This window comes from Moschus berezovskii, chromosome 11 (genome assembly GCF_049115385.1).
Source record: "Moschus berezovskii isolate FMDL1 chromosome 11, NW_MosBer_1.0, whole genome shotgun sequence".
NCBI classification, from domain to species: Eukaryota; Metazoa; Chordata; class Mammalia; order Artiodactyla; family Moschidae; genus Moschus; species Moschus berezovskii.
The window spans coordinates 44,037,536-44,271,835 of record NC_142470.1 but is presented as its reverse complement, the minus strand read 5'-3'; the positions used below and the strand labels follow the sequence as shown (position 1 = coordinate 44,271,835).

Genomic DNA, 234,300 nt, shown 5'->3' with positions numbered 1-234,300 from the left:
AACACATGGTCTCTCTTATGGTCCAAGTATTCTGTTGGGGGTTCAGCCGCCAAGTCTGCATTCCAGCCATCATGGGAGAAGGGCATACTCCCTTCTGCTAAGGACACGTTCCATAAAGTATAGACAGTGTTTCTCATTCCCACCCATTGACCAGAACTTAGTCGCAGTGCCATCCGTTCAGTTCAGCTGCTCAGTTGTGTCCAACTCTTTGCGACCCCATGGACTGCAACACACCAGGCTTCTCTGTGCATCACCAACTCCCGGAGCTTATTCAGACTCATGTCCATCAGATCGGTGATGCCATCCAACTATCCCATCCTCTGTGGTCCCCTTCTCCCACCTTCAATCTTTGCCAGAATCAGGGTCTTTTCAAACGAATCATTTCTTCACATGGTGGCCAAAGTATTGGAGTTTCAGCTTCAGCATCAGTCCTTCCAATGAATATTCAGGACTGATATCCTTCAGGATTGACTGGTTGGATCTCCTTGCAGTCCAAGGGACTCTGAAGAGTCTTCAACACCACAGTTCAAAAGCATCAGTTCTTCAGTGCTCAGCTTTCTTTATAGTCCAACTCACATCTATACATAACTACTGGAAAACCATAGCTTTGACTAGGTGGACTTTTGTTGGTAAAGTAGCATCTCTGCTTTTTAATATATTGCCTGGGTTGATCACAGCTTTTCTTTCAAGAAGCAAGCATCTTTTAATTTCATGGCTGCAGTCATGATTTTGGAGCCCAAAAAAGTCTGTCACTGTTTCCATTATTTCCACATCTACTTGCCATGAAGTGATGGGACCGGATGCCATGATCTTAGTTTTCTGAATGATGGGTTTTAAGCCAGCTTTTTCACTCTCCTCTTTCATCAAGAGGCTCTTCACTTCCTCTTCACTTTGTGCCATAAGGGTGGTGTCATCTGCATATCTGAGGTTATTGATATTTCTACCGGCAATCTTGATTCCAGCTTGTGCTTCATCCAGCCTGGCATGTCTCATGATGTACTCTGTATATGAGTTAAATAAGTGGGGTAATAATATACAGCCTTGACGTACTCCTTTCCTGATTTGGAATCAGTCTGTTGTTCCATGTCCAGTTCTAACTGTTGCTTCTTGACCTGCATACAGATTTCTCAGGAGGCAGGTCAGGTGGTCTGGTATTCTCATCTCTTTAAGAATTTTCCACAGTGTTGTGATTCACACAGTGCCATATCTAACTTCAAAAGATATGCAGTGCCATATCTAACCGCAAAAGAAACTGGGAAATACCTTTATCCTGGGTGGCCAACTTAAAGGGATTCTAGTAGTGAGGAAAGAGAGAACAGATGATGTAGGACAACCAGAAGTCTGAGTCACTCTTGTTTTTCACTTCTCGGTCCTTATAAACAGTATGTTATGGAGCTAAAGTAGTACATAGAGAAATGAATTCTGGGATCATTGTCTCAGGCTGTAGCAATGCCTCCAATGGGATCTGTCACCTTTCTGTTGCTTTTCCCAGCGGGAAAGATCAATAGGGGGTAGCTCAGGTTTACCAGCACCTTTCAGAGGCACAAACGCTGAGACAAATCACGGGTGGAAGTAGGAAGCAGTCTGGGGAGGTAGAAGGGACACTGGATTAAGCTAGGAGTTGAATGTTCTAAGTTTAGCTCTGCCACTAATCAGCTGTTAAGATCTTGAGTAAATCCCTTTCTAAGTCGCAGGTACTTGCATAAAATGAGGGGTCAGAATCTACAGAATCAAAAGCTAAAGTAGGAGGACTTCCCTGGCGTCCAGTGACTAAGGTTCTGCATTCCCAATGCAAGGGGCCTGGGTTTGATCCCTGGTGGGGAACTAGATCCTGCATGTGTACTCAGTAACTAAGTCATTTCTGACTCTTTGCGACTCCATGCACTGTAGCCCACCAGGCTCCTCTTGTCCATGGGGTTCTCCAAGCAAGAATACTGGAGAGGGTTGCCAGTTCCTATTCCAAGGGATCTTCCTCACCCATGGATCGAGCCTGTGTCTTCTGCACTGGCCGGCGGGTTCTAACCACCGAGCCACCAGGGAAGCCCCCTAGATCCTGCATGCCATAACTAAAGCTCCTATATACCACAACAAAGATTGAAGATCCCAAGTGCCACCACTAAGACCTGAGCAGCCAAATGAAGAAAACATAAATTTTCACACAAAAAAAATATTTTTAAGCTAATTTGGAGAAACCTTTGAGAATCAGAATTTTAGAGCTGAAAGTTCAGCTGGCCCAGTGCTCTGTAAGTCACTCCCAGAAGCAGTGCTACGGGAGGGCTGGGCCCTGCAGCGATGGGGGTGTCCATAGTAACACACTGGGTTTATATGGGGAGCAGGGAGATTTGCAGAAAATTCACTGGAGCAAAGGGTTCCATTGCTATCAAACATTGGGAACCAATGATGATTACATTCCCAGAGCTGAAGAAATTGAAGCCTGGAATAGGAAATTGGCATTCACAAAGTTACTCATCTATAACCAGAGGCCAGACCTGAATCCAGTTTCCTAATTCTCAGTCTTTTCCTTTACACCCTCTTGCATCTCCCCTCTGAACAGGCAGCCAGTTTAGCTTTTGCCCGAACAACTGCAGGACCTCATGTAAGCTCAGGCTCTCACAGGTTGTTTGCCCCACACGCACACCAGAACTGACGGTTAGGTAGAAGGGGCACCAGGTTAAGGTTGATTCTAAGGAGAAACCTAATCCCTTTACCATAAATACTGAAGACCAGTATCATGCTCCCTGTCCCCTCCTTCTACCAGGTCACCCATAATAACACGGCTGCCAGGTCTTTCCTATACATCTTATCCTTCCCTGCATATTATTCCAGTTTACCATAATTCCTCTTAAAATGTGCTCTCAAGGGCTTCCCTGGTGGCTCAGTGGTAAAGAATCTGGCTCCAAAGCAGGAGACACAGGTTCGATCCCTGGGTCGGGGAGATTCCACATACCTTGGAGCAACTAAGCCCATGGGCCACAACTACTGGATCCCAGGCGCCTGGAGCCGGGGCGCATCAAAAAGAGAAGCCACGCAATGAGAAGTCTTCTTACTGCAACTGGAGAGTAGACCAGCTCGCCACAACTAGAGGAGAAGCCTGTACAGCAACGAAGACCCAACACAGCCCAAAATAAATAATAAATAAAATTAATTTTTGTAAATGTGCTCCTAAGACTGGACCAGATGTTGCTTCAGCACTGGCACCAGGGCTCATATTTATTTCATTTCAGACACTTCTTTCAAATGTAGCCTACAATTACATTATTGTCATGTAATGTTGCCATACTGTCTACGGCAACAACATTGTCTCTTTAGATTGTGTAAACAGTATTTTCCCCATAATTGCCATCAAGCCAGATTTTCTCTATCATCTATTTGTGTCCTTGAGTTTCTAAGAACCAAAACAGTTCTTCATTTGTCCTTTTACAACACTACTTTGTTAGCTTCGGATGACTATTTCAGCCTGTCCATCTCATCAAATCTTAATTGTACCATCTAGCGTGTAGTCTCCCCCTCCTTCCTCAGCTTTGTCATCCACAGATTGACAAATAACCTGTGTGATCCAATCACCGACCCAGATATTGAGCTGTACAACCCCCCACAATGCCCCTTGCAGAGTGCCAGGAAGACTTGCACACATCTTCCCAGCACAGGGACACACGTTTCCCCATCTTGCCCACGGATCCTAAGAGCAGGCAAAGCTTTGCCAAATCCTTCTCACTCTGCCTCTGGCAGTTCATGGACATCCTGAGCATTTCCACACATGATCTCCAACGCCTCACTCAGCTTGATGCCTGTGGCCCAGTGCTCTCAAAGTGTGAGGGTGATAAAACAAGTAAGACACAAAACCATCTACTCAGGATGGGAGATTAAACGAGGATAATCCATAGAGTCACTGGCACATAAGAAGCACTCAGGAAATAATTGTGTATTATCATCCTTCATCCAGGTCAGCGCTCCATCACTGATGATACAGAGGAAAGGCTGATGCTGGGAGCAACGGCCGTCCTCCTGACAGCAAGTCCGAAAGCCCGCCTGACATCCACAGTCACTGGATGCCCTCCGTGTCTCATGCCTCCGTTGTCCATCATGTTACCTCATCTTTTCAACAGGACTGTCTCTGAAGATAGAATTCATATCACTTCGCATATTTTATTTTAGATTTACCACTTTTAAGAACTGCTCCCTTCCTTCAGTTTTCCAAAACTAGGATTTAAGGACTAGACGACAGTCCCCTTACCCACCCTGACTGAGACTGTGAACGGCGACACCGGCTCCTTTGGCTTCCACCTTTTGACTCACCTTTGGACCATGCTCATGCTCCTCTCCCCATGTGGTCATCTCTCTCCTGGGGGTCAGTGACTAGAGTCACAGAAAATCACAAAGGTCAATGGGTGCTGTGTCTGCCTCAGGAAAGGGGCTCCCTGGTTGTCGATGTAGTGTTTCCCAATGGCTCAGCCCAAACAGGTAACACACGGTCTTGATCGAGCTCCTCATCCTTGCCCCTTCCCCAGCCCTGCCCCAAGCTTCTGAAACCCGCCACCCCCACCCAGGATCCCACAGACTCCAGCATCGAAGTATATGCCACGAAGCTGCACTCCCACCTGCCTGCACCCCCTCACCCCTGGCCTTGGGGGCCCGTCCCCATTCACCATCCAGACCCCACGTTCGCTCTGAGCCTGCTCCCCTCCTCATGCCTAATCCTCTCAGTCCTGGAGTCCGACAGCCCCATCTCCTCCATCTTCAGGCCCCCAGAGTCTCTTGCGTGACCACTGTGACAGCCCACGCTGACTCACCCTGCCTCGCCTCCCTTCCCATCTAACCTTTGGCCGAGGGCAGAGTGCTCTTCTCTATCAGAAAGCCTTGCCGGTGCCCCTCTGCCCTCCTGACAAAGTCTTAACCCCTCGGTGTATCACAAAGCATCTGGGGCTGCACCCATTTGTGGCAGGCTCTGCCAGGATGGCCGGCTGCTCTCCAGGACCCAAACGCCCCCTCCCAGGGTCACTCTTCCTTACCATGGGGCTAGCGTCACCCCCGGAAGCCTTTCTGGATGCCCCTCCCCTGCCCTGTCCATCCCTAGCACCAGTTGGTTGGTCTCCTGCCACTCTGGGTGCTTGGCAGAGTTCTCTGATAATAAGAGGTTTACATTATTGTCATCCAGCCAGCCTGCATTACTAGCAGTGCCACTGGGTGCCAGGCACGCGCTTTGCACACACACGCCCTCAGAATCCTCCTTGGAACTCTAAGAGGTCCCTGAACACTACTCACCCCAGTTTGCTGGGGATAAAACCACGACTTGGAACACTGTGTAATTTCTCCAAGGTCACTCAGCCAAGAAGCGTAAGAGTCTAGAAGCCAGGTCTATCTGATCCCAGAGGCTTCACAGCGCAATGAGGGCTGTCAACTCACCGGTGGCCTTGCTCCTTGCTCCCTCAGGCTGTGAGCTTCTCGAAGGTGGGAACCTGTCTGGCTCCGATCGGGGCCCGTGGCCCCTGGCAGACATTCACCTTGTTTGCTTCTTGAACCAGTTAGTACTGAGCCCCTCGGCGAAATGGAGGGATCCTTCCAGCATCTGTCCTGTGCCTTGGCCTGCAAATATGAGAGCCTCACCTCATGTTCTGTCTGATTTTTCTCCAGATACCCTGTTCCATTGATCACTGACTTGATTCTCCAAGCTCTGAAACTAACACCAACACCAACCCAGTGGGATTTCAGTTTTGCTGAAAGCTATTTGTTTGGGTATGGTTTGGCCTTGATTCCTGCCTTGTACAAGGAGCAAGTCCACACGGCAGGTCCTGTTTGGAAAGCTCATGGCTCTGTAAGATTCCCAAACCCAGAATCCTGATCTTTCCCCAGAGGGGCCCTCGGTGGGTGGTGATGGACAGTAAGTTCCTGAGCAAGGCCTGGGTGTGCTCAGACATGGGGGTCCTCAGACAGAGCTTGATATCCCTGAATGAGAGGGTCACTCTGACAATCACTGAACTCAGGGACACAAGAAGGAAAACTGGATGCATGCCCATGTTGAGACTTGCCCAGCCAACTATGTGCTTCCAATATCCACCCCTCCTTTTCTCTTCTGTTCTCCAAAGTAGGACTTCTGAGTTACGGCTGGAGGTGGTGTGGTCATGGCAGAGGGAGTTGCTCCTGACTTTTCTGTTCTGAGGCAGGCTCCCCAGTATGGCCCCAGCACCCCAAATCAACAGGATGACTGCCAGAGACAACTGTGCCAGGGGCCCTCCTCCCATTAATAAATCCAAGCTTCAGCTGAATAGAGACATTTGACTGAAACCAGTATTTTTACTCTGAAGGAGTAGCGAAGTGTGACTCAAGGCCCGTCTGACTCCAGGCTTAATGCCTTGGTCATGGGAAGACCGGTTTGAGTGGGTGAGAATTGGTTTCACTTTATTTTTGCTGAGTTGCCTTGGGAGACTGAACTTTGATCTGGGTGGGAATCACTAATTCATTGGCTCACTGGAAGACACAGACCAGTGTTCCGCCTCCTGTCAGAAGAAACCGGTGCCCCTTGGCTCAAGGAAGAAGACTGAACGCAGCCCCCAGCACCCCGGTCCCCTCCCACCCACTCGCCCGCCTGCTTAGTCACCTTTCTTTACTGCCTGGGTCCGATCAGTGCCACACCAGCCACAATCAGAGAGCTGGGCGGCTTGGTTTCCCCTCAGTTACTATCTTGTAACTCCCTCTTAATTTACAATCTGTTTGCTCTCTCAGATGTTTGGAAAGAAAACTCCTTAGTCAGCAGCCCTGGAAAGCTTCATTTTCAGTGAAAACTGGATCCTTCTTTCCCAGGTTTTTTTGGGGGGCTTGTGGCTGGAACCTAACATCTGTGAGGCAGGCAAGACCTCACTGGCTCTGTGTCACCATACCTATTGAAAGGATGCGTTCAGGGGAGAAAATGGGGGCAGAGCCCACCAAGGACAACTGGTCTTTATCTAATATCACCCTCTGCCGACCGGAAGATGGGTGAGCTATCGGCCCTGAGAGAGGAACAAAGATGGGCAGCGTCCAGCCTAGCTCAGATGCTAGTGGGGACCCACCCGGAAGTCCTTTCCCTAAGGGCTGACAAGAAAGCCACACAACCTGAACATCTTCCTGACTGGAGGGGAGTGTTCGCCGCCAGGTTACTTAGCTCCGCGGGCTGGCCTCTCGGACAGGGTCCTCCCAGGCACTTCCATCAAAGGTGACACATCAGCCTGCTCGACTTTGAACCGTCCTGTGGTGTGCTTCTAAAGATTGTGAAAGAAGGGGCAGGAGCTATTACTAAGGATAATCATTTCAACATGGAACTTGGTAGGGAACAAAGCACACCACTGGCTCTTGGGCCCTGGCGGTTCCAGGATTTCTCAGCTGTCCTCAAGCGTTCACCAGCCCCACGGCTAAGGAACCCTGAAAGGCAGCCCGAATGTTGCTCCTGGGAAAGAAGCAGGAGTGAGGCAACTGGAGTTTGAACCCTGGTATGCCACTTCCTAACTGTGAGACTAGGAACCAGTCTGCCAAATGGGGATCAGCATTAAAGTAAAAAAAAAAAACAACAACAAAAACAGTCCTCTTGGAGAATTAAAGAAAGAACTACTGTTAAACAAATTTGCACAAACTCGGAAACAATAAATACTGAGTGATGTAACATATTATTATTTTCATTAATCATTATCATTGTTAGTATCGTTTAGGACCCCAGATTCTTAGTGGGTACCCACAGTGTGTCTCACCTGACTTGGGAGCCTTACAGGGAACAGGACTGCTTCTGATGCTACACCTGATTCAATGAAATGAATAAGGACCAGCAGGCCAGCTGTTCAGGACAGAAGGATTACAAGCAATTGACTCTTGACCTGAATGGCGGGGCTGCAGAAGTAGAGCTCCACGAGGGGGCCGCCAGGAGATGGCTGAAGAAGCTTAGAGATAGGCCATGGCGGTGGCGCCTGGAATCATCTCAGCGAACCACCCCGCCCCCGGCACTTCCCTCAAAGGTGACCCTTGACACCCTGCCAGTGTTTTTAACTGTCTTGTTAGCTTGGCGGATAGGGCGAATGTAAACAGGGTTGGAGGTTGTTCAGCCAGAACCCATCCTAGAAGGTGAATCCCACAAAGACTGTTCATTCTTTCATTCAAGTTTGGTTAAGCACCTACTATGTGCCAGGTGCTGCTGCACATTTCCTCCCAAACACACACAAAGTGCACACCCCTGGGTTTGTCAAGCATCGGGGGCCCAGCCAAGCCCAGGAAGGTGAGCTCTGTCCCCTGGGGCATCTCATTCTCCTCCCTTGAGCCATCCTGACCCTTAGAATGCTTAGATTTTACTTATTTACTGTGTGAAGAATTCCAGAATAAATCATGGACATCATCCCCCATCATCTCCACATGCCAACAGAATGTCCAATATAAAGAAATATTCTCCTAACCGCAAATACCATTATCACACCTAAGAAAATCAGTAATAATTTCTGAATACCATCTGAAACCCAGTCTATTAAAGTTCCCCCAAAAGTCTGTAAAGTATCTTTTGTAACTCATCTGTTCAAGTCAGTGTCTGCCCATGGAGCACACACTCACTTGACTGTATGTTCCTTTTGACCTAGAACAGTTCTCCCATCCTTCCATTTTCACTGCATTGATTTTTTTTTTTTTAAGAGACCAGGCCAGTTGTAGAATGTCCCACATTCTGGATTTATCTGATTATTTCCTCCTGGTGTCACTGAGCTTTGTCCTTCTACCTGCTATATTTCTTCTAATAGAGTCTTAGTCCCCTCAGATTGCTTTAATGAAAATATAGTAAGTAGATTGAAAGTGAAAGTCGCTCAGTCATCTCTGACTCTTCGCAACCCCATGGACTGTACAGTCCAAGGAATTCTCCAGGCCAGAATACTGGAGTGGGTAGCCTTTCCCTTCTCCAGGGGATCTTCCCAACCTAGGGATTGAACCCAGGTCTCCCGCACTGCAGATGGGTTCTTTATCAGCTGAGCCACAAGGGAAGCCCAAGAATACTGGAGTGGGTAACCTATCCCTTCTCCAGCAGATCTTCCCGACCCAGGAATCAAACCTGCTTGCAGGTGGATCCTTTACAAACTGAGCTATCAGAGAGATATATACAATAGATCGAGTGATTTACAAATAACAGAAATTTATTTCTCATATTTCTGGAGACCCAGAAGAAAGAGATCAAAGCTCCAGCTTGGCTAGGTTTTGGTGAGAGCCTGCTTGCTGGTTCATAGACAACACACACGGCAGAAGAGAAGGGAGCTCTGTGTGTCTCTTCTAACGTCACTAATCCCATTCATTAGGGCTCTACCCTCATGATCTAGTCACTTCCCAAAGGCCCCACCTCCTAATACCATCACACTGGGTGTTAAGATTTCAACATATGAATTTAGGGGAATACAAACATTTCATCTATTGCAATAGCCTTCCTAAAGGTCAATATCTTGAAATATTGCCAACTTCATCCAGCTTTCAACAGAAGTTTTTGGGTCCTGCAAGGCATAGGTACAGTAGGGAGGGGTAAGGATGAGAAAGAAACAACCCTGGAGGTGCTCTTGCCATGGCAGGAAGGCCCAAAGCCACAGCCAGGAAGGACCTATGTGCCCTAAGAAAGGTTCCCACAGAGAGCAGGGGGGGGTTCAGCAAATTTTTTCATCCAGAAACCCCCAGCTGTGCATGGCACAGCTCCAGGGGGTGACTTCAAAGAGTGAACAGCACAAATGGTACCTCTGGAGCTGCATATCTGGAATCTCTCCATGAGCCCTATGATATAGGCACTATTCTCATCTCATCTTACACATACCATGATAAAACATAGGCCCAGAGACGTTAAACAAGTTGCCCCAAAGCGCACAGCAAACCAAATTTACACCCGGAGGATTTGGCTGCCCGTCCATGTGTCCATGTATTGCCTCCAAGCTCTGCCATCATCTTTGAGCCTTCCAACCAGCCCCTGAAGGATCTCCTATGCTATGACTATTCCACAGGTGATGACACTGAGGTTGGGCGAGTGGGCCAAGGTCATCCACAGTGAAGGCCAGAGTCAAGGAAGGCTCAGAGGAATTGAGAGGGGCAAGAGATCACCCTGGGCCGAGGCAGTGGAAATCCAGAAGGCTGCACAGCTCAGAAGCGTGTTCCTGAGCTTCAGCTCCTGGGGGCCAACAAGCCAGGTCCTGGCACAGGCCCCCATCAGTCTGCCTCCCTCTAGAGCCCCAGCCAGGAGAGATGGATTCTGGAGGAGGGGATGGTCTCAAGGTTAACAGTCTCATTTTCCACTCAGCATCAGAGTCACAGGGGCCCTCTGAGGAGTGTGCTCTGTGAGTAGAGAGAGATTAATGAAGCAACCTGGCCAGCCCTCCCATACCCCAACCACCTCCTTGCATCTTGACCAGATGCCTGTTTGCAGTTCTGCAGGACAGCACCCCACCTCATGGGGAGCCTGCACGGTGCTGGAGCTCAGGCCACATGGAGACCAAGCTCATTAAGGCCACACACAGGGCAACTACAAGAGAGGACAGGCCCACTACTCCCCGCTCCCCCTACCAACTCCCCAGCACAGACAACACCTAAGTGCCCACAACCAACCTACAAAGAGGTGGAGATGGCAGCATGAGGAGTCCCATTTCACAGATGAGAAAAGCAAGGCTTGGAGGCTCTACTATTGACTTCCAGCCCCCTCAAAAAAGATGTCTCCCCCAAATCTGTGACTATGATCTTATTTGGAAAAAAACAGTCTTTGCAGATGTAATTAAGAATATCAGAACAAAACATTCTGGATCAGGGTAGGTTCTAAGTCTAACGACAAGTGCCTATGTAAAAGAGGGATGGGTGTGAAAGTACATAATGCTATTGAACCATATATACTTAAAAATGGTTAAAATGGTCGATTTTATGCTACACATATTTTACCACAATAAAAATTAAACTCATTTTAAGAGGGTGAAGAGGATGGGAAAAGAGACACAGAGGAGCAGGTGATGGGAAGATGGAGACAGAGATCACAGTAATGTGTCTTCAAACCAAACAAAGTGGGATCGCCAGCAGAGGCCAGGAGAAAGGCACAGGACGGTTTCTCCCCAAGACTCTAGAAAGAACCAACCTTGCTGACTCCCTGATTTGGACTCCTGAGCTCCAGAACTGTAAAGGGACAAATTTCTGTTGTTTTCAGCCCCTCAGTTTGTGGTAATCTGTTCCTCAGTCCTAGGAAACTTCTACATAGAATGACACTTGACCAAGGTCATGTGGCTCTTCTGTCATAGAGGCCTGGGGCTTCTAACTACAAATCTGGTGCTTGGTCCGCTCTTGGGATGTTCCCTGATGCTGCAAGGCAGGTCCCCGTGGTTCACAGGGCAGGCGAAGCTCAAAGGAACGCTTCCATCTGTATTTACCACCATGGCCAGTGCACCCCACCTTGAGAATGCAGTGTGAACCCCCCAGAGGAATCAAGTCATCATACACTCCCTGGCATCTCTGTATGAGGTCGTGTGCACACAGGTACCTCAGGAAGCTCTGTTGCTAATCTCTTTCTAAAAATTACCTGGTTGTCCTGAATGACAGGAATGCTTCCAGGACCACACGCACCGTGCACTGCACAACTCCAGGGGGCGCCTTCGCAGAGTCAACAGCACCTCTGGAGCACAACCCGTACCACTGCACAGGGTAATTGTAACCACTTCCATTGAGCAGGTCAAATTCCCAGATTGCCAGCCCCTCAGGGAGATTGACCCTACCCAACTGGTCCCAGCTTTCTGGCAGAACTGTCTGGTGGGTCTCAGCCTGAGAATCATGTGGGCTTCATCAGTCCTGGGCAGTGGGAGTCTTTGTACGCTGGAGCCATTACCAGGAAATAAGACTTTCCAAGTCCTGAACAGACTCAGATCCAAAGGAGCCTCTCCCAGACCCAGAGACTGGTGAAGCAGTCTGGGCCTGCAGCAGACCCTTCTCAAATAGGCTTGCTAAGGATTCCCTTGCTTCCCAGGTGACACTAGTGGTAAAGAACCTACCTGCCAATGCAGGTAGACCCAAGAGACGTAGGTTTGATCCCTGGGTCAGGAAGATCCGTCGGAGGAGGGCACGGCGACCCACTGTAGTACTCTTGCCTGGAGAATCCCATGGACAGAGGAGCCTGGAGTCCATGGGGTTGCAAAGAGCCAGACATGACTGAAGCGACTTGGCACGCTTAGAGTTTTGAAGACAAGTCAAGACAAGACTTTCAATTATTAAGCTTGGAAGTGGTCATGAGAGAGTCCTATCACTTTAGGGACAACATCATCCTTGTCCCAACAACATCCTTGTCCTTCCTATTAGTTTCTAACCTTTATTTAGATTCTGTAAGCCAAATATTTAGACTCTGTAGCCTAAAGGAAATCAGTCCTGAATATTCATTGGAAGGACTGATGCTGAAGCTGAAACTCCAATACTTTGGCCACGTGATGCGAAGAAATGACTCATTGGAAAAGATGCTGATCTGGGAAAGATTGAAGGCAGGAGGAGAAGGGGACGACAGAGGATGGGATGGTTGGATAGCATCACTGACTTGATGGCCATGAGTTTGGGCAAGCTCTGGGAATTGGTGATGGACAAGGAAGCCTGGCTTGTTTCAGTCCATGGGGTCGCAAAGAGTTGGACAAGACTGAGTGACTGAACTGAACTGAAGAAAAATATGCATATGAAATACTGTCTAGATGTATATATTTCATAGGTACATACATTTTTAAGAGGCATTTCTGCCACTTGCAACCAGACTGTCTTATATACTGCTCTGAACCATCTGGACATATTGTGGGAGCTTTCCTTCCTGCAGAGGGGAGCAGGAGTGGGTTGGGGAGGACGTGAAGGCCTTGGGGTTAATGTGCTGGAAGCTGCCTCCGAGCTTATAAATTAAGAACTAGCATCTTTGAACTCACTGAGTAAATCTACAGGAAGATAGATTTAAGCCGAAAATAATGTCATTTCAACACAGTCTTAGGAGCATATGTGTGCAGCCTCAAAGCTAAAAGGTACTAGACATTTTGCTCTGGAGCTCTCAGCCTGCTGACAGCGGTGTGCCCAGACCCGGGCTCCCCAGGGTCCAGCAAGGCAGGTGCAGGGGACATGGCCAAGCAAAGCTTCAGCCTCAGGTGTGAGGTACAGTAAGGGCTGCCTCTGGCCCAGCTGGCTTTTCCAGTTCAGACTGCACGTTCCTTTCTGTTCCTTCCCTCATCCTCTGGCAAAGAGTGGCTGCAAGCCGGCACCTAGAGAGCCAGGGATTCCCACTGGGGCCTTCCCTGGGGTAGGGGCTCTGCCAGCCTACTCTTGGAGGTCAAGAAGAGTGGCAGGTGGAGGGTGGGCAAGTTGGGCGAAGGTACCTAGGAGGCCCCCTTGGTTCTCCTCTTCTCCACCACCTCCCAGCTCCCCAGGGCCTCAACCCTCTTCTCCCTACACCCACCCCACACCACCACCCGCCACTCACAGGTCGAGGTGGACGAGGTAGCTCTCTAGATGGGGAAGGACGTTCAGAAACTACCCCTTCCAACCCAGTTGCTTTACACAAGGAGAAACTGGGACCAGGGAAGTGAAGTGGGCTGTTAAAGGCCACATGGCTATGAGAAGGCGCTCCGGAGACAGAACCTGGGGCTCTAGACGGTGGCTCTCGGCGGGGGCGGGCCGAGGGGCCGTGGGGGCTGGACGCGGAGCGGTCTCTCTTGCCCTGCCTCTGCGAGCTGGAGCCCGGCACTAGTGACAGGCAGCCACGGAGGTGGCCGGGTTTGAGAGGCAGGGGCCCAGGCAGTCCGGACCGTCAGGAGGGCCGCTCCAGTTCCGCCCCGCGTGGCGCCTTTGTCTCCGGGCGGCGCGGTGGGCGCGGAGGCCGGGGAAGCCGCGCGGGGCGCCCCGGAGCTGCGCCGGGGCGCGGGGAGGGAGGCCCGGCCGCCGCGCCCTGGGTGGCCGGAGGCGCCTCCCGCCGCCGAGGCGCCCGCCGCCCCCGTGTCACCCGGCCCAAGTCGCCGCGCCGCCGCCCGCGGTTCCGGCCTCCTCCGCCGCTGCGCTCCCAGGGGCCCGGGGTGTGGGCCTGGCCCGCCTCCCCGGGGCGCGCCCCTGGGCCCCCCCTCCGAGTCCCGGGGCGGCCGTCCTCTTCAGTGCGGCCCCGGGACCCGCAGCGGCTGCCCCTCCCGCGGAGCCTGAACTTGCACAGGCTCCCGGGCAGGCACCGGTCTCTGGACCCCGCGCGCTGTGTTCCCCGGCGCTGCCGGAGAGCCGCACGGTCGCGAAGTCCCAGACCCGCGGCTCTGGAGCAGGGACTCCGCCCCGTCCAGCTCGGAGGGAGGGCAGACCCTCCCTCAAGGAGGGAGCGATCCTGTCTCCCCGTCTCGAGCCCTCAGGTAGCCGGCTGTTTCTCGCAACCATCGGCCTCTGCTGAGCAGTGACTGGTGAGGGAGCGGGGAGACCTGTTCCCATAGGCAGGCCTGGGTTTCCGTACTAAAAATTGTCTTTCCTGGATGATGACCCGGAGTGACTTGGAAACTGACACAAATTACTTCAAAGAATTGATCCCCTTAACGTCATTTTAGATTAAATCCTAAATTGTTTACAATGGAGGTGGAAAAAGCACTCTGGCTGTATTGTCCAGGGCCTCTGAGAGCTCACAGTCCCTGGAGGCTCATATATCCAGCCCTGTGCTAGAGAACCAGGACCATTGCTTTATGGATATCATTTATAAACTGAATGAAAATCCATCCAAGAAATTGTGAGACACTTTTGAAGATACTGATCTAAAGGCTTGCTAAAGATTATTCTCATTTCATAGAGAGACTACTTTCCTGACCTTGAAAAATGTGGAAAAAAGAAAAAGCTGTAGCCATATTTTGTCTGTTTCCCCCAGAATATTCTTTAATATGTTTACATAACGTCTTGAATAAAATTAAAAACATGCATACCTTTGGGCCCAATCCCTGAGGCCCAAGGCTCAGTTGTTAATCTAGTGACAAAGAAGTTTAGCCTAGTGGCCATGGCTTAGTGGGACTGTCTCAACTACAAATCCATTTGCAGTCATCGACTCTTGAGCCCTTAACCCAAAGGAGTAATTCTGATGATGGAGTACAGGTGAGAATGGGGGGAAACTTGGGCATAGGTTGGCCAGTTCTCTCAGGTCCCATCTCTCAGGACCCTCCGCCCTGCTTCTGATCATTTGAAAAAGCAAGGGGAGTTGAAATTAAGAAGGTGGACCCTGGGGGACTGGGCCCTCCAGCTGGTAGTTAAGTACATCTGAGTGGATGGGGATGGGAGAGGGTTTGATAGATTGAGGGTTTGTGATGTGTCAGGAGCCTTGGAAATATCCTTTCTCTTTGTCTCAACAATTCCATTTCAGGCATTTCTCCTATAGGAGTAATCAAATAGGCTCTAAATGAATTACAACAATATGGGAGAGGTTTAAACAGAAAGGGCACAATCACATGAGAGAACAATCTACAGCCATCATATATGCCATTTTCAAAGAATTTCTAATATCATGGGGATTGTTCATAAGGTAAAAAAAAAAGCAGCATAGAAAATGGTATTGTAAGATGTCCACTTCATGCAAAATGTGTATTATTTGTCTGAGTAAAAATATGAAAGTGAAGGTGTTAGTTGCTTAGCTGTGTCTGACTCTTTGCAACTACGTAGACTGTAGCCCTCCAGGTTCCTCTTGTTTCCAGGCAAGAATACTGGAGTTGGTTGCCATGCCCTTCTCCAGGGGATCTTCCCTACCCAGGGATCGACCCTGGGTCTCCTGCACTGCAGTCAGATTCTTTACCGTCTGAGCCACCAGAGAAGCCCAAGTTAAAATGTGTGTGTGTGTGTGTGTGTGTGTGTGTGTATGTGTGTGTGTGTTGAGTCACTTCAGTTCAGTTCAGTCGCTCAGTCGTGTCCAACTCTTAGCGACCCCATGAACCACAACACGAAAGGCCTCCCTGTCTATCACCAACTCCTGGAGTTCACTCAAACTCATGTCCATCGAGTCGGTGATGCCATCCAGCCACCTCATTCTCTGTCGTCCCCGTCTCCTCCCACCCCCAATCGCTCCCAGCATCAGAGTCTTTTCCAGTGAGTCTACTCGTCGCATGAGGTGGCCAAAGTATTGGAGTTGCAGCTTTAGCATCAGTCCTTCCAATGAACACCCAGGATTGATCTCCTCCAGAATGGACTGGTTGGATCTCCTTGCAGTCCAAGGGACTCTCAAGAGTCTTCTCCAACACCACAGTTCAAAAGCATCAATTCTTCGGCGATCAGCTTTCTTCACAGTCCAACTCTCACATCCATACATGACCACGGGAAAAACCATAGCCTTGACTAGACGGACCTTTGTTGGCAAAGTAATGTCTCTGCTTTTTAATATACTATCTAGGCTGGTCATAACTTTCCTTTCAAGGAGTAAGCGTCTTTTAATTTCATGGCTGCAATCAGCATCTGCAGTGATTTTGGAGCCCCAAAAAATAAAGTCTGACACGGTTTCCACTGTTTCCCTATCTATTTCCCATGAAGTGATGGGACCAGATGCCATGATCTTCGTTTTCTGAATGTTGAGCTTCAAGCCAACCTTTTCACTCTCCTCTTTTACTTTCATCAAGAGGCCTTTGAGTTCCTCTTCACTTTCTGCCATAAGGGTGGTGTCATCTGCATATCTGAGGTTATTGATATTTCTCCCGGCAATCTTGATTCCAGCTTGTGCTTCTTCCAGCCCAGCGTTCCTCATGATGTACTCTGCATATAAGTTAAATAAGCAGGGTGACAATATACAACCTTGATGTACTCCTTTTCCTATTTGGAACCAGTCTGTTGTTCCATGTCCAGTTCTAACTGTTGCTTCCGGACCTGCATACAGGTTTCTCAAGAGGCAGGTCAGGTGGTCTGGGATTCCCATCTCTTTCAGAATTTTCCACAGTTTATTGTGATCCACACAGTCAAAGGCCTTGGCATAGTCAATGAAGCAGAAATAGATGTTTTTCTGGAACTCTCTTGCTTTCTCCATGATCCAGCAGATGTTGGCAATTTGATCTCTGGTGCCTCTGCCTTTTCTAAAACCTGCTTGAACATCTGGAAGTTCACGATTCACATATTGCTGAAGCCTAGCTTGGAGAATTTTGAGCATGACTTTACTAGCATGTGAGATGAGTGCAATTGTGCGGTAGTTTGAGCATTCTTTGGCATTCCCTTTCTTTGGGATTGGAATGAAGACTGACCTTTTCCAGTCCTGTGGCCACTGCTGAGTTTTCCAAATGTGCTGGCATATTGAGTGCAGCACTTTCACAGCATCATCTTTCAGGATTTGAAATAGCTCAATTGGAATTCCATCACCTCCACTAGCTTTGTTCATCGTGATGCTCTCTAAGGCCCACTTGATTTCACATTCCAAGATGTCTGGTTCCAGGTGAGTGATCACGCCATCGTAGTCATGTCCAAATCTTTGCGACCCATGGACTGTAGCCTGCCAGGTTCCTCTGTCCATGGAATTTTCCAGGCAAGAATACTGGAGTGGTTTGCCATTTCCTTCTTCAGGATACACACAATATATAATATAAAAACTATATATCTACAAATCCTATATATATGTAGAGAGAGAGATTGGAAAGAAATTTGCCTAGGTATTAGCAATGGTTTTCTTTGGGTAGTGGGATTATAGGTGATATTTGTTTTCTGCTTCCTTTCTTTTTTTCCTATAATGAACACATTACTTTAGAATTAGAACTTAATTTAAGAACCTACAATTCTCCAAGCTTCCTGCCAGAAGATACAAAGACACATTTTCTGCCCTAAAGTCAAAGGAAATGAGAGGTACCCAGAGAATACCAATGCTGGGCAGGGTGGGATCAATGATGAAGAGCGAGCTAAGCAAGATGTAGTAGGAGCCCAGGGGAGGGAGAGAGAACTCCTACTGGAATTTTAGCTCCTTGCGACAGGCACAGGGCTTTCCAGGTGGTGCTAGTGGTAAAAAAAACCCACTTGCCAATGTAGGGGTGAAGTGAAGTTGCTCAATTGTATCCAACTCTTTGCGACCCCATGGACTGTAGCCCACCAGGCTCCTCCATTCATGGAATTTTCTAGGTGAGAATACTGGAGTGGGTTGCCATTTCTCTCCAGGGGATCTTCCCGACCCAGGGATCGAACCCGGGTCTCCCACATGGCGGGCAGACCCTTTACTGTCTGAGCCACCAGGGAATCCCGCCAATGCAGGAGACGCAGGTTCAATCTTTGGGTCAGGAAGATCTCTGGGTGGAGGGCATGACAACCTATTGTTGTCTGGAGAACCCTATGGACAGAGGAGAGTGGCAGGCTACATTTCATAAGGCTGCAAAGTGTCGGACACGACTGAAACAACTTAGCACACATGTGTGGGGCAAGCACACAGGCAGGCAGTATATACGATACAAAACACAGAGCGTGGTAGTGTGAGAATCCAGTTCTGTTCCTTAATGCCCTGTGGGTTTAGGCAAGTTAGGAAGAACTAGTCTGACTTTCCTCATCTGTAAGATGGGGTAACAAAAATCTTCCTGTAAATAATAAGGCATTAGAAATGAAGCTTGGTCCCTGGGCCAAAGTGCTCGATAAAAATCAGGTTTACAGTATAAATACATGGTTTAGTCTGAGTGGGAAAGCGCAAAGGCTGTTGGGTTTGAGAGGAGAGGGTAGGAGAGAAGGCAGGGAGGTTGCGTGCAGGGAAACAGCTTTGGGGGCCCACTTCCACTCAGCACTGGGGGCCTGGAGACCACGTGGGCAGGGCTGCTTCCTCTGTCCTGAGAAATGGAATAAGTGGGGGCCACTGGGATGGAAAGGGGAATGGACATTCCCAGGCTGGACTCAGATTGCCCTCAGCTCCTACAGGTGAGGGTAGGGAAGGGGCATGGATAGACAGGCACAGCGCACCCCAGGCATTTTCTGGGGATCCACAGTGTGCATGCACTGCTTTTTAAAAGTCTTCTCAGCAGCCCAAACAGCAGCATTTCACACATGGAGGAACTGAGGTTCGGGTTCACACACTTGCACCAAGTGGGCCAGGGTTCAAGCTGGTGAACCTGTTCTACCACGTTTGGTCGCAAGGCTCGAGTTTGCCATCCTGCATGTGCCTGACCTGGAGAGGCACCGAGCCAGCCTGGGGCTTTCCAGGGACCTACCTGCCTGAATCACCAGAAAGACCCTTTCATCCCATCCTGTCCCCCAGGTGGGACTGGCATGGCCTGCACTCTCCTGGGGAAAGGGGTAGGGGAAAGGGATAGGGGAAAGGGATGGAGCCTTTGAGTTTTAATGGTACTCAACTTTGTTTGGAGACTGCCATAAGCCCTTCAGGAGGATTAGAGGTGGTGCCGGGAGCCCCAGGGAGGTGCTCCAGAAAGTCCTCCCATGCCCAGGGCGGGCCTGGAAGCCAGGGGGTTGGTGCCCTCCTGATACCTTGGCTATACCCCTCCTGTCTCATCCTGACCTCTGAAAGGAGAGGAACTGTCTTAGATAAGACTTCAACTCTAAACCTTGAAGTCCCAGAAAGGGCAAGACTGCTGTGCATCTGAAGGTGGGTACAGCAGAGAGAGAGTTTCCGAAAAACCCAGCTTCGTCCCCTCCACTTAGAGCTGAGGCCGTCTTCAGGGAAAGTCTAATTGCCTGAGTGAGCATTTTTAATTTTTTCCAATCCACCTGGCAGAGCGCCTGACCACAGCGTCTGCCTCACCCTCTTTCCTGAAACTCCAGCCTCCTCAATGGGATTTATAGAATTTGGGAGGAGGGTGCTGTGTTGCTTCCCAGTTCTGCTGCCCATTTTTCACCAGAGAAAACTGAGTGTCAAAGAAATGAAAATAGATTCAGCGATGAAAGCATTTGGAGCCAGACAGTGGGAGAAATCTAATTTATAACAAGGGTTCTCAGCCATGACTGCAAATTAGAAGCACGAGGACACTTTAAAAAATATTGAAACTCAGGCGCCACCAAATATTTACTCTGGGATGAAGCCTTTTCGCTTTCTTCCTTCCTTCCCTTGTCATTCTTCCGTCCCCCCTCCTCCCTCCCTCACTTTTATTCTTTCTTTGTTTAAAAAGTCTTCTGGGTGATTCTAACATGCCAAGGTTGAGAACTACTCACCTAAAGATAACCGTGTTAGAAAGATTATCAGATAGAAAAATAGACAAAGGACATGAACGGGCAATTGAGAGAAGAAATAAAAATGGCTAATAGGCACATGAAAAACTGTTGACCCCAATTAATAATGAAAGAAATGCTAAATAAAACAATAATGAGATAGTGTTTCATGTATCAAATTGTCAACCTTTTTTTTTTTAATGAAAGAATATTCTAGGAATAGCAATTGTGTGTGGGTGTGTGTGTTGTGGTGTGACTGGAGCAGGAGTCTCTGTTTATGAGGATACCTGCCTACAATCTTTCCTGAGGGCTACTGGACAACACACTCGCACCTTTTGATTCATTAGTTTTACTTCAAGATTCTAGATAAGGATGCACGGAGATTTTAACTAGAGTTGCTGATCACAGGAGGAACAAAAAGTAGAAATTCCTAATTATTTAACATTAGGGGATTAGTTCAATGAATCATCATGGTACAGCCATAAAACAGAATAACACACAGCCGTTGAATATGATTAGAGTAGGTGAATAAGTATGTCCCTACTTGGAAAGATGTTTAGATAAATTATTGAGTTAAAAAAAATGCAGTTTCCAAATAATAAAATTTTTTCTCTCTTAGGAAATTAGAATCTGAAAAGGGGTAGGTGCATGTATGTATCTGCACTTAGAAAGTGCATATTGACAAAATATTTGCATATTGACAAAAATATCTGCAAGGTTTTAGCAGTCATCACCTCTGAGTAATACAAAGGGAGTATTTTACATTTTTATTTTTGTCTCTGTTTTTTCTAGTTTTGCCATAGAAAGGGCGTACTTGTTTTTGTCAAAAGGAAAAAAAAACTTATTTTTACTTTAAAATTTTACTTTCTAGAGCAAAATATGCTAATCTGTTTTCTTCTGAGAGGGGAAAGGTCAACATCATGGGGCAATAAAACCTCCAGCTAATCTCCTGCATCTCACCTTTGACCAAGAAGACAAACTAGCGGCTCAAATTGGATTTTTCCTTGTCTTCCAGGCCTTTTCCACATTGGTAGACTGTGAAATGGCTGAGAGAGGTGGCCCTGGGGAAGAAGAAAAAGATCCAGAGGCCTGAGGGATCCCCAAAAGAGTAGAGTCCAGGTTTTGAAGTCCTGCCTTACCTCCTTTTAGCCATGTTACCTGGCATCAGGCCCTTTACTTCTCTAAGTCTCAGTGTACACAGCTATAAAATGCGAATAATAGTAATGCTGACCTCATGGATGGTTGCAAGTCTTCACTGAGTTGATGCCATGTAAGGAGCTTAGCATGTCACCTGGCATGTGGCATTCAATAAATGGCACTTCTGATTGTTTCTGATTTAGGAAGCTAGACCCTTCCTGCCCCAGGGTTGGGCAGACACACACAGGGTGTCTCTGATGGTTGTGACCCTCACTGAGGTACTCTGACCATCTTGGAAGACAAACTGGAGAAAGAGAAGCCTAGCCCCAGAGCCACAGACGGCAGAAGGGTCTGCATAGCCTCTGCGCATGGACTGATTCCCCAGGAGCCACATTTGGTAAGGGCTGTGGACCCCCGGCCTTTCTCCACACCCTGGCACTGCATCCTGAGAAGCCTGTGGGCTGCTGTCCGTCCTGACTCTGCCTCCCTCCGTGATAATTCCATTTACCGCAGCTCATGGGCAGATGTGTCGGAGCTCCCCAAGACCTATGGACTCATCTCACCCTTCCCCCCACCCCTTATGAAGTAGGACAAAGGGATGAAAAGCTCACCATCCTCTTAACGCTTGTGACCATCTCTGTACGTGCAAGCCCCTCACTGTCAACCCAGCGGGGAGCTCCTATCGACACGCCCTAGTGCAGAGCGAGGTGTCCCCAGGGATGGGGTTCCCCAATCAGTGGAGTGGCTGAGGTCTCTCTCCCAGGCTCAGGGAGGCTCCTCAACAACTGGTGCAGGTGCCATCTGACAAAATGGGCTTTATGCCCTTGGGAATAAAGTGGCTTTATGGTTTCCAGACGGTTCCATCTGAGAGTTGCAGGGGTTGTGTATCCTCCCTGAGCCAGAAGAAGCCATCATCATGGAGGCAGCAAGTGGCACCCCTATACGCCACCCGCCTCCGGGGCAGTTGGGGTTGTGGGCTGTCAGAGACCAGGTCCCGGGAAACAGCGCTGGAAGGAGAGAGCCTTTACAGCACTTGGGTGCATTCCTCTTCCACAAAGAGCAGGAAAGTGTCGGGAGAACATTTCAGGATTTTAGTACAGAGGACCTGGTGGGCCTGAATGAGTGAAGGGATGAATGACTGAATGAGTCAAGCTTACTTTTTTATTTCTAGAGTTAATTGTGCCATGCTAAGGAGCTTCAGTCATGTCTGACTCTTTTGTGACCCTATGGACTGTAGCCAGCCCAATCCCTGTCCGTGGGATTCTCCAGGCAAGAATACTAGAGTGGGTTGCCATGATCTCCTCGAGAGGATCTTCCCAACCCAAGGACTGAACCCACGTCTCTTATATCTCCTGCACTGGCAGGTGGAGTTTGTTGTTTTTTTTTTACCACTATTGCCACCTAGGACACCCTAGAATTAATTAAGGTAGAATAAAACTGTGGCATGCTAACAGCCACTAGAAAACAGTTCATTAAGCCCGGAAGTGTGGTTGTAGCAGGCAGCCACATTGTGCATTTCTTGCCCAGCAGCTAAAAGCAGAACTTGGCCTGCAGAGCAATACTTCGGTCAGCTATCGAATGAATGAATAAATATTACCAGAGGTCTCAGCTAAGGTAGAAAAACGGAGAGGAAGCTCTGGGTCTGTCTCCGCACCATATACAGTTAAAACCGCTTGTACTTCACTGTGTGACCTGACAGCTCGGCCAGCTTTGGGAGTCAAACAGCCACAGATGGGAAACACATTTAAAAAGTGAAATTAACAAAGCAGGAGGGGCAGGGGCAGATCAGGGGGTTTCAGTTCACACCTCAGGCCGCTTATTAATCTGGTAATGAGAGCAGAGCTTCTGCTACACAAACTAGTCAAATAACACCTGCCTGGGGCAGCAGGTCCTCCCCACCTCAGAATTACCCAACATTCTTAGATACACACACTGGGACTGTGTCCTGGGCTATTCTAATGTCGCAGCTGAGTTAGGGTTGGTGGGGACTGGATTTCCTAGAAGTGGAACTTCTGGCCAGGACCAGGTGCTGAATGACTTCTCAGGAGAGGCGGGTTGAGGCCATCGGGCAGCCAACTGCTCAGGTCCTTGGTCCTGATGGCTGTGCTGGGGACTCCTGGTGCCTTGAAGGCTCTCCCTGACCTGGGCTTGGTCCCTGGGGGTAAGGGGCTGCCCTGATTTGAAAGGGACAGTACTAGGGCAGTGCCCAGGCCCTGTCAGGCAGTATCTGGAGTGGACAGCAGGCCCCTGAAGCTGGGGTTTTTCTCCTGGGGCGTGGCCTCTTTTTGTGACTCAAACCCTGGGAATTTGGGAGCCCCACTAGGCTGCTAGGCTCTGGCCGAAGTTGAGCTCCCAGGAGCCCTCACCAGGCTCAGAGTGAATGCACTTGGGTTTCTTAGCCCCCCCTGGCCCCCTCCCATTCCCCTCAGTGGGTTCCTTTTGTTGTCATTAAATCCCCTCCAATCTCCCCTTCCAAAAGCTGGCAGATCCAAGTGGAATTCAACACCCAAACACTCACACAAAAGCTAGGATTAATAGCTGGCTTTGTCTGGGCACAGATGTGCAGCAGCTTGGAAGGGTGGGGGGAGCATTTTTCCTGCCACTTGAGTCAACTCGCCTGGCTCCGCACTGGGGGAGGGAGACGGAGGGGAGGAGGGTCGGCTGCACGGACCCCTCTCCAGGGCGCCGAGCCCCACCTCTCTGAGCTGCTGCGCTCTTAGGGGTCTGGCCCCCCCAAGGTGGCTCAGTCTCCCCTCCTTCCCCTTCCAACAAATCACACTCCACAGCCAGCTGGCGCTCACAGGCCCTGGACTCGGTCCCTGTTCCTCTGGAGTCCGAGCTCTGAAACAGGCCCCAGCAATCCTCCAAAACCCCGCGAGCTGAGCAAACTAACAGGGGCGGGGGCTGACAGGAGGCCCACAGGAGCCTGGGAGCGCAGGCAGTCGGGGAAGTTTCTCAGGGGAGGTGAGCGGTGGGCGGAGCTCAGAGGGTGGGCGGGGCCTGGTGGGGGCGGGGAAGAGGGCGTCCTGGGAAGAGTCAGCGGGATGGGAGAAAACAGGGCTGCAAAGCCTGAAAGGGCTTTTTTTTTTTCACATATTTCCTCATGGCAATAGGGAGCCACTAAAGGTTGCGCAGCAGAGTGGGAGCTGAGGGAAAACGGTGAGTGTAAGGAAAGCTGTTCTATTGTTGAGGGGGGCCAGGTTGGAGGAGGTGGTAAACTGAGGCAAAGCCGGTTCCCACCCAGTTTTCTCTGTCTCCGATAGAATCCCTATTCTGACAACCCATGCTGCTATTCCATGCCACCCGGGAGGCTGTGAACTTGGCCCTCAGCACATAGGGGAAAATATCATATTTCTTTATTGTTCTGTCAGGTCAATCAGGTCCTGTCCCCAACCAGGGAGCTGCTTGAAAACATGACATCAGTCAAGTTTCAGGGGCTGCTGGTTAGCGTTCCCCTCCCCAGGGTGGCACAAGTGTCTGGGGTCGCCGGACCATCTGGTGTCTGAGGAGTTTATTGACCAAGACAGGTCCCTAATGTCAGGAGGTTTGTATGTTATAGGAGAGAAAAAGAAGAAGGAAGACGAGGAGAAGATGGAAGCAAACAAATAACTTCACATGATAATAAAAAGCTCCTGGGTGTTCACTGGAAGGACTGATGCTAAAGCTGAAATTCCAATACTTTGGCCACCTCATGCGACGAGTTGACTCACTGGAAAAGACTCTGATGCTGGGAGGGATTGGGGGCGGGAGGAGACGGGGACGACAGAGAATGAGATGGCTGGATGGTATCACTGACTCGATGGACGTGAGTTTGAGTGAACTCCGGGAGCTGGTGATGGACAGGGAGGCCTGGCGTGCTGTGATTCACGGGGTGGCAAAGAGTTGGAGACGACTGAGTGACAGAACTGAACTGAACTGATGAAGAAAATAAAACAGTGATATGTTGCCAGTGCAGGAGACATAAGAGATGTGGTTTTGATCCCTGGGTTGGGAAGATTCCCCGGAGGAGGGCATGGCAACCCACTCCAGTATTCTTGTCTGGAGAATCCCCATAGACAGAGAAGCCTGTTGGGCTACAGTCCATGGGGTTGCAAATAGCCAGGCTTGACTGAAGCGACTTAGCACACATGCATGTTCATTCGCTAAGTCTGTTCCAACTCTTAGCAACCCCACAGACTGCAGCACGCTAGTCTCCTCTGTCCTTCCTTATATCCCAGAGTTTGCTGGAATTCATGTCCATTGAGTCGGTGATTCCACATGATCCAGCAATCATGCTCATCATTTATCCAAACAAGTTCAAGTATTATGCCTGCACAAAAATGCTGCACACAAATGTTTATAGTAACTTTATTTCTAACCACCAGAAACCAGAAGCAACCAAGATGTCCTTCAATAGGTAAATGGATACACAAAATATCATATATTGATCCCAGAAGTTCAGCCACTCTATAACTCAGTGCTGAATTAAATCTCAGAGACAGAATTTTGGGTGAAGCAGAAAAGATAGCCTTATGGCTTTGCCGGGCAGAGGGGGACACAGCAGGCTTCAGCCTGGAAAAACTATGTGTGGCAACCAGGGAGGATTTGTTGAGGAATTTTTATAGCAAATAGTTCAAGTGTGGGAGTGCTGACAAGATTAGGGTATGTGCAGGGCCTCAGGTGGTCTCCTAGTCTTGATGAGCTCTCTGTAATCTTGTCTCAGGTGGTTTCTTGGCTGCTCCTCCCTTGATTAGCTGTTCAGATTAACCGTTCAGATCTGCCCTTTGGAATTCAGGGAAGGTCGTGGAGGTTGGAGTCATGACTACAAAAAACACCAGGCCAGAATCCTGGAGTGGGTAGTCATTCCTTTCTCCATGGGATCTTCCCAACCCAGGGATTGAACCCAGGTCTCCCACATTGCAGGCGGGTTCTTTACCATCTGAGCCACCAGGGAAGACCCAACAAGAAACAGGGGACAAAAAATGGCTTCTGTGCCTAGGAGTCCCAGAGTGTACTCCTGGGTTTCAATATCCAAACAATGGAATATTCTTCAACAATAAAATGAAATGGGCTAAAGCCATGAAAAGACATGGAGGAAACTTAACTGTGTATTACTAATAAGAAGCCAGTCTGAAAAGGATACATATTGTGTGATCCCAATTATATGACCGTCTAAAAAAGGTAAAATTATGGAGTTATTAGAAATATCAGGGTTTGCCAAAGAAGAGGGTAGGGATGAACAGGAGGAACACCAGGTATTTTTAGGGCAGAGAAAGTATTCTGTATGACACATAATGTTGCACACATGACATTTGTCAAAACTCGTGGAACAGTACAACACAAAGGGTGAACCCTATCATCAATTGTGGACTTTAGGTAATAATAATGTATCAATATTGGCTAATCTATTGCAACAAATATAACACGTGAATGCAAAATGTTCATAACAGGTGAGAAATGGAGTATTTCCTGCCACATCAATGAACAAGGATGTCACAGTCATCAGCAATTCCAGCCCTCCAGGGCAACCAGGAAGAACAATACCTGCAATCTGGCAGCCAATAGGCTGCAACCACTCTTACGGTGAGCACTGAGGAAAAAGTCTGGATACTGGCCCCAGATAACTGAGATGCCTATGAAAGGAATGATTTCAGTGAGCCCAGGCTCTTGCATCTTCCAATACATAGAAAAAAAACGCTAAAGTCCTTAACTTGAGATATATGGTTTTATTTAATTCACAGAAATACTTTTGCACTTTTGATGTTCAGACTACCTGCCCTTTGTTTCAAACTTCTATATAACATGACTCTTCCCCTTCGCCCATTGCCTCCTGCCTCCTCAGATCAGTTCTCTCAGAGTCACTTGAGATGCTGTTTCCTGGGCTTGAAGTCCTAAACATTCCTACTGAATAAAACAGAACTCTTAACTTTTAGGTTGTGAGCTATATTTTAAGTCAACACAGGGGAAACTTGATGGAGCAGGATAAGAGACTATAAGGGAACTTGGCTTTCTTGCACAATTTTCCTATAAACCTAAAAATGCTCTGAAAAAGAATAGCCTATTCATTTAAATATCTTTAAAAATAATTTAAAAGAGATTTCTGCTCCCTTTAGGTGATGGGGGCAGGGAGGTGCAGTCTAGGACCACACAACTCCACCAGTTGGAAATGGCAAGTACCTCTTACCTGGCAGCAAGACCAACATGCACCTCATTATCTCAATCAATTATCCAGCTTTAGAAGATGCCCCTGGGGGCTCCTCCCTACAGACTGGAGCTAGCATGCCCTCACCTTCCCTCTTCTCACCCCTCCCAGACCTCAGTATTGGGGAGCAAGGAGTGTGGATGGTTCACATGCCCAGGGCCTGGGTGTGGCCCCCAGCCTGAGCACACAGAGTATGGCAGCTGACCTCTTCTCCAAGTCCCACAGGTCACCCCAGGTTTAGTCCTGAGAGAGGAAGGGGTCAGGCACTCAGGTCACTGGCCCAGCAAGTGGAGGCCTAAAGAGCAGTGGGCAGAAGCCCACCCTCTGATGAGAAGCAGGTAGTCATGGCAGCACCTGCTTTGCTGAGATTTCAGTGAGACAGTGGGTGGGAAACAGCCCCGGGCAGACACAGAAGAAGTCAAGAATATTGACCATTCCTGATGGGTTTCTCGGTTCATCCCAGCTTCCTCCTGGGGAACAGCTGTGAGCTGCAGAAGGGCAGGTGCCAGTTTGCTTCTCAAGCACCGACATCCAAAAGAATCTAGTCTGTCTATTCCTTCAGCAAGTAGCTACCCAGAAGGGTCAGTCCCTGTATCAGGCACTGGGGATATGGCCTCAAAAACACACAAATTCCAGCCCAAATACCAGCACCCAATCAGCACAGGGAGGCACACTCTAAGGAAGCAGTGCATGCTGTAGGAGCAGAAGGCCAATGGGAGCAAAGTGAACAGAGACAGGGGAGATGTAAGGTTGGAGAAGTAGCAGGGGCTTCAAAAGTCATGATAAGAACTTTGGATTTTATTCCAAGAAAGTCAACGGAGTGCAAGAGTGACATAATCGCACACTTGGCTACTCGATGTGTGGTCCATGAACCAGCATCTCCTGGAAGCTTGTTAGGAATGCAGGCACCATCTACTGTGATGGGGATACTGAGGGACTAGTGGACAAAGGTGAATTGAATGAAAGCCCAAGGTCTCCCTGACCTGCAGTTGCCCCAGCCTTGTCTTCCTGCAGCCTCCACCATCAGACAAGCTTGCAGATCACTTCCAGGTGGAAAGGGCTCTCTCCTCTGTTTGCTATGACCCACAAGGAGCAATATCAGTGAGCAAGAGCTCTTCTGGCCTCCAAAGGCTCTCTTGCCCATCCGATTCTTCCCTGTAGCCAAACTGAGGGGTCTTGCAGGCTGCGGATGCAGACTGCTAGGATTTAGGGGACAGATCATGCCACTCTGAGCCAGCCCCAAGACAGCTAGAGATCACAGACAAGCTTTTGCATGGCACTGTCTCCACTGTGACCCACAGCGTGGCCCAGGCCCCCGGCAGCAGTGTGATGTGTCTGTGTCTTGCTGAATAGAGGCCTATAGGTACACGCAGACCCCAAATATGAATACCAACTGTGCTGCCTTGGACAACTTGCTTAACTTTCCTGGGCTGCAGTTTCCCTGCCCGAGTTTGTGAGTGGGTAGCCAAGAAAAGACCTAGTCCAGTGTCCAGCAGAGAGAAGGTGTTTTACAGAAGAAAGTGGCCCCACCTCCATCTCCCTGTGGGCACAGGTTTTCCCCCTACCTGTTGGCCCCCATGCAGGGTCCCAAGCAGCCCCTGCTCATGCTGCACAGTTGGTTTGAGGGCCCCTTAGAAAAATGACCCAAGCCTCTTCCACTGCCCACTCCCTGCTGGCACAGCCCCCGACCCCTTCCTCACAGCGCCCCTCTGCCGGCCCCCTGCCCCCGCACCCTACCAGCTCAGCCAGCCCAGGGAGCCCTTCCTCTCTGCCTAGAGACTCCCTCCACACCCACAGGCCAGCTGGACTCAGGCCAGTCAGAGCTGCTCAGGCCAACCTGGAAAACAGCTGGAAAACTTCTTATCCCCACTGACCCACAGCTGGGAGTCTGGATGGCCCCAGATGGCGAAGTCAGGTACTCAGGGCCCTGGAGCAGCAGGGAAGCCCTGCTCAGACGCTCTGGGGGCCCTTGCCTGGTGACTCAGAGGTCCTGGACTTCAAGAAACCCAAGCCCTGGAGCCTCCCATCCTGCCAGGCTTGCCTCAAAGTCCAGGAGCTGGAGCCCAGCTACCTGGACCTAAGAGCAGGGGGAAGGCTCCAGGGCAAAAAGGCGGTGTCCTCAGCAGAGTTTGCAGCAGCAAAGATGGCTTCCAAGTAGTAAAGTAGGAGACAGACGGAGGCAGGGAGAGACCAAAAGGAGGAGAAGGCCCGCAGGGAGAGGCTTCGAGTCAGAGAGGGAGGCGTGTGGGAGGGAGTCGGGGGAGTGCCAGGAGGTAGAGAGAGGCCAGCGCAGGGGCAGGATGGCTGCAGAAGGTCGCCACCCACAAAGCCTGGGAACGGCAGTTGGGTTTGGGGTGAGTAGGAAGACTCAGCATTTGTCCCGAAGCTGGTTGACCTTCCAAGTGCTGGTCTTTTTAGGCTGAGTGTTTGGGCTGGCTCCAGGAGTCACACACAGTTAGGTAAGCCTCACAGCTGAGAACTGAGGAAAGGCATTGGTGCCCCCTTAGCTAAGCCCCTTCTGCTCCCCTCAACGTTGGGAGAGTGTGTGACAGTGTGTGAGGGAGAGAGACTCCCAGGGACAGAAAGGAATGAATGGAAGCTCCTAATGGGTGCAACTCTTAGTGAGTCTGTTAGCGAGTTCCAAGAGATTTGTGACTCCAAGCTCCAAGGCAGGCTGTTGACCCTTCTTTTTCATAGTTAACTTTCAGGCCAGTTTCTTTAAACTCTGAAGCACCAGCAGGTAATAAAGGTAGGAGTTCAGAGCCTGGGCCTGAACCCCTGCCCCTCTGTGTACCTCAGTTTTCCCGAGCAAGCTCAGCCTCCCTCCACTGCCACCCGCTCCTGATTTGTCCTGAGAATCAAACAGCACGAATGTATGTGAAATGCTTCCTACACTGCGAAACTACACACACACACACAACACACACATAGACACGACCAGGATGACTGTCGCCTTCCCTGGAACCTCTCCAGGCCCAAGGAGGCAGCATTCCCCATGAGCGCGTGGGTTGGACTGACTGTGAACAACAGCATTTCCAAAGCACTTGGCCACCTGGCACCATTTTCAGCACTCAGCTGGGAGACAAGTGACCATAAATCCTTTTGTAGAGGCAGCCTGACTCGGAACGCTGACACACAGAAACAGTGACATGCACTTCCTCCGGTGATGACATCTCGAGGAGACAAGTGTGAAGAAGTCTGTTGGGTGTGTTTGTGCTCTGGCTTCTCCAGGCAGGCAGGTCAAGCCCCGAGAAGACATCTCCCCAGCTTGGCCCACCCCTCCCCCTTACCATCTCAAGCCTTTCCTGGGGCCTGGGCTCCTGCAGCCATTTCTTGTCACTGCTGAACAATAGGCCTTGCTAGCAGCTGGCGGCTTGGCTTCCCTGCCCAGGGAGGGAGGGAGGAGGATGGGAAGGAGGCAGTAGGCCTCTGTGCGGCTGGAGCAGCCAGCCTGCTACAAGGGGGTTCCCAGCTCCAGGGATGGCGCCAGTGTGTGCGCCTCCCCAGTCATGGTTATGCACACCCAGCAGCTGGGAAGGCTGGTGCTGGGGGGCTGAGAGCAGCGGCTCTCCTCCTACCTGAGTGGTTTTGTAAACTCCCGAGGCCTGGGGCTCTGTGCCCAGAGATGCTGGCGGAGGCCACCATGATTCCAACTTGCAGCCAGGAAGAAGCACAGCCCGAAGCATGTGGCATGAACGTAGTCCTCCCTCCTTCCTCGGCCACTGAGCCAACTGAGTCCCTGGGAGGGGAAGCCGCCGACCCAAGGTCACACAGCGTCTTCAGCCCTGTTAAAGCAGTCCCAACTCGTGGTTCACTTCGGCCCCACTGGGACACCTTCCTCTCTTGGCCCTCAGGGTAGGGCCTCAATGTGCCGGGAGGGAGACATACCCCTGTGGAGAAGAGGTGGGGTGAAGCAGCTTGTCCAAAGGTCAGGCAAGTGACAGAGGCGAAGTTCTGATTGGGCCACCGTCTCCTGACTCCCTCACTCTGCTCAGCCTCCAGGCGGCACCTGCCTAGCTGGGATGACACCAGCAGTGACGATGGGTGATAGGAGAGTGTGCTGAAGGGGTTATAAGGGTCAGAGAGGCCCAGCCTGCAATCCCGGCTCTGCCATGTGCCAGCTGTGTGACCTTCGGAAGGTTGCTTAGCCTCTTTGAGTCCGGACTCCCTCCTTTATAGAGCAGAGGTGGTCAGATAAACCTGAAAGGGCTCGGGCAGAGTCCACCAGATCGTGGACATGGCACCTTGTGGTGTCTGGCTTGTGTGAGTGCTCAGCAAGTGGTGATCCAGAACCTCCCAATTCAGCTAAGATTCCTTTCCCAAAGGAGCAAATGTACATTAAAAACAAAGACAGAATAGACAGTAGGGACCCTGGGACCCTATATTGTCATACAAGCTAGGAGCACAGTGTCCTCAGTAAATAGACAACTGAATGCCATGATGACAAGCGTGGTGTTAGGGAAATGGTGGTGCCCCCATAAATCGTGCTTTCAGCGTTAAGAGGCCCCAGGTTTGCTTCATGGCCTGACCTAAAACCCCCCACCAAGCGGAGGCCTGGATTTTAGCCTCATCACTGCCGTGTTTGCTACAGCTAACATCTGAGGATTTCTTTTTTTTTAATGCCCTAGACTGTTGTAAGTGATCTCTATCATTTCATGAGATAAACTCACTTATGACCCTCATCTTACTGATGAGAAAGCTGAGGTGTAGGTAGGTTCGAAAACTTGTCCAAGGTGACATATAGGCCATCCATGATGGAGGCAGGGTTCAGACTCAGGCAGTCTGATTGCAAAGCCGTGAACCCCCACTCTATGTTCTCTTGCCATAAACAAGAATCACTTCCCTCTCTGGGTTTCAGCTTTCACATCTGTAAAATGGGGCCCTTTAGCCAGAAGGTCCACGTCTAAGCCTCCCCAGGTGTTAAGATGTCCATTTTTGTGTGACTTTTCTGACTCCCCTGCCCTCTCTAACCCTCAAACCCCCACCTCCAGCACTGACTCCTCTGCCCCCACCCCTGTACTGTGCCAATTTCCAGACCCCTTTCTAGATGTCCCGGTCTAAGACCCTGAGTAAAGCGGCTATGGCCTGGCCTCAACTATGGTCAGATTCTGTCTTAAGCACTGTGTGGTTTGCAAAGATCAAGTCTTGGTAAACTGTTTCTGTTAAAGGCCAAAGAGCAAATATTTCAGACTTTGAGGGCCATACAGTCTCTGTGACCATTGCACTCGGACAGCAGTCAGACAATACACACGAACAAATGTGGCCATATTCCAATAAAACTCACACCAACAGGCAGCGGGCAGGATTTGGCCCAAGGGCTGACCAAGCTTGCTGACCTCTGTCAGAGATGAACATCAACAGGGTGACTGCGCTCCCAAACAGCAGCGGGTAGCACAGGAAACACAGTTGCACAGTTGTACAGGTAGCGGTGGGTAGCTCAGAAACTAGCCTGAGACACAGTTGGCCTTGCTAAGTGTCTTTGCAAAGGCAGAGTCCTCCAGAAAAGGAGGAGGTTTCATGCACAGGCACTTAAGCTTGGCCTGAGGGTAATGGACGAAACTTCTACAGCAGGTCTGGGGGCACAAGCAAGAGCATGCACGCCACGTGCTGGCAACAGGGGCCGCCAGAGGGCTGGATGGGAGTGGGTCTGGGACCCGGACAAGGAAGATCAGGCTCTGCGCTTCGCTCCTCTGGAGAGAAGAATCAACTACAGTGTTTGTTTAATATTTATTTAGTTATTTGGCTATGCGAGGTCTTCGATGTGGCATGTAGAATCTTTAGTTGTGGCATGTGGGATCTAGTTCCCTGACCAGGGATCTAACTCGGGCTTCCTGCTTTGGGAGCATGGAGTCTTAGCCACGGGACCACCAGGGAAGTCCCTGTTTGTTTTTTTAATTCAACAAATGTTCTGAGTGCCTACTCTGCACGAGGTGCAGGTGGAGGCACGAGAGGATAGACAGCATCCACAGCTTGCATTTTTCTTACCCTGTCAACATCTTCCAACAGACCTAGGAGCCATGACTGTCTCCTCCTCGGGAGCACAGAAATTGAACAAGTCACCCAAGTCCCATCTCTAATTAGTAGCAGATGCTCATGTTCCAGACACAAACCTCTCTACTGAGCAGCAGCCTCTTATTTCTAGTGCCCTAAGAAGCATCTCCACCGGGCTGTCTGAATAGAGCTAAGCCTGTTCTCCCCACTGTGAGTCTGCTAGGGCTGCCGTAACACAGAGTGGCCTAAATGATAGAAATCATCCTGGAGGCCACAAGCCAGAGACTGAGTTGTCAGCAGGGTCAGTCCCTTCTGAGAGCCCTGAGGAAGAAATCTGTTCGTGCCACCCCTGCCCCTTCCAGCTTGTGGTGGTTTGCTGGCAATCTCTGGCGTTCCTTGGTGTGTTGACGATAGCCTGATCTCCGCCTTCGTCTTCACAGGGTGTTCCCTGTGCTTGTGTCAAAATCTCCCCTTTCAAAAATAAAGACCCTAGTCATTAGGATTAGGATGCACCCAACTTGACTCAATTAAGTTTGATAAATTTTAAAGTTAAAATAGTAAAATTATTTCCAAATTAAGGTCACTTTCTGAGGTCTTGGGGGTCAGAATTTTTAACAGATCTTCTTTGAAGGACACAAGTCAACCTATACCACCTGTCAAGTGCTCCCCGATTGCCACCATATTCCACGGCTGATTGACCAGAACCCTCATTTTCCAGCCCCATTCCCTCACCAGCCGGCAAGAGTGGCCCAAAACGACCCAGAGCAGATGAGGCTGGGATCCCATGACTCCCTCCAAGATGGTCCAGCTGCCAAGGAGGTGGTACTGGGTCTCCCCCACGACCCTGTGGAGGACAGGGAAGGGGCCAGAGGGGAGTTGGACTCTGTAAATGGGGGGTGGTGCTGCCGGAAGACATGCAACAAATCTGTGAACCACTTGTGCTTTGGAACGCCAAACCTGATGACAAGGGTGTTAGAGAAATGACCCAACAGCGGTGAAGAGAAGCTAGGAAGCAAGTGCAATAATTGGAAGTGAAGGGGGAAGACGGCTTGAGCTGGGGAAGCAGAAGCTGTAGTAGGTTCAGAAAGGAAGCTGCTGGAATACACCTGGGAGAAGGGTGATGAGGCCAAAGAGAGACCCAAAGAGGAAGGACCAGCCCTGTTGGGGAAATGGGGCTGTTTTAGATGCACTGAGCATGAGATGGCAAAGCTTGGCTGAAGTCCAGAGCTTGGGAGACAGGTGAAAAAGTGAAAGTGTTAGTCACTCAGTCCTGTCTGATTCTTTTGCGATCCCATGGACTGTAGCCCATCAGGCTCCCCTGTCCACAGAATTCTCCAGGCAAGAATACTGGAGTGGATAGCTACTCTCTTTTTTGGGGACTTTCTGACCAAGGGATCAAACTCTGGTCTCCTTCATTGCAGGCAGAGTCTTTACTGTCTGAGCCACCAGGGAAGCTGGGAGAGAGGTAGGAGCTGGAAATAAGTTTTCAGAGTCCTGGATGGATTAGGAACCCTTGGGAAAACCAACAGAGTAGAGGCTCAGCGAAGAGCTGGTCACCAATTGAACCCTGGGAAAAACCCAACGTTAGAAAGAGTTGGAGAAGGAGGTTTGAGAAGCACCCAAGAGGCAGGGGGAGAACAAACAGAGAGAAGTGCTTCTGACATGGAGATGGAGGGAGAGGGTGATAGCACCAACTTCAGTGGAGGCAGTGGGGGGTGGGAGGGGCACTGTTCCCTGACACAGGCAGCCGGTGACATATGAGCTGGTTGTACTCCAGGCAGAAGGAAACTGCAAACACACCTCTCTCATCTTTTAACTGTTTATTGTATAATATAAAACTACAAAAGTAAGACTGCTCATTTCCATGTACATTTAATCTGTCCAATTGTTCAGATTACAGCCCAAACCTACATGTGAATACAACCATCTGGGTTCTGATGTAACGTCTGTAATATTGCATAGAAAAGGCACAGCTCTCAGGTCTGTGGGGGAAAGGTTACACCTCCTTTTTGACAAAAGCCCTCCTCAAAAACCATGCACCAAACATGTTGCTATGTACATCTTTTCCAAATCTTGGTTGTATGGACCGCACTTCTCTTCCAAACTTGTTATCCCCAAAAGACATCCACAATTTTTATTGGCTTTGTTTGCAATAGTGCTTGATCCTGGCTAATTTTCAAGAACCATTTAGATTCATTCTCAGAAGCCCTGAAAACAATTGTACATAAGCAGGACGCACACACCTCACTGCCACTGGCAGTTACAGGAAGTTAACCATTTACAGCCAGAAAAGGTTAAATATGCTCTTTTCAATTCTTTCCAGAAAGTGTATAAAGGTCCAATTTGTAACAGCAAGATTTTGAAATTAAGACAATTCATACAGAGAATAACAATCGCTGCACAAAGTAGAGTCTCTCTCTCTGGTTGGTTTTTTTTTTTTTTTAAACATCTGTCATCTGAGAAGGCTGCCCTGCAGATTCATAATTCATTATTTACCACCAAGGGTGGTTAATAAATTTAAGCTTTAAAAATGATCTGTAAGTTGACACTTTGGCTCTTTGGAATTTATTTATTTAAGAAATTTTCCTTGATTGATCTCAGGGCAGTTGGGACACTCTGAGGGGCTATGGTAATAAACAGCACAATTGAGAAAGACACTCCTCTGGTGGAGGTGGCTTGGCTAGTTCTCACCCTTTGGTGTGAACGAGGGTGTCAGTGGTGTGGTTGCCCCTTCTGTCATAGAGAGAAAGTGCGACTAAAAAAAGTTTAAAAATATCAACCCTTTGATGCTTGATTTTCTTAAAAATTTGGAGGTATTAAAACATTCCTCATCCATACCTTTTGCATATTTCAAATAGACCCATATTTTAGAGGAGAGAGTAAAAATGAATGTGGACTGTGCATACGATGAGAAGACCCAGGGGTCTGGCTCAGACCCCCTTCTAGTACAGATTGACATTCCTACAGGAGAATACATTCCTACTTACATTCTGCACATGTTACCATCCAGATGTTGTTAGAGCTCCACAGTAAAATAAATATATTTACACAGAAAAAAAAAAAAAGGAATAAATAACTTATGAAAAAAAATCACTTCAAATTCAAAGCTCTTATTATTCTGCTCTCATCTTGTCATTTCATTGCACATCACTGTCAATAATTGTCCTCTCCCAGCCCCACCCAGCATGTCGCTCTCGTAAAGGCACCTCACACTGCCTGCCTGACTCTGAAACCCACATGGTGTCCTTCAGGAGGGGGAAGGCACTGCCGCCGGGGTGGCATGTGGACGCATGTTCCACGCTCAAACTGGGGCTCGGAGATCACACACAGGCTCACGTTCTTCCCTGTTGGGACATTGCTTTGTCAAAATAAGACACAAAGATAACTGGAACACTTGGTGGTTTTGTTCTTTCGAAAAAGGGCCACTAACTTCCCATGTTCTTCCTCATTAGACCTTGAATACCAAGAATTCATGGCAAGGGTGTCCAGAGTTAAAAAGCACTTGCGTGCTGCTGTTGGGGGTTTTTGTTTTGATCCTGAAGCCCAGCCTTACCAATGCGGGAGAGTGGGAGAACCACGTGTGGGCAACATTTCGCAGTGCTTATTTGAATTGCTGCCCAACATATGGGACTTGTTTAAACACACAATTTGCTAATCCAACCAAAGTACAGTTGTTCTAAGTTACTATCAATCAGTTTTTAACAATGGCAAATCAGCCGCCTTACCCTGTTATTGTCCGGGATAATGAAAACTATTATGCACGGACACGTATGTGTATGTGTGCCGCATGTGGAGGGTTTGGTGGGTCCTCCAGCTAGCAGAAGCATGGCGTCTGGGCGGTCTTGTTCTCTACAGGAAAAGGAAGCCCTTCAAATGGACAGGCACAGTGACACTGGAAGCATCTACAAAAACCCTCACCTTAACTATATGGTCCCTGGTCCTATTACAGGGGATGACACATCTGTAGCAGTAAGAGGTGTCTGGTGGAGGGTGCTTACAGGAGAACAGTGCAATTTGATCGATTTCTCACTGCTTGAATGAGTTGATAATTAGCCTTTAAAAACACATTTAGGTGGGTGGGTGGGGGGGAGTAAATCAGAACGTAGAAAGATTTAATCATATCATACACGAATCTTTTGCTTAGATGAGCAGTTCCTTCATCACAAATGTATTTGCTTTGCCATGTGCATTATAAAAATAAAACTATCTATGGCTTGTTTAAAGTGCCATTTTATAAAGCTGTCTTTTTTTAATTGGCCAGAAAGACTCAATTTTATCCATGGCAAGAAGTGAGCAGAATTGGTGACTGAATATTGACAAATGACCAACAACAAAGACAACAACAACACAAATCCCATAATTTAAAAATTCTTAAATAAATATAAAAGTTATTCCTAAAGAAGCCATCTGCGTTTCAACAATATAGGTTGTAACCAGCTAAAGTACCATTGGAAGAAAAGAAAAAACTGAAACAGAAAGGCCATAAACAATTTCTGCAACAAGCATGATACATCGCAAACATTTTAAAATTAAAAGTACATCACTAGGAATAAAAAGCTAGTTCTCCTGGCAGAGAGAGGATGGCAAAGTGGGGGGAGAGGGGGACATGCATAGAAAGTCCTGTCTGTGTATTTGGGTAAAACAGCCTTGTAAAGTGAAGTTAAAGCAGTTGATTCGAGAAAGCAACCAGATCAGAGGCCACGATGTAATGGGGCCAACTCCTGGTTCAAGAACCATGGGTGTCACATGAGTGCATCCCAGGCTGGGCCAAGGAGAGTCAGGCTCACTGTGGTGATCATGAAGATGCCATTTTCAGCACTTAGCAACAGAGGGTAGAAAGCTCTAGGGAAGGGAAGACAGAAAAGCCAACTGGGCAACATGATGGATGCGTTCCAGGGGAAGAGTTCCTTCTTGGTGAGCCCTAAGCATTGCAATAGGGTTTAGTTCCATGAAGAGGTTGGTCGTTTTTCATAAAATTCTGTTCGTGTGTAAAATTTCAGGTCTTCATAAAAATTATGCCAAAAAGGGAAGGATCTGGGGTTTTGTTTAAAAAAAAAAAAACAACAACAATGAAAAGCGCAGACTTGGCATAAATAGAACACTTGGTAGCCTTCCCCTTCAGAGAGCGAGCGAAAGAGAACCATCATGTAAACCTGGAGCTCCATGGCTGCCTCCCGCCAACTGCTTAATGCAAGCTTGATGAATGAGCACACGTGGCTCTGGCTTTGGAAGTCACAGTGCTGGCGGGTGTTCATGCCAGGGGGTCAGTGCTCATGAAATTTGGGTGTGATATCTCCTGGCCCTTTTTAAAGCCGTGTGTGTGTGTATGTGTGTTTGCATCTGGGGACATCAATTGCGGATTGATTTGATCCAATTTTCTCTTTGCACCAAACACATATAAAACATTACAACTCTATAAAAGTACAAGTGCAACTTGTACATCTGAAGTTTGCAGGAACTATGTGAGCAAATCCTATCAAAATAGCTATCTCATATGTATAAACAGCATTTGTTTTTAGAAAAACAATATCATAAACTGCAGAATCTGTACAAAAATATAAAATAAATTTGGGCAGCAGTTTCTAAACAGCCATGTAAATGCAACACTTACGAGGAGTAGTTAATGCCTCTAAAAAGGCTGAATTGCCAAGTCAACCTATACAGGGCGAAAATGCCGGAAAAGGTACTGAGATTATCTAAATAATATATATATATATTCTTTTTTTTTTTTACCTCTTGCAATAAAACTTATAGAAAAAATAGACAAATATGCACATGCAATTTACAGCTTTCCCAACTTATTCCTTGTGCTTCACTTGAACTGTTTTTGTCATTCAACACAGCCACATCGTCTTCAAATGTATTCTTTCTTATTCCCGGGTAGTAGGTCTCTGAGGAACCACTCAAAAAAAGCATATTAAAAGTGGTCATACTTGGATGAAGGCACTCCAACTCTGCTCAAAGCAAAAACTAGTGTGATCCTTTTGTAGAATGTTCTTCTCTGAAAAAGGCAAGCAAGGGTGCATGCACAGTGCGGAGAGCTGTCGGGGTGCGGGCGGTGGGGTGGGGTGGGGAGCAGGTGCGGGGGCCCCGGGGCTCAGGACCCGACCAGCACCTCCATGATGTGGTCCAGCTCGGTGAGGTCCATCTTGAAAGGCTGGCTCGGGGCGACGGGCTGGCTGCTGTAGGGGGCCAGCGTCTTGAGGAGGTCATCGGCCGACACGGGGGACATCTTGGAGGCGGTTCCCGACGCGGACGTGCAGGGGTCGAAGTCGTACATGGACGTGTCAATGTCGGCGAACAGGATGTCGTCCAGGGTCAAGTCTGTGAGGAAGCCCGTGGACGCGGTGATCTCGAAGTTGCCGGGCAGGGAGTCCATCAGTTTCGGGTCCTCGGGCCGGCCGCCGTCCGGCAGCCCCTCGGGTCTCTGAGGTGCGCCGGGCCCGCCGGGGGCCGAGTCCCCTTTCGGGCCGTTGGCCGCCGCGGCCTCCGTGGAGGTAGATGTGGGACAGAGCTCCTCGATCTCGTCCAGGGCGGAGGAGAAGCTGTCCTTTTCCGGGAGGAGGGCAGGAGGCGCGAGTCTGGCGGGGGCGGCCGGCGGGGAAGTGCAAAACGTGTCCGGGTCGTCGTCCTCGAGCAGCGAGGCGGGCGTGAGGCAGGCCTCCAGCGCCGCGGCGCCGCCCAGCTCGCAGGGCGCGGGAGCCGGCTGGCTGAGCGCGGGCGCCGCCTCCCGCGAGCTGGAGCCCGGCGGGTCGGCAGCGGCGGCGGGAGGCGAGGAGGCGGGGAAGGCGGGCCGCAGGCTGCCCTCCTGCTTCAGCTCCTCCTGGATGCGCCGCAACATGTTGTTGATGAGCACGGTCTTTTGCAGGCTGGGCTCGGTGAGGGGCCTGTGGTTGTAGAGCTTCATAAGGGAAATGTTGAAGATAGTCTGGCGCTGTAAGGTGTAAGACACCTTGGACGGACCGTCTGACGGGGACACGATTTTGCCTTCCAGCCCATCTTCATGCTCGTCAAACTTCCGTTTTCCTCCTTTCCCCAACATATATCTGCCAAGGAGAAAGGAAGGAGATGGAATCAATCCCACACAAACTAATTCCATCCCGCCCCGCTCCCGTTTTCAAAAAAAGATGCCGAGGTCAGGACTCAGGCCATGAGTTCCCTGCCCAGGGCTGGTTACAACAGAGGGATTCATTGGGAAATCTACCTTCATGTGGCAGTGGAGCAATTTTTATCACTGGGTAGTCTGCTGAATGTATTTCTTGAGAAATGTGTCGACACAGACAAGTTAAACATTACCATGGAAACCGTGATTTTGACTTTCTTGCTTGTGTGCCTGTGCCTACCTACCCTGTTACCAAGCAGGTTCAACTTCCCTCCCTCCAACAGATCTATTTTTAAAACCCAAGAAAACACTGACAATGCTATGACCTAAACAGGTAAAAGTGGCATAGGTTACAGCTTGAACACACCTGGAGTGATGAAAAGAACGCAGTTGGAAAAAGGGGAACATGTAGTTTTGGTAGAATTGCATATGCTTTCAAAACACTGCTTTCTTCCCCATCACGCACAGAGCCTTTCTGACTGTTTGGTGACATGTGGTGAAGGGCTTGCTGCTGCTGCTGCTGCTAAGTCACTTCAGTCTTGTCCGACTCTGTGTGACCCCATAGACGGAAGCCCACCAGGCTCCCCCATCCCTGGGATTCTCCAGGCAAGAACACTGGAGTGGGTTGCCATTTCCGTGGAGAAGGGCTTAGGCTGTATTAAATGACCGCAGTGATGGAGCTGCCATCGCTTTTCTGTCGAGAATCAAGTGGAGGATTTCCCAACCCAAGTTTTTCCGTGGCTCAGTTTCATCATAGGCTGTCATACCTGAGTGCAACGGGACTAATTTAAAAGAAATTTGCTGTGATTATAAGTATTGCTGTTTGGGTACTGGGTCCATTTCTGAAAATACCTACTGTGACTCCTGCAGCGATTTCAAAGAGACAACGACCTCCTATCCCAGACCCTGAGCACTGGGGAATGGGTTTTAACTCCCGCCTACCTTGTCTGGCATGGCAGCCTCCCCCTGTGCTCTGTCCTGACTGAAGACACCCCCAAATGCCCGCACTTTCTGGAGAGCAGCTGGCCCTTCCTCTCAGAACTGCAGCATCTAAACCAAGCAATCACAAGTCTACTGGTCTGTGTCTCCTTTATAACCACTTAACCAAGAAAGCTGTCCTGTTGCTGTTCAGACCCGGAGACGTGCTTCTAATCAAGCGAGGCCCGTGGCTTGTTCCCTTCCCCCTCTACAGTGCTTACCCAGAGGAGCGTGTTAATGCTCTCCTCAAGGCCACTCACTCTTTTTGATGATGTCACATACAAGAAAGTGCTTTGCAGTTACCCAGCGTTTTTTTTCTAAAGGCGACTTGCCTTTTACTGAATGACCTCCTCCAATCCTTTAACTCATCCCGCATTTACACTGTCTTGGGCACTCTGCCAGAAAGTGGGTCGTCCCGCACAGGAATAAAGCCTAGTCTTCAAGGGGCTGAACAACTTCTCCTACACCTCATTATCATTTTAAAGTAGGAGTCTCATCCTAAAGGGGTAAGGCTAACCATAATAAAACTTCCTTCTCCGGCTTTGTGGAAGAAGGCCAGACAGGCAGGTGGACACAGGGCCCGGCACACAAGTCCCATCCGGGTGGCTGCCTTCATGTGCTTCAGTCTGCAGCAGAGGACGAAGACAACTGCAATCCATCAAGTCAGAATCAGCCTGAGAATTTGTTAACACTCATAAAGAATGTGGAGTTACTTATAGGAGACACTTCCCACCACTTTAAAATGGCTGTCAATCACTAAGACCGAAGACCAGTCCCATAATTAACTGTTCTCTGAGGCAAAGAAGGTATGAGAGTAACAAAGGGTTTTCTAATGCTCCACATGACAGCAACATTTCCTGCTGCTCAGTGCTGTCTCATTTGTATACGCACTTTGCATAGGACATTTCCTATCTAAAGTATCTGTGCCCATTTAAACCTCAGTGTGAATCAGAGAGGAGGTGACTTCATTTCACAATACAAAACACTTTGTACTTGACCCATCAGAAGTACTCCCAGACAGCTGTATTTTGAAACAGATAACTGTATTCAAGTATATACCACTTGTATTTGCTTACAATTTAAGCATTTAATGCCACGTACAGAAAAACTCCACTTTGACCAAAGGAAAAAAAAAGTGAAAGTGAAGGTTGCTCAGTAGTGTCCAACTCTTTTGACCCCATGGACTTCTCCAGGCCAGAATACTAGAGTAGGTAGCCTTTCCCTTCTCCAGGGGATCTTCCCAACCCAGGGATCGAACCCAGGTCTCCCGCTTTGCACATGGATACTTTACCAGTTGAGCCACAAGGGAAGCCCAAGAATACTGGAGTGGGCAGCCTATCCCTTTCCAGCGGATTTTCCTGACCCAGGAATCAAACCAGGGTCTCCTGCATTGCAGGTGGATTCTTTACCAACTGAGCCATCAGGGAAGCCCCACTTTTACCAAAGAGCTCACCAAATGCATTTAGCTGTCATATAAGGCAGTCATATAACCTATGTTATACACTATAATTTGAATGTACCCAATACACCCAAATGTGTGTGAGAGCACACAAGTGCACACGCACACACACACATACACATACACACTCTCTCTCTCTCTCTCTCTTAAAACACTGTTTCTCAAAGTGTGATCCATAGATGGAACCAGTCTGTAAACTGTTAGTGGTTCACAATGAGGTAAGTAGAGTCTGTATTGCTTAGAAATTTTTATGGCAGATTTACAGAGTAATTATATTTTGTAAATAAAACTTTTTAAAATGAGGTTTCTATTTTTACATCCTTGTAACTCATTGAATTTTTCCAGTATTCTTTTTGTCAGGTTTTACTGAAGTATTAGTCCATAAAGGAGGAAAAACACAAACAAGATGGTCTTCCATCACAGAAAGTTTGAGAAGCACTGTCCCAAAATGTAAACCAAACACATGCCTCAAAACAAGTATGTAAGCTCATGGCTACTTTAAACGTTAACTGGCTCCCTGAAGGAGAAGTAACACTCAGGAAAGACAGTGCAGGCGTTTCCTTTCTTTTAGTCATTCACACAGAATTGTCTTTTAAAGACTTGTTACCAGGAAAAAAACAACAGGACTTTTTCAATAACTCACATTTCTCTAGAAGTAATCACCAAGCACATAGAACTTAACTATTTAAAAACCCGTGGTACTACAGGCTGCTGCTGCTGCTGCTAAATCACTTCAGTCATGTCCGACTCTGTGCGACCCCCATAGACGGAAGCCCACCAGGCTGCCCCGTCCCTGGGATTCTCCAGGCAAGAACACTGGAGTGGGTTGCCATTTCCTTCTCCAATGTGTGAAAGTGAAAAGGGAAAATGAAGTCGCTCAGTCGTGTCCGACCCCCAGTGACCCCACAGACTTTTGCCTACCAGGCTCCTCCATCCATGGGATTTTCTAGGCAAGAGTACTACAGGCATGGTTAGCCGAATTCTCATGGCTGAGGGAGATCTATGGAGATACTTTTCGGAGAGATTTCAATGTGAGAAGCATCTGATTTCTAATTAGAATGATCTAGCTGGTCATTATCGACTCAATGGACATGAGTTTGAGCAAACTCCAGGAGATAGTGAAGGACAGAGAAGCCTGGTGTCGCAAAGAATCGGACATGACTTAGCAAACAACAACAACAAAGCTGGTCACAGCTCTGTGATACGATATGGATCCAAATGGTTTAGGGAAAGCCTGATAAGACATCTGTAATGCTGTCTGGAAGGGGAAGGAGGAGGGCCCCGGGAAGCCAAATCCGTGAGCAGGAACGGACAGATGAATTGAATCTTGGATGCTTCTCAAATGTGTAAATAAGGACCCGTGATAGAGTATCTCTCCAAGCAGGTTTGCCTTCATTTTTCTATTTCGTTTTATGAGGCAAACTGCTCTACACACCCAGTAAGATTGCAAAATGCACACAATCCTGATTTGTAATCTGAACTCTATCTACATTTTTACAAAAAGGAATGAAAAATGACATGGTAAAATCTAACCCACATTCTTACGTAGAACATTAACATTAAAATTTTTTTTAATTTAAAATTTGTAAAAAAAAAAAAAAAGTTTTCCCAAAGTTTGCTTAACACGCTGTTGAGAGTTCTGTCTGCCCACATTCAGAAGAGGCCTCCAACTCCTGAAGTGGGAGGGAGGTGAGAAGGACCCTCACTCAGAGCTGTGTGGACATGGAGCAGGCACGATTCAAAGAAAAGACAAGCCTCTCAAAAACACGAGGGCCAGGCTGCCCAGAGCCTTTCCTCAGGCACTCCAAGACAACAGCAGTAGCTCTTCAGGCCACTGGAGAGGCACGTGACCTTTTAAAAGGCCCCACTTGGCTGCAGAGTGAAGATGGAGCAGTAGCTGGAGGTCATTAAGGGCTTCAAGGTGACAGAGGTGCGGTGGGGGGGGCGGGTGGTGGCAGGAGGTGTGTGCTGATCCTGCATGAGAGGCCCCTTGGCAGTGGAACTGGACACCGGATGGTAGCCTGTAGTCCCCTGAGAGGAGGAGCTTGTGACAAGTTGGTTTCCAGGCTACCCCGAGGCTCACTTTGCCTCCTCCCTCGACTTGTGAAGACCCAGGCCCAAAGCCCGTGTCTTCTATCCAGTCTTTCAGTCAAAAGCCCAAAGGGGACCCGGAACTTCAGGGCTGATTAGAGACCCTGACATGCAGGAGTGAGGTGAGTGCTCCCTCCCTTTCCTGCCCACCTAGAGGGATCTAAAACTAACCACAGTCACTCTTTTTATTGAATATTCATTGGTTCTTAATATACAGTTCAAGATAAAATACCTTCCCTCCCCAATAAACTTGTTAGAAAAAAACCCATAACATTCTGATTTGTTTAACATAAATTTTGGCAAGTATTAACTGCAGCAATCTAAGTTTTGAAAGGAGAGAACAAAAACTCATGGGGAGCAATACAAACGAACACTTCGCTGTAGGAGTTTTCCAGGAAGTTTAATAGTGAATAAAACTCTCCAAATACCAAACCTGGCTTTCAGTCGAGTCACTTTCACTAGGAAGGACCCTGCCCTCAAATACTACAAATCTGCCTGGGCAGATGGTCAACAGGAACAGGTCACTAGGCGATTCCTCAGAAGAGAAAAAACCAGAGAAGCAGAAAAAGATATTACTTACTTGGGGGTTTGCAATTCCAGATTCTAATGACTCCCACAGTCAGAGTGGGTGACCGGGGGGAGACTTCTGGAGATAGGATTTGAGGTTTATATTTAAGGCAGGATTGCCTCTCAGTGTATGTGTCCCACCACAGACGGTAAGCTCTCTGAGGGTTTTAGACTGTTCCCCTCTGTATCCTCAGGGTAGGGCAGTCCCTGACACACAGAAGATGCTTCAGAAATAGCGACTGGATGAATAGTAAACGGAAAGAATGAGAAAAGACATTGAGGGACAGCCAGAGAAGGACTGTAGAACAAAAACAGAGATGTGTGTCTTTGGCTCTGAGTGTAAACTTGGCGTGAAGGGAGGATATGACAAAGGGGAAGGTTGAATGAACCTCAGAGAGCACAGCTGTACAGGGCAGGCGTTGGGTAAGGAGATCTGTCGGGATCCGAGGCACTGAGGGTGGGCAAGGACCCTGTATTCAGAAAGCTGTGCGTGCCTCTCATTCTTCAGTTCTCAAACTTGGGTGAGCATCAAATTCACAGAGGGGGCTTGGTAACAGAATGCCCCCCCCCACTATCCCTGATTCTCATTCATTTGGTCTGATGTGGAGGACAGAGATCTATATTTTCAGCAAGTTTCCAGGTGATGCTGGTCTAGGACCTCATTTTGACAACCATGACTTCCTTTTTTCTCCATCCAGCTATTTCATATTTAAGCCTGAGAATAACTTTACTCAATTAAATCTGAGTCTAAACTGCTTCGCTATTTGTGCCTAAGCAGGTAAGGAAAAAAAGAATGAGTAGCTTTGTGATGGCAACTGACATCAAAAAAGAAAGACTACATGCAGAAGTAAGATGTCTTAAGCTCAATTTTAATGATAAAACTCAGTTTCTCAGACTGCTACATGCGATACCACCAGCTCACTGGGGCCTAGGTTCTTCTTGCCGTGATCACAGAGTAAATGGTGAGGCCTTGTGCCTGGTGTCCAAAGAGAAACTGAAATAGTACCCATGTGTTAAAAGGAGCATTTCATAGCTTTTTTATTTTTAAAACATTACAGGAAAAAGACGCAAACATTAAAAAAAAATAAAAGAAAAAACAAGCAATCAAAACAGTTCTCTTAAACTCAGTGTTTTTCAATTATTTTAAAGCTATGCCTTGGAAAAACTGTTTAAAACACTGTCCTTTAATACAATTTGAACTGTCAAAATAAATGCTACGATTTTCTTTTTCCCTTCCTTTTTTTTTGTTATTTCAATAATACAAACACTAGTGTCGCGGGCTGACTTTCAATAGCTCGCAGCGAGAGAGCTGATTTTGCTCCATACAAAACCCTAGCCCAAAAGGCTGTCTACAATGGCTGAGCACCAGGTTCCCCACGAACTAATTATGATTTAAAAATTAAGAATGTTAAATCCACTTTTGCAAACCACCACTTCTGTCATCCCCACTCACAACAACAAAACCCACTGCTTTAACCTTCAGCCTGCTGTGGCCACTAGTGCTTTGCAGAGGCCCAGAGCCTGGGGGCTGCTGACTTGATAGGTGCACGGAGGGCTGTGTGTGACCCCTGCGGGCAGCATTGCCGCTGGGCTTATGAGAGGCCCAAAATGGGAGCCTGCACCGGCCCACCATGGGGGCTGGCTTTCTGACTCAGCGGGGGTCCAAAAAAGATGCAAAAGACCTTAACTCAGTTTATCCCCCCAAACAGTTATCACCCCAAACAGAAGGAATACCCTCCAGAGGGAAAATCCTACTCAGTATCCAAGGGAATTAATGCTGCAAAAGGTGTTTTTAAAGAAGGTCAGGATTGATAGCTTAGTTCCAATTTCTGAAGGGAGGAAATCACTGGGGAAGGTGGGACTGACCATATGATCAGAGGCAGCCAGGAGGAGCGGCAGGCGGCTGGCACACCAGGGCAGACCTGGAAACGGCTCCCAGCTCTGCACCACCCGATGCTCACACACACTTGTTCGTCCACAGACAGAGGCGGCGCACACGGGGGAATCCTGAAAGTTCTTACTTTAAAACACCTCACGGCTGGATGGTTTGTACCTTGTGTACATTTTCAAGAGCTTGTTCCAATTTCCTTTTGGACCAGTAAGTGACAAGTAGAAATCCAGGGTTTCCCTTTGTCAGGAGAGCAGCGGGCTTCACAATTAAGTGACATGTTATCTCAACAGTCAGTTAACAGGGCAGAACTCAGGGAAGGGTAGTTCCTAGTGGGGCCCTGGGCACCCCGGGAGCGGGTCTCGCTCTACGTCCTCACCAGGGTGAAGAGGCTGGCGTCTGCTGTTCGATGAGTCACTGGCCTGCACACTTAGGACCTGTGCACGTTTCTGTATGCCCGTGTCACTAGTTAACAGCTCTCAAGTGAAAGGCTCCTAGTAAGAGTCCTGGGTCTCCTCAACCACACCGTCCTGTGTGACCACTGGTGTGACTACTGGCTGCTGAAGGGTCCGGAAGTGCCCGTGCTGACACTAAAAATCATAAAAACGAGGCGTTCACAGTAATGCTAATGACTCAGAATGATGACTTTTCCTCATAGAGCTACCCAGTTTGAAGAAAAAAGAAGCTATGACGTGTGATGGGTGTCTTCAAGCGGGCTGCTGCTGCTGCTGCTAAGTCACTTCAGTCGTGTCCGACCCTGTGTGACCCCATAGACGGAAGCCCACCAGGCTCCCCCGTCCCTGGGATTCTCCAGGCAAGAACACTGGAGTGGGTTGCCATTTCCTTCTCCAATGTGTGAAGGTGAAAAGTGAAAGTGAAGTCGCTCAGTCACGTCCAACTCATAGCGACCCCATGGACTGCAGCCCACCAGGCTCCTCCGTCCATGGGATTTTCTAGGCAAGAGTACTGGAGAGGGTTGCCATTGCCTTCTCCGTCAAGCAGGCTAGCAGAGGCTATTTCCTCACTCAGGCATCGTCGCCAACCCAAAGTCCTGTAAGTGGAAATGCATGCATGCTTTCAGTTTCTTCTGGGGGCAGCGGAAGAAGAAAGAAGTTGCTCCTGACAAAACTACTCAGTGGGTGACAGTCTCTCCTGAGCAGGGGAGAGGCTGGCTACAAATGCCGGTGAGGCAACTTCTGAAACACAGAATATTCTCATCTTTCCTCTCCTCCTCCCTGACGTCTGCCTCAGGGTGTGCTTTGGGTCCTGCTCTTGAAGTGGTCCAAGTGGAGAGACCCTGCGTCTGACCAGGACGCCTGCCACCAGCCTCCAGCCAACTCTGGGAAGAGCTCTTTTTGTCAGCTGGTCACACAGCACCTCCCCGGCAGGAAGGAAAGGCCCCCTCCCTGTTCCACGGGGGAAGCCAGGTTCCCTTAGACAACTTTCTACACTATACTGGAGTGGGGTGCCATTGCCTTCTCGGGTTAAAATATTACACCTTAATAAACATCCAACGCTCAGGAATCTGATAATGGCTAAGCTTTTGACATCCTTCCTTCCCCAGGTAACAGCAGAAGCCGCGGGGTGGGGGTGGGGGGACACCCTGAAGGAACATGCGGGGGGTGGGGGTGGGGCGGCGCCTGCTGGCAGATCTGGGGGAGAGCGGACAGAAACTGGGGTGCTCCAAAAGCCAGTGCTCTGGGACAGCCCAGAGGGACAGGGTGGGGAGGGAAGTGGGAGAGGGGGTTCAGGATGGGGGGGACACATGTATACCCGTGGCTGATTCATGTTGATGTATGGCAAAACCCATCACAATATTGTAATTATCCTCCAATTAAAATAAAATAATTTAAAAAAGAAAGCGGGGTGCCTGCAAGGATCAGCCAGCAGGGTGTTCCATGCACTGTGACCCGTGCAGTTCCCCCAGTACCTGGTGGTGAGCCTCCGGGAGGCCGTGCTGGGGTCAGCACTCCCCCAGGGTGCCTGCAGACCCCAAAGCGACTGCTTCCGGCCTCCGGGAATGGCAGAAACACGGGCAAAATTCCAACAGGGAGAAAGCCTCTGCGTGTTTACTCCCAGAAGACAGGGAGGGTGACTAACTGAACCCCTAAAGCTGCCCCTATCGGGGAAGCTTTTTTTTTTTCTTTTCTTTTTTTAAGCCCAAGCTCATCCAGGATGAGGTCCCTGCAGTAACATCCATGCTAATTGCTAAGTAAGACAAAGCCTTCCCTAACAAATCAGCAATGTAATTATGAAGCCAGTCACTAGATCAAGCCAGTTAGGCGCGTTCGGCGCGGCTCCGAGGCTGTAACCCGACACCACTGTTTGCGGAGGCGCCTCCCCGGGCTCTCCCGGCGGCGCTCTCTGCCGCGGGCAGCGCGCGGCCGCGCATCCGCGATCACACTCCAGCCCGACGGGTCCCGCGGCGAACAATCCCCGGGCTTTCTCGACAGCGTCTTCAAGCCTGGAGACAAACCGAAATTCGGCCAGGAAGTCAACCCCGAAGTCAATTAAAGCAACAGCTTTTACTATTTGGGGATGTCTTCCTCAAGTCTGCACTGTAAGAAACTCTTGCCTTCCCTCCTAGGACTTTTATCTACTTCTATGAAATTGCAGACGGTTTCTGACTGGTTTGTCAAACATTACCTTTCCTCTTGGAAAAAGAAAAGGACATTTTCAAATGTTGATAACTGCATTTAGCAAATAAATCCGAGAGATAATATTTCAAGTGAATATTTCTTAGGAATAAATTATGGCCTTGTTAATAAACATCTGGAAAGAAACAGGTTTTTTAGAATGTAACTGTTAAGTATTAGAAAATATTTCTAATATCCTATCTTAGTGGTTCCTCAGCCAGCTGGGAATTTTAGGTTTTAGACCTAACTCTTAGGAAGCTAGGGACATCAGTCACCTTCCAGAGATACTGAGGCTGTTTACAATTCTCTTAGTTTAGGTAACAATTTTCGCTAAAAGCACTGCACACCTAAAGTAAGACTGAGCCGAATTATACAGTTTCTAAATTTAAGATGAGCAAAAAAAAAAAAAAAAAGATTCCATGCCTGGAATATGCTTTAAAATACTCTAGAAAAAAAGACCATGAAGATGAAACAAGACTGACAAAATACTGATGATTGTTAAAGCCCTATGATGAGCACAAGGGGATGCACTCTACTCTCTACTTTTGAGTGTGTTTGGAATTTTCCATAAGAAAAAGGTAAAACATGTACACACACATCAACACATATTTTTAAAATTCTACAAATTAAAAAAAATCAAACACAATAAACTATTTATACCCTCAGTGAGAACTATTATATTAACTTGATAGACTATTTTACACAGAAGAAAGCTGTAAATAATCTTTGTAAACAAGCATGCCCACTACAAGTTGGAGCTGTGCTCCTGAGCTTTGAGAGTATCACATCTAACCACAAGGGGGCGCAGGAGAGCAACAGGCACTCCTGAATTCTGATTATTCACCGCAATTTCTACCTACAGATTTCTCAAGTATACACATTTCCAAGACTGTTCCCAAATTCAGGTCTCCATAGAACACTGCTTGACAAGCCAAGAGCCCTGCCAAGACCACACTATATTATGCTATGGTTCAAAATCTGGAAATATTATATAAAGAAAAGGTGGTCTGTATATAAGTAACACTGATGTTTCAAAACCCATGACTAAAATTCCTGGAGGATTCCTGAAGCAAGAACACACACAAAAAACATACAACCTGAGTCATAAGATGTGGACTGGGAGAAGCCAGGAGTTCAGAATTTCCAGTGGGGGTCCTAAAGTGATCTCCAACCACACAATGAGTCTCAAGGTTAGCAGTAGGAATTTTACTAGGATAGAAAAACCTTCAACAATCCAATTGCTTTGTAATAACAGGAAATTGCCTCCACACTGAACAGAAATGGCTTCTGGCAGTTTTTTGGGAAAACTTCATAAAGAATATTGGGGAGGAGCTGTTAAATCGTAAAACACTGGTAACCTTAGATCATGAAGCAAGCTGATTGTATAACTTGCTGGAATTCTTCCTATGCAAATTACAAATTACACCACTGTTTGAGGTATTGAAGTTCTATGATATTGTATGTTCATAAGAGACGAACTATTATCACCAATCTTTCCATAGGAAACTTGGTAAATATGAACCATTATATTTTTATAAATAATATATTATTGTAGACATTAAAATGATGCTGCTCCACACTAATCTGTTGTCAGGAACTCAGCTTTAGCATGCTGAATCTAAAGCCTCATTATCATTAAGGGAAGGAATTCTTAGATTTGAATTTCTTTCCCTTAAGCTTATATGCCAGTAAAGGCCAACCAGCCTTGCCCCACCCCCATTCCCGTGCATAATGAAAACATTTTTTTCTCCAGTACTTATAATTGCTTGGATGGGATTCTGGTTTCAACTCTCCTGTACTATCTTTTCCCCAAAGATACCTTGTTTTTCTGCTCACACTAGAGACCCTTAATAAACAATGTCAGAGGGGAAAAGGCTTAGGGTTGAAATCAAATGCTTTGCCAAAAGTATGTGATGGTGGGTTTTTGTTTTAAAGAAGGCCTTCAGATACATAAAACAGTCACAACAAAACAAGTAAATATAATTTGCTAGAACAAATCTGTGAAAATAAAATTTCATCTTAATTAAAACAAAAGATTACTACCTTCTAAGTTTTGTTAGCCAACCAACTTGTCACTGAATAAAACTAACAAAAACTAAGTATATTACATTAGGGATTGTTTTTATGAAAGTGTTTTTAAAGGATATTATTAATTTTTAATCTCTGTTTTCAAATTGGGAATGCTTTAATACCGTGAAAAATCACTTAAAAGAAGACATGCTTCATATTCCTCAAAAATACAGAACATACTTTATCTTCTAATTTCTACATGCAATCTAAAGAGAAAAACCAGAGAAATATTCTTCATTTACTTACTCATTGAGTAAGTCTAAACATTGTACTATATAGTCTAAATCTGAATTCCTCAAAAGAAAACTATCCCTAAAAAGAAAACTATCACATTTCTATAATATGACATATGAGTATTAAAATTTAAGGTACAAGATAAAAGAAATATACTTCAGGGACGCGTGAGAGGGAGGAAAGGCTTCCTTTGTGGTTCAAAGGGTAAAGAATCTGCCTGCAATGCAGGAGACTTGAGTTCAATCCCTGGACTGAGAAGATCCCCTGGAGAAGAGAATGGCTACCCACTCCAGTATTCTTGCCTGGGAAACCCCCATGGACAGAGGAGCCTGGTGGGCTACAGTCCATGGGGTTGCAAAGAGTCGGACACAACTGAAGCGACTAACACACACGAAAGGGAAGAAACAACTATTCTACTATGTAAATATCTATTTCATATAAGTCACATACATATTCAGAATGTTTAGTTAATTCTAAAAATTAGGCAGACTCCTGATAAGGTTTTACAAAGACAGCTTAAAGTTGACTTCATACACTTGAATAATTCACAGAGTAGAAAAAGGAAAGGATACAAACTAAGCTTGAAGGCAATGAACGATACTTTGTAAATATGACAGTCCTTTTTTTTTTAAAAATATATAATTACTTTGGGGCTATTTTGAGATAAAAAGTATTTCTTCTGAAGGATTTCTGAGCATTGATAACTAATGACCCACAGAACTTTACACAAAGTCACTCAGTCAAATATAATAAAAGCAATCAGAGTACCACACTGAAAGCAATACATATTTATTTTCTAAGGCAACTACCTCTCAGAACTTCAACCTGTAGGAGCTTCAAGGACCTTTAAGGAGACCTTGCCTCCACCCCACCTCACTGCCACCCCTGAACATTATGTTCACCCTGCCTATCTTTAGAGGCTTCCAAAGCAAGGAGGCAGGTGCCACTTGGGGAATCCACATTTTGAATTTGCTAACCAACTACTGGTAGACAGCCAACAACCATCATCAGGTAAAATCTATTTTATTTTCTATTTCTGGCCATAATAAAAATATTTTAAAAAGCAGTCTGTTAAAAAAAAAGAAAAAGAAAAAAATATTCAAAAAAGACCGTCACCAGGTTGATGACAAGCACAGGGGCAGTGCAAAAATTTCTTCATCAGCTACAGACCACGGTGCTCAAATTCATCTGCCAGACCCATTTTCTGTGACAGCAACGAAGACACAGAAGTACACACACATGGAGGTTCCCTCCTCAAGAAAAGGGAAGAAATCTGAAAAGCAAATCTGTATCAAGTATTATTAAAAAATGGAATAACTACTAAGACAGGTTCAGATTAAAACAGCTGCCACCTCATTATCTCACTGGCGTGGCTAGAATTTTATGCAAACCTGTTCTGGTGTAGAGATGACCTTGGGACTTTCAGATTCCCTGAGTTTAACTCAACACTTCTAAACACCAGGGTGGGGTACTCCAGCCGGCCTGCCTGAAGCCGGGGAGCTGTGGCTGGAGTTGAATGATAAGCAGTCAGCCAGAAGAGCAGAGCAAGGGGCTAAAGGTTGATCAGCAGCAAGTAACCCTTCATTATTTAATTTTCTGACCACAGGCACCATCAAGCAATACTTTTTACTTTTGTTGAACAGGTTCACAGAGTCAGCTGAGTGAGTGAGTGGGGGTGTGGGGATGTGTGTCCTAAAGAGTCAGAAACCTTTCCCCTTCACGGTTCTACTTCTCGAAACTCCTCAGAAGCACACAAACGCCTGGTTTAGCCTCGTCTTTTCAGTTAACCACCAATGAAGGTTTTTAAAAGAAAAAAAAAAAAGCTTAGGATTAAAGAGCAACTCTGCGAAGCTACAGGTTTCTGCAAGGGGACAGAGAGATAGTAAGGCCAGACATAAATGAGTGTTCAAAACTGAGGTCTGCTGCTTGCTACCCGGAGTTACCAGAGAAACAAAGCTGCCTTTGGGCACCTAAAACTAGTCGGACCTGCTGTAGCAGTTGCGCAGTCGGCCCGGCGCTGTCCCCCGCTCTCCTCCCTGCGGCCCCCGCCCCACGCATCCGCATGGCTCACTCCACTCGGGGCGGCGCCGAGCGGGCACACTCGGCCCTGGCTCTGCTATCCCTGCTCAGGGGCAGGCCCAGCTCTGGACACACGGGCGTGCAAGTGTGAAAGGAGGCCAGACGAGACAGCAGATGCCGACTCCATTCCGAACTGAAAGCTGCAGTGGATGCAGAACACTGCTTCTGTGCTCCCGGGTTGCTAAGACAGATACACCAAATTGTGGGACTGGTTGCTGGGACTCCAGGCAGGGATCCCCGTTTAAGTTCAAGGAGGGATGGGAGACCGTGAGAGGAGAGGAAGGAGGCTTTCTAGCTCCTGGGGCCCTCCGACCACAAAGAGAGCCGAATTCCCTTCCAAAAGGGAGTTTTCATTGTCTGTCTGGGGTGCTTGTTGAAATGACATGCATCTGTTTTGTCCTATGAGCGATCATATGTTTGCAAAGATATTCTGATGTTTTTATTTTCGAATTTATATTTCAAAGAAAATTTTAGACAGTCAAGCATGTTTTGTTTGTCTCATGATCTTCAAGGAAAAAAAAAAAAACCAACAAGGCGTCCATTTATTACCCAGAATAGGAATGTCGTCTTTTTGGCCTGACATATGCCATTCACAGATTCATAAAAGAATGAACTGCCACACAGTGCTCATAGAGAAAGACACTGCTCCACACAATGAGTGATGGGCGCTCCGGGGGACAGTGGTGCTCACAGGACTGCCCAGCATCTGTATAGAGGGCAGAAGTCTGCCTTTAACGCCAATTGCACTGGCCACTAGAGACAATCATTTTGTTTAAAAGATATGCCAACTTTGGTGAGCTGCTCTTTCCTTCAAGAATATTAGAACTAACCATATGTAAAGTAGATAACCAGTGGGAATTTGCTGTAAGACACAGGGAGCTCAATTGGGGGCTCTGTGACAACCTAGAGGGGTGGGATGGGGTGGGAGGTGGGAGGGAGGTTCAAGAGGGAGGGGACATATGTGTACTTGCCACAGGCTGATTCATGCCGATGTATGGCAGAAACCAACACCAACGTTGTAAAGCAATTATCCTCCAAGTGAAAATAAATTAAAAAAAAGAATATTAGAATTAAATATCCACACATTTCTTTAAGCAGGAGTCCTAGCTTGGGGGTTTCTGTCAGCTGTTTAAGGAATAATTAACAGTTGGTAGAAAAGACATGATCTGTGGATATGCAGTGGCCACCACATTTTTAGATGATCCTGTTCTGCTGGCCAGTGCTGATTAATGAAAAGACCGTGAAGGTGGGTGTTACCCTTATTTCAAGGCCATTTTCACTTAAAACTGGAGCTTGCCCTCTGGTGCCTTGAGCATACACCTGATCTTTGCACTCAGTAATCAGAGACACCTCTCTCCTCTCTCTTCCCCCACCCCACCCCTGCTTTGCCAAGAAACTACTGCAACTATAGCTATCTCCTACAGGATAGGCTGTAACAGTAAATATGAAATTTCTGTAGAAACAAAGTTTTAAAAAATTCTACAAGTAAGTTCATGCTCCAAAATATCATATTAACCTACACATTTTTAAAGTCTATGTTACAATACTAACAAAGTTGTCTTGATTTTTTTTAAATCTAAATTTAATAAATGGTACCAAGCACAATGCCATAAACATTAACAGTTAAAATATCACCAAATGAAAAAAATACTATAGAATACACAGTTGCAAAAAGCTACATTAAGTTATTTTACAACTGCCTCAAGCTGCAAAAAGAATAAAAAACCCAATGCCTTACCTAAGTTATCCAAACAAAATATAAAATAAAACTTCATGCTTTTATTAGCATTTGTCTTTTAACAAGAAATCACAGCAAAAGGAACTTCTAAAAGTTTCTGTTGTAGCTTTTATCTTTCTTAATAGCTAAAGTGTAAAATATTTTGACCGTGGGCAAACTTTTAGTATAACTTGTTACTGATAATTTGAAGTATGCTTTTATTTTTATTTATTTCTTCATCAGTTTAATTTTTGACAGAAAAAATCTTGATTTGTACATATGTATCTTCAATGTCCCCTTTGTTTTGTGTGTGTGCACCTAAGTAGTGTTGCAACTCATTCTGCCATTGGAACACTGTTTAAAATAGCTGCTACACAAATTTGAGTTTTAGAATATAAAAATAAATACCATTTAACTATGCTCATTATTAATAATTTAATGCATGGCAACTGGGTAAAGTTTATATTTCAGCTTCTCAATTAAATAAAAGGCTTTCAAAGGGACAATTCAACAAACAAGTCTAAAGGGTCTCTAAATGAGAGCTAATATCCCTTTCTTAGTTTTTTAAGGGAAACAGGCCTGAGCAGCTGTTACCTAAGAAGCTGTGACACTCGCTTGACAATAAAACTGTTCCCTAGGACATTCATGTCCTGCACTTTGTTGGTATTATAAAATTAAAGTCTCCTATCTATTGTAATTACCCAAGGAACAGAGCTGAATGTTAAAAAAAAAAAAGGCTGTCCGATCCATTTCATAAGCTTTCTCACCTGAGAGCAACATGGTTATGCACACTTTAACTAGGAGAAGGGGAAAGAAATAAAGTTATTTTAAAGGGTTCTAAACTTGATGAACAACATAAACAACTTTACATTAACGTATAATATCTCTAAGTAAATCAACAAAGTTAAAGACAAACTTTCTAACATTTATCTCTCTTTCTCTTTTTCTTTCCACGAAGAAATAACTGAAATGAACAGGAAAGTAGAGATCCACGAACAAGCTCTTCTTGCTCCTGCCAGAAGCTGAGATCTCAGGATGGGTATTTTCATCCTCAGAGCACACCCTACCACACTCAAATCAGAATAGACTGCTATAAAAAGGGGGAGGAGTGGGAGGAGCTCTAGGGGTGAGTTATGGCTTCTGGGTAGCTGAACAACTACCCTCCCTCCCAGCCCCCCATCAGCAAAACAACCCAGAGGCTCTCAGGTGGACTGTCCTCCAGGGGTTGAGTGGAGCCAAGAGCCCACTTCACTCTTGTCAGAGACTCCTCTCTAATTATAAAAGACTACTTTGAACACTTAAGGCCTCAGGGATCCGATTGGCTAGTACAACTTCTAGGCTCTTTACACACGTTAGGGACATTTCTTAACATATATTGAGAAATCACAAGGCATATTTCATGAACAAAGCTTGAAAACATTTACTATCTTCCTTAAGACCAAAGGAGGCTGTCCAGCTTGATTCAAATGAAAACTGGTACAGTCTGAGACTGGATGTCTCACCTTGCTGATTGCCCTTCCCCATTAAGTGCCCGTAAAAACTTACTCTCCACCTCCTGAAACATCCTGAAACGAACCAGCATGGGAGCAAAAAGTTATTCTAAGACAACGATACCTAATCTTTCTGCGAAATTTAAGGCTAAACACAGAATTCTACTCCCATCTCAATCTATTACTATTATTTCTACTAAAAGTAAGATAACTGCTGGCCAAGGCAGGGTGAAGGGAATTTATGATTTTCTCTCGATGCAGGGGCGCTCTGACGGCACCACGTCTTGGTACAAAGTCCAGGGCCTGGGACAGCTGGCTCCCCTCGGCCTCCTCCCTCTCAGTCATAGGCGGTCACCACTAAGATGACTTTTAGATTTCTAACTTAAAAAACTAATGAGACATCAAGTTTAACATACACACACATTCAAAATCAATTCACTTGGGCACGGGCGAAAAGAGGGCGGAGTGGGATGTTTCTAAGCTCAAACACAGGGCAACTCACAGAAATACACTCAAGCAAGCTGGATGCAAACCCGGCCACAGGACTGAAAAGTGAAGCAGCCGTCGCGCCAGCAATACGAGTCTTAAAAAAAAAAAGTCTCGCACGTTCACAACAACACAACCGCCACAACACGCACACAGATCCCAGATGTAAAAGCGACAGCTCCAAGCTCCCTCCGCCCCACCGTTGGGCTCCGGTTAGCTCCCGACCCCCTCCTGACCCCGGTCCGTGACTGCCCGTCCCCTGCCCTTCCCCCAGCAGATCTGCCCGAGAACGCTGGGGGGTACCCGGCGCCGGCCCCGGGGGTCCAAGGGCTCGCTGCCGGGGAGCAGCGGGAGGGAGCGCTCCTCCCTGTACCTGCTCCAGCCCAGGTCCCTCTCGCCGAGGCTCCCGCGACCCTCGCGGCCGCCCGGGCCCCTGCTCCGCCCTCCAGGCTCACCCGGCCCTGGCCAGGTCCCAACGCTGCCCCCACCCACCCAGAGCCCCGCGCATCCGAGAATCCCCTCCAAGCCGGCGCCTGGAGAACTTACCACATGCAGCTCCACCTGGGAACTAGCACATCGGGAGGGGTTTCTGCCCACTCCTCAAGCTACTCCCGCTCCATACGGAATCCCCCGCTCCGGGGGCCCAAGGGTGGCGCCGGGGAGCGGGCAGGAGGCGAGACCGAAGCTAAGACTCCGCCGTCCTCTGCCTGCGCGCTCGGAGCATTATACAATGGTGGAGGAGGAGGCGGCGGCGGCGGCGGCAGGCAGCGGAGGAGGAAGCCGGAGGCGGGCGGAGGGGGCGCCCTGACCGAGTGAGCGGCAGCCACTGCTCCAGCACTCGCTGTGCAGGAGTGACGTGCGGCCAGCGAGCCTCCCGCGAGCTCCGGGCCCCGGGCTCAGCAGGCCCCGCCCCTCGGCCCGGCCCGCCCCCTCGACCGCCAGGCCCCGCCCCTCGGCCGGGCCCCGCCCCCTCCCCCGGCGGTCCCGGGAGGCGCGATAAATGCCGAGCGGGGCCCCGTCCGCCCCAGGAGCAGGAAGGGGCAGGCGGAGCACGCGAGACGCCGGGTGGCAGCGCCGCCCACGGCTCCCTTCCCAGCCGGCGCGCCCTTGATTTTCTCTTAAGGAAAAGCTTAAGCAGAAGGGGAGAGGAAACGAGACACTCCGGCCAGGGGACCACAACTAACCACCAATAATCCCCTCAGACCACTCATGCAAATGACGGAGCCGCTAGTGACAAAGGCGGCAACGAGTGCCGCGCGCGCACAGCCCGCTGAGTCGCGCGACCGCAAATATGACAAGCATCTCAGCTATTCTGCAACTTGGGGCCGGTTAGCCGGGCAGGCAGGGTCCCGGGCCGGGGCGGGGTGGGTATGGGGAAAGAGAAAAATCCGACCCCGGGCCGCGGTGTCCACGCTGCCCGCGGGGTTTTCGAGACAGCCGTCCCGGGAGGGCGGGGGCCGCGCGTCCGCAGCTGAGACGCTCTCCGATGCCGGCGTCTCCGGACATACGAGTGGCCCTCGGAGTGTCCGAGAGGCAGGATGAGGGCTCCGGCTGGAGGTGGGGACAAATTCCCCTTGAGTGCGGTGTCCTCAGCCCAATACTTGAAGTGGGTCACCAAGTCAAGAGTACTTTATCGGAACAGGAGGGAAACGACTTTGCAGCCTTCGTGGCAGGCTTCGGCCGTGGTGCAAACCCGGCAAAGCCCACACAGGTAGGGACGCCTGGCTTGGAGACGCAGGGGGACCTAGGCGCAGTTTCACGGAGATAGCGTTTTCCTTCTGCTTAAGAAGTTCTGCTTTGAACTACTTATATTTATCAGGGAAATTTATACTAGTTTTGGGAGGCTTGTGTGTGTGGTGCAAATTTAAAAGTCCTAGGACAGGAGACCTCCCCTGGAAAATCAATGATAAAAAATGACATGCGCATTCAGTATAAAGATGTTACGAAAAGGAATTCAGGCACCTTAAAATTTTGGCTGCCATCCCAATCAATATCATCTCAGATCTCTTTGGAATTTAATGGTCCACTATACTAGTTATATTTAAGGATAATAAAGCTTTAAGACCTAACATAAAGGTGATTATAAGTCGTTAACATCAAGACAAGTTGAGACCTATTGGAACTGTTCAGTAATGATTTGTTATCAATCAAATTGACGATATTAACGAAATTAAACCTGAGCTAAAATATTGGTATAGGAGAAAATGTTTCTTGTTTTATCTTGAAAGAGAATGAAAAAGATTTTTTACTGGACCCTCGATATAATTAAAAGGTTACACAGATTTTTCTTTTTTAAGTATAACCAGTGCTAAAAGCTAATGATTTGTGGATATCTTTGGAAAATTTCACTACAATGGCATTCCAAATTACTCATCATGGAAGTCGTGCTCCAGGCCCTCAGCTCATCCTGCTCAGTTTGTGCCTAAGTGGCACAGTATTCAAACATTTTGCTATGAGGCCAAGATATTTTTTCATTTCCAGAATTCTGCCTTTCAGAGAGGACACTACTAACAGTTTCCGAACAACCCACTCACTTTAAAGAGAAGCCATTGAAATAGAAGCTGCAATAATCCTGTGATATCTCTGTAGCAGAGGCCAGAGGCTCTCTTGAATTTAAAATAAATTTAAACTGTTATTCACGAATTGAAGTGAGCAGCAACTTAGACTTGCACAATTTTTGTGACACTTGGATATTTTCTAGCAAATGAGTTACTGGAAGAACTAAAGATCAAAGTGACAATTTTTGTGTGTCCAGAGTGGATGCATGATTTTGCTCAAGCACAAATTTTGTGTGTGCTCAGTAAAGGTCTGTGTTCTTAGGAAAGCAGTCTGAGTTCTGGGGTAAAATATTTTTCACCTTCCCATACTTTTGAAGGTAAATGCCTTATCATTTTATATATGTTATATACAGGTATCTATGTTAAATATGTGTCCCACTTCCCCCACTTTGAGATTCTGGCATCTTTTACCAAGAAGTCAAAGCATGAAATGGCCATCTGAACGCCTGCTCATGTGGTCCATCACCAGGTGGTACACAGTCCCTTCCCCTAGGGCCGAGTCCCCCTCAGCCCAGCACAGTAATTCCTGCCTGGCCCTGGGAATCCAACTCCATGAGGCTAAGGAAAGGCCCTCCCAGAGCTTTTGAAGCCAACTCCTTTTCCCTTTAGTATGCATGATTTTGGTTTTTTTAATATTGTTTATTCCTAGCAAATGAACAAGAAATGCTTAGTGAACACGTAAATGTGGTTTTCACACTTTCACTCTCTGGGACACTTAAAAGCCCATTTAAAATTATCCTACCCTCAGGATTTAGAGTTTCTCCCTCTCACTTGCACATACAAGGAATTAGGCCAGTCATCCACATTTAACTATCAGGAACATATCTGTTTAGGGAGAAAAGAAACACTGCTCTTGTAAGTATAGGACTGTGATGGTAATTTTTAAAAATACTCATGAGTTTAATTTCAGAGAGTTACTTCTCCACATTGTTTTGTGGTTCTGGGTACTAGTTTGCACTTCACTGCTTCTCTTGAAAGTTTCTGTACCCTCACGTCTTGCAAACAACCAGACGACTACACTAACTGAAGGCCACTTTTAGCACTTAATTAATATGCACCAAAGAATTGACACAAGGACAAGCTAGCTACATAAACTGAGAAAGACTTCACAACAGTTTTCAAACTTATCCTTTCTCCTTTATTATGTTTCATCTTTCAAGTTCCACAAGAAATACCAGTCAACCATCCATCTATATACCTTGGAAATATTGATCTTATGCCCCCCATAAATGTTTCAGTTATTAAACACAATGATATAGCCAGCTGGGTTAAATAATCTTTTCATGGAAAATACAGAGAGTCTAACTGAATGCGGACTTCCCATTCACTGATCACTGAAATCTATTAATAAATCTTCAAAATAAAGTCTGGAAGTCCCACATCACCTAACTGATTATCAGAGAGCTGACACAGGATAGGATGACTAGGAAAACTAATGAACTCTCACAAAGACAGCACAAACAGGTTCAGTACTTTTCAGCCACCAGCAAGTTAAAACTTGACGGTACCAAAGGAGCCGGTTAACTCATCTGCCTCTGCGAAGTCTTCTCCACTCTTTGCCCACCTCCTCACGTCAGGCTGTCTCCTGCCTGTCCTTGCAGTCATGCTTCACAAGAGTAGAGCTTCAACTCCAGTGAAGAGCCATTCTTGCAGTTTCCCTTACTGTTACGAGGCTGCTTTGCAATGACGGCCCCTTGTGTTCCAAGAGAGAGTCATTTTCCTGTTAGTGAACACACCTTTTTCTCTTTTAAAGATCTGACAACGTTTAAATCCTAATTTAGAACAAAATCTTAATGATGATATTGGAATAAGACGCTCTTGAAACTCTTTTCTTTGGCATCTTTGATTAGTTCTTTCTATTTCTAGACGAGATGGCTTCTGTTGAGCATGAGCTTTCCTCCCTACTTCACTGGTCACTATTTCCTGGTAAAATCCTCTGATAAATGGAGTGGCTATCCTTAGACACTCCGGCTTTTGCTTTCACCTTCTCTCAGCTGGAAAAGAGAAAGCTGTCCCTGGTGACAGCTCTTCAGTGCTCCCTTCCTGCCAGATGCTGCTCCTCCACGGCTGGTGGGTGCTCCTCAGAAACCTCTCTCCTTGTCCTCAGTTCCCCAGACAGCACTACCTCGCTGGCATATCTGCATGCTGGCCTATCTGCATGTTGACCCTGGATTTCCTGTCCATAAACCATGCTCCCTTCTTGAGCAATTCACCTTCTTCTCAAGGTCCCCAGCACTTCTGGCTTCCTTAGAAAACTTGTATGAATGTGAGAAATCGTGCTGCCTCCAGACCATCCTTTGTCCTGGGATCAAGCCTGATAAGAGGAAGAGTCCTGGGTAGGAGTTTGAAGATCTTGTACAAATAAATCACTATGACTGATCACTGACTTTTTAGTTTCTTAATCTGCCATGTCACAGATTTAGGATTAGCACTGGTTCTGGTGAAAAGAGCACATGTGGTTGGTCAGAAGATCTCAAGTGTAGTTCTTCAGCCACAGTCAGCAGGGAAGCTGAATCAGGGCCTTCCCATCTCGAGGGCTGTGTCCACCTCCTGCTAGATGAGGCACTAGGGCCCAAAGGTTCCTGTAGCCCCTTCCCAGAGCTGAGTCTATGAAAAGGTGGCTACAATGGGGACTACCTTCACAGAGGAGTTTGGAAGAATATAAAACCAACTTTACATCCTATTTTCTGTGACACACATTCTCATATCTGTTGTAGAAACTATCTAAGATTGTGTACCTTTAAATCACCTATGAGTAAAGAGGTCATTTAAGAGAAGTAGGGTGATTTGGGGAGTGTAAATAACATATTTAAGCCACTTTTTGAAGTCCCAGATATAAAACTTCCACTTTGAGATGTGAAAAAAAGGTCAAAGCTTTGATGTGTATAGATTCCCAGGAACTACCTCTGACTTCAGACTATGAAGTATGATACTATGAAGTATCATTAAAAATAAACATGTGGGCAGAGAACACAGTTTAAATGGAAACAGTGCATACAACAAAAAAATGAACCAGTACTTTGCCACTGTGAATTTTTACTGGTTTTCTGGAGGACAGGGAACACTTAAGCAAGACTTTATTTTTTAGTCACCAATGCAGAATTGTTCTTTAAAGACATGTTGCCAGAATAAACAAGACTTTTCCAAAATTATCTAACTGTCCAATAATATTTGATTTAAACTGAAAAAATATATATTTTAAATTAAAATATTTTTATATTTAAAATTTCAGAAAGACAAAGTGAAAGCCGAGTAGGAAGAAACCAAGGTAAACTATTCAGATAAACAGCAGTGTTACATTAGATACATTTGTGCAACTCATCAATGGTTTTCCTAAACATGCTTTAAATATTGAAGATTATCTTTCTAAGTAATATTTATTTCAAAACTGCTGTCTTTAGAGAAGTCTTGTTTGAGGTGTATGAAACTCCTTAAATGGTCAATTATCAGAGAAACTGGCTTTTAAGGAGAAAATAATAGTGTGAATGAGCTATATGTAACTTCCCCTTTTGAAAACAGAAGTTGAATCTGTAACACCAAATTTAGAAAGGAGAGGGGATGGCAGCAAATACCACGAGAATATCGTCTATAGCATTGACGCCCACTGCCGTTCTGTTCTGTTACAAATAATGTACACTCCACAAACTTGAGTTTGCTCAAACAATGCGTGTATTTAGTTGTTCCTAAAGATGATTCTTTTAAAAGAAAATATACATATGAAAGAGTCATATCAAATTAAAAAAAAAGAAAAACTCATTGAAAAAGTGTCAGATTCCCTGACTTTGGCTACAGTGATTCATTTGGCCTCATTACACAGTGGGCAGCATACACAGAGTGCAGCATAGTACACACTGGGACAGCTGATAAACAGCTTTTGCTGGAATAGTAATGGTAACGCAAAGAGTCGGACATGGCTGAGCGACTGAACTGAACTGAACTGAACTGAATGGTAATTTGAACATCATTTGTATTTCTGTTTACTTTTCTTTAAGAAATTAAAGCCCAAATTATAAAAGGTTGAAAAGAATTTTGATGAATCAGACATTCATTTTCAATCAATCCTAATCTGTTACCACTTGAGAACTGTTAGACATCATGCTTACAATTTTAGAGGGATTTCCCTGGTGGCTCAGACAGTAAAGCGTCTGTCCGCAATGCGGGAGACCCGGGTTTGATCCCTGGGTCGGGAAGATCCCCTGGAGAAGGCAATGGCACCCTACTCCAGTACTCTTGCCTGGAAAATCCCATGGACGGAGGAGCCTGGTGGGCTGCAGTCCATGGGGTCGCTATGAGTTGGACACGACTGAGTGACTTCACTTCACTTTTCAGTTTTAGTGATTAAAAAAAAAAGCTCTAAAGATAAAGACTCCAGAATTACTATTTCCACATTACAACCAAAAATAAAAAGTGAGAAAATAGAAATCTTTCCAAAAGTTCATCAGATGAAAAGAGTTAACAGAGAGTCACACCATTTATAGACAAGAATACTTAATACTATTCAAGTCTCCCCAAAACGCATCAATAAATTAAATGTGATTCCAACTTAAATCCCAATGCTCCCCTCCCCCCTGCCCATGGAACTTAAGCAAATCCAGAAATCATCTGGAATAACAAAGGACAAAAGATAGCTTTAATAAGTTTAAAGAACAAGATGGGGGATGTGGCCTAACAGATATCAAGGCTTATTATAAAGTTCTAGTAATTAAAACAGAGTGGTGCTGGCAAGGGATAAACAGATCAGCAGAACAGCATCCAAAGTGCAAAAACAGACCCACACATATATGTAAGCATAAAGTATGGCAGAGGTGAGGCAACAGATCAGTGGGAAAGAATAGGCTATTCAATAAATGACTAAAGGTCACCCGGTTACTTGCATGAAAAATAAAATTAGGTACCTCAGATTAAAAAAAAAAAAAATTTCAGCTGGACTAATGTCTAAATATGTGAAACAAAACTTAAAAAACATTTAGGAGAGAATATAGGAAAATATATTTATGGGCTCAGAATAAGGAAGGTGATTTTTCTCAGTCTCTTAAGATTCCTTATCTTCTTTGCTCTGTGCCTGAAAATGTTGACCCCTAGGGACCAAGCTCCTTTGCCAACCAGCTTCCAGCTGGATTCCTCAAAAGGAAGGTACCAGAAAGAGACCAGTGGGTCAGGGGAGAGAGCTTGGGCTGTTTCTTCCCTGTTCCTTCCTACTTTGGGCTCCTGTTACAGCAGGACCCATCCCTCTATAGCCACAGCTTCTGCAGGTGGCCTTTTCTCCACGGAACTCACTCTCACAGATTCTAGCAACACCATTTCCTCCCCTTTCCCCTGTAGACCTGAGGATAGTAAGATCTAAGTTCTTGGTCTTCCATGCTTCAAGTTTTGTCACATCTCTGTCAAAAGTCCCTTCATTTATGTCTCTTTAGTTGAATCATTTGAGTGGAATACTGTTTCCTGCTGAGACTTTGACTATTAAGAAACAAAACGGCCAGGGCCTTCTCTGGCGGTCTAGTAGTTAAGACTGAACGATTCTAATGCAGGGGGCATGGGTTCAGTCCATGGTTGGGGAACTAAGATCCCACATGCCACCTGGAACAGTCAGAAAGAAAAGAAAAGAAATAAGACAGCCAATGCACAAACTATAAAGAAAAAGACCAATAACTTGGATTATATTAAAAATTAAACATCCATTAAACAAAATATAATATAAGCAAGATAAAGATAAGTGAAAGACTGTCGAGTGATGGTATATAATTCATATAATCAGCAAAAGATTAACTCTCAAAAGTAAAAAAGAACTCCGAGTCAGTTTTTGTTTTTTTTTACTATAAAACCAACAGAAAATGGGTAAAAAGAGGAAACTCAAATATCCAACAAACGTGAAGAGATATTCAATCTCCTCAGTTATAGGAAAAATGCAAATTATAAAAGGTTAGTTCACAGCTCTCCACTTGACCACTTCGGAGATAATGTGACATTAGCTAGTGGAGCTGGACATGCACATACCTTGCCCACATACCTGCAGTCTTTCCCCATGAGGGTTCCATGAGAAAATAAGCCCTACAGAAAAGAATTCAAGTGACTATTTCCTCAACTCTCCCAAGGGTGGTATAAAGGTAAGAACCAGTGGTTGCTGGTAAATGTTTAACAACTGCCTGGGGTGGGGGTGGGGGTGGAGAATGGGGAAAGAAGGAAAGAAGCCCTTTTTGAAGCATTTGCTGATTTCTGTGGTGTAAATACCCCACCAGGGCTGATTTCAAACCTCCCCACTGAATTCAAGAATTACAAAGAGATTGGTGTGATCACTCTTAGGAGCAGGTATCAGTCTGCAGCTCTAGCCCCAAACATGAACCATTCTAGACTTAGAGGACAGAAGACAATTCACTACATACAACAGATGCCTTAGGATGCGTTGCATGTGTGCTTGGTCACTCAGTCATGTCTGACTCTTTGCGACCCCATAGACTGCACCCCACCAGGTCTTCTGTCCATGAGGATTCTCCAGGCAAGAATACTGGAGTAGGCTGCCATGCCTTTCTCTGCCTGAGGGTACTGGGGCTTAATTTTCCGGAGGAATTCTGGATGAGAAGGGCTAAATCTAGAGAAACTCTTATTTTCATCCCCCAGGGAGACATCGAAGAATGTTTATAGTAGCCTCGTTGGTAATAGCTAAAGGAGAATTAATCAATACATTTGAAAGCTACGGTGGTTAAGAAGTACTAAAGTTACCAAATATCAACATGGTTAAATCTCAAAAACATAATGTTGAGTAAAATAAAGCCAGTTGTAAAGCATGTACAGTATAATATCATTTATATAAAATACTTTAAAACATGCAAAACAATGTTATATATTGTTTATCAATACAGATGAATGTAATTATAGAATAAAAACACTAGAGACCAAAAACATTCAGGAAAGTGGTTAATTTTCATAAATGGAGGAGTACTGGAATCAGGGAGAGATACTATAAAGTTTAATTTGTTTGTTAAAAACATGAAAAGCAAATATGTTGTAGTAAGCCATTTAAATGTATTGTTTTAGATTTCAAGACATTAAAAAACACATTTTTCTCCCTTTCTTTCTTATGGTTCCTATGAAACAGAACTTTGTAAGGTTTTTTCCCACAACTTCTAATATCTATTAATAAAGCAATGGGTAATATTTATATTTCATGCATTTATCTTCGTTATTTCAGTAATGACCTAATTCCTTTTACTCATTTGATATGACCGGCAGACTACAGTCCACGGGATCACAAAGAGTCAGACATGACTGAGCACACATGCATGCATACTGTCCTCCTTCTCCCTCTCTTAATAACAGACTGCAAAATTCAATGACAATGCTAGCATCACCGAAAGTTTTTAATAGGAAGCCCAACTGACAAGGCAAGTATAAGAGAATAATAGGTTTAAAGCCAGTATTTGGCGTGTATTTCTCACCCGTCAGGCTAACTTCTATCATGCTGCTGCTGCTAAGTCGCCGACTCTGTGCGACCCCATAGACGGCAGCCCACCAGGCTCCCCCGTCCCTGGGATTCTCCAGGCAAGAACACTGGAGTGGGTTGCCATTTCCTTCTCCAATGCATGCATGCATGCTAAGTCGCTTCTGTCATGTCCAACTCTGTGTGATCCTACGGACAGCAGCCCACCCATGCTAGAAAGGACAAAAGCTTCCTTACAAAATGTATAAGGCTTCCTGTTACTTCCTTAACAGTCATCTAGCCCTAAAAAGTGAAATCTTGTTTTGTTTAAAAAAAACAACAACGAAAACACTCTTTCCTGGTGAACTATCTTCCGCTGGGTGTTCAGTTGACCATTTACAGCTACCCCAAATGCATTCTGATTCTGTCTTCTTTGTGTCCCTCCATGCAGAGTTATAGGAATAAAGTCCCCATACCCTCTTGATCTCTGGGAAGGTGGTGCTCTCTCAGCTCATGGGTAGTGTAACTATTTTTTTCAGAGACTGTCTTGAAATAAGCCTATGTTTTAAATACACACTTTTCGGCTCACTAGCAGGCATTCTGAAGCTAGGTGGTTCTAAATAAAGAACTCTAGTCAACAACAGGAAATAACTCCCACAGAAAAAAGGGGCAGAATACAAACTCTCACCAACTCTTATACACAGCTCACAACGGCCTTTTGTTCCGTGCACATTAAGCCTGAAATCTTTACTTTTCAGAGCATGTTTGGGCCTTTGCAGAGCAATTAAACCTTCCTTTTCCTTTTGCTGCTGTCCCTGCCTTCTTCTCTCTGAGGAAGTTAACCTTACAACTGAACTTCTTACTATGAGGTAGCAGATCAGAAAACGGAACAGTTTCTGTTCTGAAACTTAACATTTTTTTCCTTAATGGAGCGTCTCAAGAGGGGAAAAAAAAAATCAACTCTTGGTGTAAAACTCACTTTTCCTTCTAATACATACAATACCACATAAACGCACATATATACATCTCAAAAGAATATTTTCATCTGCAGTGTATGTTTCTAAACCAACAAAGACACTATCATATCAACCCATAAACCTAAATGGATGGGTTATCAACACTTTGCCAGTGACATTTCAGTAAATCAATGCATCTAGAAGACAAATATTGTATTCAAAGGCTCACATCTTGAGTCTGTAGTGAAAAAGAGGGAGAAAAACCTAGATCCCAAGCCAACTAAACAGAAAAACATCTAAAGAATGGTTTTTAAAGTCTCAGTGACTGCTACTGGAACAGATTGGTGGCATTCAACTATAGTACAGCACAGGTACTCCAGACAAGAAAATTGGGCTGAGTAAAACAGCTTAAATATGACTGCAGACTAGTATTTCTTTCTCTCCTACACACTCAGCCTTGCCCTCTCTACTGGCTCCGTCCTGCAGTCAATAAATTACAGACTTGGTGTTCTCTCTCTTCACTTTTAAAACAAGAAAGTCCTCCCCTGCATCAATGCTGCAGGAATGTTGGTGGCTCCTTGTGGCTCAGAGGTGAAGGCATTGTCTCCTGACAATGCAGGAGACCCAGGTTCGATCCTTGGGTTGGAAAGATCCCCTGAAGAAGGAAATGGCAACCCGTTCCAGTATTCTTCCCTAGGAAGTCTCATGGACAGAGACTGAAGAGCTACAGTCCATGGGGTTGCAAAGAGCCAGACACGACTTAGCAACTAACAACTGCTGTCTTTACCCTTCATGGTTTTAGTTCCACCTACTTCCTCTGGCTTCACAAAAAAACTATACTGACCACCTCTGAAAAGAGCACCATTACTCCCTAAATGCCAAGCCATTGGCGACTTCTCAGTTCCTCTCTGACTGAACACCGGTCTAGAGCATTTGACATTAATGACTGCCTCCAACCATTTCCTTCAGTACCTCTGGTTGAACTCCTGGTTCTTATCTCTCTGGCTACTTGTTCCTTTGCTGGCTCCTCTTCCTCTTACCACCCTATAAACCTATAGGTCTTCACTTTAAAAAATAATCATCCCCTACTGCAATTTGGGACTAGAAAAGATTACAAAGGTGAGTGGCTGATGGTGATGGTTGGTTAGGATTTCGGAATCTTCATGAGGCAACTTCACCCATTCTAATGATTCACAAATCATTAATCACATTCTAGACCTTTCTCTTTGAGGTTCATATCTGAGCTTTATATAGAGAGAGACGATACATATATCCCAGTTTGTCAGGGTCATGCCTAATATATGCTTGTCCTGGCATAATTAATAACAGCACCCTGTTTCAATCTCAAAAGTGTCCTAGGTTGAACAATGTGTGTGCTAAGTTGCTTCAGTTGTGTCCGACTCTGCAACCCTACGGACTATAGCCTGCCAGGCTCCTCTGTCCGTCGGATTCTCCAGGAAAGACTACTGGAGTGGGCTGTCATTTCCTTCTCCAGGATTGAACAATAATAGTATATAATTAGCCTATTGCTATCTCATTACCTATTAGACATTTTTACTGGGTAGCATAAAGGCATCTCCAACTCACAGCACATCTAAAATTGTCCTAATCTTATCTTCCTTAAACTTGTTCCTCCTTCCGAATGCTTCAATATGGTTAAGGTACCAACAAGGTGGGTTTCCCTGGTGGCTCAGTGGTAAAGAATCCACCTGCCAATGCAGGAGATGAGGGTTCGATCCTTGGGTTGGGAAGATTCCCTGGAGCAACCCCCTCCAGTATTCTTGCCTGGGAAATCCCATGGACAGAGGAGCCTGGCGGGCTATAGTCCATGCGGTCGCAAAAGAGTTGGACACAACTTAGTGATTAAACAACAACCACCAATAAGGTATCCCTAGTGTCTTAAGCTGGAAATCTAAGATTCTAAGTTTCTTCTCTCTCCCTTTCTCTCACATTTAACCAGACATAAAATCCTATCAATTTTCTCTCTTAAATGTTTTTCAAATATGTCCCCCCCCCCCGTCTCCATTTCCCCACCACTGCCCTGATCAAGGCCATATTATCTTTCACTTTCATTACTGCAACAATCTATTTCCTGACTTCCGGTCCTAGATATTCTCCTCTAATCCATCTACACCACCTACTGCATGACAGGTAGCATGCCAGGTACAAGAAATGCAAAATGAACAAGAGATGCTCCCACTGAGTTCACTGGGTAGACTAACTCATCACTGTGACACAGCGAGTTGCATGCTGATATAGACATGCGTAGGGTGACGAGTGGCCACAGAGCCTGACCAGTGTGAAAACAGGGAGGCGGTGATGGGTTTTAGGGTAAATGGTGGTTAGTTAAGGTCATTAAAGGCAGACGGAGCAGCAGAAATGGGAAGGTGAGAAACAGCAGAGGACATGGGTGAGGATCTGAAGTGTAAATCACAAGCAGGGAGTAGCAATAAACCAGACCAGAGAGTTTGACTGGGCACATCTAGGAAGGACTTGGATGCCACATTGAAGGGTCTGGCCTTTATATCCTGAAGGTGGGGGGGAGTCATTAGAAGACTTTCCATGGGAGAGAGAAGCACAGTCTGATTTTTATTTTAGGATGTTAATTCCTCATCTAGTCCAGAACTTGACAGAATGAACGTAAAATTTATTAATAATAATCAACAAATGAAAAAAATAAAATAAATTTAAAGAATGTATTAAAAAGCTGTAATAACTAACAGAGTTGGGTTCTGGCAAAAGAAAAATAAAATGAATCTGCATTGAAATACTTGAAACAGACCTTAGTATAAAGATTTAGTATATTCTAAAGATGGCATTGTTAGTGCAACAGTTAACAATTTAAGGTGAATAATGGATGTGAGAGTTTCGCCTCACACGTGAAAAAACACAAGAGATTAACTAAATAATAAAACAACTTTTAAAAATGTAAGAGAACTAAAAAAAATTACAGATGAATAACTGATCACTTTTCACTTTCCACTTTCACACATTGGAGAAGGAAATGGCAATCCACTCCAGTGTTCTTGCCTGGAGAATCCCAGGGACAGGGGAGCCTGGTGGGCTTCCGTCTGTGGGGTCACACAGAGTCGGACACGACTGAAGTGACTTAGCAACAGCAGCAGCAGCAGCAGAGGTAGACAAGATTTGTTTTCCAAACATAAAGCAAAAAAAGAACTGCACTAAAATAAAATTTTAAAAATTAATTAATTAAATAAAAATAAAACGAATTACACTAAAAAACTATACATCAAGAAACACCATAAGCAAAATTAAAAGAAAAATGACAAACCTGGAAAAATATGTGCAAACAGATAACAAAGACTTAGGAACCCAACCTAACCTAATTCTATGGCTCAGTTACACCAATACTACACTACATTAAGAAACAAGGAAACTAAATTAGACAAACTGGCAAAGGACACAAGCTGATGATCAAAAAAAGGAAGAAATGCAGGGGAAAAAACGAGTACAAATGCATCCAATCAAAGCAATACAAATTAGAAATATAATTGCCATACACCAAGCTGGCAAGTTAGATAAAACTGCTAACAATGGGAAGGCATCGCGGACAGGTTGTCATAGCCACTGATGAAACACTCAGTGAATTCAAACTTGGGAAGACAGAGTTTGGACATGTGTATCAAGAATCTCCTAAAAGGTCCACATCCTGTATTGTGGTCATCTCATTTCTAGGAATTTACCCCCATGGAACCAACCAGAGCTATGCATAAAGAATACATTCATTCAATACATATTTATTGTCTGTCCACTGTTTACTAGGTTCTAGGAGTTGAGAATGTGGCAGCAAACAAAACACACCCAAATCCCTGTTCTCATGGCTCTGACATTCCAGTGAGGGGAAAGAGAAAAGAAGGAAGAGTCAATTATACAGCATAACAGAAATTAGGTGTTCGAGGGGAAAATAAAGCAGTGAAGGAGGATGAGGAATGTGTGCTTGAGTGTGTCTGTGTGGGGTGGGGGGCAATTTTGAAGAAGTGGTTTAGAAAAGCCTCACTGAGAGAATGATGTTTGAGTGAAGATCTGAAGGTGAAGACAAGCCAAGCACCAGTTTTCCTGACAGGAGGAAGAGAAAAAGTGAGCAGGGCTGCAGTGGGGTGTGTGCCCAAGGGCTCAGGGGACCTCAGGGCACAGTGGAGGAGGAGGGGAGAGGAGCGTGCATAGAGAGGAGGTAAAGGGAAGAGGGGGGAGGGTGCAGAGGACCGTAGAAGCCAACGCAATGACTTTGGCTTTGACCTTGAGTCAGATGGGAAGCAAATACTGCAATACTCTTGGCCCCAACCATGCAGCCTCAAGGCAGTAGTCAAGGATCCTTTTAAAACAAAAGTTGGGTCGCCTCACTCCTCTCTTAAAACCCTCCAGTGATGGTGGCTGGGTTGGAATGACTGATTTGTTTAGTGTTGCTGTGACTTTGTAATCTCTTCAACTGTGCCCAAACCCTGATATTCAAAGATGTACTAGGAATAGCACACGGCAGAGAAGCACTGCTGGAGCTGGTGTGATGTTAAGAGCCTGAGCTTCACAGTTAAGGCAGATCGGCCACCAATGAGATTTCCACCGTGAATTGTGGGCATGTTTCTCCATCTCTGGTTCTTCACTGTAAAAAAGGGAAAATACTACCCACCTCACGGGATTATAAAGATTAAATAAGAAAATGCGCTGTTTTTTTTTTCCTTTCAAAGTGAACGGTGCCACTGGTGGCATGTGAGGTGATTTTAAAAGGCACGAAGACCTGGCACTAAGGGGTCATCTGTGGAGGAGATGGAAGAGAGGTAAGTGTCCTTTGAGGGACACAAAGGTTTCCCAGGAGGAGGAGAACAGGAGAGCGTTTTGAGACAGTACTCTGGTCTAGGGAGCTTCCCTAGTGGCTCAGCGGTAAAGAACCTGCGTGCAATCCAAGAGATGCAGTTTTGATCCCTGGGTCAGGAAGATCCCCTAGAGGAGGGCATCATAACCCATTCAAGTACTCTTTACTGGAGAATCCCATGGACAGAGGAGCCTGGTGGGCTACAGTCCACAGGGTTGCCAAGAGTTGGACACAATGGACATGACTGAAGCGACTGAGCACACGTGCACTCTGGTCTGGGGTTTCCTGCTTTCTGGCCTCTCTTGCTGCTGGAGGTAATGCCAGGTGATGCAGTTCTGGCCCATCAGGTAGAGGGGATAGTCTGCTGGGAGTCTTGGGAAACAATTTTTCTTCTCTGATTAAAAAATGGAAGATATACGGGCATGCAGGAAGAGCTCTTTGTCTCCTTCCTGACTGTAGGAAGATGTGGTCCCTGGAGCTATGGCAGCCATTCTGTGTGCACAGTGTTAGAAAGCTAAGGACCAAAGGTGGTGGGGAAAGGTCCAAGTGGAGCCTGGGTCCTTGAAGGTGTTCACTGAGCCGATGAGCTGATGAGAACAACTGACGCTAGGACTACCCACCTTCAGACCTCCAAGGGAGATGGTAGATGGCCTTATGTTTGTAACCACAGGTGAGGTCCAAGGACACAGACCACTGAACCACCGGGGGAATGGTTCAACCCTACAACCCGGACCCCGCCCAGCTCCGCTAAAACAGTATCTCTGTGGGAGTGTCTAGGAGTCTGTATTTTAGACTTGCCAGCTATAGGGGTTTCCTATTGCTGCTGTAACAAACTACCATAAATTCAGTGCTTTAAAATGACTCAAATTTATGCTCTTACAGTTCTGGAGGTTCAGAAGTCTAAAACTACAGTGTTGACAGCCCTGTGTTCCTTCTGGAGGCTTCACCGGAGAATCTGTCTCCTTGACTTTTCCAGCTTCTAGAGGCCACCTGCCGGAGAAGGCAATGGCAAGCCACTCCAGTACTGTTGCCTAGAAATCCCATGGATGGAGGAGCCTGGTAGGCTGCAGTCCGTGGGGTCGCTAAGGGTCGGACACGACTGAGCGACTTCACTTTCACTTTTCACTTTCCACTTTCACACATTGGAGAAGGAAATGGCAACCCACTCCAGTGTTCTTGCCTGGAGAATCCCAGGGACGGGGGAGCCTGGTGGGCTTCCGTCTATGGGGTCACACAGAGTCGGACACGACTGAAGTGACTTAGCAGCAGCAGCAGAGGCCACCTGCACCCCTTGGTTTGTGTCCCCTTCTTCCATCTTCCAAATGTCCCATTCCAACCTCTGCTTCTGTCATCCCATCTTCTTCTGCCTCTGACCTTCTTGCCTCCCCCTGATAAGGACCCTTATGATTACATGGAGCATAGACAAATAACCCAGGATAATCTGGACAATAAGAATTTCAAGATCCTTAGTTCAGAAACATTCACAGACTCTCTTTTACTATGTAAAGTAACATGGGTGGGGAGAAAGGGCACTATTCTGATCACCACATCACCTGGGTCTCCTTCATTGCAGGGAGAGTCTACCATGGGAGCCACCAGGGAAGCCCTCAGTAGACTACAGGACCATTAAAAATCAAAAGTGTAAGACACTATTTGTTGACATGCAGGTGAAAACATCTTAATAAATCATAGAAACTCAACCTAGTCGTTCTGAATGAGAGCAGAGATGGTGGAAGAGTGTAGGAAAGGGGGAAAAGAGAAAAGAGTTAGGAAAAGCTTTATGCATTAGAATTACTTGGGATGTTTTTCCAAAATATAACCCGAGTCCTGCCCAGACCTAGTGAAATGGACATGAGTGTGAGCAAACTCTGGGAGATGGTGAAGGACAGGGAAGCCTGGCATGCTTCAGTCCACAGGGTCATAAAGAGTTGGACACAACTGAACAAGAACATCCAGGTAAAAGCTACATGCATGTCTGGGTGAATAAGCCTCCCTAGAATGCATTTTGCTACAACCCCTGGATAAAATAACCTGCCAAATAACCTCCAACTGTGCCTTAGTTTTCTCATTTCATCATCTTAAAATATTTTAAAAATATATATACAACCTGCCTATCTCTCATGAGCATGTGAGGATCAAGGAATGCTGAAGAATTTTATAATTGGTAATGAGCTAGATAAGTATCACTGGTGACTATTAGAGGAAACTGATAGAGACTATAAATGGTGGTGGTGTGCAAAATGATTCATTCAGAGAGACTCCAGTTACTCAGAACCAACAAAGCAAGCAAAAAGAAGTCCTTGAGAAAAAAAAAGAAGAAATCATAAAGCCCATGCATCAACCTCATGTGTTATTATGCCCTCCCTGGGTATCTATTTAAGTTTAAAGATGATTTTATTTGTTTTTTCCCCTACACAATAGGTTGTAAATGGAAATTAGTGGGGAGAACGGATATTTAAAAAGAAGCACACTGATAGTAACCCCTCCCCCACCAAAAAAAAAATAAGGAGAAGAAAAAAGCAGCTAACAATTAGAAACCAGGGTTGGGGGATTAAAAAATGTTGACACAACAGCTCAAAAAATTTAGTGCATGGGATCATTTAAAATAGAGACAAATAGCACCATGCCTCTCACTGCTGCTGCTGCTGCTAAGTCACTTCAGTCGTGTCCGACTCTGTGTGACCCCATAGATGGAAGCCCACCAGGCTCCCCCGTCCCTGGGATTCTCCAGGCAAGAACACTGGAGTGGATTGCCTCTCACTAGCCCTGCCCTAAAGGGCTCTGTATTCCAACGGAATACCTCAGCAATCTAAATGATCCTGAATTGTGAAGAAAATGCAGCATTATGTTCAATGCTTTCTGGGGGGACAATGTAATAATAACAATATAGGGAAATGATACAAGGAAACATTTTGATTGAACAAGTTTACATCAAACAAATTTGAGTGCTTAAAGAGAAAGTTCAAACATCTATGAAATGCACGTATACAGAATGCCTGAATAAATAATACGCCACTGTATAAACCATATCTGTTGCAAATCTAAACATAAGTTCTACTGATGTGAAGGAAGTCCTCACACAGTATAAGAGTTCAATAAATCTGTGTTGTCTGAGAGATGGAAATTGACACTGTCACTTTCATGAATGAAGGATGGTGTTAGACTGGTCCATCTGCTGGCTGTGGAGTATATGATAACAACACCACACCTTTAAATCTGTATAATTACTTATTTTTACACATTACAAAGTGCGTTGACATCACCATCTTTGTTGCTTCCTATACCTCAAGGCTCCAAGTAGCCCCAGCAGCTACCACCCCACTTTACACTTGAAGAGTTGAGGTTCAAAGAAAACGTTCTCAGAATGCCACAATGACCAAGCAGCAAAGCTTAGATTCCAGACGTAGGGTTTTTTTTTTTCAAATTTATGTTATTGCAAATATCACTTCATTTAACTATCTAATGAAGACTCTTTGCCAAAGCACATTTCTGCAAACAGATTCATATGGAAATTTTAAGTATGGTAATCTGTCCATTTATCTATCTACCTACCTATTTATAAAGCAGCAAATTTTTAACATATCTTTTAAAAATATATCTTTTTCTTTTCAAAATGCCCACACACTGGCTAAATGTCTATAAACAGCTTTAGTTCAGAGTGAGATTTTTATGACTGAATCTTAAACACTTAAGTAAACAGAAAATGCTAAAATGATCTAAGCTAATAAAATCATTACCTCTAAAAACAAAAAGATCAAAAGGTACAGATCTCACAAATATTCAGTTGCTATATGAAATGCTGCAGTTATTACAATGGTGTATTTTTGCTTTTATTTATTTCTTGTGGACTACTAGGCTTCCGTGCAATTTCAACCCACATACGTTGATGACACACACAGAGCTTAAAATGCCATGATTCATCAGGCTGCCACAGTCATGCAGCTCAGTGATACACCTATCGGATGTGAAGCTGCGCTCTGCGTAAGGTACATTCACGCTCTTCTGCCCCCACCATGCGTTGCTGTAACACCAGCAAAGCACATTCATCCACCTCCGACCCACCCTCCCACTTGAAGTAAATAAAAAAGATCATGTAAAGCACCCTTCCTCAGAAACCATCTTTTTCACATTATCAGTAAAACAGTCTTCACTATGAGTTAGACCACTTTCATACCATTACCTTTTGGTTCTTTGCAGAGAAACCAAAGTACAAAACACAGAGTATTTTGAGATTATTTAACATGTAATTAAACAAACTATAGTTAAGATTTTTTGACATGCCTAAGAACACTAACTCTGGAGTCAAATCGTCCTGAGACAGACAGGGTTTCAAGTTCCAGCTTGACTGTGTGCTGGTGATCTGACCTTAGACAACTTGCTTAAGCCTCAATTTTCTCAACTGTAAAAGTGCGACAGAATTAGAACCTGAGGCATGGTGTTATCACGTGGGTTAAATGAGATTATGAATGTAAAGATGTTGGCACTGTCTCTAAAACATGATAAAGTAAGGTATTATGGCTGTTTTGTTATTAATAATTACTTAATTAGATAATGCTCATTAAATTCAGTAGTGCACCAGTAGTCCCTGGTGTTGCAAGGAGAGCTCCCTTGCTCCTCGCCACCAGGCCTCGTTCACTGCTGTCAGCCGTGATGAATCATGTACAGGTTTGGGATACACACTGGAGATTAGATGGAGCTCCACTTACTTAAGGCATTAGGTCAGACTGGAGTACAGGAAAGAAACGTTTTTATTGAATAAATCTCATCATCTGACTAGCATTCAAAATGTACCTCTGTCCCTGCAATTCAATATAAAACCAACTCCACCTTTTTCTTCTTTGTCTGACAAACATTTACTGACTGTCCACCGTGTCAGACCCTAGGCCAAGCTTAAGAAAGGAACTAGGAGAAAGTAAGATCTCTGGCTGGTTAATTATTCATAACTTTGTCCTCCTTGTCACTTCATACTCTGATGGAAAGATGTATACATAACAAAGCATAATAGACTAGAAAAGATCAGCTACTTTCTTCAATGGCTTTAAAACATAAGTAATGGGAGGAACCAACATGTCCCTTCCTACTTTCATTGCTGTAACTGGGCTACAATACTTTCTTTTTTCACTTAAAAAAAATGCCAGTAATGTCTGGCAAGTGAACCCCAAGAAATGAGGAATGTACACAAAAAATTCAGAAAGCTTTAAGTCTCATTAAGAGTAGATGTACCCATCTTTTTTTAATATCCATTGTACCTTAGATCCCAAAACCTCAATCTCTTGAATTGCTCTGAAAAATACTGGTGCTCATCACAGTCATAAATATTTCCACTGGTCTATGCTTCTATTCTGTTTGATGAATTATGGGCTTGAGTAGTATATAAGGATTCACTTGGCAATAAGTAGTGGCTCAGATGGTAAAGAATCTGCCTGTAATGCAGGACACCCCAGTTCGATCCCTGAGTCAGGAAGATCCCTTGGAGAAGGGCATGACAAACCACTTCAGTATTCTTGCCCAGAGAATCCCATGGACAGAGGAGCCTGGCAGGCTACAACCACAGGGTTGCAAAGAATCAGACACGACTGAAACGACTTATCACCACCACGTAAGTAAAGAAATACTAACAGTGGCTGAAATGACTAAGAGTTTTTTTTTTTTTTTTCTCATGAAGTTAGTAAGTAAGCTGGGGTTCACAGCTCAGGACTACAAAGATGGTTCAAAGGGAACTGTTCACTGTCCTCATGGTAGCTCACGGTCACAAGAGGGTTGCTATCCACCAGCTATTTCATCTACATTCTATATAAGAATAAATTCAAAAGTCTTGTCTTCATGAGGCTTTGTCTTTTTATTTAAGAAGGCATATTCTCCCCAGGGACCTCTACCCACATCTCACAGACAAGAACAGAGCAGAATGTAGCCACTTGATCTAGAAGGGTGTCAGAACATCATGTATTTTAGCTTAGCACAGAGCTACCCAAATAAAATCAGAGCTCTCTTAAATACAGAATGAAGAGGAGAGGATTTTGGGAGACGGTAGAGTAGGAAGCACCAGGAATCTGTCTCTCCACCTAGAAAACAATTGCACTGTCACAATCTTTTGAAATTCTGGCATCTGTTGAAGGCTTCCAACTTCCAGGGGAAGACTTACATGGTAAACTGTAGTAAGTTTTGGTTACTTTCAATTACAGCTCTTAGCACAGAAGCAGCTGGCCACCCTCCTACCCCCGGGTATGCACATGCTCCTGGGTAGCTTACAAGCAGCTTGTAAGAGTTAGGGGAGCAAAAAGGATCCTGTCCTCTAAATATTAGGGGGTCTGGGCTCTCATTGTTGCTTCATATGATGTTAGTACAAAGAAGTGAAAATCATTGTTGCTGTACTTGCCCCCCTCCATATTATTGCAAGCCCCTCCCCTTCCACCTGAAATGACTTTCCAAGGGGTTTTAAAGGGTCAGCACCTACCCACCACACCTAGACATTAAAGACTAGGACATTGAAAAATTGTAATATATAGGGAAAATAAGAACATAACCATGTATACCCAAAGAAAGGCTCAGAGAAGACCCGAGAAAACCTTAAACTCAGGCTGATCTTGGCACAGAGACAGGCTACCACATTCTGAAGAACAAAAATGATCAACAAAAACAATAACCAGAAAATAGCAAACCTTGAGGAAGAGGGTCTGAAACCTTGATTTCCAGAGTTATAACACTATTAGATTCAAATGTCCTGTGTTCACCAAAAAAACCCCACAAGGCATGCAATAAAACAGGAAAACAAGATCCATTAAAAGGAAAAAATAAATCAACAGAAACTGTCCTCAAAAAAGATCTAATGGAGATATAATAGACAAAGACTTTAATATACTGTCCAAAACTGCTCAAAGAAGTAAAGGAAGATGTGGAGAAAGTCAAGAAAATGATGTGTGAACAAAATGGAAATTTCAATAAAGAGAAAGAAAACCTAAAAGGGAAACGAAAAAGAATGTCTAGAGCTGAAAAGTACTATAACTCAAATGAAAAATTCACTAGAGAGATTCAAAGGCAGATTTTCACAGAAGAAAGAATCAGCAAACTTGAAGATAGGACAATGAAAATAATCAAATCTGAGAACACAAAGGAAAAAATATTGAAGAAAAGTGAAGAGAACCTAAGGGACCTGTGGAACACCATCAAGCGGACCAACATGTTCTCTGTGGGAGTCTCGGAAGAAGGCAGAATATTTGATGAAATAATGGCTGGAGTTCCCACATTGATTAAAGTCATGAATATAACCATCCAAGAAGCTCAAGAAACTCCAAGTAAAATGAAGTCAACATACTATAATACAATTTTCATACTATAATATTATAATACAACTTTCAAAAGACAAAGAGAGAATCCTGAAGGCAGTAAGACATAAGCAAATCATTATATACAAGGGATCTTCAATAAGATTATCAGCACACTTCTCATCAGAAATTGGGAGGCCAGAAAACAGTGGGCTGATTTACCCAAAGTACCAAAAGGAAAAAACCTGTCAGTCAGGAATCCTGTATCTGGCAAAACTATCCTCCAAAAGTGGGGAGAAATTAAGACATTCCTGGATAAACATAAACTAAGGGAGTTCATGATGACTAGGACTGTCTTAAAGCAAATGTTGAAGGGAGTCCTGCAAGGTGAAATGCAAGGACACCAACGGTAACTCAAAGTCATATGCAGAAACACATAGACACATGGGCACGTATAAAAGCTGGTATTATTGTAAAAATGCCTTTTAATTGCACTTTTGGTTTCCTACATGATCTAAGAGACTAATGAGATTTAAAGAAAAAAATTATTAGTGTGAAAGCTAGTATACTGTAACTTTGTTTTGTAACTTCAAATCTTGTCTTCTCTATAATTTAAGAGACTGGTGCATTTGAAAGAATTGTTAGTTCATGTTTACGGCACATGGGGCTTAAAGGTGTAAGTTTGTGGCATCAATACCTGAAAGGGGTTGGGAAGGAGCTACAAAGGAGCGAGTTTTTGTATGTTATTGAAACTAGGTTGCTATAAATTCAAATTTATATTCAAATGTTATAACTTTAGTATGTTAAATGTAATTCCCATGGTAACCAGAGAGAAAATAGCTATAGAATATACCCAAAAAGAAATGAGAAGGGAATTTAAACATTTTTAAACATTTAAACTACAAAAGAAAAATTCAACTGAACATAAAAGAAGATAGTAATATAAACTATGAGAGACAAAATCTGTAAGTTATATAGAAAACAAATAACAAAATGACAGAAGTCCTTCCTTTATCAATAATTACTTTAAATCTGTTGTATTTTCATAAACAAACAATCTGAAAAAGAAATTACAGAAATAATTCCATTTATGATAATATCAAAAAGAATAAAATAGGAATTAATTAAGGAGGTGAAAAAGACTTGCATAATGGAAACTACAAAACATTGCTGAAAGAAATTAAAGAAGGTATAAATAAATGAAAACATATCCCATATTCATGGATTGGAAGACTTAATATTATTAAACTGTCGATACCACCCAAAGTAATCTACAGATTCAATGAAATGCTTATCAAAATTCCAACGACATTTTTTTGCAGAAATACAAAAATCATCCTAAAACTTATATTAACTCTCAAGACATGCCGAATAGTCAAAGAATCTTGAAAAAGAACAAAACTGGAGGGACTTACACTTCCTAATTTCAAATTTTACAACAAAGCTACCATAATCAAAACAGTGTGGCAGTGGCACAGAGACAGACATATAGACCAACGGAATGGGATAGAGAGCTCAGAAATAAACCCTCATGTACACAGTTAATTATTTCTGACAAGGGCACCAAGACTATTCACTCTTTCATAAAAGGTGCTGGGAAAACTGGATATCCAGATGCATGAGAACGAAGTTGGACTTATCTAACACCACATACGAAAATAAATTAAAGATGAATCAAGAACCTAAAAGTAAGAACTAAATCAATAAAAAAATCTTAGATGAAAACACAGGACAAAAACTTTACAACATTGGATTTGGCCTTAATTTCTTGGCTATAATACCAAAAGCATAGGCAAATAAATAACAGACAAATTGGATTTTATGAAAATTTTAAAATATTGTGCATCAGAAGACACTATCAACAGAGTAAAAAGGCAACTCACAGAATGGGAGAAAATATTCTTAAATCGTGTATCTGATGAAAGATTAATATCCAGAAATACAGAGAACTCTTTAAAACTCAACAACAAAAACAACCCAATTCAAAAGTGGGTAAAGGATCTGAACAGACATTAACTCCAAAGAAGATATATGAATGGCCAACAAGCAGATGAAAAAATGCTCAATTTACTAATCACTAGGGCAATCCAAATCAAAACTATAAGGGTGGCTACTATCAAAAACAAAACAAATGAAACCTAGAAAGCATCAAGTGCTGGTGACTTCCCAGGTGGCAGAGTGGTAAAGAATCTGCCTGCCAATGAAGGAAATGCAAGAGAGGCAAGTTCGATCCCTGGGTCGAGAAGAGCCCCTGGAAGTAGAAAATGGCAGCCCACTCCAGTATTCTTGCTTGGAAAATTTCATGGACATAGGAGCCTGGCAGGCTACAGTCCATGGGGTCACAGTCAGACATGACTGACTGACAGCACAGAACAGCAGCATCAAGTGCTGGCAAGGATGTGGAGAAGTCAGAACCCTTGTGCCCTGTTGATGAGAACATAAACTGGTACAGCCACTGTGGAAAAGACTATGGTGGTTTCTGAAAAAGTTTAAATAGAACCACCTTATGATCCAACAACTCTACTTCTGGGTGTATACCCAAAGAATTGAAAGTCAAGGTTTCAAAGAGATACTTACACACCCACGTTCATAGCATTTTTCACAACAGCTAAAATGTGGAAACAATCAGGTGTCCATTGAAACATGAATGGACAAGCAAGTCGTGTTATATACATATAAAGGATTATTATTCAACCTTGAAAACTGAGGAAATTCTGCAACGCACCACAAGTTGGATGAACACCACTGATGGATGAGGACATTATGCTTACTGAAATGAGCCAATCACAAAAAGACAAATACTATATGCTTCCACTTACATGAAGTACTTAAAGTAGTCAAAATCATAAAGACAGTGTAATGGTGGCTGCCAGGGGCTGGAGGTAGGGGAGAATGGAAAGTTATTTAATGAGTATGGAGTTTCAGTTTTTGGGTGTTTTTTAATAATTTTTTTTTTGGTTGCCCTGGGTCTTAGTTACAGCATATGGGATCTAGTTTCCCAACCAGGGATCAAACCTATGTCTCCTGAATTGGAGCTTGGAACCACTGGTCCACCAGGGGAGTCCTGAGTTTCAGTTTTACAAGACAAAAAGGCCTACGGGGATGGATGGGACCAGATGCCATGATCTTTGTTTTCTGAATGTTGAGCTTCAAGCCAACCTTTTCACGCTCCTCTTTCCCTTTCATCAAGAGGCTTTTTAGTTCCTCTTCACTTTCTGCCATAAGGGTGGTATCATGGGAAACAGATGGGGAAACAGTGGAAACAGTGTCAGACTTTATTTTTTTGGGCTCCAAAATCACTGCGGATGCTGACTGCAGCCATAAAATTAAAAGACGCTTACTCCTTGGAAGGAAAGTTATGACCAGCCTAGATAGTATATTAAAAAGCAGAGACATTACTTTGCTAACCAAGGTCCGTCTAGTCAAGGCTATGGTTTTTCCAGTGGTCATGTATGGATGTGAGAGTTGGACTGTGAAGAAAGCTGATCGCCGAAGAATTGATGCTTTTGAACTGTGGTGCTGGAGAAGACTCTTGGGAGTCCCTTGGACTGCAAGGAGATCCAACCAGTCCATTCTAAAGGAGATCGATCCTGAGTTTTCATTGGGAGGACTGATGCTAAAGCTGAAACTCCAATACTTTGGCCACCTCATGCGAAGAGTTGACTCACTGGAAAAGACTCTGATGCTGGGGAGCATTGGGGGCGGGAGGAGAAGGGGACGACAGAGAATGAGATGGCTGGATGGCATCACCGACTCGATGGACACGAGTTTGAGTGAACTCTGGGAGTTGGTGATGGACAGGGAGGCCTGGCATGCTGTGATTCATGGGGTCGCAAAGAGTCGGTCACGAATGAGCAACTGAACTGAACTCAGCTCAACTCATGGGGATGGATGGTGGTGATGGCTGCACACATGTGAATTTATTTAATACCACTGAACTGTACACTTACAAATGGTTGAGATGTTAAATGTTAGGTTATATATATTTTACCACCAAAAGAAGCAAACAAATAAACAAAACCAAAATAAAAGAACATGGCAATAGATATAGCACAGATAATTAATAGAATTTGGCGTAAGTGGTAGGAGACTGTGGCTTAAATTTGTGACTTCACTGGGGGGAAATGTCCAATTATTATTAACAATAAAAACAGCTTTGTATTGTTGGTAATTAATAGTGATAACCACATAACACCTTTATTTATTCACATAGCACTTTTCTCTGAGGATCTCCATGTTTTCTATACATATTTCTCACAAAGTTAAATGAGACACTTTCCAGGGAATATTTATATAAGGTAGAGGAAAGAAACAGAATGTAGAACTACAGAATGAGTCCTTGTACTAAGTACCATGCTGAATATGTTACACGTGCGACTTAATTTTCTCCTCTCAGAGGAAATTCAAAAAGGTTGCTGCTGCTGCTGCTAAGTCACTTCAGTCGTGTCCGACTCTGCGTGACCCCATAGACGGAAGCCCACCAGGCTCCCCCGTCCCTGGGATTCTCCAGGCAAGAACACTGGAGTGGGTTGCCATTTCCTTCTCCAATGTGTGAAAGTGAAAAGTGAAAGCGAAGTCGCTCAGTCGTGTCCGACCCTTAGCGACCCCACGGACTTTTGCCTACCAGGCTCCTCCATCCATGGGATTTTCTAGGCAAGAGTACTGGAGTGGCTTGCCATTGCCTTCTCCGTCAAAAGGTTAGGCAGGCTTTTAACGGCTCTTCATGAGAAATGCAATCTTAGTCTCGATGGGTTCACCAAAACTGAAAGTGCTGAACCAAACAGACTCTTCATGAACCCCAAACTCACCTCTAATCAAAGAGGTTTTGCAAGCCCAGTCCTTGTGAGTAGTATGTATAGCGAAACTAAAAAAGGTCTCAATGTTTAGGTCAATAGAGGAGAGGGAAAAAACAGGGAAGGGGGTGAAAGGTGGAGCTTTGATTACTATGAAACAACTCCTGAGGATTTAGAAGAATTAAAAGACGCTTGCTCCTTAGAAGAAAAGCTATGACAAACCTAGACAGCATATTAAAAAGCAGAGACATCACTTTGCCGACAAAGGTCCATAAAGTAAAAGCTATGGTTTTTGCTGTAGTCATGTACAGATGTGAGAGCTGGACCATAAAGAAAGCAAAGTGCTGAAGAATTGATGCTTTTGAACTGTGGTATTGGAAAAGACTCCTGAGAGTCCCGTGGACTGCAAGGAGATTGAACCAGTCAATCCTAAAGGAAATCAATCCTTAACATTCACTGGAAGGACTGATGCTGAAGCTCCAGTACTTTGGCCACCTGATGCCAAGAGCAGACTCATTAGAAAAGACCCTGATGCTGGGAAAGATTGAAGGCAGGAGAAGGGACGACAGAGGATGAGATGGTTGGATGGCATCACCGACTCAATGGACATGAGTTTGAGCAAACTCCAGGAGACGGTGATGGACAGGGAAGCCTGGTGTGCTGCAGTCCATGGGGTCGCAAAGAGTCAGACACAACTGAGCAACTGAACAACAACAACCAAACCATGTCACCAATTACATGGCTCAGCTGTAAAGAATCTGCCTGCCAAGCAGGAGATGCAGGCTCAATCCCTATGTCAGGAAGATTGCCTGGAGAAGGAAATGACAACCCACTCCAGTATTCCTGCCTGGGAAATCCCATGGACAGAGGGTTGCAGAGTCAGACATGACTTAGCAACTAAAAACAACAATGTATAAAATAGGTAACTAATGAGAAACTATTGTATAGCACAGGGAACTCACTGGTGTTCAGTGTTCTGCTGTGACCTACATAGAAAGGAAATCCAAAAAAGAGGGGATGTATACAAATGTGTGGCTGATTCATTTTGCTACACAGCAGAAACTTACATAGCAGTATAAAGCAACTATACTCCAGTTGAAAAAAAAAGATTTTGCCGTTTTTGTAAATGTGAATACTAGTTATTTTGCTTTTTATGGTTATTATGAACTGCAAATAAAGTGGTAAATGTAAAGTATTTTATACACCAAAAAATATATAAGCAACAAGCATACACTATATGGTGCAGGGAATAATAACCATTGTCTTGTAACAGCTTTTAATGGAATATAATCTGTAAAAATACTAACTCACCATGCTGTACACCTAAAACTAATACTGTGAATCAACTATACTTCAATTTTTTAAAAAAAGGCTTTTTAAAAACCCAGCATGGACAGACTTCATGGTTTACTTACTGTGAGGTTCAGGCATAAAAACTTTTATAAGAGAAGCCATGAATGTATATAGATGTGTATAATTTTTATCTGATTATCAAATACTCATTTTCTTTTCTAATTGTTAAGTCATTTATTCATTTAGTGAATAACTGTACTGAACTATAGTCTAAATACAGACTCTGGTCAAAAATTCTTTTTTTTTTTTTTAATGAGATATAATGAAACCCTGGTGGCTCAGATGGTAAAGTATCTGCCTGCAATGCAGGAGACCTGGGTTCAACCCCTGGGTTGGGAAGATCCTCTGGAGAAGGAAATGGCAACCCCCTCCAGTACTCTTGCCTGGAAAATCCCATGGATGGAGGAGCCTGGTAGGCTACAGTCCATGCGGTCGCAAAGAGTAGGATACAACTGGGTGATTTCTCTAACGACATAAATATTCTATCAGTTTTAGGTGTACAATGTAATGATTTGGTTTTGCATATACTACAAAATGATTTCTACTATAAGTCTGGTTAACATACATCACCACACAGTTACAGCTTTTTTCTTGTGATGAGAACTTTTATGATCTATTCTCTTAACTTTCAAATATACAATACAATATCATTAGTCATGGGCTTCCCCTGGTGGCTTAGTGGTAAGGAATCTGCCTGCAAAGCAGGAAAGTCACAAGAGACACAGGTTCAATACTTGGGTCAGGATGATCCCCTGGAAGAAGGCATGGCAACCTATTCTTGCCTGGTGAATCCCATGGACAGAGGAGCCTTGCAGGCTACAGTCCATGGGGTCACAAAGAGTGGGACATGACTGAAGAGACAGCCCACACATACACACACTGGTTAATCCCAGTCACCAGGATTTCTTTGTTTACGTGGAAGCTTATACAGTTTGACTGCCTTCACTTCTCTTGTGCATCCCCTGCTCTGTGCCCCTGGCACCATCAGTCTATTCTCTAGGGTTAACAATTCTAACCAAATTTTAAACTATGCTGTTTCACATGTTAACAGATTTTAAAAATCATCCTTTCCCCTCCCCGCAAATTAAATAAAAATAAATAAAATCATGTCACCTTAGATATGATTTCCTTAAATTCAAATTAAGTGCACAGATGGGAGTATTGTCCCAAGGAAATTAAACTTTTAGAGACCACGTGTGCCATATATTCAGGTCAAGAATATATTAAAATTTGGTAGGTATCATATAGCCATTAATTAACATTATAATTGCTTCTGAACATTCAGAGTTTCTGCCTCAATCAGAGCATATTTCTAAAATTTTAACCATGCTGTAGACTAAAAAAAGAGTAGTGTCACAATACTATTACTAAGCAAAATACTAAAACACAATGGAAGCTATTTGCCACTGAGCACATATGCAACTCCTATTGTTATTAAGAGAGTTGAGCGCACATGCATTTGGAAGAAAAAAAAGAAATACACGGTAATGCCTCAGAGCTATTATAAGTGATGCATTAGCTTCCTAAAACTAAATAAGAAAAGCAGAGACTGGCCAGATTTACAGTTTTCAAATATGCACATGTTCGATCAATTATTCACTTCATGTTCATTTTAATTTTAAAAATTACCCCAAGTAAAATGGTTGCATCACTGATGTATTAGATCATAACACTCTTTACAGGAAAGCAAAGATAAGTTTAGTAAGTTTAATATACTAAATAAAGAATCCTTTTCTCGGCCGAGAAGACATGTGAGTTGAAATCAACCATGAGGAGTTCTGGAGTCAGCTTCATAATTACTTATGACCCCACAAGTAGTAAGAGCAGAACTTCTTTAGGAAAAAAAAAAATGGTTTTAATTCATGATTAATTATGTGGCTGGGTACAAATTAACCACTAGCTATGCCGATCATAAGGTCTCAAAAGCAAATAAATATGTGCTCTCTGTTTTGAGATCTTGGTCTTTCTTTGAAGAAGAATGGGTGTGGTAGTGGTTGGGGAGGGGGCCCTAAAGCTGGAACAGGCTTGGGAAGTTCTTCCAAGACCTTCGTTTTAAGAAAGATAGATAAACAAACCAACATTGGGTCCATTGATTGAGGAATATTTACCTGGTTGCAATAATGAATACATTTCTTTTCTGCAGTGTGTGTGTTGAGGAGGTGGACATGACTTTTAATTGTATATTACCAAAATGGGTTTACAACACTTTCTGTTTTAAAACTTATAAAAAAAATTTTTTTAAGTAAAACTTTTCACCCCCGTGGACAAAGACTTGGGCCCTCTAATGGCTTCATACAAGTTGGTTTTTAAAACCTGGAAACTGATTGGGTGACATTTAATCTCCAAGATTAAAATCACTTAGTGAATATTGTATTGTTCCACTGTTCTCACTGTCATTTTGGCATTTGGGGCCTCGCTCTGCTGCTTCTGCTGGCGCACTTACCAGCTAATGAAACCTAGCCCAGGAGCAGCTGCCTGAATCTATGTCACACTGCATCTGGCACCCATCTATCTTCCAGCCATCTAAATTCACCTCTGAAATTATACAAAAGCAGCGCAGAGCTCCCTGCAGCCACACCAACACACCAGTCTTTGTTTCATCAAGGCTGTAAAGCAATTTCAGACTTTTTTTTAAATTTGCCACATATTTCAGAGGAGCAGCTTTGAAAGGAATGGGGGAAAGTTGTTTTTTTCTTTTTAATTATGAGAATATCAAGTCTTAAAAATATCCTGTTAAAATTTGCTAGACCATCATTAGTACAGTTTTGGCTGAAATAGTACATTTAAGGGCTTGCCAGGAGAGACACGCTGGTGCCGACTGATCCCAGACAAGGAGGCGAGTCTGCTTAAAATTCTTGAGTTGTCACGGTTATTAAATATGCTGTGCCACAAAACCTTCCAGTACTCAAGGTTTTCTCCATATCAGCTCTGCTAAATTGTCAAAAATGCTGGTTTTAGCAGGAAAATTATTTACATGTGCATCCAAGGAACATTGTTTTCAAGAATCATTATATGAGAGAAAAAGGTTTTATAAATGAGGGGCTAGCTCTATATATACATATAGTTAGATATAGATATTTCTTTTAAATGAACTCTTTTTCTAAAAATTGTAATTAGTTCGATCACTCTGTAACAATGGACTCTTCCCTGCCCTGCTGAAGATAATGTCTTTTATAAGGGGACACTATCTTCTTTAACTGCAATGACTAAGTCTTGAGCCATTAAGAAAGGAGTATATAACAAACATGTATTACTGCATCTCAAAGGAAAGTCAAGTCATAGATGATGCTTAAAGCAAGCTTGGAAATAAAGCTTTATTTCTTAGAAATGAATCTTTAAAAAAGCCTTCTTGTTCTTTGCTCATTCATCAATTTTTATTCACATATATTATGTGTATATATATATAATCAGCTTCCCTTTATACAGTGTTTTATCTGTATGCTATATTTTCTTTTTACTGTGGTTTTCGTTTGCCATTTCAACTTTTTTTAAGGTGCACAATTCAGTGGCATTAAGTATATTCATATTGTTGTACAACCATCATGATTATCCGTTTCCAGGATTTTTTCATCATCCCAAACAGAAATTCGATACCCATTAAACACTAAATCTCCATTCCTTCTGGCCCTCGTCCTCTGACAACCTCTATTCTACATTCTGTCTCTATGAATTTGACTATTTTAGGTAACTTAAGCGGGGGCTTCCCATGTGGCGCAAGTGGTAAAGAACCTGCCTACTAATGTAGGAGAGGTAAGAGATGTGAGTTCAATCCCTGGTTCAGGAAGATCCCCTGAACCCACTTCAGTATTCTTGCCTGGAGAATCCCATGGACAGAGGAGCCTGGAGGGCTACAGTCCATAGGGTCTCATAGAGTCAGAGACGACAGAAGTGACTCTGCACACACGCATAACACACACATATATAAGCACATATATAAGTGCTGCAGTCCGTGGGGTTGCAAAGAGTTGGACACAACTGAGTGACTGAACTGAACTGAACTGATACGTAAGTGGAGTCATGTTCTTTTCTGTCTGGATTATTTCACTTAGTATGTTTTCCAGGTTCACCTACATTGTAGCATGTATTTGAATTTCATTTCCTTCTAAGGATGAATAACATCCTATGGTATATATATACCATATTTTGTTTATCCATTCATCTGCTGACAGACATTTGGGCTGCTTCTACCTTTATGTTAGGCTGAATAATGCCGCTAATGAACACTGGCATGCAAGTATCTGTTTGAGTTCCTGCTTTCAGTTCTTTGGGGTATATACCTAGAAGTGGAATGGCTGGATCATATGGTAATTCTATAACTTTTTGAGGAACCAAAAACAGTCTTTCTAAATAAAATTTTCTAAAAGTTAATTTTGTCCTTGAAATGAGCCACAGATTAGTTTGAAGATTAAAATTCTTCTTCTCTGATGTATGGAGGTCAACAGTTTCCTCCACATTCCTAAATGCAATGGTGAATTCTCAGTCTTTATCTTACTTAACCTACAGAGTCGATCAGCTGATCACTGACTCCTACTCCAGGAAACATTTGTGCACCTGGCCTCCAGGATCCAGGAGCCTGTGGTTTTCTTCCTTTCTCACTTGTCATCCTCTCTCTGCTGGTCTCTCCCAATCTCTCTCCCTCTGACTTCTCAAGGGTCCCTTTAGGCTTTTAGGTCCCTGTCTTCTAGAGGTTCAGTCTTTGGACTTCACTAACCTCCTCCTTTGAAGATCTCATCTAGTTTCATGGTTTTAAATATCACAGAAATGCTGACAACTCGCAAGTTTATATCTCTAGGCTGTGTACTTCTCTGAACTCCAGACGGGAATATCCAACTGCCTGTTCGACATCTCCACTCAGATGTCTCAAATTCAACATGCATTTCTCATCTGCCCCCCTTAGCTGCCCCCATTCCTGCATTCCCCCCACCATCTCAGTTAATGGCACCTCCATTTGCCCAAGTCCTCAGCTCCAAAGCCTTGGAGTCATCATTGCCTCCTCCTTCCTTCATAAAGCACATTTAAACTGACAGCAAATCCTACTGTCACTGCCTTCAAAATCTAAACACAAATGGATCTTTTCTCAGGACTCTATTGCTACCACCCCAGTCACATCACTAGCGCTTCCTTCCTAGAGTACCGAAGTAGCTTCTGAAGTTCTTGTCCTTCCTTTTACCTTGTTCTGCTACTGTTCCTTTTCAACACAACAGCCACAGTTCAGTTCAGTTCAGTTCAGTTCAGTCGCTCAGTCGTGTCCGACTCTCCGCGACCCCATGAATCACAGCACGCCAGGCCTCCCTGTCCATCACCAACTCCCGGAGTTCACTCAAACTCATGTCCACAGAATCGGTGATGCCATCCAGCCATCTCATTCTCCGTCGTCCCCTTCTCCTCCCGCCCCCAACCTTTCCCAGCATCAGAGTCTTTTCCAGTGAGTCAACTCGTCTCATGAGGTGGCCAAAGTATTGGAGTTTCAGCTTTAGCATCAGTCCCTCCAATGAACATCCAGGATTGATCTCCTTTAGAATGGACTGGTTGGATCTCCTTGCAGTATAAGGGACTCTCAAGAGTCTTCTCCAACACCACAGTTCAAAAGCATCGATTCTTCGGCGATCAGCTTTCTTCACAGTCCAACTCTCACATCCATACATGACCACGGGAAAAACCATTGCCTTGACTAGACGGACCTTGGTCGGCAAACAGCCACAGGGACCCTTTTTTAATGGTTAAGTCAGATCATTTCACTCCTCCACTCAAAGCCTCCAATGCCTCTCCATTTATTCAAAGCAGGACCCAAAGACTGTGCCACACCCTACGTGTCGCTACATGTTCCACGCGCCTGTTGTCTAACTTCAGGGCCGCACTGCTCTCCCTCTTTCATTCTGTCCTGCAGCCCTGGTTTCACGTCCCCGCTAGGCCTGAACGTGCTAGACACCTTTCTGCCTCATAGCCTTTTGCACTGACTGCTCCTTCTTCCAGGAACTCTCCTCCTCCACATACCTGATGGTTTTCCCCTCACTTCTTTCAAGACTTTACTCAGGTGACATTGTCTCTTGGTCTTTAAACCCTGGTTAAAATGACAAACTGTAACCCATTTCACTTCTGCACTTTCTTTCACATTCTCAGCCCCTAAACACTGCTTAATTTTTTTCTTAGCACTTACCACTTCCTAACATATATACTTTCTGTATTGGGTTTATTACCTTCTGCCCCAGTTAAACTGTAAGTCCCATGAAAGCAGGAATTCCTTCCCCGTACACCAATTTTGTTCCCTGTTGTATTTCCAGCACTTAGAAGACAAATGAGACAAGGTAGATGCTCGGTATTTTTTAAATAAATAGTTCAGCAGAGAAATAACCTTCATCTGATGGTGTACTGTCAGTCATGAGTGCTTAATATGATTACATTCATATGTTCAGCCTCTCTCCCTTAAGGCAACTCATCAAAAAGCTTTAAAGCATTTTTCATTAGGTAGGCATGGTACAGCTGCTCATGAAATAAAGATATTCCTTCCCACTGGAGCCCACAGTCCAATGGAATTCTAAGGACTTCATAATCTTTTAGTTAAACTTTTAATTTTGAGATAACTGTATTTCCACATGTGGTTGTAAAAACCAATACAGAGAGATATCATGTACCCTTTACTCAGTTTTCCCCAAGGATAGCATCTTACAAACCATAGCACAGGGTATCAACATTGATGAGTCAAAACACAGAACTTTTCCATCACCACACAGATCCCTTTTGTTGCCTTTTAATAGCTACACCACTTCCCTTACCCTCTTCCCAACCTTCCTTAACTCCTGGAAATCAGTAATCTGTTCTCTGTTTTTATATACATGGAATCATATGATATTCAACCTTTCGGGACTGGCTTTTTCCATTCAGCACAACCCATCCAGGTTGTGGCATGTATCATTACTTGGTTCCTTTTTGTTGCTGAGTAGTACTGAACATGGCTTCCCTGGTGGCTCAGTAGTAAAGAATCTGCCTGCTAACGCAGTAGATGCAAGAGATGCGTTCAATCCTTGGGTTGGGAAGATCCCCTGGAGAAAGGAATGGAAACTCACTCCAGTATCCTTGCCTGGAAAATTCCACGGACAGAGGAGTCTGGCAGGCTACAGCCCAGGGGGTCACAAGGAGTTGGACACGACTGAGCATAGCACAGCAGCATACAGCAGTGCTGAACATACCATAGTTAGTTTAGCCATTTACTTATCAATGGATCTGAGTTGTTTCCAGTTTAGTGCTATTACAAATAAAGCTACCACAAGCATTTGTGTACAGATTTTTGTACTAACTTAAAAGGTTTCATTTTTCTGGGATAAATGCCCAGGTGTGTAATTGCTAGGTTGTGTGATAGTGGCATGTTTATTTTTAAAAGAATCTGCCAAGCTATTTTCCAAAGTGCCTGTAACATTTATATTCCTAACAGCAATGGACCGGTGACCCAGTTCCTTGGCATCCTCACCAGCATTTGGTGTTGTCATATTTTTTATTCTAGCCATTCTGATAGGTATATACATATCTCACTGATTTAACTGGCATTTCCTTAATTGACTGAGGTTGAACATCTGAAAAAGATGCCTCTTAATATTTTTTGCCTTTTTAAATTGGATTGTTTGCTATTTACTGTTGAATTTTGAGAGTTCTTTATATAGTCTAGATACTAATCCTTTGTCAGATACATTCTTTGCAAGTATTTTCTCAATCTCTGTGGCTTATCTCTGCATTCTTTTAACATAGTCTTTCACAGAGCAAACTTTAAGATTTTGATGGTATAATTTATTGATTATTCCTTTTATGGATCATGCTTTCCATGTGTAATTCAATTTATTTTTTAATGAACTTTAACGGGTCATAAATGAGTAAGAATTTGCCAGACTGAGAAATGGGAAAGAACATTCAAGGCTAATGTATCAGAATGGCAATACTGACACTAGTTGGTTTTAAAAATATGAGAACTAGAGAACTCTCTGACAATCCTACACTTAAAATATTCTACGTGCAATCAGAAAGCTCTACACGCTACAGGATGGTGGGAATAAGGAGCAATTGCTTTATGTTTACAACTGGAAATATATGGTGATTGGCTAATACAATTTCTTTAAAAAACAAAAAAAAATTACTAATGTCAACCACTTTGAGACAATATATAATTCTAGTACCAGAAACCTGTATGGAACTCAGAATTTTCCTATATAATGTGGTGGCAATTAGATAAAGGTGAGGAGAAGGGCCTCTGCTTTATTTTTAGGACCATTTTTATAGAATGTCCTACCTAAGTGAATTTTCCAGATAATTGATGGAGCCCAACCAAAGACTAAATTTCCTAGCCTCTTTTGTAGCTGAGTGTGGCCATGTGATTACATTCTGGCAAATGGAATCTGAGCTGAAATGAGAGCTGCAACTTCTGGACTGTGTGCCTTGTTCCCCTCACTCTACTTCCCTTCTCCAACGGCTGCTTTCAGAGGGTGCTGAGCCATCCTGGACAAAGGGTAATGCTCACAGCAGAGTGGAGCAAGAAGACAGAAAGTGATGTGGCAATGCTTCTAATGTACTATTCTCTAGACCTTTATCCATCACAACTTTCAGTATCGCTAATATTTCAAGTGATGCCATAATATCCCTAGCAAGAAAACAAACTCTAAGTTATAATACATATTATATAGAACTTTCTGAGAGGAATGTTGTGGTAGGCAGCCTCTAACATGCCCCCCTACTCCCATTCATTCTTGCCTCCTGTCCTTGTGATGTTCCCTTCCCCACTGAGTATAGGCTAAGCTAGTGACTCACTGCTAATAGATGATACAGCAAAGTGATGGGATGTTACTTTCAAGATCGTTTACAAAAAACCTGTGACTTCCATTTTGCTCATCCTCTCTTGCTTGACTGTTCTGATGGAAGCTGGATGCCATGTCATGAGCTACTCCAGACAGAGGCCCATGGATCAGGAAATGCCTTCCAGCATTCCAGCAGGGACCAAGGCCTCCATTCCAACAGCCTGTGGGGAGCTGGATCCTGCTCACAACCATTTGAGTGAGCTGGAGAAGTAGATCCTCCATCCATTAAGCCTTCAAATGAGGCTGCAGCCCTGCCTGACACTGAGGGACTCTGAGGCAGAGGCATTCAAACAGGCTGCACCCAGATTTTTTACTCACAGAAACTAAGATGATAAATGTGTGTTGTTTTAAGCTGTTGATTTTGGGGGCAGTTTGTTATGCAGCCATTGGTAACTAATACAGCTGCTGAAAGCAAAGATCAACAATAAGAGAACATGATTTCAAAACGTCACACGTAAATTTCATTTCATAGTTTTGCTTTTATACATACCAGAAATTTGAATGTAGTGCTTATGTGAAAATGAAAGAAATAAATAATTTCGTTTATAGCTATATAATTTGGATGGGCTTCCCTGGTGGCTCAGATGGTGAAGAATATGCCCACAATGCAGGAGACCCAGGTTCGATCTCTGGGTCAGGAAGATCCTCTGGAGAAGGAAATGGCAACCCATTCCAGTATTCTTGCCTGGTGAATTCCATGGACAGAGGAGCCTGGCAGGCTATGGTCCATGGAGTCACAAAGAGTTGGACATGACTGAGCAACTAACATTCACTCACTCACTCATGCAATTCGGACACTAACAGATCAGTCTTTGAAAATGACCAAACAATTAATTTTATTAAAACTTTAAAAAAAAAAAAAAGAAAAAAAAAACTTTTACAACTAATGATCTATATTACATACTATAATGACTTCTTACTCTTTTCTACTAAAATAAAATAGTACCTTGATTATAACATAATTTAGGATTGAATTCTAATTGTAACACTTATAAAATATTATAAAATTCAGATACCGATAGTAATAAGAAAGCTTAAAATATTCAGATTTGGAAATATTTTAAGTACTAGTAATTTAAATATTCATATCCTGGTAATTCCACCTCCTAAGTAAACTCTCTCTTACACAGAGAGTAACCAATTTTTTTTCTTCAGATACTTTTTTTAAAAAAACTTAAATACAGCAGATAAATTTTTCAATAATTTTATTGAGACAGAATTCACATATCCAACAACCCACCCATACAAAATGTCTAATTCAATGGCATTTAGTATATTCAGAGTTGCACAACCAACTAGTTTTTGCACTTGGTGTTTTAAGAGACCAGGATGGAAACTGAAGTCCTATCTTCCAACATTAACCTGCAGGCATTTTCCCAAAGCTTATTCTCCTTCAGAACACCTGACTAAAACCCCTAGATTCCTTTTTAGTCTACCACCTTCTTGGGGAACCTGGAAGGTAAGTGCCACTTCTTTGCCTTGCTTGTCACCATATCAATACCAGGACCAGTACTAGGCCTGGCTTATTCCAGGTGGTAAACAACTTGGCTGAATGACTGGAGCTCACACTCAGCATCTTATGCAATGTGACCCAACAACTAAGGGTTCACTTTTGTCAGACTCTGTGGAGTTACAAAACCATTGGAACATGCAATCTTTGTCTTTAGTCTCCTGGGATTAATTGATCCTTTTCTGAGGACTTCTACCATCTGGTATTTCTCAATTCTGCACTAAATGTAAATGCAAGAATTCATTTAATTTAATTTAACAAATAATGAGTGCCCACTGATAGAAAGCCATCTTACTGGAAATTTTACAGATTTCACAATACTGATTTTTAAAAACACTATCTGCCAAATAAACCTTAGTAAGAAAAGCTAGGTTCTAGCAAGGGCATGGCTTCTTTGTTTGTTTTAATGTAAAAAAGAAATAATAAAGAACTGTCTCACGTAGGAGGAGACACCTAAGTATAATAAGAAGAAAGAGGGAAAGCCTAAGTAGAGAACTTAAACTCAGAACAAGGAAACACTCATTAAAACAAATCGAAAGGAAAAACAGAGTGCTCTCTTTTGTAATTTATAATGGATTTAAACTTCCTCCACTATAACAATAGATCTTAGAATTCAAATTTTCTTGGTGTTTATTTCCCACTTAAAAAAAAAAAAAAAAAAAAACAGCTCCAAACAAACAAAAACAAACCCTCCTGCTGCTGCTGCTGCTAAGTCACTTCAGTTGTGTCCGACTCTGTGTGACCCCATAGACGGAAGCCCACCAGGCTCCCCCTTCCCTGGGATTCTCCAGGCAAGAACACTGGAGTGGGTTGCCATTTCCTTCTCCATTACTCCCCATACTGAGGCCTACCAGAGAGTAAAAAAGAGAGAAAATTATAGAAAATACAGTTACAGCTATAGTACATTCTATTTATTTTGAACTATGAAACTCCGCTGATGCACAGCTGTCAAATACAACAAACTCAAAGAATGTAGGAGGACGTGCATATAGGAAACAAGAGTGCAAACAACTCTCAACAATAATGGGTGTAACTATTACTCTGTCACACTTAATCCCTGGGATTCACAGCATTTAAAGAATTCCTAGGAGCTGAAACTGTACAACAGGCCGGAAGAATGATACTCCCATCCTTAAAACTGGCTCTCCTCTGGGCCAGTAAAAAGTTTCCTTCTAATTCTGAGCATTGCACCCTATCTAATCAAACCATCAAAATTCCCTCGGGAAGGGAATTCTTAAAAAGTTTTCCTTGAGTTGGCCCTATCAGTCTGCTAACTACAAATCTTTTGCCTGGGGTGAAAACTCATACTTCAGAAGGAAGATTATCATAACAGAAATAAAATATTCTGGAGAAGCAGGTGGACAAGCATATTATGAGCTGAGATCATTAAGTGAAGCTAAAAATTACAATTTGATATTGAATTTCACCTATGAGCCTAAAATCTCAATCTTGGTGGTTTTACCATTGTATAACCTTCCTCCACCCCACCTCTACCTTAAGAAACTTTTTAAAAACACTGTTAGAATGTAGCAGAACTGCCTGGTTTGAAGTATTTCTTCCCCTATCTGGGAGGCTCATAAACAGTGAGGTGTTTCAAAAGATGAAGAGCAAAAGGAAACCAAAGGAGGGGGTTGGATTACGTTATATGATTCTACAGTTTTATAAGCAAAAGAGAAAATCTGTATAAATCCATGAATAAAACTATCAGTGAATAGTCAAGAAAGAATATAAATAAATTAACCAAATACCTAGTGATTAAGAGAATTTTACTTGATTTTATTTTGTCCTTTGGGCTTGTATTTAGTATTTGCTGAAGAGTACAATTAAGTGATTCATTATCTTATGCTCTGGATAAAATTAAATATTTAAGATCATTTTCCTAAGGACAAAATCAGTTCTTACACATTTTTACCTTGCTTTACCTTTTACCTTTTGTTTCATCAAAATTCTGTCACTAAGTAACGCTACAAATAGTGGTGCAGATTATCAATGGATTTGAAACCTGAAGTGAAAGTGTCAGTCGCTCAGTGCTGTCTGACTCTGTGCTACCCTATGGACTGTAGCCCACCAGGTTCCTCTGTCCATTGAATTCTCCAGGCAAGTATGCTGGAGTGGACAGCCACTCTCATTTCCAGCGGTCTTCCTGACCCAAAGATCAAACCCGGGTCCCCTACATTGCAGGAAGATTCTTTACTGCCTAAACCACCAAGGAAGGTAACTGAAGCAATCAACTATTAAAAATTGTACACCATTTGCTATGCTGGTGACTTCATTTCTATACAATTTTATTTCTTTTGGCAGGTATCTGTTAATCTATAGTACTGAATAAACCTCACAGCAAATGTGTACTATGAAAGAATGTTTCTTACAAATGAAATCTACAAATGTCCAATGTGCATTTTTCAACATCTTCAACTAAATCTTCCTGGAACTTTTATTATTGCTCAAACTTTTCATCACCCATTTTATACACTTTTTCGTTCAAAACTGAAGACAAAATACAGAAAGTAACATAGAAATTGTGGACGTTCCCCTAAGTATAACTAATTATCTTTCAAAGGAATGTTTCTGAAGTAAATACAAAGATCATAACCAAACTTGTAACTGACAAATAAGTCATTCATTTTACTTCTACATAAGCTGCATGCCACACAATAAAATCCATTTGTTTTAAACAATCAATTGTTATCTAGAGAGGTTTTTTTTTTTCTTCTTAGTGTTAAATGGGAAAAAGTCTTTCCTATTTACCCCTTTCAGTCCTCTTTATTCTTTTATGGACATCCAATTTTCCATCTGGGATCTTTTTCCTTCAGCCTGAAAAATTTCCCATTACATTTCTTGGTGTGCAGGTCTGCTGGCCATGAATTCAGTCACTTTTTGTTGCTTTAAAGGTATTTAGTCTTCATCTCTGAAGGATTTTTCATCCGGTACATAATTTTATATATAAAATTTTTCCTTCAGCATCTGAAAAGATGTTTCTGTCTTCTGCTTGTATAGCGACTGATGAGGAGTTTGTGATACTTAAGAAAATTTTACTGTGTACATATGACTCTTTTTTCTGGTGTTTTTTAAGATTTTTATTATTATCATCAGTTTTCAGCAATTTGGTCATGATGTAGCTTGGTGTGGTTTTCCCTGTGTTTATTCTGCTTCAGGTTCATTTAGTTTATTGAGTCTGTAGGTTTCATTCTCACCAAAGTTGGCTATTTTTGTCCTGTATTTTGTATATTTTCCCCTTACCCTTAAAACTTCAGTTATATGTATTGTTGTTGTTGTTCAACTGCAAAGTTGTGTCTGCCTATTTGCGACCCCATGGACTGCAGCAAGCCAGGCTTCCCTGTCCTTCACCATCTCCCGGAGTGTGCTCAAACTCACGTCCATTGTGTCAGAGATGCCATCCAATCATCTCATCCTCTGCCACCCGCTTCTCCTAGATACACTTCGCTCTTACATTCCCCTGCCAAAACTGGCTCATTTGATTAGGGAGCCTAGTGTAACAGTTAAGAGCACAGCATCTAACCAGGTTGCCTGGGTCCAAATTCTGGTTATTATTCTTGCCAGCTTTGTAACCTTAGACAAGGTGCCTCAGTTTCCTCATCAGTTAAGCAGATTCAATAGTATTTCCCTTATAATCTGGTTACCAGGGCATCTGACCTTCTCAACAACCCTCTGAAGGAGATACTTTTAAAAACTTCCTAGACTAGTACCTGATACAAAGGAAGATCTACACAGCACCACCACCACCATCAGTGCTGCTACTAACAGCACCAGGCATTATCACAGACGTTGGACAAACGTAAGACACAGCCCCTTTCTCCGAGGAGTTAACAACCCAGCAAAGGGCACACAATCAGAAGCAACATAGTAATGTATCAGAAGTTCAAACAATCACTGTAAGAAAACACTTACTAAGCATTAATTACTTGTCACTTAATCCTCCCTGGTGGTCCAGTGGTTAAGACTCCACATTCCCACTGAAGGGGGGCACAGGTTTGATCCCTGTTCAGGGAACTAAGATCTCACGTGCTGTGCTGTACGGCCAAAAAGTTTTTATAGAAAGGATCCTCATAGCAACTCTATGAGTGAGTGACTGTATGCTCAGTCATGTCCAACTCTTCGCGACTCCACAAACTGTATAGCCCACCAGTATTCTCTGTCCATGGAATCTTCCAGGCAAGAATACTGGAGCAGGTTACCAATTCATCCTCCAATTCATCCTCCAGAGGATCTTCCTGACCCAGGGATCAAACTGGCATCTATTCCGTCTCCTGCACTGGCAGGAAGATTCTTTACCACTGCACCACCTGGGAAACTCCATGAGTTACTCACTATTATTATGTACTTTTACAAAAAAGAAAACTGAGTACTCGAAGGTTTATGCGGTCACTCAAGGTCAGGCAGCTGCTGTACAGCTGGGATCTGAACTCAGGGAGTCTGACTCCAAGGAATAGAGATTTACTGGCCCACACAGTCTACTAGTTAAAAAGCATAAGCTCCAGAGTCATAGAAAAAAAACGCTATTAATCCCGCCTAGTAGGGCTGAGGAAGAGATAACATTCAGGTTGAGCTTAAAGGGCGAATACAATTTCACATGGCAGAAACAAGGAAAAGCAACTACAAATGAGCCAATTCTGACAGGGGAATGAAACAGCAAAGTGTATCTAGAGTACTGGGACTTGTCTGATGAGATTATAACATAAAATGCACTTGTGGGAGATCAGAGGAGCTGAAGTCAGAAGTCAGTTGGGGTCATTTTTGGCACAGTCTCTTCACAGGACTGGAAAAGGTCAGTTTTCATTCCAATCCCAAAGAAAGGCAATGCCAAAGAATGCTCAAACTACCGCACAATTGCACTCATCTCACACGCTAGTAAAGTCATGCTCAAAATTCTCCAAGCCAGGCTTCAGCAATATGTGAACCGTGAACTCCCAGATGTTCAAGTAGGTTTTAGAAAAGGCAGAGGCACCAGAGATCAAATCGCCAACATCTGCTGGATCATGGAGAAAGCAAGAGAGTTTCAGAAAAACATCTATTTCTGCTTCATTGACTATGCCAAAGCCTTTGACTGTGTGGATCACAATAAACTGTGGAACATTCTGAAAGAGATGGGAATCCCAGACCACCTGACCTGCCTCTTGAGAAACCTGTATGCAGGTCAGGAAGCAACAGTTAGAACTGGACATGGAACAACAGACTGGTTCCAAATAGGAAAAGGAGTACGTCAAGGCTGTATATTGTCACCTTGCTTATTTAACTTATATGCAGAGTACATCATGAGGAATGCTGGGCTGGAAGAAGCACAAGCTGGAATCAAGATTGCTGGGAGAAATATCAATAACCTCAGATATGCAGATGATACCACCCTTATGGCAGAAAGTGAAGAGGAACTCAAAAGCCTCTTGATGAAAATGAAAGAGGAGAGTGAAAAGGTTGGCTTTTCAGAAAACAAAGATCATGGCATCTGGTCCCATCATTTCATAGGAAATAGACGGGGAAACAGTGGAAACAGTGTCAGACTTTATTTTTGGGGGCTCCAAAATTACTGTGGATGCTGAATGCAGCCATGAAATTAAAAGACGCTTACTCCTTGGAAGGAAAGTTATGACCCACCTAGATAGCATATTAAAAAGCAGAGACATTACTTTGCCAACCAAGGTCCGTCTAGTCAAGGCTATGGTTTTTCCAGTGGTCATGTATGGATGTGAGAGTTGGACTGTGAAGAAAGCTGAGCACTGAAGAACTGATGCTTTTGAACTGTGGTGCTGGAGAAGACTCTTGAGAGTCACCTGGACTGCGAGGAGATCCAACCAGTCCATTCTAAAGGAGGTCAGTCCTGGGTGTTCATTGGAAGGACCGATGCTGAAGCTGAAACTCCAATACTTTGGCCACCTCATTCGACGAGTTGACTCACTGGAAAAGACTCTGATGCTGGGAGGGATTGGGGGCAGGAGGAGAAGGGGACGACAGAGAATGAGATGGCTGGATGGCATCACCGACTCGATGGACATGAGTTTGAGTGAACTCCAGGAGTTGGTGATGGACAGGGAAGCCTGGCGTGCTGTGATTCATGGGGTCGCGGAGAGTCGGACACGACTGAGCGACTGAACTGAACTGAACTGATGGGAGAGAATATTTTTTCCTATAGAGTGATACTTCCCAGACTTGTTCAAATCAGGCCCACAAAGACACTGATATCTGTGGAGCAAACTGTAATGAATGGATGCCCTTACTGGTTGCAGGATGAGTTCACTGGGGACTGGGGCTTGCCAGGACCACTCCCACACCACCAAAAGCTCAGAGCACTGCACAGGGAGTGTGAGGAAGAGTTGGGGTGTGGTCAAGACGATAAGAGGATGGAGAGGTATGCCATAACGGGAGAGCCAGAGGCTGGGGCGAGTTAGCAAGTTTAACTCAGGATACGCTGAGTCAGGGGCCTGCAAGGCGCCAAGAAGAGCACTTTGTAATACTTCCTTGAGATCAGGAGCAAGGTCCTACCCAGTATCTCCTTTTCTCACCTTAATTAATTATTACCCTTGGGGCAGCTTTCAGACCATGTGTCCAATGTCTTTTGGATGTACAGGAAGGAACGCTACTGAGTACGTATGGAGAAATGTGTCTGTGAGTTTGGGAAGAAAGTAGAGGGTTAGAAGAAGGAGTTGGAGTGAAAGTTTTTAGAGAAGGTGCCAAGCTCTGCTTCTGGTGTACGTTTACAATAAGAGCATAGCCTGTAAACAGTTTTTAAAGTTAAGGAAATAGGGAGCAGCCAAACAATTAGATTTACTAGGTATCAGGGAAGGCAGAACACAATTGTGCAACAGTGGAATTTGACCAGGCCGTTCAGGTCAAGCAGTTAAATGGAAAAGGTGCTTCTGATTGCCTGGAATGTCAAAGTGTCTATTTCCCTATTAAATAAAATAAAACCTCTAATCACCCTGATTTTCAGTTCTTTTTCCTTAATTCTAAATTTCCTTAATTCTAATCACACTCAGGTAAGGGGTACAACTGAAGGAGAGAAAAGATAGTAACCCCCAAAAATATGCATATGGGAAAAATCTTTTAATTAATGATTTTGAACTAGTTTAATGCGTGTACTTACACCTGTAGTTCTGTAAAAAGAAACCATGCAGAGAATATACCAACATTTAGTTTATGTTTTCACAAGTATATGCTGACTGCCTCATAATTAAGTACACAGAGCTCAAAACAGCCAACACAACAGAGAGCTTACACTGTTAACCATTATAGAAGTGGTTGAGAGATATTTGCTAATGACTACCATAAAAGGAATGGATGACTGAGAACAGAGAGGATGTGTGACTAAAAAGTCCCACTACAGTTCTTTGAAAATTCCCTGAATAACTAGGCATGCCAAATGTGGTCTGTCATAAAATTATTGCTAGACTCCATAGTTAGACAACAAATAAAAGATAAAGCCTTTGTGTAAATCATTCAGCTGCAAAGTGCAAACAACAAGCTCATCAATAAGCGAAAGTGTTAATCAAATTAAAATATGACCCTGAGTTCAAATGCTGCTGGGTCAGACTGGGCTAACTCCACAGATAAGTCATGTAGTTTCTAGGGTGCTGGACCACGGTATAGTCACCAGGCACTTCGAGCTGCTGCTGTTCTTCCTGGGACCCGAAAATGTATAGGATGTTTCTCACAGATCCTGAACACTAGAAAAATCCAAATCAGCACATCGGAGTCTGTCTCTGGTAAATCAATCTTTTCACCCCAAGGTTTACCACAGCAATACCTACACTCTAGAAGAAAATTTCAGTACATATTTGAAAATGCATCGTATTTCTTTCATCTACACAACTGTCTCTGAATTTGCTAACTGACGCAATGGATTTTCTGAAAGCATGTTACCTCTTCCCCAAATAGTAACTCTAAGTTGCAATAATAATGATAATAGTTACTGTTGTTATGCAAACTGTGTCACTTAAATCTTTAAACTCATGAGACAGCTATTACGTCATTTGTCAGATGGGGATGCACGCCTGAAGTCACATCATTTAAGATCAGATTGAAACTCAAGTTCGTCTGACTCCAAAACCCTTCTTTGCTTCACTGCTCCTCACTGTTTCTTGATATTTTCTGTGTGTTACTGGCACTCGTGGGAGAAAATACATTAAGCAAGTACTGACTCAAAACGGGGAAACAGTTTTGAATGACTGCAGGAATGTCTCGTAACACACAGCAGCGGTTTTTCATGCTATGTGACTGAGGGTATTTGTATTTTTCTTTTGTGTTTTATATCTTTGGCTTTCCTTGTTTCTGGACCTTTAAACATATTTTAACACTAAATCAGATTTCAATAACAAATGGATTTTTAGGAAGATGTACATCCTCACCAGGTATGAATCTTGCATCTTTAAGGATCTGTGTTCCTTATCTGTATATAATATAAAAAGAAGCAAAAAAAGAAAAAAAGAAAGCAATTCTTTACTCCTCTATATAGCTGTCTTTTATTCAATATAATTCACTCTAAAATGAAGGATATAGCTTACTTTCCTTATTGGGATTTTAATATTTCCTCTTCCTGTGGGCTTCCCTGGTAACTCAGTTGGTAAAGAATCCTCCTGCAATGCAGGACACCCCAGTTCAATTCCTGGGTTGGGAAGTTCCGGAGCAGGGATAAGAAACCCATATCAGTATTCTTGGGCTTCCCTGGTGACTCAGCTGGTAAAGAATCTGCCTGCAATGCGGGAGACCTGGGTTGGATCCCTGGGCGGGGAAGATCCCCTGCAGGAGGGCATGGTAACCCACTCCAGTGTTCTTGCCTGGAGAATCCCCAAGGGCAGAGGAGCCTGGCAGTCCATGGGGTCGCAAAGAGTCGGACACAACTGAGCGACTAAGCAAACAGCACAGCACAGTGACTGATGTACAATAAGAAATAACAAATTTAATAAAAAGAAATTTTCATTTTCTGAAACAATAAGTTGGACAGTGAAATTCTGTTCCTCTGAAAGAATGTAGGATGAAGTATTACTGAAAATGTCAAACACCATGATGACAGAGGACATCTGCTGCTTTGCTGCATCTGTCCCTCTTCTTCCATAACAGAACCCCACGTTTCTTTGAGAACCACTCCTCCCTTTTTCCTCAATCCAGTTGATTCTACTACCAGTATAGGGGAAGGGCACATGACCTATGGCTGGCCGGTCAAAGCATTCCACCCCTCTTGATTGGTTCATAGATACATACGTGTCCCAAAGAGGCCAGTGAGATTCAATCCAAGACTTCTGCACAAACAATTGGTAAAGAAGTGCCCTCTTTCTGCCAAGGATGCTAAAGAGGTAAGATGGTCACTTCTGGCTGTCATTACTACCACATGGGGACAATATACCTAAGAATGATGCCACCATGGGGGGCAAGGGGCGGGGGAGAGGAATGAAGGAAAGCAAGAAAAGATTACATATTCCTGACATTATTATTTTAGCAGAAGCAGATTCAGTCCATCTTTGTCGTGTGCTCTTACTCAGCTGCAGGCCACCCACCTCCTCTGGACTACCTGTTTCTAGCTTTCCTGGCAATTCTCTGAGCACCTCATATCATTTTTGGCTTATGAAGAACAGGGTCAGTTTCTGTTTTTGAAACCAAGAACCTTAGCTAGTTCAATGTGCAAACAATTTTGTGGTCTTAAGACTAGAGAAATCCTGCATAGAAAGATAGATCTGGCTATAGAACAAGCTAAAAGTAGTAATAAAATTAAAAAAAATTACAGGAAAAATAGGTTTGTAAATATGCAATATTTAACTATTCAAATTAATGAGAAGAAAAGAAATGAAGGTTTAGAAAACAGATGCAAGCCTCCCAAAACAAATCCTGTACCGTTTCTCTATTGTTCATTATTGAAACCTTAGTATACCTTGGCATGTAGTAAGCATTCACGTTTTTATTAAATAAGTGAATCAGTTAGGAAAAAAGCAACTGAGTGTAATAAAACAGACCTTCTCATGCACTACTAGTAGGAGCATACACCGGTACAGACGTTGGAGAGCAAATCAGCAATACTATCAAATGTTTTAATATGCTGCTAGACTCAGCAAGTCCTTACCTATGCATTTATCTTACTGAGAAAAATGGTGTGCAAAGAGGTAAGTATAAGTGTTGTTCCCAGCAGCACACTGCTTCCAAGAGAACAAACGAAAAACAGTACAAATGTCTGTCTAGAAATAATGGTTCACTGAATAAGTCATTATATATACATTCACATTGGAATACTATGCTGCTATTTAAAAATATAATCTATATTGACATGGAAAGTGTTCCATGACTGAAAATAACAAAAAGCAAAACAGTATTTCTAGTATGGCTTTATTTAATGAAGCCATTTAGCTCTTTATATCTCCCGGGGGGAGGGATTAGAAGCTTATTCATTAAAATTGTGCCAGTAGATTCTGAATGGAGGGATTTTAGTCAGAGGGGGTATATATTTATAGTTTGGATTGCTTGAACAAGTATCTAATCTCTTTATAAAACATACAGAATAATAAAAGCAATATACACATGCATATATACAGACTTAGTGCAATTTCCAAGGGAATTAAATTTAATATGAAGTCACATTAGACATGACAGAATCTTAGTCTTTTCATTATGGCAATGTAAACCTAAAATTTTATCAAATTAGCCTAAAATAGGGAATAAAATCCCCCTTTTCATTCCAGAGGTGTAATACCCAAGGGAAAAAATGGAGGCTAGAGCAGTTTATCCAGGTAAAGCATCCCAAGAATTGAAATAGTTTTATCTTGTAAATGATGCTCTTCTGAATTAAAACGAAAAGCAAGGAAACTGAGGAACTATGAGAGGGTGAACCAAAACCATCAGTTAGTTGTCCATTTGGCACTGCATCAGTTTAACCAGTCAGAAAACCTACACTTGAAAGCACATATAAACGGCAGTGGAATTCCTTTGTTTATGACCACCAGAATGTCTCTTCTTTTGCTGCGAACTCAAAGGTATTCATCCACTCAGTTCAGTTCAGTCACTCAGTCGTGTCCGACTCTTTGCGACCCCATTAATCACAGCACGCCAGGCCTCCCTGTTCATCACCAACTCCCGGAGTTCACTCAAACTCATGTCCATTGAGTTGGTGATGCCATCCAGCCATCTCATTCTCTGTCATCCCCTTCTCCTCCCACCCCCAATCCTTCCTAGCATTAGAGTCTTTTCCAGTGAGTCAACTCGTCGAATGAGGTGGCCAAAGTATTGGAGTTTCAGCTTCAGCATCAGTCCTTCCAATGAACACCCAGGATTGATCTCCTTTAGAATGGACTGGTTGGATCTCCTTGCAGTCCAAGGGACTCCCAAGAGTCTTCTCCAGCACCACAGTTCAAAAGCATCAATTCTTCGGCGATCAGCTTTCTTCACAGTCCAACTCTCACATCCATACATGACCACGGGAAAAACCATTGCCTTGACTAGATGGACCTTGGTTGGCAAAGTAATGTCTCTGCTTTTTAATATGCTGTCTAGGTTGGTCATAACTTTCCTTCCAAGGAGTAAGCGTCTTTTAATTTCATGGCTGCAATCAGCATCTGCAGTGATTTTGGAGCCCCAAAAAATAAAGTCTGACACGGTTTCCCCGTCTATTTCCCATGAAGTGATGGGACCAGATGCCATGATCTTTGTTTTCTGAATGTTGAGCTTCAAGCCAACCTTTTCACTCTCCTCTTTCATTTTCATCAAGAGGCTTTTGAGTTCCTCTTCACTTTCTGCCATAAGGGTGGTATCATCTGCATCTGAGGTTATTGATATTTCTCCCAGCAATCTTGATTCCAGCTTGTGCTTCTTCCAGCCCAGCGTTCCTCATGATGTACTCTGCATAGAAGTTAAATAAGCAGGGTGACAATATACAACCTTGACGTACTCCTTTTCTACTTGGAACCAGTCTGTTGTTCCATGTCCAGTTCTAACTGTTGCTTCCTGACCTGCATACAGGTTTCTCAAGAGGCAGGTCAGGTGGTCTGGGATTCCCATCTCTTTCAGAATGTTCCACAGTTTATTGTGATCCACACAGTCAAAGGCTTTGGCATAGTCAATGAAGCAGAAATAGATGTTTTTCTGAAACTCTCTTGCTTTCTCCATGATCCAGCAGATGTTGGCGATTTGATCTCTGGTGCCTCTGCCTTTTCTAAAACCTACTTGAACATCTGGGAGTTCACGGTTCACATATTGCTGAAGCCTGGCTTGGAGAATTTTGAGCATGACTTTACTAGCGTGTGAGATGAGTGCAATTGTGCGGTAGTTTGAGCATTCTTTGGCATTGCCTTTCTTTGGGATTGGAATGAAGACTGACCTTTTCCAGTCCTGTGGCCACTGCTGAGTTTTCCAAATTTGCTGGCATATTGAGTGCAGCACTTTCACAGCATCATCTTTCAGGATTTGAAATAGCTCACCTGGAATTCCATCACCTCCACTAGCTTTGTTCGTAGTGATGCTTTCTAAGGCCCACTTGACTTTCTATTTATCTCCAAATCCTCAGACATATAATCAATTTTAAAAGTAGTAAGTCAAATTCATGGCAGACAAGGCAGGCAAGACTGATATCAGGAAGAAGTAACATAATATAATAAGCTGACAGTCTAGTACAGTAAACAGTACAACCAGCGTATCTGAAAGTCTTGTTTCAATAATATTCTTGCTTTTGTAATATTCTTAAGTACTGCAATTCTCAAGAAACCCCCTTGGAAACAGAAAGCGTCTGCAGGGTACCATAACTTGTACACTGAATCCAAGTGAATATTACAAATTCTCTCCATTTCTTTAAAAATTAAGATATGTGGGGGAATTTAAGCATTTAAACACCATCTCAGAATTTGCTTATTCAAATACAGGCAGGCTAGCATAGTGGTTAAGGTCCGAGAGGTGGACAGTATGAGGACAAGTCTCAGCTCTGTCCCATACTAGCTATGAAATCTTGGGCAAAATAAGACCTATTTCAGAGCTGTAAGGATTAACTGAGCCCTTAATCACATATACAAAGCACTTAGAGCAGCTCCTGACACAGAGAATGCTCAATAAATAATAGCTATAACATGACTGAAGCATAAATGATTTTAGTACTCTAATATTGCATGATAATCATGGAACTATCCAATTAAATTTAACTTCTAAGGCATTTATCTTGTATGGATGTGAGAGTTGGACTATAAAGAAAGCTGAGCACCAAAGAATTGATGCTTTTGAACTGTGGTGTTGGAGAAGACTCTTGAGAGTCCCTTGGACAGCAAGGAGATCCAACCAGTCCATCCTAAAGGAGATCAGTCCTGGGTGTTCATTGGAAGGACTGATGTTGAAGCTGAAACTCCAGTACTTTGGCCACCTGATGCAAAGAGCTGACTCATTTGAAAAGACCCTGATGTTGGGAAAGACTGAAGGCAGGAAGAGAAGGGGATGATAGAGGATGAGATGGTTGAATGGCATCACTGACTCAATGGACATGAGTTTGGGTGAACTCCTGGAGTTGGTGATGGACAGGGAGACCGGGCATGCTATGATTCATGGGGTCGCAAAGAGTCGGACACGACTGAGTGACTGAACTGAACTGAACTGAAGGCATTTATAATTCAACTTATTATGGTTCTGACTTTTTAAAAAAAGTGGTGAATAATTCTATTCCTTTGAGGTGCTTTAACACTCTGTATTAACTGTTATTCATAAAGTTAAATAGTACAGTGGTTTCAAAGAGCTCAGAGGTTTGAAAGTGAAAGTCACTCAGTTGTGTCCAACTCTTTGTGACCCCATGAACTATAGAGTCTATGGAATTCTCTAGGCCAGAATACTGGAGTGGGTAGCCTTTCCTTTCTCCAGGGGATCTTCCCAACCCAGAGGCTTAATCTAGTTATTTATTTTCTGAGCCAAAACATGGTGCTATTTTTCTCAGATAGATAATTTCTGAAAGTGGGTATGTTTATCAGTTGCAGGTTTTACTCTAAAAAAAAAAAATCTCTGCAAACATGACACATATACTTCAAAAGACAGGTAATGAGTTTATGCCAGCAATTACTACAAATTTGAAAGAGACCATTACAAAATTCAACTACGTGAAAAACCTAGTACTAAGAAATGCTCTAATCTTAGATGTACATTTCCCCATCCACTCTATCAAAATGAAGCGTCTTTCTTTCTACTTCTTTATCAGTCTACTTTTAGTCATTCTTTAATTTCATTAACACATCATTAGATATCATTTCATTGTTCCTTTTCAACAGGGAAGTTCTTTTAAAATGTCTCTCCAATCTTTTAGAAAATCCTAAGGCCTAAAATCCATCCAACTCATCATATTATTTCACATAAAAGAGTGTGCCTTTGAATCACTATTTAGTACACCTGAAAAATAATATAACATTGTAAATCAACTATACTTCAAAGTAAAAAATAGAAGAAAAAAAGTCTATCTTTAACACACAGCACTGTTGGTTTTGATAGAAACAATCTAGAAAATTTACATTTCTAGAAATCGAGTATATCCCAACATAGTTGCCATTTATCTTAGTGCAAAGACCATGATTTTGAGTGTTGATTGGTGTCCAGATGGTCTCTGACTTCAATGGTTCAACTTAACGATTTTTCAGTTTTATGATGGTGAGAAAGGAATATACCTTCAGTAGAAACCAGACTTAGAATTTTGAATTTGGACCTTTTCCTGGGCTAGTGATATGCTCGTTCATGATACTGGGCAGGGGTAGCCAGATCTCCCAGATAAACATGTGATTACAAGGGGAAACTATACAACTACCCTGGACCCTGTAACCATTTTGTGTTTTTCACTTGAAGTACAATATTCACTAAATTACAGAAGACGCTCAACCCTTTATTATAAAAGAGACTTTGCGTGAAATGATTTTGCCCATCTGTGGGCTTATGGAAGTGCTCTGAGCGCATCTAAGACAGGCTCAGTACGTTAGGCATATTAAATGCATTATTCGATTTATGATATTTTCAACTTACAGTGGGTTTATCAGGATGTAACCTGACTGTTAGTCAAGGATGTATTTGTTTAATTGTGAGATTTGAGAGAGACCATTTTGTGGCAGGTTTGAGTATTTACAAGTCATAAATACAGCCCCCAATTTTGGTAGCAGACATCTGAACTTTGCCAGCAGCTTTTTCATCTCCTGGCCACAGTCTAAGATCAAATAAAAAGTCTGACCTTGTGATGTAAGTTCTAGTCTAACTTCGAATCACACTTATGAATCAGCACACGCCACTGTTATTACAACTCACAGTAATAATTTCTAACAGCACTGGGTGCTTTCCATGGATTGACTTATTTATTAGTCCTCCCAACAAACCTATGAGGTAGATGTTATTTTCATGCTGACTTTATAGATAAAAAATCAGAGGAGAAGAGAGATTAAGCAATGTGACCAAAGTCGAAAGTATTGTGAGTGACAGTAACATGGTTTAAACCCAGGTCTGAATCAGGGCCCATAACCATTGTATTATACTCTCTCAAGATGATTTTGGACAAGCAAGAAATAAAAAAATAGAGTAGTGTGAGTTACATCATCATATGTAATTTCTGCAAATTCAACTACTATATGCTCAATTAAAAAAAGAAAACTGGAAAATAACAATTTAGATAGTATAGGACAATTCCCCCTGTTCTACTCATTGTATGCCCAGGGCAGAGATGGGAAACTAATTTTTTTGTACCCATAATCCATTTTAGTACTTAAGTATTCCTGCTTAATGACCCAAACACTTCTCCTTAATGAAAATATTTAATTGAGTGTGGTTTTAGTGTAAAGAGATATTTTTATATATAATTTATATACAAGTCAACTATTTCGTCTGGTGCTCAGTGGAATAAACAGTGATAATTCCACTGCTCCTAGGGGAAAACTGGCTCTCTGGGGAGACAGAATGGCAGTCCCCACTGCACACCTTCTTAAAGGATTTACATGAACAATTTTGACCAAATGCATTTTTTGCCTTACATACTAACTCCAAAACATACCTCCTGACTTAGATGCAACTCCATACTATGTATCAGCACTGCATGTGTTACTTCAATAGCCATGAGTAATAGAGGCCAGATAATTACAGAATGCAATCCACGCTCATCTGGGCCATTACTGCGGCTTTGCAGCCTCTTATATTCCTCAGAGCATCTGTTCAGCTTCTTCCCTACTCTGCACAGAATCTCAAATAGATCCACACCCCACTCATATAGTAGCTGACAACAACATGTATTTTATAAGAAGATGGGGGCCATGCAGCATCAATTCCCTCCATTTATTCTATGTTTACCACAAAACTCTGTATCCTCATCCAGCCCCTCCTGCTACAATTTGGGGTCTAGTCTCACCGTTTTACTGAAACTGCTCTCAAAAGTCACTGATGACTTAGTTGCCAAATCCAATTACGTCTCAGGCTTCATTCTCTCGCTATATGAGTGATTCATAACCCTGGCTACAAATTAAAACTATGAAGAAAATACTGATGCCAGGGCCCCACCTGAAGAATCTAATTTAATTGGTTTTGGGTTGGTAGAGGGCTGGGTACTCACTTAAAGCTTCACAGGTGATTCTATAGAATGAAGAACCACAGTCTACAGTACTAACTCCATTCAGTAACTTGCCCCTTCTATTTGAAACTCTTGGCCGTCACAATATCACACTTGCTGGGTATTTCTATTTGCTCCTAGTGTTTTTTCTTCAATATCCTTGACTGGAGGTTCTTTCTCTGATTCCATTTGCCCTGCCAATTGTTCCTTTTCCTCTAGATTTAAGATTTCTAACAATCCCAGATCTCAAATCTCCAGGTCTAATCTTGAACTCAAGCCTCACCTCCAGACCCACACCTCACATAGACACTGTCCCTCTGAATTCAGACTCTGCATGTCCAAAATCCTATCATTGTGCTAGCTGTCTCGCTCTCCATTCCACACAGTAGCTGTTTCAAACATTTCGCATTCCACCCCTCATTCAAACCCTTCATTGCACTACATCTATCCTTATTTATAGCAGAAAACCTCACTCCCAGTTCACAGAGAAAACAGAAGCCTTTACAATCTCCTAACTTTTCCCACTCTGAGAAAATCACAGAGATGTGCACTCTTTCTTGGCACCCCAACACCTCTGGGGCTCTTGTTCTCAGTCACCCTGGAGTCCAGGACCTACCAATTATTTCCTTTTCCCTCTTCTGGATCCTTTCCATCAGCATCTAAATATACTGAAGTCGTGCCCATTAAAAAAAAAAAAAAAGGAACTCAAAATCTATCCTGCTCCCTTACATCATCTCCACTCTCATCTACTCCCTAACGTCAATCAATCTGCCTCAGAAGTATTTCTCCATCCAGATCTTTCACAGCATTCAGATTTATAAATTCAAATGCCTGATTCTACCTCCCCTACAAGAAGACATACGGGTTTCTAAAATACAACGTGTCCAAGACTGAACTCATCCTCTTCTCAAACCTGCTGCTCATGCCCTTTCTCAGTGAAAGGCATCACTGTTACCCAACCAGTTTCCCAAGCGAGAAACTGCGGCGTCTTCCTTATCCCCTTCTCTTTGGAAACCCACCACATTCCAGCATGCACCATGCCAGCCCAACTGCTTCAGTTCAGCTCAGGCTGAGGCTATCTCTTGCTTGAGTTTTACTGGGACGGCTCTCTGGATCTCTCTACAAATCTGATCATGTCATTCTGCTGCTTAAGATTATTCAAGATGGTGCATTTTATATAAGCATGGGAAGAGACAAACAGATTTATGGGCTGCAACGGAGTTCAGAAACAAATCCAGAAAAATAACTGTATATATGACGACATTTAAAGCAGCACTTAAAAGCAGTGGAATAAGATTCAATTAATGGAATTGGGATAACTGGCTACTTAGTTAGGAAAAATTAAAACTGTACCCTTACCTCATATAATGAATGGGTATAAATTCAAAGTAAACATCTAAATGTAGTAAAACAAACCATAAAAGCACATAGAAGAAACTATATGTGAAAATTTATACTAAGCTAGGGATGAATAAAGTACTTGAATAAAAGGCCTAAACTCTTTAGAAGAACATACGAAGACCCTTGCTTATCTCCTTAACACCATTTCTTTCTCCTGCCCCTACTCCTCCTCTCCAGTTAAGAGAATCTCTTGCTCCAACAGAAGCACCACACGGGTCTCTCATCTGAGGGTCTCTGATAGGTTCGTGTGCTCTCTAGTTTACTGGAGTCTGTCCTCTTCCCTTTGATTGTAAATGCTGTATTTATCATATATTCAATTTGGTTCTGCATCTTTTTTTCTGGGCTCTATTCTGTGTTTCGATCTGTTAGTCTCTTCCTGTGCCAATGCCATGTTTAAATAACTATAAATTTGAGGTAGATGTTTGTACCTGGTAGAATTATGCTTTTCATTCTTCTCTATTCAAATTTTGAGAAATGCTGGAGTTAGCTCATCAAATTCTATTAAAAATTCCATCAGGGCCTTGGCTGTAACTGCACTGAATCTACAGATCATCTTGGGGAGAACTGGCATCTTCTCACCTAGGAATATGTTTCTGTCCATATGTAGTCCTTCAGCAAAAAAAAATTTATAAGTCTTGCAGACCTATTATTTAAAATCATTTCTGGGTATTGTATAGCTTTAATGGCTACAGTGATTGAGGCTTTATTTCATTATATTTTCAAATATGTCTTTTATCATTATATTTTCCTTATTTCATCATTATCACTGATGATGTACAGGACAGCTATTGAATTCTGCGTACATCACTTTGCATCTGGCTGCTTTACTGTCTTCTCTTACTAGTTCTAACAGTTGGTTCTTTGGGAGAGGGAAAGAGTATTAGGTTCATAGGAAAGAAAAAAGGTAGCTGAAGCAAATTCATATGCAAGATAATGAGGTCAAATAGTGACAATGTTATACCTAACTGGAGATGTCCTAATAAAAGTAAACAGAAATACAGGACTGAAGCAGAGGGAAGATATGAGGACTGAACAAGCTGTAGGACTCACCATGTGCATACAGGTAAGAGTTGAAAAAGCTCCTTAAGAGCAATGTCAATGCCAGGACTGATAAAGGAAAAAAAAAAAATGCTGGTCTATTCCAAAATCTGCTACTAAGAACAGAACAAAAAAGACACTTTAAAAATTGTGTTGTAGTTTGATATTATAATTATTGAGTACAGACCTGGAAAATGTACTTTTCCAAAACGAATTTCAGGAGACCAAGGGTGGGGTCTTCTGACTATGGGTCTGACTACTATATGTTACTGCCATGGGATTCATGTGAAAAAGAAGCCTGATGATCAAAGTAAAGGCAGGAAATGGGTGGAGGAAAAGGGAAATGCTGAACTACAAGGTCATGGTCAGGAAACCAATTTGGCAAAGCATATGGAAAACCAAGGCATACAGAACCCACTACCACACATAGTAGTGCACAGTCCAAAGCCAGTTCTGTTTACAGTAACAAGACTCAAACAGCAGGGTAAAGGCTGGTGCCTGCGATCCACAGAGGGAACCACCTCAAAATGTCCCGTCAAGCTCATTTTCTGTTAGTCACTCTTACTATGGAGACAGACTTTCAAATGGAGCTTGGACAAAAGGCTGCCTATATCCCAAGAAATGCGTTAGTAAAAAATGCCTAATGCTGATTATTAACAGCATGTACACCATCTCCCTTTCTTTCATTGCCATTAGTTTCCTAAACAAGTCAACCATACTTCTTAATCATACAATAAAAGAAAATTAAGATATAGTATGTACAGTCAAATGCTAATTTCATGAAGAACATGTGTCAAATAAATATCACTCGATACCAGAATCGCAACACTGTTTGTATGTTTTAACTCACACTTTCCTGAATTTTTAACAGTTTCCTACAATGAATATTTATTGATTTTGTAATAAGAAAAATTCATCAGTAGGTATTATGAAAAACTGAAATCAAAGATCCTGATAAAACATTAATATCAAAGAAAAATAATTACAACTGTAATACATAATTTCATATTACTCAAGAAATAGCAATTCTGATGAAATCTCCAATCAAAATAAAAGTAATAAAATAAAGGAAGATGTATACCTAAACCTCTCCTTTGAAGAAAAGCTAAAAGGGTCTTTAAGGGGTAAGTGTGAAATCCATAGAAGTGTGAAAGTGAAGACGCTCAATCGTGTCCGACTCTTTGCGACCATGGACTGTAGCCTACCAGGCTCCTCTGTTCATGGGATTTTCCAGGCTAGAGTACTGGAGTGGGTTGCTATTTCCTTTTCCAGAGGATCTTCCTGACCCAGGGATCAAACCCAGGTCTCCTGAGCCAGCAAGGAAGCCTAGCAGCATGAAAAAAGAACATAACTGATACTCTCATTATGCCACAGAATGGGAAAGAGGTCAGAGAAGATGATCAATTCGGAAATGGACTCTTGAAAACAGCGAGTTAGGGGCTTCCCTGGTGGTCCACTGGTTAAGAATTCACCTGCCAATGCAGGGGACAACTGTTCGATCCCTGGTCTGGAAAAATCCCACATACCATGAAGCAACTGCCCATGCATTGCAACTACTGAGTCCATGCACCTAGAACCCATGTTCGGCAGTAAGAGAAGCCAGTGCGCTGCAACTAGAGAGCAAACCCTGCTCGCTGCAACTAGAGAAAGTCCACGTGCAACAACCAAGATCAAGCACAGTCAAAAATAAATACATAAATAAAACATTTCTTTAAAGAATCAGAAAGTAAGTACATAAAACAGCAAGTCAAAACAGGGTCATACTTTGAAGAAATGAATGCAACGTCTGTCAGAAATGGATGAGGAGTAAGATTAACTGCAGGAGGAAGCTTCTTCCTGGCGTAATCGCAGTCACTGGGGAGGGGAGACGTGGGTGGCATCTGAACCGGCCTGCCCCTGAGACACCTGTTTCTGAGCCTGGCCTCTTAGCTCCCAACACCCCAGCTAAGCTGCTTCCAGGTGTCTGGTTCTTTCCAGAGAGTCCCTGCCAAGTTCCATGACCCATGACACCTCCTCCCCTCCTCAGAACAGCAATTTTTAAAGCTCAGAGGGAAGAGGGTGGGAAAGCAGCTAACTGGGCAAATTAGAGTCCTGATTTGTGGCTGGAAGATAGACTGCCAGAAGACAATTGCCTAAAACAAAGAGTAGTTTACTTGTGACCAGATGTGAGAAACGGGTACGCTTATTGTGTTCAATTGAACATATGCTTGGAAAGTATCTTCTACAGATGAAGTATTTGCCAGGTGCTATAGGGGATATAAAGAGAAATTACTCACCTTCCAAAGGGATAGATGGGCTTCCCTGGTGGTTCAGATGGTAAAGAATCTGCCTGCAATGCAGGAGACCTGGATTCGATCCCTGGATTGGGAAGATCCTCTGGAGAAGGGCATGGCAATCCTCTAGTATTCTTGCTCTGAGAATCCCCATGGACAGAGGAGCCAGGTGGGCTACAGTCCATGGGGTTGCAAAGAGTTGGATATGACTGAGTGATTAAGCACAAAGGATAGACAGATATAGCACGGAGGAGGAGGAGGAGAAATAAAGTCAACAAAAATGCAATGCAATAATGAGAAGGAACACTGCCTGGTGGGTGATATGGGCTCTGCAGTCAGAGGAGTGAGTCCAAATCCATAGCTTGTGTGACCTTAAGCAAGTTATTTAACCTCTCTGCGTCTAATTTCTTCAACTGTAAAATAATGATGATAGTCGTATCACCTCATAAGGTTCATAAGAAGAGTAGTTAAAACACAAAGAGCTTATTAGGACAGTAATTGTGTGTGCTCAGTCACTCAGTCGTGTCCGACTCTATGTGACCACATGAACTGTAGTTGCCAGGCTCCTCTGTCTGTGGAATTTTCCAGGCAAGAAGACTACAGTGGGTTGCCATCTCCTACCCCAGAGAATCTCCCCAACCCAGGGATCAAACCAACATCTCTTGTGTCTCCTGCACTGGCAGGCAGATTCTTTACCACTGTGCCACGTGGGAAGCTCCCCAGGACACCAATTGACATACAATAAAAATAGCTGCTATCATTTTGTGCCTCTATGTGTCAATGTGATATTGAATACTAGAGTGGGTTGCCAGTCCCTTCTCCAGGGGATCTTTCTGACCAGGGAGCAAACCCAGGTCTCCTACATTGCAGGCAGATTCTTTACTGACTGAGCCAACAGGGAAGCCTATTTTTTTATTTCTCATATTAAATAAGGGAGGCATTATTAGCCCTGTTTGTAGATGAGGAGTCTGAGGGTCAGAGAGTAATGTAATCTGGATAAGATAAAGAGAGGAGGAACAGAGTTGTGAGTTGAGTCCACACCTGCCTGATCACAAGGCTTCTGATTTTTATTACTACTACTGCCACTATGGGAAAGGAGTCCATCAAGGCTGCGTATTGTCAGCCTGCTCATTTAACTTATATGCAGGATGCATCATGAGAAATGCCGGGCTGGATGAATCACAAGCTGGAATCAAGATTGCTGGGAGAACTATCTTCAGAAATATCAAGATATTTCTTATGAAAAATATCAGCAACCTCAGATATGCAGATGACCCACCCTTATGGCAGAAAGTGAAGAGGAACTAAAGAGCTTCTTGATGAAGGTGAAAGAGGAGAGTGAAAAAGCTGGCTTAAAAGTCAACATTCAAAAAATGAAGGTCATGGCATCTGGTCTCATCACTTCATGGCAAATAGATGGGGAAACAATGGAAACAGTGACGGACTTTATTTTCTTGGGCTCTAAAATCACTGCAGATGGTGACTGCAGCCATGAAATTAAAAGATACTTGCTCCTTGGAAGAAAAGCTATAACAAACCTAGACAGCGTATTAAAAAACACAGACATTACTTTGCTGACAAAGGACCATACAGTTAAAGCTATGATTTTCCCAGTAGTCATGTATGGATGTGAGAGTTGGACCATAAAGAAAGGTGAATGACAAAGAATTGATGCTTTTGAATTGTGGTGTTGGAGAAGATTATTGAAAGTCTCTCGGACTGCAAAGAGATCAAACCAGTCATTCCTAAAGGAAATCAATCCTGAATACTCGTTAGAAAGACTGATGCTGATACTGAAGCTCCAATACTTTGGCTACCTGATGCAAAAAGCCGACTCATTAGAAAAGACCCTGATGCTGGGAAAGACTGAAGGCAGGAGGAGAAGGGGACGACAAAGGACGAGATGGTTGGATGGCATCACTGACTCAACAGACATGAGTCTGAGCAAGCTCCGGGAGATGGTGAAGGACAGGGAAGCCTGGTATGCTGCAGTCCACGGGGTCACAGAGTCAGACACAACTGGGCGACTGAAAAACTGCCACTATAAAACAGTAGTAGCCAGCATTTGTTTAGTACTTACCCTACACCAACCTTGGTGTGCATAATTGAGATTATTCTCACAAAATGCTATTTGACCCCATTTTAAGAAAAAAGAAGGAAGTCTGGGTGTAGAGCCCTGCACCCATGCTAGAAATCACTGGGCTGCTAAGTGGCAAAGATAGGCTGTAAATCCGTGTCTCCCCTTTGCCAGTGTCAGAGGCACCCTGCCCAGTGGTGCTTTACCTGGGGGACTTTGAAAAAAGGTATTTTGGAGATTCCCACATCTAGAAGTTTATGATGAGGCACATCTGGGGTTGGGGACCACAGTAGCATGCTCATCTTTTGGCTGGTAGTTCTCGTAAGTCTGCAAAGGCATGTTTTGTCGTGAATCTTAAATGCCAAGATGAAAAGTTTATACTCAATTCAGCTAGAAATGGGGAGTCAATTAAGGTTTTCCAGTGAGGTTTTTCAGTAAGTAGTGTTTTGGGAAAATTAATCTGGGAGTAATGAATAGGATTGACTGAAGGGGAAAGAAAAGTGTGGCAGCAACTGACTGGCAAGGAGACTATTCTAAGCCACAAAGCTTACTTTAGTCTTAACACAGCTATATATCAGACACACAGAAAATAAGTCCTTGGAAAAAGACCCACCTGAACACAAGATGACTTGCAGCTTGCAGAAAAACATTATTTTAATATTCCACACTGATATCTAATAATGCAAATTAAAATTAGGTTTTTCCTTTTAAAAATTAACAAAAGAAACACACATTCATGTACAAACATCAATTTTTAAAAAGCAAACTCTGGTACATACTAGGTATATGTTCATATGATTGAAATCATCTAGCATTATGAAAAAAAGAAAAATTAGGATGTTATAGGGCTTTATAGTTTTAAAAAACTAGTGATATAAACCTCCTGAAATACTGAAAAAAAGAAAATATGCGGGATTTATTTTAGATAATAAAGGATAGAGCTTATTTAGATAATTATACATTCACAAACTGAATTTATTTTTAACATATTACAGATGGAACTGTATTTCTGAAATTGAAGGGAATAATAGTTTTTATCAATCTGAGATTAAAAAACTGAAATCAAAATTGTGGTAATGAAGTTTTATATTTCTAGGTTTATTATCATTAGTATGCTAAGCAGTTATAGAAAGTACTCATTTTCAAAAAAGAACTGAGACAAGCACCATGAAGATATTATACCCTTTGAGTAAATAAATCTACTCTTATGACTGTATTTTAGAGACATAGTTGAATAAGAGCAAAAAGGCACATGTATAGAAGACACACAACACTGTGTGTGTGTGTGTGTGTGTGTGTGTGCGCGCGCACGCGCGCACATAGCCTAGTCTCCCAGTCATGTCTGACTTTACGACTCCATGGACTATAGCTCACCAGGCTCCTCTGCCCGTGGAATTTTCCAGGCAAGAATACTGGAGGTGGTTGCCATTTCCTTCTCAGGGCATCTTTCCAACCCAGAGATCAAATCTGTGTCTCTTGAGTCTCCTGCATTGACAGGCAGGTTCTTTACCAGCTCAAAACAAGCAACAATCCAATAATCCAGCATCATATAACTTTTTGGTAAACTATGATTTATCAACATAATAGAATATTTATAACACTAAATTTCAATCATAAAAATGCTATAGAAATACAAGAAAATGATTGTTATATTTTAAATACATATTCCTGACCACATCATTGTACAGATATTATTTATACCTATATATAAAACACACATGAAACAAGGCAGATGTCAAACGTAAAAATGGTAGTTTAATGGTTGTTATGTGCCTTTCTTAAAATAAAAACTTCTTATAATAATATTATTTTATTGTCTTTTTAATGTCTTTACTGTCTGTATAAATTTTCTAGTTTCTTTATAGTGGAGGAAACTTTGTAAGAGAAAGCCACCTCCCATCCCTAATCTCTCTTCTCCTATGTGTGGTTCTGCCTAATTAATCTGATTTCTAAGGCAGAACTAACAATGGCCTTTCTTCTCACTCTTCATATTTATATTAACTGGAAAGAACATAAACCACCGTCCCTTCTCAGAATTCCAAGTCCAGGCCTAATTCAGGCAAATCCAGGAGAGGTGCCCCCTCACCCATCCCACCTTCCTTAATTTTTAGATAGGAGCTCTCTGCTGCTATAAAGACTGGCTTATGACAAAATCCTTCCTATCTCTAAATAAAGTATTTCTCTGTGCTCATAAGTGGAAATGCACTCAGATTCTCCCAAAGAGTTCATTTTATCTGGGACATTAGATAAAGACTGCCTGACAAAGGGAGAATGAGGTTCAAGGAAGTGAGTGCTGTAGATGGTTTTTCAGAGAAGTCCTTTCTACTGCCAGGTTTTCAGAAATAATTTGGGAGGAGTCAGCAGTTATGAGCAGGTTGCAACAGAAACATCTTATTTTAAACAATTTCCCCCAATAAGCGACATTCAATTTCAGGTAGGGGGAAGGGTAGTTTAAAAAAAATTTTTTTTTTCCAGCTTTTTCCTGTGCTTTTGCATTCCTAGGTAAAACCCAAAGACAGGTCTAAGATGCACTGATATAGATCCACTTGTCCAACAAGTGTGGCCACTTGTCCATTTAAGATAAAGCCAGCTCTATGGGCCAGTTTCCACATCCTCCAGAGTCCAGACCATCTTTGCCTAACGCGCCAAACTGGGATCATTCTTTTCTGTTAGTGCAAATACACTCTTGCACACACAAATCCCATGTGTGTGAACCTCAGCCAAGGAACAAGAAGACAGTACTGTTGGGACATCAGGTACATCTCAAAGTGAATTGGTTTCATCTGCAGTCCAGATCCTCCACCCTCCAGTTACCTACCCTGAGAGCTAATAAAAGGAGCATAAACACTCCTCTCACTTGTGGCACGTGGGTTCAGGTTGAATGTCATGATTAGTAGCAAAGAATGCACACCTCAATGGACTCAGTCTCTTAAGAAGCAAAACTGAAATTCAATTAAGTCTTTTTGGTTTTCTAAATGTTCTCACTCCAAGTATTAGAGCATAAGGAAACATGATAGGTACATGGTACTTACTGATGTACATCAGAGCGCTGACTTGATGTTCCTGGTCAAGACTGGAATGGCCTTGCTTGCAGCAGGAGGACCAACAAGGCCAAGACAAAAATGACCAAGTTTTGATGACCATCTTGAATTCCTTAGGAGTCATGAAATCTAGAGTACAGTGTAGTTCTGACTTTGCTACTGAATTAATTCATTGATCTTTTTGGTGCCTCAGTTTTCTTACTTATGAAATGGGAGTATTAGTATCTATTGCGCTTAATTCAGTGTTGTGAAGATAAAATCAGACAACTAAAGTGAAAATGTTCTCAAAGCATGACCATAAGTAAGATTACCCAGAAATATCAAACTCTTATTACGACTTCTTATTTCGTGTATGGTCACCATTGTTTCATGATTTAATAACAGCAAAAGAAGGAGTGGTTTTATTTTCCACTTGAGTCCTTACTGAATTACTTCTCACTTTGTTTCCCTCCCAGAAAAGAAGAATGTGGGAACAGCTTCTATAGTGAGGTTTCTAAGTTTCAAATAACTAAGCACTACATAAAGTTTTCAATTAAAAAAAGAGAGAAAACTTCCCTCCTCATAATTTTCACTGACCTAGCCATGCCAGAAACTATGAGGGGGAAAACATACTAGAAGTACTTGAATGCCTACCCCGGCTGTAATATTACCAAAGCAACCGCAGCCCAAAATGCAGAAAAGACTGAAGAAATACATCCCATACACAATACAAAGAGGGGAGCATTGGAGGGTGGTTTCCCCTTCTCAACACCCTTTATATCACTAAGGATGCTAAAAAAAAGTCAGAGAATCAGACTTGTAAGTAAAAGACATATAGAAAAGTACATAAATAAAAATGGACAGATTCACATACCATAGAACACTCTCACTCAGGCCAAGAAACAGAACGTTGTCAACATCCTGAAAGCATCTTCCTTACCGTATACCCCTCTTGATCATACGCCCCCACCTGACCTCCACTCACACTCATGCATCCTAGATGTGTAACGGTGAATCCTGGTACACAAGAGCCATGCTTTCTCTCGGGCACAGTTCTCAAGTGTGGTCCAATTCTTGGATGGGGAAGGACATTCTAGTATCCCTGGGGATCTCCAGACCCCTTCAGAGCGTCCACAGAATCAAATTATTTTCATAAAAATTCTAAGATATTATTTGCATTTTTCACTATTGGAAAAACAGTGACAAGCTTGGATGGATTCGGGAGGACATGAACAAACACTCTAACACCAAACTGTACTCAGTTCAGTTCAGTTCAGTCACTCAGTCGTGTCCGACTCTCCGCGACCCCATGAATCACAGCACGCCAGGCTTCCCTGTCCATCACCAACTCCTGAAGTACACTCAAACTCATGTCCACAGAGTCGGTGATGCCATCCAGCCATCTCATTCTCTGTCGTCCCCTTCTCCTCCCGCCCCCAACCTTTCCCAGCATCAGAGTCTTTTCCAGTGAGTCAACTCCTCGCGTGAGGTGGCCAAAGTATTGCAGTTTCAGCTTTAGAATCAGTCCTTCCAAACTGTACTAGCAGTCATTATTTTCCTGACCTCCACCCACTAACGCAGAGAAAAATGTTAATTCAATTAAATCTCAGCCTTTAAGTACATGCCTTTTTCAAGTTCTGCTTGACAAAATGGGAGAGTACACATAAAGCACTCCTGCCACATGCCAAGGTACGAAGGTTGCCTGGAGAAAGGGCTTGGGCAATTGTTTGCCTTTGAGCTGACAGTAGCCACTTGTTTCATGGGACACCATTCTTACTGAAGGAATGACAGTCAGACAAACTGTGGCTATTCAGACTTGAATACCTAGCAGACAAGGAAGCCTATCGCTTCAAGAAAAACTGAGTTTTGGTGATAAAATTTGAGCTTTCAAGTGAAAATTCGAATTTTGAAAAACTGTTTATCTGCCACGGTGTGCTTGACAGCATCTCAATACTTTTCTGATGAGATCAGTAATAAAGTTAAAGAATGTGACATTTTAATATTGTATAATGAAATGTGTCAACAATGAAAAGATCTGCATAGCTCAGTGAAACAGTATTTTCCAAATAATCAATGTATGACATTACAAAATTAGGCATGGGTGAAAGATCTACTCAACAAATATGCAAGGTACTAACAGATTTTAAGTAAACTAAACGGTTATTGATATGATTTCAGATTTTACAAATAGTATCCACAATTGTTTGAAAAAGTTATTAAAATATTCCTCTTTTTCCAGTTACATACCTGTGTGAGGCGATATAGTCTTTGTCTACTTCAACCAAGACAACACACCACAACAGATAAATGCAAAAGCAAATAGGAGACTCCAGCTCTCTTCTATTAAGCTAGCCGTTAAATTGGTCTGCACAACTAAAACAATGCCAGTCTTCCCAACAGTTATTTTTTAATTTATTTTTAATTGAAGGATAATTACAATATCATGTTAGTTTCTGCCATACATCAACATGGATCAGCCATAGGTATTCCCACTAATTTTTTTTGCATTATATGAACTACAATAGAATGTAATAGAAACTATCAGAATGCCTAATTTTGCTTTGGAAAAACTTAGTTATTTTTCACAAACAATGTTATGTTAATACATAATGGTTTTTTTAATGAATAAACAAATATTTTAAAATTTTCTTTATTTACTAATATGGTAGATATCATCAGACATAATCCACATAAACAAAAGTTCTTTGAGGTCCTCAATAATTTTCAAAAGTGTAAAGTGAGATCAGAAGGTTTGAGGAACTATTGCTTTAGGTTATAAATCTAGTAGGAGCAAAACTGCTGGAACACAGTGTATCTTATCTTCAGCTTTACTCAGTTCAGTTCAGTTCAGTCGTGTCCGACTCTTTGCGACAGCACGCCAGGCCTCCCTGTCCATCACCAACTCCCAGAGTTCACTCAAACTCATGTCCATCGAGTCGGTAATGCCATCTCATTCTCTGTCATCCCCTTCTCCTCCTGCCCCCAATCCCTCCCAGCATCAGAGTCTTTTCCAGTGAGTCAACTCATTGCATGAGGTGGCCAAAGTATTGGAGTTTCAGCTTTAGCATCAGTCCCTCCAGTGAACACCCAGGACTGATCTCCTTCAGAATGGACTGGTTGGATCTCCTTGCAGCCCAAGGGACTCTCAAGAGTCTTCTCCAATACCACAGTTCAAAAGCATCAATTCTTTGGCAATCAGCTTTCTTCACAGTCCAACTCTCACATCCATACATGACCACTGGAAAAACCATAGCCTTGACTAGACGGACCTTGGTTGGCAAAGTGTTGCTAGATAATGCCAAATTTTTTCCTAACATGGTTATACCAGTTTACAGTCCCATCGACAGTTCTTTATATATTTTGAATATGAGTCCTTTGTCTATTATATGTGTTCTAAATATTTTTCCCAATCTACTTTTTCTAGTCCTTTTAGTGAATAGAAGTTCATCAATGGTTGTCAAATTTATCAATCTTTTCCTTGATGGTCAGCATCTTTTGTATCTTGTTTATGAAACCGCTCTGTATTTCTAATTTTATATTCTCCAATATATTCTTCTAAATGTTGTAAGGGTGCGCACCTCACAGTGAGATTCATGGCACCACATGCTAATCAGTTGTTACTTAGGATCTCCATGGGCTTCTGCAGGAAGGAACTCTACAACACTCTTGTCTGCATTTTCAAATGTCTCGTTAAGGAGTTACTTCTTCTCTATTGCTATTAAGTTTCCATCTGAATTTCTCAATTCAACTTAAAAGATCAAAGGCTAGGGAATCAAACGTTTCAGTAGAAAATAAGAAGAGGCCTTAGTTTTTCAACTGACTTCTCGATAAGTAAGATTTCATCCATCCTTTTACAGTATTACCATGATCAACAAAGCTGCCCCTCAGGCTATCACAACAAAGTTTTCAAGAAAGCAGTGTTGATGTATTAAGAGAGAACTGAAAGTACTTCGGGAAATTTTCTAGGTCCACAGGATTTCAGTATCTCTCAGCAAAGGTAAGTCCAAAGCAGTGGACTGCAGCTGACAGCACATGGCACTCACCTTACTTACTTTACAAAGGCCTAGGAAATGGCTCCAGAATTTTCCTCAGTAGGAAAACCATCAATCTGGAAAAGGCATTTACATCATGTATCTGTCATCCTATGAGACCCAGCATCTTTACAGTATGTAAGTTATTTCTTCAACAAGACTGAACAAATATCCTTGTCCAAGGACTGCTATTTTTAACATATAGCACAGTATTTTTCAAACTACAGATCTTAACCATTAATGAGTCATGAAATCAATTAGGTAGATTATAATCAATATTTGTTAAAAATGAACTACAACAGAATGTAACAGAAAGTATCAGAATGCCTTGTACACAGTAAGGGTAAATAAGGTTTCACAACATTTTCCCCCAATTAAACGTGTGAGTATATGTGTGCTTCAATGTAAAGTGTATTTTTTTTTCAGTACGGTTTTCTGCCAAAATATTTAAAAGCCAGTGGCCTGACATATTGTAGTGGGCATATATGCTAGGGAATTTTCTTCCCAACCATCGTCTCTTATCCTGGGAAATACCTATCCATTTTTAGTAATATGGGCAAACATTATGAGCTGCCATGTTTCTGTATGACCCCTACTTCCCTGACTCTGCTGAGTGACCCAGGGATGAACATGAGACACAAACAGATCTGAGTTCCTGCCTATGATTTTTTTCTTAACCTGGCAGCCAGAGAACTTTTCTGTGACATAAGCTATAAGATAAACTATTGGTGGCCATGTTTCTAGCTATGAGAAGGAATGAAACAAACATGCAGAAAACAGGCAGAGATGAAAGACGAGAGTCCTGGCCACATTCAAGCTGACCGGGGTACTACGGCTCCCACAGTCTGGTGGCCCAGGCGAAAGGCCAAGTCAGTAAGATTCTCCAAGTTAGTAAGTCTCCATTTTCCAAGTTAGTTTGACAGGTTTCTGACACTTTTCGTCAAACAGACAAGGCAATGCCTGTTTTTCTCCTAAAGTCTTGGGGACTAACACGATGAACAAAAATTTAAATGATGACTAATGAGCGAAATGAATAATGAGTTGGGGTCTTGCCTTAAAATTTATGGAACTTCCCTTTACCACCACCACCACCATTGATCACCTAAGAGAAAAAATTGGCACAACTCACAAAAAGCTACAAATATACAAAGATGGTTACTGAAATTCAATTTTGGGCTTTAATACTAAATGAAATGAGGGACACTTCTGAGCAAATGTGGTAAATGAAGGTAGAACCCTTGTAGCCTCTTGGCAAAGTTTACATACATACCATTTATAATTTTTTACCTCTGTCTTTGGCCTGATTTGAAGCCAGTGAGACACATTACAGCAGAAAGGTACTACTCAGACTGTAGTCAATGGAATATCTGTTTATCTTTTTAAAAGCTAAACCCAAACATTCCATCCAGTTCTTAGGCCCTAAGAACCAAGTGAGGGCAGGGGCACCTGATTTTAAGCAAGTACAGCTGAATGCAAGTCAAGGACTTAGAGGAAAAACATGAGAGTAGAGGGAGGCTGGCTGAAGAGCCAGACCTGAAGCTGACAGAGGTGGGCATGATCCGAGCCAGGAGACTGGGAACTTGAATGCTGCTTTTATATTAAAGAGAATTTTCTCTTTCTCTAAGAATATAATATAGTGTCCTCCTATATCTATTTTACTGGATGCTAATTTGCCCTTGAAATTTATAACCCAGCTGCCTTTGGGTATACCTGAACATTTCATGCAGAATACTGCACCAACTGACCCAGTCACACAACGTAGTTTGTTTGGCTTTGGAAGTAACTAGTAAGAAAGACAAGTTTAATTCTGGCGCAAGTCAGGTCCTATAAAGGCATTCTGTGAGCATGTTTGTTGGCAAAGTTTTACATAATGGAGCTTGTAATTATTCTGATCAATTCTGCATCCCCTATCAATTCAGCCTGACTTGGACACTGCCCAAATCACCAGGGGGTTCAAAAGGGCTCTTCAGGCTCTCAGCTGGACTCACTCACCATCGGTTCTTTGAAAATGTATGCCAAGGAATTCAAAGGTATTAGCAGAGCTTTTACAACAAGGCACAAGCAATATACGATTTTCTCAGTCAAAACTTGTAGGGACAATGCCGACAGGGAAATCCAGTGCTAACAATCACGATCTGATTTACTTCTAATCTTCATACTTCAGCTTCTTAGAGATGGGCAACCTTACTCTGAAACACTCCAAAGTGGCCACAGTTGTCATTTTTCTTACAGAGAGAAGGTCATGTAAGAAAGGGATTCTTCATAAATGTTTCCAGAAGACTGAGGCTAAATCTGAATTATCCATGAATCTATCTGTGACTTTCTCAGTCTCTTAAATGACTGAACACTTAACATAGGGGCATCTCACCGAGAGTAAGTCTCCCCCAAAGATCCTTAACTCTCACAAGGCTGGTTCCAGCACAAGGCTTTGCACAGGGTAAATGCTTTTGCTGGAAGCTCAAGTCAAATTAATTTCTGGGATGAGAACTGTGGTCTCTGTTTAAAGAGGTATCCTTTTTAAGAGAAAATGCAATCTGGTCTGAGGCTTGGGAAATGGGCTCTAGTTCTCTGCAATTAACTGAAGTTTCACTTTCTTTATGCAGGGCTTTACTCTGGGTAAAACAACGTGTATTAAAACCAAATGGTCCCTATGGTTCACTCCACACAGCTCTTCTAATTCTGAGTAAGAAATAACAAGGGTCCCCTTTCTTTATTGGATTATTAACTTCAAAGTCAATCAAGAAGCTGCCCTTTGATGATATACTTTTACTGTAAGCAACAGGAACTGGTCACTAAGCTTGATTTGTTGCCTGTGGTTTTCTGTGCAGCGAGAGGTGGGAAGACCACAAAGCTGGGCGCTATCGAGGTGCTCCTTCCCAGCTCCACAAAGGGAACACTGGAGTCAAAGGCCAGAGATTTCAGTTGAACTCTAGTAATGCCTACTAGCTAGGTGCCCTTTGACCAGTCAAACCTCTCAGAATTCTGTTTTCTCATTTATAAAGGGAAAGGGCATTTCCTCACGAGGTGGTCAAGGCTGTGGGTGCTAAATAAAATAAAATAATGCTCCTGAGAGTAATTACAAAATGCAATACACCATTCAGATTCAGGTGGCATAATCATTTGTACCAAATCTGCCAAAATGGTATTTTCCAACCCTGAAATGCTGAAATAAAAACCTAGTGCTTTTATGGAGGGCTAAAATTCAAAGTCCACCTTGTTTTCTGCTCATATTTTATCCATTGTGGGACACATGGCAAGATGGTTACTTAAGAGTTAAAATCCAAGGCCAGCTTGGCTCTCCCCCTGACTTTACTTACCTAACATCTGTCCTCGACCCTTACCACTATGTGTTTACAATTACAAACAGCCTCTTGCAGAAATGAGAAACTCCATGCTGTTAAGTGATAGCCTGGGACACTTAGGCATCAGTTCTTTAACTTAAAGCTGGGTTGGGCAGACCCCCTACAGCCTTTCCTGTAACCAGTGGGCACGGGCATCCCCCATGGGCAGCACTGGGGAAGTCCCACACTGGTACCCGCCCCACACTGGTTGGCACTGCCCTCACTGTGGGGGCCACTCACTGCCCTGGCCACTCTACTCCCCCAGCACCCCCGGACTTTGAGACTTCACTCCCCAACAGAAATGAGGGGCTCTGACTGGCAGCTGTTACTTGCTCCTTACTCACTGTCACAGATAGCAGGAAGCAAATGATGCTGAGAAGGCAGTGACTTGTGTTAAAGTAGATCTGACGTCCTACCCCTCTATTCCTTCAAACTGCTATAATTTCTAAAACTATTAGTATCGTCTTTTAAAGGCAAAATGACTTTTTCCATTCAGTGAAATAAAAAGCAAAATAAACAACTCTTTGGTTCATTTTAAGTTATGCAATAAAATAAATTTCTTTCACCCCAAATGCACTTTTTTCCTTGGGTATAGTTTAGTCAACTACTATATATAGATGCTAGACTATTGAGGTTGCTAATACAGTTAATTTCTGATTATCACAGTTTCATTTAAAATTCCTTTTTGACTGCCTACTATGTACCAAAAAAGAAAGCAGTTTTTTAAAAAAATTATATTTTCTTTTTTAATACATAGGATTTAAATGCATTTTCTGTCAGGAGTAAGCTAAAATCAACATTAATTTTCATTCCCTAAACACACACGTCAAAATGAGGGGAGCTGGCTCAAGTTGGGGCATTTAGTAGAGAAATTAAGATCCCACTAATTTACCAGGCACAGTCCATTCACATCTAAACACTCTTCTGCCTACTCTTCAATGTCACATTGAAAAACCTACTCGAAGTTAAAAAGAGAAAACCAAGAGTTATCTACAGCCTCAAGTATTCCCAAACCACATATGCGACTATAAATCAGGAAGGGTCATGGTTCTTTTTCACTTTTTGTAATTGTCTGAAAATAAACTAGAAGTGGGCACATGAGAAAGACAACTATTTATATAAAAGAAACACATTATATTTTAACCAGTAGCTCAACTCTCTCCTCCTTCCCAATAAAATTCTGATTTCTAACTAATAGAACAGCCACTTCATGTCAGCTTTGTCTCTTCCTATTAACAACACAGAAGAATTACAACTTTATGTAGCTTTCAGAGGCCAAATGAAGAACAGGATCACCTTGTTAATAAATCTTCCCAATTAGGCTGGTAAGTGTAGACTTATGCTAGATTTTTCGAAAGGCTGTCTCTGAGGCAAGGGAGTACTTGAGTACTGAGGCAAGGGAGTGGGTTAATGTAATGTCTAGGAGTTCCCAAATGCAACAAGGCTGTATCTGATTTTAATGCACAGATGTCTTGACTGGGGAAAAAAAACCTCATAAATTATCTTCCCACACATTTTAGATGGGAGAGGAAGTAACAGAACAGAACAATTAACAATTATTAAAGAAGTTATTTAATATAGTAAAAAGAGAGACAAAACAGTGTTTAGAAGGCCTACATTTCAGTCATTCTACCCCTGACTAACTCTTGAATTCTCTGGACCTGAGTTAGCTCATTTCTAAAATAGAAATAACTACAATTCTCCTGCCAATCACACAGGTTTTTCATTAGGATTATATGTGAAAATTCAATGTCATGTACTTCACAAACTGTTTTAAAGGGCTATGCTAGTATTCCTGACGTGAACAAATCTCTCTGCACTGCATTGATTCAGGTGTGAGTGAAGAGCAAAGCCAGTGACAGGCCTTCAGCAGATCTGCCAACTGAGAATCTCTAAAGTGGGTTCACTATCACTGCCGCACGGGGTGACGTCAGGCTGTTGTTTACAGGCGAAGAAAGGCTGCCAATTTCCACTGAGCAGAAGACAGCAGCGGCCAGCCTCCTTGGGCTGCGTGTGAGCAAGAATGGACTCTTTATGTGCGGCTTGTGTGGACATGCAGCGGTTCACGTGCGGGGCGCCGAAAACAAGGAGACTGCTTTGTGTGTGTACACCAGCACACGCCCTGTGCCTGGAGTTGTCACTAAGCAGGCTGAGCAGAACTGATCAAAATGCAACTTTCACTTTTGTTACTCTGAAAGGGGAAAAAAATTAAAAAAACTGCCACTCTCAGAAACTCTATCCTCAGTTAATTTTTTTTACAGCATTTTTAAAGCAGGAACAGTCAATTCTTCTAGTTTTGACAGACTCCCCCACAAGTTCCACAAACATTCACTAACAAAAAGAATTATGGAAGATATACTTCAAAGCACAAAATATATTCAGACTGCAGTAACTTAAGTTTAATAGGAACAACTTCATTTTCAGAGTGGTTGGAGTTGCTTCCTCCTGTAAGTTCAGGAAGTACTCGCTCAAGTATTAACACACTCTAACTAAATCCACTTCAGGGAGATATTTTGTTTAGTTTATTACTATAGTAGAAAAAAAAATCTGGCTTATTAACATATGCCCATTCATGAAATTTCCTGGCAGAAAGTAACCTTATATTAAATTAAATTTAGAAGGGCACAAAGAAAATAGGGGATGCATTCATTATACTCTTTCTTCAACTATCCAGTGCCTTCTGGGATAGCAGTCAAATCAGGAATAATATGGGAATGGATCATGTTTATAACTGGCGCTGAAACTTTACTTCAGACAATAAATCTAGTATAAATCCTAACATTGGAACGAACACTGAAGAAGAGATGTGGGAAATATTTTTGGAACCTGGAAATGTATTTTCTTTGGTTCTGTTGTAAGAATATACATCTTAAAAGGAGAAAAACCATTGCTCAGTAATAAAATGAAGTTGAGGAAGAATCCCAAGCTCTGTTTTTGGCACTGCGGCTGATTACAGTATAATCCCAGGTCAAATACTAAGCCAAAAGGTGCCTTATTCTTAGCATCTGAGAAGTGGGGATGATAATAGCAAATCCTACTTTCCAAACTTTAGGAGAACATAAGAAAAAAGACAATGAGTGGAGGCATTATGCAATATTATGTTACAGGAGTTAGAAAATAACAGAAACACAGGCTGGGAATCCTGCCTGATATTGGCCAACTCCTTGGAAAGCTGGGGAGGAAAACGTGCTAAACAAGTAGGAAGTGTTATTAGCACTTCCTTCATTTTGTAGTCAGACATAACAGTAGCAAGAAATATATGGCACCAGTTCAACTTTTCCAGGGCTTGTTCCAGCAAGTAACAGTGGCCACACATTCTTAAACACATCAAGAAACCTCAAGGGCCATCCTGGGTGACTCCTAAACATGAATGATAAAAAAGATGCGAGAAAATCTTGTAGAAAGATACAGAGTAGATTATATATTATACACACCATTATAAAATGGCTGTTGCCAGCTTCATTCCTTTATGTGGTGAAGGACACCTGATCACACAAGTCAACAATGATGCAGAACAATGGCAACAAAAGGGCAGCATGCAGTAACACTGACAGTCTGACAGCCAGGGATGTTTTAAAAGTACAATTTTACTGACTGAACAGAGCAGTGATTAAAGCACAGCATCACACATCCTGTTACAGTTCAAAGTTCATGAACATTTATTTTTAATTTAGAAGAAATAAAACTTTACATAAAGTGAAGCAACTTGTCAGTCCAGGCAATAAGGAAGAGGATGAGTAAGAAAAATCAAATTGATGGTTATCCTCCTCACAGTTAATATGTTCCCCCTTTGAGACTTCTTTAAAACTCTAAAATCAACTATTTGGCCTTTTTCTGTTACTCTTTCTGGTTTTCAAATTGATAGGATCACTTTAAAACAATTACAAATACATACCGAGAAAATGAGGGCATATGAAGAGTGGTGGTGGTGGCTAGTCGCTAAGCCACGTCTGACTCTAGAGACCCCATGGACTACAGCCTACTAAGCCCCTTTGTCCATGGGATTTCCCAGGCAAGAATACCGGGGTGGGATGCCATTTCCCTTCTGCAGGGGATCTTCCCCACCCAGGTATCGAACCTGGGTCTCCTGCATTGCAGGTGGATTGTTTACCATTTGAACCAACAGGGAAGCCTCTGACAACTGAACTGGCTAAGGGACTGTTTCCACTTGACACCTTGCCGCTTAACTGTGCCTCACTGCTGCTGCTAAGTCGCTTCAGTCGTGTCCGACTCTGTGCGAGCCCACAGACGGCAGCCCACCAGGCTCCCCCATCCCTGGGATTCTCCAGGCAAGAACACTGGAGTGGGTTGCCATTTCCTTCTCCAGTGCATGAAAGTGAAAGGTAAAAAAAAGTGAAGTTGCTCAGTCGTATCCGACTCTTAGCGACTCCATGGACTGCAGCCCACCAGGCTCCTCCGTCCATGGGATTTTCCAGGCAAGAGTACCGGAGTGGGGTGCCATTGCCTTCTCCACTGTGCCGCACTATTCTAAACATTATCTGCTCCTATAGCATGTAGTTAGAAAAGCCACAATACATTTGCTCATTATGCATTTGCTTCACAAACTGCCTCCTTGGGAGTATAAAGAGTCCCAAGAACTCACTACTCTAATGTTCATAGATGACTACTGAATCACTGCAACTTCAAGACACACAGTAAAATAAAACTCAGTTTCATTTCAGTAACTGATTGAACAGGACAGAAATTTTCTTTTGCCAAAAATGTTTTCCTAGTCATAAACATGTCTTTTTTTTTTTTCCTCATCACATAATGGCATACTGAGTTTGCACTAATACCTGCTCCCAGATGTTCAAGCAGGTTTTAGAAAAGGCAGAGGCACCAGAGATCAAATTGCCAACATCCGCTGGATCATGGAGAAAGCAAGAGAGTTCCAGAAGAGCATCTATTTCTGCTTCATTGACTATGCCAAAGCCTTTGACTGTGTGGATCACAATAAACTGTGGAACATTCTGAAAGAGATGGGAATACCAGACCACCTGACCTGCCTCTTGAGAAACCTGTATGCAGGTCAGGAAGCAACAGTCAGAACTGTACATGGAACAACAGACTGGTTCCAAATAGGAAAAGGAGTGCGTCAAGGCTGTATATTGTCACCTTGCTTATTTAACTTATATGCAGAGTACATCATGAGGAACGCTGGACTGGAAGAAGCACAAACTGGAATCAAGATTGCTGGGAGAGAGATCAATAACCTCAGATAGGCAGATGATACCATCCTTATGGCAGAAAGTGAAGAGGAACTCAAAAGCCTCTTGACAAAAGTGAAAGAGGAGAGTGAAAAGGTTGGCTTGAAGCTCAACATTCAGAAAACAAAGATCATGGCATCTGGTCCCATCACTTCATGGGAAATAGATGGAATAACAGTGGAAACAGTGTCAGACTTTATTTTTTGGGGCTCCAAAATCACTGCAGATGCTGATTGCAGCCAGGAAATTAAAAGACGCTTGCTCCTTGGAAGGAAAGTTATGACCAACCTTGATAATATATTGAAAAGCAGAGACATTACTTTGCCAACAAAGGTCTGTCTAGTCAAGGCTATGGTTTTTCCTGTGGTCATGTATGGATGTGAGAGCTGGACTGTGAAGAAAGCTGACTGCTGAAGAACTGATGCTTTTGAACTGTGGTGTTGGAGAAGACTCTTGAGAGTCCCTTGTACCGCAAGGAGATCCAACCAGTCCATTCTAAGGGAGATCAATCCTGGGTGTTCATTGGAAGGACTGATGCTAAAGCTGAAACTGCAATACTTTGGCCACCTCATGCGACGAGTTGACTCACTGGAAAAGACTCTGATGCTGGGAAGGGTTGGGGGCAGGAAGAGAAGGGGACGACCGAGAATGAGATGGCTGGATGGCATCACCGACTCAATGGACATGAGTCTGAGTGAATTCCGGGAGTTGGTGATGGACAGGGAGGCCTGGCGTTCTGTGATTCATGGGGTCGCGGAGAGTCGGACACGACTGAGCGACTGAACTGAACTGAACTGAACTAAATATTCACAAGTTAAAGTACAAATAGTCTAAAGGGCATCTCCTTTTGTATTCCTAAAATAAGAAGTAGGGACACTGTCAGGTAGGATGTCAATAACTTGGACCAAAAAACAACTTGAAGGAATTCAAAAGAGTAATTCTCACATCATAATGTTTATAAGTGTACAAATGGTTAATAGAAGATGAAGCAGAAGAACAAAAGAAAAGGTTTCCACTTTATTTTAGGAAATAGGAAATCTGTTTTGATAAAAACCATTTTCTTACTCATATAATTATTCAAAAATAAAAATCACAGTTCCTTCAAAAGAAGTGAAACTTGTCACCAGAACAGTTGCCAAAGATCATATGAAATGATCAGTAGACTACTACACAGATGAACAAAAAGCTGTAGTAGCAAGCACCTCTCCTCCATCACCCCTCTCAACATAGATTCTATGGCCATCTCTGCAACCAGCAAGCAGGTGAGAGCAAAACTGGGGGAGGAGGGAAAGTGTTCAAATGCCTCTATGTGTCTACTGGCGATCATATATTAGCCCTAATAGAAAATGTTTCCGTTTTCATCATGTCGTTCTTATTGCATAAGCACTGCAAAAAACAAACCCCTTTTGATCTAGTGTGCTAACCACTCAGCAGTCACTATACTAGCCATAACAGGTGAAGTGGGTTGCAGCAGAACACGACAACAGTGCTGAGAAGACAATAGGGTCCCTGAACCACAAGGTTTTCACACTAAGTTAGGAGAGATGGGCTGCATCTCCAGCAGAGTCCATGAGTTGGTCCACAATAAAACTAAATTTATGGCTATTACAGACAAATTTTCTAACAATAAAAAATTTTAACCATGATACAATTCCAATAAGACCCTCAAACTATCCTTTGGTTTTGTCCAGCTGCAAATTTAAAAAGAATTATTTCTCAAAACTCAAAGTTGACCAGGAAGTGTCCCCAAATGCTTCATGTTCAAGTATATAGTGTATAGTTAAAAATGCACAAACTGAACGGCACAAATGGTTAATACAGCAATACATTCTTGGCTGGAAAATTTCTCCATGGTATGTGGGTCTTTCAGAAATAATAATAATAATCATTCTCTAAGTATAATCACTTTTCCAAATAATTTTTTCAAAGCTATTATAAATATACTTTTCTTAGCTGGTCAACAATTTTTTTTGGTCATACTGCCATTTTTCAGCTAAAATAAGAACTTCTTATGGAAAGTGAAAACAATAAATGACCTGGGACAAGGAAGTTTGACCTCAGAATTCACTCCACATAACTTTAGACCCCGCCCATGAGAAGCTCCAAGGCAATGCAGAAATGATAGAATCAAGAAAGAAAAAAAGACAAAGCTCTAGCAATTATTCTAATCATTAGAGTATATAATTCTTGAGTAGTAAGAGACAGATAATGCACTGCTCTCCTACCCACTGTCACCTGGACTTTCGTTTCATCCTCTCAGGGAGACTAAAGAGTAGGGACAAAAAGCATAGTTGAAACATTTACCTGTGGGAAGGAGAAAAAGCAACTGAGTCAGCTCCAACTGCTTACCCTTGATTGGTTTTTACCTGCCTGATTCAGTATCTGAAGACAGGAATACATCCCCATCCAACTACTCATCTTAGAAATCAGCATGGCCAACTGTTTAGCTATTAACGAATATTTCCTACCCATGACTTTTCACATCATGGCAAAACCAGCCTTATTCTAGTTAGGAAATTAAACTTTAGTTTGAGCTTTTGGATCTTGATCTTTGCTTTCTTTTCATTTCTTTTTTTAACACTGGGTAGTGGAAATAAAAACAAAATCTGGTGTCAGATGGGAAACAACAGCCATTTCACTTTTCCTTTCAGCCTCTGAGCCATTGGGAGCAAACCTTAGCTAAACAGTAAAAACATTTGTTACACAGCAAAGGGAATCCTGCCCACTAAACTTTTCTGCAAGGTACTAAAATTAAAAATTGGCCAAACAAAACCAGGCTTCACAAGTTAAAGTCTTATGTCACCCTTTTTAAAAGTAACCAATAGCATTTTGAGGAGCTGCAATACCAAGTTCTAACTCCCCGCCCCCAAACTCTTGCACTTTTAACTAAAATTATAGCCACAATGTCCCTTCTTGGTTTCTTTAATATAATACAATTTATTTCAGAGTTCCACATTAATGCACTAATTCATAATTTAAAGTTTATAGAACTTTCACTTGAGATGTATAACAAACATCAAAACACACTTAAGTTTTTTTAAAAAGCATCCCTCTGGCTGAAACAATTCATGCCAGCAGAAGCTTTGAATTATGGATGGAATGATTCAAAATCTGAGAGGTTTCAGGATTCACAGAGCTTACTACAGCAATAGACATCTCATCAACACTAAATCTAAAACTTAAAGTGAAAAAACTGCTAACTGAAAATTTAGGGACAGGCCAAAACTTGGCATCTTTCAAGTCAAAAGAGACACTGGACTTGCACCCTTCTATTCTTGCCATGGAGGTTGGCAACAATTAGTCTCTTGAGGGGTCAAGAAGAATCCAGTAGCTCTTCTTCGAGAATGATCACATCATTTAGGAAGAAAATTCAGAAAAAAAAGTGAAAATCTTCCCAGGTAATTGGGTTGTGATGCAGACTTCATAGGTGATTCAGGAGTGCTTTAGAAATTCCATAGGGGAAAAAATGTGACAATCCTTCTCTACATATTTTGAGGGCATGCCTGAACAAAGACCCTCAAGCATGCACACATACTGGAAAACACATCTTTAGAAGATGACTTTCTCATGGTAGGTAAGAGAGGGTTCAAGACCAAAGAATCCAGAAAAGACTGACATGTAAATCAGACACAATTCTATTTAGAAAGTAAGGTCTAGAGAAACCAGAGCAGCTAAACTTCCATAAGCCTGACATCCCCAAAGCATCAAAGACTTGGTCTATCCTCGACAAATAAGATACTATATTTCAGGTACAGCACTTTCTTTTGTTGATTTTTCCACAGGACATGGTACATTTCTTTGAATAAAAGGGGGGAAAAATCCATTTCAACTCTGCTGTTTCTATGAACAGTGAAATTAAAGAGATTTTTGTTCCCATCAGATTTGTATCTTGATGAATATACATACACTATTGACAGTTTCCCTTCCCTGGCTTTGAAATAATATAAACTGAAATATGTAAGAAAAAAATAAGAAGGGCCAGGATAGATTAATGAAGGTACCTGACCAATGTGCAAAATTCATATAAAATGCTACACCCTAGATACTGAGGTAAGAGGACAGGTAAAAAACCAGTTGAAAGAGAGTCACTTAGTATATACTTACTAGAATGTAGTGTAGCAGGGTCAAGGAAGACAGAATTTGCCATACAATGGAAAGAGGAAAAAAACAGGAATCACCATTTATTAAAATCAGCTATGTGTTTATTGCTTTACCTATTATATATCAAGGAATAATCACAGAGGTAGATATCACTGTTCCTAGTCAAAAGCAAGGAAAACGGAGACTTAGACAGGAGTAATGAATACCATGAGCAGCACACCTAACATCCATTCCTCCCTTCCTCTCCCTAAGAGAACCTCAGCCCTGCTTACCGTCCACACCTGTGGAGGTTTTTGACTTCCTCTGAATACCATAACATATGGCTCTGAACCAGCCTGAGGAAGGAGCCAAAACAGAAGCAGGAGCCAGCAAGGAGTCCAGCTGGAAGCGGAGTGTAGCTAAGAACCAGAGCTCAGAACTGACCAACCCTGGAGCCTGCCTAGGCTGTGGATTTGTTGTGAAACAATGAATTTCCTGATGATTCTAGCAAGCTTGGGAGTGGTTTCTGAAAGCATCCTAAATGATACATGAATTTAACTTCTCCAAGGTCACCTTCAGTAAGAGGCAGAGCGAAAATGAGCCAAGGTCATTCTGGCCCAAAATGGGGCTTTTTCCACTAAACCACACTGTGGCTGAACTTTCATAAATGTTTTTTCTCATGATAAGATCAAATGATGTTAGATCCAAAAAAGGATCTTACCTCAAACATACATTAAAAAGGCATTCACTTTATGGAAATGTTTGAAGTAGTGACCTTACTTACTTACGTATCTTTGGCAAAAATTCTCAGATTTTCATATTCTGCAGAACTTCTCACTCCATTTGCATTTAATTTTTAGTAGACTGTGAATTCATACACCTTTAATAAATGAAATTGAGCTCTTGAAAAGCATTCTGAGTTATTATTAATTTTCCTAGGTGTGATAATGATACTGTGGTTATGTAGGGAAAATGTCTTTATTCTCAGGAGACGCATACTGAAATATTTAACAGTAAAAGAGTCAGAATGTCTAAAATTTACTTTCACCTGCTACAAAAAAGTATACATATAAAGAAAGGGAGACAAAGAGTCACAAAGCTAATACAGCAAAAGGTTAAGAATTACTGAATCTGGGTAGAAGAAATATAGGTCTTTTATTGAATTACTCTTTCAAGATTTCTACATGGCTCAAAAGTTTTACAATAGAAAGTTTGGGTATGGGGGAATACAGTGTGGGAAACAGTGCTGCAGAGCACAGTGTGGCTGTACACTGGAGTAAGTTAAGGATTTTCAAAAATACTGAAACCTGGATTGTGGCCTGGGGAAGGGTGACTGTAATGTGGCCTTCTTGTATGGTAGAAAGAGCCTGAGCTTGAAAGTAACAACTCATTAATATCCTGACAGTCCTAATCCCAGAAAAACAACTCTGAATTTTTTCTAGAATGCTTTTTATCCATAAAAAAATTGCTGTTTTAAAGTTAACATATTAATTCCAACAACAAAGAAACTTCTCTAGAAACATACATTGGGTGAGAGAAGGAAAACTCAACTAAAATTAGACCATGACTTTAACAGATGTATATGACTCTGTTCAGTCACTCAGTCGTGTCTGACTCTTTTCGACCCCATGGACTGCAGCACACCATGCTTCCCTGTCTATCACCAACTCCTGGAGCTTGCTCAAACTCATGTCCATTGAGTCAGTGATGCCATGCAACCATCTTATCCTATGTTGTCCCCTTCTCCTCCTGCCTTCAATCTTTCCCAGCATCAGGGTCTTAAGGTGTGCTCAAGACCAGGAGGGCAAGAAGAATAGAGTACACTTGGTTATTCCCTAAACAAATCTATTCATAGAGTCTACGGTCCAACATGCCAAAATCTGACTTATAAAAATGCAATTTTATAAAAGGAACAATATTTAAGAAGAAGCATTAAGCCACTTAACCTCTCAAAAAAAAAAAAAAAGTATTACTAAAATCAAGCTCTTTACTCCACGCCAAGGATGAGTCATCATCTGTTAAACTATAAGGAAAGGAGAATTCCTTGAAAAATACACAACTCCAATTCTCCAAATTCAAATTTGTGCAAATTACTTAAAGATACTCCAGTGAGCATTCAGTTCAGTTCAGTAGCTCAGTCATGTTCGACTCTTTGCGACCCCATGAATCACAGCACGCCAGGCCTCCCTGTCCATCACCAACTCCCGGAGTTCACTCAAACTCATGTCCACAGAGTCGGTGATGCCATCCAGCCATCTCATTCTCTGTCGTCCCCTTCTCCTCCTGCCCCCAATCCTTCCCAGCATCAGTCTTTTCCAGTGAGTCAACTTGTCGCATGAGGTGGTCAAAGTACTGGAGTTTCAGCTTCAGCATCAGTCCTTCCAATGAACACCCAGGACTGACCTCCTTTAGAATGGACTGGTTGGAGCTCCTTGCAGTCCAAGGGACTCTCAGGAGTCTTCTCCAGCACCACAGTTCAAAAGCATCAATTCTTCGGCGCTCAGCTTTCTTCACAGTCCAACTCTCACATCCATACATGACCACGGGAAAAACCATAGCCTTGACTAGATGGACCTTTGTTGGCAAAGTAATGTCTCTGCTTTTTAATATACTATCTAGGTTGGTCATAACTTTCCTTCCAAGGAGTAAGCGTCTTTTAATTTCATGGCTGCAATCAGCATCCGCAGTGATTTTGGAGCCCAAAAAAATAAAGTCTGACATTACATAGAGTAAAAAGCTCTCTAAGGTCCTATATCTAAATTTCAGCTGGCACATGAGTCTCCGTGGTTCCATTTGTCTTTCTTATATGTGTCTTGGGTACAGCATAGAAGTAAACAAACAGTAGATAAAATTTTAAAATAAATAAAAAATAAATGACAAACTTTAAAAATATAATCTTACAATAAAGATTTTTATTTTGGAAAACATACCTTACAATATAGGTGGGTTTTTTTTTTAAGTTTTATTGATATGCAATAAATACATATATTTTAAATGTATAATTTGATAGGTCATGACATATGTATATACCCTTGAAACCACCAGCAATCAGGATAATGAACGTAACCATCCCAGGTGGCCTTTAAGTCAAATAGATACATGTAGCACAGATGCAGTTTTTAGGAAAAGAAACTGTTGATAGAATTATTTAAAAAAAGAATAAGAATCCACACAAGTGTCCAGATATTTTCATCAACAGATAAAATAAACATTAAAGTTTTAGATTTCCCCCCTAATTTAAAGAGATAAGCACATATATATATATATATTTATTATTATTATTATTCCAGCTTAGATTTAGGTCCAAATAAACAAATATACCCAAAAAACAAAGAAAATCTTGGTATTTTCATATGTGCAGGAAAATGAAAACAAAAGCCATAGTAACAAGGCATTATATTTGAGAATTTAAACATACACACATCAGGATTTCAGCTAATTGCAAAGCAAAACAATTTAGCAAGATTACACCTACATATTACAGCAATATATAGACTTTCTAATTTTGGCATATTAGGGCCAGGACATGCCCATCTCCCAGGCAGGACTGACCTGGGCAAAAATGAGGGAAAATGAGTGAATCTTTGGTAACTGTCAAAAACTTCCATCTCCACTTCTTTCCTCCTCTTTCAGTGTTCCATTTTTCAGGGAACACTCCTTGTGTACAGAGCCCTCACTGATGACCAGCCCTCCCAAAGCTCTGGAAAAATTTTTGTTCTCGAGAATCCAAACCACAACCATTATGTGTCAACTTACAAGAAGGTTACATTCTGATGAGATACATGTAAACTGAAAATATTCTAGCTTGAAAATATATTTAAACACCTAAACTACCAAATGCCATAGCTTAGCTAAACCTACTTTAAACATGCTCAGAACACTTCCACTAGCCTACAACTGGGCAAAAACACCTAACACAAAACCCATTTTCTAATTAAGTGTTAAATATCTCATGTAATTTGTTGAATACTGTACTGAAAGTGAAAAACGGAATAACTGTGTGGTACAGAATGGTTGTAAGTACCTTGGTTATTTACCTCATGATTATCATCACAGGAGGATCGTTTAGCAAAACTGTCAAAACTCAAAATTCCAGTTTCTACAGAATGTGCAGAACTTTCACACTTCTGTAAAGTCAAATCACTGGAAGCTGAACCCCGGTAATTTGGCTCATCTATATTCTATTTCTGGGTGCAGAGTTTCTGCCTCCCATGGGGATAGCTAACAAATGTAATGAATGAATAGGACGCAAGCTCCATTTCCTTTCCGTCCTCCCTGAGAAGCTAGCTGCAGTGGCTAGAAAGGGGACTGTTCTACCCTTGGTGTCTAATGCACAAAGAAGGCCCTCTTAGACAAACTTAAAAGGAAGGATGAAAAAGAAAAGGAAGGATGGATTCCCATGAAGGCTGTCCACGATTTCCAGGAGGCAAGTCCATCTGACTTAGCTTACTATAGTGGCCTCCACCAGACTTTCCATCAAGTTAGATCGCATATTGTCTAACACAAGAGACCATCCTCATGTGGGGATCTTTTCTCTCCCATCTGGACCGTGAACACCATTATGGACAGGTGCCATGTCTATTAGTCTCTGATTCAGTTCAGTTCAGTTCAGTCACTCAGTCGTGTCCGACTCTTTGCGACCCCATGAATCGCAGCACGCCAGGCCTCCCTGTCCATCACCAACTCCTGGAGTTCACTCAAACTCATGTCCATCGAGTCGGTGATGCCATCCAGCCATCTCATTCTCTGTCGTCCCCGTCTCCTCCCACCCCCAATCCCTCCCAGCATCAGACTCTTTTCCATTGAGTCAACTCGTCACATGAGGTAGGGCTTCCCAAGTGGCTCCATGATAAAGAATTCACCTGCCAATGGAGGAGATGCGTGTTTGATCCCTGGGTTGGGAAGATCCCCTGGAGAAGGAAATGGCCACCTACTCCAGTATTATTGCCTGGGAAATCCCATGTACAGAAGAGCCTGAGGGGCTACAGTCTATGCAGTCTTAGAATCAGATACGATTTAGCTACTAAACAGTAGCAGCAGCAGCAACCCCCAAGCACTTGCAACATGTGTTATTTATAAACAAAAATAATTAATAAAAGTCATTATCTCAGATTAGTGCTATTTATACTGTAAAAACACTATATCTGCTTTAGTATTTGAGGTGAAAGGTACCCTAAGGGTTTTGTTTAGGAAATTATATAGTTTTTATAATAATGGAAACAAAAGATTAGGTCTTTATGTACACTAGACAAAGGAAACTTAAGATTTTCCTGTTAACTGTGCAATATAGCTATGAGGACTACATTTCTATTGTGCAATTTTCAGTGTTACACATGTTTTTCAGGCTCTGTCACAAATAAAACAAAGCAAAGGGAGAAAACAACTTCAAAGGTGTAAAGAAAAGCTAGGAGAAATTTCAGACCATGCCCACTGTAAGGTTTCCTGGGGTTCATAAATGAGGATAATTTCATGATTTCTGGTGGAAACATCGGCAACATTATATGTTTTTAATATTTCATCTCAAACTCAAATAAAAATGGTCAACTCAAATGCAGTTGTTTCAGGATTCAGTTTTAGCCCTTCACACTAAGTCAACAAGGCATAAAATCCATATGAAGAAAGCTTAACGTTTTTGTAGACCACTATTACACAATGTGGGGCTGTGACTACTCAAAGTAGTAGACAACTAGCTCTAAATATATATCAAAATAGTTTAGAATGCAATTTCTACAAGGACAATAATATTTGTTCCTTTTCTTCACTGCTGTAATGTACTGCCTCGTAAAAGTAGCTGGCACATAATAAATGCTCAATAAATCTGTTGAATGAAAGGAACAGAGTCAGGAATGGGATTCAGGTATACAAAAGAAAAAGACCAAACTTCCTCTAAAAGGCATGGATTTTACAAAGCATAATTTCTGGAAAGTCTCATTTCACAAACTCCAAAATGCAGTTTATCTAACGTCATATTTGAATTGTTTAAATAAAAAGTATAATAGATCGTTTGTTTTGTAAATCAAAAGGGGGGTTCATTTCATTTAATCAAATTGAAAAGTCTTCTACTACTAATGTCTGAATAATGTGACGTATTTTAAGAAACTCCTAAACATTCTCTCCAAATCAATGGATTTGGGTCCTTAGAAAATCTTTTCACTCAAAGGATTTCTATGTAAATTTTTTAATTTAAAAATACATACTCATTTTCAGGCTGCAAAAAGAAAAGAAAAAAGAAAAAAAAACCCAATGCCATATCTAAGTTATCCCTCTCTCAAAATAATGTCATTTATGTTTTTTTTTCTTTTTGCAGCCTGAGGCAGTTGTAAAATAACTTAATGTAGCTTTTTACAATGTGTATTCTATAGTATTTTTTCATTTGGTGAAATTTTAACTGTTAATGTTTTTGGCATTGTGCTTTGTACCATTTATTAAATAAAAATTTTAGAAAAAAACTACATACTCATTTTCATACTCCTTGATTTTCTCGGTAAAAAGTCTTAAAAATCAAAACAAAAGTTAACTCAAAGGGATACATTTCAGTTGAGTTGAGATTATTGGAACACAATAAAGCTGATGGTTACTCCATCAGGAACCATTAATCATTCAACAATGGCGAACCCTGGAAAACCTCAGTGGACAGGGTCTGGGGTTCTGTCTGGTTTTACCGAGTTAAAAACAAAACAAAGGACCTGCTTTTCACGTCTCACGTGCTGTTCTCAGGCCTGCACAACCCCTCAAATGGTCAGGTGGCCACAGTCACAGCTCAGACAGCCACCAATGGTCATCAGGCACTGGGCACCAAGCAATACAAAGCATGGATGCTTGAGATGTTTTAAGGTAATGTAGACATAATTGAGGATATAACTACCAATAAAAACATTCTTATTCCATCAATTATTACTCATTTGCTAATGTTAATACTATTAGCACCCCATTATAGTTGTTATTAAATATTTCTGTTGGAAGTTCCACCCTCTCCTTTCTTTTTGCTAAAACTACATCTTAAAAAATTTCACCATTTACTCTTATTTAATATTTTAATATAAGTTGATTGTCTTTATTATTTCTAATATTAAAAGTGGGGAGGCTGATTTCTCTATAAGTTATTATTTACCTTGAATCTCCAAAGTGAACATTATTTCAAGTAGACTGCTTAATAATAAATACTATATAGGAATTGTTTTAAAATTCTTGAATTTAATATTTTCAGAGATGTTAAAATGGCTTTAACTATCATTAATGGTTGGAGAAGGCAATGGCAACCCACTCCAGTACTCTTGCCTGGAAAATCCCATGGATGGAGGAGCCTGGTAGGCTGCAGTCCATGGGGTCGCTATGAGTCAGACATGACTGAGCGGCTTCACTTTCACTTTTCACTTTCATCCACTGGAGAAGGCAATGGCAACCCACTCCAGTACCCTTTTGCCTGGAAAATCCCATGGATGGAGGAGCCTGGTGGGCTGCAGTCCATGGGGTCGCTAAGAGTCAGACACGACTGAGCGACTTCACTCTCACTTTTCACTTTCTTGCATTGGAGAAGGAAATGGCAACCCACTCCAGTGTTCTTGCCTGGAGAATCCCAGGGACGGGGAGCCTGGTGGGCTGCCGTCTATGGGGTAGCACAGAGTTGGACATGACTGAAGCGACTTAGCAGCAGCAGACATAAAAAATTCTGTGGGTATCTCTCCAAAAACGAGATTAACAGAAAAGCAGGAAATACTAAACACATCATTATTGTCCCTTTTTATCACTTCACATAAGTTAAAACTTGGTTTTAGGTTTACAAAATGGTTCCTTAAATTTTGTATAGATAAGATGATCAGAAAGTTCATCTTTTGAGATAGGGTAAAGCAAATTTTCTATATAGAAGGCCTTTGCCTCAGTCTCATAAAAGCAGAATGAGATAGATGAAAACCCCTTTTCCATGTCTTAAACAGAGGCAAAGGCAAAAGAGAGCCAAAGGAAAAACCTGCAGTAATCAAGGAAAAAGACCAGTGTGAGAAGAAGAGCAAAATGAGAAAGACACAGCATTAAAAGAAAGACAAATTCATGTAGTAATATTAAGAAAATTGAAAAACAGTGGTAGAACAAAACAAAGAAGGTTGTGAAAATCAGATAAAATTTAAAAGGTGGACTGTTTTGGTCATTTTATTTAGTAAGTTAAAAGCAAACATTCAATACTAAAGAGTTGTACATAACATCACATGAAACTTTATAAACAACAGTGCGGACTATACATTCAGAAGTAGAAAAGAAATCTGATTGGTTTGAGTTTTCATCAACTGAATGTTCAACAATAAGAACAAAAGGACAATGTACTTTTAAAAGTTGCTTTTTGCTTAGCAACCTTGCATTTGAGGATCACTGCTCACTATATTTAATATTACTTGGAACAAAAAAAATATTTCTTTGTATGCCCCACTTGTTTTAATAAGTCTTACTCTGAATAAACTAGAATTTCATTTCTACTTTAAAAAGTGATATAATACCATTAGGTTGTGACAACTCTTCTGTTAATAACCATAGAGAGGAAAAGCTGAATTCAAAGAAACTGATATAATGTGCTAACTCTAGGCTTTTGATTTTTAAAGACTCAGAACTCACTTTTTGGGACAAGACGTTAAAAAAAAAAAAAAGAACTAGTTTCTTAAAATACAACCTTTCCATACCTGTCTTCACTCACCTTCCTAAATAAAAGGTTATCTGGAATAAATGAAATCCTCCAAAATACTATATTCTGACACATGCACATTTCACTGTACTCAAGGAAAAAAATGAGTGTCAGGAGGGGGTCCTGAAGGTGCAAGTTTTACAGTCTTTAATAAAATGTATTATCTTCTAGATACATAAAGTTTGATCTTAGAACATCAACATGTGCTACAACCCAGGATACACCAAAACTTAATGTTAACATTTAAAATCCCTTCCAAAGTTCCTCGCCTCTTTAGGTACCTTATTCATTCTTCTGAACATACCAATAAGAAGTCTCCACAAATATAAAGTTAAAAGGAAAAAATGGCCTTAAGACAAAAGATCTAAAGTCACAATTTTTTAATAATGACAAAACAAATGTTCATTTCTAAATATGAATGTTTACTTTGTATTTGCTTGCACTGTGTCCTTCTCCAGTGCTTTTAAAAAGCACTTACAAATTACCCCTACAATGTCCCCTGTGAGCGAGGGTCAGGCAACTGCCTTCTCTCTTCACACTGAAAGGACAAGAACTGGGAGAGTCTTGGAGGTTAAGTGTAATGCTCAAGGTCATGTGCCAGTTGGTAACATGGCTCAGTCTAGAGCTCCATGGACTTTAATTCTAAGGGTATAACAACAGATAACACAAAAATAATTTTCTTCTCCTTTTGATCACTGACAGAGTATACTTTACTCAGATTATTTCTATTCCTCTTTCCTCTTCTTTTCAGATAATTCTTCATCAGAAACTTTGTTTTTTAAAAGCTGAGGACATCCTATATATCTGTAAAATACCAAAAGTACTCAACTGTCCTCACCAAAAAATGTTAAATAAAAGAAAAAGATGTGAGCTACAGAAATCATGTCGAAATCTGTCAAGCAAAAAATTAGACCTTCCATCCTATAGACTACATGCTTCAGTGTAGCTTCTAAGTGCCTATAAATTAACTGTTTAAAGTTTCATTTTAGATTAACTGCTTTCAAAGTGTATGAACAAAAAAGGCAAGTTTTTAAAATTAATTGTTTTAGCCAATGAAAATGCAATATAGTCAACTAAAATGGATTAACTGATTATTTGGTTAAACAAAGGATTATGTATACAAAATTACCCACATTGTGCTAGATAGTTCACCCATTTGGAAAGTTTTAACAATGTTATGGAACACTGTAACACTTCTGAGAAGATGAGTATTCAGAGTTTGTAACTGAGGACATCTCTTCCATGAAAGACACTTCTTGAATTTTATACTTTCAGAGGGCATAGTAATTAAAGTGGTTTTATTGACAAGTAAAGCAGAATGATTCCATAAATGAATCAGGTAGTGCAGGCCCCATCAATTTTGCTTATTGAAAAAATATGTATTACCCAGTTGTATAATGCCAATTAAGTGTGTAATGAAGTTTAAAGTGTTTTATTTACTGATTACATATACCTTCTTTATGATTCCTGTTACACTATTTACTACAACTATTTGAAAAGCTAATTATTTATTAAGTCTGCTCAAGAAAAAGAATTTCACTCTTGAATGGAAAAAGAAATAAAGCTTAGGTCCTTAAGGAAATTATGCTATTTTATTTCCACAGTGTTGGTTTGATAAGTTCACTTTTATTAATTCTGAAGCCAATAATAACATCACATCATCATTAAGAACATTCAAAATCTAATTTGTATAATCTATATTAATTATAATAATATCCAACTTAGTGAAAGGAAGTTTGGGAATCAGAAAGTCTTTCAATTAAAAAAGAGAACATGTTAGGTATTAAGATGAGATATTTGATAAGTACTTTTCAGAATATTTTAAGTTTAATCTTCAAAATAAAAATTATTTTCCTAATAAAACATTATAATTCCATTTCTATTGACAAAAATAGTAATTGAAAACATAAAAATTCAACTCAACAACACAAATAATAGTATTCTCCATAAATCACTGACAATGTCATTTAACTACGAGAACAAGATTGTTTAATCCATTTCACAACATTCATCAGGAGAAGGAAATGGCAACCCACTCCAGTGTTCTTGCCTGGAGAATCCCAGGGACAGTGGAGCCTGGTCGGCTGCTGTCTATAGGGTCACACAGAGTCGGACATGACTGAAGGGACTTAGCAGCAGCAGCAGCAGCAACAACATTCATCAAGACTGTTAATGTACCAGGCACAATGCTAGGCACCTGAGATTAAACCATGAATGAAATACTACTCTTATCCTCAAAGAGCTTTGTGTTTAGGAGAGGAGAAAACCACATGTAACAGCAAATGTATGATACGTATCATTATAATAGAGGTATGCATACTCTGTTGTGCAAGTTAAAATCAAAGAGTAATCAGCTCAACTCACCCAAACACTAAATTTCATAAAAACTCATATAAACTTTACTTAAAAGTGTAAATCCCAAAAAACACTGTGCAGGTGGATAAGAACTCTGCTTATTTCACTGACAGTAATAATTCTTTGTCTTTACAAAAAAAAAATACTTCTAAAAAATATAGTCACTCACATTTCTAGATGTACTCAGAACAGAGCAAAAATTAAACTTGAAAATATGTACTAAACACTGGTCTAAACTCATTCTGACCTCATGATAACCCTATGAAGAAAATTTTTCTATTAATCCCCACTTTATAGATGGGGAACCTGAGGTTAATTTGGCCAAGATCACAAAGATAGCAGGAGGAAATATTGAGACTTGAACCTACAGAGACTGGTTATGGAGGTCCCCTTCTTAACCGCTATACCAGACACCCTCTCAGGGGCTGATGATGATGATGATGGATGTGGGGCAGCTAACACCAAGTGCTCCGTGACCTGTGCCCTCTCGCTTACCCTTAAGGCAACACTTAGAGGGGAAAGTCATCCCTCCCATTTACAGGAGAAAACCCTCACAGGCCAGGTTTGAACTTGCCTAAGGTCAGTCAGCCATCCTGGGATTGTGGCTAGATTCAAACTCAGGCAGCATGGCTCCCCTGTGTTATAAGGCCTCTGAATGATTTCAGTCTTAAACACTCATGAAAAAGGCCACATGATGAAATGTATTAAACAATTCAGAAAGGCTTTGTATAAGTCTTCCTGAAACACTCTGCCTGCCAGGTTTGGGGGCTTATGACAAGCATTTCCTTATGACAGCATTTACATTTGAGTCAACTTTACTACTTTGGACTGATCATAAACACATTGCTCCTCTTTAAAAAGAAATTTTTCTGTAGAAACTTGGCAGACTTCAGTACAGGAACAGTCTATTCTTTACAATTAAATTTAGCAACAACTTATTCTGGTTAGTCTGAAAGAAAAGGAGAGAATGAACTACTAAGAGGCCTTTCGTGTACTTTAATATTTCAAAACATGTTCGGTTTGGCCTAATTTGAATCTTGTGGACAAACCAGAACTTGATTCAAAAAGAATAAGTACCATTTTAAACAGGCTGAATTCTCAAACGTAACCAACCTCAGAAGGCAATTCAGAGTAAGTATTTCTCATAATTTTTATATTTACCTCAAATTAAATACTAAAGATGCATAAGGGCAAGTCTCATAAAGCATATATATGGCCACGCGTGTGTACTTTTGAACAGCCTGCAACCAAGAAACCAAATTAAAATTTTGCTCAACAGCAATCAAGTATACAAAAATGGGATATCAAAAGAAAAAAAATTCCTATTTGTCTTTTAACACACCCCACTGTGCCCAGTGACCAGGAAATAAAAAATTCTGTGTTATAATTTCTGGCTAGAATAGAGGTGAGCTAAAGATGAAGTGTCAAACTGGATTTCCATCTTACCTCGCTTTCCTCCAACAGGTTCAAAGACTTTGTAATCTTTACATTAATATTGAATTCTCTTTTCTTTTCCAAAAGGGAACCTACAAAACTATTTTAAAAACTGCAAGCCATGCCACTAGGCAACCTGTCTTCTGGTGGTCTATCTCATTCAAATCAGACATACCTTTTGCTTTGCCTTTACTAAATAAAAGTTTAACTTTGATTTGGAAGACAACGTACCCATTATTAGCCGTCTGACACTTTTTGCAGGTCACAGAGTCTATCAGTTCAATTCGCTGATTATGACCGCTCACTAAGAAAGCTTGCCATTACCGCTCATTTTACAAGCGTTGGCAATACCTAGAAATACAGCAAGGCTGGTGAATAAGGAGTCGAGGGGCGGGGGAAGAGGGAGCAAGGGAGGAAGGCAGTCGCCACCTCAAATCCACGCCGGACCGGGAACCTCCAGCCCACAGCGTGATCGCCTGCCCTCCCCAAAGAGGACCCGCTACATTTTCCCAGACCCTCCCCCCGCCCCGACACCCACCCCCGCGAACCCAACACGGCACTCACCCTTCAGCGAAGTCGGCACCCGGTCCAGCTCCGAGACGGGCCGGGGTGGCAGCGAGGGAGGGGACGTCTGGGCTGTGGGCGGGGGGTGTCGGTGCGTCACTCGAGTGCAGGACGGTGAGTTCGAGGGATGGGAGCGGAGCGGAGCAGGGAAATCAAGTCACTGCCGAAAAGGGACGAGGAGCAACGCGGGGATGGAGGGGAAAGCCCCTTCCCTAAAATAAGCCCACCGGCCCCTGCGACCCCCTGCCCCAGGAAGGGAAAATAAAATCCGGGGAAATAAAAAGACTGACAAATAAACCTCTAAAACGATGAGAAGCGGGAATCAGACTTTAATTTAAAAGGGGGAGACTGAGCGAGGGCTGGAGGGGTGACAGAAGTGGCTCTAGGTCTATCCCATGCCTTTGCAGTCCCCAAGCGGAGGAGGAGGCTGGCTGAGGGGAAGTTGCAGCGGCTCCCGAGGAGGAGGCGGAGGAGGCGGAGGAGGAGGTTACACCGTAACAAGTACAGACAGACAGCCATGGATCAGAGGGGCGCTGCGAGCAGGGGCGGCCGCGGCGGGGCGAGCGGCCGCGGCAGCAGCACCGCCTGCTCGGCTAGCTCAAGACATTTAATTGGATTGATGGGTTGTGCAGTGACTCACAGACTTTACAGAGTCGTAAAGCAGTCCCCGCCCAGCTGGACAGGGGAGAGGCGGTGGGGACGGCAGGGGAAAGGGGGGCTGTGAAAGAGCCGGGAGGGGAGGAGGCGAGTGAGAGGGCGAGGCGTTGGGGGGGGCGGGGAGCGGAGCGGAGTCACCCAATGCCGAAGCCCGCCGCTCCGACGGGCGTGGGCGTCGGCCAATGACGGTGCGGCTCGATAGGCGGCAGGCTTCGCCCCTGGCCCAATGAGTCTTCTAAGGACACTGCCGCTAACCGGGCGGGGGGAAGTGGAGTTGGGGGTGGGGAGTGGTGGGTGGACGTTGAAGTAGGGAGGGAGCGGTGGAGGGAAGGATGAGGCATCCGAGACCAGCGGAGTCGCTCAGCCCTCCTCGCTCCAGAAGTGCGCCTTCTGCCAATCCGAGGGCCGCATGGGGGGTGATGGACGCAAGCGCGTGCCCAATGAGGAGGAGAAGGTGCCGCTCCGAGCCACAGGGGAAGGAGTGGGCGGGCCAAGGTCCTCCCCTCCCTCCGGCACCCGGGTCCTCCCTCCAGCCCTGTTCAGGTCAGTCACGCAAATAGCAGTGTGAGGGCTGGGGCCGTGCCGGGGGGCGGGGCGGCGGAGGGCCGCGCCGCAGGCGGCGTGATAGCGATAGGGACTGGCTGTGCTGCCGACTCCGCACCGACCGGAGGAGGCGATGAAGAAGGCTGGTTCCTTACGCAGCCTTGAGGCTGCTGCTGTTGCTGCTCAGCCTCTGCCCGGCGCTGCCTGGGAGCCCCTGCGGCCAAACCCCACTCCCGAGTGGCAGACAGATTTGGAGTAAATCGGATCAAAACTTTGCCTCCCGTCGGTGCTGTGCCCACTCTCGGAGACAGCTCCGTGTGACGTCCTGTGGGGCTGTGCTCTGGGAGCCGAGGGAGCTGGACGCCGAGACCGGAGGCATTTCCCTCCTTGCTTGCCTGTGTTCTGGGGAAGTCAGAGTAGGGTGTGGACAGGTTGAAACACCTCCTGAATACATAACATTTCTTTACTGGGTTTCTGGAAAAGGTACTTAACCTGACGTGAGTGAAGCTGTGTGGGCTTTGTGCGTGTAAATATCAGCTTCCTCCAGCCCTTCCTCCCTCATGCATTACTCTTTTTCTCCCACTTCTCTGCCCACTCTCCTCACCTTGGACCCTGACACCTTGTACTCACTACTAGATCTCGCTGCTCATTCCCCGGAGCTACGACTTTTTCTCAGTTTCTTGCCTACTGTCTAGGAATCATTGTACACACCTTAACACTGCACGCACTTACACTTGAAAGTAACTGGGATCACTAATAGACCTCAACAGAGGTGCAGGCAAATGAAATACACTGGCAAAAATCCACCTTCTTAACCACAAGGTGCATTTCTGCAGGTTATTGAAATTTATGACAATTGCTTCCTATTAAAAAACCAAGGAAAGACAAATCACATATCACATCCCTAGAAAAAAAGATTTTCCAGTCCACTTAGAATACTTAGTATCCATTTTCTTTAGACAAGTCAACTGGAGAGACCTAGGATTGACTTGTGGTCTTGAAGGGAGCAAGATCATTTTTTCCCCATGATTATCAGAGTAAAACCTACAATGGTCTGGAATTTAGAGGAGATGTAGTAAGTGAACAATAAGCCTTAAGGCTTGCCCTTTTTGTAGGGAGGCTTTCCTTGATTACTGTCATTTTAAGACAGGGACCCTTCCCCCTAAACTGTAATTGTGACACTCAGCCTGACACCTCTTACCTCTTCTCTTTCTGATTTTAGCCTTATTCCATGATGTTGGCCTGCATCCTGAGTCCACCTAAGAAAATGAACCAACCTGCAGACTTCCTATAGTGCCCAGATTGTGTATGCGTTGCCCCTCAGTGTTGAAACTTCTTTGCAGTTTGGCAATGCAAGGACGCCAGCATCCTTATCCCAGGACATAATGATACTCAGGAGGGGGGCCATGTTCCCTTAGCCAGGTCACCCTGTGATGATTGAAACACACTAAATCCCTCCTGTAGGAAGAATAAGCTCCATTTCTAGTGTGGGCTATGCTACTACATTTAAGAATGTGCTAATGATACTTTCAGAAAGCCTATTTCTTATTTCTCTTGTGGTGAGGTCATTTTATGACTCAGGTGAATATAATTGATTGTGGTGTTATCTTACCTACTATGAATGTCACTAAAAACACAGAAGATTTTCAGTCTAAACTACACTGCTGCTGCTGCTAAGTCGCTTCAGTCGTGTCTGACTCTGTGCGACCCCATAGACGGCAGCCCACCAGGCTCTGCGGTCCCTGGGATTCTCCAGGCCAGAACACTGGAGTGCGTTGCCATTTCCTTCTCCAATAAACTACACTAGAGGATCTTTCAGAGGCTCTCCAAATAGCCAGGGTTAGCCTCCTGTGGCAGAAGCTGCTCCCTTGTCAGTTGTTGTTGGCATGCCTGCAGGCCCCACCATGTGTCATCTGCTAATTCTGTGCTCGCCCTAGTCCAGTATTTCTTAAATGGTTGTCTTAGGCCCCCCTAGATTCCTGAGTTTGCTCTCAGACCTACTGAGTCATCATCTCTGCAGGCTGGTCCTGGGCTTCTGTATTTTTAGCAAATATGCCCATGACATGAATAAATATTAAAAAAATCAAATGTTTCATTTGAAACCCCCTTTTTATTCCTTTCTTTTGAAAATTTAAGAACTGCTACTTATTTATTCCTTCCTTTTTTCTTTGTCACACATATCTCTTTCCCTTTTTCCACATACATTCCTTTCTGTTATACATTTTTTCTCTCATTTTTGGGATCACTTACCTTTCTATATTTCTTGTGCACAGGATTGTGTAATACACTGGCAGGGGAATCCCTAAAAAAAAAAAAGGGTGAAGTTAGCAAATTGCCTTTCATAAATACCATAGGTATACTTTATAACTACACCATTTAAAATGTATACTAAGTCAAATAGATGTATAAGCTTAAAAATAACACTGTAATTGATGTTATGTATAAATCTCAATATGTGTGAAACTTACTAGTTTATGATTTCGAAGTATACAAAAAGAATTTTTTACATGGGGGAGTCACGTTTCAAAATGCAAATTTCAATGTACAGATGCTTTGTTACTATCATTTTCTAAACAGTGGAGTGAGACTAATGATGTACTAAGAACTGTTATGATTACCAAAAAAAAATAAAAAGTGCTATATGAGATTTTTGTTATCTCAAAGAGCTTAAATACAACTCACATGGACCAGGAAGCAAAAGTACATCCTTTATTGAAGATGGAGGTTTCAACCTGAGTTTCATTAGCATTCCTACAGATAGAGCCCAAATGAACATTAGCTCACAATCCAAATTACAAAATAAATGAATTAAAAAGTCGTAATCAGCAAGAGGAGGCAGAGGCAGAAAAAAGAAAAATTAGAATTAGATTCTAAATTTGAAAAAGAACAAGAATAGGCCCATTTGCTTATGAACATATATGCAAAAAATTCTAAATATTAGCTAACCGAATCCAACATTCTTACTCCAGAAAAACTAGAAGAAACTTTGGGACTCATTTCCCTCTTTTTAGAATATACCTGTCTAGCTACCTATCTAGCCATTTGTCATGAAAATGTAATAAATCAAGTAGGGCTTATTTCAGAAATTCACGTATGATTTAACATCAGAAAACCTATCCAAATATTTGCCTTAAGAAGGCTAAGAGAGAGAAAGCACTGGAGAGTGTGCATCACTTATTAATAATAGAAACTTTCAGAAAAATTAGGAATAGGAAGAAATGTACTTAACTGTATGAAGGACCAAAAATGTACTGCAAAATATTATTAATGGATTAACTTTAACAAATTCCATTTAAGTGTGGGATCAAGACAAGTTTGCCACAGCTGCTCAAATGATATAGAAAGTCCTGGCTGACAAAATAAGATTTGTAATAAAACTATGAAGAAATTAAATGGAAGAATCAGAAGGAAAGGGATAAAATCAGAATTTTTGCAATAATATGATCAACCACATAAAACACCTAATAGAAACAATAAGCTATTAGAAATAATATGAGAAAGCCACAAAATGACAGAGAGCAATTTTTTTCTCTTTCTTCCACAGAACTACTTTTTTATGGGGCACATGGCCAACCAGAATAAAGACAATGTTTGCTAGCCTCCTTTGTAGCTAAGTGTTGCCACGTTCTAGGCGATGGGTTAAAAGCAGATCTGGTTCTCACATTCCTAAAGGGAGAGAGTATGCTTCATCCTCTTTCCTGCCATCTGAAATGAAGATACAGTAGCTGGAGCTTCAGCAGTCATCTCAGATCATGAGCTGAGGTTGGATATGGAAACCAAACACAGAGGAACAAGAAAAGAAGGCACCTTCTGTACCAGCATCAACCCTAAAGCAGCTACCTCCAGACTTCTGGAACTTCTTGAACACACCTCCATCTCATTCATGCCACTCTAATTTTAGTTTGTGTTTGTGTGTATGCATGTACGTTGTTGCAGACAGCCAAACCTAATCCTACATGATACAGCAACATTCCCCAATTCAAAATCATTTAGTGAAAACCAGAAGTATAGTTACATACTAGTACTAAAAAACTAAAAATAAGACACTATTTACAATAGCAAGAAAACTCTAAAAATCTTCGGGGATTAACCTAAGAAAAATTCACAGAACTTTTATGAAAAAAAAAAGTTAATACTGGACTTCCCTGGCAATCCAGTGGTTACAACCCTGCCCTTCCACTGCAGGCGATGCAGATTCGATCCCTGGTTGGGAGACTAAGATTCTGCACACTTCGTGGTGTGGCCAAAAAAAAAAAAAGACTAAAGAAAAAATGTTAATGCTATTTAAAGACTTCAAAGAAGACTTAAATAGGGGTGTGTATAATGTTTGTAGATAGGATGAAGTAACGTTACTAAGATAATATTGTGTGTATGTGTGTGTGTTTAGTCGCTAAGTCGTGTCTGACTCTTTGCGACCCCATGGACTGTAGCCTGCCAGGCTCCTCTGTCCAGTGGGATTTCCCAGGCAAGAATACTGGAGTGGTTTGCCATTTCTTTCCTCAGGGCATCTATCTTCTTGACCCAGGGATCAAACCTGTAGCTCCTGCTGCATCTCCTGCATTGCAGGCAGATTCTTTAACCGCTGAGCCACCGAGGAAGCCCACTAAGATTTTAATGATCTCTAAATGTATTCATAAACTCAGTGCAAACCATTCAAACTTGTAACAGGATTTGAAGAATTTAAACATTCTCAAATACATATGGAAGAGTAAATTCCATTTTAATCTGGTCATTTTTTAAAATAAAAATCAGAGAGGGGAAATTTACCCTTCCAGATAATAAGACATATTATAAGTCATAGTAGCAGACATGTAAAACAGAGAACCAGAATAGACAATTCAGAAACAACCCATTTACCTATGTGAACTTGGTATGTGATAATGGTAACATCACAAATCTATGAGGAAATCATGTAGAGATAGTCAACTATCACTACAGTAATAATACCATATAACAAATAACCCTGAAATATCAGTGACTTATTAAAGCCATTGTTTTTTCTCTTTCACAGGTCTGTATGTGAACTGAGACTCTGATCCCATCTGGTTAAGACTTGGTTGGACTTAGCTGGGCTTTGCTCCAGGACACAGGTTAAGTTCAGGTCTTTATCACATGTCTCTTTCTGGCAATGACAGGAGCTCAAGAGGTGAAGTCAAATCACTCAAACACATTTAACACTTCTGCTGCCATCACATCTCCTAATATTCCATTGACCAAGTCACATGGTCAAGTCCACCAAAGTAGTGGAAGGTGCTGCAAAACCACATGGCAAAGAGCATGGGTGTATAATTCCATAACCGGGAGGATGTGAAGGATTGGGAATAATAATCCAACCTAACAGAGAAGTTTTGTTTCATAGATAATGTTGGAAAAGTTAGTTCACCATAGAGAAAAATAAAGTTGCATCCATATCTCATACCATTTGCAAAGGTAAAATTTCAATGAAAAAAAAAACCTAAAAATGAAAGGGAAAACTGTAAAAGTTAATAGAAATTAAAAGCAGAAGAATTGCTTTAGAATCATAGGATAAAAAGATTTCTTCAAAGACTCTGAAAGCGTAAACTATAAAACCAAAAGATTGATGAACTTGACTGTATCAAAATTAAAGTTTTCTGGTCAACAAAGAACATCATAAGACAAGAGAAAGTTGATAGATTGAGGGGTGTTTCCAAACCAACAAGAGATTAGTGTCTACAATATGCTAGGAATTCCTGCAAATCGTTGAAAGAAAAAAAACAAAGCAAAACACAGGAAACACAATAGAAAAATAGCCAAAGGATATGAACAGGCAAATTTACAGAAAGGAAGCTTGAGAGACTAGCAACCAGATGAATAGATATATTGTACAACATGGAGACTATAGAAAATATTTTATAATAACTATAAATGGAATATAACCTTTAAAAATTGTAAATCATGATACTGTACACCAGTAACTTATATAATATTGTATACCAACTATTGTTGTTGTCCATTCTCAAAGTCATGACCAATTCTTTGTGACCCCATGGACTGCAGCAGGCCAGGCCCTCACTATCTCCCAGAGTTTGCCCAAGTTTACGTCCACTGAATCGGCGATACTATCCAACCATCTCATCCTCTGCTGCCCTCTTCTCCTCTTGCCAATTTTTTGCCAGTTTACCAACTATACTTCAGTTTAAAGAAGTAGATGAATAAATATACAATTCCACTTATAATCTGATAAATGCATATTAAAACAAGACACTTCTTTACATCAGTTAAATAGGCAAAAATGTGAAAGCTGGGTAATACCAAGTGTTGGCTAGGATGGGGGGAGTCAGGAATCCTCATGCATTGCTATTGGGTTTTAAGTCCCTGGTGTAGTCATTTTGGAGTTATCTGGAAACAGGTAATAAAATGTAGCATGTGGGGACTTCTCTGGTGGTCCAGTGGTTAAGACTTTGCCTTCCAAAATAGGGTCTGCTGATTGAATCCCTAGTTGGGGAGGTAAGATCCCACATGCCTCCCTGTCCAAAACACCAAAGCATAAAACAGAAGCAATATTGTAACAAATTCAATAAAAACTTTGAAAATGGTCCACATCAAAAGAAAAGAAAAAGTAGCATAGGTTTTCCTAATGGCCCAGCAGTTTCACTCCTGGGAATATATACTTTTAAGAAAATCTTGAAACATGTCCAATAAAAGGGTACAACTGAGAACAGTCATCACAGCAGCACTTGAAGTGGCAGCATGTTGTTGGCAAGCTTAGTATGTATCGCTGTGCAATACAGAGAGGAAATAAAATGTAGCAGATACTATGGAATAACATGCAGCTGCTAAAAGTAGTGCACTAAATGTATGTCTTACAACATGGATAAATCTTTAAAATATTTTATACTGAAAAAGGATAAGAAACAAGAAAACAGTGTAAGCCCCAGACCTTGGGATGTCTTTCACTAAAGGGTACATCAGTTGTTTTTCATTTCTGCTCTTAGCTGGGGCACTTTGAAGGAAGCATAAGAAGGTGCTGTTGTGATTCACTTTTAACTCAAATATTTCCTTCTAGTTTTCACATGAGGTTGTTGCAGGTTTTCATGCAGGACCTTCCCCCTTACCCCCTAAGTTTGGAGATAGACAGGTAATTTTTCAAAAAGATTTAAGGGTTTTCTAATCTAAAGACAGGGGGAATGGATGTGATGGCTCTTGAAGTTTCTCCCAGCCCCATCAGGTTAAGAATCTCCCCCACACAGACATGTGGGAAACACAATTGATTCCCACAAAGGTACACTGAGAACAGCCGCTGCTTGGGTTATACTGCCTTAAAAGCTTGTATCTGCCCTAAACCTTCCTTAATGGCTCATTACTAGCATATGAAATTCTGATGCTTAATAATGCTACACTATGATTTCATGGCCCTCAAAGTTCAAAAATTTGCCAGAGTCCAGGTGGGGAGTTCCACAGGGCGACAGCCCACACACTTCCAGGAGGACTGAAAAACAGGTGTAGGCTTCTCTCTGACTAGCTTTGGGTCCCCGATTTCTGCAGAAGCTAGGACGTGATCTTGCAGAGATGACTTTTTTGAGATCAAATATCTTACGACTCTCATTTAGGGTCTGTAACACTCATCACCAGGTCCCGGTATTGGGACATTAATGGGAGCTCACGTGTATTATGTAACCCTAAAAAGAGCTACGGAGAAGGCACTGGCAAGCCACTCCAGTACTCTTGCTAGAAAATCCCATGGATGGAGGAGCCTGGTGGGCTGCAGTCCGTGGGGTCGCTAAGGGTCGGACACGACTGAGCGACTTCACTTTCCCTTTTCACTTTCACACATTGGAGAAGGAAATGGCAACCCACTCCAGTGTTCTTGCCTGGAGAATCCCAGGGACGGGGGAGCCTGGTGGGCTTCCGTCTATGGGGTCACACAGAGTTGGACACGACTGAAGTGACTTAGCAGCAGCAGCAGCGAAAAGAGCTAATGATTTATCCATCAGTAGCTTCTGTAACTCCTGGGAGCTGTGTAATCCAATCATCCCATATTTGTTCAATCATTACTAACAGAGTTCTGGGGAGTTTTGGGAGAATTAGGAAAAGTAGATTGAACCCAGATTACAGAACCTAAAATGCTGATTAGGAGTTTCAATTTGTAGGTTAAAGCAATAGAGAGCCTTTGAAGTTGTTTGAGAAAGGTCTGATGAAAAAAGAGTGTTTTAAATTTAAGTGAGAAAATGTTTATTGAGAAAATGGACAGTTATTAAGTCCCTATTATAGGAAAACTCCATGGTAAGCACTACTGTGAAGTGCTACACTCAACATGGCAGCAATTCTGGAAAACTCAGCAGTGGCCACAGGACTGGAAAAGGTCAGTTTTCATTCCAACCCCAAAGAAAGGCAATGCCAAAGAATGCTCAAACTACCACACAATTGCTCTCATCTCATACGCTAGTAATGTTCAAAATTCTCCAAGCCAGGCTTCAACAGTCCGTGAACTCTGAACTTCCAGATGTTGAAGACTGGATTTAGAAAAGGCAGAAGAACCAGAGATCAGATTTCCAACATCCGTTGGATCATTGAAAAAGCAAGAAAGTTCCAGACGAATATCTACTTCTGCTGTATTGACTAGGCCAAAGCCTTTGACTGTGTGGATCACAATAAACTGGAAAATTCCGAAAGAGATAGGAATACCAGACCACTTGACCTGCCTCTTGAGAAATCTGTATGCAGGTCAGGAAGCAACAGTTAGAACTGGATATGGAACAACAGACTGGTTCCAAATAGGAAAAGGAGTACATCAAGGCTGTATATTGTCACTCTGCTTATTTAACTTATACACAGAGCACACCATGAGGAGCACTGGGCTGGAGGAAGCACCAGCTGGAATCAAGATTGCCGGGAGAAATATCAATAACCTCAGCTATGCATATGATACCACCCTTATGGCAGAAAGTGAAGAGGAACTAAAGAGCCTCTTGTTGAAACTGAAAGAGGAGAGTGAAAAAGTTGGCTTAAAGCTCAACATTCAGAAAAGTAAAATCATGGCATTTAGTCCCATCGCTTCATGGCAAATAGATGGGGAAATAGTGATAGACTTTATTTTTTTGGGCTCCAAAATCACTGCAGATGGTGATGACAGAATGAAATTAAAAGACGCTTACTCCTTGGAAGGAAAGTTATGACCAACCTAGACAGCATATTAAAAAGCAGAGACATTATTTTGCCAACAAAGGTCCTTCTAGTCAAGGCTATGTTTTTTCCAGTAGTTGTGTATGGATGTGAGAGTTGGACTATAAAGAAAGCTGAACACCAAAGAATTGATGCTTTTGAACTGTGGTATTGGAGAAGACTCTTGAGAGTCCCTTGGACTGCAAGAAAATCCAACTAGCCCATCCTAAAGGATATCAGTCCTGAATATTTATTAGAAGGACTAGCTGTTGAAGCTGAAACTCCAATATTTTGTCCACCTGATGTGAAGAACTGACTCATTTGAAAAGACCCTGATGCTGGGAAAGATTGAAGGTGGGAGGAGAAGGGGATGATAGAGGATGAGATGGTTGGATGGCATCACCGAATCAATGGACATGAGTTTGAGTAAACTCCAGGAGTTGGTGATGGGCAGGGTGGCCTGGTGTGCTGCAGTCCATGGGGTCGCAAAGGGTCGGATGTGACAGAGAGACTGAACTGAACTGAAGTACAAGAGGAAGAAGATCCTTGCCTTTAAGGAATTTATGCTAGCTAGGTATTCTGTTTTTGTTTTTAATATGGGGTGGGGCACTATTCTTAGATTAATCAGTGTGATTTTCCTATGCTTTTTCTACCTCTGTTCCCTTAGGGTATGGATATTACACGGCGGAGATTTAGAAGAGTCATCTCTTGACTTCTAGGTCTTGAAATGGGCTTTAGGAAGTCATGGCAGAGGCAAGAGTTTTAAAGAAAAGTCCTGGGAGTTCATGAGTTGCAAGGCAACAGAAACTATAGGTTTGGAACTATAATTTGTGGAGGGTGGGGGGAGGGCGGCGGGGTTGGCCCAAAAGGTACTGTTAATGGTTTTCCCATGGTCTCTCTCAACTTGTCATGTTAAAAAAAAAAAATATTGTTGTTTCATGTTATTCTAAGTAAACAAAGGGACTTCCCTCATGGCTCAGTGGTAAAGAACCCGCCTGCCTATGCAGAAGACACAGGTTTGATGCCTGGATCAGGAAGGTTCCCTGGAGAAGGAAATGGCAACCCACCCCACTATGTTTGCCTGGAAATCCCATGGACAGAGGAGTCTAGCAGGCTACAGTCTATGGGGTCCCAAAAAGTTGGACACAACTTAGTGACTAAACAAAACAAAAAGTAAACAAAAATTGAAAATATTAGCCTGAATTTTATTGTTTATTTTTATACTGTAAAATATCTACTTTAAATGCAAGTATAAGAGCATTCAACTTATAAGCAGAATCATTAAAAAGATCTAATTCATATTTTGTAGATTGTAGGTGCTTATGTAGTTCATTCTTACCAGAACAATGGAAACTATTGCACAAAACCAATTCAGTTGTTTTTATTTCACTTCTTGATATGTGCTTGCTCCACCAACCCTCTACTTTCGACTTTCTGAAGAGTAAGGAAGGACTAAAAGGAAAAGGAATTATTGAGTGCCCTATATTTCCCTTTCCTTCTGTGTCTTCATTTCAGGATATAAGATTCCTGGGCTGTTCATGTCTTTAGAATACTATGGCCCTTTTTCTTGCTTCAGAACAAGTCCTGGTTTGAATGGAAGGCATGACCTCTCAGGGCTGTCAGCGCCCCTACTTACTCAATCAAAGATGAAACACTCTTACATGTTGCCGAACTCACAAACACTTGGGACAACCAGAAGTCTGTGCTCATGTGGCAACAGGAACAGCAAACATACAATGCATGAATATGCCCTCTGCTCCACTGTCTCACCCAATTTCACATACAAAACATAGGTTCAAAAATAAAATCAAGATAGCATAGCAGCAGAAAACCCTTCTGAGTGCAGGCTCCTGTGTGATTGCAAAGGTGGTACACGATGCTGGCACTGTTTTCAAGAATGGTTGAAGGGCCCGGTTGCCTCACTCAGAGGAGATAATGATGTGCTGGCCTGGGGATGGAAAGAAAGGACTGTGGCTTTGAATACGAGTGTCGTTGAAAAAGGGTCTCCGTGTTCTGCTCTTGTACTCCACACGCCCACCTCTTCACCAGGCCAGACCCCAGAAACCACTGGGAGAAGATAAAAGCAGGGAAGACCTGAACCTTGCATCCAAAGCTTCCACTGAACAGTTGGGAAATAGAAACAAATCGAAAAGAAAATAAAATAAGCTATTTATCATCCTATCATCCAGAGAGAGTCATTGTTAAAATTTTGTGTGATTTGTAATCTATGCGTGCATGCATGCTAAGTTGCTTCAGTCATGTCCGACTCTGTGACCCCCATGGATAGCAGCCCACCAGGCTCCCCTGCCCAGGGGATTCTCCAGGCAAGAATACTGGAGTGGGTTGCCAAATATTTCCATCTCCACTGTAATCTATAGTCATAAAAATTTTTTTTTCGTGCAAAATTTTAAAGGTAAACATTTCTCAGGCCACTTGAACACACTGCTAGTAAATAGTTTTAAATACAACTTCCCATTTGAAGGTGAGGATTTGGTGGCGGTTTGCACAGTGAATTCTGGAGGGAAGAGTCTGTCAACAGAGAGCCTGGTCAGGAGATAAATGCAAGAATCCCAGAGGGGATCTGGGCTGGAGGTCTGTGAAGAGGAGAGAAAAGAAGGGACTAGATGAGTCTCAAAAATAGAATGCAGAGCAAAAAAACCAAGTTGTCAAAGATTCCATCTATTTCTAGTTCAAAGGCAGATAAAATAAAATACTATGTTATTCAGGAATACATACATAACCATTACAGCTGTAAAGCAAAACAAAATTCAGAAAAGTAGTTCCCAAGAGAAGCCAGGGAGGCAGTTATGTTCAGAAATGGGTACACAGGCACTTCCTAAGGGGCTGTAATAGCCTGTTTCTTAAGCTGGGGTGGTAGACATATGAGTGTCCAATTTTTTAATTTTTGTAAACAATACCCTTTCATTTTATACAGGCGCACCTCAGAGACAGATACTTTGGAGTTTTTAACTGATTTTAAGAAAAGCTCCAAATAAATTTGAGACTGTTTGCAAGTTTGGTTCCAGACCAGTGCTCAATCGCTTCAGTCGTGTCCTGACTCTTTGTGACCCCATGGACTGTAGTCCACTAGGCTCAGGTCCATGGGATTCTCCAGGCAAGAATACTGGACTGGGTTGCCGTGCTCTCCTCCAGGATCTGCCTGACCCAGAATTGAACCTGTGTCTCCTGCATCTCCTCCACATTACAGGAGGAATCTTTAACTGCTGACCAGTACAATAAAGCAAATATCAAAATAAAGTGAGTCATGAATTTTTTGGTTTCTCAGTGCACATAAAGGTTATGTTTACACTTCTCTGTAGTCTATTAAGTGTGCAATAGCATTATGTCTAAAAAAAATGTACATACCTTAACTTAAGAATACTTTATTGCTAAAAAAAAAAATGCTAACCATCACCTGCACCTTCAGAGAGTCATAATCACTTTCCTGGTTTCCTGGTAGATTTGCCTCTTGTTGATGACTGCTGGCTGATCAGGGTGGTAGTGGCTCAGGGTTGGGGCAGCTGGGTAATTAATTAAAAGAGACAACAATGAAGTTTGCCACATTGATTGAGTCTTCTTATCACAAAAAATTTCTCTGTAGCATGCAATTCTGTTTGATAACATTTTACCCGGAGGATAACTTCTTTCAAATTGGACTCAATCCTATAAAACCCTGTGACTGCTCTATCAACTAAGTTTATGTAATATTCTAAATCCTTTTTTGTCATTTCAACAATCTCACAGCTTCTTTACCAGGAGTAGATTCCATCTCAAGAAACCACTTTCTTTGCTCATCTATAAGAAGCAATTCCTCATCTGCCAAAGTTTTATCATGAGATTACAGTTTAGTCACATCTTCAGGCTACACTTCTAACTCTAGTTCTCCTGGGATTTCTATGACTTCTCCAGTTACTTCCTCAACTGAAGTCTTGAACCCTCAAAGTCATTCATGAGGGTTGGAATCAACTTCTTCCAAACTCCGGGTAATGTTGATATTTTGATCTCTTCCCATGAATCACAAATGTTCTTAATAGAATACACAATGATAAATCCTTTTTAGAAGGTTTTTGACTGATTTTGCCTGGATTCATCAGAGAAATCACTATCGATGGCGGCTAGAACATGATGAAATCTATTTCTTCAAAAATAAGACTTGAAAGTAGAAACTATTCCTTGATTCATGGGAAATGAAAACAACATTAATCTCACTGTACATCTCCATCCCAACTACTGGGTAACCAGGTGCATTGGCAAGGAGCTGAAACGAATCTTTCTTTCTGAGCACTAGGTCTTAACAGTAGGCTTAAAATGTTCAGAAGACTATGTACTAAAGAGATGAGCTATCACCTAGGCTTTATTTTTCCATTTATAGAGCATATGCAGAGTAGGTAGAATAGATCTTAAGGGCTCTGGGATTTCTGGAATGGTAAATTAGCATTGACTTTGACTTTAAGTTACCAGCTGCATTAGCCCTTAACAAGAGAGTCATCTTGTCTTTTGAAGCTTTGAAACCAGGCATTGACTTCTCCTCTTTAACTATGAAAGCTCTAAATGATATTTTCTTCCAATAGAAGGCTGTTTCATCCACATTGAAAATCTGTTGTTTCATGTAGCCATCTTCATTAGTTATCTTAGCTGGATCTTCTGAATAACTCGCTTAAGTTTCTATGTTAGCACTTAACTGCTTCACCTTCTACTTCGATGTTCTGGAGATGGCTTCTTTCCTTAAACCTCATGAACCCAACCTCTAACAGCTTTACATTTTTCGTCTGCAACTTCCTCGCCTCTCTCAGCTTTCACTGAATTGAAGAGAGTTAGAGAGTTAGGGCCTTGCTCTGGATTAGGCTTTGGTTTAAGGGCATGTTGTGGCTCCTTTGATCTTCTCTCCAGACAGCTAAAATTTTCTCCAAGCCAGCAGTAAGGCTGTTTTATTTTCTTATCGTTGTGCATTCACTGGAGTCGCACTTTTAATCTCCTTCAAAAAGTTTTCCTTTGCATTCACAACTTGGCTTAGCTTTTAGCCTATCACAGCTTTTGACATATCTTCCTCACTGCTGCTGCTGCTGCTGCTTCTAAGTCACTTCAGTCGTGTCTGACTCTCTGCGACCCCATAGACGGCAGCCCACCATGCTCCGCCGTCCCTGGGATTCTCCAGGCAAGAACACTGAAGTGGGTTGCCATTTCCTTCCCCAATACATGAAAGGAAAAGTGAAAGTGAAGTCGCTCAGTCATGTCCGACTCTTAGCGACCCCATGGACTACAGCCTACCAGGCTCCTCCGTCCATGGGATTTTCCAGGCAAGAGTACTGGAGTGGGGTGCCCTTGCCTTCTCCGATCTTCCTCACTAAGTTTAATCATATCTAACTTTTGATTTAAAGTGAGAAACACGCGACTCTTCATGTCAGTAGAACATTTAGAGGCCAATGTAGGGTCATTAATTGGTCTAATTTCAACATCATTGTGCCTCAGAGAATAGGAAGGCCCAAGCAGAGGGAGAGACAGGAGAAGAGTGAAGCAGACACCACATTTATCAATTGTTTGCTGTCTTATATGGTTGTTGTTTGTGGTCCCCCAAAACAATGATAACATCAAAGATCACTGATCACAGATCACCATAACAAACAGAATAAGGAAAAAGTTTGAAATTTTCCACAAATTACCAAAATGTCACACAAAGACACAAAGTGAGCAAATGCTGTTGGAAAGAAAGGCACCAATAGACTTGATTGATACAGGGTTGCCATAAACCGTGAATTTTCAGAAAACACATCTGTGAAGGGCAACACCTTGAAGTGTAATAAAAATGAGGTATGCCTTATATTCTTTTGTATGCATGATTTAATCTAAGCCAATATATCTTAGGCTAATGCCAAAAGATAAGGTTTTCCACAACCCCTCACTCTTCTGAAACTACTGAGGCTTTGCCAGAGAGGTCACACAAACTGGGGCTCTTCCCCCAAAACACTCCCATCCTTTCGATATCTTCACTACCCACATAAGGTGCTCTTGTTCTTAAATAACTGACTAGAGCATATTTATCAGAGAGTGTCCTTTCTGAGCTGAGACCAGCAGCAATGCAAATGTCCACCAGAATATGGACACACAGACACATGAATACATGCAGGTCTAATCACACATGGCCAGGAGCCAGAAGAGCTTTCTGCTCTGAAAGTGTGTGCACACAGCATGGGTAGCTGGTGATTATCACACTGTTCCTGCTTCTGAAGCAGCCACCCCAACCAAATCTAGGATGTGAAGGGGAGTTGTCACTATTGTTGTTTAGTAGCTAAGTCATGTGTAACTCTTTGCGACCTCTTGGACCATAGCCCACTAGACTCCTCTGTCCATGAGATTTCCCAGGCAAGAATACTGGAATGGGTTGCCATCTTATTCTATAGGGGACCTTCCTGACCCAGGGATAGAACCTGCATCTCCCGCATTGGCAGGTGGATTCTTTACCACTGAGCCACCAGGGAAGCCATGAAGAGGAGGAATATCTGCCCAGTGTCACACAGCGTCCACTTCAGGTTATGGAAGACAGTTACACGGCAATTGGGTCAATAAGCTACATGAGTCGACATACTTTCAGCATGTTCACAGACAAGCATCTTTTATTCTAGTGTGATATACATAATATATTTTATCCTAATATTATATGCATATTACATATGTCACTGACACCTAAAAGCCATGGTTATTGCTTTGAACAAAGCTTAGCTAAAGTCGAGAGCAAAACCAGCTTGAATTAATGATTTAAAAACTCTCTTGTTATTCAGTCACTCAGTCATGTCCGACTCTTTGTGCCCCCATGGACAGCAGCATGCCAGCACTCCCTACCTGTATTAATAATAGTGTAACTGGTGCCTAGAGATAGAACAAATCATGAACGCGGTTCACTATGGCGGTACCTGTAGGGGGGAAACATTGCACAGGGACTTGGCAGCTCTTAAGAAGAGTGGAATATGGGCAGCCCTTATCTTATGACCCCAAACACAACTTGTGACCCAGGAGACTACAATAAACCTCTCCTCATTCCAATAATAATTCTATGTTGAGCCCCCTTTCTCTGCCAGACTGTTGCAAAGTGCCCTACATGCATTAGTTCATCTAGTGAGTTCTGCTTGTTCAAAGTTATCTCTCCTCCTTATCTTCATCATCATCTTCATCACAAGGCTTTGGTGCTGGTTCCTCTGAAGAAAACCATCCTGGCAAAGTCAATCCTGCACCCAGTCCTGTTGTTATGTTGAAGGGTAACAGCACAAACTTATATGAACTTATACCTGCAATATGATTTTGCAATAGGTAAGGGTATCAAGTCAACACTTTGTACACCTTAAACGTACACAATATTATATGTAAATTATATCTCAATGAAGCTGGAAGGGGGAAAAAAGAAATATCTACACTGGAATTGAAAACAGACAATTTATCTCATGTCTGGTATAACTTTTTAGTGCACACCTCTCATCTACCCTGATGCTTCTGTTTTTTCACTTTTAAAACAGAAGCAGAAACACTCTGTGCACCATTATCCCACTGGAATAGTTTGAAACCTAACCACTTGATCTCTAGCACAAAAAGTCATTGTAGGAAATACGACTTCTGATAAACAGTCCCTTGCATTAAGTGACAGTCTAGTGCAAAATAAAATAGATGAGTTATAAAAAAATATCTTTAAGTAATTATTTTATAATAGATACTCAATAGACCATTAACTTTGCCATTACTCCCATTCATAACATGCCACAAGAATAGAGAAAATTATACATCAATAACTGAGAACCTTCTTTTAAAGTGCTGGCAATAGCCTACTAGCAACCTCTGGGTAAAGCATTTCTATGATGACTCACAGATTAGGTACAGGGCTTCCCTGGTGGCTCAGAGGTTAAAGCGTCTGCCTCCAGTGCGGGAGACCTGGGTTCGAACCCTGGGTCGGGAAGATCCCCTGGAGAAGCAAACGGTAACCCACTCCAGTATTCTTGCCTGGAGAATCCCATGGACCGAGAAGCCTGGTAGGCTACAGTCCACGGGGTCGCAAAGAGTCAGACACGACTGAGCGACGGAACGGAGGATAAAAGAGTGCTGAGGATAAAAGTTTAGCTTAGTTTAATTTTGTATTGTTTCATCACAGTAAACTTCTCTAAAATGATAATAACCCCAAATGTAGAACTTCTACAAATTAAAGAGAGACCTATCATATGTAGGTAAATTTAGAAAGGAATTTAAATGTAATTTTAGACTAAAAATTAGCAAATTGATGATACATCCTTACGGATCAAGCTTCAAAGATACAAAAGGATAGATAATAGAAAATGTTTGTCTCCCATTCTAGCCTCTCAGTTAACTCACAGGAGGTAAACTTTGCTACCAGTTTCATAAATGTGTCCATATAAATATAAATTTTATATTTATAAAATTAACATAGCATTATATTTATTTTTGTAATGTAATTGATGATATTTTATACTGTTTCTGCACCTTTCTTTTTTCATTTAACAGTGTGTCAGCACAAAAAGAGGTTGCTTTAATCTTCCTCAAGCCTATGGAATATGGATGTATATGGATGTATCATAATTGTAGGACATTTATACTGTTTCTGACTTTTTGTAAGTACAAACACTGCAACAAACCAATGACTTCACATGTGTGTACTGCATCTGTAGCATATATTCCCAGGAGTGGAAATGCTGGGTCCAAGGGCAAATATTAATATGTTTTAAAATGTGATGGCTATTGCCAAATTGTCTTTCACAGGGTGACCTACTATCAGATGGATATTTTATAAAGCACTAACAACTGCTATTGTGGTTGCTCTTAAAGTTTATTAAATGCTTCTACAGTAATAGCATGTGATTTTTGTATAGCAAAATCAAGTTATAATACAGTTGGCCCTTAAACGAGATTTGAACTGTGTGCGTGTGTGCAAAGTTGCTTCAGTCATGTCCAACTCTTTGTGACACTATGGACCATAGCCGGCCAGGCTCCTCTGTCCATGGGATTTCCCAGGCAAGAATACTGGCGTGGGTTGCCATTTCCTTCTCCAGGGGTCTTCCCAACTCAGGGATAATACTGGCGTCTCCTGAATCACAGGCAGATTCTTTACCACTGAGCCACCATGGAAGCCCCAGGGATATGAAGGGCCCACTCTAAATTATACTGGGATCTTTGACTGCACAGGGCATAGGAAGGTCAGTGTTCCAACCTCCTTGCTTTGTTTAATGGTCAACTATATTGCTTTTACATACAGATACCCCTCACTTTATACACTAGGTAGCAGGAATGGCACACTGGGTGTTTTGCTTGCATTTTGCTGTCTTAGAATTGCCTGCATGGTAAGCAATCTGTGGTTTAGCTAGGCTTTTAAAAATGGACCTATAGAGAGTTTAGAGGATTTTTAGAGCAGTGAAAAGACTTTGTATTACAAAGATGAATATTTGTCACTTTACAGTTGTCCAAACCCATGGAATGTACAAGGCCAAAAATGAACCTTAAAGTAAACTATGGACTTTGGGTGACTGATTTGTAAAGGTAGGCTCATCCTTGGTAAAAAAATGTATAATTCTGGTGAGTGATAATGATGATGGGAGAGGCTATGCTTGGGTAGGGGAAGAAGCTATACGGCAAATCTCTGTACATTGCTTTCAATTTTGTGGCTCTTAAAAAAAGCCTTTCAAAAAGGCATATAAAATGCCTATATTTACATATGTATATCTTTTTTGTTACTAAATGTAAAGGGCAGTATTTCTTTGGTTGACTCTGGAGTTTAGAAAGTGAAACTGAATAGAAACCAAGATGAAAGATAATGATCAGGCTTCCTTTTAAGTGTTGACTGCAGCACAAACAACCAAATTATGAGAAATAAATTACAGTTTTAAAAAATCCCCTGTTTTAATTACTGCAAATGCTACTATGACTAGGTAAGAATTATTTTTAATCACCTATAATTACATGGATGGTGTACATCTAAGAGCATAAAGTCAGTATCCAAAAGCGCCAATTAAAAAAAAAAAAAACCACCAAAACCCTAAGACAAACTTTACTTTTGTTTGAAATGTGCAATATTTCCCCTCTATATACGTCCCCTCCCAAATACATTTTATGGTTAGAATTACTAGTTTTTAGTAAATACAGAAAGCCAGCTAGAAACATCCTTTCTCTGAATTCAGTGGGTTTGTGCCTTACCCAGTTTGAGCAAATTCTTGGCGAATATTTCGTGAACTCACAAGAGACGAATTTATTTGATATATTTAGGAGACATGTAAAATAAAGTCGCCTAGGTTTTAAAGCTTCAGAAATTCCCTGTGCCAGAGAGAGCTCCCTAGACCTGCAATTAATAGTTGGAATTATAAAGGAATGTGCAAAATGGAATTCTTCCTTATCACTGCGTATTAGGAGCTTCCATTCTAGGTAGGATTTTTCGTCCTTTCCTTCACGACGGAGGGAAGGAGAGCTAGGTCTGCGGTTGGAGGAGTGTCTATAAATAGACGGTGAAGTGTTCTAATACCCGGAGGGTGCGTCACAGCGTCCCTCCCCTGAGTTGCCAGCGGTGCCGCGGGAGCCACTGCGCGGCCCCAGGACGCCCGCCCGGCTTCCCGCTCCCAGCCTGTCCGGCTGTCACCCAGGAGCTGGGGACCTGCGGGACAGGCACGGGCCTGGGGAGGCGCGAGGCGGCCCCCGCATCCTCCCGACTCCCCCGCCTCAGGGGGCATCGGACGGACCCACCCCCGTGTGCACGATCCCAGGACCCAGGCGCCGCTGCCCAGGTGGCCGCCGCACGCCGCCTCCGCCCCCTTCCCACTCGGCCCTCCCTTCTCCCCGCGAGCGCAGGGAGAACAATAACGCGGAGCGCGCCCGGGAAGCGGAGACTCCCTGGCGCACAGACACTGCGAGGGGAGTTCCGAGGGGGCGGCCCCGCGCGCGGCGCGTTCCCGCGGGGCTCCCGGAGGTGGGGGGCGGGACCGCGGCCACTGGCCGGCCCCCCGGGCTCTGCTGGAGGCCACGTGGAGGGTATTAAGGTCTGTTGAAATGTAACATGTCAGTGTCTGTTCAAGGCTGGGGAGAATTTCCTCTAGATAGAAGCTCGTCCGGCGGTTAAAGTACTCACAGATAGTGTGTGCTTTAGGTCCTTCTCTATTTCGGATTTGAATCTCAAAAGTCACTTGTGGAATTTCCATAGGCCTACCTTTTTGTAAACAGATCGCTGTGGGATTCCCCACGAAGTCCCTGGTTCTTACTCTGCCAGTTCTTCCAGCTTGACCTGGTCTAGATCTTGAGATTTCAATCTGCCTCTCTCTTGATTCTTTTCTCCCTCCCCGCCCCCCTTCCCTCTTCCACAACAGTTTTTTTTCCTTTGCACCTTTTTCTTGAAAATGTGTGTGTATGTGTGTGTGTGTGTGTGTGTGCATGTCCAGCAGTTTCTTCCCGCTTCTGATTGGCTCCTCCATTGGGTTTCCCTGTTCTTTTCTGTTGATTTTATTTCAGTCTTTCTCAAAATCTGCTCCCTTCAGTTCTTTCTTTTGTTTTTCTTTCACAGGTTGCATGAGTTGTTGATGTTTTTTTCCCCCACTCTTCCCATTGCCTTAAGTTCTATCCCTTTAAGGACTTAAGGGTTCCTGGAAAAAACCAAGAGGATTTCATGGCATTTTATCTCAGGGAAATGTGTTATATAGTTCCACTTTCAGAGAGTCTGGACTAGCTGGGATTTTTCTACATTTATATAGGTCAAGCCATCTTAGCTAAAGGAATCACAAACTTCTGTAATGTCTTGGGTGCTGGGCTGCTTGCTTACAATAAAAAGGCTTGCAGGGAAAGCAGGTGGGGAGAAGGTATTTTCAAATATGACTTCCATACAAAGATACATGTACACACATTCTAAAGCAAAAGTTTGATCTTTACAGTATTTGAAAGGACACTGGCATCTTTCATTCATCCATTGTGTCATCTCTTTGGTCTTCTTTTTGCTCTTGTTCCCTTCTGTGGAATGGCTGACCACTCGCCTCTTTCCTGTGGATCCTGTCCAGAGTACAAAGTGCAACCCTTTATCAACCACACAATCAGAAAGAGCTCCTAGACCTGGGGACCTGAAAAAATTCCAGGCAAAAACTGGTTAAAGTTTTAACAAAAGGCATACCTTTTGTGGCTAAGATATTTGGAGGTGAGAATGGATGTGAGAGGCTGGAAGTAAGGTTTCACTTGCACAATCATTACACAGATCCAGGAGGCATTTTGCTCTGCCAGGGCCAACCCTCAGGTTGGGAAGGGCCTGAATATAGTACAAATCAGATGATATCAGAAATAAACCTGGTGCAGCCATGACGAAAGAAAAAAACAAGGACCGCAGCAATATCCTCCAAAGGAAAGAAAGAGTCCCCTGATTGATGAGAAGGGAGTAGAGGGTAACTGGCAGCCTTGTCTTTTTCAACACCATCTGTGGAGGGCAAGGGTCTCCTCCCTGCTGCCACCATGTCCACATGCCTTCCTGAGTTACCAAATCCACTTTTCTCCAGCCAGCCCAGGTTGAAGGTGGATCAAGGTCAAGCTTCAGGTCATGAACAATCCTATTTACATAAGCTACCCTCATATTCTTCAAAAAAGTATAAGGATTTGGGTGCCCAAAAGTCAGACCCAGCCCCCAAGATTAAGACTCAAAACTAAACTGACCTTTTTGAAATTTATTTTCTGCCAGGCACTCTGCTGTCGGCTGTAACATTTTATCTCACTCAATCTTTACAAGACCTTGAGGCAGATATTACTACCTTCACTTTACACACAAGAAAGCCAAGGTAGGGGACTTCCCTGGTGGGCCAGTGGCTAAGACACCTCAATCTCAATGCAGGAAGCCCAGGTCTGATCTCTGGTCAGTGAACTAGATTCCACATGCAGCAGCTAAGACCTAATGCAGCCAAATAAATCTATAAAAATAAGTATTAAAAAAAAAAAGAAAACCAAGGCAACGATTAATGGCTAAGAGCTTATTTGCCCAAAATCACAAGGTTAGTGAGCAGTTGACCAGCTCTCAAACCCTCATTTAGCTCCAAAGCCTAAACAGTTTATCTCTAGACTTGAACCTGCTCTAGGTCAGCAGGCACCTGAGGAGTCTCAGGCACAATCAGGCCTTCAATGGGCCTGGAGTCAAACTGCCTGGGTCCCGATAATACCTGCATCCTTTCCCAGTTACAACTTTCAACAATTTAATTAACCTCTCTCTGCCTCAGTTTTCTTACTGCAAAATGGGATGCATGCGTGCTAAGTCACTTCAGTCACGTCTCTGCAACCCTGTGGGCTATAACCCGCTAGGTTCCTCTGTCCATGGGATTCGCCAGGCAAGAATACTGGAGTGAGTTGCCATATTGTCCTCCAGGGGATCTTCCCTACCCAGGGATCAAACCCATCTCTTAGATCTCCTGCACTGACAGGGAGGTTCTTACCACTAACGCCACCTGGAAAGCCCCAAAGTAGGATGATGATGATATTAATGCTTCTCTCGCAGGGCTGGTAGGAGACTTAAATGAGAGAATGTATCAAAAGCACAGACACCGGAGTCCTGTCTCCAGTGTAGGCTGTTATGGTGATCGTTATGTAACTTCAGCTTGGCTGAAGCCCCCCGGGACTGACAAGGGCAGAAGGAGGATTCCTGCTTCAGGAGTCCATTCCTCCACTAAGAAAATAAAGCAAAACTGCTGCTGCTGCTGCTGCGTCACTTCAGTCGTGTCCAACTCTGTGTGACCCCATAGACAGAAGCCCACCAGGGTCCCTAGACAACAGAAAGACTGGTGAAGTTAGAACTTTAGCAAAAGACTAGAAAGAAGTTTAACGTAAGACCCTTAATTCCACTCTCCTTCACCCCTAGCGTGCTGTCTTTCCTGCTGAAAGAGCTTGAAATAAAGCTTGTACAGAATGAGCAGCAGTGTCGGGGAGTGAGGCAAGTGTTTGGCGGACTGCCAGATGAGCCAAGTTTAAGTACAAGCTGTGACCTTGAGTAAGTCACTTAATTTCTCTGAGCCTAAATTTCCACATCTGTAAAATGAGTCAGAATGGATTTTGGCCGGGGGGGGGGGGGGAGGGGAGGGAGGTGTCTGCCCATTATCTTCCTCCCTTCTTCCAGGAACTGTTTCTCTCCCACACTCCAAGTGTTGGACCTCCATTTTCTTACAGGACTTCGTTCACCTCCCTGGCCATCACTGATTAGTTCAGAGGGGCACCTGACCGAAGCTGGACCAATCAGAAAGCTCACTTGAGATGTTTTGTTCATTTGTTTTTGTTGTTGAACTGGAACTGTGAAAAGAGTCACCATCTCTGGGTAAAGTGTGTAGAATGGGGCTTACAACCACTTGGCAGTCCTGGTTCTGCCACGTGAAATTGAAGTGGTAACATGCAGTGAAAAGCAGATGTAAGAGACCATTCTGGTGGCATTTGGACCAGGTGTCACTGAGACCCATGTATATTGCCTGATCTGCAGTTAAATGGGACACTAAGATTGATTCTCTCCTTTTTGCCTAAGATGTTTTGAGATCGTATTCTGTCGATCGTAAAATCCATATTCCTGACTGATACAGACTAGTTTATTTCTAAGATCCCTTTAGCTCTAAATGTCTATGCTGTTATACAAAAAATAAATGAATGGGGTTCAAATAGGGCTATTTCTCGCAACCTTGTTTCAGTTCAGTTCAGTTCAGTCGCTCAGTCGTGTCCGACTCTCCGCAACCCCATGAATCACAGCACGCCAGGCCTCCCTGTCCATCACCAACTCCCGGAGTTCACTCAAAATCATGTCCGTTGAGTCGGTGATGCCATCCAGCCATCTCATTCTCTGTCGACCCCTTCTCCTCCTGCCCCCAATCCTTCCCAGCATCAGAGTCTTTTCCAGTGAGTCAACTCATTGCATGAGGTGGCCAAAGTATTGGAGTTTCAGCTTTAGCATCAGTCCTTCCAGTGAACACCGAGGATTGATCTCCTTTAGAATGGACTGGTTGAATCTCCTTGCAGTCCAAGGGACTCTCAAGAGTCTTCTCCAACACCACAGTTCAAAAGCATCAATTCTTTGGCGCTCAGCTTTCTTCATAGTCCAACTCTCACATCCATACATGACCACTGGAAAAACCAAATCCTTGACTAGACGGACCTTGGTTGGCAAAGTAATGTCTCTGCTTTTTAATATGCTATCTGGTGTATGGAATAATCAAATATTTTTTTAAAAGAACCCTCATTTAACTCACAAGTGTAGAATAGGTTCAAGATTCTTTATAGCCTTTATTTGATCTAAATGAAAGAAATAAATAGGTCAAGAGCTGGTGTTTTGGTGAACTGTGGGGAAATCGGCCATTAAACTATAAAAATTGATTTCAACACTGTTGATGTAGTAACCTGGTTTTGAAATTGAAGCCATTTTTTTCCTATGCCCAGTATAACACAAGAGGGAGATTAGTAACTTTGGCTTGATGAAGACCAAAGTTTAGAAACACTCAATCATAGTGTCACTACTCTAAACTCCCCGGTTTCTCTACAGTACCTAGCTAGCAATGAGTGAGTGAAATCTTTTCTTTCTTCTGGTTTAAGCAGATATAGCTATCTGATTCTACACTTCTGATTTCTACGCTAATACATCCATCCATCTGTGTATTATTAAAAATAACTTATAGTTAGCTTTCAACAAAAATTTTTTTTGGTTTCTTAGGATTCATGAATTTCAATATACAAAACTCTGTAATTTTTCCCTTGATAAAATAACTCAGGGATGTGTGGTAACAGTAAATCTTTATATTTATTCTTAATGACCTCACCTGAATATTAAATTTAAAATGCATGCCTATATGTCCTTATTTATATCTATAACTGTGTTTTATTCTTCTCGTTCTGCTAGAGTTAATTCTTGATAACTAATGGTATGACAGACGATGCTTTCATAGATAGTACTAATTGAAATCCAACTGTACAGAAAATTATGAGATCTCATTTTATGCTATTCAGTTCAGTTCAGTCGCTCAGTCGTGTCCGACTCTTTGCGACCCCATGAATCACAGCACACCAGGCCTCCCTGTCCATCACCAACTTCCGGAGTCCACCCAAACCCATGTCCATCGAGTCGGTGATGCCATCCAAACATCTCATCCTCTGTCATCCCCTTCTCTTCCTGCCCTCAATCTTTCCCAGCATTAGGGTCTTTTCAAATGAGTCAGCTCTTTACATAAGGTGGCCAAAGTATTGGAGTTTCAGCTTCAATATCAGACCTTCCAATGAACACCCAGGATTGATCTCCTTTAAAATGGACTGGTTGGATCTCCTTGCAGTCCAAGGGACTCTCAAGAGCCTTCTCCAACACCACAGTTCAAAAGCATCAATTCTTCAGCGCTCAGCTTTCTTTATAGTCCAACTCTCACATCCATACATGACCACTGGAAAACCATAACCTTGACTAGACAGACCTTTGTTGACAAAGTAATGTCTCTGCTTTTTAATATTCTGTCTAGGTTGGGCATAACTTTCCTTCCAAGGAGTAAGCGTCTTTTAATTTCATGGCTGAAATCACCATCTGCAGTGATCTTGGAGCTCAAGAAAATAAAGTCAGTCACTGTTTCCACTCTTTCCCCATCTATTTCCCATGAAGTGATGGGACCAGATGCCATGATCTTAGTTTACTGAATGTTGAGCTTTAAGCCAACTTTTTCACTCTCCTCTTTCACTTTCATTAAGAGACTCTTTAGTTCTTCTTCACTTTCTGCCATAAGGGTGGTGTCATCTGCATATCTGAGGTTTTTGATGTTTCTCCTGGCAATCTTGATTCCAGCTTGTGCTTATTCCAGCCCAGTGTTCCTCATGATGTACTCTGCATGTAAGTTAAATAAGCAGGGTGACAATATACAGCCTTGACATATTCCTTCTCCTATTAGGAACCAGTCTGTTGTTCCATGTCTAGTTCTAACTGTTGCTTCCTGACCTACTTACATACAGATTTCTCAAGAGGCAGGTCAGGTGGTCTGGCATTCCTATCTCTTTTAATCTCCCCAGGAAAAAATCTTAAACCAGCGCTTACAGGTAAAGAAGTAAAACTATTTGGGGTTTCACAGAATTTCTTAGCCCACCATTTTTTAGTTGAAGACCTTGTAAGATGTGAAATCATAGGTAAGTGAGAAGTGAGAAGAGAGAGGAGGCTGGCACTTGTATGAGCCACTGCAGAGATATTAACACACTTGAATAACAAAGCGTTGATGATATGGGAGAGACCTGGTGTATCAGTGATGCCTGATGACTGGCTCGCACTCTCAAGATCATCATCTGGAGCCCAGCAGGAACCCACCGATCAAGATCACTCCTATGAAAGGCCAAAGCCATGTATCCAAATACTTCCACTTTATTCCCACTTGATAACCCATGTGTAATCCTTCCTGGCAGGGTGTACTCCTAATGGGAGTCAGCTGACCTCAACAACATGGTGTGCAGTCTAACCCACACGCACCGCAACCCTGTCGTCATCTTCTGTGTCCTTTGGTCAAGCATCTCTTCTCCCTGCCCTCATGTCTACCACGTCTTTTTGTAAAAATTGTTTATTTTAATTGGAGGATAATTACTTTACAATATTGTGATGGTTTTTGCCATACATCAACATGAATCAGCCACAGATGCACGTATCCCCCCATCCTGAATCCTCCTCCCGTCTCCCTCCCTACCCCGTCCCTCCAGGTTGTCCCAGAGCACTGGCTTTGAGTGCCCTGCTTCATGCATCGAACTTGCACTGGTCATCTATTTTAATATGGTAATATACATGTTTCAAAGATATTCTCTCATATCTTCCCTCCCACATAGTCAAAAAGTCTGTTCTTTACATCTGTGACTCTTTTGCTGTCTTGCATATAGGATCATTGTTACCGTCTTTCTAAATTCCATATATGCACATTAGTATACTGTATTGGTGTTTCTCTTCTGACATACTTCACTCTATACAATAGGCTCCAGTTTCATCCACCTCATTAGAACTGACTCAAAATACATTCTTTTTTTATGGCTGAGTAATATTCCATTGATGCCCACCACATCATAATCCCAGAATATCCTGCTTCAGTTGACTACTTCTCTCCTTATGTCTGGTACCGTCTCATTATAATTAAGCAAGGGTTGGTTTCCTAGGGGACAGTAGGTGGGTGGGAGTCTTTAGGGAGCTGTCCTGGACAGTTAGCTGATCTTGGCTTTTAATCTCCTTTCAGTCTGTTTATTGGGTGTGGCCGACCTGTTAGGCCTGTTCTTCATACAGTTCCTGCTTTGGCTGGGGCCAATTTGCCCTACTCTTAGTTCTCTTTATCCACCCTTTGCCATTTACACAGTTGGAGAGAAATTCCCAGCTCTACCCAACAGTTGGAAATATACTCAATAGAATATCTGCAACCACTGCCCACATGTACAGAGGGCTCCATACCCTCACTTTATAGATACATATTTAATGAGGAACCCATGTGGGTCAACGGTGGCTCTCTTGCATTTGGGTCGGGCCAAGCATCAGAAAACTGATAGTCAATAGATTGGCACCATAATGTGCGAGTGGTGAGCTGCCAGGCCTGCATAGGTGTGTGAATTCAGAATCATGTTTAAAATGTATTTTTGCTATGATGAGACATAAAATCACCGCAACAACATCAGTCAATGAGTATTGCAACTTGGTGTGTACACAACTTGGGTCTGTGCAACTTGCTGGAATTACAGTACTAAAGAAGCGACATCTTATGTTAGCATACGGATAGATGTATGTAGATGTATTGTCAGGGAGGTAAAACGTTGATACCACCACGGGAACCATAGATAATTTTATAATTACTATGAGACATCATTTTGTAATTACTGTTCACTTCTTTAGTCTTGTACCGAATCTTTAAATTTCTTCAAGTGCACAACCAAATTTCAGGAATTGAAAATGTCGTGAGCACAAAACCAGCACTGAATTATTAGAACACCTGTGATGAAGAGGAGCCAGGAAAGTGAAAGGGCTCAGGCAGACATTAGTGCAGATTGGTTTTCTGCAATGAGAATGGACATGTGGAACTTCCCTGGTGGTCCAGTGGTTAAGAACCCACCTTCCAATGCTCGAGACACAGGTTCGATTCCTGGTCAGGGAACTAAGATCCCACATGCTGTGGAGCAACTAGGCCTGCGTGCTGAAACTAGAGAAGCCTTCTCATGCCACAGTGAAGAGCCAGAGCAGCCAAAAAAGAAAAAAGAATGGACATGCACACAAATACCCAGACCCATCAGGAAAGTCTTCTAGCCTATGATGAGAAGGAGGATTCGGCTTGAGAAATTACTTTATCATTCATTTTAAGTTCCATCAATAAGTATTTACTGGGCACCTGTGATAGACCACAAATTGTTTCCTGGGAGATGGACATGTGACTGGAGGTGCCCTGTCTCTGCTCTCAATGAGTTGTTATTCTAGTTGGGGTGAAGGACAAAAATCAAGTAAATAGACATCACTGACAAATTTTCATTCATTTTTCAAATGAATGAAAAATGATATGGAATCACCACTGAGGTATAGAAAAACTTAATAAGGTCTCTCAGAGACAAAAGAAGGGAAGTCAGTTACTTAAGAGAACTAGGAGTTCAGTTCAGTTCAGTTGCTCAGTTGTGTCTGACTCTCTGCGACCCCATGAATCACAGCACGCCAGGCTTCCCTGTCCATCACCAACTCCCGGAGTTCACTCAAACTCATGTCCACAGAGTCGGTGATGCCATCCAGCCATCTCATTCTCTGTCGTCCCCTTCTCCTCCCGCCCCCAACCCTTCCCAGCATCAGAGTCTGTTCCAGTGAGTCAACCCTTCACATGAGGTGGCCAAAGTATTGCTGTTTCAGCTTTAGCATCAGTCCTTCCAATGAACACCCAGGATTGATCTCCTTTAGAACGGACTGGTTGGATCTCCTTGCAGTCCAAGGGACTCAAGAGTCTTCTCCAACACCACAGTTCAAAAGCATCAATTCTTCGGTGATCAGCTTTCTTCACAGTCCAACTCTCACATCCATACATGACCACAGGAAAAACCATAGCCTTGACTAGACGGACCTTTGTTGGCAAAGTAATGTCTCTGCTTTTAAATATACTATCAAGGTTGGTCATAACTTTCCTTCCAAGGAGTAAGCGCCTTTTAATTTCATGGCTGCAATCAGCATCTGCAGTGATTTTGGAGCCCCCAAAAATAAAGTCTGACACTGTTTCCACTGTTTTTCCATCTATTTCCCATGAAGTGATGGGACCAGATGCCATGATCTTCGTTTTCTGAATGTTGAGCTTCAAGCCAACCTTTTCACTCTCCTCTTTCACTTTCATCAAGAGGCTTCTTAGTTCCTCTTCACTTTCTGCCATAAGGGTAGTGTCATCTGCATATCTGAGGTTATTGATATTTCTCCCGGCAATCTTGATTCCAGCTTGTGCTTCTTCCAGCCCAGCGTTCCTCATGATGTACCCTGCATATTAGTTAAATAAGCAAGGTGACAATATATAGCCTTGATGTACTCCTTTTCCTATTTGGGACCAGTCTGTTGTTCCAGTTCTGACTGTTGCTTCCTGATCTGCATACAGGTTTCTCAAGAGACAGGTGGTCTGGTGGGCAGTGTCAAAAAGATGAAGGATGGGTTTCAAACATTATCACAAAGTGGAACATGGAGGGAATAATGGGGAATAAAGATTCCTCAGATATTTACTGAACATCCCTACACTGAAATGGCCACCCAGCTGCTGATAGACCTGAGTGCCATAGAAGGCAGCTGGACACCAAAGCCCAGGGTGGGCACCCCACACAGCCTAGTATTTGCCCAACCAACAAACCTAGCACTGATTCGCTTGTTAATATCGGACAGAGATGATGAGCAGGATTTTTGCTTTTAAAGGACAAATTTTCCCTCCTCCAGTCTCATCCCCCATAGATCACCTCTCTTGGGAGAGAAAAAAAAAAATCCATTCAATGCTCAACCTCTGGGCCCTCAGATTTTATTTTTCCTTTAACACCAACAAGTTTCTTCCCCTCCCACCCTCCCCCGCCTTGGGCTACATTCTAGCAGGGGAAACCAACACATACCAAGACATCACACAGGGATCAAGGAGAATTTATTCTGACCTAATATGAACAGTGGGCTTTCCTGGTGGCTCAGATGGTAAAGAATCTGCCTGCCACATAGGAGATGAGGGTTCTATCCCTGGTGGGGAAGATCCCCTGGAGAAGGGAATGGCAACCCACTCTAGTACTCTTGTCTGAGAAATCCCATGGACAGAGGAGTCTGGTGTTCCTTTGGAGTTGCAAAGGAGTCAGATGCAATTGTTAGCAACTAAACAAAAACAAAACAATATGAGCAGTGGCTATCTCAAAGAACTGGGGTCTGGGTGATTTTCAGTTTCACTTGTCCTTTTATGTAATGTTCAAAATTGTTGCAATGAGCCCATATTATTTATATTATCAGGAAAAAAGTTACATTTTTAAAAAATGTTTATTTATATTTATTTGGCTGCATCAGATCTTAGTTGTGGCGCATGCAGGATCTTTGCTGTGTTATGCAAACTCTCTAGTTGCAGCAAACAGGCTCAGCTGCCCTGGGGCATGTAGGATCTGAGTTCCCTGACCAGGGGTGGAACCTGCATCCTGTGCATTGCAAGGCGGATTTGTAACTACTGGACTACCAGGGAAGTCCCAGATTTAATATTTTTAAAAACGGAAAACACACAAATAGAATGCTATAACTGTGGGCAGAATGAGAAGGAAGAAGTTCATGGTGCTTGGGAAGGAATCACAGGGAAGGGACCTTCTCAGATGAACCTGAGAAAGCTTCCTGGAAGAGAAGCTCCTGTGCAAACAGGACTTAGAAACAGGAGAAAATTCAGTGATAAAAACCACGTACAACAGATGCAGGCAAAGAAAAGTGAAAGTGAAAGTCACTCAGCCGTGTCTGACTCTTTGCAACCCTATTGACTATTCAGTCCATGGAATTCTCTAGGCCAGAATACTGGAGTGGGTAGCCTTTCCTTTCTCCAGGGGATCTTCTCAACCCAGGGATCGAACCCAGGTCTTCTGCATTGCAGGCGGATTCTTTCCAACTGAGCCATCAGGGAAGCAGACGCAGGCAAAATATGCTTTAAGCAGTGGTTCTCAAATGGGAGGCCTGAGGGAAAAAGTCAGGGACTCCATGAACATGAGTGGGAAAAAGTGAACATATCTCTTTTCTTTAATGTATAATTGAAATTTAGCATTCCATTCCAATTTGAATGTAAACAACCAATACAGCAATATCACAAAGAACTATGACTTTGTCAGAGTAGAAACTTCAGATATTTTCAAATCATATAAAAACTGCTGCATATGTCTTCAGTTCAGTTCAGTTCAGTTCAGTCGCTCATTTGTGTCCGACTCTTTGCAACCCCATGAACCACAGCACACCAGACCTCCCTGTTCATCACCAACTCCTGAAGTTTACTCAAACTCATGTCCATTGAGTCTGTGATGCTATCCAACCATTTCATCCTCTGTCGTCCCCTTCTCCCCCTGCCTTCAATCTTTCCCAGTGTCAGGGTCTTTTCAAATGAGTCAGTTCTTCGCATCAGGTCGCCAAAATATTGGAGTTTCAGCTTCAACATCAGTCCTTCCAATGAATATTCAGGACTGATTTCCTTTAGGATTGACTGGTTGGATCTCTTTGCAGTCCAAGGGACTCTTAAGAGTCTGCAACACTACAGTTCAAAATCATCAATTCTTCGGCGCTCAGCTTTCTTTGTAGTCCAACTCTCACATCCATACGTGACTACTGGAAAAACCATATCTTTGCCCAGATGGACCTTTGTTGGCAAAGTAATGTTTCTGCTTTTTAATATGCTGTCTAGGTTGGGCATAACTTTTCTTCCAAGGAGTAAGCGTCTTTCAATTTCATGGCTGCAGTCACCATCTGCAGTGATTTTGGAGCTCAAGAAAATTAAGTCTGTCACTGTTTCCATTGTTTCCCCATCTATTTGCCATGAAGTGATGGGACCAGATGCCATGATCTTAGTTTACTGAATGTTGAGCTTTAAGCCAACTTTTTCACTCTCCTCTTTCACTTTCATCAAGAGGCTCTTTAGTTCTTCTTCACTTTCTGCCATAAGGGTGATGTCATCTGCGTATCTGAGGTTATTGATATTTCTCCTGACAATCTTGATTCCAGTTTGGGACTTCATCCAGCCCAGCATTTCTCTTGATGTACTCTGCATATAAGTTAAATAAGCAGAGTGACAATATACAGTCTTGATGTACTCGTTTCCCGATTTGGAACCAGTCTGTTGTTCCATGTCCAGTTCTAATTGTTGCTTCTTGACCTACATACAAATTTCTCAGGAGGCAGGTCAGGTGGTCTGGTTTCCCATTTCTTTAAGAATTTTCCACGCTTTGTTTTGATTCATACAGTGAAAGGTTTTGGCATAGTTAATAAAGCAGAAGTAGATGTTTTTTGGAATTCTCTCGCTTTTTTGATGATCCAATGGATGTTGGCATTTTGATCTCTGGTTCCTCTGCTTTAGCACTCATTATCTTTTCAAAATTACTATAGCTATTAAACTCACCATTAGATCAGGTTAATTAATATTTTAATAAAGAACTGTGTATTGTTAAAATCACAATTTACATGTTGCTATATGTATTTGATTTCCTTTATAATCTCATTCATTTTATCTTATTCATTTAAAAACATTATTCCAAAAAGGGATCCAAGAAGAGGATTCTGTAGGCTATACTAGATAGTCGAAGAGGTCCATGGTACAAAAATGGTTGAGCATCTTTGCCTGCAATAGAAGCAATGGCCCCAGGTATGATTATATTTTGTATAGAAAATTACAATCAGTGGGAGAATTAATGAACCAATGGAAAAAATAACGTCTCTTTTCCAGCTCAAAAAGTCCTAGAGAGTTGTTTTGAGGACACAGGCCACTAGGACTGATGCCAGACATTAAGAGGATTCTGGTAATTCCTCTAGTTCAGCCTTCCTGTTTACCAAGCAACTTTCTGGTTTTCGTGTGGCTGTCTAAGCAGTTTTGTGTATAAGGAGAGAAATCCAATCGGCAAACACAAGACTACCATCAGCTTGTAACATATTCAGATTTCTTATTTCATTTTTTTTTTTTTTGGCTGTGCTGCACAACATGTAGGATCTTAGTTCCCTGACCAGGGATCAAACCCTGGACCCTGGCAGTGAGATCATTAAGTCCTAACCACTGGACCACCAAGGAATTACCCAGATTTTTTATTTCAAATTCAAGTTGGACAACACCAAAGGTCATGGAGCAACAGGAACTCTCATTCATTTCTGGTGGGAATGTAAAATAGTACAGCTGTTTTGGAAGACAGTTGGGCAGTCTCTTATAAAGCTAAGAATATTCTTACCATATGATCCAGCAATCTAGATTTTTACCCAAATGAGCAGAAAACATATGTCCACCCAAAAACTTGCACGGAAATGTTTATAGCAGCTTTGTTCATAATTGCCCAAACCTGGAAGCAACCAAGATATCCTTTAGTAGGTAAATGGATAAAAAAAATTTGTGATATATTCAGATAAGGAGTATTATCTGGTGTTAAAAAGAAATGAGCTATCAAAGCTCATTCTATCCATGGAAAGACATGGAGGAAACAAATGCATATTACTAAGTGAAAGAAGGAAACCTGGAAAAGCAACATACTGTGTGACTTCAACTCTAGAAAAGGCAAAACTGTGGAGACAATAAAAACGCTAGTGGTTGCCAGAGATTGGAGATTGTGGGGGGTGATGAGTAGGTGGAACACGGAGGGTTTTAAGACAGTGAAATTACCCTGTACGATACTGTGTATATTATATGATATGCTGTATAATACATGCCATCACATATTTGTCAAAACCTATAAAATGTAGAATACCAAGAGTGAACCCTAGGGTAAATTATGGACTACTTTGAGTGATTATGATGTGTGAGTATGTGTTCAAAGATTGTGACAAGTGTATCGCTCTGGTGCAGGATTTTGATATAGGGGAGGCAATATGTATAATGGACTCAGAAGTTATTCAAGAACTGTCTATACCTTCTATTCAATTTTGCTCCAAATCTAAAACTGCTGTAAAAAAACAAACTATATATATATATTTTTTTTAATTCAAGCTGAAATGTTTATATCAGTCAGTGTGAGTTGGGCTAATGTGAGTTCACTGCTGAGAGATGGAGTCCCATCTAGCGTGCCAGCAGGGTCAGCATGTCTTCCTTCCTGGACTGAAATGAAAGGACCCAGTGATTCTCTGAGCCTCAAATACTCTTTTCTTTTCCAGAGGAGAATTTTTTCTCATCTGTGAATGCCCAGGCATGGTTTATTGTCCTTCTGTTTCCCTAAGGACTACTTCTACACTCCCCTTTTGATCAGCAGAGATTGGTGCCCTGCTCTGAGATGGCACATGTCACCTGGTGCTGCAGGTCGCTGCTCTTGTGTGTGTCTCACTTGACTATGAGTTCCTCAGGAGCAAAGATCATCTCTTTATCATGTTTCAATCTCCCCAGCAACTGGCACATTAAAACTGTCCAGAAAAACGACAGTATCAGATCTGCGTTTTTGAGGCAATTCCACTGGCAGTGATGTGGAGGAAGGCTTGGAGAGTAAGAGATTAGAGGCAAGGAGATCCTTGGCATTACTCCCGCTGAAGGACAACGAGGTCCTGCAAGAGGTCAGCAGCAGAGAGAGTGGCAAAACGGAAATGGAGGCAGAATCATTAAACTTGAATGATGAGTTAAATGGTGGGGAAAGGGGAAGGAGGCCTGGAAATCTGGAAACCTCCTAACAGGTCTGTTGGCACTAGTCTTTTCTCTCCTAAGAACTATACATGCTGTTTTCAACACACTGAGCTGATTAGAAAATTAGAATCTTTTCCTCTTCCACTCAGAAGCTTTCAGTTTCTTCCTGGTGATTCTTAGCATAGTTCTTAAGTGAAGTGAAAGTCGCTCTGTCGTGTCCAACTCTTTGCAACCTCATGAACTGCAGCCCACCAGGCTCCTCTGTGCATGGAATTCTCCAAGCAAGAGTACTGGAGTGGGTAGCTGTTCCCTACTCCAGGGGATCTTCCCAACCCAGGGATCGAACCCAGGTCTCCCACATTGCAGGCGGAGCCTTTACTGTCTGAGCTACCAGGGAAGCCCACAGCTCTTAAACAATGGTCTATACAGTCCTCCTCCTTCCTCTAGCCCCATCGCTTGCCTCCTTTCCTCCTGGAACTCAGTTCCCACTCTGTTGCCCTCTCTGTTGTGTCCTTGCTCCAGCTCCACATGACACTGTCCCATCCCACTGTCTCCGCCGCTTACATTCCCTGCACCTGGATCCCTTCCCCCAGCTAGTGACCTTGCTTCCTTCCAGCCTCTACTCAGTTGTCACCTCTTCACCGAGGCCTTTCCAGACCACACTATTTAAAAGTGCAAAACCCTTTGTCAATTCCAAGGCTTCATTAAAAAGAATGAAATAATGCCCTTTGCAACAACATGGATAGACCTCGGGGGTGTCATACTGAGTGACGTAAGTCAAACAGAGGAGGAGAAATGTCATATGACATCCCTTATATGTGGAATCTAAAAAGAAACGATACAAATGAACTGACTTACAAAACAGAAAGAGACTCACAGACTTAGAAAAACTTATGGTTGCCAGGGCAAAGAGACAGTTAAGGACTTTGGGAAGGTCATGTACACACTGCTATGCTTCAAATGTATAACCAGCAAAGACTTGTTGTATAGCACATGGAACTCTGCTCAATGTCGCCTGCCAGTCTGGATGGGAGGAAGGTTTTCAGGGAGAATGGATGCATATATATATCATCAGCTCAGTCCCTTCACTGTTCACCTGAAACTCCCACAGTATTGTTAATCAGCTACACCCCAATACAAAAGAACAAGTTTGAAAAGAAAATTCCAAAGCTCCTTCCCTCTTCACAGTGCTCTTTTCCTTCTTGCTGTCTAACAAGCTGTACATTTCAATTATTTTTCAATTGGTCACGTTAGACTATAAGCTCCAGGAGGGCAGGGATTTTTGTCTGTTTTGCTCACTGCTCTATTCCAGGGCCTAGATCAGGTCTTATCCAGCACAGAGTTGAATAAATGCTCAAAAATCAGTGGTAGGTTTGGATTTGCCTGGCTGTCCAGTGGGTCAGACTCTGCACTTCCAATGCAGGGGGCACAGGTTTGATTTCTGGTTGAGGACCTAAGATTCCGGCATGCCGGGAGGCCAGAAAACAAAACAAAAAAAGCTATGGTGGATTGATGGACCGATTTTTCGTGACTCACGTCCTGAACGGGCCACAAGCTCCTTGGACGTAAGGCTTCTCTCATAACCCCTGCAGCACCTAGCATGTTTTGTCATGTGGCAGATGACCAAGTGGACCCTGGGGAGTGGGCTGTCCTGGATCTGATGCCCTAGGGCTCCTTTTATCTCTTTGGCCACCACCTTGCAGACACACTTACACCCTGCCAGAAATTCAGTCTGGATAGATGACAAGCTGGTCCCATAAAGAATGAGCACGTAAAACACCATTCAGCAAAGACACCACCTCTGGGAAGCTAAACAGGCAGTACGGAAGCGCAGTCATTTACGGGGCCAAGATCATGATAGATTTCCTATGTTGTGAAGTGAAGCCGATAAAGTCTACCTTGTCCAGATGCTCTCGGGATCTGGCAGGATGAATGTGACACATCCATGGCAATGCTCGTACATAGTGTGTGCCCAATAGATGAGGGCTATTAGATGATGAAATGGGGTCAGCACTCCCCTATCCAATGCAGCGACAACAACATGGATGGTAATGAATATGTGACTCATCGCAAAGTCCAAGGCCATTTAGCAGCCTTACCTGCTGCAGGTTCTGAGGCCACAGTAATTTCTTAAGATTTCAAGTAAGACCTTGCCAAGACCCACTCAGGCATTTCACGCAGCTCATTTCCTTCCTCATCCAGCAGCATCAATGACTTTAGACATTAAACATTAGAAGAATGTGTCATACTTTAAAACTGATTAGGCCTGGGTCCAAAAATAATGTCAAAAGAATTCCCTGATTCACAGATAATAGCCACTGCTGTGAGCTGTTATACTATCACAATTAAAACAAGAGGGGTGCTGCCATCTTCTCTGGCAGAGGGAATTCTCTTTTTACATGGAGAAAAAAATATTGTCTCTACCACTAGTGAACTTAAAACAAGCAACGTGCTGTGTGCTTAGTCGTGTCCACCTCTTTGCTACCCCATGGACTATAGCCTGCCAGGCTCCTCTGTCCATGGGGATTCTCCAGGCAAGAATACTAGAGTGGGTTGCCATGCCCTCCTCCCGGGGTTCCCAACCCGGGGATCAAACACATGTCTCCCGCACTGCAGGCAGATTCTCTTCCATCTGAACCACAAGGGAAGCCCGAAAACAAGCAAATCATTGATCAATCCCATGAAAGCCCATGGATTTCTCAGGTTACACTAGTGGTAAAGAACTGTCCTTCAATGCAGGAGACATGAGAGACACGGTTCGATCCCTGGGTTGGGAAGTTCCCCTGGAGAAGGGCATGGCAACGCACTCCATTATTCTTACCTGGAGAATCCCATGGACAGAGGAGCCTGGGGGGCGACTGTACATAGGGTCGCAGAGTCTTATGCGACTGAAGTGACTTCACACACAAACACATATAAAAGCTTATATTTTGACATGGCCTGACTTTTCCTTTGAAGGTTTTACTTTTCCATTTCTCCCGTTTGAATTTCAAAATTTCCCTCCTATTATTATTGGGTTGGCCAAAAAGTTCATTTGGGTTTTCCTGTAAGCTGGAAAAGGCCAGACAAATTTTTCTGCCACTCCAATACTTCTCTTCGGCTCCTCCCCCCAGCCCCCTCCCACCGCCTCCACCCTTTTTTTGTGCTCTCTCTCTTCTTTGCTTATGTACCTAGTTTTCAGTGAGTTGCTTTATTTCCACCCCCACTAGTCCTTCCATGTGGGATCCCAGGTTCCTAAGCTCCTCTCCCCTTCTGTATAACAGCTCTTCTGGCCTTTCAGTTATAGCTGATGCCATCTTGGCTCAGAGAGTTCATAACTTCCCTTAACCACCAAATCCACTGAGTTTAGAAGAAGCCCTGGTGCCTTCTATTTAATGGCTCTCAGACCAGGAAAAAGGCATGTTCAGTACACCCTTGCTCCCTTACAGCTGGAAAGAGTTAACATGCGAACAGCACTTTACGAATACTAAGCAGGGACTGAAATACCAGCAAAGGAAAGTGCTCTGCGTGCTGCTGTGTCCTTGAGGGCGGTGGTGAGGCCATGACTGGTGTGGGTATCCCACTGGCCCGGAGCCACGGGTTTCAGAGGGGGCTCCTGCCACTCCTTCTCCTGTTGTGACCTCCCACCTCCACCTACCCGGGTGCCCAGCTCACCTGGCCAGCTCCAGCCCCTTGGCAAACACAGCACACCCCACAGAGCTGGACCTTGGCCCACTGCTTCTCAGTTGCCAACCAGCTGGGAGAACACCTGCTTTTCATTCTCTTTGGGGGAGTGTGAAGTTTCCCCTTGGGGAAAAAAACCTGTGCTTGGGCTCTAACACTTCCCCTGGTTTTCTTTATCAGCGGCCTCTAGCCTCACTTCAGACGGTGTTCCAGTGAGTCCCGACCTCTGCTCTTCCCGGCCCAGGATCACTGCTGAGTCTCTATAGTCAGTGCAGAAGTTCCGTGGTCCATGGTTTGCCTCGACGGTTTTGTTTTCCTTTGTCTACATTTGGTTGGCATAAACACTTCTGAAAAATGGGCTGCAGCTGATGCCTTTTCGTTTGGTTCCCTTTAATGAGAGGTTTATAAAACGACTCTTACTATGCAGAACACATGTTCTAAGTATACAGTTACTTGATGGATTGAAACAGTGCTGAGGGAGGCAGAACACGTGTTTTAAAATATTCCTAAAATACATAATTACTCCATGCACCAATTGGGTATGTAGTACACATTTTAATATGCCATTTAATTGCTGTTTACCTAGGAGACAGAAGCCTTTCTGGTCTCTTGGCTTAAACTACAGATTTTTAGAAACTGCCTAAACACATATCTCCTGATTCATGCTCATCTCTTGGGTGAGGAATCCTCTCTAAACAAGCAGCTTTACATTAAAAAAAAAAAAGAGAGAGAGAGTTAAATGCTCTGAGGTCAAGGCTACTAATGAAAAGACAAAGGTTTTACCTTTCATGACATAGGGATCAGAATCTCAAAGATAGGCTTAGCCCAAGAGCCTTAAAAGTAATCCACATCACTGGAACTCACCCCCTCCCAATAGCTGAATATTTTTTCATCATGACTTTTCTGATAAAAATGCTTAGGTTGCACCACAGTGTCTTCTGCAAAAACAGAACATTAAGGAGATAAGGCTGGAGAGCTCTGTCTCTCCAATCCAAGTCCAAGGGAGAGCGCGTGATCTTCCCCCTAAAAAGCTTGCTTCTCCCCCCAGGTTCCCCATTTTAGGAAATGGTATGGATATCTACCAGGGTTCATGTCAGAAAGTAAAGTGTCTCCCTTTACTCTTTCCCCACGTCCCTCCCCCACCCCTGTCCAGTATCTTTATGCAATCAGAAACTCTCTGGGCATGTTATTTCGCTTCTCTGTGCCTCTGTTTCTGTATCTATAAGGTGAGGATTATACAGGGGCTCTGTATCAACGTAGAGGGGTGGGATGGGGAGGGAGATGGGAGGGAGTTTCAAAAGGGAGGGGATATATGTTTACCTATGGCTGATTGAAGCATAAGCTGGAATCAAGATTGTCAGGAGAAACATCAATAACCTCAGATATGCAGATGACACCACCCTTATGGCAGAAAGTGAAGAAGAACTAAAGAGCCTCTTGATGAAAGTGAAAGAATAGAGTGAAAAAGTTGGCTTAAGGCTCAACATTCAGAAAACTAAGATCATGGCATTCGGTCCATCACTTCATGGCAAATAGATGGAGAAACAGTGGAAACAGTAGCTGACTTTATTTTTCTGGGCTCCAAAATCACTGCAGATTGTGATTGCAGCCATGAAATTAAAAGACACTTACTCCTTGGAAGGAAAGTTATGACCAACCTAGACAGCATATTAAAAAGCAGAGACATTACTTTGTCCGGCTCGTCAAGGCTATGGTTTTTCCAGTGGTCATGTATGGATGTGAGAGTTGGACTATAAAGAAAGCTGAGTGCCAAAGAAGTGATGCTTTTGAACTGTGGTGTTGAAGAAGACTCTTGAGAGTCCCTTGGACTGCAAGGAGATCCATCCAGTCCATCCTAAAGGAGATCAGTCCTGGGTGTTCATTAGAAGGACTGATGTTGAAGCTGAAACTCCAATACTTTGGCCACCTGATGTGAAGAGCTGACTCATTTGAAAAGACCCTGATGCTGGGAAAGATTGAAGGCAGGAGGAAAAGGGGACGACAGAGGATGAGATGGTTGGATGGCATCACCGACTCAATGGACATGAGTTTGGATAAACTCCAGGAGTTGGTGATGGACAGGGAGGCCTGGCGTACTGTGGTTCATGGGGTTGCAAAGAGTCGGACACAACTGAGTGATTGAACTGAACTGAACTGATGGCTGATTCATGTTGAGATTTGACAGAAAACAACAAAATTCTGTAAAGCAATTATCCTTCAATAAAAACTAAATTAATTAAAAAAAACTTTAAAAAAACAGATGAGGATTATAATAGTACTTAGCAGTTTCCCTAGGTAAACACATCACATCAAATTGGGTTAGTTAATAAATATATGAAATGCTATTGATACTTTTGGGGCTCCCCTGGTGGCTCAGCAGTAAAGAAGTCACCTGCAATGCAGGAGACACTGGTTCAATCCCTGGGTTGGGAAGATCCCCCGGAGAAAGAAATGACAACCCACTCCAGTATTCTTGCCTGGGAAATCTCATAGACAGAGGAACCTGGCAGGCTACAGTCCATGGGGTCGCAAAAGAGTCAGACATGACTTAGCAACTGAATTTTCAAACTTTCACCTAATAGCACAAATCACATAAGGTTGCTGCTATAAACTTTAAATGTCAAGTGACTCACTCAGAGTACATGGTATGTAAGTGTGTTCTTTCCCCCCCATCTCCTCCATATATGTTATCTCGAGAATCTGACCATCTCCCCAGCCAATATCCTGAGTCAAGCTGCCATTCCGCCTCACCTGTGTCCCTGACTGGTTTCTGAACATTCACTCTTCTGACCCTATCCTGCCACACTCCAATCTGTTCTTTGCAAGGGAGCCAGAGCTGTCCCCTACATTCAAATCTGAGCACGCTATTTCCATGCCTGGAAACTCCTCCATCATTCTGAGGATAAAGACCAACTTTTACAAATAGCTTTCAAGGGCCCTCATGATCCTGCCTCCTACTCCAGCCCTGTCTGAATTCTGGAAGACTGTGGTTACTAGAAATCTGACTTCAGCATGAGTGGTACCTGAAGGATTAAGAAGTGTAGTCCCCCCTTTCTCCAACAAGGGGACCCTCTCAGCATGCCGGTTCCAGAAAACCCAGAAAACTCCTGCCTCCCTCAAATTCTTCCTCTCCCCAAATCCCAAGACTCCACTGTTAGTTTTCTCAGCCTCATGTAACAATAGTACTCCCAAGAGGAGCAATACTTTTTTCTTTTCTTGGGCGGACAACTGGCTTCTCCGAACAGAGGGCAGAAATGTTTGGTTAATGGCCCAGAACAGATTGGGCATAGGCTAACAGGGGTTGACCACCTTGCTTCAAGTGACAAACCACAGAAAACCCTTAGTCTTGTGAGGAAAGTGGACACTCTTTCCACCCAGGAGAGAGAATGAGGAGCCACACACAGAAGAATGGTTCTCACACTTGAGCATCCTTCAGACTTCCCTGGGGGCCAGGGGACTTCTTGAAACACATTGTGGGCAGCACCCCAGAGACTCAGACTCAGAGGATCTGGGGTGGACCAGGGGTGAGGTCAGCAGGCCTGTGAGAAACCACCCTGAGACCGTGAGACTTACCCTGAGACCGTGGCATCTCCATGGCCGGTGTCGTGGCAACTCCTGAGTTTTACTTGCTTCATCTGCCCTCATATTGGAGGGGCAACTCAATAGACATGAGTGTGAGCAAGCTCTGGGAGATGGTGAAGGATAGGGAAGCCTTGCGTGCTGCAGTCCATGGGGTCGTAAAGAATTAGACATGATTTAGCAACTAAATGACAAGGCAGCCAGGTCAGAAAATGAAGCCTGCAGCCTGACAGATGAGGGAGACCCCTTCATCGAGGGTGTGACCACAAGCAGGGTCCAAGAAGCAGCCACACCGGGGAGAACTGAGGGCAGGGGGAGGTGGGGAGTATAGGTTTTGGGACCTCTTGTCCTGACACCTCAGAGCCACTCAGTCTGTGCCTGGCAGAGCCTTTAGTTTCTAAAGATCCAGAATCAGAGCCACCAGCTTCAAACATCTGATGGAGAGTTCCCGCTACCCCATTAGCAGCAGACACCAACAACCGTGTCCATGTCCATCACCCTCAGAACAATTCACCCTTGCATCGAAGTCCTGTTCTCTGCAGGGGAAGACTGAAGACCATGGGCTTGGGACCTACATTTTCACATGTGTGAGAGAAGGTTTTAATTATAGGAAGATAGGCAAGAGGGAAGTGAGAGGGACAGAGCCCCCAGAAGGTGAAGGAAAATAGACAGGAAGGGGTTATAGCCCCTGAAGAACATCTGTTTCCACAGTGATGGCCCAGAAGGGGAGCAGAGGTCTCCCTGGTATCAGGCCCTTGCTGCCTGCTCCTGCCTAACAGAGAGACTGAGGAGGAAAGGTGGATGCTGGACGCTGACCCCTCAAAGACTTTCTATTTGCTGTAGCAGCAGAGGGGAGGGAAAATCTACATCATTCATGGCTGTAAACTTTTAGGCAGAAGGTACCAGGCAGGGTCAGCTTATCTGAGCAGAGGTGACAGATGTTGGGCCAGACCTAATAGTGTTTAAGAGGACAAGTTGGGAAGTAGAAAGAAAGATAGCCTAGGGGCTGGAGCTAGGGCAGGTACAGCGGTTGGAATGGAGTTGAGGGCCCCTTCCCAGCACAAGTCAACTGGAGCAGCTGAAGCCATGTGCCCTATGAGACAACCAGCGGTCCAATAATCAGGGAGACTGATTCAGTTTCCAGGGGAGTCTAAGAGGTGGTGATGTAAAAGTTAAGCTTTTCTGGTGCAACTGCTGACAATGTTCCCTGTGGAAGAACTGCAAGACAAGACACACAAGGATGCCCACAGCAGAAGTGTGATAGCAAAGGATGCTCACAAAAAGACTGGGGTTGGAATTCCAATCTTAGTTTGACTTCTCACCAACTGTGTAAGAGCAAGTCACTTAAACTTCCCATAACTGTCATTTTTAAGAGGGGAAAATAATAGCACCCAGTCAAGAAGGTGGTTATGATCCCCAACTGTGGATAGAACCCAGGCCCTTGGCAGTAAAAGTGCCAAGTCTTAACAGTGGACCACCAGAGAATTCTTGATGATATATTATTAACTGAAGAAATAAAACACATGTGGGTCACAATCCCACCTATGTGAGTCACAGTCCCGCCTATATGAAAAGAAACTACTGTATTTTTCTCTGTGTTCATGTTTATAAACACATGAAGAAGAGTCAGGAAGGATCACATGGTTAACAGTGGTGAATTCTGGGGTGTCAAATTGGGGAAGTGGGTAAAAGGGGATTTTGCCATTTCACTCACAAGCATCTGGACTGTTTGGATATTTGTGGGTACAGTGAGTGAGGAAAGTAAGGAATGTGGAGGTGGGAGGCACCCTTCTGTCTTAAAGGGCTGTGACCTGCAAACAAGGCTGTGCCAAGATCTCAGTACCTACTTAGTTGTCCAAGAACCTCACGTGTGCCCTTGGGTAACACTCACTGAGCTTTCTCACAGTGGGTGACACTGTTTACAAAGCACACACTGCCTGCCTACTTGCTTCTTTTGTTCAGTGGCCCTTCTTTCCTCATGTCCAGGGCCACCTGCCTGACTTGGCCCCAGTCAGGGTCTAGTCCAGTTCAGGATCCACACCAATCAAGTACCCAACTGGGGAACTAGGAAGAACTGGAGACAAATTGTTTGGTGCTCAGCATTGAGTGAGGTCTGCTGTGTTGATCAGAGCGTGAAATTTAGCTGGACACACCCTGGTGGCACAGATGGTAAAAAAATAATCTCCCTGCAGTGTGAGAGACCCAAGTTTGATCCCTGGGCTAGGAAGATCCACTGGAGAAGGGCATGGCAACCCACACCAGTATTCTTGCCTGGAAAATCCCAAGGACAGAGGAGCCTGGCAGGTTACAGTCCATGGGGTCACAAAGAATCAGACATGACTGACTGACTAACACTTTAATTTTCACGACCATTTTAGGTAAAGAGTACCTTTCCCAGTGCTTCTGACAACTGGGAGTAGCCTTATGACTAGGTTTGACCAATGAGTAGAAGTAATATATAAAACTTCTGCCTCTTGAATTTCAAATTAAGTTTCCTCCCTGTTCTCCTTCACCCCTCCTATGGGTTGGACCCCAACATGGTGCTGGTAAGCCAGCTGTACCAACGGGCAAGGAGAGCTAGAGCAACAATTTCAGACACAGTAAAGGGAGCTGTGAGCAGAGGGCGGGTTCCTAGACAACCTCGTGGAGCTGTAGTACCCTTCCTGTTTCTCAGTGTTGCTTTAGAGAGGAATAAAATTCTATCATGGAAGCCAAGTTATGTTGGGTCTCTTTGTTACAACAGCTATATCCAGCTATATCTTAACTAAAACATTGGGCTTCTATGCTGTTTGGATCAATCTCAAGCTCTACCTGCCTATAAATTCTCTGTGCTGGAGTCCTGGCTCCACTGACCTACAGCCCCAGTGAAACTGACCATCTTCCTGGATTTCTGACTATCACCAGCTCCAGGATTATCAATCATCATAATTTGCCTGTCTGTCTGGACACCTCCGCTCTTCTGTGTGGAGCTGCCTATTGCAGACGTCTTGCTGGCACTACCAAAGTTTACCTATCACCATACCCTCTGGATGCTAAACTCTACCCTCACTGCTCCTTCAGCTGGCTGTGTCTCCCCGGGGTCTGTCTACTCCAGGAGGAGATTTGCTTCTAGGCCCTGACTCCTCCTTGTCCATCCTGTCCTATAGCAATTAACGAGGCCATGCCTGGTTATGTCCTGAGATAAGTGGGGAAGGGGTTGCCGGGCTCCTGACAGGAAGCATATGATATGAGTGTTTAGTCTCCCCTGACCTAACACTTCCCTACCAGTCCTGAAGCCAACTGGTTTGCAGTCTGTTTGTAGTGTCAAACCTAGCAAATGACTACCTGGGGCTTTGGTAGTAGAGATACCTTTCACTAATGACTTACACTTCTGTTTGCTTTCCTTCACACAATTTGACAGTTGATAATGAGAGTCCCTTGGACTGCAAGGAGATCCAACCAGTCCATTCTAAAGGAGATCAATCCTGGGTGTTCATTGGAAGGACTGATGCTAAAGCTGAAACTCCAATACTTTGGCCACCTCATGTGATGAGTTGACTCACTGGAAAAGACTCTGATGCTGGGAAGGATTGGGGGCGGGAGAAGAAGGGGAAGACAGAATGAGATGGCTGGATGGCATCACCGACTCAATGGACATGAGTTTGAGTGAACTCCGGGAGTTGGTGATGGACAAGGAGGCCTGGCATGCTGTGATTCATGGGGTCGCGAAGAGTCGGACACGACTGAGCGACTGAACTGAACTGAATGTAGCATCAGACACTGAGGATGACCTGAGGATGGGAACTGCTTCAGGAACACAGAGAAATTCAAGTTTGGGATGTACACGGGTCTGACTTCAGGTTAAGAATCACCCGGGCTCCGGTGAGAAATGCATTCCATTAACTCTGCACAGTGGAAGGAAACTTACTCAGGGTCCTGAATCAGGCAGCTACTATTTACTTATGCAAAACATTAAGACAAAGTCATTAAAGTCCCCATTCCTGGTAATTGTCTCAGAAATTGCGTTCCCTGGCCGAGCAATTAGTTTTATACAAAGCAAGAAGATATTCGGGTTAGTAATCTTGTGTTTTTATGACTCAATCAATATTTTGCTTGCTGCAGGCTGCTTTGCTAGTATAAAATTTGAGTACAGTGCATGTGGGGTATATAAATATTTAGCCAGCCATTGAAGCAGCAGTTAATGAAATCACTTCTTCTGTTCTTTACTTTGGAAGATACCATTGGAAGTATACTAGTATGAGGTGTTTATTTCAGCTCCTATCATGGACGGGAAACTAAATTGCTATTGTGCTGTATGGTTTATCATTCTGTCCCTTTCCATATCCATACTGCAAACCTCTCTTTCCATATCCATACTGCAAACCTCTCTCTCAGATGCAACTCCTTCAAACAGATCTTAAATAACCTAGTCACTTGCCTCAGATGGTTTTGACCTGATTTTAACTTGGCAACCATGCTTCTCTGTTTTAAGATTTGCAGTGTTTTGCATGTGTGTTGTCACTCCAGTACTCTTGCTTGGAAAATCCCATGGACGAAGGAGCCTGGTGGGCTGCAGTCCATGGATCGCAAAGAGTTGGACACGACTGAGTGACTTCACTTTCACTTTTCACTTTCATGCATTGGAGAAGGAAATGACAACCCACTCCAGTGTTCTTGCCTAGAGAATCCCAGAGACGGCAGAGCCTGGTGGGCTGCCATCTATGGGGTCGCACAGAGTCGGACACGACTGAAGTGACTTAGCAGCAGCAGCAGCGTGTGTGTTGTATGTGTGTGTTAGTATCACCTATGTAACTAGGAGTCACAACCAGAACTAATTACTAAATCCTCCCTTTTAGAATAGAAAGATTTTATTTTTTTAATTTTTTTTTTATATTGGAGTAAGCCAGTTAACAATTTTGTGATAGTTTCAGGTGGATGGCAAAAGGACTCAACCATAAATATACATGTATCTATTCTCCCCCCAACTACCCTCCCATCCAGGCTGCCACATAACATTGAGCAGCGTTCCCTATGCTATACAGTAGGACCTTGTTGCTTATCCATTTTAAATTCAGCAGTGTGTATGTGTTGATCCCAAACTCCCTAACTATCCCTTCCCCCCAGTCTTCCCCCCAAACTCCTATCCACCCCCCCCCCCCGCCCCACCGGCAACCATAAGCTTATTCTCTAAGTCTGTGAGTCTGTTTTTGTTTTGTAAATATGTTCATTTGCATCATTTCTTTTTAGATTCTGCATATAAAGGATAATATATACAATATTTCTCCTCTGTCTGACTTGCTTCACTCAGTATGACAATCTCTAGGTCCATCCATGTTGCCGCAAGTGGCATTATTTTAGAATGTGATGACTTCAAAAACGAAAAATTGGGGGCTGCCCTGGTGGTCCAGGGGTGGAGAGTCTGCCTTGTAATGCAGAAGACACTGGTTTAATCCCTGGTCCAGGAAGATCCCACCTGCAGTGGGGCAAGTGAGCCCATGTACAAGGACTGAGCCCACACACTGCAACTACTGAGCCTGAGTGCCTAGAGCCCTCGCAACAAGAGAAGCCACCACGATGAGAAGCCTGCGCACTACAACAAAAAATAGCCCCCACTCACCACAACTGGAGGAAGTTCCCAAGGAGCAACGAAGATCCACCACATCCAAAAAAATAAAAAAATAAATCTTTTTTTTAAAAAAAGAGAGAAATCTACACAATGAGTCCAAACCTATCACTCAGTTCAGTTCAGTTGCTCAGTCATGGCCGACTCTTTGCGACCCAGTGAACTGCAGCATGCCAGGCCTCCCTGTCCATCACCAACTCCCGGAGTTTACCCAAACCCGTGTCCATCGAGTTGGTGATACCATCCAACCATCTCATCCTCTGTCGTCCCCTTCTCCTCCTGCCCTCAATCTTTCCCAGCATCAGGGTCTTTTCCAATGAGTCAGCTCTTCGCATCAGGTGGCCAAAGTATTGGAGTTTCAGCTTCAACATCAGTCCTTCCAATGAACACCCAGGACTGATCTCCTTTAGGATGGACTGGTTGGATCTCCTTGCAGTCCAAGGGACTCTCAAGAATCTTCTCCAACACCACAGTTCAAGAGCATCAATTCTTCAGCGCTCAGCTTTCTTTATAGTCCAACTCTCACATCCACACATGACCACTGGAAAAACCATAGCCTTAACATAGCGAGACCTTTGTTGACAAAGTAATGTCTCTGCCTTTTAATATGCTGTCTAGGTTTTTCATCTTGGTCCTGAAGATCTTTTTTGTACAGTTCTTCTGTGTATTCTTGCCACCTCTTCTTAATATCTTCTGCTTCTGTTAGGTCCATGCCATTTCTGTCCTTTATTGAGCCCATCTTTGCATGAAATGTTCCCTTGGAATCTCTAATTTTCTTGAAGAGGTCTCTTGTTTTTCCTATTCTGTTGTTTTCCTCTATTTCTTTGCATTGATCACTGAGGAAGGCTTTCTTATCTCTCCTTGCTATTCTTTGGAACTCTGCATTCAGATGCTTATATCTTTCCTTTTCTCCTTTGCTTTTCACTTCTCTTCTTTTCACAGCTATTTGTAAGGTCTCCTCAGACAGCCATTTCGCTTTTTTGCATTTCTTTTCCATGGGGATGGTCTTGGTCCCTGTCTCCTGTACAATGTCACGAACCTCCATCCAGAGTTCATCAGGCACTCTATCTATCAGATCTAGTCCCTTAAATCTATTTCTCACTTCCACTGTTTAATCATAAGGGATTTGATTTAAGTCATATCTGAATGGTCTAGTGGTTTTCCCTACTTTCTTCAATTTAAGTCTGAATTTGGCAATAAGGAGTTCATGATCTGAGCCACAGTCAGCTCCTGGTCTTGTAGGACCAAAATAGTCACGATAACGTGATCACTGACCTAGAGCCAGACATCTTGGAATGTGAAGTCAAGTGGGCCTTAGAAAGCATCACTACAAACAAAGCTAGTGGAGGTGATGGAATTCCAGTTGAGCTATTTCAAGTCTTGAAAGATGATGCTGTGAAAGTGCTGCACTCAATATGCCAGCAAATTTGGAAAACTCATCAGTGGCCACAGGACTGGAAAAGGTCAGTCTTCATTCCAATCCCAAAGAAAGGCAATGCCAAAGAATGCTCAAACTACCGCACGATTGCACTCATCTCACATGCTAGTAAAGTCATGCTCAAAATTCTCCAAGCCAGGCTTCAGCAATATATGAACCGTGAACTCCCAGATGTTCAAGCAGGTTTTAGAAAAGGCAGAGGCACCAGAGATCAAATTGCCAACATCCGCTGGATCATGGAGAAAACAAGAGAGTTCCAGAAAACCATCTATTTCTGCTTCATTGACTATGCCAAAGCCTTTGACTGTGTGGATCACAATAAACTGTGGAACATTCTGAAAGAGATGGGAATCCCAGACCACCTGACCTGTCTCTTGAGAAACCTGTATGCAGGTCAGGAAGCAACAGTCAGAACTGTACATGGAACAACAGACTGGTTCCAAATAGGAAAGGAGTACGTCAAGGCTGTATATTGTCACCCTGCTTATTTAACTTATATGCAGAGTACATCATGAGGAACGCTGGGCTGGAAGAAGCACAAGCTGGAATCAAGATTGCTGGGAGAAATATCAATAACCTCAGATATGCAGATGACACTACCCTTATGGCAGAAAGTGAAGAGGAACTAAAAAGCCTCTTGATAAAAGTGAAAGAGGAGAGTGAAAAGGTTGGCTTGAAGCTCAACATTCAGAAAACAAAGATCATGGCATCTGGTCCCATCACATCATGGGAAATAGATGGAAAAACAGTGGAAACAGTGTCAGACTTTATTTTTTGGGGCTCCAAAATCACTGCAGATTGTGATTGCAGCCATGAAATTAAAAGACGCTTGCTCCTTGGAAGGAAAGTTATGACCAACCTTGATAGTATATTTAAAAGCAGAGACATTACTTTGCCAACAAAGGTCTGTCTAGTCAAGGCTATGGTTTTTCCTGTGGTCATGTATGGATGTGAGAGTTGAACTGTGAAGAAAGCTGATCGCTGAAGAATTGATGCTTTTGAACTGTGGTGCTGGAGAAGACTCTTGAGAGTTCCTTGGACTGCAAGGAGATCCAACCAGTCCATTCTAAAGGAGAACAGTCCTGGGTGTTCATTGGAAGGACTGATGCTAAAGCTGAAACTGCAATACTTTGGCCACCTCATGCGACAAGTTGACTCACTGGAAAAGGCTCCAATGCTAGGAAAGGTTGAGGGCGGGAGGAGAAGGGGACGACAGAGAATGAGATGGCTGGATGGCATCACCGACTCTGTGGACATGAGTTTGAGTGAACTCCGGGAGTTGGTGATGGACAGGGAGGCCTGGCGTGCTGTGATTCATGGGGTCGTGGAGAGTCAGACATGACTGAGCGACTGAACTGAACTGAGGTTTTTCATAACTTTCCTTCCAAGGACTAAGCGTCTTTTAATTTCATGGCTGAAATCACCATCTGCAGTGATTTTGGAGCCCAAGAAAATAAAGTCAGCCACTGTTTCCACTGTTTTCCCATCTATTTCCCATGACGTGATGGGACCAGATGCCATGATCTTTGTTTTCTGAATGTTGAGCTTTAAGCCAACTTTTTCACTCTCCTCTTTCACTTTCATCAAGAGGCTTTTTAGTTCCTCTTCACTTTCTGCTTAAGGGTGGTGTCATCTGCATATCTGGGGTTTTTGATGTTTCTCCCGGCAATCTTGATCCCAGCTTGTGCTTATTTCAGCCCAGCATTTCTCTTGATGTACTCTGCATATAAGTTAAATAAGCAGGGTGACAATATACAGCCTTAATGTACTCCTTTCCCTATTTGGAACCAGTCTTGTTGTTCCATGTCTAGTTCTGACTATTACTTCCTGATCTGCATACAGGTTTCTCAAGAGGCAGGTCAGGTGGTCTGGTATTCCCATCTCTTTCAGAATGTTCCACAGTTTATTGTGATCCACACAGTCAAAGGCTTTGGCATAGTCAATAAAGCAGAAATAGACGTTTTTTTGGAACTCTCTTGCTTTTTCAATTAAATACCAAAACAGTCTCTTCTTTCAACTGGTTGTTTTGTCTAAATCAAGATTTCCCAAAATGTGTTCCTCCACATACGTATTCATGGGATGCTACAAGAATTCTATTTTCTTTCTATTTGGCACGTCAAGTGAGAAAAGAAAAAGATGATATAACCTGGTTATCAGTCACTTCTCTAGCCAAGAGATGTCTTGAGGATAAAGAACGAAATGTCCTCTGTCCTGTGCTTTTCAGGCTGAATTTTTAAGAGGGTTTTAACTCTAATGTGTTCTAGAAGAGAGCTATCAACTATTTGAACATTTTTCTCATGTGTGATTGTTTGGTTCTGGTGTTTGGCTGTAAAACTGAATCAATGTGACAAACACAGAGATCCAATGGTTTTATTAAAAGGTGGGGTGGGGGACTCTGTTTTGTTTTGTTTTCTTTTTAGGTAATCAGGGACATTGACATGTGAATTGAGTATTGTTGTATTAAAAAATATTTTAATCTTGTTAGGCATGATAATGACACTTTCTGTAAGAAAATCTCTCCCATTTTTTTGAGATATACTCTAAGGTATTTAAGGATAGAATAGCATGCTGTCTGAAATTTCCTTTAACATACTTCAGCAAAAAAAAAAAAGAGAGAGTGAGAAGGGGGGGAAGTGGGCATAGATGAAATAAGTAGGTGATAAATAGTGATAATAAATAGTGATAGTTGTTGAAGCTGGGTAATGAGTAGGTAAATGTCTTTACAGCCTCTAATTTACATTCAACAATTTTTATAAAGCAAAGTTTAAAAAAATGTTGTGTGGTCAAATAGGATTGAGGAATTCTAGTTTTTGTAAAAATGAATTAAGCATTTTTCTTTACTATAGGCCTTCTTATAATCTTCATATGTCAGTGTGTACATAAATCTTTTGTTTTTCCTTTGCCGAACATCTCAAAAGACTGATATTCTGCCAATAAGCTAACATACATTAAGAAACACTGGCCTAAATTTCACCTAAGAACTGGTTCAGATTGAATTGCCTGCACCAACCACTGTTGGGCTTTGTGACAATTTGCTTTTCTTTCTGTCTTCATCCATTTCAGCTGTAGGCAACCAAGTGCTGGGGTGGCGTTTTAGGACCATCAGATGGTGTGAGGTTTAGACCTTGGCTCAACCACTTATTAACTCTTATCTCAGGCATGTCATTTAACCTTTTCACTCCTCAGTTCCTTCATCTGTAAAAAGGATAATCATAGTACTTATCTCACAGAACTGTTACACAGAATAAGTTATCAATAGACAATGTCTGTAAAGCATTTCATGCACTACCCAATTCAGGTAAATGAAAGTTGTTCAGTCGTGTCTGACTCTTTGCGACCCCATAGACTATACAGTCCATAGAATTCTCTAGGCCAGAATACTGGAGCGGGTAGCCTTTCCCTTCTCCAGGGGATCTTCCCAACCTGGGATCGAACCCAGGTCTCCCTCATTGCAGGCAGATTCTTTACCAGCTGAGCCACCAGGGAAGCCCATAATTCAGGTAAGTCCTCAATAAATCTGAGTCACTATTGTTATAGTTCATTCTTTAAGAGCCAGCTTAGATTGTATTCTCTTTGTGAAGCCTTCTGAATTTCATTCACTCTAAGCGACTTCACTTTCACTTTTCACTTTCACACATTGGAGAGGGAAATGGCAACCCACTCCAGTGTTCTTGCCTGGAGAATCCCAGGGACGGGGGAGCCTGGTAGGCTTCCGTCTGTGGGGTCGCACAGAGTCGACACGACTGAAGTGACTTAGCAGCAGCAGCAGCAGCAACAGAATGAATTCTCTTTTCTTCTGCATTCCAGTAGTTTTTATATCTTTAATGTGTGATTAATTATAAATGCCTTGAAGATAGAGGCCATGCCTTATGCAGTTTCGTATCACTCTAGCACCCCAACACAAGCAACCAAACCCAAAAGGTTGAGAAAGGTGTTCATCCCTCCAGATTCATCTTTAAGTCCTTGAAGGACCCATATCACATGGCTTATATATCATGGCTTAGCCACATCTAGCTGCAAGAAAGGCCGGGAAATATAGTCTTCATTCCATGCCTCCCTCCACAAGGCTATGCTCTATGTATCCCCTCTGTATCAATCTTCTGTGTATGATTGTTTCTATCCATCTATCTACATACCTGAGATGAAGTCAAAGGGTCAAGGCTAGTCCTGCAAAGAGCCCATTGCCTGCTCTCTGGTGGCTGGAAAAGACTGTCACTGCCTTTGTTGTGTTACTGTTGTTCAGTCACGAAGTCATGTGTGACTCTGTCACCCCATGGACTGCAGCACACCAAGCTTCCCGGTCCTTCACTATCTCCTGGAGCTTGCTCAAACTCATGTCCATTGAGTCGGTGATGCCATCCAACCATCTCATCCTCTGTCGCCCCTTTCTCCTCTTGCCCTCAGTCTTTCCCAGCATCAGGGTCTCTTCCAATGAGTCAGCTCTTCACATCAGGTGGCAAAGGATTGGAGCTTCAACATCAGTCCTTCAAATGAATATTCAGGGTTGATTTCGTTTAGGATTGACTGTTTTGATGTCCTTGCTGTCAAATGCATTCTCAAGAATCTTCTCCAGCACCACTCACTGTCTTTAATATAGTGATTTCAGTTTCCTGATGTTATAAATATCATTGGGCCTTTGACACATTAGAAAACATCTTTTGGATTGACACATTTGAAAATGATTTAGAAAAAATAGCATTCAAATCAGGGAAAAAAATAACACAAGTGTCTCTACAGCAGTACTGTCCCCACTGAGGCACACACACTGACTATTTTGACAGGAAAACATGCGATATTTACTTTGGCAGCAGCCAGATTTCACAGTTTTTACTTCCCAGGACTAAGCTATATAGTCATACATCTTCCAAAAGAACATGCAGGCAGCAATGTGAAACCCAGGAATTTATCAAATTATACCTGTTTCTTTAGCATGAGCAAGCTTTCTGTCAATTCCTAAGCATCTTTTCATTTGGTTTTCCTGATGTGGTATAGAAGTGAGAAATCAGGTTAATCCAATAGTGAAGACATGCAAATGGCAGAGACCTGATTGGAATAAGCTTTGGGCCAAAAGAGTTTAATGGAGTGTCTTTTCTAGTTATGGTAGAAAGGAGCTAATACAATCAAGAACACACAGCTCTTCAGTTCCCACAGAAATAACTAACTAATTCATGGAGAATAACAAAAAACCCACAGATGATCTAAAACCATCATATTAACTGTCACATTTCACTTTCTCCTTTGATGAAATTTCTTTCAACCAGCATACAAGTATAAATGATGATTGCTTGTCTATTTTCTCTTTTTTCCTCTTTCTCTTATCACTTAGGGCATTTCTTCTTATTGAAATTAATAAAAATATATCAACTGAGTATTTGTTGTGCAATGTAAGAAAGACAAACTATATGAGACCACTGCTCTCACTAGGTTAATTTACAATCCAGTTGACTTTATTTATAGTTTTTGTTCATTTTTAACCCAAATTATGGTGTACTGTATAACTACTATGCACTTTGGGTTTTTGCTTATGTATCATGAAAAGGGAAATATGGAATATACAGGACTTCCCAGGTGGTGCTAGTGGTAAAGAACCCGCCTGCCAATGTAGGAGACATGAGAGGCATGTGTTCGATCCTTGGGTTGGGAAGGTTCTCTGGAGGAGGGCATGGCAAACCCACTCCAGTATTCTTGCCTGGAGAATCCCATGGACAGAGGAGCCTGGCAGATTACAGTTGACAGGGTCACAAAGAGTCGGACACAACTGAAGTGATGCAGCAGGCATGCATGGAATATATAGTAGTATGGAATATTCCTATAATAGTAACATGGAATTCAAAAGAAATACCCCATTCTTTTTTTTAATAGCTACATAATATTTCAGTGTATGAAAACAGCATAACCAGTCCCTAAATGATTCAGATTAAATCTTTTGCAATTGCAAATAATGTTGCAATGAATGACTATACTTTCTCCATTTCCCACTTGGGCAAATATATCTGTAGAATAAATACATAAAATTTGAACTGATGGCTTGCATGTCAGAGAGCATCTTCTCTTGTGATGTGACCTCTATTGCAATCAAAATAGCTATTGTCACACCGTCCTCCATGAAGGAAGACAATTTGCGTGCTCCACAAACACATATCCACCACATATTTGGCACCTTACTGTTGAATGCCATTACCAAACGAGGAAGTTACCACATTTAATAAATTTTGCCAATGAAAAGATTTAAAATGTCAGCTTATATTTTAAACTTACATTTATTTTATTATGAATGAGGACAAGTACTTTTCACATGTTGAAGCAGGTATTTAGGTCTATTTCTGGATTCTCTATTCTGCTTCATTGATCCATCTGTTATCTGTTTTTTCAAACATCCTTAAGAAGGATGATTCTTAAGTTTTACAAAAGCTAGAAGGTATAGCTGAGCTCTACCACTGATTAGCTATCTTGAATGCATCCCTTCATCTCTCCAATCTTAGTTTCTCCACCTATAAAATGAGTGTTCAATCCCATAAACTCCTTCGCTCAGTGTAAGTTTGTTGAGTGTTAGGCTCTGTGCCGAGGATGCAAAGAGGGGCCAAATAAGATTCCAAATATATTGTCACAGTGTTTTACAGTCAGTGTGGGGAGGAGGCAGACACTATTCAAATTCTGACATAGTTCATTGAGAGACTGTATCAACAGAAACTTAGGAGATATTGGGGAGGAGGAAGCCAGGAGAGGGCTATAGAGATTTCTTTTGGAAGGAAGTGACATGGAAACAGAGGTCTGGTGGGAAAGGAATTAGCCAGGTGAAGCCAGAGGAGTGGTGGAAAGAGTTTCCAGGTTGACTTTCTGTCATGTGAGGGCTTGGCATGAATGAAGAACTCTGTTCTGTAGCTGGAGATGGAAAACGATGGTAAAATAGTAAGAGAGGAGGGGCTAAAGAAGCATACAGGAATCAACCCATGGAGAGACATGGACAGATATTTTGGTCTTTCTCTTAAGCATTTGCTTTGCCTGGGACCTATAGGAAGTAAAGTCTGCATTAAAGATTAAAGTGGTGGCATTTTATTGGAAGGTGAAAGCCCAGGGCAGCAAGAGTGAGGAGAAAGGGAGGTGAGGCAATGAAATGCTATCTATGTGTTATCACTCTGGTCACCAGGTCACAAGGAGTCTCGGCCACAAAGAAACACAGCTGATCAATGACCAGATGTGTTGTTCAGCCCACAGGATTGCTCCAGGAAGCTTACAAGGAAAATCATATTTCAGAGCAGTTCTTAGTAGGGAGAAAAGAGGGAGTAATTCACCTGCTTCATACTCTCCTACCTTCTATTGCTCATTTGTTGGTTTCTCACTGCAGAAAGCTAACCCCTCTGTACTTTCAGAGTGCATCTCTCAGCCCCTCTCTGGTCAGGTCAGAGGGATGGCATTTTATTCAAACCTGGAAGCTGAGTTGTGGGTAGAATACCAACTGAGAGAAAAAGAAGGATGCAGACAAGGGAATCTGAGAAGCACATGGAGTTTGTGTCCAACATACCATTAAAGGATTCCATGCAAGAGAGTGATGTGGTCTGTCAACATTATGGAGAAGAACTTAAAGAGTGTCGAGAATAGATATGTGGGAAGCAGTTGCAATGATCCAGAAGAGAGTAGACAGTGTCTAGGGGTGGGGTGGTGGGTGTAGAAATGAAGAGAAGTTAATAAATAAGAGAAATTTTAGGAAGTAACATTGTTGGGGCTAACAAAATGGTTGGGTTTGAGAAATAGGGGAAAGTATGGAGAATATCAGGCTTATGACCTGAGAAATCCAATGGATGGTAGCATCATTTGCTGAGATAGGGATCTGAGGTAGAGAACCAAGTTGGGGAGGGCAGATCTTGACTTGGAGCTTGGACTTGTGCCTATGAGAAACCTCACTGGAGATTTCGAATAGGCAAATGAATATATAAGTCTGATTGTTGGGGCTGTCCACATGCAGGTAGGGATTGAATGTAGAGTGAGAAAGGGAAACTTAAAAACGTAAACATTTAATGGCTCTGCAGAGAACGATGGGCTTGGAAAGAATACAAAGAATAGGCATCTGAAGTGCCTTAAGTAGACTCTTAATTTACTTTTCTAGTAATTATTTAAATATTGTTTGTTATGCATTTAAAAACAGTATTCAAAATGACGCAGTGGCAAAGATAATCAAATATGTGGCTGTTTGCTTTTTGATCATATCAATAAACGTTTACAATCTAAACAAACAACAACAACAAAAAGAACAGGCAAAGAAGGAGGAGGAAAATAAGAAGAGCTTCAGGACCTTGAAGTCCAGGGAAGAGGTTTCAGGAGCGAAGCTTCCCAGAAAGTGTAAGGGAGGTGAGGACTGAGTCCTTTGCTTTAGCAACACGGTGGTCATGAGTTATTTTAGCCAAAGTGATGGAACTGAAGAGTGAGAGGAGCTGATGAAAAGCAACGCATTCAAGAAATTTCACTGGGAGGGAGAGAAGGAGGAATAATAGCAGGAAGGGGCTTGGGGTTGAGACGGGTGTTTTGTTTTATCGTAAGAGAGACTTGAGCATGTCTAAATGTAAATGGAAAGATTCAGACTCAGGTAAGGGTTTAATATACAGGGGAGAGGAGCCACGTTACATCCTGAGACTCCAAAGAGGACAGGAGGGGCTGGGATCCAGAACATAGGTCCTGACCTCAGGATGGGGGCATCCATGGAGGATGGAAGGAAAGGAAGGGAGTTGGCGCCAGGGAAGGTGGGGCTGTAGCAGGAAGATGAAGGTCTGGTTCAATGGCTTCGTTTTCTAAAAAGTAAGAGATAGGTCATATGCAGAAATGGGGAGAGGGTGGGAGGAAGAAGGGCAGGCAAGAGAGTGGAGAGGGTTTGAAACAGAAGAAGCTTCCAATTTAGTGATTGAAAAAACTTCCTCCATGGGCAGGTTGGAGGAGAGATAACCGGGTGGAGGGAACAGGAGACATGCAAAGGAAGGAAAGACTGAAGGGAGGGACCACAACCAACTGGCCAGCATCTGCCTCCCGGCTTACCTTTTACCAGCTTTGGCTCTGATCTTCCAGGTCATAGACAAGGAAGCAAGCAAGGTGGGTTTGAGAGAGCAATCCACAGTTTTTGGCTTCTAGATAACTGGAAGAGGGTGTCATTTTTATGACTCACAAGTATTAACACAAGGACCAATCCATTTCTGAAAACTCTTCCTTTATTGTGACATCATGGTGATACTTCCCAGTGTTGACACTGGAAAATAAAATACTGTGAGCATCCACTAAAATTTTAATGCAGAAGTATGTTAAAACTCTTTTGTTCCCCAGGCTTTTCTTTTCGGCTAGGACAGGACCTGACTGTTTAACTTGTGGTTAAGGATTATTTGCATGGGGCACCTTGGTAGGTGAAATGTAGTGGATTTGGCGTTTTGCCCGTGGAACACTGGGCAGGAGCTCCAGTTACAAATTGCAGCTGTATAAAATAACAGGAAATGTGGGGCTTTGAAAGATTCCACTGGAAAGATTAATTATTTGGAAAAGAGTTATGCCGTAGCTTCGTGTGCTTTTGGAGAAAAGGTGGCCTGCGCCATTTTTAATAGTGCAAAAGAAAATTCTGCTACTAGGCAAAAGAGTGGAAGAGAGGAGTTCTTGCTTCCTGGAAGGGCTCACATGTAGTTTTAAAACCATCTTTATTCTCTTTGTTGGAAGACGAGGAGTTGGAAATGAAAGCCAGATGGAATCCCAGAAAGATCTGAGGCTTAGAAAAGAGAAGATCAGGATTTCCTAATTCTCTGAGACGACCTCCCTGTTTGTTTTTTCCTCCCTCCCACCCCCCCATCTTGTCCCTCAACATCTAATAATTTCCTATACATCAGCCCACCATGGACATTCATTTTTCTGTAGGCATAAGAATGTTATTCAAATAAACTCACAACTTTTGGGTGGACAACTCACTCGGATTTAGCAATTCTGTGATGCCCAGAAAGATAAACCAATGTTTATTGCCCAGCTGGGACAACCACAGATGATCAGTCAAGCTGAAACACAGATAGACTTTCTGAGAATAATATGTTTCTACACATTTAAAAGAAAATAACCCAGTCTCCCCAGTGTACTCTGGCTATAAACTACCAAGAAATTGTAGGGGTGCTGGAGTTTGGGGGCCAAACGACATTTTTCTGGAGTCCCTGAGACAGTTGTTTATAAATGTCTATAGAAAAAAGATATGTGTCTTCAAGTAGATTCATCACTTTTTTTCACCTTGAACCTCATTCATCTGAAGTCCTCTCTAGAGAGATTTGTCTTGAGAGCTTACTTGAGCGATGAAGGGAGAAAATTTTCTTCATTTCTATATATCTCATAATTGAGCCTGACCATTGAACATGAGAAATATTTGCTATACAACATGATGGGAAATGGGATGTTTAGGTCAATCAACTCTTTGGATTGATAAAGAGCAACTACTTGAAGACTCTATGTGCAGTAATATATGCTTCATACCCAGTTTTGAAGCTGTGAAACTCGGGCTTTCTGAGATGACCAGGACTTCAGGACTTGAGAATCTGTCAGCAAAGTGGGTCATCACTACAAGAGTCAATCTCATGCAAAGCAGGTGGGTAGTAAACGGGATATTTCCAGTTAATAGGAGGCCAGAAAACCATAGTTCTGCTAAGTTTCTAATTGAATGTTTTAAGTCAGGGAAGTGTGTTTTGGGAGAGATTATGATGGAAGTGCATGGTTTTTCCTTATCTCTAAAATCTAATAGCAGAGTCTCATGGCTGCCTCACAGGTGAAAGGCGGGAATGATGTCTGTTTATCCATCATCTCCATTTTCTGTGTTCCCGCTCCACCTCCACCATCATCTTCTACACACCTTGACTCTGGTACCCGGGGTCTCTTCCTCTCTTCAATAATAAATGTTTAATGGCCCTTGTGCTAAGGGTTGAGAATGGGAAAAGACACAGTTTCTGCTCTCAGAGGACATTCATTTTAACTAGAGAGACATAAGTACATGTCAATCCAGGGGGGTGTATGCTTGGAGCAGAGAATACAGCCCAGAGTTTGGAAGGAAAGAAACTAGAGTAAAAGAGGCCAAAAGCAGCTCTGCCAATCACTGATTCATCTGAGCCCAAGAACAGAAGTCTGGAAGAGGCTTTGCGTTTATCACACCTGCTATGTCTGTCCACCTGGATGATATCAGAAGCACAAATCCCACTGCTTTTCCAGCCTCACTCAGGTGTTACTCAAGAGTCTCCTGCTAGACCAACGTCTATCAAACCCTCACTGTGTCACTTCGTTTAAAGATTCTTTCCTTCTCCTAGTCTTGGAAATCCTAAATGTCTCACATTTTTCTCTCTGTTCGTCTGTTTGTCTCCAGCCTCTGGTTCCTCCAGGATGAGGTTTGAGGAGCTAAGATGGGTAAAGGGCAGAAACTGTCTCCCTGACTGGGGCCGTGATGGAGAGCCATTGGGAAGTGGCACAGTTGATGGAGAAGGGGAAGCAAGAGAATGGTCATGTCCCAGGTCTTGAGTGAGTTTCTAGGATGGGCTGCAGAGTGAGAGGCCTTGGCTTTGAGCAGAAAGGAATTCAAGAGTGAGTCATGGAAAAGTAGAAGCGAGTTTATGTAGAGAGAAAGGACTTCCCTCGTTGCTCAGTTGGTAAAGAATCTGCCTACAATGCAGGAGACCTAGGTTCAATTCCTAGGTGGGGAAGATCCTCTGGAGAAGGAAATGGCAGCCCACTCCAGTATACTCCACTGGAGAATCCTATGGACAGAGGAGCCTGGCGGAAGAATCCTATGGACAGAGGAGTCTGGCGGGCTACAGTCCATGGGATCACAAGAGTCAGAAACGACTTAGTGACAAAACCACCACCACCCACACATTCCATAGGCAGAAAGCAGCCCATCACTTGTTAATTTAACAAGTCCTGCCCAGTACCTTTCTTTTAAAAAAGTATTCTTGTTACCTGTTTCATCAATTTGGGGGGCCTCAGCTGCGCCTAAAGTAACAAGAAAAGTCCTGTACTACCTCATTGTTATTCTTTTTTGGGAGGATTGTCATTTTATTTTCTTTTTGGTCTTTATATTTTTTTTATTGAAGTATAGTTGATTTACAATGTTGTGTTATTTGCAGATGTACAGCAGAGTGATTCAGTTATATTTATATTTATTTGTATGTATTATGTAAGTATATACATATATAGATAAATATATATATTCTTTTTAAGATAATTTTCCATTATAGATTATTACAAGATACTGAATATACCTTGTTGGTTATCTATTTATAATAATACTAATTTATAATACTAATAATACTAATACTAATCTATAATAATACTACTATTATATAGTAATGTGTATATGTTAATCTCAAACTCCTAATTTATTCCTCCCCACATCTTCCCCTCCCCCCTCATTATTCTTAATTGAGGAAACATCTAAAATTTGTGTAGAGTTTCCTCGGGACACCACTAGACATTGTGTGCATGTGGTGTCACCCCCTAGAGGTGTGCAGCACAAGCCTGCACAGCTGAGCTGGTAGCCTTGTGATTCATGGTTTTGCTTTAAGAGTAACAGGCCTTTTTACATATAGAGTAGCAGCAGTTATCATAGCAACCATTGCTATCTTTTTTTTTAGCATTCCAAATGTACCAGTATATAATACACAGTATAGAATATACATTTTTTGCTCAGTAATAAGCAGTCAGAATTTGAATCTGTCTCCCCAGGCCATGTTCTTTTTTCTTTTGGATTCCACCAGTTATTTTACAGATGAGCAAACTCCAGCTCTGACAGGTTGCACAGCTTGCTTTGAGTCACAGAGTCTTCCACTTTATTTCCTGGGCTTAACGTATCTGCAAGAATGTGACCTCAGAGGAGAATATCAGGGAGAGGCATAATAATATTGAACACACACAAGATACGGCTCAAGCGCTTGTGGAATCTTTCTGTTCCTTTTCCTGCATGAATAGTCATCTGGGCAGAGGGGAGCCCTGCATGTGTTACCCACAGAAAGAGTTTGGTTCTCTTAGCTTGGACTAAAAGAAAGAGGTTAAATATGAGGTGAACTCAATGCAAATCCAGCAAGTGAAACTTAAATTCTATAACCCAGTGTGAAAGTCACTCAGTCATGTCTGACTCTTTGCAACCCCATGAAATAATATTGTCCATGGAATTCTTCTCCAGGCCAGAATCCTGGAGTGGGTAGCCATTCACTTCTCCAGGGGATCTTCCTAACCCAGGGATCAAACCCAGGTCTCCCACATTGCTGCGGATTCTTTACCAGCTGAGCCAACAAGGAAGCCTATATAACCCAATAATCCAATACTTGTGTGTTTTCAAAAATGAATATTTAATGATTTTTTCTTATTAAAGATAATATATACATAATACAAAATTCTGAAAGAGATGGGCATACCAGACCACCTGACCTGCCTCTTGAGAAACCTGTATGCAGGTCCGGAAGCAACAGTTAGAACTGGACATGGAACAACAGACTGGTTCCAAATAGGAAAAGGAGTACGTCAAGGCTGTATATTGTCACCCTGCTTATTTAACTTCCATGCAGAGTACATCATGAGAAATGCTGGGCTGGAATAAGCACAAGCTGGAATCAAGATTGCCGGGAGAAATATCAATAACCTCAGATGACATCATCCTTATGGCAGAAAGTGAAGAAGAACTAAAGAGCCTCTTGATGAAAGTCAAAGAGGAGAGTGAAAAAGTTGGCTTAAAGCTCAACATTCAGAAAACTAAGATCATGGCATCCGGTCCCATCCCTTCATGGCAAATAGATGGGGAAACAGTGACTGACTTTATTTTTCTGGGCTCCAAAATCACTTCCCCGGGCTCTGGTGGCTCAGAGGTTAAAGTGTCTGCTTGCAATGCAGGAGACCTGGGTTTGATCCCTGGGTTGGGAAGATCCCCTGGAGAAGGAAATGGCAACCCACTCCACTGTTCTTGCCTGGAGAATCCCAGGGACGAAGGAGCCTGGTGGGCTACAGTCCACGGGGTCACAAAGAGTCGGACATGACTGAGAGACTTGACTTCACTTTACTTCCAAAATCACTGCAAATGGTGATTGCAGCCATGAAATTAAAAGATGCTTACTCCTTGAAAGGAAGATTATAACCAACCTAGAGGTGAGGTGAGGTGATGTTGTTCAGTCGTGTCCGACTCTTTGCGACCCCGTGGACTGTAGCCTACCAGGCTTCTCCATCCATGGGATTCTCCAGGCAAGAATACTGGAGTGGGTTGCTGTTTCCTTCTCCAGGGGATCTTCCCGACCCAGGGATCGAACCCGGGTCTCCCGCATTGGAGGCAGACGCTTTAACCTCTGAGAAACCAGGGAAGCCCTATAACCAACCTAGACAGAATATTAAAAAGCAGAGGCATTACTTTGTCAACAAAGGTCTGGCTATGTCAAGGCTATGGTTTTTCCAGTGGTCATGTGTGGATGTGAGAGTTGGACTATAAAGAAAGCTGAGTGCCGAAGAACTGATGCTTTTAAACTGTGGTGTTGGAGAAGGCTCTTGAGAGTCCCTTGGATTGCAAGGAGATCCAACCAGTCCATTCTAAAGGAGATCAGTACTGGGTGTTCATTGGAAGGACTGATGCTGAAACTGAAACTCCAATACTTTGGCCACCTCATGCGACGAGTTGACTCACTGGAAAAGACTCTGATGCTGGGAAGGATTGGGGGCAGGAGGAGAAGGGGACGACAGAGAATGATATGGCTGGATGGCATCACTGACTTGATGGACATGGGTTTGGGTGGACTCAGGGACTTGGTGATGGACAGGGAGGCCTGGCATGCTGCGATTCATGCGTTCACAAAGAGTTGGACAGGACTGAGCGACTGAACTGAATTGAATACATGCACACATTGAAAATTTATGTGATACTGCAAAATATCAAGAAAAATGTAAAACCCCGTTATATGTGTTCAGTCACTAAGTAGTGTCTGACTCTTTATGACCCCATAGACTGTAGCCTGCTAGGCTCCTCTGTCCATGGGATTTTCCAGGCAGGAATACTGGAGTGTGTTGCCATTTTTCCCTCCAGGGAATCTCCCCAACCCAGGGATGGAACCTGCAACTCCTGCATTTGCAGGTGGGTTTGTCACCACTGTGCCCCTGGGAAGCCCCTGTTACCCCGAAATTAATAGGGCTTGTTCACCATTTTAAAGCAAAGAGAAATGGCACTTTTGTTTGCTCCTTGAGACTGTCCTATTGGGGCCGAGGCTACAGGCATTTCTTAGTCCTAAGAAGACAGAGAAGACCAGAACTTACATTGTATAACAGGGAGAATGGCCTACATAAACCTGGATCTGGTGCTATTTTAGTAAAAACTGCTTTTCTCTCTCAATCTTCAGTTAAAAGTCAGTCTCTTTTCTCTTGGTTCAGTACTAAAAGTGATTTACAGACTTGAAAAACAATTCCTCCATTATATTAGGGGCTCAATATATGCTCTCAGTTGAAATGGAACGAAATAGATGAACAATGGGGGCAGGGACCACTGTCTGAGATTTTATGAAATCTGGTCTGATGGAGGAATTAAGGCAAACACGTGGGTGGGTCAGACCGGTCTGGTTCTATTCCCCTTAACTGTTTGACTTTGGGCAAAGGTTCCACATGTGCCCAGTTAGAAAAAAAATGAAAATGTTAGTCACTCAGTTGTGTCTGACTCTTTGCGACCCTGTGGACTGTAGCCCGACAGACTCTGTTCATGGAATTCCCCAGGCAAGAATACTGGAGTGGGTAGCCATTCCCTTTTCCAGGGGATCTTCCTGACCCAGAGATCCAACCCAGGTCTCCCACATTGCAGGCAGGTTCTTTACTATCTGAGCCACCAAGGAAGCCCCACACCCAAATAAGAGTTGGCACCAAATATAACCAGGTACTGGACTTCCTTGGTGGTCCAGTGGTTAAGAATCCACCTTCCAAGGCAGGGGTCACAGGTTCAATCCTTGGTCCGGTAAGATCCCACACGCCACAGGGCAGCTGAGCCAGGGTGCCACAACTACTGAAGCCGACACACCCTAGATAGAGCCTGTGCTCTGGCAACAAGAGACGCCACTTCAATGAAAGCATTGCAACAAAGAGTAGCCCCTATCTGCAACAACTAGAGAAAGCCCAAGTGAAGTCGTTCAGTCGTGTCCGACCCTTAGCGACCCCACGGACTGCAGCCTACCAGGCTGCTCCATCCATGGGATTTTCTAGGCAAGAGTACTGGAGTGGCTTGCCATTGCCTTCTCCAAGAGAAAGCCCAAACACAGCAGCAAAGACTCAGCGCAGGCAAAAACAAACAAATAAAAGGCAGTACTGAGCTCTCCAGTGGGGGAAACCTTCCCATAATATTGTGGTCAACCTGGGCACATAAAACTTTTAGTGAAGAGGTGAAGTTTTGATTTGCTTTCGCAATATATGAATTTAGTTACACAACCAGGTTTAATACCATGGGGTTGCAAAGAGTCAGACAGGGTTGAGCGTGCACACACACAAGAAATACGATACACACAGGAAATGAAATATAATAAAATAATTTATAAATACTGCTTTTTTTTACTTTTATATTTCAACAGCTATTTAGAGTCTTCATGTACCTCCTGGTTGTCAGTGTCTTCACTTGACTAGCCCCATGTATCAGGCATTCTCACTTTTATCTGGATTGTTGGAGGTTCTCCTGGACCTTTTATGGGATGCTTTCCCTGGAATTTTTATCCCAAACCACAGAGTACCCATTTGAATAGCATTAGCCTGTGCTTTCACTGGTCTCTTCAACATAACTACTCACTGTTCTGCTTTTTAAAGTGATCATAAAAAGCTTGTTTATAGCAACTCTCAGCATTGCAAATGTGAAGTCACATTCCCAGGCATAACTAACAAATCTGTGTTACATTTTCTCACCTCCTTTTGTACTGAGCTGGTGATCTCCCTAAGCTTCCAAAGCTAGAAATTTATAAAGCATTGGTGTAACATGAGAGGCGCCTGCAAGGACCCTGCGATATTGTGATTTATGTTAAGGAATATATATTTGGTTTTTGTTCTCATTTCTGGCTCAGAGCTCCTAAAACCCTTGGAATTTCCTAAGTGATAAGAGCCATAAAGGTGAAATGGGTGCCTTTCGTTATTTCTGGAATAAGCCCCTTTTAACCACACCTGAGTTTATTAATGAGCTAAATGTTTGGAAAGCCCCAAGATAATGTAAAGATAGGGGCTGGTTGCTGGGGGAACCAACCTTGTGATTAGGGATATGAAACTTCCACTCTCACCAGCCTGACCTCTGGAGAGGGGAGAGGAGCTGAAGGTTAAATCAGTCAGGGATACCAGTGATTTTGCATATGATCACATATGCATATGTAATGAAGCTGAGAGTGGCTTGCCCAGAGAGGGCATGAAGGCTTGGCTGCCGCTTTCCTTGTGACTGGACCCATACTTATTTTCCATCTGGCCATTCCTGAGTTATATTCTTTTATAATAAATGGGTAATCTAGGAAGTAGAGAGTCTCCCTGAATTCTTCGAACGGCTCTAGGAAATTAATGGAACCCAAGGAGGGGGACATGGGAGCCCCTAGTTTGTAGCCAGTTGGTCAGAAGCACAGGTGACACCCTAAATTTGCCATTGGCGTCTGAACTGGGGGCTGTCTTATGAGACAACCTGTGAGATCTATCTCCGGATAGATAGTGTCAGAATTGACTTGAATTACAGGCACCAGACTGGTGTCACACAATTGCTTCATGTATGGAAAACCCACACATCTGGTAACCAGAAGTGCCAGAAGTATTAAGTGTTAGTAGGAAAAGAGGCACACAAGAGTGCATTTTTCCTTTACAGACCTCAAAATAAAGTACTCTCCTCTCTTCTGGGCAGTCATTTTAGGGAGGGAAAAAACCTTGCCTTACTGGTCGACATATATAGTGGTTAACATGTTTAGACTTTACATGCCCAGGTATAAAGTGTAGGTAGTAACTGTTATAATTAACTGTGGACTCCTGGAGGGCAGAAATTTATTCCTGCATCTAATTAATTGATCTTTGTCCTCTGTGCCCAACACAGCGACTGGCTCATAACAAATGCTCAATTATATATTTCTTGGACGAGTGAATGAATCCAAAAGCAGTGCTTAGTTTACAAGGCAAGCATCCATTTCTGTCTGCAAGACTATCTTGACTCCAGGCTTTTCTTACAGGTTTGGGTGTGGGAACTGGCCCAAACCAAGTGATTATGTAAGCTAACATGTCACACCCATGACTATAGTCCAGCGCTTAGAGCAGTGCTCCACACACATGGATTTCCAAACCCACATAAGTTAGAATGTATTCAATCAAGATGCTGATTTTGAATGCTGCCACCTCCCCTCCCTCTGGGCACAGCTCTGTAACTTCCCACACCTTGCGAAGTCCCAGCAGAGGCAGAGCAGAGGGAGACCAGTCTGGGCCTGCGATGGGGATGGTGAACCCTAGACCCGTGACTGAGAACAAAGTACCAGCAGACAGAAACGAGTTTGAATCAAAAGGCCAAGAGAGTGTTGAACTGGGGTGGTGTTTCCACGGAAAGATCAGAACCCCCCATAGAAAGAAATCCCGAGAAAACTATAATAACCAGATAGGACATGGTCAGAAAATCCAGGTGAAGTGGAAGTCGCTCAGTTGTGTCTGACTCTTTGTGACACCATGGACTATACAATCCTTGGAATTCTCCAGGCCAGAATAGTAGAGTGGGTAGCTGTTCCCTTCTCTAGGGGATCTTCCCAACCCAGGGATTGAACCCAGGTCTGCCGAATTGCAGGTGGATTTTTCACCAGCTGAGCCACCAGGGAAGCCAGAAAATCCAAACTGAATTATATTTGCTTAAATGAGTATCACTCCACTAGCCTGTTTTATTCATTTATTTATTTTTGTCTATGCTGGGTCTTCACCAGTGCATGCAGGCTTTCTCTAGCTGTGGTGGGTGGGGCTGTTCTCTAGTTGCGGTACACAGGCTTCTCTTGTTGTGGAACATGGGCTCTAGGGAACATGGGTTCAGTAGTTGTGCTGCACAGACTTAGTTGCCCAGCAACATGTGGAATCTTCTCGACCAGGGATCAAACCTTTGTCCCCTGCATTAGCAGGCAAACTTAACCACTGGACCACCAGAGAAGTCCCAGCCTGATTTTTCAAGGAGACTTTACCACAAGCCCTTTTGTGCACATGAGAGTATGTGTGAGAGAAGCCTGTATATATTGTAGTAGAAGGGGTCCCAGCTTCTGCCCACAAGTGGCTAGAGAAACAGGATCAATAGGAAAGGAGAAAGCAAACATTGGCCTTGCTACCGAAGAGTCTAGATTGGAACCCCAGCTCTCCTGCTGATCAGTTGACTAACTTTAGCCAAATTAGTAACATTCCTGCTTTTAACTTTCCTACTTTCGAATGTGGATAATACCAGTCCCCACCTCGGGGGGTTGTGGTGAGGACTGCCTGAGTAGATGCATATTGGTGTGGGTTTAGTTCAGTTCAGTCACTGAGTCATGTCCAACTCTTTGCGACCCCATGGACTGCAGCATGCCAGGCTTCCCTGTCCATCATCAACTCCCAGAGTTTACTCAAAACTCATGTCCACTGAGTGGGTGATGCCATCCAACCATCTCATCCTCTGTCATCCCCTTCTCCTTCAGTCTTCAATCTTTCCTGGCATGAGGGTCTTTTCAAATGAGTCAGCTCTTCGCATCAGGTGGCCAAAGTACTGGAGTTTCAGCTTCAGCATCAGTCCTTCCAATGAATATTCAGGGCTGATTTCCTTCAGGATGGACTGGTTGGATCCCCTTGCAGTCCAAGGGACTCTTAAGAGTCTTCTCCAACACCACAGTTCAAAAGCATCAATTCTTCAGCACTCAGCTTTCTTCATAGTCCAACTCTCACATCCATACATGACTACTGGAAAAACCATAGCTTTGACTAAGTGAACTTTTGTTGGCAAAGTTAATGTCTCTGCTTTTTAATATGCTGTCTAGGTTGGTCATAGCTTTTCTTCCAAGAAGCAAGCATTTTTTAATTTCATGGCTGTAGTCACCATCTGCAGTGGCATGGGTTAAAGAGCCACAAAAGATTTGTTATTTCTCCCATCAAATAGTGGAGTCTATTTCCCCTCCCCTTGAGGGTGGGCTGTCCTTGTCACTGGTTTTGACCACACGATCAGCAGAATAATAGCCTTCCCACCAGAGTGTAGAAGTTGGGTGGCAGTTTAATGAACAGAACAGAACCTTCATAACAAATAGGATATGATCAGAAAATCAAAATTTAATTAATGTTTACTTAAATGGATATCACTCGATCACCCAAGATCAGTTCAGTTCAGTTCAGTTGCTCAGTCGTGTCCGACTCTCTGCGACCCCATGAATCATAGCACGCCAGGCCTCCCTGTCCATCACCAACTCCTGGAGTTCACTCAAACTCATGTCCATTGGGTCGGTGATGCCATCCAGCCATCTCATTCTCTGTCGTCCCCGTCTCCTCCTGCCCCCAAACCCTCCCAGCATCAGAGTCTTTTCCAGTGAGTCAACTCTTCACATGAGGTGACCAAAGTATTGGAGTTTCAGCTTTAGTATCAGTCCTTCCAATGAACACCCAGGATTCACTGGCAAATCAGGTGTCTGGTGACAACTTGCTTTCTGGTTCAGAGATGACTATCTTTTCTTTGTGTCCTCCCATGACAGAAGAGGTGAGGGAGCTCTCTGAGGTCTCTTGGGCCCCTTTTATAAGGGCACTAATCCCATTTATGAGGGCTCCACCCTCATGACCTAATCACCTTTCGAAGGCATCACTTCCAAATACTATCACATTGAGAATTGAGTTTCAATTACAAATTTGGTGGGACTATTCCGTCTATAGCAGCAGGTATTACCACATCTGTGTTAGTTGGGATTATTATTGAACAAATACTCCTCCTTTCACCCTCTCACTGTGAGCAGAGTGGAGTTGGCCTCATGACTTGATTTGGCCAATGGGATGTTAACAGTGATGTTACTAACCCAAACTTGGGTCTGCTCACTCGTGCACCATAAAGGCATTCTACTGACACTGGGTTGTGGTGAAAGAAAGTGCAGGGTTTTCTTCAGGGCACCAAGCAAGGAGTCCAGAGCAGCTAGTGCTCAAAACACCTGAACTCCTTGATGGGTTTCAGCAAAGCATCTTTAAAGGCCAGGTGAGGGTAGTGTCACTTAATCAATCTTCAGGCTCCATCCAATAGGTTTGGGGCCTACATACTCATGGTCACATGGTCATCAGGTAGTTAATTTCTTCTGTTTGGTGGGGTTTTAGCATCTGTAAAACAATTCAGAAAATGTGCATCAGATACTGTTATGTAGGTGCTTCAGAGAAGTGCTAAAGCAGAGCATATGGAGAGGGTTCTGTCCTGGGAAGGCCCCATAGAGTTCTGCTCAGCTACAGTGACATAAGCAGAGACTTATTTTAAAAAAAACAAAAAACTATTCATTTGATTGTGTTGGGCCTTAGTTGTGCTGCTCAGTCTTTTTTTGTTGTTTTTGTGGCACGTGGGATCTTCAGTTTCAGCATGTGAACTCTTAGTTTTTGCAAGTGAACTCTTAGTGGCAGCATGTGGGAGTCAGTTTCCCGACCAGGGATCAAACCCAGGCCCCTTGCATTGGGAGTCTTAGCCACTGGACCACCAGGGAAGTCCCAAGCAGAGGCTTTAAATGCCAACTTGGACTTCTGTCATTACCACAAGATGCTCAGGAGGCCTGGAGATTTCAGAAGAATAAGGGGTGTATGAGCAAAGGCACCTAGCCACCCCACAGACCTTTGAGTGTGGTCATACACAATCACTGTTTTATGCCACTGAGCTGTGGGGTGGTTTTTAGGCAGCAACAGCTGATTGATACACAATCTTTACATGAGAAAACTAAGGTTCAGAGAGTCTCATTTAAAAACAAGAAAAGCTCATGGAAATGCTCATAGTAAAGGAAGTTTTTTATTTAAAGAGTCGAATGAGAGTCTCTATTAGTTTCCTAGGGCTGCCATGACAAGTTATCACAACTATGTGGCTTACAACCCTGGAAAAGTATTCTCTCACAGTTCTGGAGCCTGGTCTGCTCCACCAAGGGGTCAGCCCTACCATGCTCCCTGGGAAACCAGGAACAGTCCTTCCTGGCTTCTTTCTAGTTTCTGGTGGTTTCCAGCAATCCTTGGTGCTCCTTGACTTGTACAGATATACCCTGCTTTTCAAAAGTTCACTTTATGTCACTTCACTTTTATGAAAGATCCATATTAGTACCTGTTTTCACTAACTGAAAGAAATCTGAAGAGAAACTTTGCTTTTACCCAAAAAAGATGAAAAGTGAAAATAGTGTTCAGCATTGGTCTTGCAAGGAGATCAAACCAGTCAGTCCTAAAGGAAATCAATCCTGAATATTCATTGGAAGGACTGATGCTGAAGCTGAAGCTCCAGTACTTTGGCTACCTGATTCAAAGAGATGACTCATTGGAAAAGACTCTGATGCTGGGAAAGATTGAGGACAGGAGGAGAAGGGGATGACAGAGAATGAGATGGATGGATGGCATCACCAACTCGATGGACATGAGTTTGAGCAAACTCCGGGAGATAGTGAAGGACAGGGAAGCCTGGCATGCTGCAGTCCATAGGGTTGTCAGACACAGCGAATAAACGATAACAACAACAAGTCAAGCAGCAAAAATGTCCCTGCCAAGCAAAAATGTCCCTTCCCTTGGAACTACACTCAGCATTTCATCATCAAGCCACCATAGCTTTGAACTGTGTCTGTGAGCATCTGTGCTTTGTCTCGGTTTATTTTGTGCATCTGTTAGCAAGATGTGTCCTAAGGTAATTGCTTCTCCACTTTACACAATCTTGGCTTACGAAAGGTTTCCTGGGAACTCTCTACTTTCAGATAGGAGGGAAACTGGTAGCTGCATCACTCCATTCTCTTCCTCCATTGTCACATGGCCTTCTTCCCTGCCCATGTCTTTGCATCTGATTCTCCTTCTCCTTTCTCTTAGGAGGATGCCAGTCATTGAATTTAGCTCTCCAAGCCCCAATCTGGGAGCTTCCTTTGTGGCTTAGCTGGTAAAGAATCTGCTTGCAATGTGGGAGACCTGGGTTCAATCCCTGGGTTGGGAAGATCCCCTGGAGAAGGGAAAGACCCCAAAGAGTGACGTTATCTTAACTAATTACATCTGCAAAGACGCTGTTTCCAAATAAGGTCACATTCTGAGGTTCTGAGTGGACATGAACTTTATGGGAAGGCACTACTCACCCAGTGCAATTCCTCTGTTTAATACTGAAAAATCAAAGAGATTGTTAGGCAGAGTGTGCTCAAAAGAGAACTTCAGGCAAAAATTCAGAGGGCATGGTTTAAACCTTGAGGGAAACAGGTTGGGAAGCCTTGGGGTAGAAGCTAAGACTGAATCTGTACATAAATATTTCATACATCTGTGACGGTTTGAGTGCCCATGCTCTAGGTTATGTAAAAGTGAGCATTGCTTAATTTGAATAAAACTCTCAAGCCATTTTAGACTCTCACACCATGAGGCACCATTTTCCATCCACCGGTTTCTCTGTCAGAACATTTTGTGATGCTCTTTTGTCCACATGAGCTCCTCATAGGAGCTGAGAAGCTCTGGACACCACCTTCCTAGTACCTGCTGTCCTCTGGATGATTAATTTCTGGGGGAGTGTATTTCAGAAGTTTGGGAAAAAAACCGAATGTGCTGTGTGAGTCTTGGCAAGAATACTTCTGAATGTCTACAAACTGGCTATTTCAAAATCAAACCAGTGTGTAGGCAAGTGCGTGCATGCTCAGTCGATCAGTTGTGTGTGACTCTTTGCGACCCTATGGACTATAGCTGGCCAGGCTCCTCTGTCCATGGAATTTTCCAGACAAGAATACTGGAGTGGGTTGCCATTTCCTACCAGACAAGACAAAGCTTGAAATCCTTGGCTAAGACATTGTGTGTGCCAAGTTCAGATGTAGAAGACACCACTTCACAGGCTACTTGATCCAAATACAAAACAGAATGCAAAATGTTCCTACTGTATCAAGTCCCACTGGCTCAGATTTTCTTTAACATGCATGGGGACTGGGGCCAGGCAGTAAAAGTGAAGTGAAAGTGTGAGTCACAGTCATGTCCAACTCGGTGACCCCATGGACTATAGCACCCCCAGACTCCTCTGTCCATGGGATTCTACAGGCAAGAATACTGGAGTAGGTAGCCTTTCCCTTCTTTAGGAGCTCTTCCTAACTCAGGGATGGAACCCAGGTCTCCTGCATTACAGGTGGATTCTTTAACATCTGAGCCACCAGGGAAGACCCAGTGTCAGGCAGACCTGGATGCAAATCCCATTTCTGCTCCCCAGTAGTGATGAGACCTTGATGTGCACATGCTCTGAGTCTCAGTTTGGAAATCTGCAGAATGGTCCTAACACCCATGTCAGACGGCTGTGTGAGAATTAATGACAGTAAGTGTAAGGGCTGAGAACAGAGCCAGGTATGTAATGGGCCTGCACAATGTCCCAGTTCTGTTCTGTTGTCCTTATCTTCCTGTATAGATACAGATGCCGAAGGATGGAGAGGTATCACCATCATTGATGTCACAGATGCCCAGGTGTCAGGATTGCGCATCCTTAGTTTTTCATCACCAGACTTTGTCCTCAGCACACACAAAGGGCTGGAGCAAGGAGACACCAGAATTGGGAACTTGGAAGGAAACTGGACAACGCAAAGATGAGGGATCAGAGACACAAAAGCACCAGGAAAGGAAATATTTGTTTTCTCTTTGGTACACGGTGGGCTTTTTGGCTTTATGGGAGGAAGTTGAGGCTTTGATGGTCCTGCAGAGGAAGAGTGGAAGACTGAAGGCTGGCTAAGGTGGCAGGCATCAAGAAGAGGTACAAATGGGGCTGCAGAGACCAGGAAGATGGGTCAGGCCAGAAGAGCCTAGAGCAGTCCCCTCGGACCAGACCAGAAGAGCAAGACAAGTCCAAAGAGGACAAGTGGAGCTGAAAGAAGCTAATTTAGTCCAGGTAACAAAAGCTGGGCCACAATGTCTGGGCCACTTCACATAACAATTAGGGCTGATTTACAGAGCTCTTGCCACAGTGGTATATCAACACCTTTAATGTGCATTACAGCTCTACCAGGCGGTTACTGAGGCCCAGAGAAGTTGCAGTTGTCAGTTCCAAATATCCTTACCTCCTGGTGTGATGCCCCTGAGGATTTCCCTGCTACACTGAAACTTCAAGTTGTGAACTAGGGCTGCCCTGTCTGATACTTACCAGGGACCTTGCTTTTGGAGGACATGTTTCTGCAGCTCAGCCTTGGCACCCCATGCCCAAGGTGGTGGCATTTGTCTCTCCACCACAGGAAACAGACACAGAGACTCCAGCTGCACCCTTAGGTCCTGAACCACCCAGGCCTGCCCCTTCCTGTCTGTTCTCCTAGGGCAGGGAGAAGGCTGGCATGATTCTGGTGGTGATGGAGGGTGGTGAGGCCATCACCCCAACTCCTGAAGACACAACAGTTGTGTGTGTTACACAACTGGGAAGGTTTAAGGAGGCAAATCTTTTTTGTTCTATAATTATGGTGAGTAAAGTATTTAAAGGGCAGATACCACTAGGAGCAAGAAGTAGGCGCTGACTTGAACTCACGTTAAATCTAAATGATTCTGAGAGGTGAGTTCAGAGCAACCGGGGCAGGGGTTGAAAGTGAGGGGCCAAAAGAATCCACAGAAGGACGAAAAGGAAGGCTCAGTTTAACCAAAATGAACAATAGTTCCTCAAAGTTCCTGCCTGGAAGCACTCTTGAGGTCCATTTCCTAAAATCTCCAGATTTCAGCCAGGACAATGCTGGCCAAGCATCTGATTGAAGGAAGAGGGTGGGTGAAAGTAGTTGGAGTCACTCACCGGACACAGATTTGCCAGAAAAGGAAGTGGGGGTGTCAGGGACATTATTTCCACTTCCTGGATACACATTCAAACATGGAACAACGAAGTCCTAACAGGACAAGGCAATAAAATAATCGACCACCCCTGGGGGTGCCACACCCAACACAATTCAGATGAGAGGAAGAACTAGAGGTTGTATTTATAAGGCTTCCAAAGAGCATTACCTAGCCGCTACCTTAAATCTAAAAGACAACAAAGACCCTTCAAGAACACTTTTTTATTTAAAGCCAGCTCTAAGAAGATTGAACATAACCTCTTTGCCTTTTAATAAAATGAAATAAATTCTGGTACACTCAGACTATGGAACAAACACTATGTGACCTCTCCAGAAACTTAGCTGTTTTCTAGCTGGTGGTATGGAATGATTATCAAGATCAATGTGGAAAAGTCAGAAGCAGAAAAGTTTTGCATAGCCCGCTACACAGTGTGCAAAGTACATTTAACTGTGTGTGTGTGTTGCTCAGTCATATCCAATCGTTTGTGACCCCATGGACTGTAGCCTTCCAGGCTTCTCTGTCTATGGAATTCTCCAGGCAAAAATACTGCAGTGGACAGCCATTCCCTTCTCCAGGGGATCTTCCTGACCCAGGGATCCAACCCAGGTCTTCTGCATTGCAGGCAGATTCTTTATCATCTGAGCCACTTTGGAAAAAATTTTGGAATAATAAATAAGTAAAAGAATATAAAATAAAATTTAAAATAATTTTGAATGATAATGAAAATGTAATTCCAAACTCAGGCAAGGCAAAAGACTCTTGGCCCCCTTCCTGGTAGATTAGTCCTGACTTCACTCACACGTGCCCGCCTGCTGGGTTCAGGACTGGGGATGAAAGAGGCTTACGTTCCAGTGGTCCCCAATCTGGCCTCATTTACTCTTTCTTCACACTGACCTCAGCCTCCTGTTTATCAATTGCTTCAGGACTTTTTTTTTTCCCCCAAAACAGATTAAGCCACAGTTGTTCATCTGTTCAACAAAGTCTGCCCACTGTGCAGTCTGTGGTTCTGCAGGACTGGGTGTTGCAGAAAACCTGCTGGCTGTGAAACAGAAGGGGAGTTGTTTTATTTCAAGCCAGTAGTTTCCAGCATGAGCCAGCATATTTCTTGTTTTAAAAAAAAAAAAAAAAGGTGAAGACTTAATTCCTCGATTTCTTAAATTAAAGAAAAAGAAAAAACATACCGTTTTCTTTGTACAAGGTGGTGATATTTTTCTAGCAGAGGATCACAGATTGTCCCAGAAAGAAAAACTCAAGTGCTGTTCAACCCGTTTCAAATTTGATCCTGGGCATTCCCTTTGAGGAAAGTTGGGTGTCTGCCCAGGAAGTTTGGAACAGTGGCCAAGATTTACTCACATCTGGGATATAAGACCTCCTGGAGAAGGGGCAGGGAGGACCTTGGCATTTACTGAAGACCTACTGTGTACTGGGCTCTGTGCTTGGCACTTCTACCGTTATTACATTCTGCTGCTGCTAAGTCACTTCAGTCGTGTCCGACTCTGTGTGACCCCGTAGACGGAAGCCCACCAGGCTCCCCCGTCCCTGGGATTCTTCAGGCAAGAACACTGGAGTGGGTTGCCATTTCCTTCTCCAATGTGTGAAAGTGAAAAGTGAAAGTGAAGTCGCTCAGTCGTGTCCGACCCTGAGCGATCCCACGGACTGCAGCCCAGCAGGCTCCTCCATCCATGGAATTTTCTAGGCAAGAGTACTGGAGTGGCTTGCCATTGCCTTCTCCGGTTATTACATTCATATCACACTAACTCTGTGAAGTAGATACTGCTAGTTTGCCTGTTTTACTGAAGGAAACTAAGCCTCCAAGTGGTTAAGTATCTCCCCTGAGGTCGTACTCTAGAAACACCCCAATATGTAGTGCCTTAAAACAACACGTTATTATTATTGCTTATGGTTCTCTGAACCACCACCACCACATGCTTCTCCTGGCTTTTCTGCTGTGCTGTCTGGTGCTATGAGCCAAAGGTGTGAATGGGCATCGTGAATGGGCGTCGCAAGGCAAGTTCAGTCACCGTGAGGCACTGAGATTCAGCCAAGGCTAGTCAAAGAGGAAGCCTTCCCTAGGCGACTGAGGTCACCCACCAAGAGGGCCTGAACAGGGTGTGTCATTTCTGCAGCATCACTGCATCTTTTACTCATTCCTTGAACACTCCACTGGGGCTTCCCAGGTGGTGCTAGTGACCTGGGTTTGACTGCCAGCCAGAGCCCTGGGTTTGATCCCTGGGTCAGGAAGATCCCCTGGAGAAGGAAATGGCAACCCACTCCAGTACTCTTGCCTGGAGAATCCTGTGGACAGAGCAGTCTGGCGGGCTACAGTCATGGGATCGCAAAGAGTTGGTCACGACTTCACACGCACGCGTGAACACTGCACTGGTGCCAGGCACGGCCTTCCTCCTCTTCTCAATCTGTACACCGCTTCCCTGGCCTGTTACCTTCTCTTTCCGGAGTCTCCAAACCCCACCTCCAGTGCCGTCATCTGCTTCAGGCATTCACTGAATGGAGAGTCTTTACCATTAAACTTTTAAAAAAATTTTTCAAAGTTGAGGGGAGGAGACAGCCCAAAGAATCTGAATGCTGCAAATTGGAGAGTTTAAAACACAGTGACTTTAGACAAGGTTCTGGAAATGGCCTCAATCAATGTTTATTGAAAGATAAAGCAAACTTTACATTCCTGCTGTTGGTAAATAAAAGGATTTTTTTCTAATAAGCTAATCATTAGAAGAGATTGCACGAGGGAGTCAAACTTAATTAAGAGAGTAGTTTTCAAACCTTTTGTTCTATCCATTCCAAGTAACAGGCTTCTTACAAATTTAAAGAGTGCCTTGCTGCTGCTGCTGCTGCTGCTGAGTCACTTCAGTCGTGTCCGACTCTGTATGACCCCATAGACGGAAGCCCACCAGGCTCCCCCGTCCCTGGGATTCTCCAGGCAAGAACACTGGAGTGGGTTGCCATTTCCTTCTCCAATGTGTGAAAGTGAAAAGTGAAAGTGAAGTCGCTCAGTCGTGTCCGACCCCTAGCGACTCCATGGACTGTAGCCCACCAGGCTCCTCCATCCATGGGATTTTCTAGGCAATAGTACTGGAGTGGCTTGCCGTTGCCTTAGGTATTTGTTAAAGAAAGTCTAAGATTGGTCTCCCGTCTCCATTGGACAGGATTTTATATCGGTTAATTTATGTTGGCGCTTAAAAGCAATAGCACTATTCAGCTTTGACAAAGCCCTTCTCCTAATTTTTTTATATTCAAAATGATCTTTAAACTTTTCACCCATGTGTGTGTGTGTGTGTGTGTGCTAAGTTGCTTCAGTAGTGTCTGACTCTGCTACCGTATGGACTGTAGTCCTCCAGGCTCCTCTGTTTATGGGATTCTCCAGGCAGGAATACTGGAGTGGGTTGCCATGCCCTCCTCCAGCAGATCTTCCTGACCCAGGGCTCAAACCCTCATCTCTTTCGTCTCCTTCATTGGCAGGCGGGTTCTTTATCACTAGCGCCACTGGGAAGCCACCATACACCAAAAAGTGTCCTGGCAAAATGTACCTTAAGAATAAAATGTTGTGCCTTCATCTATCAAACAGAGATAGTAGTGGGTGTATCTCTACTGTATCATAGAGGGGTCACTGAGACTTAAATGAGATTGGTACATAAAAATATTTTGAGCAGTTTATGGCTTTTCCCTCCAGGTTTATTGCCTGGTGTCCCTCGCCCTACTCCTGATTCTGTCTGTAGTCTTTTCTTATCACCTGGAAGTCAGTAGCATTTATTGCCTCAGGTGAAGTGAAAGTTGCTCAGTTGTGTCTGACACTGTGACCCTATGGACTATACCCTGATGATGGGGAAAATTGAAGGCAGGAGGAGAAGGGGTCGACAGAGAATAAAATGGTTGGATCGCATCACTGACTCAATGGACATGAGTCTGAGTAAACTCAGGGAGTTGGTGATGGACAGGGAGGCCTGGCATGCTGCAGTCCATGTGGTTGCAAAGAGTTGGACACAACTGAGCAACTGAACTGAACTGATTGGACTATACAATCCATGGAATTCCTAGGCCAGAATACTGGAGTGGGTAGCCTTTCCCTTCTCCAGGGGATCTTCCCAACTGAGGGATCGAACCCAGGTCTCCCACATTGTAGGTGGATTATTTATCAGCTGAGCCACCAGGAAAGCTGAAGAATATTGGAATGGGTAGCCTATCCCTTCTCCAGGGGATCGTCCCAACCCAGAAATCAAACCAGGGTCTCCTGCATTGCAAGAGGATTCTTTATCAGCTGAGCTATCAGTTGGATTATCCGTTGGCTCATCAAAAAAGCAATAGAAAAACATC

The 234,300-nt window shown here is 43.1% G+C and overlaps 1 protein-coding gene and 1 long non-coding RNA gene across 4 annotated transcripts; one reads left to right on the top strand and one right to left on the bottom strand.

Annotated features, from left to right (window-relative positions):
• Window positions 1-35,178: 35,178 nt before the first annotated feature.
• SERTAD2 (SERTA domain containing 2) lies at window positions 35,179-154,449 on the bottom strand. Of its 2 annotated transcripts, none has more exons than XM_088841297.1 (2): window positions 153,693-154,449; window positions 35,179-40,419 (listed from the first exon to the last, which is right to left on the bottom strand). In XM_088841297.1, the coding sequence occupies exon 2, from the start codon at window positions 40,413-40,415 to the stop codon at window positions 39,471-39,473; it is 945 nt and encodes a 314-aa protein (XP_088697423.1). In that variant the 5' UTR covers window positions 40,416-40,419; window positions 153,693-154,449; the 3' UTR covers window positions 35,179-39,470. The 2 variants fall into 2 exon arrangements, with proteins under 2 accessions (XP_088697423.1, XP_088697422.1); XM_088841296.1 differs by lacking the exon at window positions 153,693-154,449 and adding an exon at window positions 58,717-59,037.
• Window positions 154,450-154,782: 333 nt separating this feature from the next.
• LOC129539489 (uncharacterized) lies at window positions 154,783-167,252 on the top strand. 2 transcript variants are annotated; one of them, XR_016038688.1, is made up of 4 exons: window positions 154,783-154,892; window positions 159,904-159,982; window positions 164,683-164,828; window positions 166,951-167,252. It is a non-coding gene; the product is annotated as an uncharacterized LOC129539489 (long non-coding RNA). The 2 variants fall into 2 exon arrangements; XR_008682462.2 differs by having other exon boundaries at window positions 154,786-154,892; window positions 159,904-159,993.
• The last annotated feature ends 67,048 nt before the right edge of the window (window positions 167,253-234,300 follow it).

Excerpts from the sequence above, each read along its gene's own strand:
- SERTAD2 (XM_088841297.1), bottom strand. The coding sequence starts at position 40,415 with ATGTTGGGGAAAGGAGGAAAACGGAAGTTTGACGAGCATGAAGATGGG.